Genomic DNA, 288358 nt, shown 5'->3' with positions numbered 1-288358 from the left:
CAACAGCCTTAGCATATAGCATATGACGTCTTCAGTGGCCGTTGTCATTTACATCATTTTTTTTTTCTTTGAAAAATGACAGCGGACGCACACAAAATATTATTCGACTCAACAAACAGTGTACTATGCTATAACTGTGTTTTTCATTCTCTCCAAATAGCTGTATTTCGCCAAATAGTTTTATGTCGAATTTTTAACAAAAACAAATAGGTGTAATTATGACTATGAAATATTTTAGTCAAATATGGAATTTGTACTAAATTTTGACCAAATTTTATCTGTCAAAATGTTTCAAATATTTGACCTCCGGTCAAACAGTGTACGGTCACCTTGAGTCTTTCTTTCTTGAGAAAGTGATCGTGGAGCACTTGCTTGGATTCAGTGTCATACGATTGTCCACGCACCATTTCTGGAAAATTTCCAATTGCCGCTGGAGAAATAATACGTCACTCTCAGACCTCACGTGGAAAAACAACTTCAAATAGTCGGCGAAGGAAAGCCGGGGTCCTTCCAGTACAAGATTTACATCGTTGAAGTATATCAAGAATATCAAAGGGCCTAGATGACTTCCTTGAGGTATTCCTGATGTTGCTGAGAATTCATCAGAAAGACAATCGCCAATTTTCACCATGAGAGAGCGTTCGATCAGATAAGATTTCAGCCAATGCAAAATATTTCCGCTGAAGCCAAGCTTATCTAATTTTTGCACTGCAATATCGTGGTTGATTTTGTCGAAGGCAGCTGACAGGTCTGTGTAGATCGCATCCGTTTGGGTCAAACCATTGGACATTCCATCAAAAACGTATGTCGTGAAAGAAAGAAGATTCGTTGTGGTAGATCTCTTCTGCATGAATCCATGTTGATCGATGTAGTAATGAATGTAATGCTTACAGTGGGAAAATATCGTTCTCATAACCAAAAGTTCAAAAAGTTTCGACACGGCGTTCAGAGCAGAGATTCCTCGATAATTATCAACGTTCCTTTTGTCCCCTTTTTTGTGAATCGGAAAAACGTATGCTCTCTTCCAAAGCGAAAGGGAAGATACCCGCTGACAAGGAAAGATTAAATAAATTTCGTATTGGAGACAGCAATCCAACAGCACATTTTTTTTAGAATTATTGCTGGGATTCCATCTGGTCCAACGGAGGTTGAGGATTTCAGTCTGTTGAAAGCTGATTGTAGCATTGCATCATCGACAGCTATCCGGAAAAAACAGTTGTTCTGAAGTGGAACGCTTCTTGTGGCTGCAGAGAGTTGATCTTGTGAAAGACACTCATGTGAGAAAACACTCGAAAACTTAGCTGAGACAAGGTTGTAAATCCCTTGAACATCAGACGCGCCTTGTCTGTTGTATAACATAGATGACGGAAGTCCAAACTCTTTACGTTGCTCATCGACGTATTTCCAAAATGATTTAGGATTACTTCGAAATTTTCCTTGAACCCCACTTATGTATATCGCATGACTTCGCTTACTTGCTCTTTTGTACTCTTCTGTACTTTTGTTTTGTACTTGTTTAGTCGCAAATAATATTGCTTGAATGACGGGAGACGGTTTTTCGAAAATTTCATGAGTGCAGCCCTCTTGGCAGTTTTAAGTCGTCGAATTTCGGTGGTTTGCCACGATTGGTGGTGGGAACGTCTGTTTTTCTTAGGAACATGCCTGTCAATTAAGTAGTTCATGATGTTCGTGAAAGTTTCAGCAGCGACGTCTACGTCGTCTTTGTCCAAAATTTCATTTCAGTAAATATTCAGAAGCACACTATTTATGCTACTAATGTCAGCATTTCTGAAATCGTAGTAGACGGCTATTGGAGCGACACTGAAACTATTCGCAGAGGCTACCAGTGTCAAACATAGTGGAGGGTGATGAGGAACCAATTTCACCAGAGGTGATGGTACTGCCAATAATATTGGAGCTTCGTTAGATTTACTCACAAAGCAAAGATCAAGCATGCGACCGTTTTCATTACTAACAGAATTAATTTGCTGAAGCAAGTTACAGCTGTAACCGTCTAGTAAGGCGTTGGTACCCGCATGAAACGTTGACTGGGCCGGATCATCGAACAGAAATCTTCCAGACCCTATTCGCCACTTGATATCTGGAAGATTAAAGTCACCAAACATAATAATTTCATCAGCTGGAAGCGCACGTGCAGCTATTGCTGACAGAGATTGTACATGCATATCGATTAGCGCGATATTTCGAATGCGATCAGGAGGAAAATATACAACGCAAATATACAGGACTCTATCTGCTAACTTCATCGAAATCCAAACTTGCTCGACACATGACCATGCGTTTTCAACAATCAGCTGGGCTTTCAAACGTCGATGGACAGCTATCAGAGCACCACCTCCAGATGACTTATTACTGTTGAACTGATTTCGGTCCGTACGGAAGACTTCGTAGTTTTGTCCACAAACTTGATTGGAAAGAGTACGGTTGTCGAGCCAAGTTTCCGTCAAAGCGATGATGTCGTAGTAATCGTCAGAACACGCGAGCAGATAATCGCTGATACAGGTGTTAATACCGCCCATGTTCTGATAATATGCATGTATGTTCTTGCACTGACGTATGCTGGAAGGCGAAGGTTCATGTGCTTTTCATGAAGAAAACCCTTGCATTTACTAGTTGCGTGAACACACCCAAAATCGGACAAATCACATAATTTACCCTATAGTGACTTTCAACACTTTTGGCTAGTTCATCATTTTTATTCCCATTTTGGAAGAATGTCGGGAGTGAAAATTGAATTCGTGGCCTTCAGCGTGAGAGGCACAAATGTCACAAAAAAACTGACCATAGTCACTCAATTCCTCTCACGGCACGTGAGATCCAAATATTCAGTAGTGATACTCACTTTTTTGTTTCTGACACCTAACCAAATGACGGTTGGTTCCAATGCCTCTCACTGCCGATCGCGCTGTTTTCAACATTACGTTACGGGAGCGGCGTTTGTGGCGTATGATGGTAGTAGAAATGTGAGTGATCAGACAGTTCCAATCTTTTTTGACAATCGCGACGGTTGTTTAAATTAGTTTGTTGAAGTAGAAGTTGTTGTTGTTAGAGGTGTCTAAATTCTTCGTTTATTCGATTATCGATTAATCGTGGGGCCAATATTTGATTCATTCGAACAATTGTCTTTCAGAATTCGATTAACCAAGGAAAAATTCAACGTTTGCGTCTTCAAACTCATATCGCAATTTCTAATCAGATTCGGATAGCATCATTATTTTCGCTAGCTCCGAAGGAATGTGCTGAAATGCAAATAGTGTTGTTACATTCAAGAAACCAACAAATGACAATCTTACATTTAAAATTTTAAGAATATTCTCCTAAGATAGAGCCGGCACTCTTATTCAGAAGCAACGACTCCTAACCGCGATCAATTGGGATCAATTTGTTTGATCAAATCCGACACGATCACCTTGTTATATATCCCGACAACCGATGAATTCAACTCCATGTGGTTATTACTGCTGATGGTCCTGATTTCCATCTTCCGGTTCGAGAGCGTTGTGAAGTTCATTATCTCATTGCGTAGCCGTTCCGCGCCCGGTTGGTAAAGTTTCCGCAGCAGACACATGAAGCGAGTTTTCTCACTGGCCTGGAAGAACCATAGAACATGCGGGAAGTCTCCCTGGTAGCAAATATTAATCAGATGCGTAACTTGCGTTTTGTGGTAGTTCAGTTTGGACAGCTGGCGCGGTCGGTAGCGGTCAACCCAGAGAGCCATTGTACACCAAATTTTTTGATGTATTATGTATACAAAAATTCTTGGTGACTTTTTGTTTTCGTGTTGGCCTTTGTCAGAATAAATGTCCTCACCTCTAGAGATGCCATTTATACACTTCAACGTTTAAGATTTCGTCAAAAATCTGGAACGTTGATGTGTATAAATGGCAGATATTTTTGTAACTGCGAGAATAGCAAAGTAATGTATGAAAAAAGGGGTTGTTAGCGCAGTGAATCAAGTCATAAAGAAAAGAAATACCATATCCCTGCAGTCTGCAACTGAAAATATAAGTCTGCAACAGGATAGACAGGATTGTGTTGAATCAATTGCGAACATGTCTACAAATTTAGCATCCTTGCAATGATGAGAAACAAATTTGGTAAAAAAATCGAAGTCGAACGGGTTTCAAAATAAGTACTAAGTACTAATACGAATGACATGTGTAATACTACGTAGAGTTGGCGAAGTGCCACTAAAAACGTTAAGGCCATCTGAAAAGATGAAAAGAAAATACATGTCTGAAAATACAAAATTCTTCAAATTGTAATTAAAATGAAACTGTATATTTACATCTGGCATCCCTGGTCGTGAAGAACGAACACAAAGAGGCGAATGTTGTGAATATCGCCAAACACCAAACCATCAGCTAGACTTTTGAGTGTCGCACTATTCTGACATTTCAGCAACAGGACACTCACCAAGGAGCTCGGATTTCTCCTGTCAAGTAGAAGTTCACCATGTGTTAGTGTTGTGATAATACTCTTCTCACACTATTGGACTGGCTTTAGGATGGTCACCAAAGATAATCGTAGAACAAAATTTGTTGATTATCTTTGTGTGAGTACCATCACTTGATTCTCACGACAAATCGCAGCTCTGAATACAACAAGAACTAAACCGTAAAAATAAAAAAAAATAGTTACAAGCTGGAGAAGTGGAGAGGTTCAAAAATGTCTTTAAATGGCGTACACGATTCTTATTTTGGTTTTCTGAATTAGAAAAATCGTTTTTTGAACTAAAAAATTTTATTCAGTAAAAAAGAATGAACAAATGCTTTTTGGCACGTTTTTTATAACGATTTCAATTTTATTCAGACAAGGAAAATGAAAAAATTGTAATTCTTTATTGGTTCATGCGATAGAGAGACGTATCACATTTTTGACACATCAAATTTTAGAATAAATCGGTTCTATAGAACATGAGATGCCGTGTACGCCACCTCGAAAAAACTAGTTTCGAGAAAAATGCGTTTGAAATTTTTGTGTTGAGGTCCTACTAGATTAGATACCGCATGACTATAACTCGGTAACTAATAGGATTTTCGAAAAGTCTAGTCTTTCTAGAGTATGTTCTTGATTGTCGAAACTTAAACTTTTCAAATTTCTAGACTAGAACATCCCTTTAATCCAATAACAGAATTACTGTCAAATTTTTATTTTATTTCCATATTTTTAGCCGCTTTACCAATCAATCTAAAGTGTCGTAATAACTATCGACTCACCCTCTAAGTGTGCAGATAGCCCGTCAAACCAAGTATTTTGGGGGGTACTCGGACAGTTTCCTGGTGTTGAAGATGTGTGCTACCTTTTTCCTCTCTGTCACTGTAAACCGTCAATTCTTTTTAGTCTACACATGCTCGTTTTCTGAAACTGTGAAAACGATGTCACATGAAAATCTTTCAGCTTTTCATGTAACATCGTGAATTCAAGCTTTTCAGCCTGGAACAAACGCTTCAATTGATCTGGGGCAAAACATTCGTCGCACCGTCCGACGTGAATCTATTCAGACGATTCTTGTAAGGAATTCCGCCGACCTTATGAACTGATCAATCATAGCGTTGTAAATGTTTCTATGATCAGTAGCACCAAGCGATACTGCGGCGTAAAAATCGTCATGTACCTCAATGTTGCTTTGTTCAAATGTAAGAAATTTCACAAGTGGAAAAAATCTGTTCCAATCTGTACTTTTCGAGGAGAATCTGTACTCTGTACTGCACAGAATCTGTACCAAATATAACGAAAAAATCTGTACCATTCCAGATAAATCAGATAAATCAACACTGCTGATGATGATCGACATTTTTCCCCAAAACGCTTTGTATGACGTCCACTCATTTTGCAGAATTTGTCAATTCCCTTCGATGTAATTATAAACGGATTTCATTATATTTTTTATATATATCCAAATATATCCAAAAATCGAAGATGTGATTTTTTTTTCGTTTTTGAGTTATAATTGAAGCCAACGAGCTGGTTTTCCTTGAACAAATATCATACTTGCGAAAAAAATGGATTCTGATGGCACAGATCTAGTTTAGTCGCATAGGAATATTGAACAAAGATTGGAAACAAGTTAGCTTTGAAAAATCATAACTCAAAAATGATAGAAACCACATCTCTGCTTTTCGGATATATTTAGTGAAAAATTCTCAGTTTTCAAGAAAAAATATAAAAGAACCTAAACCATGTAAACAATAAAATCAGTCAATCCATAACTACGAAAACAAAACCCGAATTTTTTGTTCTTGAGTTATGATTTTTCAAAGTTAACCGATGGTAAAAAAAAACATTTTTCCTCTTTTTTTTCCAAAAAAAAAACTCAATATATAAGTAAAAAATACCACACACACACACAAAATTGAATTCTAGTTGTATATCATAACTCATAAACGAAAAAAGACTCCTCTCTGACATTCGGATATGTTATGTTGAAAATGTCTCAGCTTTCAAGAAAAAATACAGAAAAATGAAGCCCTGGGTATTTTCATTGCCTTTAATTTGATATATTGATCATGTTATGAATTTTTGAAAAAAGTCATTTTTGGAAAAAAGGGAAAAAGTTGATTTTTCGGACCACCCTGAAATGCAAATGGAAAAATACGGGTCTAATGTTTTGCGGTAAAGAACAAAATTACCAGTTTTCACGATAATCCGAGAACAAATAAATCGGTTTGATATGGAATGGCTGTATAAAAACATTAAAAACATTCGAAACTGCTAATATCATTTGATGGGTAAGGATTCATTCCAAAGTATGGACGATGGATTCAAAGAAATTCTGGATATTGATATCTCAGCGAATCAATGTAGTGATGCAATAGGTTTTTGGGAAAAATATATAAATGATCAAAAGATCCCTGCAAAATTCTTCCAATAGCAAGAACTTCAACTCTATGGCCAGCATGAAAAATTCCAGAAAACAAACGTGTTTTGGGAGGACAGAATTTTGAAACTGCGTGAAAAATGATGAAGGATTGCAGAATGAAATAATAAGAATCTATATATATAAAAATGGAAATTTCTGTCTGTCTGTCTGTCTGTCTGATTCTTATGGACTCGGAAACTACCGAACCGATTAACATGAAAATTGGGATGTAGGGGTTTTTGGGGCCGGCGAAGGTTTTCGTGATAGTTTAAGACCCCTCCCCCCTCTCAAAGGGGGGGGGGGTAGTGCTGCATTACTCGAGAATTAATCAATTAGGCATATGGAGGATTTAGGGTACTCCCCCTTTCTAAGGGGAAGCTGCCATACAAATGAAACACAAATTACAGGGGGCACACACAAACTTCTGCATAACTCGAGAACTAATCAAGCGAATGGAGCCAAATTTGGGATGTGAGGGTTTTTGGGTATGAGAAATGTTTCTATGATGGTATGACACCCCTCCCTCCTCTGGAATGGAGAATAAAAATATAACTGGAATGGAGAATGGAGATAAAAATATAACACATATTTCAACCAAAAATATTCCAACCAAACATGACAAATGAAAATTTTCGGAAAACTCTGAAGGAAAATGGGAAAATTCGGTAAATTAAATTCCCATATGTTCTACAATTACATAGTGACAAGTGCTGTTAGTCCATTTGATGTTTGCGCTAACGAAATTGATCTTTGTTCGAAACTGGGAATGGATTTTAATGTGATGGAACGCGCTCCTATATCTTCTTCTGTCTATATCAATAAAAAAGTATCGTCGCATGTGTTGATAAGAGCAGAGCTCGAGGAAGAAATTGTGTGATTTAGGGCTGTCTTTATTCTAGCATATTTTTTGTATAAAACATTTATTCCATGTAACGGAGAAACATGTTATTTGCAAGTGGTTGAAAAATCTTGAACGAGAATTGTGTCTGAAAATAATTTGATATTATAATGATGATTTTTGTTAGAAATACTAGGGATTTTAAAGTAAAATTTAAATTCAACGGGGTCGATTAGAAGATGAATCAATGAAAAGTTCTGCGATTGGACCCATGAACTTGCTCATAGTAAGAAAACGTGAATGTTTGAGGGTATTGATAACAAAAAACAAATTTGGGCAAAGTTTGCCGGGTCAGTTAGTGTAGAATAAAATTGAATAAATGTAAGTCCAACATAAGCTATGTTGACTTCTTCCTGATTTCTGTCCACCGCGCGTGAAATAACCACATAAAACAGCTCGTTTACGATAAAGTTCTATTTGTTCCGCCTGCTAGGACCACATTAGAGGAAGCGCTATTTTCCGTCGTTCTTTTTCTTCTTCATCTTGAATGGCGTTAACGTTCCCGGTGGAACTTTTGCCGTCTCAACTTTATTACTAACTAGCGTCATTTGCTAATACTAAGTTTAGATTTCTTGAGCCAAATAACACGCCTTGAATGTATTCCGAGGGGCAAGCTCTTGAATACGCGTGACCACAGTGCAAGTCGAAGGAAATTTCTTTGACGAAAAATCCCCCGGCCAGAACGGGAATCGAACCCGAACACCCGGCATGATAATGTGAGACGCTAACCACTCGGCCACGGGTGCACCGCGTTTGACATGTTCTTGACAAGTTTCTAAATAGAAATTTTTTTCCATCGTTCTGTCTCTTTATAAGTCCCTTTATAAGGCCGTGGAAACTACGCTGCCTTGTAAATTTACATTTTCAGCAGCTCAAAAAAAACCGTGTTTTGCCAGATTTTGGTTGAGTAAAATATTGAATTTAGTTACCACGGCCTTATAAGGGCATCCGCACCAATGCGTTGTTACAGACATTTTGACAACCCTCACCATAACGCAGCAACCCCACTGGTGGTTGCGGTTCAGGTGTGGGAAATAGTAATCGGCCTCTCGGTGAATAGTGAGTTAACAAATTTGTCAACGCGATAGCAACCGAGCCAAGTGTTGCTATTTTCAACAAACGTCAAACATCTGTTGTGGGTTTCATTCGTCTTGTGTTCGTTTTTTGTGATTTTGCTCTGAAATATTATTTCGGAAGTGTATAAGTGTATTTATCTACCAAAAAATGAACGCGACGAAAAGAGAATTAACTGACACTTGTCATTTCCTCTAGTAATAGCAATCGTATTTAGCAACCTGCGGTGCGAAAAAGAAGTGATACTATAGCAACCGCGATAGCAACGACGGGTGCGCAAATCGATGAGTTAATAAATTAGCAACGGCTAAAACTCGAGACTAGAAACCTTGAATAGTAACTCATTGGTGTGGATGCCCTAAAGGGTTAAAGAATTAACCGACATATGACGAATTTCATGCCAACTCGTCTTTTAAGCAACTTTGCTTACTTGAAATATCCTAAGAAGAATTAAACTACTTTTTGAAAAGGGCCAAACAATTTTTCTTGATTTTTTGACTATAATTGTAGTTTCTAAACCAATGTGTGAGAGATGAAAAGAGAACTGACCGATAGCCGACGGTCACTATATAAGCCACATCATTTGATAAGCTAGAGATCTATTTTACCAAATATACGTTCAATATCACAGTACGGTCTCTTCATTTCGTTGGTCGGTCGATGACACTGGACATTGTCCCTTTCGCGTGTGATCTATTGTGCGTTGTGCACAAGTTCTTTGGAGTGCGTGCTTTTCGGTTGCTAGTATCATCTAGCGAAGTCCTTCGAGTGCGGTAAAGACGAGTGCATCGTCATCAAAAATTATAACTCAAAAAATTTGATACCAAAAAACTCTGATTAAAGGATGATATTGAATTGTTTAAATTTTCATAAAGAAATACTAAAAATTTTTTTGAATAAAATTTAAATGAAAAAAAAATTTAAGAATTAACACTAGAACTACCGAAACCGTCAATTTGACGGATTTCAAATTTCATGGCCAAAAATTTTATATAATTTCTATGTATTGTTCTAGAATTTTGGGATGACTTTTCATGAAATGTAAGGATAGTTCCGTATTCATATTCAATTTCTACTTACCGGCTTTAACTTCCATATTCAGTACCATCTATACCTATTTCTACCGAGACACGTCAAGTTGACGGATCTGACAATTTCAAAGTTTATAACAATCTGTGCATCATCTATGGAATGGTAGACATCAATAATTATTTGCATTCAATTAGGCATGCAATTTCGTGCAGTTTACGCACAATAGTAGTCCGATATGTTTAGAGTTTGGAACCAAGTTTGGAGTATATGTATTGAGCAGATGGCACGCAAATATAGCGTAAAAGCAGGGTCTCGTAGATGGCCATTGCAAGTGTTCTACTATATTTTGGACTTGGCAGCAATCAATTCGTGGATTTTATACAAAGAGACTTGTGATGAGAACATAACCAGAAAACAATTCTTGTTTCAATTGGTAGAAGAACTTTCCAATGAACATAAGTGCTACAGAGAACAAGCTTCCTCCATAAAACAACCAAACAAAGCAATGGATTGTACTACAGAAAACTTAACTAAAAGACCTCAAGAACGAAAATCTTGTCAAATACAATTATGCAACAAAAACAGAGCCATGTATACTTGCAATACATGCAACAAATACGTTTGTGGCATGTTTTCATCCAGAATAACATTTTTTTGTAAGATATGTGCCTCATAGTCATAGACCTATCAATGTAAATATAAACCTTTTTGTTTATTTTTTTTAAATTAAAAACATATGAAGTGTTATATTAAATGTAGTTTTTGTCAAATCACATTCTTTCATTAACATAAACTAAGTAAAAAAATACAACAAACGCGCTAATCAGAAATCCGTCAATTTGATGGATGCGGTAGAACTAGGTATATATTAAACGTCGGTAGTTCTAGTGTTAAAATTCATTTTTCTTAAAAACGTATTTATTTTAAATTCTCAAAAAAATTATATGAATAACCCTTACAATTTACAACATCGGAAGATGGGCACTTTTGCAGGGAAAAAGTTTTTCTAGCAACAACTTTTTCATGTTTTCTTTAAAAAAAATACATCTAACTCTAATTTTGTTTAAAGTCAAGATAGCGATATAGTGTACTTGACAAAGTTTTAGATTTTCTTGAAATATGAACTTTTGCCGAATACGTCAATTTTCTATCTTTTATAGTTTCTGGAATATAAGGCATTTTTGTATGAAAACTCCTGAAAAAATAATGTTTTATTCGTAACTTTTTTGTGAGTAAATTTTCGCGTTTGACATGTTCTTGACAAGTTTCTAAATAGAAAAAAGTTTTCAGAACATGTAAATCGCGATAATTCATACATTAAAAATGTTACGAGCAGAGATACCAACCTTCCTGATTTCTCAGGATTTCCCAAAATTTTGGCACGTTCCCTGATATCCTGACAAACACTCAATTTCGCCTAATTGACCTGACCTGAAAGTTATTGTCAGAAAAAAATTTTCCCTGTAAAGGTGACCATCTTCCGATGTATAGGTGACTTGTTGGAATTTGTAAGGGTTATTTGACGAATTTTATGCCAACTCGACTGGCCGTTGGCAGCACCATTTCTGATTTTCTGGAAAAAAAATTTTTTGACAAAAAAGTTATTTTAAAAATTAAAATTCCTTTTTTTCAAAAACGTATTTTTTTAAATTCCCAAAAATATATATATGAATTGCCCTTAAAATTTCCAACAAGTCGTCCATACATCGAAAGATGGGCACTTTTATAGGGAAAAAGTTTTTCGAACAACAAATTTTTCATGTTTTTTTTGAAAAAAAATACAACCAATCCTAATTTTGTTTAAATTCAAGAGAGTTATATAGTGTATTCGACGAAGTTTTAGATCTTATTAAAACATGAACTCTTGTCGAAGACGTCAACATTCTATCTGTTATAGTTTTTGGAACATGAGTCATTTTTGTATGAAGACTCCTAAAAAAAATTATGTTTTGCTCATAACATTTTTGTGTGTAAATTCTCTCGTTTGACATGTTTCTAAATAGAGAAAAGTTAGCAGATCATGCAAATTGCGATAATTTATACATAAAAAAGTAACGAATAGAACATTAATAGCATTTTTTCAAAGAAAACATGAAAGTGTTGTTGTTTGAAAAACTTTTTTCATGTAAATATGCCCATCGTCCGATGTATGGAAAACTTGTTGGAAATTTTAAGGGCTATTTATATATATTTTTTTCAGAATTTCATGCCAACTCGACTGATCGTTGGCAGCGAGAAAAATGAATTTTAATTTTCAATTTTCTTTATAATGAAATTTTTATCCAAAAAATTATTTGATAATTTTTAATTAAAACCTAAGTAATATCCTACACTTCATACTCCGACCAACTTTTTGTAGATCTTATAGTTTTTAAATTAAGATTTTTCGAAAAATAAAGTTGGAAAAAAATTCAAAATTTAAGAAGAAACCTACAAAAAAATCTCTCAGACCTACAAAATTTTAGTCAAAGAATGGAATGTAGGAATTATTTTGGTTTTCATTAAAAATTACCAGAGAATTTTTTGGGAAAAAATTTCATTGAAAAAAAAATATTTTGAAAATTAAAATTCATTTTTCTCGAAAACATAAGCTTTTAAAGTTCTAAAAAATAGATAGAAATTGCCCTTAAAATTTTCAAAAAATTTTCCATACATCGGACGATGGACACATTTACATGGAAGATGTTTTTCGAACAACAACTTTTTCATGTTTATTTTTTTTGAAAAAATACTATTAATATTCAATTCGTTACATTTTTATGTATAAATTATTGCATTTTAAATGCTCTGCTAACTTTTCTTTATTTAGAAACATGTCAAGAACATGTCAAACGTTAGAATTTACACACAAAAATGTTACAAGCAAAACATTATTTTTTTCAGGAGTCCTCATACAAAAATGACTTATATTCCAAAAACTATAAAAGATTTTAACAATTTTCTACATTTCATACTTTGACAAGAATTTTGTAGGTATCATAGTTTTTTAGTTATAAATTTTTGTGAAAAATAAGAAACAATTTTTTTTCCAAAACGTAGTCTATTTCTTTTTCGAATATTTCAAGTATGCAAAGTTGCTTAAATAACCCATGTCTTTACACCCACAACGTTTCACTGCTATCTGAGATGGTGCCGCCAACTCCTGAGACAAGTTGGCATGAAATTCGTCATTTGTATCTTTTTTTTTCAGAACATTAAAAACACATGTTTTCGAGAAAAATGAATTGAATATTATCGCATCATCGGACAGTCCCCAACTTATTGGTAAACCGAAACGACTCGAACTTTAGCATCAACTTAATGGACACTTTTGAGACACAAACCACTGCCCGACTCGCTCCATTGGTTGCTGTTAAAAGAGACCTTCTACTCAGAAAATTTGCATATCTGCAAGCAACATAAATATGCACACCGGCAGAAAAGGTTCTTTCACCATCGTCACAATGTGTTGACTGGACGGACAAGTTCGGCGGCCAGGTCAGCGGTCCATTTTCGCAATCTTGTCGCAGCAACGAAGAGCCACGAGTGTCGGGGTGCACAATCTAGGTTAATTTGTTATCAAACCGCGACCCGTGCGAATGATAAAGCATGTATGGTGCATGCTGCGGGCTCTACAAACACTTCTTTTAAAGGCAACAGAAGGCTATAAACCCACATTTCATCTCGCCGTGCCGCAGGCAGGCTAGCCTCGAAAGCAACCAGATTTCCTCATTGCAGCTCCCGACTTCTCAAGACTGGTTCTCCCTTTCTAGAGCAAACATATCGTGGAACAAACTTGCACAAATACTCACCTGCTGCGAACATATATTCGTTCCAGTGGTATGGGCACAGAATGTGACACAAGTGAGATTAATCGTTTTCCCCCTTTCGATGAATGCATCATCCTAGCACTTTTCTCGTCGTAATTACTCATCATCTTCTGATGACATAATAGGGCTAAGTAACTGGATCATCTGATTTGTATCTTGGATAATGAGCAAAGAGTGTTCTTCTCTTGTGGATGCACTCAAACATAAAATAATTTTTCGAGGACCGAAAAGGATCAGCGAAAATAATTCTGAGGAATTTTCGAATGTCGAAAAACACTCGCTTCATGATTTGCATCGCTCTTACATTTTAATGACAAAATAACATAATTTTGCCAGTAGAATTTACCCCGTTCCATGTGTCTAACCGAAGTTCAAACAACGGGGCATAATGATGCACTGCACTCAACATTCTCCGCTGTAAAATTACATGTTCAATTACCAAGGACAGCAACTAGGTAGCACTTCTCAGGCGGTGAACCCTCGAAGGCTGTAAAAGTCTTCGACTTTAGTTCTGCTACCGCAATTCCTCGTTAGCACGCAGAAGATGAATGTCGTTATGAGTAGAGATATTGAAACTGCTACATAAAACGTGAGGCGTCGTTACGATTGTGGCAGCACTTGTACAGCAAACTCAGCCTTTTTTCATTCCAGCCTCGAAATTATGCTGAAGAACGATCAATGAAAGAGAGGAAGGTAAACCGCTACTTCCAATGAAAAACTATTATCATTATGAGCCGAGATGACCGCTTGAATGCTTCCGGATGTTACATGTCACAAATTCATAAATTTCTTGAACGATCGTTTAATTTCTGGCCAATGTATGATTGCGATGACAGTTGCGAATCTGAAAGCAATACTGCGTTGCATAATCCGCCAGTCAACACCGTCTACCAGCCAACCAGTCAGTTTGTATGCTCGCTTCCTAAGAGTGTTTTAGTTTTCCATCTATGGTCAGTGCAACTCACTTTGCCAACACCGTCGTTACCGTTACAGTGGCCAAACCTAGATCTTTATGCGATTCCAACTAATTTGGTTTATATGGTCTAAAAACTGAAAAACCTGTTCCTTACCCCAAGCCGAACTGTGTTTGTGCGGATTTTTCACTCTGTCACGATGATATAGAACGAACGAAGCGGTTCCATCGGCATCGGTGAATGTTGCCTCCAATTTCTTAGCATTTCATGTTGATTTCGTAGGTTGTAGGTTGCTACATAACGAGAGTTGCTCTGAGAACGAAGCTTTCAATTTTTATTCGGATTTTTGCGGATTTCATTTCAATCGCTTTTCTGACAGCTTATTCGGTTTGAGTGGGAGTATATTCTGAACAAAATAAAACATCAATCTTCTGACGACAAAAAAATTATCGAACGAACTATCATTTATTTATTTACACCGTCTTCGACAACGGATACTCAATAAAAAATGAGAATGATTTCAAAACCTTTCTGTAGAAAAAGTAAAGAGCGTAATTTTTTTCGGCTCCCTCAGTGCCCTGGTGTACAAGAATAATTGGCGAATCTCGTGGTGCTGACCACGAGGATCCGGAATTGCATTCGGAAGATGGATGTCAGTGCCGTCCAGCGCTCTTGTGAGAGCATCTCCACCAAGTTGCGCCGTACGGCTAAGCACGATCCCTTTGGTAACATTTACTGACTTTTTTTTTTTGAAGAACAACTGTTATGTTTTTTTTTTCTATGTCATTCGAGTATCTTGGGGTCTGGTTCAACTCCAAATGTTCTTGGGGGCCCATATTAGGTACCTGAGTAAAAAATGCCAACAAAGAATAAACTTTCTCCGTACAATTACCGACACCTGGTGGGGAGCCCATCCGGAAGATCTTATAATATTGTGTCGAACAACTATTCTCTCAGTGATGGAGTATGGCAGTTTCTGTTTTCAATCAGCTGCTAAAACACACCTCATTAAACTCGAGCGAATTCAGTATCTTTGTCTCCGTATTGCATTGGGATGTATGCCCTCAGCGCATACCATGAGTCTCGAGGTTTTGGCAGGCATTTTTATTTATTTATAATGATACTACATCCCATTGAGAGATTAGATCTTCTTCACAATTTTTCGCCAATAATCCCGATCCATGGCTGCAGTTCTCCAACTCCCGGCTGCACCGATTCTTGCCAAGTCCTGCTCCACCTGGTCCAACCACCTCGCTCGCTGGGCTCCTCTCCTTCTTGTTCCTACCGGATTCGATGCGAACACCATCTTTGCAGGGCTGCTGTCCGGCAATCTTGCAACATGCCCTGCCCATCGCACTCGTCCAGCCTTGGCGACTTTCTGAATACTGGGTTCGCCGTAGAGTTGCGCCAGTTCGTGGTTCATTCTCCTTCTCCATACTCCGCTTTCCTGTACACCACCGTATATTGTTCTGAGCACTCGGCGTTCGAAAACTCCAAGCGCTTGTGAGTCCTCTTCAAGCATCGTCCATGCTTCGTGCCCATAGAGAACAACCGGTCGAATTAGGGATTTGTACATGGTACACTTCGTACGGGGTCGGAGTTTGTTGGACCTCAAGGATTTGCGGAGCCCATAGTAGGCTCGACTTCCATTGACAATGCGTCTTCGAATTTCACGGCTGTTGTTGTTGTCAGTTGTTATCAACGAGCCAAGGTAGACAAATTTCTCTACCACCTCGAGTTCGTCGCCGTCGATCACAACACTACTACCAAGAAGAACTCTGTTGCGATCAGTCCCTCCAGCTAGCATGTATTTAGTCTTAGACGCATTGATCCCAAGCCCAATCAGCCCTGCTTCGTGTTTCAGTCGGGTATACAAGTCGGCTACCGTCGCATGTGTTCTTCCGATTATGTCCACGTCGTCGGCGAAGCAGATAAACTGACTAGACTTGTTGAAAATCGTGCCCCGCATGTTGAAGCCCGCTCTCCGCATAACACCTTCCAGCGCCACGTTGAAGAGCAGACTGGAGAGTCCATCGCCTTGTCGGAGTCCCCTGTGAGTCTCAAATGATTCCGACAGCTCACCTGAGATCCGCACACTGCACCGCACACCGTTCATCGTTGCCTGAATCAGTCTTGTCAGCTTTCGGGGAAAGCCGTGTTCGTCCATGATCCTCCATAGCTGTCGTCGGTCGATTGTATCATATGCGGCCTTGAAGTCGACGAAGATGTGGTGTGTAGGGACCTGATACTCGCGGCACTTTCGGAGGATCTGCCGCAGTGTAAAAATCTGGTCCGTCGTCGAGCAACCGGCCATAAATCCGGCCTGATAACTTCCCACAAATCTACTTACTATTGGCGATAGGCGGCGGAAGAGGATCTGAGACAAAATTTTGTAGGCACCATTCAGGATTGTGATGGCACGATAGTTCCCACAATCCAACTTATCGCCTTTTTTATAGATGGGGCAGATTACCCCGTCCTTCCACTCCTCCGGTAGCTGTTCTGTGTCCCAGATCCTTACTATCAACCGGCTATCAACACTCTACAAGTTTTCTCGGCCCTCCCTTGAAGAGCTCCGCTACGAGGCCATCCTTACCAGCTGCTCTGTGGTTCTTGAGCTGATTAATGGCCTCCTTAACTTCACCCATCGTCGGGGGTGGTACGTCGTCGTTGTTCATTGCACCGGTGTAGTCCTCCTCAACGCCGTCTAGGTCTCCTGTCTGCGCGCTGTTCAGGTGTTCTTCGTAGTGCTGCCTCCACCTTTCGATCACCTCGCGTTCGTTCGTCAAGATGCCTCCTTCCTTGTTTCTGCACATTTCGGCCCGCGGCACACGCGGCCTTTGTGCGAGGCGTTTAGTTTCTTGAAGAACTTCCGCGATTCTCGAGAACGATAAAGCAGCTCCATCTCCTCACACTCTTTCTCTTCCAGGCGGCGCTTTTTTCCCGAATGAGATGTGTTTGCTGCCTTCGTTTCAGTCTGTATCGTTCCATGTTTTGTCGAGTCGCTCGTTGCAGCATGGCTGCGCGTGCTGCATCCTTCTCGTTCAGGAGCGCTCGGCACTCGTCGTCAAACCATTCGTTCCGTTGTCCTCGTTGTTCATACCCGATGACGGTCTCTGCTGTGCTGCTAATTGCTGATTTTAAGGAGTTCCAGCATTCATCGAGGGGAACAGCATCCAGTTCGTCTACCCCCGGTAACGCAGCTTCAAGACGCTGCGAGTATGTTGCAGCAACGTTCGGCTCCTGTAGTCGTCGTAGGTGGTACCGTGGTGAGCGCTGGTGTCTTATGTTATTGACGACTGACAGTTTAGAACGCAGTTTGACCATCACCAGGTAGTGGTCTGAATCGATGTTAGCGCCACGATAGGTTCTGACGTCGATGATATCCGAGAAGTGCCGACCGTCGATCAAAACGTGGTCAATTTGTGTTTCTGTTTGCTGTGGTGATCTCCAGGTGTAACGGTGTTGGAGGCTGTGCTGGAAGAAGGTGCTACGTATGGCCATGTTCTTGGAGGCAGCGAAGTCGATAAGTCTTAGGCCGTTTTCGTTGGTTCGCTGATGGGCGCTGAACCTACCAATTACCGGTCTGAATTCCTCCTCCTGGCCGACCTGAGCGTTCAAATCACCAGTGGCAGGCATACTCCCACTAAAAGATCGCTTCAATTTATTATCTCTTCGGTTCCTCATTCGGTGTAAGGTTATGAATCCATTGGTGATCGGAAATTTTGAGCAGCTTATCGAGCTAAATTTTCGCTCCGGATTCATGAGTACATATCATGAATTCATCTCCATGCAGGTTGATCCTTCTTTGTACATTCCCAACCGTGTTTGTTTTCCTGACTACATCAATTCCTCTGTACATTTTGATCTGTTCATGAAGGAGAAAATCCATGGAATTCCAGATTATCATCGATCGGGGATCGTTCCTACGATCTTCAATGCAAAGTATGGGGGTATCAATTGTGATAATATGTACTTTACTGATGGGTCCTCTATGAATGATTCCACAGGATTTGGAGTGTTCAACGTATTGTTTAGCACCTCACACAGTCTTCAGAATCCTTGCTCGGTATATATTGCTGAATTGGCAGCGATATACTGGGCGCTGGACAGCGTCGCCTCACGACCTGTTGAACACTATTACATTGTAACGGATAGTCTTAGCTCTGTTGAAGCTATCCGTTCAGTGAGGCCGGAAAAGCACTCGCCGTACTTCCTTGAGAGAATACGAGAAATTTTGAGTGCTTTATCCAGACGCTGTTATGTCATTACCTTTGTCTGAGTCCGTTCACATTGCTCAATTCCGGGTAATGAGAGGGCTGACTCATTAGCAAAGGTAGGTGTAATTGAAGGCGATATTTATCAGCGTCAAATCGCCTTCAATGAATTTTATTCTTTAGTCCGTAAAAATACCATCGCTAACTGGCAACGCAAATGGAACGTAGATGAATTGGGTCGGTGGTTTCACTCGATTATTCCTAAGGTTAGTCTCAAACCATGGTTTTTTTTATGTTTCAATGTCAAGTTTTTTTGTTCGAAAATATTTACATATTTAGTTCACTTCTAAATAAAATTCTAAACTAGCGATGTCCATTATTCCGCTATCCTCATCAATGAAATTAGCATATTGAACGAAGTCTCTCAATAATCCATTTCTTTTTCTATGATTGATATGTTGCAATGATGGTCTCAATAGGTCCTCACAAGATAGCTGTTGCCATCCCCCTAATGTTTCTGTCATTTTGCGCTGCATTCTTGCCCAAACTGCCGCAACTCGAGGGCACTCGCTCAATTTGTGCACTAATGTCTCCTCAACTGCCTGACAATGTACAGAGCTGGCTCCATCTGCCCGCTGCATAGTGTGCATCAGTTTCCTGTGCTGTGTCTTCTCGTTCACTAGTAGGTATAATCCACTGCGATGTCTCGACGAAATTTTCCTGGATGCTATGTGGCGCCATATACGACGCCAATGGTGATTCGGATGTTTTCGTTCTATTCTCGGCTGTTCGGTCTGCTCGATAAAGAACCTATGGATGAGTTCATTAGAGATGTTTTGTTGGATGGGAGGTGGGAGAAGTGTGACATGTTGACGGATTTGTCTTAAACGGGGCAAATCTGCTGGGATACGAAATGTATTAGTGAGAAATGAGTTATAGAACGGCGTGACATCCATCTCTCGCAGATGTCTTTCTCCCAACTGGAATGTGGAGATACTTTCTCCGTCTATTAATGTGTCGTTGATGCGCATAAAATTTTGCGCGAAACGTCTCTGATGCGCGAGCATTTGCGCCTTCAACAGATTGATGTTCGTTGACATGGCGGCATTTCTGTAGTAATTGTCGTATGTGAGTCTGAGTTGAGTATATAACCGTTGATGTATAATGTTTTCCATCGAAAAAAGTCACAGAGGGGTTGTGTCCGAGATACGACTGCATAGTTGACGTAGGATTCCGTTAGGCTATCTTTTGATTTTGGATATGTTTGAAGAATTACATCGTTAAAGTTATTGATAATGATTTAGTGGCCTCCTGAAATGGCCGCTTTGTTTGGTTGTTGGGTATTGTTTGTTCACTCCACCAGTGTTTACCATCACACGGCATGACAGAAGGATGGTAAGTAGTCGTTGAATGGTGCGTATCAGATTAAAGATACCAAAGTGGAATGAGATTCGATGAAAACCGCCCTCTGTGAACTTAGACGAGATGCCTCCTGTGTTATGTATGGATGGAATAAAGAAAAAAAACTAACCAATGTAATATAAGATAATTACCAATACCGAACACAATTATCAATTTTTCTCAACAGTAAAAACATGTTACTTTCATATAGAGAAAACCTATTTGAAATGGAAAAGGTAATTTCCTTCAAAATTTTTACTTTCTGAGTGTTTATTCAACCCAATGCGAATTTTAATTTGATTAACAACACCTAATACTATATGCTGTATGCTATATACACTTTTTCTAATACTTCTTAGCTTTTCCAATTCTTCTCGCCGTTCAAACTTTCCTTGGGTGAAGATGAACACAGCAAAACAGACAGCTTAAACCAAACGACCCGTTCTCGAGCGGTAACACACCTAAGTTTTTATTTATGAAAATTGAAATAAATCGTTTCATATATCAAGTCATTTTTCACACAACTGCTACCATATACAATTTTACACTTACAATTGTGCTTAATTTTTCACATTACACGATCGGTCATTAATACGAAATTTCACGAAGCAACCAACGTTAAAGTTCCAAATTTAAATTTTATTTGCTAGAATAATCCAAATAATCGTATCACTCACCTTACTTGCAGTATAAAAATGCCTCCGACTTTCATATACAGGTCGGACTCAATTATATATAATCGCAATTTCACTTTCAACGTTAATTTTCGAATCCAATACATAATCGAATCACAAAAAAGCTATTTTTCTATCAATGTTTGGCATGCATTGATGTTACTGTTAGGAAACACATTTCGGTAGGAACGAAAGCTCCCCCTACTTTCATGTATTTACAATATAGATTTCCCCCAGGCAGCTTGGTTTTGATGTCTCTGTGAGGGAATACATTTCGGTAGGAACAAAAGTTCCCCCTACTTTCGTGTATTTGCATTCTTTGTGTGGACACCGACTGGACAACATCGCTGCTGGACGAGCTGAACAACGAGGGATCGAGTGCCTTTCTCAAGGCAGTGAGGGTGGAGGTGTAATGGAGTAGAGTAAAGTTTTTCCAAGGGCCTTTCCCAAGGCTAGAGACGAATGAACTGAAAAGTTTTAAAGTCGCTCTAATTTAATATCATCATCATCTTCTTTTTCTTTTATAAAAATGGGCATAAAACCTGCTCATTTTTTGCGTCAACAGAAAAGACAGTCCAAATGACACAATCTTAATCCTAACAAGAATACGACTTATTCTAACTTAAAACTAGGTTAGTATGTCCAAGCACTCCACGGAACCTACTCTTATTGACGTAACGAGACAAGTGATAGTCAAAAACATGAAAACATCGGTTGAACACGTGACACATACTACTAATAGGCTCATTATAGCCATAATTGGTACGAAATGTACAAATTCGGAGGAATTTATGGGTTCTCAGAGTACGACGAGGATTATTCATGTTGAATTCATTCAGCACAGCAGGGCAGTATATTCAAGACTGAACAACATGTGTGACGAAAGCAGCCTCCGCTACGTTTCGTCTATTTTCGAGAAGCTTTAGATCGATTAATCGACAACGATTTTTTTAGCTGGGAAGGTTGAAGGGATCATTCCAGGGCAACCGTCGCAGAGCAAAGCGGACAAACTTACGTTGTATTGCTTCTATTTGTAGTATGTTGTTTTGATAGTACGGAGCCCGAACAACAACAGCATACTCGAAAATAGATCGGAATAACGAACAATACAAAATTTTAGACAGTGAATGTCTGAGGACTTCTTAGCAGCTCGGAAAATGAAGCCCAAGCACTTCGAAGCTTTGGAAGTAATGTAAGCAATATGGTCTTTAAAATTAAGCTTTGAATCTAAGAGCATCATGTATTTGCAATGCCGATTTTCCCCAGGCAGCTTCGTTTTGGTGTCTCTGTTAGGGAATCGCCGCATGTGTCGTCAATTTCGACCAATCAGAAGTGGGTATTTCCGTTAGGATAGAGGTTGAAATTTTTCAATTGTTCAGTAGTTAGTTTCATGACATATATTAATTTCTTCAATATAAAAAAATGTTATGGAGTACCGAAATCGATTGACGAAAAAATTTCATCAATCCATCATAAAATGACTGAGCAATAAGCGTTTGAAATTGGACAATTTTCATGATGTTCGATTTTCAATTTGTACCCCAATATGTTCCCGAAAGACGTAATCCTACGTCAAAAAATCGATAAATCCGCTCGCAAGTTGATGGTTTGGCAAGGCATCTGTTGTTATGGAAAGAAAACAAAGGTTATCATCACTGGAGCAACTATGAATGGACAATGTTTTCAAATGACTTCCAAAAATTTTTTGTGGTTTGTCCTCTTATCTCTAGGTGTTGTAGTATCCTGTGAAAAAAAGCTGACCAACTCTAGGAAGCAACTCGAGTATGAGATCCTTAGAGATGGGGGCGAGAGGAGGGTAAAAAATAATAAAAAAGATACTTTTACGGTTCATTCGATCATCGTAGGAAGGTATAAGCAGAATAATATTGATTTTATTAGAAAATATAAATCCACAAAATTGTCTAGATTTTCGAAAAATATTGGGCAATTATCTAGCGTAAATTGAAGAAGTGTGGCAAACCAAAATAACGTATGATATGGAAAATGATGGCAGATACGGTTCACAATGTCACTGCGCAGAAAATTATTGGAGGTTTTCAGAGAAAAGTTCAGAAAAGCTCGATGAAAAACCCACAAAAATATATTTTTACCATTCCTTGGAATGTTTTCTAAGTACAATTTAACTAACAATTGTTTTCCGCGTTTTAAAGCGATGGATAGATGTACTACCTCATAACTATTTTTAAGTTTTATAATTCCCTCAATACTTTCAAATAAGTACAATTTTAATTGAGGAACAACGACTAAACTGATCAGCAATTTTTTGTAGAGCGATCCGAACATGGAGTGAATGTACATTCTTATTGAAAACGAACACTAAATCCAACGCTAAGCGTGAACAAAAATCTCGAAAGCTGTGCTGCGTATTACGCATAACTTGTCCAATTCCAACCCGAGGGGGGTCTCAACTGGTCCGCAAAGAAACAAACCACAATCATAGAACATGACCATGCGCATATTTGCACATAAGCATGTGCATTACGATTGGTTTGGTCAGATATTTTTATCCTTTTATCCAAGCTGTATTTATATATTGGTTTTTTCGGCGGCACTTTATGCTGGTTTAATTTGCACCCCGGCCAAATCAACTTTTGTTTCGGGGTGATTTCGAAATCGTCGATCCGCCAATACGCCGTACAATTCTTAACGACAAATGACCGCTATCGTCACGGCTACCGTAGCGAATTGCAGAATGCTGAAAAACGTCACAGCCTGAAGTAGAGAAAATGCTCGATCGTAGTCTTTCCTACTTTGCCAAATTAGTCCCGATCAAGAGTCGCGGTACAGCGCTTGTTAAATGCACGATTGCCAAGCCACCGAGAGACAGACAGACCGACAGCAACGGTTTTCGGTTCGAACAACTTTGCTCGCTTTGCAAGATTGATCCTTTCACGCTCAGAAACCGCTTTTGCTCAGGTCGCCCCAATAACGACATTGATGTATTTAATTTATATATGTACGTAGTTTTTTTTTCTCTCACTAGATCGCACAAACCACCGTTGAGTGCTGGGCAGGGTCGGTTAGTTTTTCGTTTTCTTAGTGAGCGAAGTTTTTTTTTCTTCTCCTGTCTCCACGGTGGCGATTCTAGGTATAGAGATTGTGTGGTTATGGTTGCTGCTGTTACTTACCCTAACTGTTATCATAGCTTGGATCTTGGAATTGTTGACGACCCGACAAAAAAATGGTATCGAACTATTTCAAAGCGAATATGACGAATACACTTAGATACTCTTACAATGTCAAAATTGATACCCGCTACAATCTCAAATTCAATTACTCCAAACCGTCGGATTACCACCTATTTGGATGTATTTTCAGATATCACACTGAAACTCCGATCATTGACTGCTGTTCATATTACATTTAATTGAGTTCCATTACATGGTCATTGCTAATGTTCTTTATTTGTTTATTGACTAGATGCTGGTGGATTTACATTGTTCATTACATTGCAATACAGCCGAAAATTATTTAATGGAAAAGAACGTTTCATTATTCCGAAGAACAAAGTGAAGCGCTGAGTCAAAATAATTTTTGAACGCAGAAAAAAACGCGGAACATTAGGGGATATCTTGTAACGTAGGATGTTGACCGTCCAAGTGGTGAACAAACAAAACGAAATATGAACCCTCAAAACTGCAAACTGCCTCTGGCCGGAAGTAACCTTCCATTATTTCACGCTTTATCAGTAATAGCCGTAACTGTAATCGAACTTACATAGCCTTCCTGCCGGTGATTGTTTTTTTTTGGAGCCAGCACCCAAATCATATAACCACTTGTGAATCAGTGAGATGTGACTATCACCTGCTGAAAACGAATAATAGTAACTGAGCAGTATACAACGGAAGGAAGTTAACATTCACCACTCAGTTGGATCATTCTTATTGCAGAAATTATATTGTTGTTTCGTGGTGTTATTAACAATTATGGTCAACAGTCCATGATAATTGAAATTATATTTCCGCCAAATCACCGGTGCTGGAAGATCTCAATCTAGCGGATAGCGAAGTTTCATATGGAGATACATATAACGGGTGTTAAATAAAAAATGAGAATTTTTTCAATCACATATAAAAATTTTTTTTTCATCGATTTTTGTATTTTTTATTAATAACATAATGTATTTTCTTCAAAAAAAAATGTCAATGAATGTTTGAGTAAGGGCCGTGGTCTGCTGTTCAACGCAACTTTGTCGCGATGCTCTCACAAGAACGTTGTACGGCACTTACGTCCATTTTCCGGATTCAATTCCGGATTCTTGTAGTCAATTGCTTCGTGTCCTTGGCCCTCCAAATGTTTTTTTACACTAGGGTACTGAGTGAGCCAAAGAAATCCTCTATTGGGCGGCACTGGGACAAGTTTGTTGGGTTACGATCTTTCGGCACGAACGGTATCTTTTTCTCCTCAAGATACGCCGGCGTCTTCTTGGCGTAATGGGAAGACGCCTTGTCCGGCCAGAAGACGTACTTCCCATCCGCGTGATGCTCGTTCAGGAACGGCAGCAGGATTTTATCGAGGAACTCTACTCGATAGATTTGTTGGTTGATTGCCAGACCGCTCGGCTTAAACCAAGGCTTTGAATTGCCCCGGTCGGAAATGGCGATGTACAACATAACCTTTTTTTCAAACTTGTGCTTGAACTTGTATTTCACTTCAGGCGGTGTGGATGACTTGTCGCTGGAGTAGTAATTATCATTTCCTGGAATATGCGTTTTGGACAGCGGAAAATAGCTTTCGTCGTCCAGAACGAAAGACGTCCCGCGGTATTTTTTGGTCATCCACCGACACTGTGATTTAACCGTCTCAATCTGCTCCTCCGTGTACTCCGGCGACCTCGTCTTCTTCCTGCAGACGATTCCTTCCATCTTGAGGGTTCGATGGATCAATACGTGGGAGCAGCCATATTTCCGACCGGCGTCACGCAGGCTGGTTGCGTCCTTGTTGTCAAACAGCTTATTTAACGATGTCTTTCTCTGCTTCGTCATTATCGTCACCGGACGATCACTTCCGACCTTCCGCTCTACGTTCAGGGAACCCAGGATACGATATACCGTACTGACAGGTAAATTTTCTTCCTTAAAATGTGCCACCGTGAAGTTTTTTCCTTGCTGGAAATGCGTTTCGTAGAACCGTACAATGCGTTCGCGGAGCACGTGCTGTTTCGACGCCATATTTGCTTTGACTAAATTCAAACGAGCAAAACCAAACACGCCTACTGTTTCTAGGGAGCCCAAAGAGCAATTTTCTTGGAGAAAGAAAATTTTACGCTCTTTATTTGAGTTACTGAAAGGTATTGAAAAAATTCTAATTTTTTTTAACACCCGTTACAGACCAGCCTAGTTTACGAAGTGCAAATAATAAAATTTGTTTTTGTACAGATTCGATTATGTCTTCGCGTGAAGTTATGTAGGGGGACCATACAATACTACAATACTCGAGAATTGATCCGACGTTTGTAACGTACAAAATTTTTATTGTGTACGGATCCTGGAAAAGGTAGATAAAGCGTTTTATGAAGCCCAAAGCTTTTCGTATAGTTTGCCAAATATACGGCCCAGACAGAGAAAGATATATTCTCGTTCATGTTCTTCTTTATCGGCTTAGAAAACACCTTCCAACTTTTTTTTATGATGAGGTGTAATATTATCACGCTCATTTTTAACAGCGCTGGCAGCTATATGGATAGCGTGGACGTGTGAAATAGCTTCGCATTCCAGCCGGCCTCGGTTTCGATCCCCATTGACGTCGTATGAATTTTTTTTTGCACAATCCCAAATGAAAAGAGAAAAGAAAACAGAAAGAGATGTCTGCACGCATACATACAAACCATTTTTAAGCTTCAAAATAGCTCATTATTTGCGCATTTGACTCTCATGACCAGGATAATGCATCTTTTCTGCCAAAGATGGCATGTTTTCTGCCAACGCTAGTTTGGGTGTAGTTTCGAATCTGAGACCACACGTTGACATCTATTCATGGGCTGATTTACCAGCTTGATACCATTGTTCAATGATCTTCTTCTACTTGTAAAAAACATCAAAGTGTATTTTCTAACGGTGAGCTGTGATAAACTCTTAGTGCAAACGGTTTTAATTTGCCCTGTAATTTGTATGTTTGTATGTTTGTATGTTTGTATGTTTGTATGTTTGTATGTTTGTATGTTTGTATGTTTGTATGTTTGTATGTTTGTATGTTTGTATGTTTGTATGTTTGTATGTTTGTATGTTTGTATGTTTGTATGTTTGTATGTTTGTATGTTTGTATGTTTGTATGTTTGTATGTTTGTATGTTTGTATGTTTGTATGTTTGTATGTTTGTATGTTTGTATGTTTGTATGTTTGTATGTTTGTATGTTTGTATGTTTGTATGTTTGTATGTTTGTATGTTTGTATGTTTGTATGTTTGTATGTTTGTATGTTTGTATGTTTGTATGTTTGTATGTTTGTATGTTTGTATGTTTGTATGTTTGTATGTTTGTATGTTTGTATGTTTGTATGTTTGTATGTTTGTATGTTTGTATGTTTGTATGTTTGTATGTTTGTATGTTTGTATGTTTGTATGTTTGTATGTTTGTATGTTTGTATGTTTGTATGTTTGTATGTTTGTATGTTTGTATGTTTGTATGTTTGTATGTTTGTATGTTTGTATGTTTGTATGTTTGTATGTTTGTATGTTTGTATGTTTGTATGTTTGTATGTTTGTATGTTTGTTTTTTTTTTTGGCAAGGAGGTGGAGATCTTCATAGACTCCCCGTCGCCATGTTGACTGGGTAGTGTGAGATTTTTACTCACTAAAACCACCTCCTTGTACTTCATGCCTGGCCCCGCGGAACCACCATTTGGTATTACTTCGGGAGGGGGCTGTGCTCATGCACTCATCTCTCTAGATTTGCTATGCTGAATCTTTGCTCGTCCCTCCATCTTCGTCAACGCTCCGTCAACATTTTTGTTATTGCACGATTCACTGCATTCCACGTACTTTCACTTTCGCACATCTTTTGGACGATGTTCTGAGCATTTAGGGTTGATCTGCTAGCGAGGAACATTTCTTCCTTTCAATAGAAAAAACGGGGGCAGTCGAAAACCACGTGTTCTGCTGTCTCCTCTATTGTGTTACACTCTGGGCAAAGCGGCGAACTTGCATGGCCGAATCTGTACAAGTACCATCTGAAACAACCATGACCGGATAGGAATTGCGTCAGGTGGAAGCTCACTTCTCCGTGTTTTCTTTCTACCCACGTAGTGATGTTCGGGATCAAGCTGTGGGTCCATCTACCGTTAGGCGTGTTGTTCCACTCCTGCTGCCACTTTCTCATGGAGCCAGCCCTTGCTCTTACCCGCACTTTTCTGTTACTCTGCACGCTTTCTGTTCTCTGTTTGTAACACATGTCGTCTTCGGCCAGAGTGAGATCGATCGGGATCATTCCGGCTATGACACAAACCGCATCCGCAGATATAGTTCTATAAGCGCTCGCTACTCTCATCGCCATTATTCGGTATGTTCTAGTCAACAGCTTGCGATTTTGTTGGCATTCAAGCGCTGCTGTCCAAACTGGACCGCCATATCGGAGTATTGATGTTGCTACACTGGCCAGGAGGCGTCTCTTACAACTGCTAGGCCCCGCGTTATTCGGCATAACTCTAGCTAGCGCCACGATGACTTTGGCCGCTTTCGTGCATGCGTATTTAACATGACTCTTGAAATTTAGTCGGTCGTCGATAATCACCCCAAGGTATTTCAGCTCACGTTTGGAGACGATAGTATGCGCCCCAACATTGATCTTCGCTTGCTTTACAACTCTGTGATTGCTGACCAACACCATTTCGGTTTTGTGATGTGCTATCTGCAACTTAGCCTCTTTCATCCAATTTTCCACTATCTTTATCACCTCTGTAGCCAGCATCTCGATTTCCTCACGAGTCTCGCCTGTCACCGTCAGGGAAATATCATCGGCGAAGCCGGTAATCTTCACTCCTGTAGGAAGCTTCAACCTCAGCACACCATCGTACATCCCGTTCCACAGCGTTGGACCCAAGATGGAGCCCTGAGGGACACCCGCTGTTATATTCAATGCCTTCTGTCTCTTCTCTGTGTCGTAAGTCAGAACCCTGTTTTGAAAGTAGCTTTTGAGGATCTGGCACACATAATTCGGTACCTTCATTCGGTGCAGTGCTTCGGCAATAGCTTCCCAACTGGCGCTGTTGAAAGCATTTTTCACGTCAATCGTTATTATAGCGCAGTATCGATCGCCGCGTCTATTCTGTTTTAAGGCTTTTCTGGCTGCTTCGGCAACTAACAGGATGGCATCCACCGTGGATTTATATTTCCGGAACCCGAACTGCGTCTTCGAGAGTCCGTTGTCACTTTCTGTGCACTTCGACAACCTGTTCAGAATTATCTTCTCCAGCAGTTTTCCGAGGGTATCCAGTAGACAGATGGGCCTATAGGAAGAGGGTTCCCCTGGCGGCTTTCCTGGTTTCGGCAACAGTACCAGTTTCTGCTTTTTCCAAATATCTGGAAAGCATCCTTCATCCAGACACTTTTGCATCGTTGCTCTGAAAAGATCTGGATACGCTTCAACCGCGGCTTTGAGGGCCACATTTGGGATTCCGTCGGGGCCAGGTGCTTTATTCACTTTCAGTTCTTTTGCCGCCGCCAGCAGCTCTTCTGTGGACACTTTCTCGACGTGTTCTTCATTTTCACTATATGGTGTTGCTGGCCAGCTCGTTGGATCATGCTGCGGGAAGAGCCCTTCTACAATATTCTTCAACCGCACCGGACAGCTTTCACTGGGTGTCGATGAACCTTTAATCTTTGCCATCACCACCCTATATGCATTGCCCCAAGGGTTCGCATCGGCATCGCGGCATAGTTCTCTGAAGCAGTTTATCTTACTACGTCTTATTTCATGTTTAAGGGCGGCTTTTTCTGTTTTGAGTTCTTCCCTGCGCTCTACTCTGTCGATAGCATTTCTGGCCCTTTGCATCCTCCTCCTGGCTCGGAGACAGTTCGACCGAAGGGAGTTAATCGCCTCGTTCCACCAATAAACTGGGCGACGTTCGCCTTTCGGTATTAGTTTTCGTGGCATGGTAACGTCACATGCTCTCACTACCAAATTTGTTAGTTCGCCGGCACTAAGACTGGTGACTGTTCGCTCCTCTCGGAGTGCTTCAATGAATAAATTCTTGTCGAATTTCTTCGACTTCCACCTGCGACCTTTTATTTTTATACTTCTTGTTTTAGATGAACTCTGACAGCGCACAGTGTAGCGGATTGCTTGATGGTCGCTGTGAGTGTAATCATCACATACTCTCCATTTTACTGCCAACATCGGACTGCAGAAGGTAACATCGATGATTGATTCTCGACCGTTTCTATGGAAAGTGCTGGTGTAGCCTTCGTTGACCAGTCTCACATTCAGCTTCGCCAGGGCTTCCAGTAGACTAAAACCCCTCGCGTTGGTAAATCTGCTCCCCCACTCCACTGCCCAGGCGTTGAAGTCTCCACCGATGACTATGGGACTCCGTCCGATGAGCTCTTCTGTTAGGTTATATAGCATCAGATCAAACTGTTCTATTGTCCATCTCGGGGGGGCATAGCAGCCACATACGAAGATTCCATTTGGCTATCACGAACCCTTCGTATGTATTGGATACCACTTCCTGGATGGGGTATCTTCCCATCGTCGATAGTGCAGCCATTCTAGCTTTATCGGTCAACCAGTTTCCGTTATCTGGGGGTACTTGATACGGCTCTGCTATGATCGCCACATCGCATTTGGTTTCTGATGCGGCTTGCGATAGCAATTGTTGCGCCGTGTCGCAGTGATTCAGGTTTATCTGGGTTACCTCCATTTGGTTATTGCTGACATCGCCCTTTTATAGACCGGGCATCTCGATCCCCCTTTGGCGTGGTCTTTTTCTTCCTCCGTCGTGCAGAGCATGCACCTTGGGGGCTTAGTACAATTCTTTGTCAAATGCCCCTTGTCGCCGCATCTTATACAGAGCTCCGATCTGTCAGGTCCTTTACAGTACTTTGCTTGGTGGCCAAAGTCCATGCACTTGAAACACCTAGATACTTGCTGGATAGCTCTCAGGGAACACACCGTCCATCCGACTTTCATCTTACCAACCTCCAATAGCTTGCTAGCTGCGGTTCTTGGCAGTCTTAAGGTTGCTATTTGAGTATTTCCAAATGCTTTCCTCAGCCTGATTGATATGGCGACTTCTCCCAGCTCAAACTGTTCATTCAGGGCTACTCTCAATTCGGTATCTGTAGTGATCTCATCCAGGTTTCTACATTCTACAACTGTTTCTTGGGACAGAGCTCTCACTTTCGCTGTTTCGCCCAAAGATTTCTCTTTTTATAAGTTGAGCTTCTAATCGTTGGGTCCTTCTTCAATTCGAACAGCAATTGTCCATTTTGAGTTCGCCTTACTTTGGCCACGTTTTCTCCGAGATTTTTCAGGGACGGATCCTCTTTAACTTTTCGCAAAATCTCAGCATATGTTGCAGCGCCCGCTGTAGCCACAATCAGAGCGTCCGGCTTTGGCCTCTCCAGCCTAGGCTTTAATTTTTTTTTCTTCTTCTCTTCTTTTTTCTTTCTTTCGATCTTTTTCCACTCATTTATCTCTTCGTTGTTCTGTTTGCTTTCACCATTAGCCACTTCGCTACCATCTTTCTGTTTCTTTGCTGCCCTTTTCTCTTCAGGAGTTAGTCTTTTCCTTTTCGCGGTTAACGGGGTACTGTCACTCATTGGTGTCGAGATCGCTTCTATCGGCTTACTCTGCACATTCTCTTTCAGTGCGTTCTCCGCCTTTTCAGCTTTTGCTCTCCAGAATTGTTGCTCGCGTTCGGCTGCTGCAAGCGCCGATTTGATTTTAATCGTCAAGGTCCTTATGACGGCGTGAACGTTACTGCGAGGCTTAATGTACTCGTAGAGTTCATCAGATGCCCTTTTGGCCTCACCCAGCTTAGTTTTCTCGTGTTGCAGGTTTGGCTGCTCTCCGATGTATTTATCGCTTGTGGATTTTGGTGCTGGTGGTTGGCTCAGCGGCGGAGATCTCATCACCTGTCCCCTTCTGGCAAAGATGCCTACCTCTTCGATTTCGCTCTCGATTTCTGTTGAATTTGTTTGGAAACTCATTTTTGTTGTTGGGTCCCAACTCCGGGCCACTATCTCCGCTCGTTGCACATAGTCGCTATCAGTGATCCCATGGTTATCTATGCAAGCAGTGAGGCCATGCAGGGGGTTGACACGGTCCTTCATGGGGACCGTGTTCAGAGCCAGATCAGCGCAAGTCAGGAATGTGACATCTGACGCCTAGTACCTAGTGCCTGAGCCTAGACGAGCATCGAACGTACCCGAAGACTTGCCAAGTTATTACCGGGACGGGGGCAACCGCGCTATTAGCCCACACGCCGTTTCAGGAAGGTGTCACCCTTCCTTACTCAGGGAACAGGATAGCACGATTGTCAGCCTTTAGCGTCGAAAGTAATTCTCATCCTTAACATGTCCGTTTTCCGTGTCGTACCAGTATGTCGTAATCAGGATCTTACTGGCGTCAACCCTGATGTGCTCGGCACTCCCTACGTTGCTCCTGTACACGGTATTTCCCCCGTGCAATCTCCATAGGCTTTACCGCGCCCTTACTCGCGTTGTCACCCGATTAGTCGCCTTCTACGACAGGGACAGGGACCAAGACCCGAAGTTCTATTCTAGGCCGGCAGCTCCACGGCAGCTGTTTGTATGTTTGTATGTTTGTATGTTTGTATGTTTGTTTTTTTTTTTTTTTTTTTTTTTTTTAAAGAGGTGAGGAACGCTCTACCAGCCTTACCTGGGAAGGGTTAACCCAGACGTCGAGTGGGGATCGCACCCACAAAAACCAAGCCCTCTACTCGTTGCCTTATTCCTCCTGGGACCACATCTAGGCGACTACTTCAGGGGGCGGCTGTGCTCATGCACTTCTCGAGTTTTCAACGCTAACTAGCGTTGTCCTTCCCTTTTTCTCAATATTTTTTTCTTTCCATTCGTTATTAATTCCACTGCGCTGATGTCCTCTTCGCAGGCATTTTGAATTTACCCGTCGAGACGTGAACCGATTAGGAATTGCCCTCCAACTTGACGCGCAACCCGTCACAGCCACCCTCGCGGGGTTTCTCACCTGTCGAGACGTGAACCGATTAGGAAGCGCCCTCCAACTTGACGCGCGCCCCGTCACAGTCACCCTCGCAGGATTTCTCTTCCCAACGGAGCGCCGATTAGGCAGTGCCCTCCAACCTGACGCGCACTCCGTCACAGCTACTCTCGTGGGGTATTCACCATTTTGATCGTGGCTTCATCCTTGATGCTCGTTCCTTCGAAATGTTCGCGGTGTTCCTCCATCCAGGCCACGATCAGGCGTTGTCAGGCAGGCCTTTTGCTGTTCTCCGCGGCAGTATCCGTTTACCTGTCGAGACGTGCACCGATTAGGAAGCGCCCTCCAACTTGACGCGCGCCCCGTCACAGTCACCCTCGCAGGATTTCTCTTCCCAGCGGAGAGCCGATTAGGTGGTGCCCTCCAACACAACGCGCACCCCGTCACAGCTACTCTCGTGAGGTACCATCTCTTGCAACAGCCGTCGCCGTTGTTCACCTTTCACCGTCGGACGTTGTCAGCACTTTGGTCAGCCCTCCACCTTCGCTGCAGCTCCGACATGATTTGTGTGATTGCACTGCTCACGGCATTCCAGATCATCTCGTCGCGACACATCTCCTCCACAATATTCTCGACATGAAGTGCAGGCAGCCCCTCGCGCCTTTCGGTGAACCTGGGACAGACAAAAACGACGTGCTCCGGTGTTTCCTCCATATCTCCACACTCCGGACAGAGGGGTGAAACTGCGTGCCCGAACCGGTGTAGATATTGCCTGAAACAGCCATGCCCAGACAGAAACTGCGTCAAGTAAAAGTTAACTTCACCGTGTTTCCTGTTCAACCAGGTCGAAAGTACCGGTATCAGCCTGTACGTCCATCTACCATTTTCTGCCGTATCCCATTCATACTGCCATTTGTCCAACGACTCCGCTCTCATCAATTTCCGGATACCTCTGCTTTCCCGTCGCTTGTAGCACTCGCTATCTTCCGCCAGAGTGATGCAGATGGGAATCATTCCGGCGATTACACACACAGCTTCTGTCGAAATGGTCCTATAAGCACTTACGACTCGCATGGCCATGAGTCGGAATGTGCTGTTCAGCTTCCTCCGATTTCGGTGGGTTTCCAGAGCCGCCAACCAGGCAGGGCCACCATACCTCAGTATCGACGAAGATACACTTGCCAAGAGACGCCTCTTGCTGCTGCTTGGGCCAAAGCTATTTGGCATGATCCTCGCCACCACGTTGATGGCCTTTGACGCCTTCCCACATGCATAGTCGACGTGCTGGTTGAAGTTCAGCCGGTCGTCGATCATGACTCCGAGGTACTTCACCGCCCGCTTCGAAACGATGGTATGTCCTCCGACCGATACCTCTGCCCGCAGCACTGCCTTACAATTGCTCACTAACAGCACCTCGGTTTTGTGATGTGCCATCTGGAGCTTTACGCTGTCCATCCAACTACCGATCATGTCTACAGCCTCAGTCGCCAACATTTCCACCTCCTGAAGCGTCTCGCCGATTACCGTTGTTACGATGTCGTCCGCGAAGCCCACGATCTCCACACCTCTGGGTAGCTTCAGCCTTAGAACACCGTCGTACATCGTGTTCCAAAGCGTAGGACCTAGGATGGAGCCTTGTGGAACTCCCGCCGAGATATTCTTCACTATCTGTCCCCTGTCTGTGTTGTATACCAGGATCCGATTCTGGAAATAACTCCTCAGTATCCTGTACAGGTAGCTAGGGACCTTCAATCTGTGTAGCGCCTCGGCGATGGCCTCCCAGCTGGCACTATTGAAGGTGTTCTTCACGTCAATCAAAATCACCGCGCAGTAACGGTCGCCTCTTCGTTTTTGTTTAAGCGAGACCTGAGCTTTCTCGATAACTGTCCGAATAGCGTCCACTGTCGACTTTCCTTTCCGGAACCCGAACTGCATTTTCGACAATCCGTGGTCATCCTCCGTGCATTTCACCAGTCTGTTGAGAATAACCCTTTCCAAGAGCTTTCCCAAAGTATCCAACAAACAAATAGGCCTATACGACGCTGGATCTCCAGGTGGCTTTCCTGGTTTCGGGAGCAGCACCAACTTTTGTATCTTCCATTCCGCAGGGAAGAGACCGTCATCCAGGCATTTCTGCAGCACCACCCTGAACATGTCGGGGAAAGCAAGGATCGCCGATTTCAGGGCCACATTGGGGATTCCGTCGGGGCCGGGTGCTTTTTTCAACTTTAGACCTTTTGCCACCGCGATGAGTTCTTCGTTGGTGACTTGTGCGTTCTCTGCTTCGTCCTCACCGTACAGTGTGGGTGGCCACGTCGGTGGGTCGTGCTGCGGAAAGAGTCCATTCACAATGACCTCGAGTTTTTCCGGACATAATTCCATGGGAGTCGTTGAACTACGGAATTTCGCCATCACGATTCGATATGCTTCACCCCAAGGATTTGCGTCGACGTCTCGACACAGCACAGTTCGATTTGCTCCTACGTATCTCTCGTTTCAAGGCGGCTCTGGTCGCTCGGAAAGACGCGCGGTGCTCCTCTCTCTCTACATCGGTTCGTGCCCTCTGGACTCTTCTTCTGGCTCGTAGACAGTTAGCGCGGAGGATGCTGAGTGTCTCGTTCCACCAGTAGGCTGGACGTCGTTCATTCGTCGGGTTCAGTCTTCTCGGCATCGCTGTATCGCATGCCCTCACCAATGTTCCTGTCAGCCCGTCGGCGCTCAGATTAAGAGTTCTGCTGTCTATGCGTAGTGCTTCGACGAAAAGCTCCTTGTCAAAAACCTTTGTCCTCCACTTCCGCTCAAAGGTTTTTGTATTCCGTACCGCTGCGGGATTCCGTTGGCCGACACTATACAGGATTGCCTGGTGGTCGCTGTGTGTGTATCCCTCCGACACTCTCCACTTCGTATTAGCCGCCAGTGATGGACTGCAGAAAGTTACATCGATGATGGATTCGCGGCCGTCCCTTCGAAAGGTGCTGCTAGTGCCTTCGTTCAGAAGTGTGACGTCTAGTTTTGCGAAGGCTTCTAGTAGGCTGTACCCCCTGGCGTTGATGCATCTGCTTCCCCACTCCTCAGCCCAGGCGTTGAAGTCTCCTCCGATGATGACTGGTTTGCGGCCGCTGACCTTATCCGTGAGTACGTCCAACATCTCGTGAAACTGCTCCGCTGACCATCTTGGGGGTGCATAGCAACTACACATGAAGATTCCGTTGATTTTGACGATCACGAAACCTTCCTGTGAGCTTTCCACCACTTCTTGGATGGGGTACCTTCCCATCACTAGTATTGCAGCCATCCCTGCTTTATCCACCACCCATTTTCCGTTATCGCGAGGAACTCGGTACGGTTCTGCGATCATTGCAACGTCGCATTTAGTTTCAGTTGTTGACTGCCACAACAATTGCTGTGCTATGTCGCAATGATTGAGGTTGAGCTGGGTAACCTCCATTACTGCGAACCCGCAATCGCCTTTTTGTACGCCGGACATTTGAAGCTACCTGTGACGTGGTCGTTTCCGTCCTCCTCCTTGCACAACATGCACCTCGGTTGCTTGGTGCAGTCTCTAGCAACGTGACCTTCCGTCCCGCACTTCCTGCACAATTTCGATCTGTCAGGACCACCGCAGTTTTTCGCCTGGTGACCGAAGCCCATGCATTGAAAGCATCTCTCCATTTGCTTGGCCATACGAGGGGGAGCTTTCATCGGGCACACGGACCACCCCACTTTTATTTTACCCTTCTCCACCAGTTTATTCGCAGCTTGTTTCGAGAGCCGTATCGAGGCCGTTTGTGTCCCACCGTATGCCTTTCTCAGCCGGATTGTCATTGGCACATCGCCAAGGTCACATTGTGACTGTAACGCAGTTCTCAATTCCTCAACAGTCGTGATCTCGTCCAGATACCGGCACTCGATGGTTGATTCCTGAGAGAGAGCTCTCACCTTCGCCTCCTCCCCTAGTGACTTCTCAATGAGTTGTTTGAAAGCGGAGCTCTTAACCGCTGGATCTTTTTTAAGCTCGAAGAGCATCTCGCCTTTCTGCGTGCGCCTAGTTTTCACGACGTTCTCGCCCAGTATCTGCAACTCCGGATCGTCTCTCACTTTCCGAAGGATAGCTGCATACGATACTCCTGCTGACACTTCAACGATCAAAGCATCGCCCTTGATTCGCTCCACTCGAGGTCCGAGTTTCTTCTTTTCCTGCTCAACTTTTTTCTTCTTCTCCTTCTGTTTTTTGCGTTTTTCTGCCTGGTTATCGACAGTACGCCATTCACTGCTTTCACCTCCTTTCGCGTTACTCAGATCGTTCTTGGCCTTTTTCAGCTCTTCTTCTTCTCCTGGGGTGTCCCTCCTTCGCTTGTCCGATCGTGTGTTCAGAGGACCCTTCGGCGTCTCAAGTATCTCGACGGGTTTCTCATTCGCCTCGAGCAGAGCCTTTTCAGCACCCTCTGCTCTCATCTGCAGCTCCTTATGCTCGCGTTCAGCAACCATGACGACCGATCTGATGCTCGTCACCAGATGTTTTATTTTTAAGTGGACATTGTTTTTGTCCTTTACGAACTCGTAAAGTTCGTTGACCTTTTTCCTAACGTCCGTGATGCTGAGCCTCCCAAGTTGCCCTTCTTGGGATGCGCTTGAGGTCAGCGTAAACAACTGGCTCTGTACGGAGCCAAGATCTCCTTGGAATGCTTGGGCGGCAAACACTTCTTGTGGTTTTGTGTTGCTTGTACTCGTTGTGGCTACTCGAGTGACAGGTGACCTCAGCATTCGTCCGCTTCTCGCGAACACATTCTCCTCTCCATCGTTTGTTGGTGTGTTATTGCAACTATTCATATTTTTCTGGGTCCCAACTTCGGGCCGCTATCTCCGCTCGTTGTACATAGTCGCTACCAGTGATCCCATGGTTATCTATGCAAGCAGTGAGGCCATGCAGGGGTTGACACGGTCCTTCATGGGGACCGTGTTCAGAGCCAGATCAGCGCAAGTCCAGATCAGCGCAAGTCAGGAATGTGACATCTGACGCCTAGTACCTAGTGCCTGGGCCTAGACGAGCATCGAACGTACCCGAAGACTTGCCAAGTTATTACCGGGACGGGGGCAACCGCACTATTAGCCCAAACGCCATTTCAGGACGGTGTCACCCTTCCTTACTCAGGGAACAGGATAGTACGACTGTCAGCCTTTAGCGTCGTGTTGAAATCGTTTCCGTATCGTGTCCGTTTTCTATGTCGTAACCAGTATGTCGTAATCAGGATCTTACTGGCGTCAATCCTGATGTGCTTGGCACTCCTTTCGTGGCTCCTGTACACGGTATTTCCCCCGTGCAATCTCCAATAGGCTTTACCGCGCCCTTACTCGCGTTGTCACCCGATTAGTCGCCTCATACGACAGGGACAGGGACCAAGACCCGAAGTGCTATTCTAGGCCGGCAACTCCACGGCCTATGTTTGTATGTTTGTATGTTTGTATGTTTGTATGTTTGTATGTTTGTATGTTTGTATGTTTGTATGTTTGTATGTTTGTATGTTTGTATGTTTGTATGTTTGTATGTTTGTATGTTTGTATGTTTGTATGTTTGTATGTTTGTATGTTTGTATGTTTGTATGTTTGTATGTTTGTATGTTTGTATGTTTGTATGTTTGTATGTTTGTATGTTTGTATGTTTGTATGTTTGTATGTTTGTATGTTTGTATGTTTGTATGTTTGTATGTTTGTATGTTTGTATGTTTGTATGTTTGTATGTTTGTATGTTTGTATGTTTGTATGTTTGTATGTTTGTATGTTTGTATGTTTGTATGTTTGTATGTTTGTATGTTTGTATGTTTGTATGTTTGTATGTTTGTATGTTTGTATGTTTGTATGTTTGTATGTTTGTATGTTTGTATGTTTGTATGTTTGTATGTTTGTATGTTTGTATGTTTGTATGTTTGTACAGATATAGTTCTATAAGCGCTCGCTACTCTCATCGCCATTATTCGGTATGTTCTAGTCAACAGCTTGCGATTTTGTTGGCATTCAAGCGCTGCTGTCCAAACTGGACCGCCATATCGGAGTATTGATGTTGCTACACTGGCCAGGAGGCGTCTCTTACAACTGCTAGGCCCCGCGTTATTCGGCATAACTCTAGCTAGCGCCACGATGACTTTGGCCGCTTTCGTGCATGCGTATTTAACATGACTCTTGAAATTTAGTCGGTCGTCGATAATCACCCCAAGGTATTTCAGCTCACGTTTGGAGACGATAGTATGCGCCCCAACATTGATCTTCGCTTGCTTTACAACTCTGTGATTGCTGACCAACACCATTTCGGTTTTGTGATGTGCTATCTGCAACTTAGCCTCTTTCATCCAATTTTCCACTATCTTTATCACCTCTGTAGCCAGCATCTCGATTTCCTCACGAGTCTCGCCTGTCACCGTCAGGGAAATATCATCGGCGAAGCCGGTAATCTTCACTCCTGTAGGAAGCTTCAACCTCAGCACACCATCGTACATCCCGTTCCACAGCGTTGGACCCAAGATGGAGCCCTGAGGGACACCCGCTGTTATATTCAATGCCTTCTGTCCCTTCTCTGTGTCATAAGTCAGAACCCTGTTTTGAAAGTAGCTTTTGAGGATCTGGCACACATAATTCGGTACCTTCATTCGGTGCAGTGCTTCGGCAATATCTTCCCAACTGGCGCTGTTGAAAGCATTTTTCACGTCAATCGTTATTATAGCGCAGTATCGATCGCCGCGTCTATTCTGTTTTAAGGCTTTTCTGGCTGCTTCGGCAACTAACAGGATGGCATCCACCGTGGATTTATATTTCCGGAACCCGAACTGCGTCTTCGAGAGTCCGTTGTCACTTTCTGTGCACTTCGACAACCTGTTCAGAATTATCTTCTCCAGCAGTTTTCCGAGGGTATCCAGTAGACAGATGGGCCTATAGGAAGAGGGTTCCCCTGGCGGCTTTCCTGGTTTCGGCAACAGTACCAGTTTCTGCTTCTTCCAAATATCTGGAAAGCATCCTTCATCCAGACACTTTTGCATCGTTGCTCTGAAAAGATCTGGATACGCTTCAACCGCGGCTTTGAGGGCCACATTTGGTATTCCGTCGGGGCCAGGTGCTTTATTCACTTTCAGTTCTTTTGCCGCCGCCAGCAGCTCTTCTGTGGACACTCTCTCGACGTGTTCTTCATTTTCACTATATGGGGTTGCTGGCCAGCTCGTTGGATCATGCTGCGGGAAGAGCCCTTCTACAATATTCTTCAACCGCACCGGACAGCTTTCACTGGGTGTCGATGAACCTTTAATCTTTGCCATCACCACCCTATATGCATTGCCCCAAGGGTTCGCATCGGCATCGCGGCATAGTTCTCTGAAGGTCTTATTTCATGTTTAAGGGCGGCTTTTTCTGTTTTGAGTTCTTCCCTGCGCTCTACTCTGTCGATAGCATTTCTGGCCCTTTGCATCCTCCTCCTGGCTCGGAGACAGTTCGACCGAAGGGAGTTAATCGCCTCGTTCCACCAATAAACTGGGCGACGTTCGCCTTTCGGTATTAGTTTTCGTGGCATGGTAACGTCACATGCTCTCACTACCAAATTTGTTAGTTCGCCGGCACTAAGACTGGTGACTGTTCGCTCCTCTCGGAGTGCTTCAATGAATAAATTCTTGTCGAATTTCTTCGACTTCCACCTGCGACCTTTTGTTTTTATACTTCTTGTTTTAGATGAACTCTGACAGCGCACAGTGTAGCGGATTGCTTGATGGTCGCTGTGAGTGTAATCATCACATACTCTCCAATTTACTGCCAACATCGGACTGCAGAAGGTAACATCGATGATTGATTCTCGACCGTTTCTATGGAAAGTACTGGTGTAGCCTTCGTTGACCAGTCTCACATTCAGCTTCGCCAGGGCTTCCAGTAGACTAAAACCCCTCGCGTTGGTAAATCTGCTCCCCCACTCCACTGCCCAGGCGTTGAAGTCTCCACCGATGACTATGGGACTCCGTCCGATGAGCTCTTCTGTTAGGTTATATAGCATCAGATCAAACTGTTCTATTGTCCATCTCGGGGGGGCATAGCAGCTACATACGAAGATTCCATTTATTTTGGCTATCACGAACCCTTCGTATGTATTGGATACCACTTCCTGGATGGGGTATCTTCCCATCGTCGATAGTGCAGCCATTCTAGCTTTATCGGTCAACCAGTTTCCGTTATCTGGGGGTACTTGATACGGCTCTGCTATGATCGCCACATCGCATTTGGTTTCTGATGCGGCTTGCGATAGCAATTGTTGCGCCGTGTCGCAGTGATTCAGGTTTATCTGGGTTACCTCCATTTGGTTATTGCTGCCATCGCCCTTTTATAGACCGGGCATCTCGATCCCCCTGTGGCGTGGTCTTTTTCTTCCTCCGTCGTGCAGAGCATGCACCTTGGGGGCTTAGTACAATTCTTTGCCAAATGCCCCTTGTCGCCGCATCTTATACAGAGCTCCGATCTGTCAGGTCCTTTACAGTACTTTGCTTGGTGGCCAAAGTCCATGCACTTGAAACACCTAGATACTTGCTGGATAGCTCTCAGGGAACACACCGTCCATCCGACTTTCATCTTACCAACCTCCAATAGCTTGCTAGCTGCGGTTCTTGGCAGTCTTAAGGTTGCTATTTGAGTATTTCCAAATGCTTTCCTCAGCCTGATTGATATGGCGACTTCTCCCAGCTCAAACTGTTCATTCAGGGCTACTCTCAATTCGGTATCTGTAGTGATCTCATCCAGGTTTCTACATTCTACAACTGTTTCTTGGGACAGAGCTCTCACTTTCGCTGTTTCGCCCAAAGATTTCTCGACAAGCTGTTTATAAGTTGAGCTTCTAATCGTTGGGTCCTTCTTCAATTCGAACAGCAATTGTCCATTTTGAGTTCGCCTTACTTTGGCCACGTTTTCTCCGAGATTTTTCAGGGACGGATCCTCTTTAACTTTTCGCAAAATCTCAGCATATGTTGCAGCGCCCGCTGTAGCCACAATCAGAGCGTCCGGCTTTGGCCTCTCCAGCCTAGGCTTTAATTTTTCTTTCTTCTTCTCTTCTTTTTTCTTTCTTTCGATCTTTTTCCACTCATTTATCTCTTCGTTGTTCTGTTTGCTTTCACCATTAGCCACTTCGCTACCATCTTTCTGTTTCTTTGCTGCCCTTTTCTCTTCAGGAGTTAGTCTTTTCCTTTTCGCGGTTAACGGGGTACTGTCACTCATTGGTGTCGAGATCGCTTCTATCGGCTTACTCTGCACATTCTCTTTCAGTGCGTTCTCCGCCTTTTCAGCTTTTGCTCTCCAGAATTGTTGCTCGCGTTCGGCTGCTGCAAGCGCCGATTTGATTTTAATCGTCAAGGTCCTTATGACGGCGTGAACGTTACTGCGAGGCTTAATGTACTCGTAGAGTTCATCAGATGCCCTTTTGGCCTCACCCAGCTTAGTTTTCTCGTGTTGCAGGTTTGGCTGCTCTCCGATGTATTTATCGCTTGTGGATTTTGGTGCTGGTGGTTGGCTCAGCGGCGGAGATCTCATCACCTGTCCCCTTCTGGCAAAGATGCCTACCTCTTCGATTTCGCTCTCGATTTCTGTTGAATTTGTTTGGAAACTCATTTTTGTTGTTGGGTCCCAACTCCGGGCCGCTATCTCCGCTCGTTGCACATAGTCGCTATCAGTGATCCCATGGTTATCTATGCAAGCAGTGAGGCCATGCAGGGGGTTGACACGGTCCTTCATGGGGACCGTGTTCAGAGCCAGATCAGCGCAAGTCAGGAATGTGACATCTGACGCCTAGTACCTAGTGCCTGAGCCTAGACGAGCATCGAACGTACCCGAAGACTTGCCAAGTTATTACCGGGACGGGGGCAACCACGCTATTAGCCCACACGCCGTTTCAGGAAGGTGTCACCCTTCCTTACTCAGGGAACAGGATAGCACGATTGTCAGCCTTTAGCGTCGAAAGTATTTCTCATCCTTAACATATCCGTTTTCCGTGTCGTACCAGTATGTCGTAATCAGGATCTTACTGGCGTCAACCCTGATGTGCTCGGCACTCCCTACGTTGCTCCTGTACACGGTATTTCCCCCGTGCAATCTCCATAGGCTTTACCGCGCCCTTACTCGCGTTGTCACCCGATTAGTCGCCTTCTACGACAGGGACAGGGACCAAGACCCGAAGTGCTATTCTAGGCCGGCAGCTCCACGGCAGCTGTTTGTATGTTTGTATGTTTGTATGTTTGTATGTTTGTATGTTTGTATGTTTGTATGTTTGTATGTTTGTATGTTTGTATGTTTGTATGTTTGTATGTTTGTATGTTTGTATGTTTGTATGTTTGTATGTTTGTATGTTTGTATGTTTGTATGTTTGTATGTTTGTATGTTTGTATGTTTGTATGTTTGTATGTTTGTATGTTTGTATGTTTGTATGTTTGTATGTTTGTATGTTTGTATGTTTGTATGTTTGTATGTTTGTATGTTTGTATGTTTGTATGTTTGTATGTTTGTATGTTTGTATGTTTGTATGTTTGTATGTTTGTATGTTTGTATGTTTGTATGTTTGTATGTTTGTATGTTTGTATGTTTGTATGTGTGTATGTTTGTATGTTTGTATGTTTGTATGTTTGTATGTTTGTATGTTTGTATGTTTGTATGTTTGTATGTTTGTATGTTTGTATGTTTGTATGTTTGTATGTTTGTATGTTTGTATGTTTGTATGTTTGTATGTTTGTATGTTTGTATGTTTGTATGTTTGTATGTTTGTATGTTTGTATGTTTGTATGTTTGTATGTTTGTATGTTTGTATGTTTGTATGTTTGTATGTTTGTATGTTTGTATGTTTGTATGTTTGTATGTTTGTATGTTTGTATGTTTGTATGTTTGTATGTTTGTATGTTTGTATGTTTGTATGTTTGTATGTTTGTATGTTTGTATGTTTGTATGTTTGTATGTTTGTATGTTTGTATGTTTGTATGTTTGTATGTTTGTATGTTTGTATGTTTGTATGTTTGTATGTTTGTATGTTTGTATGTTTGTATGTTTGTATGTTTGTATGTTTGTATGTTTGTATGTTTGTATGTTTGTATGTTTGTATGTTTGTATGTTTGTATGTTTGTATGTTTGTATGTTTGTATGTTTGTATGTTTGTATGTTTGTATGTTTGTATGTTTGTATGTTTGTATGTTTGTATGTTTGTATGTTTGTATGTTTGTATGTTTGTATGTTTGTATGTTTGTATGTTTGTATGTTTGTATGTTTGTGTGTTTGTATGTTTGTATGTTTGTATGTTTGTATGTTTGTATGTTTGTATGTTTGTATGTTTGTATGTTTGTATGTTTGTATGTTTGTATGTTTGTATGTTTGTATGTTTGTATGTTTGTATGTTTGTATGTTTGTATGTTTGTATGTTTGTATGTTTGTATGTTTGTATGTTTGTATGTTTGTATGTTTGTATGTTTGTATGTTTGTATGTTTGTATGTTTGTATGTTTGTATGTTTGTTTGTTTGTATGTTTGGCAGACTTATCTCACTTCTTAACTAGGCGAACCTAGCCAGAATTTTCACCTGCCCCCGGGCTTCTGAATGCCAAAGGGGGACTAGGCTCTGCGGAATGCACGTATCTGCATGCTCGTGCTGTTTTAGTCCTGACCGAGGAATTGTCGGACAATCGCGCAGGTGCTAAGGATGACCGACTTTTGGATGCCGGCCAATTCCTTCTCGATGTTCAACACCTTTAGCGCTTCCAGAAGTGTCTTCGGGATAATTCCAGTTCCAGAGAGAACGACTGGAACAATTCTTGGGACCTCCCTTAGCCCCCACAGTTCCTTGAGCTCCACGGCCAATGGTCGGTACTTGCAGATTTTGCGACCGTGGGTCTCCTCCAGATTCTGGTTCAGTGGAATAGCGACATCGATGATGGTGACTTTGCGGTCGCTCTTGTCGTAAACCATTATATCTGGGCGGTTGTGGTGGATCGAGAGGTCGGTCAGAACAGTGCGATCCCAGTACAGCTTGAAACGGTCATTTTCCAGGACAGGTGCAGGCAGGTACCGGTAGTTTGGTACGTTGTCTTCCAGTAGAGCACATTGGAGCGCCAGTTGTCGATGAACAATACGGGCCACGTTGTTGTGGCGCTCGGTGTAGGCTGCGTTGGCCAAAACGGGACAGCCTCCCATAATGTGCTCTATGTTTTCACCTGGTTGATGGCACATCCGGCAAATGTCATCAACGTCTTGATGCCAGACGTACCGCCTGCAGTTTCTCGTCGGCATTATCCTGTCCTGGATGGCTATCATGTCGGCTTCTACTACTGAAGAGAGTTCACCACGCGTTAGCCACAGATTAGATGCGGCCTTGTCGACGTGTGGCCGGTCCAGTTGATGGGGGTGGGCACCATGCACTGCCTTCTGCTTCCAAGCTGCAATCTTCTCCTCCACTGTCTGCAGATTGCAGTTGAGTTGGTACTCCGCTTGCGCCAAGTGCAGAGCGCTGTATCCTCTGTCGGCGGCGCAGACAGCCCGGTATAGCGCGTTTTGGTTGGCGCGTTCTGCGAAGTACTCGCGCAGTTGTCGTACCTGGGCAACACACAGTGCAGAAATGTCGACGATTCCAAGTCCCCCTTCTTTGCGTGGTAGTGAAACTCTCTCCAGTGCCGATTGAGGATGGTGCATTCCGGCCTCTTTGAATGCTTTCCTCATCCTCCTCTCAAGGTCCTCTAGGTTAGTTTTGCTCCATTTGACTACACCAAAACTGAAGGTCAGCAGGGGAACCGCGAATGTGTTGATCGCGCGTACCTTGTTCCCCGCGTTGAGGAAAGTCCTCAGGACACAGTTCACTCGACTCAAGAACTTGTCTCGCAGCTCCGTCTTGATGTCGGAGTGGCGAATCCCGGTGAGCTGTCGGAATCCAAGATATTTATAGGATTCGCCACGAACCATGTCTCTTATAAACTCGCCGTCATAGACCTCGTAGCCTCCGGATTCGGTAAGTTGTCCTTTCAGCAGGTGGACACAGCGACACTTGTCGAGGCCGAACTCCATACAGATGTCCCTGCTTATGTCTTCGACAACCCGGATAGCTACACCTAGACGCTGACGTGAATCAGCGTAGACCTTGAGATCGTCCATGTAAAAGGTATGGGTCACTTCTTCGTGGGCGCAGTCGCCATACCTTATTTTATAGCCATGACCGTTTCTATTGAGCGTCCTACTGAGGGGGTTCAGTGCCAGACAAAACCAAAGCGGGCTGAAAGAGTCGCCTTGGAATATCCCCCTCTTTATCTGCAGCGTTCTAGACTGCAACACATTTTCCCCATCACTAAGGTGCAGAGACGTGCTCCACTGCCTCATCGCATGCTGCAGGAACCTAACGACGACGGGATCAATTTTGTAGAGCTCCAATACCCGGACGAGAAACGAGTGAGGTATGGAGTCATAAGCCTTCCTGTAATCGATATAGGCCATGCTTAGGTTCCGCTGATTATAAACCGCCTGGCCGACTATGGTTGCGTCGATGATGGCCTGGTCTTTGCAGCCATGCGTATTTTTTCTGCATCCTTTCTGCTCTTCTGCGATGATATGGTGTTGTTCGCAGTGGGCAGAAACTTTGGCGGTTATGATGCTGCTTAATATCTTGTACAGACTCGATAGGCACGTTATCGGCCTGTACTTTGATGGGTTCAATGTGTTGCTGTCTTTCGGGAGGAGGAATGTGACGCCACGGGTGGCGAATTCAGGGAGGTTGTGTGGGTCACGTAGCACCTTGTTGAAGCACTCAGCTATCTTTTGATGTGCGACGGTCAGCTTCTTGTGCCAGAAGTTCTGAACACCATCGGGGCCCGGTGCTGCCCAGTTCCTCAGGTACCGCGAGGCTTCGCGGACATCGTTCTCTTCGACGATGATAGCTGGCATCTCTCCAATTTCACCACAACTCTCCTCCTCCCGTCTTAACCACATTTGCCCGTCGCGATGTTGTACTGGGGTCTCCCAAATACCAGCCCAGAAGTTCGTCACATCGCTAATATCTGGCAAACCTTCGCGGTAGTCGGGCTTCTCGTCGCTAATGTGGTCGTAGAAGCACCAGTAATGTATGTTTGTTTTTTTTTTTTTTTTTTTTTATAGAGGTGAGGAACGCTCTTCCAGCCTTATCTGGGAAGGGATAACCCAGACGTCGAGTGGGGATCGCACCCACAAAAACCAAGCCCTCTACTCGTAGCCTTATTCCCCCCGGGACCACATCTAGGCGACTACTTCAGGGGGCGGCTGTGCTCATGCACTTCACGAGTTTTCAACGCTAACTAGCGTTGATCCTTCCCTTTTTCTCTATACATCTCATTTACGTTTCCGTTGTACTCCGCCACGCACATCCGCAGCACAGGCTTCCTTTTACCCGTCGAGACGTGTACCGATTGGGAATTGCCCTCCAACTTGACGCGCAACCCGTCACAGTCACCCTCGCGGGGTTTCTCACCTGTCGAGACGTGAACCGATTAGGAAGCGCCCTCCATCTTGACGCGCGCCCCGTCACAGCCACCCTCGCAGGATTTCTCTTCCCAACGGAGCGCCGATTAGGCAGTGCCCTCCAACATAACGCGCACTCCGTCACAGCAACTCTCGTGGGGGTACCCACCGATTTGATGATGCTCTCCTAGGCTCTCGCTCCGCCGAAACGACCCTCGCAATGTTCCTCTCTCAATCCACCAACAGGCATTGCCAGCATTTTCTTGACCCTGCTCTCCAGATTCCGCTTATCCGTCGAGACGTGTACCGATTAGGAATTGCCCTCCAGCTTGACGCGCAACCCGTCACAGTCACCCTCGCGGGGTTTCTCACCTGTCGAGACGTGAACCGATTAGGAAGCGCCCTCCAACTTGACGCGCGCCCCGTCACAGCCACCCTCGCAGGATTTCTCTTCCCAACGGAGCGCCGATTAGGCAGTGCCCTCCAACATAACGCGCACTCCGTCACAACGACTCTCGTGGGGTACTACACTTTGCAACAGCCCTCGCATTTGTTCCTCTTCTATGGTCAGGGGTTATTACTACGCTGGTCGGCCCTCCACTTCCGCTGTAGCTCGGACATGATGTGTATGATTACACTGTTCACAGCGTTCCAGGTGCCCTCGTCGCGACACATTTTCTCTACTATGTTCCCGGCATGAAGGGCAGGCAGCCCCTCGCGTCTTGCGGTGAACCTGGGACACACAAATACCACGTGTTCTGGTGTTTCCTCCACATCTTCACACTCCGGACAGAGTGGCGACGTTGCGTGCCCGAACCGGTGCAAATATTGCCTGAAGCAGCCATGTCCAGACAGGAACTGTGTCAGATGAAAATTCACCTCCCCGTGGTTCCTGTTCAGCCAGGTCGATAGTACCGGTATGAGCCCATACGTCCACCTGCCTTTCTCCGCCGTGTCCCATTCCTGCTGCCACTTCAAGAGTGATTCTACTCTCGCTGTTTTCCGGATACCCCTGATTTCCTTTCGTCTGTAGCACTCTCTGTCTTCCGCCAGAGTGATGCCAATAGGGATCATGCCGGCGATAACGCAGACTGCCTCCAACGAGATCGTCCTATACGCGCTCGCAACTCTCATCGCCATGAGCCGAAACGTACGGTCCAGTTTTCTACGATTCCGGTGGGTTTCGAGAGCCGCCGACCAGGCTGGTGCTCCGTACCGCAGTATGGACGAGGATACAGCAGCCAGGAGACGCCTTTTGCTACTGCAAGGTCCTGCGTTATTCGGCATTATTCTCGCTATCGCGCTAATGGACTTCTCTGCTTTCTCGCAGACGTAGTCGACGTGGTTGTTGAAATTCAGCCGGTCGTCGATCATAACTCCCAAGTATTTCAACCTACGCTTAGAAGTTATCACGTGTTCCCCGACTGTGATTTCCGCTCGCTGCACGGCTTTGCAGTTACTCACCAACAATACTTCCGTTTTATTATGAGCAATCTGCAGTTTCGCTGCTTGCATCCAGTTCTCTACTGAGACGATGGACTCGATTGCAAGCATCTTCACCTCTTCGAGTGTCTCGCCTGCCACTGTGAGAGCGATATCATCCGCGAAGCCCACGATCTCCACGCCTTTGGGAAGCTTCAGATTCAGTACTCCGTTATACATTACGTTCCAGAGCGTTGGGCCCAGGATAGAGCCTTGTGGTACTCCGGCCGTTATATTCAACGTTGTCTGCCCCGTGCTCGTCTCGTAGACTAGGACGCGGTTCTGGAAGTAGCTTCCTAGAATTCTGCACAGGTACCCAGGAACCTTCATACGGTGTAGGGACTCGGCAATGGCTTCCCAGCTAGCGCTGTTGAAAGCATTCCTCACGTCGATCGTTACTATAGCACAATGTCGGTCGCCCCTCCGCTTTTGCTGTGACGCCTTCTCTGCCTTTTCAACCACTGTCCGGATAGCATCAACGGTGGACCTACCTTTCCGGAATCCAAACTGCATCTTTGACAGACCATGGTCACTCTCCGTACATTTCGTCAGTCTGTTGAGGATAATCCTTTCCAAGAGTTTCCCAAGAGTATCCAGCAGGCATATAGGCCTATAGGATGTTGGTACCCCCGGGGGCTTTCCTGGTTTTGGCAGCAACACTAACTTTTGGATCTTCCATTTCTTAGGAAAGTGACCATCATCCAAGCATTTCTGTAGCACTATCCTGAAAATGTCCGGGAACGCCTGAATCGCCGTTTTCAAGGCCGCGTTGGGGATTCCGTCGGGGCCGGGCGCTTTGTTTACCTGCAGTCTCTTCGCCACTGCTACCAGTTCTTCACTGGAAACTTGAGAACGTTCGGTAGCTATTTCGGCGTACGGTGTCGGTGGCCATATCGTAGGATCATGCATCGGAAATAAACCCTCCACAATGACCTTCAGCTTCTCGGGACACGATTCGACGGGCGTCACAGGTCCTCTGATCATCGCCATCACGACTCGATACGCGTTGCCCCATGGGTTGGCATCTGCATCTCGACACAGCTCCTTGAAACAGTTCGCTTTGCTCAGTGTAATTCCCCGTTTCAAGGCGGCTCTAGCTGCTCGGTACACCGTATTTCGTTCCTCTCTATCAGCGCTATTTCGTGCTCTCTGAACGCGTCTTCTGGCTTGAAGACAGCTAGCGCGAAGGTTGCGAAGAGAGTCGTTCCACCAGTAAGCTGGGCGTCTTCCATTTTTTGGTACAACTTTCCTCGGCATGGTAGTGTCGCATGCTCTCACCAGTAGATCTGTCAACTTTTCTGCGTTCCAATCTGAAGCTCCGCCAGCTAGACGAAGTGCTTCGACGAAAAGGTCATTGTCGGAAGCATTCGTCTTCCACTTCCGCTCACCGCTTGTTGTCCTCCGAACTAGCACGTGGTTTCGTTGACCGATTCTGTACCGGATCGCCTGGTGATCACTGTGCGTATACGACTCGCACACTTTCCACTCCGTACTCGCCAACAGCGACGGACTGCAAAAAGTAACGTCGATGATGGATTCGCGCCCATCTTTCCGGAAAGTGCTAGTGGTACCTTCGTTTAGTAACGTTACTTCCAGCTTTGCTAGAGCTTCCAGTAGACTGTACCCTCTGATGTTGGTGCATCTACTTCCCCACTCCACCGCCCACGCGTTGAAGTCGCCTCCAATGACGATCGGTGTTCTACCGATTAGTTCCTCGGTCATTGCGTCTAGCATCTGGTGGAATTGCTCAGTTGTCCATCTCGGGGGTGCGTAGCAACTACACATGAAGATTCCATTAATTTTGGCGATTACGAAACCTTCATGTGAACCTCCAACCACTTCCTGGATAGGATATCTGCCCATCACCTGTATTGCAGCAATCCCTAAGCTATCCGTCGCCCAGCTGCCATTATCACGGGGTACTCGGTACGGCTCCGCTATGATTGCAACATCGCATTTTGTCTCTGTTGTCGACTGCCACAACAGTTGCTGAGCTGTGTTGCAATGGTTCAGATTGATCTGAATTATCTCCGTTACTGCGATTCTGCTAACGCCTTCTTATACGAGGGACACTTGAAGCTTCCTGTCGCATGGTCGCTGCCGTTCTCTGGTTTGCAGAGCAAGCATTTCGGTTGCTTCGTGCAGTCTCTCGCAACATGCCCTTTCTCACCGCATCTCCTGCACAGTTCAGACCTGTCGGGGCCTGTGCAGCTTCTTGCCTGATGTCCAAAGCCCATGCACTGGAAGCATCTCTCCATCCGCTTGGCCACCCGGGGCACCATCTTCAGCGAGCAAACCGACCAGCCAACTTTTATTTTGGTCGTTTCTACCATCTTATTGGCTGCGACTGTTGAGAGCCGTATCGACGCCGTCTGCGTGCCACCATACGCCTTCCTCATACGGATCGTCATTGGTGTATTGTCCAGCTTACACTGTTCTATTAACTCGCGCCTTAACTCCTCGTCTGTCGTGATTTCGTCGAGATTTCTGCATTCGACTACTGATTCCTGGGATAGAGCCCTCACCTTCGCCTCCTCACCGAGCGACTTCGCAACCAGTTCCTTGAAGGCTGAACTTTTGACCGCCGGATCCCTCTTGAGCTCGAAGAGCATCTCTCCTTTCTGGGTGCGCCTGGTTTTCACCACATTCTCTCCCAGTTCTTTCAACTCCGGATCGTCTCTCACTTTCCGCAGGAGTGATGCGTAAGTCACTCCTTCCTTCACCTCGACGATCAGAGCATCTCCCTTACTTCGCTCTCGTCTGGGCCTGGTTTTTTTTGTCTCCTGCACACCTTTCTTCTTTTCTTCTTTCTTCTTCCGTTTCTCCGTCTGTTTTTCGACAGTTCGTTTGTATGTTTGTATGTTTGTATGTTTGTATGTTTGTATGTTTGTATGGTTGTATGTATTATTTCATATTTTCTCAAAACCCTATTAATATGGTTTTCCAAAAACCCCATCAATATGGGTATCAGATGAAAGGGTTTGACTAGTAGAACACAGTTATTCATGAGGAATGCAAATCAAAAATGGCCGCCACCACAAAATGGCGGATCACATGTTTTCTTAAAACCCCATCAATATTGGTATCAAATGAAAGGGATTGACCAGTACAGTGATACACATTTGTTTAGCCGCACTTGAAAAAAAATTTAAACACTTACAGAACAACTAGGTATGTTCTTTTTATAGGGATACTTATATGCTGTAGTGGTAGTATATTTAAGTCACTTTTATTGAAAGGACGTGCGTCACATACGTCTAGCCGCAGGGCATAAAAATCGAGTTTTCGCATAATCACCGAGCCTTTATCTGTGTTTTTTTGAAAAGATACTAGGGCATGTTCAATGTACAAGAAAATATTAGATGTGCAACGTAAGAAGTTGGTCAGCTTGGTGATTTACACAGAATTTAAAGGAATGGCGAAAGGTATTCTATTGACGGAAGAGGGGCGGAAAATAATAAAGATATTCAGCGAAAAAAAATTTTCTAATCGCTCGATCGTAACAAAAATTGGTCGATCTGAGAAAGTGGTACGGAATTTCTTTAAATAGTGCTAGAAATATGGGATATAACGACCAACAAATGGGAACACCAAAGTTACTTTGCGTCTTAAAGGTCGAATAAGACACGAAGCTTAGAGGCGAATGAACTGCAAAGTTTAAAGCCTCTTAAAAACAAAGAAAGAAGAAGAAGACACGAAGCAACCAGGAAACGATGTCCTGCTCATACATTAAGGCAGAATCGGTTGTTCCAGTAATGAAGAGGCATATTGCGCACATCTTGAATGAATCACCAAACATCATGTGGGAGAAACCTCAAGGGAAGCCGAATCTAATTTTCACCCGGCAATACATGGAATGGAGAAATGTTGTATTTTCCGGCGGAAAAAGTTCAATTTGGATGGTCCGGTCTGTTACAGTTGCTATTGGTACAATTTAAGTCAACGGCATGCCGTGAGATCGAAGCGAAACTTTGAGGCGGAAGTTTGACAGTGTGGGGAGTTTCCAAGCTTTTATTTGTTTCATTTTCACCCAAATGAACTCCGAAAAGTATCTTCAATTATATTAAGAATAAAGCGTTTTTTCTGCAGGGTTATGCATAGATCCACGTTTCCAAGCATTCGAAGGCATGGTTTGCCGAGAAGGACATTCCGCTTCTTGAATGACCTGCTGGCAGTCGATTGCAATCCCATAGAGAACCTATGGAGAATCTTGGCCGAGTTGGTCTATGCAAACGGATGACAATTTGACGACATTTCCAGTCTCAAGGCAGTAATTCAGGAATGTTGGGCTATAATGAATATGGCAACATTTTAAAAGCTGTCTAACTCGATGCCAAATCGAGTTTTCAAAGTGATCCGAAATGAAGGTGGACAAACTAAATATTAGCTACCGATTGGATTTGAAATTTGCTGCACAAATTTTCTTTTATTGAAATTTTAGGATGCGACTAAGCGAATGTCTACCCAGATTCCACATATTTGAATTACTTAGAAAACAAAAAGTGAATTTATACTTTATTTTTAGAATGAATTCGATGAAAATAAACAATAATCGTCTTTTATGAGCAAAACTGTACAAAGAATTGACTTATTGTTTAAAATTTTGAGGAAAAATAGGGTGCGGCTAAACGAATGTCTACCACTGTAGAACACAGTTATTTATGAAAAACGCAAATCTAAAATGGCCGGCATCGCAAAATGGAGGATTAAATATTCTCTCTAGACCCCATCAATATGGATATCAAATGAAAGGACTTGATTAGTAGAACGCAGTTATATATATATATATATATATATATATATATATATATATATATATATATATATATATATATATATATATATATATATATATATATATATATATATATATATATATATATATATATATATATATATATATATATATATATATATATATATATATATATATATATATATATATATATATATATATATATATATACATATATAATCTCGAAACCCTCATCAATATGGGTGTCAAAAACCGATTGGACAACTTCGTAGTCTTCAATCCACACTGTAGCTTGCTGTGGTTTTTCATCTGGAGTATTTTTAAACTACGAAATTCCACCAAAAGCCCCTCGTTGTGTGGGTAATCTGTGCCGCCGAACCCGAACCATTCTCCCCGCTGGTTATTGGTCACCTATCCCAACGTTGCTACTTGGCTGATGCCACTTACTCTTTCGTTGCGTTGTAGTTCGGGAAGGTATTCCCAATTCCAGCAATCGCAAAAGTTCCTTTTAAGTTCATGTAGGTACCTATAGCATATCTCGTAGCTATTCCCAACTGCAGGGGTGTATTCTACGAAGTATGGCTATTAAATAACGAGACTGCGCGCCTGCAGGGCTCCCTAGAGGGGTGGGGGGGAAAAACGAATAGTGCGTTCGGTAGCTTGAAGTATCTGCTATAAACGTACGAAAACACGTTTTTGTCACTATAGTAGTTTGCGAGCAGTAGTGGTTTGAATGGAACGTGGTTTGTAGTGCGCGTCGGAAATCATGTGTGACGAAAAACACGAACAACAACGCACCTGCCCATAACGCGTTGTCGGTGAAGCAATTTTTAGCCGATAAGGGCATTCCAGTGCTCGAACATGCCCCGTACTCGCCAGATCTGGCCCCATGCGACTTTTTTCTATTCCCCAAGATCAAATCCTTGTTGAAAGGTACCCGATTTCAGTCCGTAGAAGAGGCGAAGGAAAAAGTGACGCGGCTTTTGAACGCCATCACAAAAGAAGAGTTTCAGCACTGCTTCGAACAATGGAAAACACGTATGGAAAGGTGTGTGAGGAGCCAAGGGGAGTATATTAAAGGGGAGCATATCATTGTACCGTAATTTTTGAAATATAACCCTTTTTCGTAATTAGTCTCGTTATTCAATAGCCATACCTTGTATATGGTTCTCCCTATCGTCATTTGAATAGTATTGTTTATAGTGATTCTGGTCGAGTTTCTTCCAGAATTTTCGCTAAAGAAATTGAGCTTTGAATATTATAGCAATATTTTTCTGTTGAACTAAGCACTATAGTCATTTCGATGTGATTGTTTGGTTATATTTGCCTTTGCTAAAAAGTAAGTGGATTATAATTAGGTAAATAACAATGAATAACTAATTTCAATTCTGATAATTTTCACTTCTTTCGTAGGAAATTTGCCGTGTTTTACATTTAGTGTTTAGATAGCGATTGTGATTTCCGTTTTTGTTCGTGGCGCTGTGCAGGTTTTTTTTTACCTAAACAGAGCGTTATTAAAAACCTTTAATGTGTTTGTTTTTTAGTTAGCTGATACATCATTTTTTTTTAACATTTTTACTCGGGTACACCTCATCTAGACTAAACTGTAGATCCAGATCCAGTTTCGTTCATCCACACCTAGCTTCGAGTTCTGATAGGAATCAATATTAATTTTGTCCAAGTTATACTTTCAATCATCGAAACCATGTTAGCGAAAAATTCCATTCAAGTTTCAATTTTTCAAGCTGACATTTATTTTGAAGGAGCGGACAGATTATAAGCTTCTCAAATTGGGAAATTCACCAGCGTTGTTGCGTAAGCATTTTGTCGAATCTTTCGTACGCTGTGCGTTCAATTTCCTGAATTTAGTAGCAATTGATTAAACGCCAATTTCAGTGAGATGATGTAACTTCGCTTCGTGGTTTTGTGTTTACGAGAGGGCGAAAAAAGGGTCTTCCATAATCCATTAAGGGTTTGGTACTCTCTGTCCCCCTAGAGTATAAGTTTAACAGCTCCCATGCGCGCCTGTTTTCAGCGGTAAATGTGTAGTTCGCGCCTGGGGTTCGCTGTCAAAACCGTCGGTACATTGGAAGCGAATACGCATAAATTAACCAAACTTATGCCCATACATTGGCTACTGTAAGTCGTGTCGTTTTTTTCTGATCGAATGTTTCTCCATGTGGCAACCAATCGCCATGGTGCCATGATAAACGGCTCGCAGCCGGCTCAACATTCTCGAGTTTGGTATGCTTTTTGTGTGTTTGAATTTATTGGATAATTCTTAGTTTCATAAAGCTACACACTCTTACGCATGTGAAATGGCATATAATTGTCTGCAAAATGGATTGAACACTTGGTGAGTTGGTGAGCTGTTCGTACCAATTGGATTCAATGACCTGATAAGTGGCGCCACCAGTGGTCGAGTATCTTTGTTTTTCTATTCATCAGATGAAAGCGCGTATGAATTATGTTGGCAGGAAAATTATGGAAGCAATTGGAGCAAATTCATGTGGCATAATTTTCACCGGTGTGTCATTGCATAATGCAGTTTTTGTGAGCGAAATTTGATTTTTCTTTCATAGATTAGCTTATGCAAATTCATCGGATTATTAGTATATGGTTTCCAATTACTGAAAAATTATTTATAAACATAGTTATATGTAATATGTATTTATGACCGAATATTTTCTTGCTTCTCCCACAAAAAATCAATTACAAATAGAGAAGTACTGTTCGCTAGAGGAATCACTCCATTAATCAGTTAAAAGGGAAACATATATATTTTTTTTTTCAATTTACGACTGCATATACTCATCATAGTTTCTGTTATTGATAGTTAACAACGTGTTGGCGCAAGGAAAAACAATATTTGCCTCTATACAACATGAAACGATCAATCATGGCGCCAGTTACGACAAATGTGGTTGTTCGGAACAATTTTAATCTTCCGAAAAGTAAACTTAAATAGGAATAGTTTTGATATTCACAGCATGTAACGTTCAAAAGTAAATATTATGTTTCTTTAAAAGGAGTGATTTATTTATTTGGTAAAGTTCACCGATGATTTCATAAAAGAGTATAGTGGGTAATTGTAAAAATTATTTCAAGAAAACTTAAATCTGGAAGTTGAATAAAATAAAAGGGGTGTAGTAATGTTGCATCATTAATAATGGCACAGATAATCACGAAGGACAGTTCTGCCGTCTTTCAGCGGTAAACGACAAAATGTAATAATAGGGGGTCTTCGTAGCCACTTGGTTACGCGTTCGCTTACTAAGCGATCGATCGTGAGTTCAAACTCAGGGCCCTCAATTGACCATCTTTGTGTTGTTATAGAATAACTACGTCCACGCAACCATCATCAGCTATGGAGATCGATCCACGGTGGAACAAAGATCGATTCATCCATACAACTGCTCTGCTCTGCAAGAAACATCGGGCTGCTGTTCTATAAATAACCCAACAATGATCAATATCAACTGTCTCCGCTGTCCAGTCTGCTGAACAATGGAAGAACAGATAGAATACCCTTACGCCGAAATGGCTACTAGAGTGTAATTTACCATAATGTTTACCATAATGGAACAGAAAACCTAACGCCTAAATGGCTACTACTTCTACTGTGTAATTTACAATTTATAGAAACATAAACATATGTACATGTACACGATAAAAACCCGGCTCTGTTACAGATAAAATGCTAATGAGCCTGATAAATAAATAAATGGGATAAAAAAAAAAGACGGGTGGGTAATGTCGGGGACATAACCGGAGTGACGTAGGACTATACAAAGGGGACAGCTTTTGTTAAATATATATTTTAAATATATTGTTTTATTTTCTTCTCCTACGTGAATACCTACCTATCTACCTGAAAAATGGATTAGTTTACTGTTTACTCTTTATGAATATGTTGAGGGTTGAAAAGAACCTTTGGTGTTGTGTTTTTGTTATCACTCGATATTCCCATCTTGTTCGGTTAAACTTTCCTGTTTAGCTATTGCGTTTTCCACTCGCCACAGCTTTCACAGTTGGAAAATTTCTTCCTATCCAGCTTGTGACATATTGTTCAGTAAATTACATTTAATGCGACGTGCCGGAGAAGCACTTTGCCACTCACTGAAACTAATTGTTGCCTTGATGAGCGCCGAACCGAAGCTGCTCTGTTCTTGATGCGGGTTTTCTAATTGTCGTGAGCAGCTTTGCAAGCCAACTCGAGCACTCCGACGGCCGAAACTCTATAATCGCTGTTAGGTATACTGGTGCTCCGGCACCAATCCGTTCGGCCTAGTTACCCTTGCGGAGCAATCAGTGAATGCGACCAACAGAGAACTGGAGACCTGCACGGTTCGAGTGAGACTTTGCCTTTCCCTTAACTTGTCCTCCTTTGTTACGTCCACGATGCCGATGCCGTACAACCACACAGGTTTACGGTTTGAAAGAAAATAAGATATTTTTTTGGGGTCCGCGTGTTTTATATTCTAGCGGTACACACTCACAGGATAGAGACAAATCGGCAGACTCAGCCAGAGGGGCGAGTCCAACGAGACGAACGAATGAGCGTTAAAAGGGAGCGATGGCAAAAAATACATTCATTACGATTTGTTCGCTCGTTGGATTCACATGCAGGCTAAAAAGGGTCCTTTTCAGGATCACAAAATTATCTTCAATCTAAAGAGTCACTCGATATCCCCATCTTGTTCGGCTAAACCTTTCTGTTTAGCGATTGCATTTGCCACTCGCCTCAGCTTTCACAGTTGGAAAATTTCTTCCCATCCAGCTTGTGACATATTTTACAGTAAATTTCATTCAATGCAACGTACCGAAGCGCCACTCAGTGTCGCATTGGAGGCGCTTTGAACCTGTAATTGAACATTTGCGATGACAGTGGTACAGTGTCGACTTTCAATGTGCGGTCATAATTTGGATTTCTATGTTTACAAAAATGTCCAACTAAATAAGTCGCATTACATGTCCGTCCAATTAGCTAAATGTCGAACTAATTGTAAATTACTGTACTTTCAATCTGGAAACAATTTAAGAGTTGGTGAAAATTGAATAATCTTGAAAGTCCCCAACTATCAATAAGCTCAGAACAACTGCCAAATTCACATACTCATCATATCCTGGCAAACAAATTATGAAAAAATCAATTTGTGTTTTATTATTATTTTGGATATTGTTTTAGAAAGCATTGAACTGTATTTCCTAAACTCTTTTTTGGAAGGTTTAATGGCCCTGAAAAGCGCCTTGTTTTATGGAATAGTTCCAATTTAGAAAACTTAATACTCGTGGTTTTGAAAAAAAAAACCATTTCGAACGCCCTCGATGCCGCCTTGTTCTGGATTTGCCACCAAAGCAGATTGTAAAAAGAACAAACTTTTTTCTTCTGCTACCTGCTGCCGTTTTGCGATTGCGTTTGCCACTCGTCACTCGCTGCAACTGCCTGTTGTTGGCTTGATGTGTTCTGTTCTGAATGCGGTTTTTCTTATCGTCGCGAGCAGCTTTACCAGCCAACTCGATCACTTCGGCGGCCGAAACTATATAACGGCGGCTAGGTGGACTGGTGCACTGGTACTAACGCGCTCGGCCTAGCTACCCTTGCGGGGAACTCCATATCAACACGGTTCGAGCGGGATTTTGCCTTTCCCTTCACTTTTCCTCCTTTACCATGTCCAGACATGGTTGCTTGGGTTGGTTTGTTGATGTGTTGTGATGCGAACCGATGTGGTGTACGGTTTGAATGAGAATGATCGTTACGGCAGCGGAGCGAGGATTTTTAAGCTGACTGGCTGGCTCGAGAATTCCGCATGTGTGAGACTGCGACCAATGTTTCGTTCATTTTTTTCTTTTTCCTTTCCAATCGTGCTTCATTCTATTTCGCTGCTGCTCTGGTTGCCCGTTTTGGTCGGTACGATTTGAGGAGCACAAAATGGACCAATCAAAAATGGGCACATAGTGAATTTTGAGAATGCTTGATATTTCACAATTATTCGATTATTTATCTTAAGAAAAATGAAATGTTATTCGTTATGATAGATGCGTAGATATATTTCCTATCAATTGATGCAAAAACCTTTGCGATCTATTGAGAAATGATCGAGTTATAAGCGTTCCAAATCTTGCATTTTTTCCTACGTGTTCAGTGCCTAGATTTCCATTTCACCCCCTATATCTTCCGGTTAGACGTAGTCCTACGTCAAAAAAATGTAATAATAAGAATCATCGGCAAGAATGTTTGAGTGGCTATTCGAGTACATCTGTACTACATGCTAATATCTTACAGGAATGCTGGAAATCACGGAAAGACACATTGCAACGGTTCTGAAAACAAAGACCAAGGAGATGCTGGCAGAATACGAAATAAGTCAGCATCAAATCTTCACAGTTACCTGTGACAAAGGAAGCAACATGATTGCAACAATTAAGTAGTTGCAATCATATCTGCAAACGATGCCCTTTCCGATCGATGATGGAGAAGACGAAGACACAGACAATCTCCAAGATTGGTCTGACGCTATGGAGCGAGAATTTTGCGTGCACGATAGTTACTAAAAGTTGTCGAAAAATTCAGTACGAACCCGTTTTGGAGCTCCATAAACACCACTGTCTTCTCTTTACTCGGAAACACATTGGGACGGTGTTTTTCAGATGATAGAGTTCTACAGTAAGCATGAAGCTTTCTTCCGTGACCTGGGTTCGGAATACCCGGAATTGGGTATAACTGTCGATGTTTAAACATAAATATATCCTAAAATTCTGTTCAGTTCAGTTCTTTGTTTTTAAGAGGTTTTAAACTATTCAGTAGATTCGCCTCTAATGGTTGCAGAAAAATGAGAATTCATTCACGAATACCTAGTGTATATCAAAGCTGTAATGGAGGTCAGAAAAATAAAAGAAACCCGTTTCACAGAGTCATTGTCCATGGCATTATTCAGCAGGTTAATTCAACTAAAGGAAAGCATGGTCTTTGAAGCAGCTCTATCGATTGATCCACGTTTAAATTACCTTAACTCTTCTCTGTTTTCCATTTTTTTTTTTGTTATCAATACCTTCAAACATTCACGTTTTCTTACTATGAGCAAGTCCATGGGTCCAATCGCAGAACTGTTCATTGATTTATCTTCTATTTGACCCCGTTGAATTTAGCTTTCACCCTAAAATTCCTAGTATTTCTAACAAAACTCATCATTATAATATCAGACTGTTCACAGACACAATTCTCGTTCAAGATTTTTCAACCACTTGTAAATAACATGTTTCTCCGTTACATGGAATAAATGTTTTATACAGAAAATATGATAGAATAATGACAGCCCTAAATCGGACAATTCCTTCCTCCAGTTCTGCTCTCATCAACACATCCGGCGATCCTTTTTTTGTATAGATAGAAGAAGATATAGGAGTGCGTTTCATCACATTAAAATCCATTCCCAGTTTCGAACAAAGATCAATTTCGCTAGCGCAAACATCAAATGGACTGACAGCACTTGTCACTATGTATTTGTAGAACATATGGGTATTTAATTTTCCGAATTATCCCTTTTTTCCTTCAGAGTTTTTTTATATTTTCCTCGAGGCTATCGATCTCCGTGTGTAATATTCAATATTGTCCAAATCTCATAAATACCTTTTTTGAAAATGCGGTTCAAAACGTTTTTCTTACTTTTCCTGATTTTTTAAGAATAGTGAAATTTTATAATCATCATTTTTCAGTGGTTCATGCGATAGATTATATTCATATAAATTCGACATGAATCGGTTCAGTAGAACTTGAGATATCGTGTACGCCAGTTTAAAAATAGTTTCGAGAAAAACGCGTTTGAAGTTCATTGTTATGGCCGAACCAGGTTAGATACAGCATCTCTAAAATGGCTCTAACTCGGTAAATAATAGTATTTTCGATAAGTCTTTTCTAGGGTATGTTCTTGAATGCCTAAACTACAGAAATATGAAGAAATTTTTTTTGATGTTTTGAAAATTTCTAGACTAAAATACTGCCCTATACATAATTTTATTAATAATGTTACAAAAAAAATGGGTGGGTTATATCTATGATATAACTGCAAGGTTGACGTGGGACTACTTTAGATTAGCAATCATTTCAGTGAGCAGAAGATATGAGGGCATATCCTTCAATCTTCTTCTTCTTCAATGGCACTAACGTTCCTAGAGGAACTTCGCCGTCTCAACGTAGTATTACTTGCGTCATTTTTATTTGTACTTAGTTGAGGTTTCTATGCCAAATAACACGCCTTGAATGCATTCTGAGTGGCAAGCTCTAGAATACGCGTGATCACAGTGCAAGTCGGAGGAAATTTCTTTGACGAAAAATTCCCCCGACCAGAACGGGAATCGAACCCGAACACCCGGCATGTTAGTTATGACGCTAACCACTCGGCCAAGGGAGCACATATCCTTCAATGCAATTTTGAATAACTGAGCCAAAGCGTTATGTTCGCACGCGTTCTTGTAATCCGTGTTAGGAAAACACTTTTCGGAGTGCAAAAAACATGCGGGTTCAGAAGTACCTCCGGCTTGCATGAATCAACAACTTCAACTTCTACTTTTTATACTATAGAGGATTTAAACCTGGAAGTTCATTCGCCTCTAGTGTCTGCACGATTTTCCCAGGTTCCTAAGTTTTGAAGACGGTGTTAAGGAAACATATTCTAGTTTGCACATAGGCAAGCGAGTACAAAAGTACTCGCAGTTTGCTTTTATTTGCAAAGCCGATTTCCCCAGACATTTTGAAGCTTGTGTTAGGCAAACAAATTTCAGTCGGAACAAAAATACCCCTGACTTGTATGAATTTGCAATGCCAATTTCCTCAGACACCTTGGTTCTGAAGTCTATGTTGGGGTAACACATTTCAGTCGAAACAAAAACACCCCCGATCTGTTTGTATTTGTAATGTCAAATTCCTTACGCTCCATGGATTTGAAGTCTGTGTTAGGGAAACACATTTCAGTCGGAACAAAAATACTCCCGACTTTCATGTATTTGCAATGCCTATTTCTGCTTGGCTGCTTGGTTTTGATTGCTGTGTTAGGGAAACCGAAAATCGGGCCAATCAAAACCAGGTAGTTAGGGCGTTTAGATAACGCTTAACATTTTACAGTTTTTTAATTGTTTATCTAATGAGAAATTACATTTTATTAATTGCGATAGAAGCGTAGAAATATTTCCTATCAATTGATGCAAAAATCTTTCCGATCCAGGAAGAAATGTTCGAGTTATAAGCATTCGGAATCTTTCATTTTTCCCAGCATGTTCTGTGTTTAGGTTTTCATTTTACCCCCTATATACTCCGGTTAGACGTAGTCCCACGGCACTCAGTTTCAAAAAAGTACCCCAGCTTGCATGAATCAACAACTTCAGCTTTTTTTTATACTATAGAGGACTTAAACTTGAAAGTTCATTCGCCTCTAATGTCTGTACGATTTTCCCAGGATCCTAAGTTTAGGAGACCGTGTTAAGGAAACATTTTCTAGTTTGCACAAAGGCAAGCGAGTACAAAAGTACTCGCAATTTGCATTTGTTTGTAAAGCCAATTTCCCCAGACATCTTGGTTCTGAAGTCTGTGTTGAGGGAACATATTTCAGTCGGAACAAAATTACCTCCGACCTGCATGTATTTGCAATGCCAATTTCCCTACGCTCCATGCATTTGAAGTCTGTGTTAGGGAAACACACTCAGTCGGAACAAAAAAAAACCCAACTTTTATGTGTTTGCAATGCCGATATCTCCAAGCCTGCTTGGTTTTGATGGCTGTGTTAGGGAAACCGTAAATCGGGCCAATCAAAACGAGGCAGTTAGAGCGTTTAGATAACGCTTAACATTTTACAGTTATTCAATTGTTTATCTAATGAGAAATAACATTTTATTAATTGCGATAGAAGCGTAGAAATATTCGCTATCAATTGATGCAAACATCTTTCCGATCCAGTGAGAAATGTTCGAGTTATAAGCATTCGGAATCTTTCATTTTTTCCTGCACGTTCTGTGTTTAGATTTTCATTTTACGCCCCATATACTGCGGTTAGACGTAGTCCCACGTCAATATTTCTTCCTTCCGGCAGTTGGCCGGATTTTCGCCATTTCTGTCGAAAACATACTTGTTGGCATGTTTTCCAGTTCTTTCTTAGCTTTATTAATTGGTTCCGATTTTTTCTCGGGCCGTGTAGGGTTCTCTACCATAACAAAATGTACCTCATATATTAAACCCTTGGCTTTTGAAATGATTACACCTAATTACTCAAAGAACCTTGATTTAAGAGAAAGGGAGATGAAAGCTGTTGGGTTAGGTAGAGAAGGGTATGCATTCAAAAAGGACCAGACATACGGATTCGAGGAGCAGACGAGCAGAATCCAGGGTGAACGGACGAATATTGAAACCAATGAGCTAGGTATTTACAGACGAAGGCCAGGTCTGGCCAAAACACCACATTCTCATCCGGATAATATTTTTGGATTAAGAAGACCACTTCCGGCGGGGAATTTGTGCAGTAAACCCCCCCGTTCACGACATATCTCGACCAGAAGAAGAGCGATTTTTACGACCCCTTTTCGCTGATGGTTAGCCACAAAAGCACATTTTTTGGGAACTTGGTGTGGAAGATGTAGGGCCTGATCACGAACGTCACTTCACGGTGAAAACGCAGTGAATTGTATACAACGTTATTACGGCTGCCACCGTGTGTGCAGAATCCGGAAGAATTCATCCGTCGTGACAACTTTGATGAACTCGGTGCAATTACGAATATTATGATACTGTCACGTCACGGGGAAAGAGAAGTATATTTGTCACTTGTGTTTTAGATGGTGAAAGCTAGTTACGCGGAATGGAGTAAGTTTAATTTCGGATTTATTTAGCTTTTTCGGTAACATTTTGAATCTTGTCTTGCTTTTTAAAAAAGAAAAGATAAACAAATAGCAATTTACCCGCTTGATGGTATTTTTAGAACGAAATCCTGACGTATCCAGAGGACGTAAATTTGCTTATTTGGATTCGATAAATGCGCTATGGGATGTAATTGAGGACTAAAAATGTAGCTCCCGTAGACCGATTGAAACATGGCGAAAGGTCTAATTTCGATTGTTCTAAATGAATAGAATTTTTTTGTTTTTATTTTAAGGATAAGACAGAGGATTGCAACCCCATAAAATGGCAATGGAGGCCACTGGCCCAAAACAATCATTATGATTGATTATGTATAATATTGTTTCGTTGATATTTTGAATATAAAATAATAAATGTAATGTTTTTTCCAACATTTCAGAGCTGGTTTTTGTAATTCAAACATTCGCAATTGGTGGACAAGACCCGAATTAGGACGATAGTTACATCGAATAAGGCCATTGATCTTTTGTTTTTTACGTAATAGATATTTTCAACGATATTGTTCTGAAGACATACTTTGAATGAAAGAATATTTAAGTTTAAAATAAGGAAAAAACGAATTCATCATTGTAAAGCTTTTAAATTAACAATTTTTAGATTATTCTCTAGTTCTTTTTCCATAATTTTGATATCCGTCTAAAGAAAATCTGAATCATTTTCTGCTTTTGGCAAATTCATTGAAACTCATCTGATGTTTCATATAAAAATTATGCTTCTGACCGACGCTACTCACCAGTTTCTGTTTGAATAATTATATCAAACCTCTTGTCCCGTATATAAAATTACACGAGAATGGGAAGGATAAGAGGATTAAACTTCAGAATCCCATATGGGAGTATCTCAGATTATATTGAACATGAGATGGATAAATTCGGGTTTATTCTGATATATATAAGATATTATTATTCATCAAAATTGTAGAAACGGTTCTTAAAAAATGATTCTAGCTTTGACCTATACTAAATACTTCTCACTATTCAAACGAGTAAGACAGAGTTGAGTACAAGAGTATGTGAGATATCGATTCTTAAACTCATGATAGTCATGCTTTATCTCTAGAGTTATTTATAGAAAGAGGAAATAAAATTACATTCGCATATGTTCAACAACTACATTATTCAAGAGCAACCAAGTATTTTTCCTCATCTTTGAACCAGCGTTTGATTCAGAAAACTAACACACCAAGCAAATGATTCATGGAATGAGTTTGAATAGTTGCCATTGAAATACCTAATCATCGAGGTATAATCGCAACTTGTCATTCTAAAACATACGTTCAATCAAATGGAATATTATCTCATACACTTATTAGATTTACCTACATAACGTTCAAACGTTCGAAATTATGCAACTGACATGTCTCTTATAAACGGGGATGAACTCTTTCTCTTTACGGAGTTCATTTTTACACGCAACTGTCCGTGACAATGATGATAGACACAAAAAGATTAGGTGAAGTGTAAGTGACGTGAAAGCGTTTGTGACAGTGATGTTCGTGATCAGGCCCGTACTTTACGTCGGAACTCACCTTCTCGGTGAAAGACGTGAGGTAGTTGGTTCCCTGCCAATCGTTGCCATCCAGCGTTTAATGCATCTCGTCTTCCCTAACGACCGCGACGTTCCGCTTCGCCGGAAAACTGTCATTCTCCATGTGATGTTTTTGCCTTTGTTTCCGGGTCACAGCTTGTTGTTCCGGCACGACCAGTCTTGACTTACGTTTCCGAATGATGATGACGATCGCGTAGCACCGTCGGACAACTGGAACCAGGCTTCCGTTCAATGCTCTCATTCTTGTTCAGAAACTTAAAGATATTATAGATACCGGAAACGGCTTATCCGGCGAACTCAAAGTATTCGACGATGTCCACTTTCTTCCCAACGGGATGGAGCTCTCAGTACACATAAACCATGAAGCGTAGTAGCTTCACTATCCATTTGTAAGGTCGTGTATACAAGAGGACGTGACAACGTGAAAGCCATGACCAAAAAAAAAGGTTGGTTGTTCAATATATGAGAATGTAATATTTTTTTTCTCTTTCTATAGATTACTCTAGCGCTCAACATCTGGCGTACTCTTGTTCTTAGCTCTGTCTTACTCGTTTGAATAGTGAAAACCATTTAATAAGAACCATTTCTACGATATTGTCGAATAATAATACCTTTTATAATTCATAACAAACCCGAATTTATCCACCTCAAGATCTGTATAATCTGAGCTACTCTCATATGGAATTCTGAATTTTAATCCTTTTATCCTTTCCATTTACGTGTAATTTGTTATACAGGACATGAGGTTTGATTTAATTATTTAAACAGAAACTATTTATCGGTGTCGATCAGAAACACCATCTTCATATAAAACGTCTGATAGATTTCAAAAAATTTGCTAGCAGAGAGTGATGCAAATTTTGTTTAGACGGATCAAAATCAAAATTATGAAAATAGAACTAGAGAATAATTTTAATACAGTATCTTGTGAATGCTTTGCAATGAAAAACTCATTCTTTTTTGTTTGGAACCTATCATCACTTTTTTAATATTTTTTCATTCAAAGCATGTCTTCAAAACAATATCGTTGAAAATATGGATTACGTAAAAAGAAAAAAAATTGCCTTATTCGTTATAACGTTATGTTCAACTCGTCATGTATATACTCGTCATTCCTTGTGTTATGTTTAACTGTGGCAACATCAACATCAGACGTTGTTACTATTTTTTGAACGTCCCAGTTTTTCGTACAAACTAAAAAAAATGAGGCGATAAACGGCAATTATAGTCTTGCTGATAAGACGTTGCATTCCATAAGACATTCGCTGTTTTCTATGGAAAATAAACAGTCATCAGGTTTCAGACCACAATAGGATCTTGTAGTTCCGCGTAATCTATATGTATCAACCACTGACAACACATGATAAAGTCAGTATATTTCAAAGATCAATTTTTGAAATGCACATTTTAGTATCATTCGATAGCAATAGGAGGTAAACGTGCGAGAATACATAAGCTGTAAGCTGTAAGCTAGCTATTTTTCCTTGTAAAGTTGAGACCCAATCGTCAAAATAGATAAACGCGTATTCACAGCAGTCTGACAATCCCTTCCAGATGAAACAACGAACTTTTCAGGTTTTCCAATACACTGTATGCCTCGGCTATATTCCACGGCTGGTTCGTTTCGCAAGGAAAATCGAATAGGTCTACGTGTACGAGTAAATGGCGAAAAAAATGTGTACTGGAGTAGTTAGATCGTAGCGCAACCAGTACATTTCAATTTCTGTGAAAAAAAAGCAACTATACACTGTGTTTCACAACTATAGAACCACTTATTTTTTCTGAGTTTCCAGAGATATGTAAGAAATCGGTTGAATCGAAGTATATAGTGTAGGATATAATAACTGTCTTCATTTGGAAGACTGGCCATTTGAACTTGATTGTTGTGTTCAGGCGCGAAACAATCAAAAAACTAAAATTCCAGTGTTTCATAACTATAGAACCAGATGGAAAAAATCTCACCCCTTTACAAATTTAACGTCAATTTCACATGAATTACAATAAGTTTCTAATTCTTAGACCATCTTTAGTTCTCAATCAGTTCAAATAACCCATTCGGTGTGGTTTCGACCAAGCTGCGCCATGTTGTAGTGTGTATCACGTTCTACGCAGAGGATACTGACCGTTCAAGCTCTTCAAACCACTCATACTGCTTGTAAGCTGCTCCTACTATTCGTACGATCACTCCTCATAAGTTGTCGATAGGATTTTGATCTGGTAAACAAGCTGACTAGTCCAGAATCTGAAGCCCCTATTCAATGAACCATGCTTTGACTATCCGGATGTTATGAATTGGTACCAAATTACCCAATTATCAAGGTGTTTTTGATGCAAAAATAGAAGTAACAGGTTCTGAAGTACTTCATTGCACCTTTGACTGTACATTTTTTTTAACCCATTTATTTATTTAAGGCTCATTAGCATTTTAGCTGTAACAGAGCCGAATTTTAATCGTGTACATGTCACATGGTTATCATATGTATAATTAGCACATTACACAGTTGCCATTCGCCAGTATTCCTTCTATACCATTACATATGGTACACATTTACACAGTAGCCATTGAGGCGTAAGAGTATTCATTCTGTTCTTCCATTAAATATACAGTTAGACCACCGGACAGCAAAGACAGTTGATTGATCATTGTTGAGTTATTTATAGAACAGCAGCCCGATGTTTCTTGCAGAGCAGAGCAGTTGTATGGATGAATCGATCTTATTTCGACCGTGGATCGGATCTCCATCGCTGATGATTGTTGCGTGGACGTAGCTATTCTGTAACAACACAAAGATGGTCAATGAGGGCCCTGAGTTTTGAACTCACGTCTGACTCTACATTGGTGTTGATGAAAAGCTATCTGTGCCAGGCCGTTTTGAAAATATTTTCCTTAAACCATCAAACTGCCGCTTGCAAAATTACGTGTTGAAAAATTACGTGACACGTTCCGTAAGTCCTTCCAGTATGAAGAAATTCTATTCAAGTTGGATGTCTTTGTCATCACAGAAGGTCTCCTGAAATAGGAAAACCCATGGGATTAGCTCCCACATTAGATTTTGGACCCAGATGGCATTTTTATGGTTTGGGGAGAATATCCCCAAAAAGGCCTGATTTAGGTAGCTTACCATCAACACAAATGAACAGTCAGAAGTGCAACGAAGTACTTCAGAATATTTACATTTACTGAAGTTTTTACATCAAAAACAATGTGGTAATTGGGTAATTTGATATCAATTCATAGAATCCGGAAAGTTATAGCATGATTTGATGAATAAGGGCTTCAGATTCTGGACTGGTCAGCTTGTTTACCAGATCAAAATACTATCAATAACTTATGATGAGTGATCGTACGAATAGTAGGAGTAGCTTACAAGCAGTATGAGTGGTTTGAAGAGCTTGAACGGTCAGTATCCTCTGCGTAAAATTGGAATTTTAGTTTTTTGATTGTTTCGCGCCTGAACACAACAATAAAGTTCAAATGGCCAGTCTTTTAAATGAAGATTATTATATCCTACACTATATACTTCGATTCAACCGACTTCTTACATATCTCTGGAAACTCTGAGAAAATAAGTGGTTCTATAGTTGTGAAACGCAGTGTAGAAGCAAGGGATTGCGTCGCATAGGTACTACGGTTGTGGTTGTTGTTACTCTGTGTAACTACTATGAACGATCACCATGATTAGTCGTGGCAAGGAAGAGAGGGAGGTGATCATTAGTCGAGAGGTTTCGGAGAAAAAAACCAGAGTTGGCGACAAGAAAGTAGTGGATAGTGGGACAAGATCTTTACTGCGTGATTGCAAATTTAGAATATTGTATTATGAAGAACAAACATTTATCAGAATTGAGTTCATACTAGAATCAATATTTCACGATGGTAGCATATCGATTCCGAAATATTTTTCGAATCAATTAATGGCATGTTAAATGCCAGCTTGTTTTGTGAAACCGTTAGCACCAGATTGACTGGTTTTGCACGATGACAAATGTCCGTCGTAAATTTAACCCAAATACAATGTTGATAAGAAGTGTTAAATTAATATGATAAACATATTTCAAGGTCCTTCCAAATTTCCGAAACATATTTTCATAGTTTTTCTTTTTATTTGCCGAAAGTATATGTTGTAGAATATGCTACTAGCAGCAGCCGAGTGGATACCATGTCACGCAATCGCACCATCAAGAGAAGGGGACCCGAAGCCACGAACCGATCGACACAGCGCTGCAAGATCGGCTCACTTTGTGCCCAAGCCGAACAGCCGCCATTCACTTACGCTCAACTAACTCCAGCGCATACAAATTTCAGATACTTCAAACAAAACTCTCCCACCCACTCCCAATAGGGGGCCGAAGCGTGGATCGGCCGCTCCGTTCATCAACACATGCACACACACAGAGCCCCGGGAGCCGATGTTGGCCGTGCTGTTGGTGCCTATCTGATGGGTATCGATGTTTATGAAACTCAAATTTCGATTTAGTCCCTAGTTCGCATAGTTTGTGTCAATATCGCTTTTTTCTCTCTCCGTCCGATCCGAGTTTAAGCCGTGAAGACAGTGTTGTGTGGTTTGCCACCAGAAGAACAGATCAGCAGTGCGACGTTGTCGAATGTTGGTGAAGTGTACCCTTTATCTTTGGAGATTCGATTTTTCAAGGATTGTTCGCCAAATGTTTTGAAGCATTCGACTTTGAGTGATTGAGCTCATATTTTGGAGCCATTTTTCAGTGCAGATAATTTCGGTGTGCTTCGAGGAACGAGATTTCTTCAAGTGATTCAAACGTTTCCCGGGAGTGACTGTTACGACACTCGGGAAGCATGAAATGAGCCGAAGAAACTGTGGTGACAGCCAAGCAGACAACGGATTTCAGTGAATGTGAATTAGACAGGTGTGCTCAAGAGACTGCAGTGGGGAAATAAGCGACGAATCCGATTTCTCTTTTCTCTTCATAACTTTTCGCCACTGCGCGCGAGGCCTTTTCATATTTTTGCGCTTGTGAAACGTTTGAACCGCCCTCACTTTCGTCCAAGTCGTCTCGCGTCTTTCCCACATATCTGAGTATCTTTTCACTTTTTCCTCTGCTCTCTCGTGAATACATTTCGTATCAAACTCGCTAATGAATGGATCATATTTTAACAAATTCGCACAGTGTGCAATTTTCCCTTTTTCTCTAATCGGAACCTGTGCGAGATGCGAGCATTTCAACTAACAATTTCCCTACAAGAAACAACAATATTATGTTGCAATCCAGTGCACTTCTCTTGAGCAGCAGCATTTCTTTGACTTGAACGCACTGAGCGAAGCCGGAAGTGGTGCGTGTTTAACCCGGGAAGCTGAACGTTTAGTTTTCTTCTGCCCACATATTTTATCCAGCAGTGGTTTTTCTTTCGTTTTCATTAATTTTACTTTTTCCACCCCCTGCCGGTATCGTATCAAACCGATCCGATTAGTTAAGAAGCAGCCAGCATTTAGGAAAGAACCGTGTACCGCGTGGTCTTGCAGGGGTGAATAAGTTTCGAGCTTCGGCTGTGTGCTGCGGATAGTGTATTTCAAGGAATCGAAGGACACACCTCTCGTGTAGTGAGGAGGCCGAGCGAACGAGTTGTTGAGACAAAAAAAAAACATAATCGGAGAGTCGTGACAGGAAGGTCAGATTTTCGAGCGTGAAACCAGAACGGAAGTAGACGCGGGACTTCAAAATGGTAAGTTTCAATTATGTACAGACTTCGATAGTTTCTTTTTATTATTTTCGGTGCAGTGTGTTGTTATTCAGCCCATGCTCAACGCTTAAGGTCAGCCAGTGCCTTTCACTTTTCTTGGCAATTTAGAGCATTCAGTACTATGGGAGTTTGGACATAAATTTTTCGCAACCAAGGTGAATAGGGGAAAGGATTAAATAACTGTGGTTGAATGTTTTTTTTTTTCATTCAATTATGCTTCCAACTGTATTTTTGAGGATGTTTTGTGGCCCTCAACAGTTGCAGTTGACATTGGCGAATAAGTTAATTATACAAAAAGTCGCCTTCAGATCGAATTTGATAAAAAATAAATAGGAAAAAAAAGAAATTGAAATGTAATTGAACTAAGTTGCCCAAAGGTGAAGAGCAAAATCAATTACAAAGTTTATGAAAATTGAAAAAACATGATTTTTCATTGATAATGTATTTATATTAATATAAAAATCAACAATTAACGAATAAATGATGGCATTGTCCGGTAGAAGACAAATATCTCTACATTTTTTTATGAATGTCAGAATATCAAAATACCTCGCATCGCTTCTATTTTTTCTCCATGGAAGGGGTAAAAGTGATAAATTAATCTTTTCAAGAATCATTGCCGTGGTATGACACTTTTACTTACTAGGTTTATAAACATGAAACCGGAATTCACATATTAATAGTTATACCCTGGGTTGCCAACTAAAAGTTTCAAAAATCAGAAAAAATGAAAATAAAAATCAGGATAATTAATATTGGATTGTTCGGAATATTCGTGCTCTTTTAGGAAAATAAAAGCAACATTTTTGTTTTTAATTTCAATTTTATATGCACAGTTTTATTCCACAACCGTTCGTCATCTTTCACGAAGCATATAAATTTTATCATCTCAGAAGGAATGTTTGCTTTTTCGTCGGAACTGTTCAAGGTTTTTTGGGACTGTTCATAGAGTCGAAGTTTTTTTTCCCTTGAAATTACTTTGCAGGGACAAAGTATGACAAGCTGAAGTAAGAAGTCGCAAAAATCGCAGCAGTATCTTGAATGTTCATTTATCGAATTCGCGTTAGCAGCACTGAGCTGTCAATGTGGAGCAAAAATCATATTTGATACTCCAAGCACTTTTGAACTAAGAACTATGAATAAAATTTTACTTTCCCGCATCGAATATGTATTCTACGTGATAGAGGAGCTCGTTTTTGTTTTGAAATTGTGAAAAATATTGAACAGAAAACTGTATTTGATAATGCTTTTTTCTATTATAATGACTAGCTTTTGTGGTAATATCAAGAAATGTGTAGACAAATGGCAAAGTAAAAGTCAGGACAACATTAAAAAAAAACTAAAAAAAATTAATAATTATTTCAATTCAATATACAGCGATTTGAAACGACTTTCGGCCATTGTAATCTAATAATGTATTTCTTTCACGCCAGCTTCAAGATTTAATAAATGATGACAATGTAAGCATTATAGAAGTGCGGACCGAATAGCTTATTTCATATAAGCTGTTAGATTAATTCTCATTTCCAACATTTCCAGTGTATTCGTTACGGTTAATTCTATTTTTAATGAAGTAAAAACTACAAAAATCAGGAAAAATCAGGATCATTTCAGTAAAATCAGGGAAAATCAAGTGTTTGTCAGGATATCAGGGAGCGTGCCAAAAAGTCTGGGAAATCCTGAAAAATCAGGAAGGTTGGCATCTCTGGTTATACCTGTCAATAATAAGTTAAAGTTTTGAAGACGTACTGATCGGGTTTTTTATGTTTTTGACGTCGGTCAACAATGTTCAATACAAAATACCAGAAGTTTCATGCAGATTTGTATGTGATTCAAATGGGGACTTTTGCGGATATGATTGATTTTTCGCAAATGAATAACATTATCGAGAATAATTGATCGAATTGAACCGTGGTCTGCTCCAAAAAAGACCAGATTATGACGAAGAGATTTATCTAGATGACAATTCCCCGTCACACCGAGCAAGACCGGCAAGAGTTAAGCTAGTTCTATTTGGATCAACTACTGCATGCGGTTTATTCATCAGACTTGGCTTCTTCCGATTACCAGACTCGCAGATGTAGATTTTCTTTAAAAACATCATGCTATAAAACCTCCGGCAAATTTGTTTTTTTTTTGCGGAAAATTCGACCTTCTGAAGGCGAAAAAGCAATTGACATTTCAATTTAATGAATAATCAGATTTTGAAGCTGAGGTTAACGACTTTCAAATACATGTGGTCATAACTTCATCATAATGCAAAACGTACGACATTCACCACATATTATAAATTCCTAAAGTCACACTTGTACAACCTAATGTAATTGATCATTGGTCAATTTTTGGCATATTCATTTTGTCTACCTAAAACCAGAGCATTTCAGAAACAATCGTTGAATTTTCGGTAGTAAATAGTTGAATAGTTATTCTCTCGAATTCAAAATATTTGGTGCAAGTTCCACTTTTTACTGATTTCTGGATAGAACTCATTTATGGAACCCTTCTTGACTTTAAAGTAATGTTGTATGTTTTGCAATTAATTAAATTCATTGTTATTATTCAAGCTCGAATTGGACACATTTCATCTTATAGCAAGGTGGCAAGTTTTTATTCAGCTGTGTAAAGTGCCCTTCTTTTGCTACAACTGAAAGCCACAACTTCGGAACGAAATATACTTTTAAAAAAAGAAAAAGCCCGCATAAACTGTGAAATAATATCACCGTAATTCTAAAATTGAGTGTGGAGAAGAACGCTTAGTGTCAAAGTCCTGTAGTGGAAAAAGAAAGAAAACATTTTTAGGAGAATTTAAAATATCTCCTGGAACTAACATTAATGTTCCTGCTATCTCGATCAAAAAGTCTGTTATGTTATGTTATATCTGTTATGTCTGTGAAGTATCGGAAAAATCAGAACAGTAGCGCGCGAACATTTTGAAACTGTGATGGAACTATGTTTCCTGTCTGACAAGCCGTAATCAAATATGTAATCAAACTTGTCATAAGTTTCGTCGTCCATGATTACGCATACCGATTTTCCACACAGCAATCGTAAATGAAACCATACTTTGCATATGGAGGTTTAAGGGTACAATAATTGTTTTTACGGTGGTTAGATACTCCTCCCCCCTCTCTTGGGGGGGGGGGTCTGCCATACAAATGAAAATTTCTGCATTACACAAGAATTAATCAAGCAAATGAAACCAAATTAGGCATATTGAGGTTTAAGGGTGCAATAAATGTTTCTACGATGATTAGACTCTCCACCCCCCTCTCTAAGGGGGGGCTGCCATACAAATAAAACACAAATTTGTGCATTACTCGAGAATTAATCCAGCAAATGAAACCAAATAAGGCATATGAAGGTTTTAGGGTGCAATAAATGTTTTTATGGTGGTTAGATACTCCTCCCCCTCTCTAAGGGGGAGCTGCCATATAAATGAAACACAAATTACAGGGGGCACACAAACACAAACTTCTACATAACTCGATAACAAATCAAGCGAATGGAGTCAAATTTGGAATATTTTATGGGACCCCTCCCTCCTTTGGAATGGAGAGTGGGTCCCATAAAAATATTTCAACCAAAAATATTCCAACCAAACATGACAATTGAAAATTTTCAGAAAACTTTGAAGGAAAAAGGGAAAATTCGGAAAATTAGATTCCCATATGTTCTACAATTACATAGTAGCAAGTTCTGTTAGTTCATTAGTAAGAAAACGTGAATGTTTATTGATAACAAAAAACAAATTTTAGGTGGGACGAAATTTGCCGGCTCAGCTAGTAAGTTATAAAAGGGGGGGGGGGCTAGCTAGCGCTTTACGCACTCACGCAGGGGTATATAAAAATTATACCCATACTGAGGGATGTAATCTTGACGTTGATTTAGATGGAATACTAGAGGCTAAATTTCTTAAAACTGCAATTTTCCTATGATACTGCGTTGGATTACATTGAAAAATCAAAGGCTAGTAGAAACATAATAGTTTTATATTGAAGTCCATTCCGGAAATTTTAAGTGGCATTAGTAAAAAAAAATATCATTCTGGAAACTATTTTCAGAAAAGGAGAACAAATTTCTAGACTCTAAGAAATTCGTAATGCTTATTGATTATATTTAGTGATTGCCTGGTAGCATCGACATCAGCCGAAAGGACATTTCTACGATGATCGATATTTGGACAACGTAAAAGATAGGGTATAATTGCTATGATAATTGTCAAACATAAATTTGATCTGAAATTTGACAAATTTTATGATAAAACTTGCAAAAATCATAATCTTCTTCGAATAGTCTCTTTGGCATCCAAATATTACTTCGTTACATGGGACTGAGTGAGTACATCTAAATATATTTGATTGATTTATCCTCGATTTAATTCACTCATTAAAATTATTTAAAAAATAATAAATAATAAATATATATTTTTTTGTTTACGTGTCCCGTTTTTATTCCTGAACTATTCGGTCAGCCTACACTCTGTCCAACTTTTGACCAGGGTATGATCTTGCTGCTTTGTATCATTGTAAACAAACAATGCTTCAGTTTATATTCTAGTATGTAGGTATTGGTGACTACCATATATTACATAATTTTCATATGTGTGTGTGCAAGCGCTGAGCATAAACGAATGTTTTTGTATTTTTCAAGTGTCAAGTTTCTAAAAGACCAGTTAGATCTTCTGTTGTTTTAGTTGTTAAGATCAATTAATCTGGAAAATACCGAAGGTAAAAGTGCTCACAGAGAGATAAGAAAGACAAATCTATGCATTTCACCACGAAAATGTTGATATCAGAGAAATTGCTTGTCGGATTGAACGAACCCATCAAGTAGTGCTCAATTATTTGGCGAATTTTCAAGGATACGGTAAGAAGAAGAGAGCTTCACATAAATCAGAGCTTTCTGACCGGGATGAGCGGGAAATAGCTAGAACCTCTAAATCACTTATGCAAAAAAAACAATATTTCAATTTAAATGTTACTCGGCTGACAATTCGTCAAGTATTGTTAAAAAATACTCACATGAAGAGAGCCTAAAAGGTTAAAGCCCCTCATCTTACACCATCTTACGTCGGAAGACGTCTGAGTTTTGCCAAAGTTCACATGAACCGGCATGGTATGTTGTGACGAAGAATGTTTCCAAAAGAATACATTTTTCGATATACCATAACGAATAGTTCTTCAATGTATTGGTTTTTTTCACTGAAGAAAAAAGGTTCAATTTGGATGGTTTCAACGGATACCGACGTGATTTACGGAAGAAGGAACAGTATTTTTCAACCAGGAATTCGGTGGAGGATCGTGCATGGTTTGGGCGGGATTCTGTGCAACCGGAAAGCTCAAGATAGCTTTCACATCTTTCAAGGATTACATACATGTTCTGGAATTCTCTGTCCTACCGTTTTTGCGTGGATACCGTCAGGAAAAACTCACATTTCAACAAAACAATGCTACTATTCATACCAGCAAGGAAACTAAGCAGTAGATTAAGGACCAAAAACTTTATTTTTTTAACTGGCCGGCTCGCTTTCCAGAGCCGTTGATAAGATGTTGATAAGACCGCTCGGAAAAGGGGCCAGTGTTTGTGATTACATATGTGGGTGGGCACAATTTTGGCTGCTCAGAGATCGAATCTTCTAGTTCTAGTTCTTCACAAGTTCTATCTTACTACCAACATAACAAAGAATTGTCAGTTGAAAGGAAACAAGTTATTATGCATATAGTTCAACGAGGAATGTGTTTGAACTTTGTACTATACTGAGGGGTTCAGAAAAAGTCTGCGCAAATATTGATCGTAGGAGAAGTTTGAATACGTTTGAAGAGACGCATTTTCTGGAACAAATGGTTGATATTATTGATTGTGTCGCATTTCCCCGGAACCCACTCACCCGAAAGACAGTTACTCGAAAGACATTTACCCGAATTCCACTCACCTGAATGTAACAAATACCCGAATGCGACAGCTACCCGAATATAACATCTAACCGAACTGACACTTACCCGAATGCTACATCTACCCGAAAGAATTGGGAATAATTCGTACATTTATTTCTGATCAGTGTTAGATGAAGATCATGTTTATCTCGTACGTTCATGCTCATTCAAAAAGAATTCTTCGTGGGTAGTGCAATTTGAGAAATAGTGTTGAATAAAATTTTCATCATAGTTTATACTGTCAGTCACCGATGATTGACGTGGCAGTGAACGTGTTATAAGAAAGCTGACAATTTTGGATACGTATGTGCGTATGGCACTGAAGTGCAATTTTGATTATAAACTTATTTTTGACATAGAACTATGTCTTTGATTTCTATATAGGGGGGTAACTCTACAAAAAATATAACGATTTATTAAGAGCTTCCAAACGCATATTACTCAAAATCGTTATTACGACATATGTTGTGTTATTTACCATTAGACAGGAAATTTATCCAGCATTTTTTTTACTTAAGACATGGACAGTGTATATTAGGGTGCCAATGAAAATGGTTATCTTCTTCTTCTTGAATGGCATTAACGTTCCCTGTGAAACTTTTGCCGTCTCAACGTATGCATTAACTAGCGTCATTTATTAATACTTAGTTGAGATTTCTTAAGCCAAATAACACGCCTTCAATGCATTCCGAGGGGCCAGCTCTAGAATACGCGTGACCTCAGTGCAAAGTGCAAGTCGAAGGAAATTTCTCTGAAGAAAAATCCCCCGGCCAGAACGGGAATCGAACCCGAACACCCGGCATGATAATGTGAGACGCTAACCACTCGGCCACGGGTGCACGGGTGCATCTCTAATTTAAAAAAGTTACCTCATAAAAAATGTTCACCACGTCGAAAAAACAACCTATGCCGAATTTCAGCTCAATCGGACTTAAGGGAGAGTGGCGCAAAGCGGTCAAAGTTGAAGTTTATTGAAAATCGGGGTTTCGAAACTCGGGGTTTTCGAAAAAAAAATTTGATGCCAATAGTCTTAAAATTGCATGAAACGTCGAGATCTAGTGTCATCTCGAAAATTATTTTTTTGTCAAAAATCGGCATTCTGGGCCTTAGTTATTTTTCGGAGTACGAAACGGAAAGTATGGTTTTAAATAGTTATCTCGATTAATTAAAAATAGTTATCTCGATTTTTCATTCGGAACTTGCTACGAAATGCTACGTTTCAAACGAACCGGGCAATCGATGGAACACAGGTATGCTTGCGAGAGGCCGCCGCTTCCGACAGCGGGTCGGCGACCGACTCGAATTGCGTCACCTCGGCGGCCCCCATTACATTGATCTCAGAATAAATTTCATCGCGAAATAATAAATTCATGATAAAAACTGCGCTACGGTGTTAAATTCGTAAGTACCATTTTTTATTTTATCTGTTTCTTTTCACATTTTCATTTAAATTGTTTATGGTGAAGTTATCTGCTTAGTTTTCGGAATATTCTATTACCCATGCTCATTTCTAAATGATCTCTTGGCCTTAAATCGTTAAGCCCCGCGTCGGCCCCTGGGGACTGACACTGAATTTTACGTCTTTGTTGTGTCAATCTCACCGGACCGACAGTAGAATTTTCGTTCGAAGAGTGTCGGCATTGGAAACGACAAGAACCAAGCTACAAATAGATATTTTGAAAAGTTCGTTGGGACCGACGTGGGTCAGACGAAAAGTTCACTGTCGGTCCCCTATTTTGGCCGGGGCTCAACGTGTTAAAGAGCAATAAGGAAATTAAAGAAGACGGCATGTGAATTGTGCCTGCACTAATTTCTAAAAATGGCACAGCGAAGTCTTCAACATTTTTTTCGAATTTCCTCATTACAATTTATCATTTTACTTCGTAACAGGAGATTTGACAAAACTCATAATCTGATTTGTCGGAATTTTTCCTTCTTCATTCGGGTATTTCTTACATTGGGGTAGATGTCCTTCCGGATATTTGTCGCATTCGGGTAAATGTCCATTCGGGTATTTGTTACATTCGGGTGAATGTCATTCGGGTATGCGTTACATTCGGGTAAATGTGCTTCGGGTAAATGCGTTTCGGATGAATGGGACACAACCGATATTATCGTCACAAAGCTCATTTGATTCATTTTTGCAAGCATGATCAAATTAATAAAAAAGTAATACTTATACTTATCGGACTTTGGAAGTTGATCTTAGAAATGCTTGATTCTTCGGAACATGGGATAGTCAGCTAACAACCAGTTGCTATGTCACGAGCGTCTTTTTGTTGGAGTTCAGAAAGCCGGGTGGGCATGGGTTTCGATGATTGCTTTTAGTTGGATTCCATTACCAACATTTGTACTCACTGTTAGGACGCAAACCTGTCGATGGACGATCGCGATCGTCTGTTAATGGACCATCAGGATACCCCTGTTATACAACGAGTATAACTGGGGCATCCACTGTCTTGACAAGTACCCCCTAGTCGAAGCTTCGATCCAACAAATTTCGAGTGACATAATTCTGCCAAAAATCAAACGCCTAGAATATAAATTTTAGTGAGTACCTGAACGCCACTCAGGGGAACCTGTTCTGCATGAGAAATGCAAATTTGCATGCGATCGCCATAAGCCCAATCGAACTGCTCATCGTGGCAGAGGGAAAAATAAAATTTGTGCGGCTCGAATTCGGAATTTTGGACGGGAACGGATAAGATCGAACAATAAATTCAGAACGCCCTAGAACGGTACCTCAAGGTGACTATCGAATGGGAATTGAATTATGTAAATGGGCACATAAGAAGGAGTAGACCGGCTGTGTCCCACATTATAATAACCATTCTTCAGCATAGCGTGAAGGACACAGGAAAGGCGAAGGAACCTAAATACCAGAATAAAGCGTACAGCTGTTCATGACCAATGATTGGCTCCAGTTTGCGCACTCTGATTGGGGCGCGTTGCGTGGTCTAATTGATGATTATGGCGAATCAGACGGCGGTCGAACGGTTCCTTCTGTTTATCCGAATACATAACTGAACGTGTGTCGTTAATCGTGAATTCTGTTACGCGTTGCGCGTCCGTAATGACGATCGAACGGTTTTTGGATGGACACGATTGGTTTTTTTTTGGCATGAACCAATTGGGGGGCTCCTCGCAGAGCTTTATGGTTATGATTCTTGAGAACATGTATCCGGTATATGTTTTTGATTGGCGGCACACGATCTTGAATTGGCTTTAAACCACATTCTACATTCTCTCAACAATCGTATCGTACAAGAAAAACGCTTCGAATTATGTTCGACTTTTGCCCATGATTTGAAAGCTTTGCCACAGTCGTTATTTAGTGTTTGCAATAATGCAAAATCAATCTTAGCTCTATATTTCCCGCACAGCCGTCCGTTCATCTGAACTCGTTCCACTATTCACTTTCAAATTTCAGCTCTTGCTTTTGTCGCATTCCCTCCTGCATTCACCAGCCTCCGCAAAAATCATTTGCTCACCTCATGGTGTATAAATCGGACTCTCCATTGAACGGTCAGACCCGTGTCTTATGCAGCAGTAACGGCGGCAACAGCAGTGGCTATCAAATATACATATTTCCATCGAGTTAAATAGCCAAGCCGAAGCCGTGCTAATTGTAAATACATTCCTTACCCCCTTTGCTTACCAACAAACCCCAGAGCAGCAGTAGTGGCAGAACAAACCGAGACGCTTAAGATTTTCACAAGATCTGCACTAAGCTAAATATATGTATATATACAAACACCTGGATGGCATTGAAACCCACCGCGCCAGTCACCCCCCAATCGCTGCCAGATCGTACGAACATGTTTCTTTCTGGTGGTGGTCAATACGAGAATCGACTGGTCTCCGTGAGCCGTCTGCCGGAGCACTTCTGTGTTGGCTCGATCAATTGGCCCCAATGGCGTCGTAAATATTATGAATGATGATTATGAGGCTGACGGCTGTTGATCATCATGACGTCGTTGCTCGCGTCGGGTTCTAGTGACATTTCAAAACGTTTTACGTACGCGAAACTTAACTTGACGGGTAACTTGTCAAGATGGGCGTTTGTTGGTACTAGATGACTTTCGGCTTGGTTGATCACAGCTCGTATATGATTTTTCTGGACCTAAAAATTGTGTTTGTACAACGCTACAGCGCCTAATCCAGATCTAAGTTTTCAACCATTTGTAACAAAACTAATTTAATAAATAGTTTCGTTCACATGAGTTCTTTGATCGCAATTAACGTATACGAGAAAGAGCGCAGCTCGGTCCAAATTTCAAACAGATAAAAATATTTTAATATTATTATACTCAAAACAATTCACAAAACTCTCCGAATCGTGCCTTTTCCCCACAGAATACAAACCGGTTCAATACAGGGTTTGTAAGTTTGGGGAAACATGTTTATTTATTTGCTCACAACGACGTCGATTGTTCAATTTAGGTAAATCAATATCGACGAACCTGTATTGGCTTGAAATTGATTAGATGAAAATTCACTTCGAGTAGAACGGAGTCACAATTTTATTTGTTTTCTATTCATTACGAGTCTGGGGAGACATTTTTGAACAAAAGATATTGCATTTGAAAAAAAAAGGAAATGTAAACCCAAAATGCGAATATGAGTGAAGAACATACATTCATTCAATTATAATGCTGGATTCATACAGTGATTCTTTTTAGGAAAAAGTGTTTTCCAAAGTTAGTAGTAGATATTACCATGAATCAATGTTTTTTTTCTCTACTTTATTATAGAGACTTTCAGTCGTAGGCTGATTCGACTTTTTTCTCTTGTGAAGATACGAGGATAGAATATGATTGGATAGCTCGGATCGTGGTGTGTTTTCTTCTATCCTCATTCTACACTTAACCTCGATTATGTCTGGTTGTACAACGTGAAACTAACATTTAAAAACTAAACATGTACCATATTGAATGTTCAAAACTCAACCATTCCTCGCTAGATGGCAAAGATGTTGACGAATCAAATTCCTTTGAAACAATTGAATAAATGTAATTCTGAGCATTTATTGATCCAATTTGTGCTCCTTGGACTGCACCGACCAAAACGAGAAACTAAAGTAGAAGCGAAGTACAATTTGAACATTCGGGTGCAATTCCATTGAGAAAAAAAAAGATCTACCGAAAATAAAATTAGCTTTGATACTGCTCAAAACTCGTATATTTGTTCCTATTCGACAAATGTTTTTGTTCTATTTCGCCCATGGTAACTGTTAAACTTTTTTTTTCCATTTTTTCGCCTGAAAAACATATTTACTTGAATAAAAAACAGGAAGTGGGTTATATCTGTGGTATAACCGCAAGTTTGACGTAGGACCATCGTTGATTTAGTGATCATTTGTTTGAAGTTGATTCTTAATCCATTTTGAATGATTAAATAAATGAATATTTAGGGGAAAATGAGAGCGCTACGTTGAAGGCACAAGGTTCTACAGTGGTAGACATTCGTTTAGCCGCATCCTAAAATTTCAATTAAAGAAAATTTGTGCGGCAAATTTCTAGTCCAATCGGTAGCTAATATTTAGTATGTCCACCTCCATTTCGGATTACTTTTAAAACTCGATTTGGCATCGAGTCAGACAGCTTTTAAAGTGTTGCCATATTGATTATAACCCAACATTCCTGAATTACTGCCTTGAGACTGGAAATGTTGTCAAATTGTCATCCGATTGCATAGACCATCTCGGCCAAGATTCTCCATAGGTTCTCTATGGGATTGCAATCGACTGCCAGCAGGTCATTCAAGAAGCGGAATGTCCTTCTTGGCAAACCATGCCTTCGATTGCTTGGAAACGTGGATATATGCATAATCCTGCTGGAAAAACAACATCCTCGGTAGCGTTATTCTCAATATGGCCAATCAAAACGTCTTCCAGTAATTGAAGATACTTTTCGGAGTTCACTCGGGTGAAAATGAAACAAATGAGAAGCTTGCTGTGATAGGAAACGGCTCCCCACACTGTCAAACTTCCGCCCCCAAAGTTTCACTTCGATCTCACGACATGCCGTTGACTTAAATTGTACCAATAACAACCGTAACAGTCCGGACCATCCAAATTGAACTTTTTTCGCCGGAAAATACAACATTTCTCCATTCTAGTTTCCATCCCATGTATTGCCGGGCGAAAATGGGATGGTTCTGCTTATGGGTGGCGGTCAGTTTCGGCTTCCCTTGAGGTTTCTTCCACATGATGTTTGGTGACTCATTCAAGATGCGCGCAATATGCCTCTTCGTTACAGGAACAACCGATTCTGCCTTAATGTATGAGCAGGACATCGTTTCCTGGTTGCTTCGTGTCTTATTCGACCTTTAAGACGCAAAGTAACTTTAGTGTTCCCATTTGTTGATCGTTATATCCCATATTTCTGGCATTATTTAAAGAAACTCCGTACCACTTTCTCAGATCGACCAATTTTTGTTACGATCGAGCGATTAGAAAACTTTTGTTCACTGAATATCTTTATTATTTTCCGTCCCTCTTCCGTCAATAGAATACCTTTCGCCATTCCTTTAAATTCTACGTAAATCACTAATCTGACCAACTTCTTACGTTGCACATCTAATATTTATCTTGTAAACTAAACATTTCCAAGTATTTTTTCTATAAACACAGATAAGGGCTTGGTGATTATGCGAAAACTCGATTTTTATGCCCTGCGGCTCAACGTATGTCTCGGGAAAAAACGACGTTTTAATGTTAATATCCACCGATGCCGCCTTGTGTGTGTGATTGTGACGCACATGCTTTCAATAAAAGTGACTTAAATATACTTACACTACAGCAAATAAGTATTCCGATAAAAAGAACATTCCTAGTTGTTTTGTAAGTGTTTCAAGTTTTTTTTTCAAGTGCGGCTAAACGAATGTCTATCACTGTATGCTTATAATATTGGATATGAAAATATTCTACTAATGGGGAAGGATAATCTTCAGAAACTTTCTTGTTAATTGCCCTAGATTGAAAAATCTCAGAACGAAATGCAATTGATCGCAGTATTATATGAATACACTACATTAAAATAAACTTTTTCGCTTGAATGTAATTTTTAATTCCAAGGGGAGCTGGCAGATTATTTTTCAGCAACGATTACTTCTTTCTGGATTCTTCTCGATAACCAGCAAACGAAAAGAATTGCGCGCGTGTATACGTGTGTGTGTGTGGAGGCTGCTCCGATGCCTCAAGCGGAACCAATTCTCGATGCTGGTACTTTCTTGGTAAAGCTCAAAATCTCGGTCTCCGGCGTAACGCTTTTGTTTAAAAACTTTGATTTTACACTCCGGTATAGAAATGAAAGACGTAATCAAAAAACATTAATGATGCAAACATTTGACATTATTCGAGGTATTAGACAACGCTATCCACTACTTTTTCCCATGCTTTTGATAATAAACGGATTCCGTCGCGCATGACGCGTTCATCTTTTGATGCTAAGAATGGATCCAGCCAAGTTTTGATACCTCATATTCTCAGTTATAAGTATATTATATTAAAGCATTTTGAATTAATCCAGAATTATGAAGCCAATAATTGCGAATTACGATGGGTTAATCATAACCATTAAAGTTTTGTGCCTCATGAAAAGGCCATTAAAAAAGCTTTATTAAAATCCAACGATTACGAATGCACTACTGAGAGGATAATTCCTCATAAGATAAACAGGTTAGGCGGAAGACCTACCGGACGCGGCCTCAAGATGGAGGATGAATTGCGGTCAAAATCGTCTAAAGAAATACCCGGCTATTTAATCAATTCAAGCACATGTTAGCATCTGACAGAGAACTGAAAACGTCGATTTGACAAACCACAAACTAAGTTTCAGGCAGCGAGCTTTTGCTAGATATAAGGTACAGTGACCGAATATCGCCCACTTTTTTTTTAGTTCAAAAATGAGGCACTTAAAATTTAGGGAAACGGGATTTAAGTAACTACAGGTATTCCTACAACTCTTTCCTATGACCCATCAGAGTTTGAGGTCGAATTACTGAATAGTTTGGCCACTGCGATTTTTTTCTAAAATAAGTCAAATTTGAATTTTTTGAAAAGTAGTGCCTAATATCGCCCACCAAATTTTTTATTAAAAAAAATGTAATATTGCAAAAAAAATGTTTATTATGATCTATAGATCAAAAACTCAATACATATCAATACATGTCGTTCAAACAAGTGGTACACGTGTAATTCTTTTTATTCGGTGTATCTTTAACGGCCGCATCAAATGCTACATGAGCCCACTGGTACATTTACAACAGGATACCCAATCTTCTCCGTTATGATCATCGGAATAAAATTTCTCATAAAATTGGCATTTAATCACATTATAAAATTTGGTGTGCGATATTGGGGCATTGGGTGGACGACATTATGCAAACATCGTGTTTTGAAAAAGTGTTGAAAAAAATTATGAAGGCTTACTTTGATTGAATCCGCTAATCGTTGATTCGAAACTTCGTTTAATACTTTCCAACTTTCATGTATCACATTTGCAAATTTATGAAAATTTCTATTTTCCACATATTTTTCCAAATCTTCAGAATGAAACGTTTTGGAAACACGCGATTTCTTCTTCTGTTCAATTTTTTTTTGCTTGATACGATACGGATCCCGACTACATCTGTATGAGTAGGTACCTACTAAAGGTAGTAGTCTGATTTTTTACCACCAGATCGCATCATAAACAGACGAGAAATCGAGGTGGGTAAACTTAGGCTACTGGGCAATATAAGCTATAAGCGGCTACTAACTGTTTGCGTTTCTGTTACATCATTGTTGAATTAATGAGTTGGACTTGTTGTCAACTGAAAGTGAATGTTCTAAATTTATTGACATTGTTTTGTAATTTCTTGTTCCTTTACTAATATTTAAATGAACACGTTTCTTGGTTCGGTAAATTTGATTTTTCTGTAGAAAACGAAAACGTAGACTTGATAACAAGATTTGATTGGAGGGGTAACACCCAAGACATCCGCCCCTGGAGTCACCCGATCACGCTACGCCACTGCCTGTTCTGAAGTAAAGTGTATTCACACAAAGTGTTTTACATCGATCGAGACAAATGTTATTCGGAAAAAACAAGATCGTGTGAAACATAATTTTCTCATTTACTATTTTCCGATTAGTTTCTAACTCAAACAGCAACACGAGGCCGAAGGTTGTCATGATGGAGCATTATCTGGGCGTTCTTCTGCAATAGTTTGATTTAAACGTATCAATGGTTGCCTGTTGCAGTCTCAACTGATTGTTTGTCCAGATTTTAGCAGCTTATAGTAAATCACAGCCCTTTGATACCACTAAGTACATTGGTATCGTGGGAATTCGGCTTCGGCGTTAATGTTCCTGGTTGGCTGAGCTTTACATACGATCTTTTGCGTTTTGGATTGTCGTAGTGAATCCATTTTCGTCCTCGGTAACGCCGTTCATGAGCTCTCGCCTCCAATCTTGATCGAGTAATGTCGCTAATTCTTCGTCTTCAAAACTTTTCTGTTAACACGGACGCTTTATGTCATCAACACTAAAATCAACACTTTTAAATCATTCAAACCATTCCCCATAAAATCTAAACGATGGTGCAGAATCACCGTAAACTTTCAAAAGCAATCGATTAGCCTTTGAAATTACCGCAAATTATGCTTTGTAAATAGGGGAGATGGGGTGAAACGGACATGTTAAGAAAAACTTCAATTAAGCCTTCACCCTTCTCTTCGTTGGCCGAGGCATGCTGATGTAATACTTTTCCGTTTACTATTTTTGAAAGCATATGCAGCCGTGGCAGTGTTCCGAGCTCTGCAATACAATTTTCTTAACCAATGTTCAAGTTGCTAATACTTACATTATAGACCCATTAAACGTAAAAATAATAATTGTATTGATATCAACTCAATTTTATTTTATTAATTTTCATGACATGAAACGCCATGACTCAGGAATAACATTTTATTAAGTGGTTTCAATGATGTTGTCTGGCATCAGTGTCGAAAAAATAAAGATGTTTTTACCAATACAAACAAAACCATTGCGGAAAATTGAAAAATGAAAAGTTAACTTTCAGAGCACTAGCTGGAGTTTTACGACGTTTTCCCCTATACATTGCGACGGCGTATGAAAATTTAATATTTGGTGAGTAATCGATTAGATTTTGGTTAATATTACTTGGTGGGAAGTATGTGCAAACGATCATTTTCTTCACACTGTTTCGCAAAATTATTGATTTTCGGGCGAGGGGTAAGGGAGGGAGATGAAAGAAATGAGTGCCATTTGTGGCTAGCTTCTACCTTCACCTTAATCCACCTAGAAGTGATATCGTGCTTTATAAACGAACAGACCCTCAACTATTTTGCTTTTGGTTCCAGTTAGCTTTTTAACCAGTCCATATTTGACGATTTGATTTCTATTTATAGGCGCAGGGCATTCCTTAGGAACAGATTAAACAGACTTTTCTCAGTCCATCTCACTTCCACTGGCAACTGTCCATTTTACCCCACCAGTACAATTATTTCAATAATTTAAATTTTTCTCTCAAAAATGATTTTATTTTTCCCTACATACCTAATATCGCTTCTCTGTTAACTCCCAAACCGAAATATAACCATCAGCGAATTGAATTTTCATATTAAACCACTCAAAATGCCTAATATCGAAGCAACTAAAATTACATCCACACGCGGAATCATGTATGATTTTTGGTTTTTGTTTCCATTTTTCCACTTTTGATCAGTGTTCTTTGCCATAGGGTGGCTTAAATATCATAGAATAACATGTAGCAGGTGTTCTCATTAACAGAAATCTGAAATTCAAAATGTAACTATACAACTCCACCACCTGTCCATATTACCCCCACTGTCCGTATTATCCGCGGTTCCCCTGCAAAGAAATTCGACATTTTCAACGCAAAAAAAAAAACTATTTGTGCAAAACTCAAAGTCGTGTAAACTATATTTGGTTGATAGATGTGGACACTTCACGATTCAGCAAAAATCAACTGTCGGAATCGAATATTTATAGCACCTTGAGCCATCTTTTGGAAACGGAACGATTTCTTAAATCTAAATAAATGATATTTCAAAAGAATTGTCAGAAAAAAATAGTATACGGCACCTCAAATGCCTCATTTTAAACTAAAATTTTTAAAATGTTCGTTTGTTGTGTTTTTTGAATGGTGGATACCTAAGAGACTTTAGGTTTTAATAAAATTTTAGAAAGTTGAGATTTTTCATTACATAAATTATCAAGAATGCACGAACGCTTACTTTTATCATTTTTGAGATATAGAATTTTCCCCACTTCAATGCTGATTTCGATAAATCAGATTTTGTTTTAAATTGGTAACATTCAGACCGCTCGAACATTTTTCGACTTTATCTTCAAATGAAATAAATTTATAAAACATACCATGGCGAAAACTGTCGTAGATAACCATAATTCACCATTCTATCCATAGAAAAAGGAAAAAGATGGTTCACTACAAAAATTGCGTTCGTTTTGTCCACCCACTGTTTATATGTTGCTCCCGTGCTGAGCGGACGTGAGCATTAGTATTGCTTCAGAATGTTTCTCAGAATATGCACGAAGCGAGCATAGTGTAGAGCTAGCACTGACGCACAAAAGCAAAGTAGAAAAGAAACACTAACAAAATGTGTCTGAAAGTTACTTCGTTTCCAGACCGAGGCTAGTCTCGCTGCAGTCAGTGGGTATCCAACATCCAAACACAAATATTTAGCCCGACACGAAGACCGAAGTTGTATCGGAGGGTCGATAGTAAGTGTTTGTAAATTTTTATATTTCTTCAAATTCTTGTTCTCAAATCTCAATGAGGTCACCTCAATGAAAAGATGCATCGCGTAGGTCTTATTGAATCTCATGTACGAATTGTTGTGTGCCGCAGTGTGTGTCAGTTGCGCGTCTCAAAGAAGAACGTTCGCAATGCATACTCATTGAAGTATGAGAACTGGCTTGTGTATTGTTCTGATGAGGACAACAATAATGACTCATAAATCAACCATCTCCAGCTGATTTTACAGAATCACGCATCCAATCGTACCTTTTTTACTACTAAAGATTAATTTCTTTAATGTTGATACATTCTAAAATAATATCTGAAATGATACACAAGCGAAATGGAAAAAATATATTCTGTAGTCATACGTTAAATGCACAGTCGTATCCTGGGGCACCAACAACTATAGCTGTTTACGTCTTTAATTGTTGCAATTGTGAATGCATCATTCTTCAAGGCGTACACTGAATTCCTGTGTCCTAAGGAGGCTCGCAACTTAACGTTCTTGGGCCCATCGTTCCTTAAGCGTTTTAGTTAACCATTCTGTTTGCAGAGACTGGCGTCCTGAGGAGATCCCGGTTGACAAGCAGCATCAATGAATCCCGTTGTCGCCTATGCCGAAAAAACATTGTATATATCTGGGAAACGCTGATTAGGTGTGATACCTATCTCCATTCCAGTGGGTCTCAACCACTGGCGGGTGGCATTTTAGGGGATGAGTTTGGCGCCCCTCGGTACACGTTGCATTCGCGGAGGTTGGCGGGATAAGACCAGATGGTATTCGGATGGTATGATGGTATGTGAAAGCTAACTTACCTAGCATGGTTTGGATGCCTGCTATCGTATGCTCCATGCCGTGAGTGAACTTGATCTTGTTTGTATTAAATAGGCTTGAAACTTTGCAGTTCATTCGATTCTGGAAATCTCCGCTTCTTTTCTCCAAAGGGGCATTGGCACACCGTCAAAGTTCAGCCGAGGTATTGTCGTTAGTTTGATACGCTGTTCTGTTCGTTTGATCCGTACTACCACCATGCACTGCAACTAGACGATCGTGAGTGCCGAAGGATCGTTGGTCCGTATGATGATAGGTTAGTGGGTGTGCCACTACCACCAGATCACCAGATCCACCCTATTATGACATCCGTGGAGACAAGTCTAAAGCCAGCGCTAAACGATGCTACGAACACCCTCGAATGCTGGACGCTCGATGATTCGACGCATCGTGTAGTCGACTGACGAGCTATGAGCCTCCAATGTCGAGCGTCGAATATTCGCGTTGGAAGGTAATCCGTTCGTTGTGGATTACCTTCCAACGCGAGTGCACGAGTCAAAGAATTTTTGTCATTCGTTGATTCGACACTCGATGACATTCGATACACCGCTACACGACTCGTCCGAATCTATCTTTGACAGATTGGTTTGTTTGCAAGTTTTAGATGAAGGAACTATGAAATTGGTTCATAAAATTCAAAATATTCGGCAAAATATTGCAGTTTAATAATGTTGAGTTCAAGCATTTTTAATTTACAGTCCGATATCAGTACAATTGCTACGGCAGCAATTTCAATACTCGCATCGTTATCCAGTTTCCTAACGTTTTTGATGGTAAATAAAAACAATAAACATTCGATCCAAATGCTCGCCGATTGTTTGGACCGATTGCATTGAATCGAACATTCACTTCACCGTGTAGCAGCACATTCGTCACAACATTTGTCGATTCATCGAGTCAAATGTTTGAGTCCAACATTCGAGTGAAACGTTGGATGAATCGTGTAGCGCCCGCATAAGCCGGTTGTGGTTGAAGCAAAACCCATACTGCCCGTTGCATTGAAGTTTCCTAGAGCGAGTATTTAACCGGTTATATTCCGCAAGGTGTGGACCGTGTTGTTCCTTAGATTGGAGGCTTTCTAGTTCGACTGGTATATAGAGATGATTGTTATCGGGATTCTTTCACAGCGATCGCTGAAAGCATTGCATTGTATGGAACAATGATTAAAAAACCAACAAAAAAGCTATTTAATAATCTGTTACGCCATCAGAGTGGTTAATCATCTGAAAGATACGCTTCTGCGTATTCTGTGTATGTTTTGGCAGTGTTGCCAGCCCGATTTCATAACATGCCTTACAAATTGTAGTTTTCAGCTCCTGTATTATTGAAAATTTATGATTATCAGTGTAAATTCATCGAACCGTTATTCTCCAGAGCAGCGGTTTTCAAATGGTGCTCCGCGGGAAATTTGTGCTCCGCGAATTCATAGCAAATGCTCCGCTTGAAAACCCATCTTGAAAAAAAAACATTCTTCAAATTAATTTCACTAAGCATTTAGTGAATTATCTTGTTTATTTCGAATCAGATGTCGTGTAACTGCGACACGTAACCGATATAGATTTGTTACCAGTTGGGTGACGTCAATTAAATAGGATTCGTTTTATTGATTTAAAACGTAAGTGTTCCGCCAAATATTTTTGCTATAAAAAGTGCTCTGCCATAAAAAAAAATTGAAAACCCCTGCACCAGAGCATTGAATTTGAATAGAAGGAAAAGCCGGCCAGTCACAATATTGATTTTTTCTGACATAGTCATGTCATTATATCAATGCTGATGCGAATTTTTGCGTTGTACTGTTGGAATATAAGCTTCACTTTGCGCCTTATACATATAACTAGCAGCAAATGTTTTTAACGTCGTTTATGTAGACATAACTATTCATTCTGTGAGATTTAAATTTATTTGATTTTAAGCTTTTCGGGATGTCAGATTACACCCCAGACTATAAAAAATCACTCCCGATGTTTCTCTCAGAAAACAGAAGTGTTTCTTTGGGTAAATCTAACCAGTAGTCAACGAAGCCATCCGGATCATCTTAGCTAAACTGTTTTCCGTTCGAAAAAATCAAATGTGAAGGTTTCGTAGGGCTACTTGATAAATGGTTTGTATCTATTGCCATAATCTCCGACCGTGCGCCTGTGTCTTAAATAATCCACCGTATTTATTTGATTTGGTACCCTGGAGCTTCTATCAATTCCTAAAAATTCATGGAAAATGAAAAACACAGAAGCACAAGTATCACTATTAAATCGATGTGAGAAGTGTGATAAAGTTAGATAAAACTAATTCACATAATAAAATAAAAAATTCCATACAATTGAAATAAATTGTATAAAAGTTAATTTCCACAAAATATAACGATTCATTAAACGGGTTTAAGGAATGTGAAAAAGCAACTATTGATTTGTCTATATTGATAAACCCTTGAAAAAGTTCTGAGAATCACCTCAACTATTGCAACAAGATGGACATAAGATACTTTTGAGAACTCCACCAGCCTGATGACAATCACATAAAAGCACAAAAACATGTGCTTCCTCTGTTTCTTTGTCATCGGGTGAGAAAAACATGATCGGTTTGTCGCTACTCAAAATACAGACTCGAGGAAGTTCGAAGGAGAACCGGTTGTACCGGAACCAAATGTTGGCAGCTAGAAATCACCAAAACACATTCACCCGCTGAACATGTTTGTCGGGCGGATGACTTTTATGATTTTACGATATATGGTATATGTTTTTAATTACTCAGTATCGCTGAGAAAGGATCATTATAACGAAGCTTAGTCGTGGTACAGCGAAATCGACTGCAAATTATAATACAATTATAGTTCGAAGAGTGATGAAAATCAAGATTCACGCCCTCACCACTTTTGCGACTTACTTATCACGGATGCTCCGAAACGGCGCTATGGAGTGCCTTTTCTAGGAACGAAACTGAATTAATATATCGACCATTCACATTTGAATGAAAAAAAAAATCCAACAAATGAAGGCCGATTTCCCAGGGCACGTCTCAGGGAGGCGATCGTGGATGGAATCGATGTGCGAGGTGAAACGACGGACGTGCCCTCGCCGGGCAAACGCAGGTGGAATGCTAATTTATCCGTTTTTGTCGTTATTTTTCTCATTACCCGGTCGCTTTGTCAAAGGAGATTTAAAACGCTTTCGAGGGCCCAAAGAGTTGGGACTCTTAATGTCATACCGACCTTTCCCGATTGTTCGGAGTGAGAGTTTCATTTTCAATGGATTTATTCTCTGTCGGGGTTGAGTGCGGTAACCTTTAATTTGATAGGCCCCCGGACAGTTAAAGGCAGAGGGCGGCACTTTCCTGCCATACACTAAAGTCAGGCTGGCGATACAAATAACTGAAATGATTAACAACAACTGTTCGTTGAATCACCAGCGACCAGATTCACTTTCAATGTGAATCCACCCGACGTTGACCTTGTATGAATATCATCACTTCAGCCTCCCATCCACGGATGGGATGCAAACGAAGTGTGTGTTGGGTCTTGAACGAAAGGGAACGTAAGTTTTACAAACAGACCTGTCGGGGAAGGAAACAGCAAAATAAACTTAAAAAAACAACATCATGCAGAGCCCCCACCTTCACATGAAGTTGTGCTACACACAAGTGACTTCAACTTTTACAAACTGTTCCACCATGCCCGCGAACGGACCTCAGCTCGCTAACCTCATGGGGCACTTTCGAGTCACAAACCATTGAAGAGAAGCGTCGTCGCCCTGAACAGGTTCCGTTTTGTGATGATATTATATTTTTATTTTGGTTTCTGTCGTCGTGTTATTGCTACCGAAGCCAAAGGCGATTGGAGTCGTTGAAAGAGAAAGTAAAAGCTGACTTCCTGCAGTGGTGGTGTACAAACGTGGTTGTCAACGCGAGTTGCAGATCATAAGGGCAAGCTGTTTTTTTTTCTTCGATCTCTTTATTGGATATATGCCGCTGCGGATGAAAATTCGATTCAGGTTTACGTTTCTATCGCGAAATATTCATCAAAGGCAGATAAATGCTACAGAAGGATACCTGGCCATGAAATATCGATTGCACGATGATTCAATCGATTATCGCTTTTCATAGTATTTCATTGAATATTTTATAAATATTGTTGAAGTCATTTTGAATTGTAACTTTCTGTGGGGCACATTACCCTCTCAAGTATATAATTTGAATACTTGATGATTCTTTCATGACCCGAACTGAACTTTTGCCAAAACATAATAAATGAAATAAAATAACTAGTTGCTCACAACCAAACAATCTCGTCCACTTTTTGTAGTGGATATAGTAACTAAATATTTTCTAATTCTTAAACATTCATTGGAAGAGTGTAAGAAGAATCTGTATTCTTTGTTAGCCACACGCATAATAGTTTTTAATTAACAGTTATGTTTGATCCCTCGATTGAAAAACTAATTTTTTTATGGGAATTTGAACAATTTGCGAGCAATTTAGTGACAACTACGAGTCAAGATTGATAACTTGCTTCAAATCTTGCAAGATATAGCCGTTAACCAAGCGATGAAATTCGTTGTGATGATGTTCGATACTAATTACAATGCTTCTTCTGTCAAACTATTCTTTTCCGCACAGAAATTTAGTTGCTTGTGATCAGCAAGAAAAAACTTACAACAACTCGCGAAACCGTATTCAGAATCAACAAACTCAATCTGACTTTAGAGAATCATGGAGCACAAACACCGAAAGCGTACAGAAATATCATTGATATCAGTAATGACGCGCCATTTCAAGCTGAATACGAAAACTGTTCGCATATATTCGGCCACATTCAAAATGACCGTTTCTACAACATTATACCGTTCTGAATCATATTTCGGACGCTTAAAGGCATATGATGCAGAAAACAGATCTAAACTTCATGCACAGGAATTATTTGATAAATATTTTCAATAAATTAGTTCAATATGCTTTTAAGCTTTCTACTTTGATATCTATTTGATTGAAAACATAAAAAAATCATCGAATAAAATGCTTTTCAAATGAAGCGAATAAGAATCAAACTTCGGACACTAAATCAAATTTCGGACAGACTGAACTCAAATTTCGGACACTTTATTTTGTAATTTTTTGAACATAAATTACACTTGATTATATTTTATAGTCAACTGCGAAACACTTACCAACCATTCACAGTAAACTGTTATCGATGATGAGAACTGATGAAACACGCGAGAAATTCAAATATTGATGAACGGGTGAATTCTACGTGTTCACGCTAAGCAAACATCAAACACAAACGATGATGAGTAGTGTTTCCAGACTTTTGCCGATCATGTTATAATTCAAATGTAGTTCTCATACGAAATGATAGTGAAACCAAGGGATTACTCTAAAGAAGCAATTGTGATATTAATTTTATAGTTATATCATCAGTGCATTAAGTGTTTCAAGATATTAGAACAAAGTGTCCGAAATATGATGTGGTCCAAAATATTATTCAGAACGGTACTTGTTGTTGGAAAAAGAGTAATCCATTATTTTCGCGTGAATTAAAAAAAAATAATATGCTTCCGATTTGGGTCAACTATGCACCATTTTATAGCAGAATTTGTTGACATTCTAAAGGTAACTTCGTAATACCTCTCTCATATAAGTCTTGGTCCTCATTGACTGAAACTCTAACAATAGGTATTTACAATCTTCTCTTGATCCCAATTTCTTATCACTCACGAAGTTTTGCAATGCAAGGCAGTAATCACTTGGTGCAAGTTCCGAACTATATCCATCGGTCCATTTGTTAACAGCAGAGAACTAAATTAGGTGTATCAAAATTTAAAAAAAATAAAAATTTCAAAACAAAAATTGAAATTCAAAAATTAAAATGCGCGTATTTTACTGTAACCAGCATCATAAACACCATTTACAATTTCAGCGGCCTGGGTTGCATTTTCGCTTTTGTAAACATAAAGAACAATTATATTAACAGTGTAAAATGTACCGAATTTTCTCTTTGTTGACTTCTTTTGTTACCACCCTGTAACTCATAACTGAGTGGAACAAACTAAAAACAGCCAAATATTTTTTTTGACGTAGGACTACGTCTTTGATTTCTATATAGGAGGATCACCCTACGAAAAATGTAACGTTTATTAAGAGTTTTCAAATGCATATTACACAGAATCGTTTTTACGATATATGTTATAAAATATACCATTAGACGGCAAATTTATCCAACATTTTTTTCGCCTGAGACATCAACGGTTGGAATAATAAATAAAGTGAGCAATTTAACAAATACAAGAGGTAGGTTTTGCGAGCGGATGCGAAGATAAATCATGTATGTATTATGCATTATTTCTTCCAACTTCGTTCCCATGAATGTTGTATGTAACACAAAATTACGTGCAATAATTCGTTCTATCTAACAAATTAGCAAGATGTTATTGTAATAAGATGCAAGATTTCATGCATCACTCAAACTTCATGCAAGATTCCATCAAAGCAAAGAGGAAAGTGTCACCCATACAGTGGTCGTTCATTAATTAGAAAGAAGCAGCGATTATCATGCGAAGACTTATTCAGATCGGCATTACATCGCATCACAAAAATGAAACGGAATGAAATATTAATATACTTCAGGAATCATATTCATATTTCTCAATGACTCAATTCCTTCTATGATAGATTGAGCAGTAGAACCGATACGACTTGATTGTGATAGTCTGCAAACGAACATTATTTCACCGAAATAGTTACTGCTCCTAATGCCTTAAAATAAGACTAATAATAAGAATAACACAATAGAAAGAAAATACAATACCATAGCTATCCATTATAAATAATCCAACTTCATGATTTCATGTGTATTTTACCTCAAAATATCACGAAATTGTAAAGGTTTTCAACTTTGTTTTTTTGTTTCTTCCCCATAAACTTCATATTCAATGTAATCAATGACGATATCATTTTTCTACCATTCCACCCTGTTATTTGTCACATTGATATTTATTATTTTCAGTTAGACAGTTGAACTTTCTGCCAGAAACTTAATTTATTTTTTTGTTCGTTACAAACTGTTTGACGGTTATGAGTGCATATAACAAATGGCCCTTTTCAGGGCTACTATTTGGAGTTTCAAAAAAGTTCAGCTAACATATTTCTGAAAAATGACAAGAATTACATTTCAAATAACCAAGTATTCTGAACATTCACATTCCTACGCCAAACTTCCGTCCGTGCCCCTAGGCTTAGACCCTTCTACTTTTTAATGTGAAGTATCACCTTTACAACGAGCCTAAACTTGAAATTATGTGATCGATATTACCCGAGATATTCATCACTAAAGCCAGCTACCGACAAAAAAATGGATTACTTTTTGCCCAACCTAATGTGATCAAATTTGACACAACCAATGTACAAATTTTGTTCTGTGATCCAAAAACAATATTTGTGGTGATAACTGATATCTTACTTAACCTCAATACTTAATAACTGAGATTTTAACGACTCATAAGCAAAGAGGAAAAATTTTAAACAGTATATTCTTTATTATTGCCAGTACTGTATGCTGCTGTTGAACGACTATTTACGTAAAAGGGCCTGGCCGGGTAAGGGAGTAAAAAGTGCCCCCAAACCAAATCCCTAGCTGTATGGCAAATATTGTAAACGATATTAAATAAGAAATTTTGGCGGTTTATTTGAACCCCTATGTGGTTTGACGTAGGATCTATAGTGAAAAACGTACTTTTTCGTTTATTTCACGCCATCATCAATAGATCCGAGATAAAAATTTGAAAAAAATACAGAATGTGCATCTCACCACGGTGTATCAAGAAAAATTATCAAAAAAATATTTCATCAAAAATTTTTGTACTAAAAAAATATTAAAATGTTGAAATTTTTTTTTGGGGTTTAGAGATTCATTACTACTCTAATTCATATTTAAATGTGCTCTTACGGCTTTTCTGGATTGATAAATATCTTCAAGCTGTTTTTTTTTTCAAATATCCAATAATAAAAATAAAATAATAAAAAAAATAATACACAGTACAAAAAAATGTTATAGATTTTCTGGCATTTCGAAATTTTGAAAAAAAAAATACAAATCCGATTTTTTTTTATTTTAATCTCTCAATTGAAAACCACGAATACAATAAAATAATCGATTTCAAAAAAATTAAAATAATAATGCAGACGATGAAGAAAATTATTTTTGTGTCACACAATGCTCTTAAAAATTCAGGAAAAATTACGCCACATGTAGAAAAAAGACACATACGAACGCATTCAAATAAAAATTTGAGCAGGAGTGGGTCTCAAATTTATATTTTTTTTTCAAAATTTCGAAATGCCAGAAAATCTATAACATTTTTTTGTACTGTGTATTTTTTTTAAATTTTATTTTTATTATTAGATATTTGAAAAAAAAACAGTTTGAAGATATTTATCAATCTAGAAAAGCCGCAAGAGCACATTTAAATATGAATTAGAGTAGTACTGAATCTCTAAATCCCAAAAAAAAATTTTCAGTATTTAAATATACAGCTAGTGATTTGGTTTGGGGGCACTTTTTACTCCCTTACCTAACCACTCTTTGGAAATATAAAAAAAAGATTTTTTGATACCGCGCAACACTGAAAAAAATCTCAAAAAAATCACACATATCTAGAAAAGCCGTAGAAAAACATTTAAATATGAATTAGAGTAGTACTGAATCTCTAAACCTCAAAAAATTTTTTTTTCAAAATTTCTATATTTTTTTTGGTACTAAAATTTTTGATGAAATTTTTTTTTGATAATTTTTCTTGATACACCGTAGTAAGATGCACATTCAGTATTTTTTTCAAATTTTTATCTCGGATCTTTTGAGGATGGCGTGAAATAAACGAAAAAGTACGTTTTTCACTATAGATCCTACGTCAAACCACATAGGGGTTCAAATAAACCGCCAAAATTTCTTATTTAATATCGTTTACAATATTTGCCATACAGCTAGTGATTTGGTTTGGGGGCACTTTTTACTCCCTTACCCGGCCAGGCCCTTTGCTCTGTAAACCGATTCCTAGCGCCAAAACGCGTTTCTGTCAAAACAAACAACAAAACCAAACCGAACAGTAAACTGAAAACCATGTAAAATTTCGTAATAGAATTTTTGTTTTCAGTCGGAAAATTTTGGAAAATTCGATACTTTTTGTAAGCTTAATTCATCTTAGATCATTGTTCAGTATATTTCGTGAAATGGTAGGTGGTTTAGTTGCTTATCGATGCTCAAAAGATTTGTTTTGAGAATTCTGATGTGGATGCTAACTCTAGCTGGGATCATAATACCCGTGTTTACTCCGGACCGGAAGCTGGAGTTTGTCCGACACCTGATCGATCCTGGAAACCATTTTTATGAAATCCTTATTACCGATATTTGTAGTCTGGCATTTGAATTGGCAAAAAAGACAACGTGGAAGGGTTTTCAATATGAAAAAGACATTTGCTGACTGAGATTTGGGGATCAATATGACATCAGTGAACCGTTTTTTACAGACAAAATAAACGGTAGGGGCGCTACAAAAGTAGACCGATAGGTACAGCAAACGACGCCATATTTTTTCCCGCTCTTTTGACATATATGGAAAGCTTCTCAGTACTTTTGAATTATTATAACAAGTTTTCATTAGATTTTCGTTAGGTGTGAGTTTTACCCTGACAGAGTGTCTACTTTACCACACTGCCATTTCTTTCACCTAAAGACATAAATTTTTGTATGCTACAAAAATTCAAGTTCTACTCAATTCTTTAGGTTGTCGGATTTACCCTGATTTCCCCAACAATTAACGTACGTATATACGTATCAGATGTGTACAAAATGTGTGCAATTGATTGTAAAACATCACCAACGGCTTGATTTTTGGAAAAAAAAATTGTAAGGGGTTGTATCTAGGACACGACCGCATATTTTCGACGTAGAACTACGAAATTATATTATGGAATCCACTTGTTTACCACTTCGAATATTAATTTAGAATGCATCGAAATTTTTGTAATAGATTATGTTGTTCGTTACAAATAAATTTGATGAACGTCCTTTTACGTTTGATATGATGACTACCAGGACTACCAGAATATTTGAACGGAAAAATTGTCGAACGATCATTGTATTTTACATTTCCCTCTGAAATTATTGCACATCTCATGTTTGCGTAGTTCTCGAACCACGAAAGTTCATTCACCTCTAGTATCTGAAATTACGATTTCCCCAGGCTTCTCAGTACAAAGCGAGTACAAAAGTACTCAACACCAAAAATTACCCCCGACTTGCATGTATTTGAAAGCGGATTCCCCAGGCACATTAGTTTTGAAGTCCGTGTTAGGGAAACACAGCTCGGTGAGAACAAAAAAAAACCCGGCTTGCATGTATATTTGCAAAGCGGATTTCCACAAGTACATCGATTTTGAAGTCTGTGTTGGGGAAACCGTAAATCGGGCTAATCAAAACTTGGCAGTTAGGGCGTTTAGATAACGCTTGATATTTTATAGTTATTCACTTGTTCATCTCTCGAAAAATAACATTTTATCAACTGTGATAGACGCGCAGAAAAATTTCTTATCACTCGATGCAAACATCTTTCCGATCTGTTAAAAAATGGTCGAGTTATAAGCATTCGAATTACGGGTAGGGTTAGCACATAAATCGGCAGAACAAATGTAGGGGAAAAAAGGAACTTCTTCCAGTTTTCATGAATGTATAGCATATCAAACAAATCTTAGATAATTTCCGATTCGATTGGTATGCAAATCATGAGAATTCGTTCACAGTGGAGATAGTTATTAACGTTAACTTTATTTCTTAAAAACGTGACCTGTTTTCTGATTTGGCACTCTTCCTGAAAGATGTAGTTCTACGTCAAAAAAAAGGGTGGGTTGTATCTATGATATAACCGCAAGGTTGACGTGGGACTACCTTAGCTTAGTAATCATTTGTTTGTATTGATAAAATTTTTGATTAAATGAAACAATTTCCGAATTGGATTGAATTCAATATATTTGCGTTGTAAGTAAAAAGTTTGAGCAAATACCATGACTCTAGTGTCTGCACGATTTTACCAGTTTTAGGAGACCGTGTTAGGGAAACGCACTCTGGTCTGCACAAAGGCAAGCGAGTCCAAATGTACTCGTAGTTTGCATGTATTTGGAATGCCAATTTCCCCAGACACCTTGGTTTAGAAGTCTTTATAGGTAAACAGATTCAATCGGAACAAAAATACTCCCGACACGCATGAATTTGCAATCCCAATTTCCCTAGACACCTTGGTTCTGAAGCCTGTGTCGAGGAAACATATTTTAATCGGAACAAAAATGCCCCCGACTTGCATATATTTGCAATGCCAACTTCCCCACGCTCCATGAATTTGAAGTCGGTGTTAGGGAAACACATTTCGGTGGGAACAAAAGCTCTCCCTACTTTCATGTATTTGCAATGTCAATTTTTCCAACGCTACTTGGTTTTGAAGTCTGTGTTAGGGAATACATTTCGGAGAGAACGAAAGTCCCCCTACTTTCGTGTATTTGCAATTCCGATTTCCCCAAGGCTGCTTGGTTTTGAAGTCTGTGTTAGGGAAACCGTAAAGCGGGCCAATCGAAACGAGGCAGTTAAGGCGTTTAGATAACGCTTAACATTTTACAGTTATTCAGTTATTTACCTAATGAAAAATAACATTTTATTAATTGCGATAGATGCGTAGAAATATTCCCTATCAATTGATGCAAACATCTTTCCGATCCAGTAGAAAATGTTCGAGTTATAAGCATTCGAAATCTTGCATTATTCCTACATGTTCAGTGTTTATGTTTCCATTTTACCCCCCATATATTCCGGTTAGACGTAGTCCCACGTCAAAAAGCAGTTTTATTCAAGCTATGTTACCAACATGCGCTGTTTCCACAACCGATTGGCATACATCCATCAAATTATGCGACAATCTGTTTCCAATTATTTTCTCCAACATGCCGCCGGTCAACTAAGCATGAGGAATCATCAGAGAGAAGAGTCTTCTACATTTTCCGACTTTGTAGCATGCGGCGAGCGGGTTAACCTGATGGTGAACCCAATCGATGGATAGTTTAAGAGAGTGCAGCTGTTCATCAAATCCGACATTCACCCTTCAATCTACAGTCAGCTTCAATTCATCCGAAAAGGGAATTGAGCAGGCGAGGAAAGTAAACTGCTTTGTTATTTGATGCCTAAATATAACAAACACTATTGGGAAATCCCTGTACTCAACAATTAAATTGATGACTTTTAATTGTTTAGTTACGATCTTTATGTACAATATGTGAGAACAGCAACGCACCTCAATCGAGGATACATTATTCCTTCAAATTTAGTTTGATTTTATTTTGAATTTATTTTATTTGAATTTAAATATTTGACGGGATCTTTAGACAGATTTCTAAGAACATGATTTGTAATTCTGAAACAACATTGTTATTTCAAATGTAGCACTGCATGGGGATGGACAGTTTTTGATTGAAATATTTGGCATGACGAGCTTTTCGGAAAAGTAGTTACTTACGAGAAAGAAGGCATGTGGCATTATTCTAAACATCCATTACGAAAGATGTTGTTATGTGAAATTTGCTGTCCCTGTTCGTTCATCATATACCATCACATCGCGCCACAACCAACATGACCTTACACCAAAAGGGGAAAATAGGGGATAGGGGAAATGGCGCCAAAGTAACATCACTGTGGAAATGGCGCTTTCGTCACTGCGTTTTCATGCTTTTACATGGTCACTTTTTCACATTTCATTAATTTTTTTTTTTAAGTACAGGTCAGACTTGATTATCCGGAGTATTGATTTTTTTCACTCCGGATAATCGAATCATAAAAAAAAAGAATTTTCTCTCGGTAAACGTAATATAATTATGATTTGCACTTATTTATTGAATGGTTTTTCTCTAGCTTGGATATGTTTGTATTTTTGTGACTTTGTAACTTTGTAACTTTGTCTGTAGCGCTGTACCACATGATTAGAAATTTAACCCCCTTCCTTTTAACCGTTTGATCTGAAATTTGGAACACATCTTTATCTCTGATGTCATTATAAAACTGCGTATTCCGTGATCTTGAAAATCCAAGATGGCGGCGGGTACAAAATAGCGGATTATGGACATATTTTCTCAAAATCCTATCAATATGAGTTTTCTCAAAACCCCATCAATATGGGTATCAAATGAAAGGGATTGACTAGTAGAACACAATTATTTATGAAAAATGCAAATCCAAAATGGCCTCCACCACAAGATGGCGCCAAATTTTTTTTCAAAACCGCATCAATATGGATATCAAATGAAAGTGCTCGACTGGTAGAACACACTAGATCATGAAAAATCAAGGTCCAAGATGGCCGGTTCCCAAATAAACAATTACTTTTTAATGGTTTCATTCAGCTTGTCCTGTTTGTATGTATGTTTGAGTGTTTGTAAGATTGTCTCACATTGATTGAAATTTGACCCCGTTCCTGAGCACTGATTGATCTGAAATTTGGAACATACCTTTAATTCTACTGTCATTATGAAACTGCGTATTCCAAAATTAAATTTGGCTGTCGCTAAAAAATGGCTGAATGGCTTGACTTGGGGAATACACTACATTATGAACAACATAAATTCGAAAAGGTCGCCGCCACAAAATAGTCGACTATGTATTTTTTGCAATCCCATCAATATTGGTATCAAATGAAATGATTTGACTAATAGAATACAGTAAATCATCGAAATATTCTGATGAATATCCATCTTGTCGCCATCGCCATCTTGTGGTGGTGGCCATTTTGGATTCATAAATAACTATGTTATACTAGTCAATCCCTTTCATTTGATATTCATTTGATATCCATATTGATGGGGTCTGAGAAAATATGTGATCCGCCATTTTGTAGTGGCCGCCATCTTAGATTTGAATTTTTGGTAAATAACTGTATTCAACTAGCCAAGCCCTATCATTTGATACCCATATTGATGGAATTGTGAAAAAACTATATATGGCGCCATCTTGTGGTGGCGGCCATTTTGGATTTGAATTTTGCATGAATAACTGTGTTCTACTAGTCAAACCCTTTCATTTGATACTCATATTGATGGGGGTTTTGAGAAAATGTGTAATCCGCTATTTTGTAGTGGCTGTCATGTTGGATTTGCATTTTTCATAAATAACTGTGTTCTACTAGTCAAGCCCTTTTATTTGATACCCATATTGATGGAGTTGTGAAAAAACTATATATGGCGCCATCTTGTTGTGGCGCTTATGTCACTTTGCGAAATTAAGGCAGATCAACTGTTAAGTACTGGTCGGTATCTTTTTCAAGACAAACGAACAGATGATTCCACTGGCAACTTGGCACGAGAATTTCCTCCGCTCCAAATATGGCAGCTTTGCTAATTGACCGGTCCATCTAACACAGGGTTTCTCAAAGTTTCGGTTTCCGAGGGATCAACACAAACGAAAATTGATTTTGGGGGTCGACGAGGCCTGAAAATCGACCACTATTAATGAACACAAGTTCTTATTTGAAACTTTCTTGATACTGTATAAGTTGTATTACGCGTCGCAACTTGTTATAATAATGACTAATATTTTAGTAGAACGAATGAAGTCATGATCAAATTCAAGTCCAAACAACTCATCGACTAATTTAATTCAAGAAATTACAACGTGATCACACAGCTGAATAATGTGAACTTAAATAAAGTGATTGAAACATAATTTAAGAGATATTCAGTTACGCGTAGCATTTTTTCTATTACTTCAGTGACATTTCCATGATTTCGAGATGCTTGAAGCTAGGTTATATAAATGTATTTTCGTTGATCATTCAAAATAAGTGCTGTACGCTTGATTTTTTAGATCTGATAAATGTGGTATGTACCTTACAACATGCTTAACCTAATTCAATCAATAACTCGAAATTTCTAATTTTGCGACTTGGTCCCCTCTGAATTAACACCGACCTCTTGTCACCAAAAATTATGAATATTCGGTTTTCTTTGTTTTCGGTTTTACGCTGGTTGATGTCTAATGCAAATTTTCTATACAATAGTGACTATATGCAAGTTTATCAATGAGTAGACTCGTGAATAAAGGGTGTGTCGCATCAAATTGCATCACGGAAAAAACGCTGTAGAAATTTAATTTTTAGGAATTATATCTTCAGCTTTCGCTTATAATCAGATAATGTGTGTATAAATCACGTTGGCCATGCTTCACTGTCAATTTTTCGTAAATTTGGAAAAATGTCGTCGAACGAAAAAGAGCGTCGTGAATTAATCCTGTGCACTCATTTCGAAAATCCGGAGTTGTCACATCGGGACATCGGTAAGATGCTGGGAATCGTCCAATCCACGGTCAGCAGAGTACTAAAACGATACTTCGAGAACCTAACCATCGACCGGAAGGTGAAGAACGGCAAAAATGGATGCTCCGTCAGTGAAAAAGATCACAAGCGCGTAGTTAAGCAGTTTAGACGTGATCCGAGAAGTTCGGTCCGGGATGTCGCCAATAAGCTGAATTTGTCAAGTTCATTCGTCCAGCGGACCAAGCAGCGGGAGGGCCTGCGTACATACAAGGTTCAGAAGGCTCCTAACCGCGACGAAAGGCAAAACATGGTGGGGAAGACGCGAGCCCTGAAGCTGTACACCGAAATGCTGACGAAGTCGTATTGCCTGGTAATGGACGCCGAAACCTACGTCAAAGCGGACTTTCGTCAGCTGCCGGGCCTGTTGTTCTTCGCCGTAGAGGACAAATTCCGCGTTCCGGAGGAGATTCGCAAGCAGAAACTATTGAAGTACAAAAAAAGTACATGGTGTGGCAAGCGATCTGCTCTTGCGGAAAGCGGAGCGCCCCCTTCGTGATGACCGGCACGGTAAACGGGCAGGTTTACCTTAAGGAGTGCCTACAGAAGCGCTTACTACCACTATTGAAGCAGCACGAGGGTCCGACCATCTTCTGGCTGGATTTCGCTTCGTGCCACTATTCAAAGGACGTGTTGGAGTGGTACGAAGCCAACGGGGTCACCTTCGGCCAACGGAAATGAACCCGCCCAACGCGCCGGAGCTTCGCCGAATAGAGAAATATTGGGCGATTATGAAGCAGGCCCTTCCGGAAGAACCCAAAAGTTGTCAAATCGGAGGCGGACTTCAAGAGAAAATGGATTTCTGTTCAAAAAAAACTACAACCTGACGTTGTACAGAACCTTATGGACGGGGTAAAGAGGAAGGTGCGAGCATACGGGTGCGAGCATAGATATCCTCTGATATCTTCAGCTCACTGAACTTCTACGTATACCGTTTGGCAAAATGTTGATAACAATTTGCTGCGATAACGTCGATTGAACAACATGCGTTCAACTTACATGTCAAAATTAAAACTGAGTGCCTGAAGCCCAATCAATCAAGCAAGTTTGCGGTTCGAGAAGTACGTACATTTGGGAGATGCAATAAATTCAGAGGGAAATGTAAAATACATTGATCGTTTAGTCATTCTGGCGTTCACATATTTTGGAAGTCCACGAGAAATGAATGAAATGAACAAGATATCATGCCATACGACTTGCAACAGAGAAAGTAATCTATCACAATGCATGAATTGACCTAAATTGTGATTTGTTAGCATTTGAATACGAGAATTGTTTCATTCGATCACTGGTTTAATGAATAATTTAATCAACACACTCAAATGACTACTAAGACAACGGTAGTCCTACGTCAAACTTGTGATTGTATTTTAGGATAACTCACCCATAGTTTTTGAATGCGTCTCTCGGGAACATATTTTTATCTTTACTTTGCGTTTTTAAAGTTAGTTCCAAAAATTAATTACTTACTTTAGTATTTATAAGTAATTTGTATTAAAAATTCTTAGTTACACTTGATAATTACTGAAGCTCATGTATACATTTATTTTGTTCAATTTTAATGAGGAAATAATGTCAAGTTTTCTCATTTCATCAACCGCATAGTTTTCAGATTGGTAAATATTATGTATGAATAAGAAAAAAAATTAGAGATTTGTAAAGAAATTTGATTATAGAGGTTTATGGTATCACTTCATTCTGGAAAAGGGGTCTATTGCCCAAAACAGTTTGAGAACCCCTGATCTAACCAAAATGATCTTCATCACTGAACATTTTTTTCAAATCAAATTTTAATTTTTTCGAACAGTACAATGTATTATATGTTGGAGAATGTTCTATACCCCTGAAAAATAACATATTGCTATAGATGTAAATCCAAATACAACACACATGAATCTATCGAATGAAACATACCCGATCGTTGAAAAGTAGCGCCTTTGGTTTCATATGCCCAATGCGAGAGTGGAGGAATGGTGAATAATAGTAATAATCATAATTATAAGCTGTTTTCGTGAAAGGTTTCCAGCGTGTGCGAAGGGGCTGAAGAGACCTGATATTGTAGGCACATAACTGCATAGTAATAGATGACGGCAACTGCAGCAGCAGCAGCCAGTAATTCGAAGCCCTGAACATAGCCATAAGTCAACGGGCTTTTTTTTCGTTGGTATATGCTATTTTGCGTAATCGAACGCTTCGTGTGCAGCGTTTTGTCTGCGTACTTTTTTTTTCAGCATGAATATTTGCTTACCAACCGACCGGCATGGCTTGGCATTGGTTGTTTGCTGTGTGTTTCCGAGTTGCTAAATTGAGTGGTACACAGTGCATCGCGCTTAGCCAATCTACAACATATCAAGTCGCTTGCCGCTTGCATCGGTTAAAAAATCGATTGCTCTCGTGTATTGCTTGTTTCGACAAACTAAGAACGGGGTATTTTGATCGGAATCAGTTCTGTTTCTATGTCACAATCAGTCTGAACATGATCAGCTAGAATGGCAATCTGTTGTGATTGAAGGTTGTGTTTAAATTACTGCTGCTAATAGAATTGTCGTGAATGTTGAAGTCCTTCGCAATAATTCTACGCTCTTAGAACGAATGATTACCCCAGCAGAACATACGGGGATCTTCGTTCGTTGGACGTTCAGTTACTAAGCGAACGATTGTGAGTTCATTCCCAGGACAATTCATTTATTGATCATCCAATTAATCAGCCCTTCAAGGATAGAGGCGAATGAACTTGGCAGTTTTAGTTCTATATTCTCAGCATTCTCTACTATTTCTCTGTTTTAGTCATAAGCAGTGAACACTTCGACTAGAGCAATCAGCACGCATCATTGAGTAGATTTTTCCAACTGCATAAAATGGTCTTCAGCAGCACACAATAATCGAAATAGTAAAAAAATATATTAATTACACCATTGTGGATAGCGTATCATCGTAAATGCTGAGTCCATCAAGTGTGGCTCATTGTTTCCAGTAATTAGAAGTGATTCTCCCATTAGGAACTCATCAATTTGTACATCAATTGAAATTGATGATGATAATCGGCACCTGAAGGTAGAAGTGCAAAGTGGTTTTACAAGGTCCTCCGTGTTGTTCATTTTTTAAAATCAATTTCCATCAATTTTTTCTTCTAAGTAATGCAAATAAGTCTAATCAAATTCACTTTGTTTATAATTACAGGTAAGACAACTTCAAACCAGGAGTGTGAGCATCTATTTCAGTGAGTGATTAATAGATTCCAATTAGGCTTGTCAATCAGATAAAAGAGCAAATCAACCGGCTCCAAGGTCAAAATGATTAAATATTATAAAATAAACCTTAACATCTCTTAACATCATGAGTGGAAAGAAAAAATACAAGGGAGGGCTCATTCAGTTTCAACAATACGTACACACCTGTGTGTGAAGTGTTATCGCTGTCAGGCATCAATACGCACTAAATTGACAACTGCGCAAAGTCAACATTATGCAAACCGCCGCCGCGGTATGGCACGAATCTTGCGGTCGCCGCGACCACAAAAGCGGCAGTTAAAAACTCGTTTTTCGTGTTTGCCAGCACCTTCGGTCATAAAGCAAAAGAACATCATCACCGAACGCGAGAGTGTATGAGCGGTGTCATACGGCAGTGCAACAGCAAGCGGCTATTACGAGGAAATGAAAAAAACACAAAGAGATTCATCTGAAAGACCGTACCATCCTCTTTGGACCGCTACGGTGTCGTTATGCAATCCCTGGGGAAGGTACACAACTCTCTCTCTTGGTCGTCTAACGGTCGTATTGGATTTCAGCTAGGATGGAACACACGGGATCAGCAGGGTGAGAAACTCAAATGTTGTCACCCTAGTATCTGAACAATGTTTGATGACGCAAGTCCGAACAACTGTTAAAAACGGCACCAAGAACATAAAAAAAATCAAATTCAAGTGTTTGGCATCACTAGCCAATGTTGTCGACTACCTAAGTTCTGAAGGCCAGTGCTGAAAATATTCACGTTCACTACATTCAAATTCGGCGAATTTCTGCCTTTCTTGTATTGATTTTTCTTCTCTCCTCTTCCTAGTTTCCTTATCCTTTGTTCTACGATCTTATCTTCTGTGAAACGAAGCTAAACGTTACTACCTTTATTCCCATTTTCTATTTCCAACTAACCTTATATCTCTTCTATCGCTTTTCCTCCACCACCTGTATTCACAAAATCAATCTTTTTCTAATTTCAAATTTAACTTTCGCGCATTTCTTACTTCCTAATAGCGATGGGCAAAACAGTCCACTTTGATGAACGGATCAGTCACTAATCGTTCATCTAAATGAATCAGTTCTTTTGAACCGTTCTTTCGCTTTGTCGTTCAGCGGTATTAACAACATAGAATGTTAGCTGGAACTCAACATAGCTGTCTAATTATTTGATATCGTTGGATTGGATAATGTAGGGACTATGGGACTTATATTTTCGAAATTAAGTGAGGAAGGATAAGCTGCTTCTTCTTTAAAAGTCGCAAACTGTATATGAAAATAGGTTTATAGGCTGACAAAAGTATATGTAATAATTTGATGCGCACAAAATATGTGCAATTTTCCATATTTTCTGTTTGGACAACACACTGGTTTCATGTTTCAGATCATATTTCATAATGTTTATTCAGAGATGAAATTCAGCAGTGATATTCACTAACAATCAATCATACAAACGATCACGATAACACGTACACGCAATAGGCCAAACAATGGATTCAAATCAACGAAAAAACTTTTTTCTCAACTTGCACTCACTGTAAGATTTTATGTTTACCTAATTCATGAATCGCCTCAGCTTCTTCCTTCACGATTCCTATATTATTTTTCTAATAATCATGAAGTATATGAAAGTTACGCTGAATTGAAACAAAACATGAAATTGAGAATATATAGTTTTGCCTTTAAAACTACGAAAATCTAATTTAATTTTCAACCCAAAATTGAGTATACATTAACAAAATAAACCATGCCTTACATGCATAAATGACAATATCGTTTTATTTTTCGTACAAGCGTTCTCGTTATATTTATCTATTCCGTCCAGCGCAATTCAGTTCAGCTGCACTCGTTCGTTCTCAAACAGTTCGTTCCCAAACAGTTTACCCTCAATCAGTTCATTCCCACACAGTTCACTCGCAAACAGTTCGTTCTGAATCAGTTCGTTTACAAAACGTTCGCTCGCAATCAGTTCTTGGGGAGATCTACCGATCTTTGAAAAAGAACGACCGTTCGTTCACTCTTTTCGGCGTACTAGTTCTTTCGTACCGTTCGTGAACGGTTCGCACATCTCTACTTCCTAAAGCGGTCTAAGTCGTTTGCCGGCACTGCTCATTCACCGAGCTTTTAGTTTTTTTTCCAGCTAATGTGCCCCCGTTCGATAATGGTAGGCCAACTGGATAGTGTGTCGTGGTGGGTATTATTTACCCAGGACTCCAACCATTTGTGTACAGTAGAACCCCGATTATCCGCGAAATAGTTGAGCTAGCTCACCGCGTATCACGAAAATCGCGGATAATACAACAAATGACTAAAAATGGGGTGCAAACACAGAAAAACAGATAATTCAGCATGAAAATAATGTTTTATCAATACAGAAATCACTGAACTATGCATCTGTAAGGTCGTGTATACCAGTTGTCAAATAACGTGAAAGTCATGACCAAAACAAAAGAACAAAAACCTACCACTCATTGAAAAGTTTAGGGTAGGTTCATAGAATTAGTATGGAACTCGCTTTCGCGGATAAACCGCACCGCGGATCATCCGCTCGCGGATAATGGGGGTTCTACTGTATATCTAAAAATTATCCAGTAACCGGCGGTTTGGAATAAGTTTAATTTATTGTCCATACTTTTCTGTGAATTTGGGTGGAGCTCAAATTGCGCTTTTGAACCAACGGTTACAGCTCAAGCGAGAGCCGATAAATATAAAAAAAACACTATCAATGAACCCCAGTGGAATGAACATCAACATCAACTTGCCATGAAGTTCATTTTTCATTTGCATCTTCCTTTTCGTCATAGTATTCGTAAGGTCGAAAATGAAGATCATTGCGTGTTGGTGAAAATCCAAGCATAAAATTCAGCGTCACCAATTGAGAGTAAAATCGATTAATGTGTAAAGGATGGCAATTCATCGCACAAAATTTTTGTTTGGCGACTTCGGCAATGGAATATAGATTAATATAGAATAACTCTTACTACGTTTTATGAATCTACTCACGATTGTCTGAAAATAGCATACACCACCATTTATATGTGCAATGGGTGACACGTTTTCAATAAAAATTCACTGCAAGCGATGAAGATCAACTTAACGTTCGTGATAATCAGCTGAAATTATTGACAGTAATGAAAGTGCCTGAATACAGGCTTTTCGAAATTCGTTCATGCTGTTTTCGATCACAACAAACAAATGACAAAGTTATACTCATTATGACAGATATGGTGTTTAGTTTCAACGGAAAATAATTCATCCGATACTGGGAGAAATCCAATTACTTCATTCGTAAATAATTTTTTTTTTAATAATGATGGTCCCACCTCATTCCCCAGCAACGGTTTGAGCGAGACGAGTTATCTTATTGATAATAATTATACTACGGTATTTATATTTTTCATCAACTAACCAGTATTCACATTAAATTGTAAAATAAAACGGACTGGTTATCTCGCACACATAGATTACTAACGTAAGAACAATTTAAGAGATAATTTCCAACCCGGGAAGACCCTAGACCGATCGGGAATTGAACCCAATACCTATTTCAGTATTAGCCAAGAATTTACAAGGGAAATCCCGCTTTATCAGATCAGTCACAACCTGCAATTGCGATCATTTCCGAGCAGCTGGGCAAACCCAAGCCTAATTCTAGCCAATGCTTCAGGCCCATTACTTCTTCCAAGGCATGTCAAGAAAGTTTCCAACCCGAAAAAATCCTTGACCGGTTAGGAATTGAACCCAATACCTATGTCAGTATCAGCCTTGAATTTACAAAGGAATTCCCGCTTTACTAGATACCCGACAACGACCTACTAATGCGATCATTTTCGAGACCAGACAGCTAAGCAAACCTAAGCCTAATTCTAGCCGATACTTCAGGCCCTACATTCAACCTGGAGTAAAAACGTATCAACCTGAATCTGCAATGAGATCTACCACAACACTGAAAAATCTCGTTATAATTATTACGTTATTTATGAGTGTTCCGGTTGAGCTATCCCTAGCTTAACTTTGATTTCCACATTACACCCCTTGGAATGCTTCTATATCATTCGCGAAGAACTGCTCTTGCTTATGTTCAATCTCAAGTCTTTCTATGCAAGGAAACGCGCGCGTGCTCAAACTATTGCAGACTTCACTATTTTTTTAAATTGAATTGAAGGAAAACATGAAATTAAAATAAAACCAATTAATACCATTATCATCATAGTCTTAAGATAAAATGAATAAAATGAAAAAAAACACACACACACATAGGACAATAATTTACTCGTTATATAAAATCATGATGTTGGTCTCCTTACAAAAGTTTGAACTGAACAAGTTATTTTGTTGATAATTATAGTTGCAACTAAATTTATGTTAAAAACAATCTAACCAGTTAGTATATTGAATAATAAAAAAAAACGGACTGGTTATCTCTCAGACATAGATTCGGAATCGAAAGAACAATTTAAATCATCATCTGAACGTATTTATTTCATGGCATGTCGAGAGGATTTCCAACCCGGGAAAACCCTAGACCGATCGGAAATTTAACCCAATACCTATTTCAGTATTAGCCAAGAATTTACAAGGGAAATCCCGCTTTATCAGATCCCCGCCAACGACCTGCAATTGCGATCGTTTCCGAGCTCTAGCAGCCGAGTAAACCCAAGCCTAATTCTAGCCAATACTTCAGGCCCATTACTTATCCCAAGGCATGCCAAGAAAGTTTCCAACCCGAAAAAAATCCTTGACCGATCAGGAATTGAACCCAATACCATTGTCAGTATTAGCCTTGAATTTACAAAGGAATTCCCGCATTACTAGATACCCGACAACGACCTACTAATGCGATCATTTTCGAGACCAGACAGCTGAGCAAACCTAAGCCTAATTCCTGCCGATACTTCAGGCCCTACATTCAACCTGGAGTAAAAACGTATCAACTCGAATCTGCAATGAGATCTGCCACAACACAGAAAAATCTCGTCATAATTCTTACGTTTTTTACGAGTATCCCGGTTGAGCTATCCCTAGCTTCACTCTGGATTCCACATTACACCCCTTGGAATGCTTTTATGTTATTCGCGAAAAACTACTTTTGCCTATGTTCAATCTCATGGTCTATGTGTGTCAAGGCGCGCGGGCTCAAACTATTTTGATAATTTGTGGCACTGCTGAAGGCACATCTATCTAAAATCGACAACGCTGAACATGTTTTCGGTTTAGGCTCATTTGGATGTCTTAATTCCACCACACAAATTCGAAAAGGTAAATTGGCCAAAATATTGTACTTTACTATGATCCTCGAAGCGTTTGTATTACTCTTGAACTCCGGTACAGTAAAAACACTTGCTACCATAAATGAGGGGATGGGGGAAATGAGGGGTTGTAAGTAATTTGATCGATTTCTCTTCATCAACTTTTTCTTTAGGTCATATCTCAACTGCAAAAACGTTCCAATTTGAGTTAGCTATAGAATACGATGGATGAGATTCTGACCTATCTTCTACATTGTCCAATACAATTGGGAATGTGTTTGCAGTAAAGTTATGACCAAAAGAAAGAGTCGATGTAGAGAAATCGATGATGTCACTTACACCCCTTTCATTTTGAACCCCTCAAATATGTTTCATGAAGAATAAATAGTAACACAACTATGAATTGACAAAAGGCCGCATTTCCTCATTTCCATTTCCTTGTATCTGATTATCGGATTATATAATTCTAGAAATTTCAACATGATCGAAATTCCTGAATTCCTTAATAGCACCCGCCAAGATGCACTTACTTTCGATTTCGCAGAGTAATATATTTTGACCTCAATAGCATAAACTATGCTATGCTACAATGAGAACGAAAAAGGCGGCAAAGAAGCGAAAAGCAAAGAGATATGAACGACTGGAATTGTTTTGTTTGTTTTTTTTTTCTGGTGGTATTTATGTTAATAGTTCGAGACAACACGAGGGCGAAAAATTTTAATGTGCCATTGTGTCTAGCATCGGGTGGAATTTCGCTTCGCCGTCCGCTCGCTCGAGGTCGCTTCCATATAGCAGCATAGTGATAGCCATAGGGCTTATGAGTGGGAGTATACCATTTGTAGATAATTTTGGCTACAAATGAATTACGGGCTATTCTTTTCATGTGGGTTCGAACTCAGTTTTGTTTGGTTTGTGAATTAACACATTTGCGACATGCATTGTGTTCTCCACAGACATGCCTATCTTCGTACTGCGCTTGTATGTACTTTCAGACAGCTGAACGCAAACTATTGGGTTAAATTTAAATTTTAATCATTGGTCAGAATTAGCTATAATCTTTTTCTTTTTTAAAAGTAAATTTTAATCATTGGTCAGAATTAGCTATAATCTTTCGCCATAGCACAATGGTCCAGGAGGGGAAAATATGTTTGTTTTAGTAAGCTCTAAAAGTCTTTCGAAGACAGTTTGCATGTAAAATTTTAAATATAAAAGTTAGAGTAAACAAATAGTTTTTTTCATGGTGACCCTAACGTAACTTAGAAAAAAGGCGCTATATCGACTATTTCAAGAGATAGAGAAAAACTTTGTTCTACAAAGACATCTTTGACATTGGAGCTACAACATTATCGAACTATGTTTACCTCTATCTATAGAGATAAGAAAGTTAGATTTTTTATTTCATCGACAATTTTGGTCACCCTATTATTAGACAACATAAAAACGAGCGCTCTATCATGAGTAACAACTTTGTCTAAGACAGTTTTTGTCTAGAGAATAAGTGTCAAGCTCTAAATGCTAATTTCCACTTAAATGCATCTCCTGGACCATTGTGCATTGTTGAACTTCTGTCTGTAATTTCCTAACCGAATCATATTTTTATATTTTTTTATTCGTTACAATTGCGTAGCAAAAGTTTAATCGCTGCGCGCGCGTGGTATAAAGTAAAAGATATCCAAGCGCCTGTCAAGAAATTTTTCGTAAATGAAAATTTCTCGACTTCTGGGGATAGGGATATTCATTGTCAGTTCATGTGGACATGTGCTCCGAAGAATAAATTGGTTTCAAGGGTCTTGTCAAGACAGTACAGGTTCTGTGGTGGCTGTTTTGTTTTATGCTGCATTATATTATTTTTTATATTACACATTATACGAATTTATTTCTGTAAATAAAATCAGTTCGTTTCATAGGCTAGTTGAAACTAGTTTAAATGCTGAGAGGAAAAAACATCTTTTAGATTACTCGTCTTACTCAAACTTCTGTAGGGGAAGGAGGCGAAACCATAATCATCAAACAATTACTCTTGTTCTCTGCACTCTCTTACATATATTCTATGTGTTTATCTTCTTGAATGGCACTAGTGTTTCTAGAGGAACTTTTGTCGTCTCAACGTAGATATTAACTTGCATCATTTGTCAATACAGGAAAACCTGGTTTTGTGCGGTTTTTTTTGTACGATTTTTTTTTGTGCGGTATATGAAAAGAAGCATATTTGACGAAGTTATCGTCCATTTAGTTTCTTTCGATGGTTTATATGCATTTCAGTGCGAAAGAGACATATTTGCGTCTAAATTATCCACGTCTCAAATAATTCCCATCCTTCCATCAAATGCTTTAAGTTGCCCATGACATGATTTCTAATAGCAACAAGTTTCGACATGCAACTAAAAGCACAACACAGCCATGCGCAACCGAAAAGGCAAACTCTCGCATCGCAAAGCAGGGAAACAAAAGGAAGTTGAACGGTGGAACCGCCTGGCAGTCTTCCGAAAAAAAACTTACACATGTCCACGCGATGTGAAAATTCCATGTTTTTGTTTGAATTCGAACATGATTCTCGCTAGTGTTGAGTGTCTATCCCCAACACGAACAATGATACACAAACATAGACATGTGAAAACAAACACGATGTTTATAATTCAAGAACATCATGTACAAACATATCACCCGATGTCGCAGTATTCATTGCTTTCGTTTCGTTTCTTTTCATACACGGAAAGAAATTATTCATACCAAAACATTTCTTCGTAGAATACTTTTTCACAGAAACGAACTTGAAATTTAGTTCGCATTTCAAAAATTGCACGAACTAAGAGGCTATAAGTTCATGCACCAAAATATATATTTTTATTAAGGCTCATATGGCGTCAGCCTAACGGGGCCGGGAGTTCAATATTTTGACAATGTTTGCTTACAACTATGTTAGTAATATGTAACCGATTACTCGCGGTTGGCTCGAGGTTAGTATTACAAGTGTTCTCATAATTGGGATGTTGCAGTCTTCAGTGCTCTGTACGTGTGCCCGACATGGGACTTCCTATTGGGATGCAGCTGACCGTTAATCAGCAACGACCCCCTAGTCTGCACACCATATCTAGCGTGGTGCGTCTTTTTCGACTCGTGGAATCCAGGATAGAATGATCACTAGCCGGCGCAATCATCAGCTAGTGTAGAGTTGTCATGAGCGGTACAACCTTTGGCTCTTGTTGTATCATCAGTGGACTGCACAACCTTCGGCCCGTGTATCTGTAAAGAGTGTGTGTATGTATTGCCGCGACTAAGTAAAAGTTTATACAGGGTGGGCCAATTAAAGTGGAAGCATCTGGCAACCCCATAACTTTTGACAGAGATGTCAGATTAACAAATGCCATACCGCGTTGGAAGCGTCATTTCAGTACAATTTTAACCATGGAACAATACACACCTAAACAACGCGCTGAAATTGTTCAGCTGTACATTCAAAATAACTTCTCAATTGTGTTAACTAAACGTGCGTGGAAAAATAAAAATAAAGTTAAAACATCGCCTGGAGACAACACTATACGTCGAATATATGCCAAATTTATATCGTCTGGTAGTGTTGGTAATGCCAATCATCTGTCCAGACAACGACCAAGACGTTTCGACAAGAATATTGATGCCGTTCGAGCCAGTGTTGCAGAGACTCCATCGACATCAGGTCGCCATCGTTCGCAAGAGTTAGGCATCTTTTTATTGCCATTTGTTCGTGAAAATGAATTGGACAATTACTGGTTCCAACAGGACGGCGCTACATGCCATACAGCGGCTGCCACGACCAAATTATTGCGCGAAATGTTCCCCGGAAGATTAATATCGAAAAACGGCGATTATGACTGGCCACCGAGATCACCTGATTTGACGCCTCCTGACTTTTTTTTATGGGGATATTTAAAATCCAAGGTATACACTGGTAAACCAAGGACCCTGGCTGCGCTGAAAGACAATATCCGACAAGAAATTGCTGCCATATCGGCCGAAACATTGGGCAAAGTGATGGAAAATGCCGAAAAAAGGGCACATTTTGCAGTCAAGGCCAGAGGCGGTCATTTACGAGATATCATAATCAAAAAGTAGTTAGAACAAATCTCCTTGGACCAAAATAAATGAATTTCAAAAAAAAAATTAAAATTCCACTTCTTTACTTTGCTATTGCAAAAACAAATCGTTCCACTTTAAATGGCCCACCCTGTAGATCGTTCATGCACATTTTGCAAGTCTGATTAAATAATCCTTGGTTTCGTTCAAAGAAAACATTCTCTGAATAGAAAGAAGCTTTCAATTTTTTTTTGCGTGCATGTTGGCAATTAAAGTCTGGGGAGCCGACTGCATAGCGGGCGACGTCGTACAAATGCTGACCAAAAAAATAAATACCCAAAAATTAGTTTTAGATGCAACCTTCAGCGGCACACAGCAGAACCAGCAGAGAAATTTCAGCGGCTAAAACACACCATTAATTTCTCGATGTTATCACAAACTGAATGAAGGAAAAAACTAAAAGCTACACTTACACTGCACTACATATGCTATGTGTGCATGCGATTGCATCATCCTTTCTTCTCCTCTTCTCCGCTCGTTTTATAGCTCGGGTAGCGATCGTCGCGAACAAGCAGTATTGGTCATTTGTATTCAAAGATCCAGCCAAAATTGTTGCTCCCGTGGTCGAGTGGTTAGCATCACGCCTAACATGTCACTGCTGAATAATTCAATTTTAGTACTTGTTCAAATAGCTAATAATTGCGAATGTTACATGAATTCAATATATAAATTGATGCGTGCACTAAATAATGATATCAAATGTGAAAAACTCTCATATAAATCGATGTTTATTTTGTTCAGAACAGAAAAAGAGGTTTATTTTATTTGCCCAATATTTTTGATGAAGCACCCATTGTTATGAAAGGAAAGCATTTTTTCCATGTCAACATACCAACACACCACGCGTTGAGTGGTGGTGGTGTGGTGTCCGATTCGCTTCTTCTACTCTACGCACTGCCGGTGCTTGGGGTGAAAATGCAAGAGAAACTGTACACCATGTTCGAACATCATGTGAAACATTGGGATTAAACATCGTATGTCCAAACATACCACGAATACAAACATGTCACATTTTCTAACATAGGTACGAAAAAATCATGTTTGTACTCAAACACAAAACTGTGAACAGCAGCGTGGACATATTTATTCAGGACGCAGTGTTTTTTGTGAAACATGGAAGAATGCCGCCTGGATTTGAGTTATTTTCTTGGGGGCAAATTTTTTATGCGATTCCTATCTACCGCACAAAAAAGTTTTTTTCAAATTGTGTACCGAACACGATTTTTTAAAGCTACTGGTAAAGTTTTGCACGATTTTTTTAATGCAATTTTTTGTGCGGTCAATTAACAAACAATTGCAATATATGCAACACGTACGCTGAAAATGCAAATAGAGCAACATCATCGAATGTAAGAATTGTTGTCGATTTGCTACAAAATAGAATTTTGATTTGTACTATTGCCATCTCATTCAATCAATTAATTGATGACCTCGATAAATATTTAGAAATTCCACCTAAAGTTTACTATACGCTTCCCCAAATCTCTTCGGATTTGTTGAAATTTCGTGATGACTTGCCATTAGAGAGGGGAAGGAATGTCAAGCCACTATAGAAACATTTATTGCCCCCTAAAACCATCACATGTAAATTTGGTTCCATTTGCTTGATAAGTTCTCGAGTTATGAAGAAATTATTGTTCCATTCGTATGAGACCCCCCACCCCCTTAGAGTGGTGAGAAGAGTATTGTACCATCTTAGAAACGTTTCTTGCCTCCTAAAACCTAAAACCTAAAACCTGAATCCGGATATAAGTAATTTTTATGTGAGAGAGGTATTTTCTAACTTTACGAGGGTTAATCATAAATCTAATTCTTCTTTTATATTTGAAAAGCAAAAAAATAAAGGAGGTTGTGTCCAAGATACGACCGCATTATTGACGTAGAACTACGCTGTTATTTTATATAAGTCATTTGTTTATAACTTCGGATATTATTTTTTAATATTGTGAATATTTAGAAACTGTTTATTAGAATGGTTTGATCTCCCTGAAATGTTTTTTTAATGTAGAATCAGTTGACGATAATTGATTGATGACTCATTCTTGTCCTCGCAGAACAATATACTAGCTGACCCTATATCGCAATTCGTTTCATGTTAATGCATTGAAAATTTACCTCGAACGCTGTTCTGGTGGCCTTTTTCGCAATTAATATAGACTCGGCTATAGTCAATTATATACTCGTTGCACCAACACCATTATTCCACATCTCATAACTACATCAATATATCTTTGGCACTGCATGGAAACAACAACAAACAACAATGACAATACTTGCAAATATCAAATATCATGTTACATGTTATTTAGTATCGTCTCAGTGGAATCGTATAATCTCTAGACATCGTTCGTACAATGTAAACCAAGCGCCAAACAAGCGTTCGTCATAGCATGCATACAGAGCCATACATTGGTGGCTTGAAGCTTCTTCTTCTTCAATGGCACTAACGTTCCTAGAGGAACTTCGCCGTCTCAACGTAGTATTACTTGCGTCATTTTTATTAGTACTTAGTTGAGATTTCTATACCAAATAACACGCCTTGAATGCATTCTGAGTCGCAAGCTCTAGAATACGCGTGATCACAGTGCAAGTCGGAGGAAATTTCTTTGACGAAAAATTCCCCCGACCAGAACGGGAATCGAACCCGAACACCCGGCATGTTAGTTATGACGCTAACCACTCGGCCACGGGAGCTCGGGCTTGAAGCTACTAGAAATATAAACACTTCCCATCATTTTGCGCTATTCTCTAAAGAAACACTTCTGTTAATGAATATTACTGGTCTCAAAGAAAGTTGAATCACTTCCTCATGCTCAAGATAAGCGCAGCTGTTATCCTTAGTGTAGAAAGTTTAGCTACGAAACCAAATCACATACAAAATTCCAGAACTACATTTATTTTCTTGGTGATTAAATGAACGAAATAAACTAAACAACCTTGAAAAGAGTAGTATTGCTTCATTATGATCAAGATTCAAGAAGATCAAGAAATGCAATCCTAATTGAAGGCAGTTTTGCGAACCCAAATAACTGATAAAATTCCAGCACGACATTGAAGATGCTTGGTATTCCCCAAAATCATTTTTGGCGTACAACCTTAACACCTGCTTCGCTATAGTGTCAGTTCAATGCATTGATGGAATGTCAAAGTCACCAACAAAGCCTTCATTATGACGGAAAACAAATAATGTTATCTGTTTGAAAAAAAAAACTGAATATTTGCCTCAGCAGAGATTCATTACTAATACCCTAGTGAAAATATTTCCCTCCCGCTATCTCCCCTCCTTGTTAATATTTATCATTACGGCTGCATAACTTGCACCACCAAACAATCAATCATAGCATCAAAAAATTATTTTTGCATAATGACAGGGCCAATGCAGACAGGAGCGGATACAAATGGGGCTTCAGCGTAGCAAAGATACACTATTTTTACGTACAGGTTATGAAGCACACACGTACGCACATATATCTAGGCTTGAAGCAACTAAATATACACACACTTATCTCCGTTTTGCCCCATCAACAGAAGCCCTTTCTGTTAATATTGCCGGTCTAGATTAGCTTAGCTGTCATCCTTGTTGGAGAGAGTTTTGCTACCGTCATGCGCAACCAAATCATAGTCAAAATTCCAGAACATTAATTTTCTTGGTGAGCCGACGATAGCCTAACTTGATGATTCCCCACAAAATTGTGTAGCTCAGAACATTAATGTAATGGTCTCAGTTTGATGCAATGTTTGCAATGCCAGAGACATCAACAAGTGAGTAGTTTGATCTCGTCCACAGCTCAATCCGAAACGAAGACATGTGATAGCGAAAAACAAGGAAGAACAAGCGATGTTCATTGCTTCGTATCTAGAACGGTACTGAAAGTACTGTTTATACTCTAGGCAAATATTCTCCTTCGTTCTTCTTCTTTTCCTTTGTTCACGGAGGCTTTAAATCTTACGATTTCCCCTTCGTTGGTCGTCGATAAGTTGCTCGTTATTGACAGCACGGGTACAAAAGCTCACAAATCATCAGAACAAATGTATGGGAAAAAGGAAACGCTTACAGTTTTCATGAATTTGAACCATTTACGCATCAGGGGATTGAAATGTATAGCAACTAAATCTAAATCTAAACAAATCTTAGGGAATTTCCGATTCGTTTGGGATGTAAATTGTCCGTTCGCCTCAAAAATAATTATTAACGTTAACTTTCTTTCATAAAAACTGATTTGGCGCCTTAATGAAAGACGTAGTTCAACGTCAACAAATATATGTATAAAAAACAATAAAAAAAAAAATCTTGATTCGATTATATACAGGATTCGAATATAAACAGAAAAATTAAGACTGTTTATAATCGAGTCCGCCCAGTGTTTGAAGTGTGACCGATGACTTGTATATACCATGTTCATAATTCACTGCTAAATTAATTGTTGAATGTAACGAAACTCTGGGGATCCGAACAAGTTTATTACAATGCTATTCCGAACCAGATTCAAAACAAAAACAATTTTCAAACCAACTGGAAAATTCATTTTCCCAAATGGTCATGCCGCGAATGCCCACCAGTTGGCGACGTTTGTCGGCAACCGGATGGATCGAAGTGAAATCAAGAGCCGAACAAGCGAGCGAGCGAGCGAACGAACGAAACCAACCGAACCGTTAAAGGTGACCCACTTCCGATCGGAACTTTCGCAGTCAAAACAAAAACACCGCTTCGAGAAGAAATACTCGGATCGCATTTTTCTTCCACTTTTCCTTTCATCCACCCCACCCTTTTGGGCGATGTTGCTGCCTGTTGCTTCTGCTGATGCCCAGCAATTCCGTTTTCACTTTCGACGTTTCTCATTGTCTGGCGCGGCTCGAATCACGTGTCCGCGCAACCGAGGGGCTCCCACGAGCGAAGTTCGATGATGGATGGAAATCGATCAAATTTATGGGAATTGCTGGCAGTAAGTTTTGCTGCGAGCGACAACGAAATAAAGGAAAAAAAACAGACGCTTTCTCATTCTTCTTCGCGCATTGTGAAAATGGAAAGCTCAGATATGCATTACTGATGAGCGATTGCGAGATTGCAATCGTTGGCTTGCATTATAATGTTCAGATGCTGAAGAGAAAGGCGCAAATGGAAGCCAATTTCGCGATCAGATCTTCTTCCCAAATGACGTGTTTTTTTCAATTTCGCGTGCAGATTTTGTGGCGAATAAAAAAAACTGATTCGATTCGCGCATCGTCCGCTTTGAAATAGAAATGTTAAAAATTATGACCTACGCGATAATTTCCTCCCTGTTCGTTTCTAACGGAAAGCTAAAAAAATAGAGTCGTACCGGGTACCGGTTTTGCTGCTGCGTATATTTATCCGGACGGAAAGACCGAATGGTTCAAAATGCAAATTTGAAAGATGCTGCTGTTCGATTGGCGTCACTATTTGTGAACACACGAAGAAGAAAACCCCCCGAAACCGTGGGAAAGGTCAAAGATGGGTTCACTGTTGCTTGTTTACTCATTGGAGTCGCCGATATTTTGCTGTTCAATTTCCCATATTTGCTCAACGAACTAGCTCAATGAAGAAGCTACACTTAAACATTCAAGTACTGAATTTTCTCTATCACGTTTGACGTGTAGCTAAACTATGCCCGATGTGCCTCGATAACGTTAACGCCGTCCGAACTTGTTAAGTGGTGTTCTCACCCAGATGTCAGCTATTTTTCCGTCCGCGCCAGCGCACCTTAATCTCTTTTAGATCACTATTCGTAGCACGCCAATCAACTCGTGGAAGGCATGATAATGTAACAAAAACACTCGCTTCGATTTCGATTTCCTGAATCGTCGACCGGCCCATACCGGGGCCCATACGGATCGGGGGATCGACTAGACGTTGCAGCGGCTGCCCTTGAAATCGGGTTCGTTGCCTCTTGGAAAGCACCAAGAGACTCCAACACCGTACCATAATCGCAGTTCAAAAGGTGAACAGCCCCGTTCAAGGAAGTGTTTCGAACAGCCGCCCCCGCCTGGATCGCGTGTGCAAATGTATCTTCGTTGGGTGCAAAATTAGTGCAGTCGGGAAACGATGAAAGTTGGTAGAAAATCAACGTTGGATCATTTATTCATCTCCCACAGTTATGAAAACTTATCAATTCAATAGTGTTCGAGTTGGCTGGCATTCCTTGGGAAAAAAATTAGGAATAGCTTAAAACAGTTTCTTCCTTAGTTCCACAGACACCGCAGATATGCGGTGAAACGCATATCATAGTAAAAATGATACAGCGACAACTTTTGCTGCCACTTTACCATGCAGGTTTGATACTTGATGAACGCAGTGGAACTGGTTCAGTTTTCCCTATTTTTTGCACTGCAAAATATGGAATAGCATGCGTAAACGAGATATTCGTTTCCGGACGTAATTTGTTTCCTATTCAATAAAGCGTGGCGTAGATCTTTCTGGATGTTCAGTCAATTCAAGACTTACGTCAGAGTTTTGTATGGTCTCGATGATTGACAAATATCTATCAAAATAGCTTCAGACCAGCGTTGTTGGCAAGATGTTTTTGAAAAGAGCGCTGCTTCCGAACAAGTTTTGGGTTTTTTTTCATATTCCTCACAAAATATTCAGATTTCAGCTAATATGAATTCAGAACAAGTTTTATTTTGTTTTCTTTTCTGTCGTTTTAAAGAACAATAATATTCTGTATCTAATTATAACGGTTTCTTTATGGCGAAGATTGTATATTTTTAATAAAAAACAGGTTCGATAAAGTTTTTTGTCAGCAACCATGGATCTTGATTTCTAGAACCAGAATGGGCGAATTCTGAATACACTCTGTCCAACTTCTATAAGACCACCCTGATTATATTTCGTTGCAACACAAACAGTTAGAATTTCAACAAGATACATTCATACATTGTTGAATGCTTAGATATTAGTATATTTAACGCCAATTTCGTTCAAAAGAGTTGTTTGTTTATCAATTGTGCTTAAATACCATAATTTCAGCTGTCCAGTTTCTATTAGACCATTTCAAAATTCATAAGCATTATCAATGAAAAATGAAAACTATCGGCTGATTTACATGTCAATAATTGGCAATCTTGCCTTTTCGGTTAAAAACCAGGAAAATTCGTGTTAGAATACTGTTTACCAAATTCTGCTGAACTGATTTCTCGATATTTTTCCTTGTTTCCAAAATTGCGACCTTGAGCACTTCAATCGTGGTGTACCGATTTCACTCAGTGTAGATTCTGCGTACAAGGATCCCCCTAAGATTTTCATCAGGATTCAAGTCTGGAGAGGGAGCCGGCCAGTCCAACAAAATAAGTTTTTGACCTTTAATCCATTGCTTAATTTCCTTGCTGGTATGAATAGTAGCATTGTTTTGCTGAAATGTGATTTTTTTGTGACGATATCCACGCAAAAACGGTAGAAGAGGGGATTCCAGAACATGTATGTAATCCTTGAATGATGTGAAAGCTATCTTGAGCTTTCCGTTTTCACAGAATCCCGCCCATACCATGCACGAGCCTCCAGCAAAATTCCTGGTTGAAAAATACGGTTCCTTCTTCCGTGAATCACGCCAGTACCCATTGAAACCATGAGGACCTTCAAAATTGAACTTTTTTTCGTCAGTGAAGATAACCTATACATTGAACAACTTTTCGTTATGGTATATAGCAAAATGTATTCTTTTGGAAACATTCTTTGTCACAACATACCATGTCCCGCTGTCGGTTCATGTGAGCTTTGGCAAAACTCAGACGTCTTCCGATTTGAGATGGTGTAAGATAAGGGGATTTAAATTTTTAAACTCTCTTTATGTGAGATTTTTTTTATCAAAACTTGACGAATTGTCACCCGAGTAATATTTAAATTGAAATATTGCTTCATTTGCATAAGCGATTTTGAGGTATTCTAAGCTCTTCTAGCTATTTCCCGCATATTCCGGTCAGAGAGCTTCGATTCACGTGGAGCTCTCTCCTTCTTACCGTATCCTTGAGGATGCGTCAAATAATTGAGCAATACTTGATGGGATCATCCAACCCGACGAGAAATTTCTCTGATACCAACATTTTTTGGTGAAATTCGATTTGTCTTTCTTTTCTCTCCGTGAGCACTTTTCTTTTCGGCTTTGGTCAGAACAAATGAAACAACGGAAAAATGTAACTTGAACACTTGAAACTTGACACTTGAAAAATACAAAATCTTTGGTTTACGCTCAGCGCTTGCACACACACACATATGAAAATAATGTAGTGTATGGACTACCAAAGCGATACACTAGAATATAAGTTGAAGCATCATTTGTTTACAATGGCACAAAGCAGCAAGATCATCACCTGGTGTAATAGAAGTTGGACAGAGTTTAGTATTCGAAACGAAACAAATCCGAAGAAAATATTGATAATAATACATCCAATGACACAAACTGTGAATTGTGGTTTGATTAAGAATAAGATAAACAGACTTTGCTTTGCAAAACAAAAACGTAAACCAAAACGTTAGAAGAGAACAACTCAAGGATTTTAGAAAAATGTTTTGTTTCCTTAGCATTAACTTGAGAACAAAATTAATAATTAATTACAACATGTAACATTGAGTCAATTTCAAGCTCTGTTTTGAACTGAGGAATGTTGTCATGTCAGAATCCACAAGTGATATACGCGCTTCAAAGGATAAATGACGTCATGCCGACGTCAATCTATACATATAAAAATGGATTTCTGTCTGTCTGATTCTTATGAACTCGGAAACTACTGAACCGATCAACATAAAAATTGGTATGTAGGGGTTTTTGGGGGCGAGGAAGATTTTCGTGATAGTTTGAGACCCCTCCCTCCTCTGTAAGGGGGGGCTGCTATACAAATTAAACACAAATTTCTACATTACTCGGGAATTAATCAAGCAAATAAAACCAAATTGGCATATTGAGGTTTTAGGGTGCAATAAATGTTTTTATGATAGTTAGACTCTCCACCCCCTGTTCAAGGGGGAGGGACTGCCATACAAATGAAACACAAATTTCTGCATTACTCGATAATTAATCGAGCAAATGAAACCAAATTAGGCATATTGAGATTTTAGGGTGCAATAAATGTTTTTACGGTGGTAAAACACTCCAGCCTCCTCTCTAAGAGGGAGCTGCCATACAAATGAGAGACAAATATCTGCATAATTCGAAAACTAATCTAGCAAATGAAGGAAAATTTGTCATGCGAATGTTTTAGGGGACACGAAACGTTTCCATGGTTAATAGACACTCCTCCCCTCTCTCTCTGAGGGGGGGGGGGGGGGCTGCCATGCAAATGAAGCATACATTTATGAATAATTCAAGAACTAATCAAGCAAACTGAACCAAATTTGGGATGTGGAGGTTTTAGGGGGCAAGAAAAATTTCTAAGGTGGTTCAACACTCCTCCCACCTTTCTGAGCGGGGGGAGGTCTGCAATAGAAATGAAACACTGTCTATATTCTATCATATTTTCTATATAAAACATTTATTCCATGTAACGGAGAAACATGTTATTTGCAAGTGGTTGGAAAAATTTGAACGAGAATTGTATCTGAAAATAATATGATATTATAATGATGAGTTTTGTTAGAAATACTAGGAATTTTATAGTATTAGGTAAATTCAACGGGGTCGAATAGAAGATCAATCAATGAACAGTTCTTCGATTGGACCCATGAACTTGCTCAGTGTAAGGAAACGTGAATGTTTGAAGGTATTGATAACAAAAAACAAATTTTGGGCGGGACGAAGTTTGCCGGGTCAGCTAGTGAAGAATAAATTGCAACATTGATGTTTAATTTTGAAGTGGAATTCACTATCATCAAAACGTTGACTTATGAATTTTCAATGGAACACATGGGTCATTAAAATGGTAAGAACTGTCCCGTTGGATACGGATACTTCCTATGATTGGTCACCGTGTTTGTTGATTTTTATACAAATAACCAACGAAGACTGAAAATTGCTCTCAGAACTTATCGGTATGTCCACAACTGTTAAATCGTACAACAGAATTTGGCTGACGAGCCAAAATTATAAAAAAAACGATACAATACGATAATATGTGAGTGATTTCTCACAATTTTTTTTCAATCTCAACCAGGGATGTTCCTACCATATGGACTTTGGCAAAACATGAGTTTCGAAAGATATAATTGAAGTTCTTCTTAATATGTCCGTATTTCCCCACCTTCCCTACTTATAAAAACATACAACAACCTAAACAAAACCTAAACAAAACCCCAACAGAATGCAAACGATACTAAAGTGTTGTCGCCGACCACTGAGATACTATGCGCACGTAACCAATGTGGTGTCGCCGGATGCCAAAGTGTTAAAATATTTCACAAGATTATAAAACCAAACTGGATCTTATAAGTATACAAGGAAGAATGTTTTTTTGCTGAAAATAATACGGAGAGCGTACTTTAACGTGCAACCTTTGATGCGTACTTATTTGTTTGTTTGTTTATTGTCTAGTAGCGTAAGATATGAATCTTATGAATAATTTGCTACCTCCGGTTTTAAAATTGGCACAGACATAATTATAATCTATTTGCAAAGACGTATTTGCAAAGTGTCTCTTATTTTGCTCCCTTATATTGCTCTTTAATTGCTACGACATACATATTATACACAAACTCGTCTCTCGCTTGCGTAAATGCTGTACCATAATTGGTGAATATCGATTTTTTCGATACTTTTAAGCTCAATAAAAATTATTCATGAGGATATAAAAAAATGTGCAAAAAACTAATTTTGATTATATACTTCTAAACGCCTTGGGTTCATGCTTTGATTTTTTGCCGCTACATATCACCTTGGTCAGCCGGAGAGATTCAAATTGATTGTCGAAAAGAATCCAATGAGAAATGTTAAAAATATTCCAACGACCAGGACAAGCGAAAAGGGTTACCTATCTTATAATAATCCACTACATAGAGGAAATGTCTTGAAAAATAAATTTGATTGACTCCGCGTGACCTAGCTTATCACTATCCCTATCCTGTTCTGTCTATTTATTGCAGACGATGGAACTAGTGATGTCTGATTTTACAAATCAATCAATTAATCGATTAATCGCAAGAATCTAGGATAAAAAGATGCCCTGATCTCTGATCAGATGGTTCCATTTGTAAAATAACAAAAAACTAACAAATTAATTATGAAATGTGAAAAAATACGTTTGTAGAGAATATTTCATCCAAAATACTGCAAATCAACTAAGTCTTAGTAAACAGAAAAAAAATCACATCAACCATACACATTTTCAAGTGGCAATTTGACCGTTCATGATAAGAATGGGTACACAATCTCGGTAGATTTCAGTTTAAGATAAACGATGATTTAAATTTTCAGTGATGATGATGCTCAATAATGTCCAACCCTCCTCGAACATTAGGACAAAGACTACATTCCCAAAAAATGACAATCGTGTGTCCACTTCGATGATGAGCTATTGAAGTGTTTTCGTAATTAGGTCGTAAACAAAATCGGAAAAAAGGCTCTGAGGTATAAATAATGCTAAATAATTCTTTAGTTGAACCCAGTGAATTAATAATTTTGAAAGTAAACCACTCAAAATGCTTAATATCGCTTAATACTTATGTTTATCACTTTTTGTGATCTTTTCCACTTTGATTAGTCGTCAATGTTATATGGTGGTCCAAAATGAAACTATTCAAATCAAACGTAGGTCCAATACAAGCTCACTGTTCGTTTTACCCTATTCATTATTAGGTATAACCGATAAGTGTGACGACTTTCCGCCTTTTCGACGCTACAAAAAATCATTCGTTTATGGTCGTCGTCATGACTGACCTTTAAGGGGAGCTCTTTTGTCTGTTGGTTGAATTCGTTATTTTAAGTTGAGAACCAAGAAAATAATGGTGACCATACTGTATACAAAAAATCACCCCAGCAAAAAAGATAACTTCCTTGCGGCAAATTGTGCACATTTTGATAAGATCGTTTTTAACATACCGTACCTATCCGTTCCCAATGCGGTCGAGGAAGCTGACGTCACCTGGCGCTCTTGCAGAAGCTATTGTCTCATACCGTACGAACGATTAGGTCATTCCGTTTCGGTTGGCACTCGAAAAGCCGGCCCATTTGTCTGTGGACAATGCGCTAATGAGCGGGCAGGGGTGATGATCTCTGCGTCGTTCACACGGGGATTGATTCAGGAATTATTGTATAAAGTAGGAAGCAACAATTTTATGAGTGGTTTCCTAACGTTTGCCAATCCATTTGCAAATTTAACCTTTTCGTATCGATGGAGTTTTTAACAATTATTTTTTCACCACATTCGGTATGTACATACAAATGTTTAATAACCACATTTTTTCTTCTTTGCAGGTAAGAATCACGGATGTAATCGAGATGTGATGGTGGTTCAAATTATTCAGTTTCCACACATGTTATGCTGAAGTTGTAAGTTATACAAAAAAGAATAACCTCACATTCCTAGCGTAAATTAACCATTGAACCGTCCGAATGAGTGGCAATGTTTCAAACAATGCGTAAATCACTTAAGCAATGCGTACCACTATCTTTTTATTATCACATTCCGGTTTCGGTTGCCTTGATCGAGGGCTACTCCCTCGATCAAGGAAGTCGGGAGTGGCGTCTGAATAAGGCGGCGAATGGCAAATGTCTTCTCGGAGCATGTCGTGTTAACATCACGTGCGTCAGACATAGGTTGATAGTTAATTTATTGAGATCTTATGCTCTATTTGACGACGCTTGATTAAGGTTCACTGTGTTTATTTGCTCGATGCGTAGAGCCGGAAGTAGTTTCATTATCTGACATTCGATCAGTCCAGCAAGGTTGAAGTCGAAAGCTATTTTTCATTCCAACCTTGAATTCACTCCCGCACAGATCTTTTTTTTTTTGGCGATGGTTGTCTGCGTCTTTGCAATGATTGCCGAAAATATATGAATTTGTATTGTGATTTCAACCCTGACCACTGGCAATAATGCTGGTAAAATCACTAACGTTATTAAACGTAAGTTTCACACAACGGCGCACGCCTGCGATTTCTATTTCTATATTTCGCCAAAAATAGATGAAAATTGGCAACAAACTAGTTTACGCACAATCAACCCGTATGATAGTAAAAATCAAAACGAGTTTCGACCTCTTGGTTAGAGAAAAGCAGCAGAAGAGAAAAATTGACGAAAATCACCACCATAGGATTGCGAAGATGGCTGGAAAGGGAAGGTTGTTGATATCGTCAATTAGCACCTATTTTCATAATCAATGATGTCGGAGCACCCAAGCACACCTTGTAATGAAATCGAAAGTATAGGGTTAGCACGAACACGTCCGCATTGAATCACATTAGCTCACGTGATCCCACGGAGCGATTAATCAGCATCAATGTTCTAATTCCGTTGGATCGTGACTAGAGAAACATGATCGCACGCGATGAGGTAGAAGCGTTTCTTTTTGTATTCACTCGCTGGTATTTACTCAACTTTATCATCATAAATCTGGATGTTGTATCTGAGAACCGTGATTAAATGAACACACCTATAGCCGTGTGATAATGAACGGTTAATGGTTAAAATCTCATTAGACACGATATATCTCATAAATTCGGCGGTGGAATCGTTATTCCACTCAAGAATGCACTTGAAAATGACTACAGATTTGAGACATTTTTCGAAGTAAATATTTACTTTTTCATACCCTGGAAAGGGAGGGCCTGAAACGAATCATAGAAAAATACAATAAAAAAAAAATACACACAGTGATCAGGCACTTTAGTCATGGCTTAGCCTAGTCTATGGTACTATTGTCTATGGTAATTTCAGTGATATTAAGATAAGCGTTTTGCGTATAGAAAAGATGAAACGTTCGCAATGTGAAGTATCGGATTGAGTAGAGTTTACAGACCGTGCATAAGCGTATTGTATTATGTTTACAAACAAAACACAGTATACTTCCAAGATGGCTGCAGGGTAATTTTAACATATTGGCTCACCTTAGGATATACTTCTAAGTGCCTTGGCCATAGCAATTAACCTGTTAACTGTGATTGACGAGTATACTCGTCATACGTATAAATCTGTGACCATTAGCTATTTACATTGATTTTTTTGAGAAAACCAAAACATATTCTCAAATTTCAAGATGTTCAGAATATTTTGAGGCTATGCCGGAATAAAACAAATAAATAGAAAATATAAACAGTTCGAGATGGTGTCATGCGTCCCCGTATGCACTGGTTGAAAAAAGGTTTCCAATTCGCATTTTCGAATTAGTTTATGTGCGATAATGATGTGTTTTAGATGTTCGCATTGCTAAAAACTTAAGATCAGGAGAGGAATCGCGTTACTGGTGTACGATTTGCGAAGTCACATTGTGTATAATATCCTGTTTCGCTGATTATCACTCCACAGCAAGAATTTGAATTGTTACTTTTATATATATAACATTTAATTGAATTCACTGCATTTCTAGTTTAATGTGTATATAATATATGCTTATGTCAACCAAAGAGTAAATATTAGTGATAAAATTTTCAATTTTATAAAATAAACCCATTTTTTCATCCAATATCATACCAGCGCAACTTACTCTGTGATTGGCGAATGTACTCGTCATGACTCGATTTTGGTGACACAGTTAACTGGTTGTAAATATGATGTTGGGATATTTTCAGCTTTTCAAACAGAGTTATTGGAATAGATCCTTCTTTTAAGAATTGCCCAAAAATTATCTGGTAGCGAGAGACGCTGCATATCGCTCAAAGATCTACATTGTCATTTACATGGTACTTCCAAATAGAACAGCAACTTTCGGCTACCAATTGATACTATAAGTGTCGGTATCGATTGCTAGACCTAAGCGGAAGAAAAATGGTTTCTACATGCTATTTTCGATAATTGTTGGTTTTGGGGAAACTAAAAATGTGCAATAAACTTCACTTCGTTGGTTACAGGTTTACTTGGAGATGTATAACAACTAGTTTCTAAAGACGGTAAACAGGTTTCGTCATCCACAATCACAATGAATTTTGGCATAGCAGAAATTCCTTAGCCATTTTGTTCAGCCGTTGCTTTTAGGTTATGACTTGTTATTTTATCCCATTTTGTTTATTTTATTAGGCTCATTTAGCAATTTAGCTGTAAGAGAGCCGAATTAATTCGTGTACATTTTTACCTAACGATAATTTTGTTGTATATTACACAGTAGCCATTTTTGGCGTAAGCGTATTCCTATCTTATCGATCCTCGTTTTTATCTATTACACCATTCAGGTTCAAGAGTATTCCTATTCTTTTAAAAGTTGGACCATACACAGTGGGACTGTTGATATGAGGCTTCCATTGTTGTATTATTAATAGTACCAATTACCGATGCAGCAGACCGTAATGTGAGCGGTAAGGGACTGGAATTGCCGTCACATGATGATTGTTGCGTGGACGTCGTAGTTAGAACAACATACAAAGATGGTCAGTTGAGGGCCCTGAGTTATGAGCTCATGATCGTTCGCTTAGTAGGGGAAACAAAAATTGAAAATCGTATATGATTCCGCGTGTGGATGTCATTTTAGCTGCCTCGATATTAAGCATTTTGAGTGGTTTAATATCAAAATTCAATTCTGTGAAAAGTCTGTTTAATCTATTCCTAAGAAATGCCCTGCGTCTATAAACGGAAATCCAATCGCCAAATGCGGACTGTTTAGAAGCTGACTGGTACCAAAAATAGTTGCATAAATAGTTGTGGGTCTGTCCGCTGCATATACTTCCGCTTACGGTATGTTTTCTACCATCTAAGAACATTGAATCGTATTTTCGAAGCATTTTTTAAGAACCAAACACTCCGAGGAATTTTTAATCCAATAGTTTTGTTCACAAATGTATTAATAATAATCGTGGAATTCTAACATTGTTATTGTTTTGTTCGTTCTTGTTTTTATTACATAATACAAGAACAAGTATAATGTAATCATTTTAGGAAACGTGTCTTATAATGATTTCATATAATAAAAATGAGGTTTCAATGGAAATGTCAATAAATTATTCTAATAATGATTTAGTACAGTTCTAAATACTGTATTTAAAGCATTCAAAAAAAATTAAATCATTATTTTCATGAAAATATTAACAATCTTGAACTGCTTTCAAACGTTTTAATAGAGATAAGGCGGCTTTGTTCCACGCAAACACAAAATTCCTCCAAACTCCTAAACTCCAAAACTTGATGTCAGAACTGTACCTCCGATATCGCGAATACCGTTATTTATTTATTCTCTCTTCTCTCTTCTTTACAACTGCTATGTTCTGCAAGAAACATCGGGCTGTTGTTCTATTAATAACCTAACAATGATCAATTTCAACTGTCTCGGCTGTCCGGTCTGCCGAACAATGGACAAACAGAAAGAATACTCTTACGCCGAAATGGCTTCTACTGTGTAATTCAGCATGATGTAATGGAACAGAAAAATACTCTCACGCCTAAATGGCTACTAACTACTGTGTAATTTGCAATTTATAGAAATCTAAACATCTAATATGTACACTAGGGTGACAATGGATGTATGGAAAAAATTTCATCACCGAATTTCAAAAACCGACCATGTACATTTTGTCTATTGGCCCAAAAAAATGTTTCAGCTCAATCGGACATGATTTAGGAGTGCCTCAAAGTGCTCAAAGTTTTCCAATGGGGGGAGTAAAGAAAATTTGGAAAATCGATTTTTTTTTTTCGATGCCAAATGACTTAAAAATGCATAGAACATAAAAAAAAACATAAACGCATAAAAGATCTGGTGTCATCTCGGGACTTAGGACTTAGGCCTTAGCCTAAATGGCCAAAAAATCAAAACTTTGAGTGCTTTGAGGCACCCCTAAATCATGTCCGATTGAGCTGAAACTTTGCACATGACATTTTTTGGAGCAATAAACAAAATGTACATGGTCGGTTTTTGAAATTTGACGTGACCATTTTCGCTGCCATCCTAATGTACACGATTAAAACCTGGCTCTACTACAGCTAAAATGCTAATGAGCCTAAATAAATAAACAAAAGAGATAAAAAAGGGTGACCATTTTATATTTCAAATTCTACATCAAAATGGTCTTGGTGCGATTTTAAAGCTTATTACGACCTAAATTTCTTGATGCAGAACTTGTCAATATCTTAATCCTACTCAAAGTTTTTGATGGTTTTCACCCAAAAATTCATGATTTCAATTATAATTTACTCAAATATGAGAAGAAAAAAAAGTTTTGAAAATCTCACATTATATAGAGATCTTCCAAATGCTGCCAATAAATATTTTTTATGTTTGCCTCAAACATAAAAGAGAGCGTATTTTTTGGGAAGAAGTATCAATAACTATGATTGCATCGCTTTTCTCACTAAAACGACAATTTGCGCAGTTTTGCGCTACAGCAGACAGTGTTCATTTGAAAATTTATGTTTTTACCTAAATTTTTCATGTAGTTCACCGTGGCAAACTGTGGCAACAAGACTTTCAGGCTGGTTTTCTACAAGAAATCCCTTTTTTAGTTTTACAATATCTAATCAAAGAGATCTGTTTCGCATAGCTTTTCGAACAACTTTTCGTTTGACGTCAAAAAAAAATCCAAGTTATCATTAAATCTGCAGAGCGTTTCAAAGTAATCTACTTTTTTTTCAAAAAACTGTCAAATAACATCAATATGCCAAACTTTGAAAAGTCATAAAAAATAAGATTTGATTATATTGCGCTCAAATTTGGGATTTAAGCACTTGAATATAATAGCAAGAAACGATGAAAATTACGAAACAGCTGTGGCAATATTCATTTTTTTCCTGATGGCCACAGATTCTCCACTGTGCATTGTCTTTTCATGGACGGTTTCGGTAAAAATTGATGCATCCGTCACGTCAATACTCAGGCCATCCAGAATAGTGTAATACTGGTCACCCGGAAGCGTTTTGTAGCCAAACTTGACATAAGTTTCATTGTCCATTATTACGCACACCGATGCTCCCCACAGCAGTCGATCATTTAATTTACGATCTCTTTACGAGAATTCACGGATGCGGCTTGTTTTGACTCCATTTTGGCCTCTTCTGTTCTTGTACAGCCCTGGACCCAACTTTATCTTGGACCGATGGATGATACTGAGAGGTGATCCACCCTTTATGACCACATCCTGAGCTGAGACGTAAACACGCATGACTTTCGAGTCCAACGTTTTATCCACCGAAGCTGGTTTCTGCTCAGATTTCGTGTTTGTCCTGGAAGCTACATTCCTCTTCATACTTCGGATTGTGTTTCGAATTTCAAAAAAGTTTTTTCAACTCAGCGAAATTTCGGGGATTGTACATTATTTGAGTATGATCATTGTGCGCTTCTCCGAGGAAATTCTTCAATTAAAAAAAACAATCTTGCCTATGGAACCATAATGAATCATATTCAAAGTTTCAAAACAAATTCAATCGGTTTCGTGGGCTAAAGACATTTGGCCAGATCTAATAACTTGAATCTAATACGGGTTATTTCTGGGTTCTTTTTTCGAAAAAAAACTTGTCATGGAAAGCAGAAAAAATCAGAAGAACATGATCATGAAAGAAATTGAAAACAATTCAGCTGCCCATATTACAACAGCAGAATTATAAAAAAAAAATAAAACCTTTTAAAGTTAAACGTTTTCATTGTGATTAAATATAATTAAAATACAGATGGGGATAGTGGGGGAAAATTGGTCACCTGCTTGTTTGGTAGTATAACTATAGATGCCGTATTGATAGTTACCGTTTCCGTCTCAGCGATTAATTAGCATAGAAATTACTTTGATGTTTGGGGGCAAAGTGGTCATAGGATAAAAACGACTTACAATGTTTTGTTTATTAAAGCTGATATACCGCAACACATTCTGCTCTTAAAGAGGATCTTTTTGTGGCTTTGACCCTGGATAAATATGCCACTCCAACCTTAACCGAGCCTCATTATGCGGAATGTTATGTGTTTCTTACTACGTTTTTGTATGCATGAGAAAATTTAAATTGAGACTCTAGGTGAATAGGCCAAGCTTATTTTATACATGTACCTACTATATGAAATATGCTTTGAACAAATTTGGACAAAATAAAACGTATAAATCTATCCCATTTAGCTTGAAATGTGCGAGTGACCACTTTGCCCCCACTAGATGACCACTCTACCGCCAAGCAAAAAAAAGTTCGATTTTTCACCTTATTTTCTAATGATGAAAAGTGTACTATTTTGAATTTTTATAGTAAAAGGTGTTTGCTATCTTGAACGACAATGAGTTGAACTATAATATTCTTCGAGAAACAGGAATTGAAGCGGTGTGTGGACGCTGGAAATGGGCTTATTCCTTAAGGTGACCACTATGCCCCCACTTCCCCTAATGTACTGAAAGCTTAAAAATAATTAGGCAAGTAGCAGTTAGTAGTTATCATATCCTTTCCTTCATTAATCTAGGGCATTGATGAGACTAAAATAAAATCGTGAGGCATATGATGAAACCACTAACTGTAGATAATTGTAATCACCTCCTCGCAAGGATTTTTCCACTTCAATTGCTAATCTGAATCAGTTTTCTTTTCAACCGAATGTAAAAATACTAGAAATCGTGACGAAGCCCACTTTTTTCTAAATTGCCCAACAATAGAAACAAATGGGTTCAGCAAATAGGAAATGTGTCTGCTCCACCCTTAATGGTAAATCTATCAAAGCGTACTATTAAATTCCATTTATAGCACATTCTTGTCGGCTGTCAGGCTGCCAGTCGACTATTTCGAAATACTATACTCAATTAAACGTATTGAATAATGATATACTCACTCACACCTGGAAACGCGAACTGATCATTACACGCTCCGATTTTGCGAACCGTGCGGATCTGTCGGCAAGCAAAACCGGTCAACCGGCGTAGAGATTGCTCGGGACACAATTGATCAAAACGTAGGAAGTGGAACACGCGTTTTTGCTGGGGGAGCCCTTCACTTTCAAGCGATACGGGGAAGAAAAAAAAACAATACCCAGACTTCCTCCGTTTTAGTAGCCTCAGGGATGATGACTAATCATTTGTCGGATTAGTCGTGCGCCACCCGTAGCTACTTTAATCCAGATTAATTGACAATTCTTTTCGACATCTTGAAGCGGCGACGAATGACCTCCATCGCCGAATTCTCAAACAACCTTGAGAGCACAAAAAAAGTGCGCGAGTGTGTCCTGTTCTGGACCACGGTAAATTAAATGCGGCGGCTAAAGTTAGTCAGAAGCCCGAACCACAATCACATATATCTTGAAATAACTCCTAGGGTGGAGTGATGGGAGAGAAATAAACAAATGCTAATCTGTACACGGCAACACCACTCGACTAGCTCGTGCCTGGACATGAGCTTACTCGGAAAGCTCACGAACTGGAACTGGATCACCTTGGGAGGAGTCTTGGGTGATACGATCGAACCGTCATTCTCGCCTGCAACAGCTGAGCCTCGCGTGAGACCGTGCGACAGGTTTTTTTTGTAAGTTATTATATTACATCTAGCAGACTTGGTGTGGTTGAATGTATTTGAGAGCGAATTATACCGCAACTTATACAAAAGACAAAGAGATTAACCTGCGCTAGGATGTCATATAACAAGTATGATGCTAGTATCATAAACATAGCTAGCTTCAATATGGTATTAAAGATATGACACGGAGTGTATTCATATTTTCATATGAAACGATCAACACTCGTAACCTGAAATAATAATGCGAAACGAAACCAAATGCTACCTATCGATATCCTTCCGAGCACCGCTGCCACTCTTCGATCCACAACGAGCATAAGAAATAATGAGGTGTCACGTCAAATTTGGCCATTGCAACCTTCGAATGCCTCATCAGTAGGGACCACAGCCCTTCACACATCCAATCAACAGCAGCATATCAATACCACATAAACGACAACACAGCGTATTTGTTTAATTGACCCGTTCGTTGGCTTACCGCGTTGCAAACGACGACGCTTATGAAATCCCTCAACGGCTAAGTGGCGGGGTAATAATAAACGGTTACCTTATACCATCGAACCGAGCCGATGGCGTCACACTTCGTGACGAGGTCTCCTAACTAGTAAATGTATGGAACCTTCGATTTCTTCGGTCGATACCACCAGCCACCCGAAAGCGGACTAGTGGCACAGGGTTCGGGCCCCGAATGGTCTGCTTGGTTGACCGGTGGCCTCTTGTCATTGCCAGCAAGGGGTTGAGGCGGCATCAATTGGGGAACCATTCTAAAAATAAAAAAGAAGTCATAATTACCTCTGCAATTCAATGATACCGTTCGCCGTCACAATCAAAGGTTTCGCCTGCCAGCGGCACTTACGGCTCTCTGAAGTTGGCAAAAAATAAAATCAAATACACCGGCCACGTGAGAAACTGAGTGCCAATCAACGCTAAAATGGGTTATAAATTTTGCAAAATCGCCAATTGTCCAAGGCTACAAGCGGTGATAATTATTGTGGAGTGCAGCGATAAATAAGATAGCACAATAATACCGTTATACGCGAGGTAACAGAAAAAAAAATAAACTTGATAGATGTATACAACAAGTGATTATTATTGCACGGTTTTGTACGAATTCTACGTGATGGTGAGATAAATACATGAATTCAATTTTGTGAGATTGTGAGTTGGTGACTCTCCAAAAATACTTATGTTATGGACAGGTATCCCAATTGGAATGTTCATAATAAGTTGATAATTAAGCGCTATAAGTTGATAATTAATAGACAAGCTACAATACGTCAACGTACTGAACTACATGTGTATTACTAGAACGTTGGTAGTATTAACAGCCGTCTCAACGAGTATCGACTCGCGTGTTCGGATGGCTGCTCCGACATCATTGGTTTGACGGAAACCTGGCTCGACAACCGCACTCTCTCCAACCAAGTTTGCGGGCAGAACTATGAAGTATATCGCACGGACCGAAATCAACTCAATAGTACAAAATCATCCGGGGGTGGCGTTCTCATAGCTGTCCACCGTCGCCTGAAAGCTCACCTGATTGGAGAAGCGTCATGGCCGTGTATCGAACAAGTGAGGGTTTCGATAAAACTGGAAGGTAGAAAGCTGTACCTCTGCGTAATATATATTCCTTCTGATCGTACTCGAGACGTTGCATTGATCGATGCGCAAGTACAATCGGTGTCGGCAATAGGTTCACATGCGCTTCCAGCTGACGAAATTGTTATACTTGGTGATTTCAATCTTCCAAATTTAAAGTGGCAAATTGGATCTGGTAGATTTCTGTACGCTGATCCAACCCAGTCAACCTTCCATGGTGGGACGAACACTTTACTAGACGGTTACAGCTATAAGCTGTTTTAACAAATCAATTCTATTAGGAATGAAAATGACCGTATGCTTGATCTCTGCTTCGTGAGCAAACCAGACGAAACTCCGATATTATCGGTAACACATGTGTCTATAATGAAATCAGTACCTCATCATCCTCCACTGTACCTTACTTTAACAACCAGTACGAACATTTTCAGCATAGTTCCTACCGCCGTCCACTATGATTTTAAAAGTGCTGACTTTAATAGTATGGTTGATGTGCTTTTAGACATTGATTGGAGTGAAGTTTTGGACAAGGACGACGTCGATGCTGCAGTTCTAACCTACACGAACATTATGAGCTATCTAATCGACAGTCATGTTCCGAAGAATCCGAATCCGATGTTCATCCGGTCACCAACCGTGACAAACAACCGAGCTTCGCCGACTCAAAACGGCTAAGAGGACTGCACTTAGAGAATACTCAAAATACCGTCTCCCACCTTTGAAGCAACAATATGTGCAACTCAACCGTCAAAACCAAAGAACAAGTAAACTATGCCATGTAATCTACCTACGTGGTATTCAGCGGAAATTCAAGAGCAATCCTAAAGTATTCTGGAAATACGTCGATGAACAACTCAAAGAGTCTGGATTATCATCATCTATGACATGAAGCGTCAGACATCCAGGAAATTTGCAATCTCTTTTCAGCGAAGTTTTCTGGTACTTTCTCGAACGAGAGTTTGTCTCAAGATCAGCTCTCGAGAGCCACGAGAAGAATCCTCGAATTCTGTCGGACCAGATGGAATCCCAGCATCGGTCGTGAAAAAATGCGCAGTAGGGTTATTGTTTCCACTATGCCATTTGTCATTTACACCGACCTGTCCGCCGCCTTCGACAAAATAAACCACGATATTACAGTGCGCAGATTGGACAAGCTAGGCTTCAGCGGCAATGTTTTACATTGGCTCACATCATACTTGATCGGTCGCTCCCTCACGGTCAAAATTGGCGAGTGCTTCTCCGCAGAATTCTCTGCTACATCAGGAATATCTCAGGGGAGTCATCTCGGCCCTCTGATATTTCTTATTTACTTCAATGGCGTAAATTTAGTGCTGAAGTGCCCTCATCTTTCATTCGCAGATGATATGAGGTTATTTCTCCACGTTGAGTCGGAAGCTGACGCTTTATTTCTCCAGCGACAATTAGAAACTTTCCGAAAATTGTGCGTGGATGATCGTATGGTGCTGAATCCAAGCAAATGTTTCACGATTACTTTTACAAGAAGAAAAGATCCTGTTCGTTACAATTATTCTCTTGACGATGCTCCGCTAACTAAACTCGACTGTGTGAAGGATCTAGGAGGGTATTTAGACTGCAAGCTCAACTTCAAAATACATGTCAACTACGTAGTTGAAAAGGCTTCGCGTAGTCTTGAATTCATCATGCGCACCGCGAGGGATTTCACCGATGTATATTGCCTTAGATCTATGTTTAGTGCTTTAGTTCGCTCAAGCCTGGAATACTGTGCAGTAATTTGGAATCCGCACTATCTCAACGGAGTCAACAGGATTGAATCCGTACAAAACCGATTCGTTCGATTCGCTCTAAGACGATTGCCCTGGAGTAATCCACATCAGTTACCTAGCTATGAAAGTCGGAGCCAACTAAGCCACGCTACACGTGCGAAAGGATGTGAACCAAGCATCATTATTCATGTATGATGTTTTATTAGCTAAGACAGAATGCCCAGTGATATTGGAGAACATCAACCTTTTGATTCAATCTTGAGCTCTACGGGACCACGCATTCCTCCGAGTGCCTTTCCGTCGTACCAACCATGGATACAATTCAGCACTGTTAGGCTTTCAACGTCTGTTCAACAGGGTAGCATCTGGATTCGACTTTCGACTTGGACAAATTAGAAATTTCCATTAAATCATTAGGGCAAAATACTGCCTGTTGATAACAATTAAATAAATAAAGCGAATGCTACTAGACTTAACCGTACTTATCAGACCAATTTTTATGATTCCAGACCAAAGGGAAGACATTGTTAACTACAGGGTCTTTCAGATTAAACGTTCACGTAACAAATTTTAAGAGCTTCTACAAAAGTGAACCGATTTTCATAAAATATATAAAAAAATGAACATAAATTTGAAATTGAACGAACAACAATTTGAACTAGAATAATACCAATAAGAACATATTAAAAAAAATTTAAATAATTAAATAAAATTTATTGGTGTTTCTCCACTTGCTGCCTGCTTGCTGGACCAGATGGCTGGAATGTCCTCGAACCATGACTCCAGGTCAGTAGAGAGGAAGCCTTGCCGTTGAAGATGCCGAAGTGGAAGGAAAAGGATCTTTGTGGCTGATCCGTTGTTTACTCATTAGTTCCTGAGGAACAATTCGGCATCTGCTATCCTCGCTGAATCGTCGCTTAATATGTCCCGTACACTCCCGCTGATTTCATAGAGATTTCGCAAATCATCAAATTTCGGGCAACCACACAGGAAATGTTCGACGGAGTTGTGGATTTGGCAGTGGTCGCCTGTTCGGACCAAAAGGTGCGGAAAGAGTTGTTGATCCACAACTTCATGTCATCAAGCGGCACCTCCCGAGTGAAAAACGGTCCGATGTGACCGATTCCGGCAAATCGATGGGAACAGATGGGAACCTACAGTCGTTCCAGTGCCCCAAACCAGAATTGTTTTGCCATCGTGTTGCTAAAGACGATCAGATTGGTCTCTCCTCTACCGCTGGTTTTCGATAAAAAACTGGCAGTCCTAGTTACGATGGGCGAGTCGATGATTAGGTCGAAAGAATTTAGTCAAAAAAAATTAGGTGAATTTCAGCGCAGACGGAGACAGCTGGTGTTGATGGCAGGGAACCGGAGACCAGGGCATAGTCATAGTCAACTGAGGATAGTCAGCTGACTATCTGACTGACTATATCCGTATTCAGTTAGTAATGACTTTTGGCTTCTCCACGCAGTTTCTCCACCAAAACGACTAAACAGTCGGCCGGGCGTTTAGTCGCTATCTCCCTCTACCGACTCGATATCATTTCATTCTTCCCAGTCAAATTGACCTCATTGCATTTTGAAGTGACTTCACCCAAAACGATCGTGTGCATCAGGGTGCCAATGAAAATGGGCATCTCTAATTTCAAAAAGTTACCTCATAAAAATGTTTACCACCTCGAAAAACCACCCTATGCCAAATATCAGCTTAATCGGACTTAAGTCAGAGTGGAACAAAGCGATCAAAGTTTGAGTTTTTTGAAAATCGAAAAATAATCCAAGGAGGGAGTAGAGTAAATCGGGGTTTTCGAAAAAAAAAGTTCGATGCTAAATGTCTTAAAATTGCATGGAACGTCGAGATCTAGTGTCATCTAAAAAAAATGTTTGTTAAAAATCGACAATCTGGGACTTTTTTACGGAATACGAGATGAAACGTATTGTTTTGGGTACTAATAAAAATAGTTATCTCAATTTTTCATTCGAAACGTGCTGCGAAATGTTGATTTGCACGATAATATACCTTTTGCAAAATATTAGCTGATTCGAACTTCATTTATTAGTGTCACAGAAAGTAAAAATTTGAGTTTTTTTTTTTCAATTAAACGAAAGATCACCGAATATCGGGATTTTCAAAAAAAAATTTGGTGCCAAATGTCTTAAAATTGAATTACTCGTCAAGATTTACTGTTATCTGGAAAAAAAATTATTTTTTTTAACTTGGTCATTTTTCCGTCTGAAAAGCTGAAAAGTCGGTTTATAACAAAAATTTTTTTTTTAGATAACTATAAATCTCGATGTGTCATGCTATTTTAAGACATTTGGCATAATTTGTTTTTCGAAAACCCCGATTTACGATGAATTTTCGGTTTTCAAAAAACCTAAATTTTAACGTCTGCAACACTAATAAATGAAGTTCGAATGAGCTAACATTTAGCATAGGGTATATTATCGTGCAAATCAAAATTTCGCAACAAGTTCCGAATGAAAAATCGAGATAATTATTTTTATTGGCACTTAAAACCATACGTTTCGTCTCGTAGTTCCAGAGTGTCGATTTTTGACAAAAAAATTTTTTCGAGATGACATTAGATCTCGACCTTTTATGCAATTTTAAGACATTTGGCATAATTTTTTTTTTAAAACCCCGATTTCTGGTGAGTTTTTGATTTTCAAAAAATTCAAACTTTGACCGCTTTGCGCCACTTTCCCTTAAGTCCGATTAAGCTGATATTTGGAATAGGGTGTTTTTTCGAGGTGGTAATCATTTTGTATAGGGTAACTTTTTGAAATTTTATGGTCGATTTTTTCCCATACATTGATTGGCACCCTAGTGCTTATGCATCGATATTTGAGTTCAACGTGGTTTGAAATATGCTACAGGTGAGCTAGATTCTTTTGTATCGTATACGAAAATTACTCACACGTATCAAATAGCGTGCAGTGTGTGTGCGCTATTTACTAATACTAACGCGAGGACCTTTATAGCATACTTGATAAATGTCTAAGTTCGTTGGATTGAGTTCACGATGGGTAGACAATAAACCGTCCATTGATGGGGTAACTTATTTTTTTGCATCAGAAATCATGTTTTCGTTTCTCTTTATACGGACGTGAAAATAAGATTGCGTACTGAAAGTTTGAATCCTCTCTCGGCCGCCCACCGGCCAATGGCGTTGGTAGCTGCCTGTATCCTGATGCGTGGTATCCTGTGGGTGTCACCCACAACCATCAGAAGATTGTCATCCGTGTACACGAACACGAAGACTCCCCTAGGCAGGACCTGGAACAGACTATTCATGGCAACGAGGAAGAGGGTGACGGCAAGAACAGAACCTTGAGGTGATCTTGTCTCCTCGTAAAAATCTCGGCAGCCGATTTTGACCTCAAGAATGCGGCGTGTGGCGAAGTTTTTGATGAAATGAAGTAGTTTGCCGTCAATTCCTCATTCTGCCAGAGTTTTCAAAACTAGCGGGATCCAAGTTCTGTTAAACGCCTTTTCCAGGCCCAGTACTACCATCTCCATATGCTGACGGTTCCTGTTGGCTTCGACTATCACATCTTCGAGGGTCGCGAAATAGATGTTGGTGCCCATACCCGGCCGGAATGCGAACTGCCGATAGTCCAATTTCCTGGTTTCGGACAGAAAGGTGACCAGGCGTCTGTTCGCCATTCTTTCCAGGATCTTGGATGAACAGTAGGTTAAGGAAATTGGACGTTAACCTTTGACGTTGTTGCTGCTTTAGCCGACCTCAGGTACGGGTATTACTAGGCTGTGCCCCAACCCTCGGAAATTCGCAGGTCGTTGAAGATGCTGAGAAGGGCTTGGACAGTCAGCCCTTCTCCGCATCTTCAGCAGGGGCAGTTGTTTCAGCATCTTATAGCCGATATCGTCAGGGTCGGTTGACTCACCTTTCGCAGAACGTAGGACGACGGAAAGTTCCTCGTATTCCGACTAAGAGGGTTATTGGGACGGCTCACAAGGGCCACGAAGTTAGTGATCGAAGCGGTATTCGCTCCCTGTCGACGGATGAACTCGAGGTCATATTCAGAGATGGAGCAAAGTCCCGCAAAATATTCTACGAATGTGTTCGAGGTATCCACCGGATCGCTCAGGGTTTTACCGTCCATTTGAAGAATGGGATTGTGTGGTTCCCTCTTTCCATTCAGCGCGTTACCTCTACGCCAAAGATCCGCATAGGACTGGTTCTCGTTGATAGTTTCCAGAAAACCAGTACAACTGTCATGTTTCGCCTTCCGGATTAACCGCCGTAACCCGATGTGTTGCGATACTTGTTCATGGCAGCTTCCTTCGTGGGTCTCCGAGTGGTAATCGGTTAGCCGAAATCCTTAAAAATTGATCAATCAGCTAGTCCGATAACTGGTCCGAAATCGAAATTGAGGAACTCCAAAACAGCCTGTAAAGATGATGGAGCAGACTCTATTTTGTCATGGTGATTGTACCATGATTCCCAGGTGTTGCGTCCAGGTTAGTGTGGATGGCGTCCATTGGTCGGCCTTCGCCAATATTGCGGAGATAAAAGAATATGGATTCATACTTATTCGCAATGACGATTCTTCCGGGAAAGAATCCATTTTGTTTGAAAAGATGTAGTGTTTCACTTGACGAAACATATATTCCTATATAATAATACAGAATAGCTAAGATTGTAGCGCTGAGTAATACCCCGATAACATTGCACATAATTTTTGTTGGCCTTTTGATACACCATGAACATGAACGTTGCTTCTAACGAGTCGGAAAAGTTGCGGTCGTGTCGGTGTTGGAAGATTTTTTCAGGACATTCGCTGCGATTATGATTACGAGGTACGAGAAATGTATCTGGGGGTCCCCTAAAAATATTACACATATTTCAACCAAACAGACAATTGCAAATTTTTGAGAAACTCTGAAGGAAAATGAAAAAATTGAATTGTCATATGTTCTGCAAGTGACAAATGACACGAGTTGTTAGTCCATTTTAAAATGGAAATGAAATTGTCCGATTTGATATGTGTTACGGACAGCTGAGGCTTATCGCGAATCGAGTTAGAGATCCATAAGATAAGCACTATTTGAGATTATATTTAGAAAAGACCTCCAAGCGAGGTATAGAAACGTTTAGAAAGGACCAATGTAAGGCAATTAAAAGATGTAAGAGCTCAAGTGTTTTGTTAGGCTAGAAAACGCTTGTAGTTCGAAATTATTGCCGGTCATAAATTCAGAATGGACGAATATTTAAATAGCGTCCGGTAAACAATTTAATGCATGCATCATTTAGGATGCATTTTTATTACCCTTTTCCATCCCTAGCTGCGCTCAGCCAGATACACCAGCAGGGTGTAATAAAATAAAAGGATGTTATTTAGAGCGAAGGATGGAAAGGGGAAATCCAAGAATAAGATAGGCGCACCGACGAGGTGCTATAAACTTAAGGTATTTTCTTAGGGTAGTGCAGCCGTCTCAGACTGCACGTTACCATACGCTAGAAGAAGGGACAAGGAAGGTAGATGATCTAAACGAAACCGATATGTTATCGGTTTTCAAGAGAGAGAGAGGAGATGTTCCTCGTCAATCTTAGTTTAAGGAACCATGTATATATTGTGAAACTTTTGAATAAATTTTTTAGTATTGTAACAGAACTCACGCGAAAGCGTTAAAATTTTTCTTTCAATAGAGAAATTTTTCATGGTGGCTCCAGAGAGGAGCAAGTTTTTCCTTTTATTTAAGTACAAAATGTGTTAATTTGCGAACTCTTCTCGGCAGTGGATGCCAGAGGTGATGTTCGTGAAATCTTCTCAGCAGTGAATGCGAGAAGTGTGAATTTGTGAATTCTCAAAGGCAGTGGATGCCTAAAAAGTGCATTTCTTTCGTGAATTTTATCAAAAGGCAGTGGATGCCTAAAAAGTGTATTCGTTTCGCGAATTTTCCTAAGGCAGTGGATGCCTAAAGAGTTTATTATTTTCGCGAATTTTCCTAAGGCAGTGGATGCCTAAAGAGTGTATTATTTTCGCGAATTTTCCTAAGGCAGTGGATGCCTAAAGAGTTTATTATTTTCGCGAATTTTCCTAAGGCAGTGGATGCCTAAAGAGTGTATTATTTTCGCGAATTTTCCTAAGGCAGTGGATGCCTAAAGAGTGTATTATTTTCGCGAACTTTCCTAAGGCAGTGGATGCCTAAAGAGTGTATTATTTTCGCGAACTTTCCTAAGGCAGTGGATGCCTAAAGAGTGTATTATTTTCGCGAACTTTCCTAAGGCAGTGGATGCCTAAAGAGTGTATTATTTTCGCGAACTTTCCTAAGGCAGTGGATGCCTAAAGAGTGTATTATTTTCGCGAACTTTCCTAAGGCAGTGGATGCCTAAAGAGTGTATTCTTTTCGCGAACTTTCCTAAGGCAGTGGATGCCTAAAGAGTGTATTCGTTTCGCGAACTTTACTAAAGCAGTGGATGCTATATACACACATAAATATATGTTAATTCAAGTACCAGAAGGCAGTTATTATAAATATGACCAACTGCCGCAGCAGCACGTGGTCGTGGAGTTAGAAGCAAGAGGTAGCAGCAGTATCCTCGGCACAATCGGAGAGACCATCGCTAGAGATACCAGGAACTGTCAACCAGCGGAACCAGAAGCAAGCGGTGGCATTAGATGCAGCAGCACCAGCATTGGCACTATCAGAAGTGACAAGAACAATCCGAGCCAGAAGGTTTGGACCACTCAAGAACCAGTCGGCACCAGCAGCAGCAGTAGTATCCCAGCACCAGATGAGTTAATCGAAAAACAGGTATAGAATTAATCTATATTAAGAATTATAGGGGTTGCGATAGCAACCATGGGAGTTTTTAAAATAGGGGCCAAGAGAGCAAAGAAATGATAAAGGAATAAATTCGTACGGTCAAGTGAGCCAACATTAAAATATAAACAATAAAATTAGTAGGAATATGGAAAACACATACAAGATGATTACCACTAAATACTTCACACGTAATGTGAAGGGTCACTGTCACCTATGTCACGAGTCTGATGAGGAACAGATGATTTATTGTTGCGAGTGTGAGCGATGGTTCCACTTGAGTTGCACTAATCTAAAGCAAGCCCCTCTAACGGGTGATCGGTGGATCTGTGTCAAATGCACAGATCTAGAATATAATTATTCGAAGAAAGTGCGAATAAGTGACTTAATAGGAATACTCGCTACTAGCATATATCCTAGTGGGTGGGGAAATTATTATAAGGAGGATATGCCAACCAAGCCGCCTCCATTTAGGGTAATTAGTGAATTGCATAGGCGAGTAAATGGCAATTCTGAATCTGAGTTTAGAAACTCAGAGGAATGCCATCAATTAAAAATGCCTCCTCCTTGGAATCCTGATCTAGTTGATTGCAGGAGGAAAGGTAATGATTCAGATGACAAAGTATTTGAATCATCTAAAGTAACCAGATTAATTGCACCTCCTCCGTGGAACCCTAAGTTGGCTAGGTATATGAGGAGGAAAAATGACAATTCATCTGAGTCAGAAGATTCAGATGATGAAGACAAACTTGAAGTGATACAAGTTGAAATGAATGAAAAACTAGGAGATGTTAGTCCTCAGAGCGGTGAAGATGGCTGCTCATTCCCAGTGAGGAAAGAGCCATTTAAAACCATATCAGTCGCAAAACGCGAATCTGATTATGAGAATAGTTTGCCCGCAATAGGCAAAACGGGTATCATCACAGATGTATGGGCTGTGATAGAAGAAAATACGAAAACCTCCACAGAAAGAGGAATTATGGCGGAAAAGAAAAAACCATGCGTGATGCATGAAGTCAGGGCGGATGAGATATCTGCAAATAAAGAAATAGCGGATTCCAATAATGGAAACGCTAAAAATTTTAAGATAGAAAAACTATCTATCAACCTTCAAGATCCAGAATGGGAAAGGCCAGCTACTGGATTAATTAAGAATTCTGTTGCAACACTGATTGTTGAACAGAAAATAAAATACCCAACTGAAAAACGGTTTGAAGAAATAGAACCACCTGTAGCAGTAGAGGAAGTAGTCCTCAGAAATAGAACAAAAATATTAGCAAAATTTTATTTGAAGACGAAAGCCTGGCGTGAAGGTTTTAAAAAATTCCTTAGAAGTGCAAAGTTCATCCCAAAAATTGGGAGCCAATGTAAAACCAAAAGTGTTATCATCAAGATGGATGATTCATCACAAGATGCTAACATACAATTTGAAAACTCAACAAATATAGAGATTTGTGTTATTGAGCCTCCGAGGAAGGTAGCGCCAGAAATAACACCAAAGGAATTGTTTATAAATGAATCTTCATTTCTTCCAAGGAGAAATAATTCCCACAATAGAAAATCATATTCAGTCGATAATTATAGTATTGGAAATCTCGATAAATACTGTACCCCAGATTACCAGTATCCTCGACGTCGTATCAAAAACGACTTCCACTCTGTAACCGCGAGTTACACTATTGTACCATCATTAACGAAATATGATGAATATTCTATTTTGCAAAATTTGTGACATGTTGACAATATTTAGTCATAGGGCAACACATATAAAATAATGCGATCGTTATAGTTAAAAGCCATAGATTCGTATAAAATAGGACTACTTATAACCAAAAAAATTATGGCTCTGAATAACTTTCAAATCTTTAGAAGACTGTTTCCTAAGTATTAGGGGCGTCTATTTACCTGTATGACAACGAGAGCAATACATCTTGAGTTAGCGCAAGATATGAGTTCGGATTCTTTCATTATATGTTTCCGCAATTTGCAAAATTATGGCCCAGATAGGGAAATTATTACCGTAGATCAAAACTATAAACTCTCTAATATAGAGGTTGGAAAGTTTGTTTTTCAACGTTTGTAATATGTTGATATTCTTTATATCTATATAAAGTATAGAAAATCTTAAGCTTGATAAAATATAAAGACGAAAATCTTAAAATGGAAATTTAACAAAACTGTTAACTGAATTAATTAGAAAATATTTTTAGGCAAATGATTTGCTTGAAGTTCAGCAAGTGAGCTGCTGAAAGACTTTAATACAATTTAAGATACAATTGTTTCGTTATAAAATGGACCCAATAAAATGATAACTTGTAAGGTCCAAAATATCAATTAGAGCAAAAAAGAAGAGACTGTCTGGTCAAGCGTCAAGCATTTGGAATGCTCAAAACATTACTCTGATGGGTTAAAAGTATAGCAAGTATTCTGCTGAAAAATATACATTGACCACTAAAGAAAAAATTATGGCGCAGCAAGTGATATGCTGAAGCCAGTTTCTATACGAATGATTGGCTCAAAGCTCAGTAAGTGAATTGCTGAAAGGAGCGATATCAACTGTAAATTAGTTGATGGTAGAAAAAATTAAAAATACAGCTATGAAGAATTTGGAAGACTGATTTGTTAGCAAGTGGATTGCTTAACCTTCAGCAAGTGATTTGCTGAAGGGGTCAAAACCAAAAGTTTCTTTTTTAAGCAAGTGAATTGCTTAAAACTCAGCAAGTGGATTGCTGAGAGTAACAACATCACCAGTAAGTCGGTTGATGAAATACAGCATGTGAGATGCTGAAGAAAGATTTTTTAAACAAGTGGTTTGCGAAGCTCAGCATGTGAGTTGCTGAGAATATGATCAATGCATTATTCAAATGAATATTAAAAGCATAGCTTCCAGTCTTAACTGAGGGAAAGATTGGAGATGGTTAACTATACAATGTAGATGACATTATGAGTTATTTGAATACAAGTAACAGGAAAAAAAAATTGAATGAAATTTTTAAATGTATTTCAAAGTATATCACACTATGAGAGCATGAGTTGCATGCATAAAGAAAACGACTTGAAAAAGTTTATGTGAGCTACGATCAGTCGTATTATATGATTAGTCGGAACAGTTACATGAGAACTGAGGCTTTAAAATTGGATTTAGTATTCAGAGACAAACTTTAATGTTAATACTTGCTGAAGGAACGGTAATTGTACTACCAAAAGATTAGCACATTGACTAATTATTTCAAAAGGATGTTTTGAGAAAAACAATATCAGCAATGTAACAAGACAACTAGCAAAGGGATGTTGGATTCAAGATTCCTTTCTTGGCAACGAGATAACTTAGCATTAAAATAGAACGTTGTGTTTGATGAAAGAAAATCTTATAAGAGAAAAGAAAATGTAATTTGCATTTCCTTTAATGGAAAATATTATATAACACTGAACCTCAATGAATAATTTTCCAAAAAGAAACTTGAAGTTAGTTTATATAATTAACGGTTATATCAAATTACTAGTGAGAGCAATTATTCGAAATTTACGAATGTTTACGATTAGTTTGCATAACTGTATGCAGAATAAAAATGAAACAAAAAATACTATTATTAATAAAACAAATAATAAGTTATGTTTTCTAGTATAAACTTGTAAGTGTAAGTGTAAGGAAAAGATAATAATGTGAGTGAAATCAAATCACACAATAAAACACAGAATAAAGCGATACAGCTACAGATGGAAATATGTTCAAGCAAATGTATATGATTTAGAACATGTAGAACGACTATCAAAAATTTAAATTAAAATGTAGAAAAGAATGATAATACTGAAGAATTTGGTAAATCTATGTAGTAGATTTACGGAGTCCGGAATGTTACGGACAGCTGAGGCTTATCGCGAATCGAGTTAGAGATCCATAAGATAAGCACTATTTGAGATTATATTTAGAAAAGACCTCCAAGCGAGGTATAGAAACGTTTAGAAAGGACCAATGTAAGGCAATTAAAAGATGTAAGAGCTCAAGTGTTTTGTTAGGCTAGAAAACGCTTGTAGTTCGAAATTATTGCCGGTCATAAATTCAGAATGGACGAATATTTAAATAGCGTCCGGTAAACAATTTAATGCATGCATCATTTAGGATGCATTTTTATTACCCTTTTCCATCCCTAGCTGCGCTCAGCCAGATACACCAGCAGGGTGTAATAAAATAAAAGGATGTTATTTAGAGCGAAGGATGGAAAGGGGAAATCCAAGAATAAGATAGGCGCACCGACGAGGTGCTATAAACTTAAGGTATTTTCTTAGGGTAGTGCAGCCGTCTCAGACTGCACGTTACCATACGCTAGAAGAAGGGACAAGGAAGGTAGATGATCTAAACGAAACCGATATGTTATCGGTTTTCAAGAGAGAGAGAGGAGATGTTCCTCGTCAATCTTAGTTTAAGGAACCATGTATATATTGTGAAACTTTTGAATAAATTTTTTAGTATTGTAACAGAACTCACGCGAAAGCGTTAAAATTTTTCTTTCAATAGAGAAATTTTTCAATATGTCATCTTTTTATTATATTTTCTGGTTCAAACATGTATTCCATGTAACGTAAAAACATGTTAATTGCAAGTGATTGAAAAATATTGTGTTTGAAATTGTATCTGAAGATAATTTGATATTGTAGTGACAAGTTTTGCTACAAGTACTAGGAAATTTATGTTAAAATGAAGTTGAAAAGGGTCAATTAGAAAATCAATCAATGAGCAGTTCTGCGAAGATATTAATAACAAAAAATCCATTTTGAGCGGGACAAAATTTTCTGGGTCAGCTAGTGGAATATAACACTTTTGGATATTTCACCCTCCTACGATATTTCACTGTTCATATTTTTATCAGAATTATTATTTATTCAATATTGATAGTCGATAGATTGTATTGATCCTACATTATTTTATACATAAAAATGAAAGCGATTTTTCTGTTCTCAAAAATTCATCGCTTTCATAGCTTTTATTAGCACTTTGTCTGCCGCAAATTTGATAGAATGCTTTGAACTTGTCGTCGGAATATATTGATAAAAACTACTGACTGAAGCCAGAACTTACCACAAGCTTTATTAAAAGTAATTAATGAGACAGACATAATTTTTTTCTTATAAATGAAAATCCGTACTTATTCCAATTATACATAACGTATTCATTTTTCAAGAAAGATAACAAAATCGTGAGCCCTGCAGACAATCATCTACAAATTGAAGCCACATAAATGTGAATCGTCAATGTGCTGAAATGATCGATTTTGTGTCGCGTATCAATAATCCAAATGGGCGCAATTATGCTTAATTTATCTAAACTAAAATCAAGACACTATTCTTTTATTTTGTTGTCAGTATTGGTGATACGAGCGTAATTGAAGGGGAATTTGTTTTATAAAAAAGTACAAGTGAAAGTATTAAAACAGTGAAGGTAACACATAAATATATGAATTATTGGGGCTGTTTTTTCACCATTCCAATTCAATCAACCTTCCACATTGAAAAAAACTATCAAAACCAATCACCATCATGAGTGTTATTAATCGCACAACCACGAAAAGCTCAGCACAGTTCAAAGTTCAGATTACCACGATCGATTTGTGTCAATGTCGACGATACTCCTTATGTAAGATTTTTTATGGGTCGCTGTCGCTGTAAAATTGCACATAACAGATGATAAACTAGCACCCGAGTGAAAAGCCCAAACTCGATGTGGCGAAGAACCTTGACACTAGCTTGTTATCGATTTCAGCCGGTTCAGCTATTTTGACAAAATGTGTCCGTCTTCAAAGGCTACATTTGGGCAACAAATGGGACTGCTGTTACTTAATTACTGTTCAGTAATAGCTGGATGTGTTGTGTGACAAAAGTACCCACTGTCAAAAGCTTTCACGATGGGAGTGACACCGATTCGATGGATGGAGTTGAAAGGACCCTACTCATTATCTCCATTTGCGAGCTCTTTGATCGGCAGCTGCAAAGGTCAGCAATGTTTATGCAAATCGACGAAATCAAGTTGTTGCCTTCACGCTTTCGACGTACGATTGACTGACAACAACGAGTCGCTGGAAGGTTCCATAAATTAATACCACATGTGTGAGGATCATTTGGGTCTATTGACTTTGGCTACCGAATTTGATGTGCTGAAGGTCAGCAGGTTAACATGGAAATTATCTCGTTTTTTGGCTTCGCCCGTCAAATTGATTCTAATCACGGTGGACTACTTCGCATTGGGAACATTGAGCCCTTCAAATGATGCTTGGGGCGATCAACCTTGGTTATTTTGTGATCTCTACTGATAAGATGACTATCGAATCCCTAGGCCGATAGTCCTCCAATCAGCGATAAAGTAATCAATCAAAAAGCTGAGGTAGTGAAGTAAGTGTTTTGGCAGGTGTACTGTGGGAGTGCTTCAATGGCTAGAGCTTGGAACGAATGCGTTCTGGGTGTGGAATGTCCAATCGACAATAACAATAATCTGCTAGTTAAGTGGGCACTAGCGATCAACGTGACCAACGCCAGCCAAGCGATTGCTATTGTTCCCATCGCTGAAGGCAGCAAAACACTTACCCAGTCAGTTTTCATTTTTCCTCAAGAACGTTTCGTGCTCGCGAATAATCTGAATTATTTATAGCGATCTGGTCTGGCGTGAGACAAGGTCTTATGCAGCAGTGCCAGTCAGGGTAAACATGTCGATTTGTTCAATCGGCGATTGGATCTGACACCGCCTCTAACAGAGAGGTCTCACACAGCCGAGATAGTGCCTTCCCAGTTGGAAACGTCTCCGAAGCGTACCTCGATGTCTACCACCAGAAGATTAGCCTCGATTCGAGTGGAGTAATGAATTAGGAAAATACCGGCGGAGACTGTAACTGATTTCTTAGCCAATGCTGCACTGTTGTCATGAACCGAGATTTTTCCCTGCCACCAGTCGAGAGGGAGAGGGGTTGCTAAACTGAAGTAGGGCACATAAAACAAATCTGAATTATACAACCCCAGCAATGGTTGTCGAAAGCGTTCGATGCGATCAATTATGCCCCGCGAGAAACTACTGTGAAAAATGGGTTTGTTAAAGATTTAACCTTCTTTGTGTTTGTTCAGTCGAACGATGCGCTATAATAGAAGCATTATCTTGTAGAGTTTTTTTATTGACTGGTTTAAATTTCTGTTCCTTCTATGAGAATGAATGACGGTAGTGAAAGTTTGTTTTATAGCATACTCTTTACAAATGTTCCGTAATTGTTGAGATTCAATCATATTAGTAGAATATATACATTCATATACATCCGCCAAATTGTGTAAACAGCTTGTGTAAACTAACTGTTGTTTTTGTTTGCTTTTTAACGTGTTTTGTGTAGTTAAAAATTTAATTTAATTGACCAAGTTACTCTGTTTAATTTTCCGGACTATCATGTTAAAAAATATCCCTGGTAAAATTGTAATTTGGAGTGCAAATTGACTGTTAAGATTGTTTTGTATCACTTCAATTGTATCGTGCTGTTGTGGTTCATTCATCACCTCCGTGCCGTAGCCGGAGCGATCAAATTCGTGCTTGTTTTTATTATCGGCCGGCTGGGACCCTCCCGAAACATATTTTAAGGCATTACAACTGCTCAACTGCCAGCATGGATAAAACATGTGCCAAGTGCATGTCGGGAATGATACCGAGGTGGTTTGCCGTGGATACTGTGGCAAATCATTTCACATGCAGTGCTCTGGAGTGTCACGTGCCCTGACGGGTTACTTCACTTCACATCGGAAGAACCTGTTTTGGATGTGTGATCAATGCGCAGAAATCACCTTTGGTTTCCCTGACGGAAGCTATCAGCAACCTGCAGACGGAAATCAAGCAGTGAACCAACTCGTCCTTCGAAGAGATTCCGGGGATCCGACTCTCCGATGCCAAAAATATCTGAGTATCAGACTGGTTCGAAATTGCTGGATCAGAATGTTGTTTCGGTGCCTATCTGTGTACAACCGGAGACCAAATTCTGGCTCTACTTATCACGCATCCGTCCAGATGTGACAAACGATGAAATCTCTTCAATGGTCAAAGCAAACCTGGAAATCGACACAGAACCTGAAATGTCCACGCTTGTCCACGGTGAGGGGGGAGGGGGTTTTAATAATGTCCACGTGGACACGTTGAGTATTTTTTAAAGTAAAACCTTCAAGTTAATAGTCAAAATTGAATGAGACACCCAATAACACAAAGAATGTTGGATTTTTTGTAGTATTGAAAATCACGACTTAAGTGCGGGTTGAACTCAGCTTTTACTCTTGATGACAAAACTGTTTGTTTTTTTTTCGAGAACTCTCAAGGATTTCTGAACACTGAAACGAACAACAAATTCTTCCATGAGTGTACGGGCCGTATCTCTGTAGATCTATTTCTTGCAATGATGTTGTTCTTCATTGATGTCTGGTAATTTTTGTAATACGCTTCTTTTGAGTTGTCTGGAAAGTTCATGCTGCTACTGCTGATTAATTAAAAGATAAGATTAATCCTTGATGCACATGAATTAGCAGATTCGCTACAGATGTCGAAAATCACCGTTCATGAGAAACGAAACATCACGAAAAACATGCATGCAACATGCAACAATGCATGGACTACATATTAACCCATATTACGGAACACGATCGGATTTGACATATCGCAATCCGAACTAAATATACTTTTGCATTATGCTTTTCAATTTTGCAACATTTACACAATCCGATAGGAATTGACTCGATCAGATTCAGGGAGATAGAGACTCGAATTTCGGACGTTTCTTCGAGCTCCGAAAAAGTAAATAAAGAATATTTTTACCATTCATTATATCACTATTTGTTTATCTATTTTTCAACAATAAAACAAAAATTTAACGGGAAAAAATATATCCATAATTAGAAGCTGATCAAGTGAGGGGGTTCAAAAAAGTTGTGGCATGGCGTACACGATTCCAGTCCTTCTGGTTATTTGAAACAAACACATCGAACAGATTCTGAATCAGTAAAGATGGCACTACCGCATGAACCTCGGACAAGTCAAAAACGTGTTTTTTGACAAAATGGCGGTAATTTGAAGAAAAAAAATGCTGTTTAAAACATTTTTTTAAGTTTCTTGATTTTTGAAAAAAAGTAAAGTTACGAAATTATGATTTTTTATAGGCTCATGCGATAGAGAGATGCATACAGATTGTATTCATATAAACATAGATCGGATAAGTAGAACTTGAGATATCGTGTAATCCAGTTTGAAAAAACATGTTTCGAGAAAAACGCGTTTGAAGTTAATTGTTATGGCCATACTAGATAAGATATCGTATCATCGCATGGCTATATTTTGGTAAATAATGAGATTTTCGAAAAGTCTCTCCTATGGTATATTCTTAAATGTTCGAATTAGAGAAATATGAAGAAAAAAAAAGATTTTTTTTTCAAATTTCTAGATTAGAATATCCTCTTAAAGAACGCAACATTGTGCTGATTTCAAATCCGATCGGATTCCGGAATAAGGGTTTATTTTACCGAAAACACTTGAAGGGACTTATCTCAATCTGCCATTCGTTTCATAAACGCGACGAAAATACATATTGGTAGCGGATTGTAAAGGGCACATCATTCACAAGAATGTTAAGTTAAAAAAAGTCTTAGCAAGTGAACCCCGAAGCAGGTTTTCGCTTGAAGAAAGTTATGGCTAGGTCTGGTAGGACTGGAAGAAAATCTGTATCATGAGCTTCTACCAAACAACTAGTTTCAATGAATTCCAACAAGTACTGCTAGCTGCTGAACGTATGAAAATCAACGATCCAGAACACTTCTAGGGCACTTCTAAAACTCCACCCGCCTTACACACCAGATTATTAACTGTTAAGACTTTTGTAAGAACTTCAGCTTTCTGCATAGCATGAGTTCTGAGAGGATGGAATTCTCAAGTTGCATGAAGGATGCTGAAATATTCAGGAAAAAACGTAAGTAATGTCCACGTGGACAACAGGGGGAGGGGTATAAGAAATGTCCACGCTTGTCCACGGAGGGGGAGGGGGTGTCTAAAATCATGCTTTTTCTGTCCACGTGGTATGTGGACAGAAAGTACAGGTACATGGAGGTACATACAATGCATGGCAATAATCTCGAACAAGTTTGGGTATCTGCCTGTATTCATGGAAAGTGGTTAATGCTTTACGCCGTTTATATACCTCCCGATCGAAGTCAGAATGTAGGTGATATTGATGCTCATCTATCTACGCTGCATGAGCTACGTGACATAATGCCTGATGGTGATCTTCTTCTCGCTTGAGGCGACTATAATCACTCTAACATCCCATCGGATTTGCTTGACGACGAAGCCTTAAGTCAGGAAGCTTCCACGATGTCTGCTGCCAGCGCTGCTCTAGTTGATGGTTTGAATTTCCTACACTTTCGGCAATACAACTCAGTTCGCAACTATCGGGGTCGGATCCTGGATTTGGTTGTATGTGATGCTGATTGCAATAGTGTTGTGAACGAAGCGATATGCTCATTGTTACCTATTGATCTGTATCATCCTCCGCTATTATTCACTTACCAACTCTAACAGATTGTGAGGACTGCGCTAACTGTGAATCATCTGACCCTATTCAACAGCCGCTAGACTACTCCAAAATCGATTTTGACACGATCAACGATTATTTGCAGAGTTGCGACTGGAACAGCAGGCTGGAAACAAATGACGTTAATGATATGGCTACAACATTTTGCATTTTTATTTGCAATTGGCTTAATAACAATACTCCGAGACGAAAACCGGCTGCCACTCCTGTTTGGAGCTCTCCTCTCTTGCGACTTTTGAGACGCGACAAAAATTCTTGTCAGCGTAAAACTCCGCCAATATCGAACCACTGAAACTAAACGCAACTTTCATCGTGCTTGCAACGCCTATAGAAAGCTCAATTCAGCCCTCTACAAGTCGTATGTCTTGCGTGTTCTGGAACTTTGTGAACTCCTAACGTAAATCATCGACTATTCCAAAGTCCATGTTTCTGGGCAATTTAGAGTCAACATCTGTGCTCGAACCATGCAGCATTTTTTCTCATCACTTCAGTTCCGTTCTTTCGAATGCGACTGCGAATACGGATGAAATTGTGAAAGCTGCTAGCAATGTTCCAGAGAAATCGGTCTCTCCGGGTCCCGACGGTGTACCTGCAATAATTTTTTGCCGCTGTGTTGATGCTTTAGCCGAGCCCTTAGTCTGTATCTTTACTGCATCGTTGGATCATGGAATATTTCCCGAGATATGGAAGCACTCCTTTATGTTTCCTGTTCATGAAAAGGGCGACAAACGAGACGTAACAAACTATCGGGGCATAACAAGTCTTTCTGCTGCTTCAAAAATATTTGAGATAATTGTGAAAGAAGCTATCTTCTTTCATGTCAAAAGCTACATCTCTTCGTCGCGACACGGTTTTATGCCAGGGCGCTCTGTGTCATCGAATCTGTTGGAATTTAGTCAACACGTATTGCACATTTGGAAAACAGAACTCAAGTAGATACCGTTTATACAGATCTGGAAGCAGCTTCGATCGCATCGATCATGGTATCCTTCTACGGAAAATGTCTCGATTGGGAGTCTCTGATGGTCTAGTGAATTGGCTCGAATCATACCTGCTCAATCGAACTCTCCGTGTTAAGTTGGGATCTTGCACCTCTGCGCCATTCATCGCAACATCGGGAATTCATCAGGGTAGCAATTCAGGACCATTGCTGTTCATAATATTCTTCAACGACGTAATGCTCATCCTTCTAAGTGGTTGTGTGCTCATATATGCCGATGACCTAAAAATCTACATCGTCATGACCCATACCGCACTTTTTATGGACAACACGAGCCTGTTACGAGCATGATACACACATTATCTTCAGTTGAGGAGCTTTTCGAGTTTGGAGAACCTGCAGCTCGTTTGCAGCGACGTATTACTGGTTCTGGGCTCATATAATATTAAAACCTCTAGTTCATTAAGACCTATGTCAGATGAATGTATCTTTTAATAAAATAAAAATAAAAATCCAATATGAACATCTATCACCCCTAGGAAATGCTCAAGGAACTATCAAACAACTCATATAATGTTTCATAGAGAACACCAACCCGTTTCCAATTAGGCAGAACAAAGCTTTCAGTGAATACATTTTCCATTGTAAATCGAGCAGAAAATTAAATAGCTAATTTCCACCGCAAAAAAAAACAATTTGAAAACGTTATTAAATCAATATAATGCTGTCGGAACGGTCTGACATGTTCATTGCAAATTCCCTCCATCAGTTGTACTTGCAGCACAATAAAGCATTCAAATAATTGTGAAACTCTTCAATGTGGGGAAATTCCTTGCAATTGCCCCTATATTTATCGCTACATATCGAATCTCCAGCTGCATGATATTTCAAAGCAAAATTCGTTCATACCTCGTACCAAATTGAGCAACAGCCGTCCGACTGTTCATTATCCTAACTCGGGCAATTATCGGGCGAATAGATTACATCGACCGCGCTGCTACTGACAATCTTTGAATACCTCATAAATACTAAATAATAATTATTGCTTTCCTTCATCTGTTTTTCAGGTAAGTTGCGGAGGCGCATTGGCGCTGTGGTCAGCCGCCGGACTTGCAAACGAGGAAACCGCAACGGTGGTAACAATTAAAATATTTTCCACTCCATTTATAGCGAACCATTTCCATTCGAAACGATTGGAAGAGAAAAAAAGGGGTTTTTACTTCACCCCATCGTGTAAAAACCGCGCAGAAAACACGTGTACTTTTCATTCTTTTTCTCCACCCGGGCCGGTTCGGGGAAAATGGAAAAGCGACTTTTCCGCCCAAAGCAAAAAAAACTATTGTTTCTGATTTCCAACCCGCTTTTTCGCACACCGGACGGCAGTCATAATTTATGCTCCAATAACGCTGTGAATGCGTAAATCTGCTGCCTTCCTGCTTTTTATTGGATGGGACGTGATGTAGGAGACAGTCACGGGTGTAGGCGTGAAGCGTGTGGTTTGATAGATGAGAGAAAATATTTTCCTCGCAGTTTCCTCGCGGGTCTCACACAGATGTTTCCGCCTTTTCAGGAGAGAAGTGAATACGTGCCGTTATATTATGCACACAGATACATCCAGTTTAATTGAGATTGATCCTAATTGTATCTTTTATAATCGCTTAACCCTTTCGTTCCGAGTGTCGACATATGGAGACAACTGTAAACATAGATCCGCAGTTTGCATGCACTCTGTGAGAATATGTCCCACTATCAGTCGTGTACCATAACAGCTCGGAGGTTCAACTTTCCACCTGGTATTTTTTGAGTCAGTCTCATATGACCTCTTCGGAGGCCAGACATGTTTCTTCTTCCAAATTTTCAAAGCGTATAATTTTTTTTTTATCCAAAATATATGTATTATTAAGGCTCATCGCCATCGCCATCGTCAGTCTAACGGGGCCGGGAGTTCAATATTTCGACAATGTTTGCTTACAACTATGTTAGTAATATGTAACCGATTACTCGCGGTTGGCTCGAGGTTAGTATTACAAGTGTTCTCATAATTGGGATGTTGCAGTCTTCGATGCTCTGTACGTGTGCCCGACACGGGATACTTCCTATTGAGATGCAGCTGACCATTAATCAGCAGAGAATTTTTTACATAACATATCTCGAAACCTAAAAGGCTGTCATCTTATTGTTGTACTGACTACCTGATCCATCTGAGAAAAAGTGAACTTTCTTAATGTCAGACAACTTCCTTTCGATAAAATTAACACAATATGCAATGAATAAACGAACTGCAACGTGATCATGCTTGGAAGACTCCGCGATTGCAGTGAAACATGTAACGGGTGTTAAATAAAAATATTTTTTTCAATACCTTTCAGTAACTCAAATAAAGAGCGTAAAATTTTCTTTCTCCAAGAAAATTGCTATTTGAGCTCCCTAGCAATAGTAGGCGTGTTGGGTTTTGCTAGTTTGAATTTAGTCAAAGCAAAGATGGCGTCGAAACAGCACGTGCTTCGCGAACGCATTGTACGGTTCTACGAAGGAAAAAAGCAAGGAAAAAAGTTCACGGTGGCACATTTTAAGGAAGAAAATGTACCTGTCAGTATGGTATATCGTATCCTGGGTTCCCTGAACGTAGAGCGGAAGGTCGGATGTGGTCGTCCGGTGACGATAATGACGAAGCAGAGGAAGACATCGTTAAAGAAGCTGTTTGACAACAAGGACGCAACCAGCCTGCGTGACGCCGGTCGGAAAAATGGCTGCTCCCACGTATTGATCCATCGGACCCTCAAGATGGAAGGAATCGTCTGCAGGAAGAAGACGAGGTCGCCGGAGTACACGGAGGAGCAGATTGAGACGGTTAAATCACAGTGTCGGTGGATGACCAAAAAATACCGCGGGACGTCTTTTCTGGACGACGAAAGCTATTTTCCGCTGTCCAAAACACATATTCCGGGAAATGATAATTACTACTCCAGCGACAAGTCATCCACACCGCCTGAAGTGAAATACAAGTTCAAGCACAAGTTTGAAAAAAAGGTTATGTTGTACATCGCCATTTCCGACCGGGGCATTTCAAAGCCTTGGTTTAAACCGAGCGGTCTGGCAATCACCCGAAAAACCTATCGAGAAGAGTGCCTCGATAAAATCCTGCTGCCGTTCCTGAACGAGCATCACGCGGATGGGAAGTACGTCTTCTGGCCGGACAAGGCGTCTTCCCATTACGCCAAGAAGACGCTGGCGTATCTTGAGGAGGAAAAGATACCGTTCGTGCCGAAAGATCGTAACCCAACAAACTTGCCCCAGTGCCGCCCAATAGAGGATTTCTTTGGCTCACTCAGTGCCCTAGTATATAAAAACAATTGAAGGGCCAAGGACACGAAGCAACTGACTACAAGAATCCGGAATTGTATCCGGAAAATGGACGTAAGTGCCGTACAAGGTTCTTGTGAGAGCATCGCGACAAAGTTGCGTCGAACAGCAGACCACGGCCCTTACTCAAACATTCACTGGCATTTTTTGGAAGAAACTACATTATGTTATTATTTAAAAAATACTGAAATCGATGAAAAAAATTTTTTTTTTTATATGTGATTGAAAAAATTCTCATTTTTTATTTAACACCCGTTAAACTTTAAATCTGAAGTATGATCATCCTTATAATAAATAGCAAATGTGTGAATAGTGCACTGTGCGTTTGCACTACGAAAACCTTCTATAGCGTCTTGTACAACAAATGAAAATTTTTCAGAAAAATCACAAATTATTACACATTCCTTCATTTTCAAGTTAGTTTTCACATATTTCAAATATATCGCTTGTTGTTCAGCTATGAAATGATGTGGTGATAAATCAGATGATAATTTATCCAGAAACATGTCTATGAATTATTGAGTTTCCAATTCCACAAAATCCATGATGCAACGGTCAGCTTGACGCCATTGTTTAAATTGTAAGAATTCCACATTCCTATCGGTCAGAATAGTAACCATTTCTGAGCCCTAATGCACAGTACCTGGGCAATGTTTACATGTTTTTAACCAACACTGTTCTGTGGGGTTGGTGCAAAAAGTTTTTAACAATATGTCTTGGTATGATTTTACATCAGCTGGAAGTGCCTTTCTATCATGAAGAGTTTAGTAAATTAGTTTGATAATTTGGTGATAAACACATACGCCAAGAGTGTTGTTGCCACTCGCTCCTACCAGAATGCAATACTTTGGGCGGTTACTTGCAAACAACGAAAACTCTATCTTAATTGCAGGATATTGTTCTTTGAAAATGGCGTAAGCTTCTTGTAAATTACATAACACCAATCTTCGTTGTATATATACCTTGCCATCAACATTTTCTGAAGTAACATAGTCTCGTTTTCCTGGACATGCTCGACTTATTTCGTCACTGGTATAGAAATCACGCACGAGTGATAGAGTTTCTCCTGTCAAAGACGCACTGCTTAGCCTTAGTTAACTTCTTACACGCTAATGAACTTAAATAAAACTATTTGAATATTCGGTGCACACTTGTGCGTTTATTCACTTCTGAGGTTTTACTAATAATAAATCTGAACAAAGATTATCCCTGTCTTTTTATATTCATAAAGATGTTTACAATTTGTGCTTATCTTCATATTTCACATATTTCATATTTCTGGGAACGATGCGGGTGGCGAGTTATGTTTATGTTTTCGGGAACGGTCCGGATGGCATGATGTGAGAATGTTATTTCGAGTGTTGTTTATTTGGCTCGGCTGGTATTGTGCTAACTCCTTTTTGCCGGTGTTGTCATTATGCCCTTGTCCTCCTGTAGTATTTTGGCCCTTTCTGCCATATGTTGAGAAACATCGAATTCCTTCATTATTTTATAGGCTGACCAGCTTTTAGGCAAAGTGGTGAGAATACGATACTTCTCATTATTGTCATGAGTTTTTTGAAACATTTCCTTGACTTGCTGAATGATTTCATCCTCGCTTGTAGAAGGTACACTGGCAATACTCCTGATTAATTCCAAACTGGGTGTTTCTAGCGATGGTAATAACACTGAAATTCAATAAAAAATATATATTTAACAACCTTGCGAACAATTAACTTATTAGATTCGTTATTAGAATTTTTACTAATACACTCAAGTCAGTTTATTGAAACCTAAAGCATACCTTGGCTGTCGACAGCAGGAACTTCGGATGGTCCAGCGATGGGCTCTTCGGGTGTGTACTCATACAGTTTCCAGTGGCAACTTCTACAAATGTTGGAAATGCTGTCATCTAATTTCACTTTTTTCTTCACTGCATGATCTTGAAGGGCATGAGTAAGTTCTCTGATGAACATCTTTTTAAACCACAAGCCACACCACGAACACTTGAATTTCATCTTTTATAAAATAATGGCTGTACATGATATGTTTAGATGAACAGAGCGTGTGGCTCTGGAGAAAAAACGTTTTAAAAATGCTTCGAGAAATACGCGTTGAAAGTTTTCAGTCAAGATAATGAAATGACTATAATACGGTAAATAATTAGAATTTCGGAAAATCCTTTCAATGACATATTCATGAATGTCTAAACTTCAGAAATATGAAGAGGAAAAAATCGATTTTTTCGAATTTCTAGGCTTAACCCCTTACCCCCTTGCCATATTATTTAATTTCAAACAACATGGACCAAACACGAACACAACGTTCCCCTCCTATGCCGTGCATGCGTAGCTAAGTTGTACCGGTGAATGAGACAAGTTTTGAACCTTGCCTCGCTTTCCCACGAACACCATGCGCCTGAGGCTATGCAATCATTTCACATCAATACATCACGAGTGAGGTTCGATGTTGCACGTTCTGGCACGGTCAAATCGCCACGTATGTCGTTCGAAGTTGTATGCGAAACGGTTTACGTTTTTTCTACGATGTTTACGATGATCTCACTTTTCGATAACTTAATATAACATCATAGATTTTCACTCTTTGGTCTTCCCAAATGTTCATCATCCCAAAACACATGGGTAACCATGTTTAATCTATTGAATATAGAATATAAGAATTCAATCCAATCCATTTAGATTTCCTTGAAATCACTGGCAGGTACTCCATCATCCATTGCTTCCATATCCCATCTGACGAGTGCTGCGTTAGCGAATAGCTCGAATATTCCACGCCAAATAAAAAAGAAACAATAAATTTTGACCCGAACCTCTCCTATTTTTTAAAACATGGTACTTGTGATGGAAGCAACCCAAAAGCATAATTCTCATTATCATATGACAAATTTAAATTACGACTGATTTTTTAAACGGTCGTATTTAAAAATTATTGATCTTTCATTAAAAAAAAAATCGTAATCAAAATCCAGATGTCTGATGAAAGTATGATGTTTGACAAAATTGTTGAAAACTCTATGAACTATTTAGGTCGTTTTAAATACACTGTAAAAAAATATATTCAAAAATTTAATGTAATATTAAGAATTCCACGAATGATGAATGATCGATTTGTCTCATAGTTAGTACAAGTTATTCGCTCCGTGAAAGTTATAACAGAAACCAACAATCGCTAATACGGGATTTCATAGAGTTGTTGCAGTTCATTCACCGCCGTATTCCAAATTTAGCAGTGGAACGAGTCAACGTGAATGAAAGTAATGCGGTGTTGACGGGACAGAATCATCGGATATTTAGTTGACCCATTCCATGAGGTTATGCACCAGAGAACCAAATTTCAAATCTAGTTTTAGGAGAAAATTAAAAACGTTATTTGAATAAGCACTAGTTATATCATAAAGTTTTTGTAACAAATTTTTTTTTATGCACCAACCTATAAGTGAGGCGAGTTTAAAAAACTACATATTTTTTTTTTTGGTTTTCATGAATAAAGCACACAAAATTAAACGATGTTATAGTAAAATTAAGAAAATTTCCAACAACAATCATCAGTTGGAGAATATTTTATAGTTAGATTGACTTGTTGTCAGTCAAATGCTTTTGTGACGTGGCAACTCCTGACTTTTTGCTGTTTCGGACTGTTGAACATTAATGATTATATTAATTAATTACAGTTCCGTTTCAAAACATACAAATGATCTTTCTCCTGTATTTTCTAAACAATATATGAACGTATATTCCATTATATAAGATATAATCTTATTCCAACTCCCGGTTTGCTGATGGTAGTATTAAATGCTAAAAAATATGAAAAACCCATATGATATGGGCTTACCAGTGGAAGTCGAATATCGTATTCCGATGCCATTTTGGAATCGAGGATGGTGATTTCTGGTTCGTTAAAAACGGATATAAAACACCGGGAATGGCATGAAATCCCACAATACGATCGTGAATGTAGGCATATATCCATGGGTGTGCGAAGAGGAATAAAAAAAAGGAATGATGTTTGATAGTGAGAGCTACTCGATGAAGCAGGATTGTGCTAGCCATTGATGGCAAGCACCAAAGTGAACGTGTTCAACAATCACGATGTAAAAGCTGGAGGTCGGTTCAGGACCACCCCGTTTTTTCTCGAATAAAGACATACCGTGTATTACAGGTAACATGTGGATTCAATTTATATAGCTTATTTTGATAAACATACCATAACAAATGAAATTGCCTTGTTTCACAATGTTTCACAATCTAAAAGAACATAGAACTCATTTTGCACACAGGTCTAATATATTTCTTCTCTGTTTTTGAAGGAATAAAAACGTAAAATGGCGCTAAAACGTTAGAATGAAGAGAGCAAATTGTCATCGTTATGACACCTTTCATTTGACACTATTGAAAATTCAGTAGGAAGCACCGTTCCTGAGATACAAAGGTCTACCTATAGGATGGACTTTTAGAAGGGGAAGGGAAGATCTCAGAGGAAAGTAAAAAGCATTCAGAGTAATAAAAAAACATGAAAAATAGTATATCGCTTGCTATAATACGGTGAAATTCTTATTTAATATATACTTATTGATTGTGTGACGTGACAACGCTTCGTGGAGACTGTTTATTCGCACAGAGCGCGATGTCACGTACAAAATGCATGCCATCAAAATGCATGTTCCTGTGAGTTTTTTGAAAAACTGAGTATACAAAAATCTACGTTCATCTTCCATTGACAAATCAAAGAACAAGGTTTATTTGTATGTTTTGAAACGGAACTGAAAATATAACATTAATGTTCAAAAGTCGAAACCCGCAAAAAGACAGGTGTTGTCACGTCACAAAAGTATTTGGCTGGCAACAAGCGCATTCAACTGCAAAATATTCTCCAACTGAAGATTATTATAGGAATTTTTCTCAATTTCACTTTAAAATCGTTTACCATTTGGAAATCGTGTGATTTATAGATAAAAACGCGATAAAAACCCGTTTTTAGTGAACCAAACCGTTGTCACGTCACGCTGGAATGGGTACGTTTCATACGTTATCCATTCGGCATTTCCTAAACGGCTACGTTTACACAGGACCGTCATTTGTCCACTAATGGCCAAGCTTGAAAACTGATCTTGACTTAGATATCCATGCCGATTTTGCGTAGCTCTTTTTGTTTTTGTTTTTTTAATACTACCGGAGATCAATGTCAAATACTATTTTTGAGTCTACAACCAACATTTCAGCCTTTTTCAAATCATTCTTGATTAAAGGCCCCACTTTTACCGTTTGGGCGTGTTTGCGACGGTGATAGTTATCGAGAACGCGGTGATCGTACGCCACGGTTCTGTGTAGTTTCTCCTAACGACTGAACCTTGAAACGTCGACCAGTGGGAGCTTGAGCTGGATCGACTACTGAACTTTCTCGATGGCTTTGATAATAACATCGTTGCCAGACCATGAATCTTGGAACAGCCGAAGAAATTTGGCCTGTGGAATCAACAGCTGTCAGAACTAATATTCGGCCCCGATCCCCGCTCAGTTGCATCGTCTGGAACGATCACTCTAGATGGAATCTTCCTCCGTCAGATCTATGTGGTTGTTGACTTATGTAACCTATTCTGAACCTCTATTTCCTAAATCCCTTATCCTAAAACAAAATCCCTAATTCCCTAATTCCAATCCCTAAATCTGATTCGATTGAATCCATTTGACGACACAGGGAGGGACTGGATTGTACTTATCAGAATGACCAATATATGGACCAAGGCACGTACCTTAATTTCTCTCCCGGAAGAAAACATTTTCGAAGGATAATGTTTCAAAGTTCAATTCTGAAGATCCAAACGACGTTGGCAAATCTATGATAGAATATTGATAAACCGGCTCTATTCAACAGAATAAAACATTATAAAACATTATAAAACATTTGAACATTATTGCATTCCTTCACATTATAAATGTAGATGCCATAAATAAATTTTCTTCTCGGCAATTAGCACCATTTGTGTAGACTTATCATTCTAGTAAGCGCCTGAACACAACCACAGCGAAATGTCAAGAACACTCAACCCTCGCCGCCTAGTGATGACCGCAAATCCAAAGTTTTTTTGCTCAGCGCAGGCCAAACAGCTAATTGAAGAATTTGCGATAAAGCTCCCAACTGTTGTTCATGTCGTTAGAATATTCCACGATGGATTATTTCAGTCTTGGGTGACATTTCAAAACTCGGCTTGTGAAACATTGATTGATGATGACAACCCAACTTGAAAAGGGCAATCCGTCCAAATCGAACGCATGCGCGTTCCCAACTTCCGCCCACGCTAGAACCACGTAACTAGCGAAGCTAACGAAGCGGAAAATTGCACTTCCATTGGGACAGGATGACATGCATGAGTGGATGCCATGTGTGTACGAAGTACAGTTATAATTCCACCTTCCATCTTAAAAATAGCCCTACATTATCATTAGCCGATATAATCGTTATCATCGAATTTGTTCAGCCAAGCGAAAATTTGCTGATTTCCACCGGCCAGGCGAACAGACCTACGGAGCAGGTAGTTCAGGGGAAATCGGGTGGAAAATTTTCCAAATACTCCCACCCTTGCATCGGGACTCCGCTGCTCGGTCATGCGTAAAGAGCACACTGTTCGACCCCTTCCGTGGTCGATGATGGTATGCGTGTGAGAGGGGTAGTAGCTCTCAGGGATAGGGTATCGGAATAGTGGCTGTCAGTGCGATGAACCGTAATTCCGTGAGAATGCAATCCAATCAATCATTGTTACTTGGGCGCTATTAGAAATAAAAAAAAATAAAATAAAGACCATAACAAATACCGCGCTATTATACTCGATGACTTTTGATTGACTTCCTAACAAACCGTTAAATATCAAAAGTATGCCGAAAGAACTTCTCAGCCAAAGAGGCACGGGTCGGATCGGTATCTCAGAACGCGGGAATAAATCGATGCATAAGCTTTTGAAAAAGTCAACTCTATGTTCGCCTTAAGAACAGAGGCAACGCGTTACATGGCGTTGTTCTAGGCGAACACCATTAACATTCACCAGAAGGTTAGTTGAGGTGATATTTGTATGAAAATTAGGTTAAAAGTATTAAATTTCCTAATGAAAAATAACGCCTTTTTGCTCAAAGCTAGCTCAAGTGAGCTGTGGCCAATATTCCTCATGAGTGTGATTTTCATTCAACCCTCATCGTCGTCCCTAAAGTACTTAGCATAAACTGACCAGACGTCCCGTCCCGGGACAGTCCCGCATTTGAAAAAAATGTCCCGCGTAAGATTACGTCCCGCATTCGGCAAAAGGAACGAAAATGTCCCGCGATATTAATATATTTCAATATTACAAATTGATCTTGTTGATTTTCTTAAATGGATGAACCTCAGAATAACACTTTTATTTGGCAGATTGTTCAAGAGCGCTTCCAATGCATTCAACGATTAATACGTTGAGTTGGTTTCATCACACCGACCGTGGACTTTAGAGAGTTTAAAGAGTATCAACTGGAAACGACAGCAACAAAATTGGAAAATGATTTTTATCAAAGCCCCCTATTGATCCGCAGGGACCAACGTGAGTCAGACAAAAAGTACATCTTTGGTCCCTTTTGGTTAGGACTTAACGAGTTAAATAAGCCGGAAGAACTAGTGTATACTGGACAGGAAGAGGCAGGGTTGTTTGATGAAATATCGCAAATGAAGCGCCGAGCGGCCTTACGGAAGTTGGCCGGAACCTCAATCATGGCCGATGAAAAGATGTATATCAACGTTTTCTTTTACCTTTCCGTGGCGTTGGTAGTCAGCTATCTCGGCCATTCGCCCAAAAGTTTTCTATCGGTCGCAGCTGAGGGATGTTGGAAAGGTTGGAGGTCTTCACGGCAATGTTTATCTCCAGCCGATCCATTATCCATTCTCCAGTGACCTTTTGGCATAATGTTCCGATCCCAGGTTCGGCATAAAGGTCACATCACCTTCGGCAAGCACTTCGTACTCGATCCTCGTTTACCATATGACTCGGAAGAAGAGCGGCTTGGACATCCCCTTCTCGTCTGTCAGAGAAGGACCTTCTTCGAGAACTTGATATTCGACGTCATCGCTTACCTGGGGAACGTACCCGGTCACCTGTCATTCGTTGAATTCTAACATCAAGTACGTCTCGTCTTTCATTATGAGCACGAAAAGAAATTTTTCACCAGCACCTGAAGCTATTCCTTCTGGGTGATTGCCTGCTGCTCAGATACGGCCGGTTTCGTCTGAAGCTTCCGCAGAAAAATATTCATTTTGGCCAGCTTCTCCAGCACCGTTTGGCCGGTTGCTTCGATCTCCCTGCTCAAGGAGGGACAGAGAGAGGATGCTGTAAATACCAGATCAGCTATCAGGCGGCCATAAAGTGCCTCAGGATGTCCAACTCCTTTGCTGTGGAGTGGAACAGGTAGATTGAAAAAATCATCAAGTTGCTTGTTGTAGTAGGCTTGTTTTGTTGTAGGCAAGGCGCCTCTATATATACCAGGTGAAACAATCATATGAAATGCACTTTCAGCCATATTGGAATTGCTGTCGGTATTGTTTACAAACAGCATCAGAACGCTGCCGGCGGCTCTCTACAAACTGCTGCGACGCTTATTCGAACGATGCCCACTTTGTTCGGCTTTCGCGAATTTATGTGAAAAAGACGGGATGATTTTGTAGAATTTCATTCTCATCCAGTTCATCCACTACTCTCGCATGTGAAAATGCAAAAATGGCGTATCCTAACAATAACAAAACAAACAACCCCCGCTCCACAAACCGTAATACCCTTCTCATTGAAGTGCTGATGTTGCTTCACCTGTTATACATTTATACAAGCGCCGTGGTTGTAGGCCTTATGAACGTAATATGAGGCTGTCAAAAAAGTCCTGCGGTATTTCCGCGAGATGTCGTTGTAAGCGCGTAGTTCTAGTTGTTTTCATTGTATCGAGTCATACTATAGCTTGTTGGAAAGGTATTTTTGCGCGCTATAATATAGTCCTTGACAGTGTTTTGTTTGGTTAAGTTGTTCGTGAGTTATAGTGTCGCAAATATGGAGCAAAATAAAGAGAAAATCCGATATATTTTACAGTATTACTATGACAAAGGCAAAAATGCATCTCAAGCTGCCAATAAAATTTGTGCAGTTTATGGACCCGATACAGTTTCCATTTCCACCGCACAACGATGGATTAACCACTTGATCCCTAGGAAGTGGACACTCGGTGGACAATGCAGTCATTTATTAGATGGATATTCTAAGGATATTTATGACACATAATTGACACTAATTGTGCGTCATGGCCCGCAATTTGTCCTCTGTGTCAAAGAAGTATCAAATCGTGGGGCAAGACCAATAATTTGCCATTGGGGCTGCTTGAGCACACTTCAAATTGAGGGACAATTCACGTGGTGCTAGTATATAATTACTGTTACTTCCTTATTTGAAGGCAACTTAATATGGAACGAAACACACCGTGTGCATTGCCGACAATTAATTCAAATTTTCAAATTGTTATAGCCTAACACCACCGTGTTTTTCTTCCCCCATTGACCATATACAATTTATTGCAAGACTCAGCTCACCGTATCAAAAGTAATCCGCCTCAAGTGCCTCATTTGCCTGTTTTGATCAATTTCACTTTCGATCATCTGGCTTCGCATGATTCACTCGCCGATAAAAGCTGCCCCTCACGATGTTTATATTCACCCCCCGGAGGCGACTACAATAGGTAATCACGTGTGAAGAGGAGGAGGGTGAGAAAGTATGATCACAGATGAATTGCGAGAGAAAGAAGAAGAAGAAAAAAAAGTGTGTTATAGGCGAAGACAATGAGGTGAAAATATGTCAAAACTGTTGTTTCTCCGTGCGTACAAGGGGCGGAAGAGGGATGGGGGTTTGATGGATCGGGTAGAGTGGTAAATATTACGAGAGGTAGTATTACACAAGGTGTAAATTATTATTTAGGTGCTTTCGATGGGGTATTTCATAACCACTTCGTCGAAGGAAAAGATGATGTTTTTTTGTAGAAGCTTTGTGGGTAGTTGATATCAGTTTAAGCTCAATGCAATACTTCAAGAAATGGGTTATCGGTTCATGACCTAAAAATGACAACAGAAAACATATACAGTTCCCAAAATTATTTGATTAGAAATTTTATTCAGATTCTAAAAGTACCGTCAGCAGTTTGATGTTGGGTTAAAAATTGGAAGGTTCATTCCAACATTGACTCGATTCGACCATAATTAGCCTTATCGGCTATTTTTTTTTATAGACACTGGCCAGAGTGTCTAGATCCATTAGAGGAGGAAATGTATAGCTATTCCATTCCCATACAAGAGGGCGGATGCATATCCATATCAAAACACATACAATACAATACAATACAATACAATGAAGTCTGAATTTACACCTATACGGTTTCATCCAACTTAACGAATTTACAAAAAGGTATAAATAAACATTCCTCAGAACCTAAAAATGTAACGTTTACCGCGTAGGAAGTAACAAAGCGAAAGGATACAAGCTTACTATTATCAACTCAGGTGAATATTATTCAAAATATTCATTGTTATGTTCATATAATATAATATAATTTACAGAGGATGTTTGCAATCATGCACAATAAAACACAATCGTCTTGCTTAGTTGCTGTCTAATTCTCAACAACCTACGTCTCATCATTTTATTCTCGTCTCAAGTTCTCTATACGTATAGCAGAATAAGTTCCTCTCTCTAGAGAAATGGGTTTCGTATTGTTGGTCGAACACGACAATCATCAATGATGTACCGATTCGAGACATAAAGAAGAAGCACGAGATGATTCGAAAAAGTCGAAGAAGTTTTTTTTTATCCCATTTATTTATTTTAGGCTCATTAGTATTTTAGCTGTAACAGAGCCGAATTTTAATCGTGTACATGTCACATGGTAATCATTTTGTCGTTTACGTCTTCTAAACAAATATGGGCAGTGGATATATTGAACCAAATTCAATGAATCTTGGTCATCGGTACACATTGCAGGAAGTTAGAGATTCAAAGCATACCACAAAGCTGGTATAGAATTGGTTTACGGAAAGAAAAATCGAAGTTTATGAGGCCAGCATAATCTCTTTATTATCCCATTTATTTATTTTTTAAGGCTCATTAGCATTTTAGCTGGAACAGAGCTGGATTTTAATCGTGTACATGTACATATGTTTATGTTTCTATAAATTGTAAATTACACAGTAGTAGTAGCCATTTAGGCGTAAGGGTACTTTTTCTGTTCTTCCATTGTTCAGCAGACCGGACAGCGGAGACCGTTGATATTGATCATTGTTGGGTTATTACTGGAACAGCAGCCCGATGTATCTTGCAGAGCAGAGCAATTGTATGGATGAATTGATCTTTGTTCCACCGTGGATCGATCTCCATCGCTGATGATGGTTGCGTGGACGTAGTTATTCTATAACAACACAAAGATGTCCATTTGAGGGCCCTGAGTTTGAACTCACAATCGATCGCTTAGTAAGCGAACGCGTAACCAAGTGGCTACGAAGACCCCCTAGCATAACCTCTTGACCTTAACCTAATATAACATTTGTGGTCTATTTTGTAAGTTAACATTCAAGAAAACAATCCAATAAGTCATCAACAACTACGGTAAGAAATTGCATTTCAGTAGAACAAAATCGCACCAGAAACTAGAGCTAAGTTTGTTGATTATTTGAGGGAAATTTTTAAATTGACCAGGGGTGGATGAACGGAAAACTTTTTTTTTTGTAGGAATGTGGATGTTCCAATGGCAGGTTTTCAATGTGGGTTAAAGTGGATTTTTTTAAGATAACTTCTATGGATTTTTTTTGCTAGATTTGCTCCTAACACTAAGCTCATTCTTGTAATGTAGCGAGCCATCAAGGAACCTTGATTTTTTTCACCGCTTGCCAGCGTGCAGTTGCACTACAGTGCAACCAAAAACACTTGAATGGTTTTCGAGCAATGGTAAAAATCTGCAACGTGACAATTCTCAATTTTTCCTGAAGAATCAGGATTTACCATAACAGCTGTTCTTGTACTGAACAACCGTTCAGCGTATTTCAGTGCAAATTAGTTGTAAAATATTCTTATTACTCAGTGTTTGGATTTCGATTAAAATCGAATGATGCACAATGTTTAATGCAAGTAACCTCTGAATATATAACCAAACATGAGCGGATCGTTCAGATACTTGTATGAATGACAGTAATCACTTGTGTTATAATAAATGATTAAACCAAGAGAGGAACGAAGACTGTTGATTGCATATCCGAACTGTACCAAACATCGCACACCATTTTCGAAGCCTGCATACAAGATTGAACCGCATATATCGTCCCGTTCTCCTATAGCGAAAACCACTGCACAGACAAGTGCAGAGCGAGTAGTGATACAAAAAAAATTATCATTCGGTCACCATTTGCGGAGAGCAGCGAATGGAAGAAGAGCTAAAACGAGAGAGCTTTTGTTTCTCACTGGAGCGCTGTTGCCAGTAAAACTATGCGGTCTATATGAATATATATATTTCAAGGGAGAGCAGCGTTCAAAATGAAAAATATAATCTGACCACACTTCTCTGAGCCTCTATCGAGCTAAATAATCATATAGTTTGCACTCTCTGAAACTTAAGAATCAGGATATGCTACATTAGTTGAATATGAATCATTCGCTTTGCGTAATCCGTATGATCCTGCTGTTTCATGATGCATGGAGAGGTTCCATTTGTATATGTTAGAGGCAAATAAGAAAATAAACTTTCTGCACCGAAAGCGTACATGACGGTTTTGCTTGTGTGCCGATGTATCATGAAGTACGAACCGAAGCGGAGTTGTCTCGTTCTCTTTTGTGTAGTGATTTGTAGCACGTAACAACAAAAGAATGCCGCTGAGGGAAGTGATTTCTGTAAGATCATTTTTGAACGAACGAAAGCGATTTATTCAGTGAATGGATCAATTGGCAAACACTGTTACTACCTTACGAGGGATCGGCATAACCATATTCAACCGAAACGAAGAAACCATCAAACTTAGCATTCAATTGGAAATGTGTTTTTGCTTCTTCCAACAGTTTCTCTGTCAACACTCAGACTGAATTCATTTCTCATCTTTCATTTAAAAATTGTAGATGAGTTCACGGTTGGTAAACGATGGAACCGTCCATTAATGGTATAACTACTTTTTTGCATCAGAAATCATGTTTTCGTTTCCCTTCATATGGAAATATGTGTCGAGATAACACAGGGTGAGTTGGACATATGGTGCGATTTGAACCACCCCTTTATCTCAAAAAGTACGGCTCAACTTGGATTTTTTACAATGTCATTTTCTTTTATTATTGAACCGCATGTAACTAACGTAAAAAACTTCGGTAAAATTCGACAGGTGGAAGGAAACGGTAGCATGAACACAACAAACACTTTGATTGTAAAAAAATGTAAGTTTTCCGATCGTGGTTTTAAGGTTTTACCCGCTTATTAAACAAACTTTTAGTGTACTGTGCAGTAAAATTCTGTTCACCTACAGAAGAGGGACAATTTGATGCAGCGAAACTGTAAGTTTGATAATAATTAATGAAATTTATTGCATTTTGATTTTTGCATATTGTGTGGGGTGACATGGACACGTTTCTTTGGGGTGAATTGGTCCTACAGTTTTGAGGCTTTTCTTTGATCTAATTTATTCCAGATGTCACGGAATTACAAAAAGAGAATGGGCAGACAACGTTGGAAGAAGGAGGAGCTTGAAAGAGCAACTCAGGCCATCAAGAACGGATTTTCATTGATCAACAACGAAAGGGTTTGAAAAAACTCGAACAACAGTAAAAATATTCGTGCAGAATTCGAGATGGTCTCAATCCAATTTTTCTGGTCTGAAATCTGGCCAAGACACCTGGTATCGATCCCAGAACACTGTTACTGATTATAACATTGTCCCAAAATATTTTACATAAACATAAGTATGTTTTTTTCGATGAAACACACACTGGACCAAATCACCCCGCATCAAATTTTAATGTCCAAAAATCATCTCTTTTATTTTATGATATATTTGGTAGTTTGAAGCTTGACATAATGATTAAACATTATTGATTGAGAGAAAACAAGTGTAGCTCAGTATACGATGTGACATTTTTGATTTAGACCGTATTGGTTTGGAAATATTAGGCGATTTTCTTAGGTGGTCCAATTTCCCCTTTTTTTCGGAGGCGATCTGGTGTAGTGGTAACATCCATGCCTCTCACGCTGAAGGTCACGAGTTCAATTCTCACTCCCGACATTCTTCCAAAAATGGAAGTAAAAGTGACGAACCAGCCAAATGAGTTGAAAATCACTATAATACAGATAAAAAAAAATTTCCCCTTTTTTCCCCTAGTAGCAGTCAAATTGAACGAAGCGACATATTTGTATTCATTCACCACACCATTTGCTTCAACTAAAAATGAATTCACGAACGAAGAGAGAGGAAGACGTTTAGACGTTTAAACGAGACGATTGAGAGCAGAGTTATTTTCATGTTTCATTTTCGAAAGTGTTGGACCCTGACCCTTACTGTTATGGGAGATGGGGGTAAGACGGACATGTTAAGGAAAACTTCAATTGTATCTTTGTAAACTCAAGTTTTCAGAAATTTAAAAGCAGTTTCTTACAGTTCAATATACTGGTTTTCGAAATAACTGGCCAAATGTTAAAAAAAGGTGTTTTCCATGTTTTTCAATGGAAATAAAACAAGCCGAAAAGTAGACCATTTTTATCGGTGCGGGTATAATGGACATGTAGTGGGGGGGGGATATGGACAGGTTCATAATATATGAAGCGTAGAGGTTTATCGCTCGTGAGAGAAATAATTTCTCTCTCTCTCAGTGTTTGTGCGTTCAGTAACTGAAATAGAAAAAAAGAGAAAGCAATATAAAAAAGAGTTCAATATTCTTCCCTTCACTTTCCATCATGCATTGGATGTGATTATGGATATGACTGTCCATTTCAACCCCCCCAGTGCAATTATTTTAATAATTTAAATTTACCACTTACGAATGAATTTACTTTTCCGTACATACCTAATATCGCTTCCCTGTCAACCCACAAACCGAAATATAACTATCAGCGATTTGCAATTAAACCACTCAAAATGCTTAATAGCCGCAAAAGTTACATCCACACGCGGAATCATGTTTGATTTTCAGTTTTTGTTCCTCTATTTCACTTTTGATCAGTATTCATTGTCATAGGATGGTTTAAATATTGTAGAATAGCATATAGAAGGATTTCCTTTCAACATAAGTTTGAAATTCATAATGCAACTATACAAATCAACCAACTGTCCATCATATCCCCACTGTCCGTCTTTCCAGCGGTTCCCCTATAATCTTTCTTTCACAACATATAGCCGGAAAATCTGATGCGATTGAAAGATTAATAGATAATGTGGAGAAGCGCAGGATTCTTAATATTTCACTTTAGAGAATGACAAAATCGCCGCAAGCGTTCTTGGAAGGTTGTATCCGAGGCAAGACCACATAATTGAAGTAGGATTACGTTAGGCTATTTAATTGCATGTTGATATTGAATATCTTTAAAAAAATCCCTCAAGAAATAAATTAAAATAATTAAATTAATTAAACTAAATTAATTAAAACAATAATACATTGATAAAAATACGCTATCCATGGTTCGATATCCGGTAACTCCAGCGACGGCCTGATTACATATGAACGAAGAGCGGACTACATTTCTCATATCAATGTAAGAAAACTGGAGAATACCCGTATAGTTTCCGAATTTATGTTGGAACTTCTACGGATCACTTTGGCTTCTAATCTGTCCCAAACGACAAAACAAACTTTCTATTAAAGAGTTAATTCTCAAATTTCGTTTCACTCCGAAATAATACCTGAAGTACTATCAAGCGAACTAATTGAATCAATTTTGTAGTATCACGTCAATAACGAGGTCGTGGTTAGGCATAACCCTCTATAGTTTGACCACTAACAGTGCTATAATGAAACAGTCCGTTCAAATCGAAGAAGTAAATCGAGCTTTTCATATTTTAGTTCGTTATCTAGCTGGAAAATGAACTGATTATCGAGACTCGTCCTAGAAATTTTTAAATTCATTTGGAATTTTTCTTCGTAATTTAATCGAATCCCAGAGAATTTCCGAGCCTTCATAGAGATTGAGAGTCTACGTTAACAAAATCATATATGTATAGGGTGTGCAACTTAATTCGACCCTTTTTTTAATTGTATAAAAACACATGTATTTGAATAATGAAATAAGGTAACAAATTATTCAAAGTTTTGGCCATTGCAAGTCACTTATTTTTCACATCTTTCTGACAATTTACGGATTCCGTCGCGAGAGAAACGTGAATATTTTGAAGCCAAGATTGAATCCAGTCAACTTTAGATACCCTTTTCTGAAATATCGCGTATCCCACTCAGAGCGTTTTACATCGATAAAAACCGATGGTAGTCGGATTGGGCAAGGTCAGGCCTATAAGGTGGGAGAAACAGAATTTCGCATTCGCTATAGTTATTACAAGAACAGCAACATAAGGCCCATAAATGTGATGGCATATTATCGACTCTTGTCTGGTCGTATAATCTGGAAGATTTTTGACAATAGCTCGCTTTAAACGAATCAATTGTGACCAGGTTTACTCATAGTGGATCACATCCTTTTGATCCCAACAAATACAGAGCATTACTTTGGCACCATGGATATTCCTGGTTGGCCGGGCTTTATATACGATCTTTTGCGTTTTGGATTGTTGTGGTGGATCAGATTGTTGGATTGTTGTGGTCCTCTCGATGCTTCCTTTTGAACCGTTCAACCAACATTTCGGATATGCAAAATCGACATTCGCTTCTCTCGCTTTCAATACATATGGAATATAATTTGCTCGCTTTTATATGTATCCCGCGGCCTCGGCTAAGCCAAACTCCCAATAATTCCGCAAACTTTTTTTGCATTTGACAAGAAACTTGATCGAGTAATGTTTCTAGTTCTTCGTCTTCAAATTTTTTTTGTTTCGATTTTTAAATAACCAAAAGCACAATTAAGTAAATTTACAAGGCGGGTTTTTGGGGTTAACGTGGCAACTATGTTATCTCTATCTGTTTCAATAGTTAAAATTTTCAAAGGTAAATATGTGTTATCTCTCACGTAAGGATTATGTTCTCTAAAGTTGGAGTCGATTCGTTGCCTAGTTTCCACGGCTTTATAAAAGGTTAAATCTCCCAAACCACTCTCTACAAAATCTATTCGATGGTACAGTCGCCATAAACTTCCACAAGCATTCGATGCGCTTCAGTTGCACTTTTCTTCCAATGGAAACAGAAAATAAAAACTCCCCGCAAATGGTGCTTACGAAACTCGACATTTCGAACGCAGTGAAAATTGAACATGCTGATTCAGTATTTATAACACCTTGAACCATCTTGTGGAAATGGAACGAATTAAGGTCGATGTTGATGTGACCGACCATTGAGTATTTGAAGTTTCGATTTAAATTCATTGATTATTTATGTTTAGATTTAAATTTAGATTTACATTTAAGTTACATCATTGGGGCCCATACAGCCTGAGTTTAATGGTCGAATCACCGAAATTTGCACAATGAGAATGGTTTGCTTCTCTCAAGCGCGGTTTAGTGAGTTCTTTGTTCAATTTCATTGGTGTAGGTCAAGGATGGAGAAGAACTACAAAATCCAGCAGCAACAACTACGAAGTGTACAATCTACCCAAGCTCAAGAAAATAAGCTGATATCTAACAAGAAAAGTTCAAGTACTATTATATAAATTATTTTGTTCGCCGATGTATGACCAAAAAAATGGCTAGGTGCAGCCATGCGTGAAGGAGAATGAATATTTTCCTACCAAGAAAGCATCCCTGCCAGAGAACATCTTTTGAAACATTCCGATGTATACGAAAAAGCAAAAGTTTCCCTGACATTTAACAAACGGCACAGAAAAAAATATCGTAGCCCATCTCCTTTTGATCAGCAACCAAACCATATTTGCAAATCGTTCGCTGCGCTTGAGACTCCGCTGCTCATTGGAGCAGAAAACTGGAGAAAGTTCTATCAGGATGCGATGCGATCGGAAAGGATACCCTCTTTCTCGCCACTCGTGGTAGCATAGACATCCTGGAGCTTGCGATGGCGATTCCCAGGGTCAGTAGTGGCTCCTCCTGACTATCCAATCCTGGCGGTGGGAGATTCTCATTGCGACCCGATTGACGTAAATGGCGAGCCCTCTCAGATTTTCTCATTAAGACCAAAAGCAATGACGATTAAGTTAGGACCAATGCTTTTCCACGGTAGTAGAGGATGTCAACAGTGACAGTGTCGAACATGCTTTCCTGTTCTAGCCCAATTTGTTCCTATTTTCACGCTTGACTTGCTCGTGGAGTCCTTGAAATAAAACATGAAATACTACCACAGCATGAATATGACCTCCTGGTCGACCAAAAATCATGTTATTCACGCTTGACTGATTCGGAAGCGACAAATTTCTAAATAATGCGGTATAAAACTCTATCCCTCCCCTATCTTCGCCAAGAGCACAACGGTGCCACAATGACGCACGCATGCGTGCGGAATTTCAAGTTACTTCCCCCTATTCTGTGAGATGAGAGCCTCTGTGATTCGGCTGTGCATTGAGTTGTGACAAAATTGGTGCTCGAATGGGCAATTAATGGGCTTCGGTGGTTAAATGGCATTCCAACAGAAGTGATTTCAACATGTTACACCCAAATTAGTCCACACGCTGTTCACTCGAGCGTGAATGTGGGAATTTTCCGGCACCAGAGACACATGAGTGCAGCGGGAGCCATTGGGTGACACTTTCCCCCGATTTTCCCCGGCACGGAAGAGACTCCAAGTTCAGTCATGCGTGAAACGGCCCTTTGATTATTCGCGCCTTTTTAACCGTTCATCTCCTCCACCTGAGAGCTCTTTTGTGGGCCAAAAAAGTTTCGGTCGATAGTCTGTTGTTCCATCCGGTTGTGGTGATGAGTTGCGGGTGAGAAAAAACGGATGACAACCGCGTTTTTTGGACACAATGGGTCGTAGCGATACCACGGCTTACCCAAGGGCTAGTTTTTGCCCTTTATTATTCGACGCGTTGTTCCGAGCGGTAATTATAAAACGACTTACGTTAGTCCTGTCCCCAAAGAGAAAGAGGCAGATCCATCTTTGGTGACTTGTCAGAGTTACGTGCGCGTGCCGAAGAAGGCGCTTGGTCGCATAACAACTGCTGACAACCGGGGAGAGATTGATGCGGACCTCATGTGGATTATGCAATGACGCTTCACGGAGTTCCCACGCAACGGTAAATGCGCGCTGCTTGGTTTGATGGATCTGATACATCATTCTATCATAAGAAACATGCGATTTTCACATTTCATCGGAAGGATTCTAGTATGACAGTAACGTCATAGCAACAAAAGACGTAAACCGTGAAGAAAAATTAAACATATTGGAGAGCCATCGTTGTTGTTGTTGTTGCACCTTGTCGTACCAACGAACGAAAAAAATACCCTCATCATCGGAAGATGCTTTCTATTCCAGATTTATTTCTGCTTTGTGGAAAAAGGGTATACACTCTGTCCAACCACCACAACAACCACCATGATTATATTTCGTTGCAACACAAACAGTTAGAATTTCAACGAGATACATTCATACATTGTTGAATGGTTAGAATAAAGTATATTGACCGTCAATTTCGTTCAAAAGAGTGGTTTTTTTATTGTACTTAAATATGATAATTGCAGTTGGCCATTTTCTAGAAGACCATTTCAGAATCCATAAGTATTATAAATGAAAAATCCAAAACGATCGGCTGATTTAAATGTCAATAATTGGTAACCTTGTCATTTCGGCCAATAACCTTGAAAATTAGTGTTGGAATACTATTTACCCAATTCTGCTGAACGGATTTCTCGATATTTTTCCATGTTTCCAAAATTGCGACCTTGAGCTCTTCAATCGTGGTGTACCGTTTTCCCTCAGTGTAGATTCTGCGTACAAGGATCCCCCTAAGATTTTCAACAGGATTCGAGTCTGGAGAGCGAGCCGGCCAGTTCAAAAAAATAAGTTTTTAGTCCCAAATCCATTGCTTAGTTTCCTTGCTGGTATGAATAGTAGCATTGTTTTGCTGGAATGTGATTTTTTTCATGACGATATCTACACAAAACGGTAGGAGAGAGGATTCCAGAACATGTCCCGCCCAAACCATGTACGAGCCACCGAAATTCCTGGTTGAAAAATGCTGTTCATTCTTCCGTAAATAACGCCAGTACCCGTTGGGACCATTAGGACCTCCAAATGGAACTTTTTATCGTCAGTAAAGATAACCTATACATTGAAGAACTTTTCGTTAAGGTATATAGCAAAATGTATTCTTTTGAAAACATCCTTTGTCACAACATACCATGTCCCATAATCGGTTCATGTGAGCTTTGGCAAAACTCAGTCGTCTTCCGATGTGAGATGGTGTAAGATAGGAGCTTTAACCTTTTAAGTCCTCTTTATGTGAAGACTTTTTACCAAACTTCACGAATTGTTACCCGAGAAAAATTTAAACTCAAATATTGCTTTATTTTCATAAGCGGTTTTAAGGTATTTGAAGCTGTTCTAACTATTTCCCGCTTGCCCCGGTCAGAGAGATTCGTTTTACGTGGAGCTCTCTCCTTCTTACCGTATCCTTAAGGATTCGCTAGATAATCCGACGAGCAATTTCTCTGATACCAACATTTTCTTGGTGAAATACATCGATTTGTCTTTCTTCTCTCTCCGTGAGCACTTTTCCCTTCGGTATTTTCCAGATTCAATTGATCAAAACTACTAAAACAACGGAAAATGTAACTGGTCTTATAGAAACTTGACACTTGAAAAACACAAAAAATTCGTTTACGCTCAGCTCAGTTTACGCTTGCACACGCATATGAAAATCATGCAGAATGTGGTAGTCACCAATAACTACACACTACAATATAAATTGAAGCATTGTTTGCTTATAATGACACAAAGAAGTAAGATCATCACCTGGTCTTATAGAAGTTGAACAGAGTGTATAGGTAAATGCAATCCAATGGGCGTACGTAAACCCCTTTTTGGGGGTTATATTCCCATGTAGGGGAGATGGGGGTAAGACGGACATGTTAAAGAAAACTACAATTGTGTCTTTGGAAACTCATGTTTTCCAAAACTTAAAAGTAGTTTCTTGCAGTTCAATATACTGTTTTTCGAAATAATTGGTCAAATGGTTTTTATAAAATTGTTTTTCTATGTTTTTTTTACTGAAATTAAAACAAGCCGAAAAGTAGATCATTTGTGACGATGCGGGTATAATGGACATGTAGTGGGGAGAATATGGACAGGTCAATAATATACGAAGCGTAGAAGTTTATAGCTCGCGAGAGGAATAATTTCGCTCTCTCTCTGGTTGTGCGTTCAGTAACTGAAATAGAACAAAAAGAGAAAGCAATATAAAAAAGAGTTCAATATTCTTCTCTTCACTTTCCATGATGCATTGGATGTGATTATGAATGTGACTGTCCATTTCAGCAATTATTTCAATAATTCAAATTTACCACTTACGAATGAATTTACTTTTCCGTTCATACCTAATATCGCTTCTCTGTCAACTCACAAATCGAAATATAACCACAAGCGAATTCAATTTTGATATTGACAAAAAGCTCCCACTTGAAAACCCACCTTCAAAAAAAAACCATTCTTTAATTTAATTTCACTGGACATATAGTGGTTTATCTTGTTTACTCCGGGTCAGATGGCTTGAAACTGCAACAAGCAACCGAAATAGAGTTGTTCCAGTTTGGTTGGGTCAATGTAAACAGGATTTGTTTTATTGATTGAAAATTGCAAGTGATCCATCAAATAATTTTGCTATAAAAAGTGCTCTGCCATAAAAAAAAATCTGAAAACCCCTGCGCTAGGGTATTGGTAATGAATCTCTGCTGAGGCAAATATTCTGCCTTTTTCCAAGCAGTTAACATTGTTTGTTTTCCGTCATCAATGCATTGAACTGACGCTATGGTGAAGCAGTGCTACTCTTTTCAAGGTTGTTGAGATTAACAGATAGAGTTTGTTGTCGTTCTGGAATGTTGTATGTGATTTGGTTTCGCTTGCCAGTAGCAAAACTTTCTCCACTAAGGATGACAGCTGCGCTTATCTCAAGCATGTATTGTTCTGCGAGCACAAGAATGAATGATCAAACAATTATCGTCAAATGATTCTAAAATAACAAAAAAATTGTAAGGAGTTGTATCTAGGACACGACCGCATATTTTCGACGTAGAACTACGCAATTGACGAATTTACGTTAGAATTGCAAATGGCGCAGCGAGTAAAATGATGATGTTTTGTTTTTTTTTTGGTATGGAATTGGTTTGATTTGTTTTGAAAAAATCAGTAATTTTCTGCAAATTTCCTGGATTTAAGTATTCTATCTACGCTGAAAAGGTTTTTTTTATCTGTGTTATAGTGATTTTCAACTTATTTGGCTGGTTCGTCACTTTTTACTTCCTTTTTTGGAAGAATGTCGGGAGTGAGAATTGAACTCGTGACCTTTAGCGTGAGAGGCATGGATGTAAACGCTGAAAAGGTTAGAAAATCATCATTTTACATTGTTTCATTCACAACATATGACGAATTATAGGTACAAGTGTTACAATTCACATTTTTCACTAGGCAAAATGGTGGGTTGCATTAATTGCGCTTCAAATATTGCAGATCCTTCTCGTATCGGTCGAAAGGAAGCCCCTGCATAATCAATGATATCAACCAACTTGATATGATTTCGATTGCATCGTCATTATTCACAGTTTGAGCTTCCGAAAAATGCCCGGAAGTTAGTACTCATAACCTATATTCACTATCAAACATAAACATTTCGAAGATTATCTATGACTTTGGTCCAATCGGGTGTTGAGGCCATTGTAAATAGATACAAATATAATTTTCTTACAATTTACTGATGACATTTAATGGCTAAAATAATTTTGAATAGAAATTAATAAAAATAATCACGACCGAATCGCGCTTTCAAGCGCGCAGAATAAACAAACATCATCACTTTTGTAGTTCTGAGCTCTAATGTAGGTGTCGCATGAGCTGATTCAGCTTTGTGTAAATTCGTCAATTATATTATGCAATCCACTTGTTTCCCACTTCTAATAAAATAAATTTGATGAACGTCCTTTTACGTTTGATATGATGCCTAGGACTACCAAAATATGCGAACAGAAAATTGTCAAACGATCATTGTATTCTACACTTGCCTCTGAAATTATTGCACATCTCATGTTTACGTAGTTCTCGAACCGCGAAAGTTCATCCACCTCTAGTATCTGAATTGACGATTTTCCCAGGCTTCTCAGTTCAAAAGTAAGTTTTAGGGAAACATATTCCAATCTGCACAACGACAAGCGTGTACAAAAGTACTCAACACCATAAAATACCCCCGACTTGCATGTATTTGCAGGCGCACTAATTTTGAACTCCGTGTTAGGGAAACACAGCTCGGTGGGAACAAAAATACCCCCGACTTGCATGTATATTCGCAAAACGGATTTCCACATGTACATCGATTTTGATGTCCGTGTTGGGGAAACCGTAAATCGGGCCCATCAAAACTTGGTAGTTAGGGCGTTTAGATAACGCTTAACGTTTTACAGTTATTCAATTGTTTATCTCATGAAAAATAACATTTTATTAATTGTGATAGACGCGTAGAAATATTTCCTATCAATCGATGCAAAAATCTTTCCGATCTATTACGAAATGTTCGAGTTATAAGCATTCGAAATACGGTAGGGTTAGCACAGAAATCGGCAGAACAAATATATGGGAAAAAGGAAATTCTTCCAGTTTTCATGAATTTAAACCGTTTGAAGATTAGCGAATTGTAATGTATAGCATATCAAACAAATCTTAGAGAACTTCCGATTCGATTGGTATGCAAATCATGAGAATTCGTTCACAGTGAAAATAGTTATTAACGTTAACTTTATTTCATAAAAACGTGACCTGTTTTCTGATTTGGCACCGATTCTGAAAGACGTAGTTCTACGTCAAAAACATTTCAGGGCGACCAAACTGGTAGAATGGTTATTTCAAAATTTTCGTAGCATTATGAAATAATATCCGCAGTTATAAACAAGCGATTTGAATTAAACTGCAGCGTAGTTCTACGTCAACAATGAAAATACAAAATTAATGTTCAAAAGTCGGAAACTGCAAAAAGACAGGTGTTGTCACGTCACAAAAGTATTGGGCTGGCAACAAGCGAATTGAACTGTAAAATATTCACCAACTGAAGATTATTGTAGGAAATTTTCTCAATTTTACTTTGATATCGTTTACTAATTGAAAATCGTGTGATTTATTCATGAAAACGAGAAAAAACTGTTTCCGGTGAGTCAAAACGTTTTCACGTCACGCTGGAATGGGTCAAATGTTTATCTTGAAAACATGCACTTGGATGTTTCAGTCGAACTCAAGGAAGACATGAATCATATGGATGACAATAAATATGAAAATTGGCCTAACAATATCGAAAACAGCAATTACAAATGTATTCCATTTCAGGAAGTTTATTGCGAAAAATAAATTGTTTTTGATTGTTTGTGATTGTTTTGTATGTTTTTACAGAATTTTTTAAAACCTAAGTGGATGATTGGTTATGTTATGAATACGAATGGTAATCGAGAAAAAAAAATGAATGAATAGCCTAGCTATTCATTCATGTTACCCTAATCCCGAAAAACCATAATTTCTCGCTTGATTGAACAAAGGTCTCTTTTGCGGCGGCTAATTCCAATCATTCTATCGTTCACCTGTTACGAACAAGTGGGTGACAGCAACAATATTCCGTCAATAAATGGGCTAGGGAAGAAAAATTTTGACCGCAAAAATGAAAACATCAACTGTCGATTCCTTCGTCCCTGGTTCAAGGGAATCCAACGCGTTCGCTCGACTGCACACAAATCGATCGTAGCCTATGAACGCCGAGAGTCTAGACTGAAAACAGCTAACAGACGGACGCGTAATGCAGTCTTGCGCATGTGTCGTTTTTCCCCACGCCATGCCATGTGGGCTTCACACGTGAGAAAAATTCGAATGGACCGTCGTATGCTGCTGCTCGCATGTCATCAATGTGTTAAAATGGTACGGCTCTGTCAGTCAGCTTAACCCCAACGGCAACCGAGACTCTAAGCGCCAAGAACTGCTCAAGAAAAAGACAATATGAATGTTTTAATTAAGCCAGATAAACGTATCATGGCCAAACTTGTTTTTCAACGTATTTGAGTCTGGTTGAGTCTGAGCAAGCCTATTGCCATGTGGTAGAGCCACCGCGGCGCCGATAGTTCCCCTGAAAGCCAAGCCATGTGTATGGTTATGCAACATTGGCAGACTGATAGTTTGTTGGTTTGTCTGGCTGCTGATTATGGTTGAGTAGTTGTACACTTGCAAAATCTCTCTGCAAAAAATGTGCAATATTGGTGTTCCCTTTCGTTTGAATGGTTAGAGCTCAATGTTGGTTTTAGCAGTTTTTAGCAGTTAGCTATACGTTCAATTTGTTGATGACTTCACCAATTATTGAAAATGCTTGTTTTTATAGTTAGAAAATTACCGCAAATGTTATGCATATGAGTAATCGATGGATGTATGAAGTTAGCTAAAAGTTTAAGTTGACCAATCGTTGCGGAATTGGTTATCATTATGGATTATGTTGAAAAACAAAGATTCAGAACGATCAATGCGATCTACTTTTCACGAGTATACCTTGTAGGTTTCAGCAGATATCATGGATCCAACGGAATGTTCGCGACCCTGAAATCTAACACTAACAATAGCTCCGTGCGCCGGAGGTTGACATCATGCAAACTTATACACTAACTTCTCATAAATAACCAGCATAGGCAAGCTATATCATGACGCAATAAACAATTAAAAACCGTAAGAAAGCCGTAACAAAACCAGCCAAGAGTAAACCAGTAAAAAAGGCACCACGCCTGAACTCAAATAACCACCGCCATGTTTGCACAGTGTGCACTTCTTTCGCGCGTTAGTAGCCATTGTTTCTGAAGGGTTGACCTTCAAAAACATACAAACAGCAACTGTTTGTCTCTCGAAATCACTCTAACAAGCAATCACTGTCGTGGTCGCGGTCGGTTATGGTCTAATTTGAATCGGATCATGTGTGATTGAATGGTTTCAGTGGTTTGGATTAGCGTTCATCGGTTGAGCATATTAAGTAGCTAGAACTCGATTGTCGCATAAATATGATCTTTTATATTGGACCCTAGAGCACTAAAAGCGTAGACAATTTCAATCAATTGATCAACTAATCAATGTTTTTTTGTCGTTTCATTTCTACTTCCAGTTAACACCACGGATACTCAGATTAGCGATAGTACTATGCATCATCGTTGCCATCTTCTCACAGACCACAGACAGCGCTCAGAGTAAGTACCCATACAGCACTTGACATTTATGTCTAAGCAGTAGCAATAAATAAATGGGGGGGGGTTAATTTATAACCCACGGAATGCAAAACGATCCTGCCGCCCGGTTTGCGTCGGCGACGAATGCTATCATCCTGTTTGATCTTGTGCTGCTGATTGGCTTCCGTTACGTCAGCTAAACTTGATTCGATCTTGCCCAATCGATCCGAAAGGTCTCTAATTAATGCTTCCTGTATGGTTTCGTGGTTCGAGGTTTGTGATGCAAGATGTTGGAACGGTTTGACACAGTCCCTTGCTTTTGTTTACCGACAGCAAATAATATATTTCAGACATTTGAAGGTCAAGTAGATATTGCGTCAATTGTCAAATTCTTAACAAATTGGCTTGGCAACTATATTCGAACGCACACAAAAGGTGTGTATAATGCCCTCGAATGCTTAAATTATCGAGTATGGAAATAATGCAATCAACGCAAACTCGAAATGCGGAATATTTAAAGCAAAATATTAGTTTGAAGTGAATAGTTGAAACTATCCATTGACGTGAGTCAAATCCAATCTATTCTAGAGTTCCTGACAGAAAAAGTACTTAACCGGTTATATCATCTTAACTAAAACCGGTTGTATCATTTGTTCACAAAATTTTGTATAGCGAGATGACATTTGAAATTTCTATTCGTGTCTCTCTTCAGACAGTGGAGCAGTCGAAATATTTTCTTCATGGTTAACTTTCAAATTATCAAATCACCGGTTTCGGAAACTACAAGACAATTGCTTTGAAGTTCTAATTGGTCTTTGGAGACTAGAGGCGGATAAACTTACAGTTTGAAGCCTCTATAACAATAATAAAAAGGCACAATTTTCGCCAGTGGTAGCTCTTCTTTCGTGCAGATTATTTGTACCCAAAGACAATTGAATCGACCATCTGCCGGTTGTGTCTTCGACTTAAGTTTTTTATTATTTCTTTTCCGTGTTTTGTATAATTTCAAACATATATCATTCATTGCAATTGAAAACTATTGTACCACGATCTGGAAAAATGTCAACACTTCCCCTCTGCCCCCACTTCCCCTCTGCGTCCACTTCCCCTAAATGTTCAACTAAAATATATATAGTTTGAACATTTTGGGGAAGTGGGGGCATAGTGGTCACCCTAAGGAACATTCCCATTTCCAGCTTCCACATATCGCTTTAATTCCCGTTTCTCGAAGAATATTTTATAGTTCAACTCATTGTTGTTCAAGATAGCATTCTGTGTTTACTATAAAAATTCAAAGTAGTACATTTTTCATCATTAGAAAAAGAGGTCCAAATTTGCTCATGTTATACTTGATATAGTAGGTACATGTATGAAATAAACTTGGCCTATTCACCTAGAGTCTCAATTCAATTTTTCTCATGCATACAAAAACGTAGTAAGAAACACATAACATTCCGTATAATAAGGCGTCATTTAGTTGGAGTGGCATATTTTTCCAGGGTCAATGCTACAAAATAAATCTCTTCAAAAGCAGAATGCGACGAGGTATATCAGCTTTAGCAAACAGAACATTGTAAGTGAATAACACCTATGACCACTGTGCCCCCAAACAAAAGAAATCTCTATGCTAATTAATCGCTGAGATTGGACAAAATATCTGTTCACCTCTCCTAGAATAGTTGGAACAGTTGTCCAAACTGATGATTTGTCCAACATATCACAGATAGAATATACTAAATTTCACGTGAAATTCCTTAGATACCATGCGCACAGAACTACGGCCCAATGGTTATCGAGAGAGCAATTTCTGTTTTTATTCCTATTTTGACATTTTGACAGCTCTACTGAAGTACAGAGTAACTCAAAAGTCATTGAATTCATAAGGTGACTATCAATAGGGTTTCAATAGTCAATAGTTATACTACCAAACAAGCAGGTGACCACTTTGCCCCCCATGTCCAATTTGCCCCCACTACACCTAGCTTTTTGGTGAAATGTGAGGTTAATGAAACCATTGCGCTTCTTCCCGTGTGGCATTTATACCAATGACGTTGCCCTTATTTCCTTCGCGATTTTTTTCGGGAATCCGAACCAGATATTCCACATCGAGCCTCGCACATGCTAGAAAATGCCTACCATTCTCCGCTTCCGCTTCTGTTCCGGAAAAATCCGTAAAAGTTGCCCATAAAAGTGTTATTTTACTGGTATAAAAACAAACCGGAAAGAAGAACATTCTTTGTAATACGAGTAAAACAGACAGAATCGTTGAAATTCATCACTCGCAAGAGGAATACTTTTATTCTACAAGGGTATTGCAATCATTTTGAATGTTCGTTAAATGTCAAAAAACTGAATTAACACATTAAGGACCGTACGTTTTAGAGCAAACTTGTACGCTTCATTTGTTCGGAGGCTACGAATGAGATCGTTTTCTTCGGTGTGGATGAGACGAAGGCGAACCATCGGTAGGCCTTGTGAGATTCTTGGTAGACCATGGATTTAACCATCAAGTGTAGAAAACACGCGTTATTTCGTGTTCCATCCGTAACAGACGTGAGCGGTCCGCAAAATGTTAATTCACATATAAATGGTTTCGTGTATTTTTCATATCATAGACCATGTTTATAACATATTAGTATTAGTAAATAGCGTACAGTTTGGGAGGAATTCTAAACAAAATTTTAGTTCACTTTGTCTCCATGTTCTATTTTGTGAAAAAAAACATAGGAGAATGGGGGGTATGCCCGACCCCCTAAGAAAAAGTATTGTTTTGTGAGATCTGCGGGCACATATTAATATGTTTCCTCCACAGAATCATTGTCTAGTTTATTTGCCATGAGATATAAGGAATATCAGTACATTTAAACGATAATTTTCAATAAAAAACTGCCATAAAAATGAAGCTCATCAACCAGTGCGGGTGAAACCGGCACCCCATGGGGGTAACACCGGTACCCTAGTAGGTGCTGCATGATCTCCGCTTCCTACTCCACCGTAAAGACGGTCTTTCTTGGTCCTAGTTTCGAGCTTACCACCTTCTGAAAAACGTGATCATGTAATGTAGACCTGGGTATTCCAAAAGTCGTGGAAGCACGTTTGATAGGAACTCCACTAGCAATAGGCTCTTTTGCAAGGATGAGGTTCTCCTGGGACCAACTCCCTCGATTCGTTTTCCTTTGGTAGCTGCGAGGCATCTGAAATTGATGAAAAATATGTCTCAGAAACCTTCAACTAAGCGCAAACCATGCCGGGATCCCCCACTCAAAGGGTGACGGACTTACCCCGGCAGCATACATTTTTCAAGAAGACTATCTCTATTAACTTATTGCTTTAACTTACCTCAACTCGAACCTCAGTGATTGCTAACAATCCAGGGGACAAACTGTAGAGCAACGAAAAGAATTTGAAACCGCGTTCAACAATAGAAGCTTAAACTTCACTGACGGAAAATTACATCCGGCTACATATCATCGGCACTCACGTTTATTTTGATTTATATTTTGACAATTGATGGATCACGGTGGGTTCGATGTGATTGAAAACGTCTAAAATGATAAATACTAACATGTAGAGTATTCAAAAACGTAATTAATCAGAGTTTTCTAGTAAAACTCAGGGGGTGCCGGTCTTATCCTCAGTGGCGGGCTTACCCTCCCTTCCCCTACAGGAAAACCGGTTTATATCAACAAAATTCACAAATTTGTCAGTGTTTCTGAACACAACACTGCACGCTTTTTTATATGTGTGAGTAAATTTCGTGTTCTAGCTCACCTGCAGTATATGTCAAACCACGTTGAACTCAAACATCGATTCATGCGTACGTGTCACATGAGAGAGAGAAACGAATTCATTTTGTAGGGAGTCACTTCAATATAGAGTCTATCGTAAAATTGAGTGTAGAAATGCTACTCGACGATACTTTCCATTTATTTGGTGTGAAATATTTTAAATACATTGATTCTTTTGATGCATTATTATTACTCACACATTGACCTAGCTGTACATGCAACAAAATTCCGAGAAAAGTTTTCAGCTAATTGTTTATTCCTAAAAATGGAAAACAATATTTATTCAAGGCATCGCAAATTTGAGTGTACACCTTAAATTTATCCGAACAAATTAGTCTTGTAAGTAAGCTCCTTTGCGAATAAGCGGACAAAGCGGAACTCAGAACGACGATTACGGAAATCTGGGAGGCACTATCGTCGACAGTGTTCAGAAATCTCGACACGGCGCTTGCAGAAAGCGCTGGACGCCAAGGGGGACCATACCAGATACTAGGGGATTGATTTCTGTTATCTGTTAACATTTCTGAACTGATTTTAATTTTCTTTTTAAGAAAAACTTAAACTGTACACGTTTTAGGTGGAGAGTTTTTGTTTGTATATGAAATATTAAGTAGAAATATGACGATTTTAATTTTTTCTTATCACTACATGAGAGTAAAATGGATCAATTTTACGATGAATATGAGTCGCATTTAATTATTTACTTTTCAACCCCGAAAAACTCAAAAATAACAAAGCCGCATGAGGTGTACACTTAATTTTGCGATAGACTGTATATTCGAACGCACACATAAAGGTGTGTACTTATAGGTGTCTATTCTGTATTTCAATCGATTCGAAATATTTCGAACGACTTGGTAAATTCCATTCCCTGTTTCGTTCGAGGTGTTTTCAAATTCGAATACCTTTCGTTCGGACTGTTTTGTTTTCGAACATCTTTCATTCGAATCAAACCAAACGTCAAACCCACTTTGTTTATGAAGGAGTGAATAATTTCCGCAGCGGATGAGCGGTGAACTGCAAAAATGTAAGCTAATTTTTAATCATTTTTTTCTTTAAATTAATTTTAACGTTCAACAGGGAAAAAAACAAAAACAAAACAACCACTAAAAATCAGTTCGAGCGGATTGTGCTGCTTCTGGAGCAAGAGCCGGACATAGCAAAGGGTTTCTCCCGAGGAAATTCCGGACCCTTCTGGGATGATCTGGCGGCAGAAGTCAATAGTTTGGGACCGCCTATTCGCGATGGAAGTGGATGGAAAAAGGTATATACTAAAACGAATCCGAAACATATGTTTATAGTCTTATTTTTGCCCTGGTTTTCTGTGTAGGTTTGGGCGGACTATAAGTCCGGATTAAAGCGAAAACTCGCTCACAACAAACGGGAGCAGAGGGCGACAGGTGGAGGACCCAATAAAATTATCAATTTGTCCGAGCTGGAGGAGCAGGCAGTTCTACTAACTGGGTTACTTGCGACCGTGGAAGGAATCCCGGGTACCTCATCTCATGGAAAAGAGTTGGGTTCGCCTTCGGGTGAACCTCAAGCTGCAGACCAGGAAAATTTTATATATTATGGTACTTCCGACGAGTGTGACGGTATCAATAATACCATTCACTTCCAGCCCTCTCAGCCGAAAAAATCCAGACCTTCTACCACGAGGCTATTAGAGCTGCAAGTCGAGCAACAAAACAAATTTCACACCAATGTGAAATCCCTGTTAAAAAACACAAACAAGAATTTGAGTGATCTGGTTCATTATCAGCGCCAATCAGCTCGAGCGATTCTTTCCGTGGATGCCACACTCAAAGAACATCTGAGTGAACAAAAACGACATAACCACGAGATGGAGAAGATCGCGCTGGAGAAATCAATAGCGACAAATCCTTGAAACGCAGATTGCGTATATTTCAGAACATTAGAATAATGTTTCAAAATATCAGTGATCTGATTTTTTATCTTTATATTGTAACTCAAGTATAAAAAAATGAAAAAAGTTCTAATCGTATTTTTATATCTTTCCATGGAAGAAAAATCTTACTTAATTTTTTCTTTGAAGTTTGTTTGGAATAGCATCAAAATTATATAAACTTTTTTAAAATTCACGAATTTCGCCTATAGTTTATGGAACTTCCTTAACCCCTTCACGTACAACATTGAACTTCACTCGTTGTTTCTCGATGTGAAATAATTACATAGCTTCAGGCATATGATGAGGATACCGACAACTGAAGATTATCAAATTTCCGTTATTTAAAAAAAAAATTGAATGAGCTAAAAATATAAAATATAATTTGAATATTATAATTAAAATAAAAACGAACGAGTTAGTACGTAGTAATAACTCCTTCGTTTTTATTTTAAACACAACATGTATTTGCTCATCATAGGGCACCCATGTTAGATACCCACACTCAGCAGAGTAGCGGAACGACTCGAAGTGCTCGTTTTGGGCCGTGCTGTTGGAAATTAAATCGTACAGCAAGGGGTTAAAACAACGCAAAAAGTATTAACAATGGTTATTTGAATACTTGGCCTGCTTACGAGAAATCGATAATGACATGTTCTCAAAGTGTTGGCAGGAATAAGAGTAAATAATTCTGCCGAAACCATAGTTAAGTAAGGAAGACACTTCCTTTTCCGGTGGTTGTTATTTATTTGAGCATTTGCAAACAAGTTAGATGAAATTTAACAGTCATAAATATTAATTTAAACAAAAGTTTATTATGTAAACAGCTGCATAACATATTATAACTACTGAGAACGACCAAATTCTAAGCATATATTGTGAAGTGCACAGCATACATTTATAATTTGAGCGCATTTAGTAGGATTGTAGTGAAGTTGTCTCGCGCCAAGGATGCATCTAAACCGATTTTTTAGTAAACCGATTGTCCGCTCGACGATAGCACGACCCAAGGCATGCCTGCGATTAAAATCGCTCTCCAAACTCCCTTCCTCCGCTGCTCTGAATGGCGTTACTAACCAAGGTTCCGATGGATAACCAGCATCACCTGAAAATATTTTATCACACAGTACATACAAGTATACTAAAATATTGTAGTTGAACATTACCTAGAATCTTAGTATTAACTTCACCATTTTGGTGAAGCTGCTCAAAGTGAGTTCTTGCAGGGCTTACACGCCATATATGAGAGTCATGATTAGATCCCTGGAAGGTAGGATCAACGAAACGAATCCTTTGCTGATCGTCACAAACCTATGTTGATAAAAAAGAGTATTTGTTCATTGATTTGTTAATTCAAATACTAATAATACTTACAATCAGAACGTTGAGACTATAAAATCCCTTCCGATTAAAAAACAAATTTCGATTCAGCTTAGGTGGAATAATTTTTACGTGGGTTCCATCCAAACACATAATAACACCCGGAATTGATGTTTTCTGATAGAAGTGTAGTTTAGCACGCCGCTGTTCGTCTTCCGTCATATTTAGGGAAATCCATTTCTTACACAGTGTCCGCTCCAGAATGTTAAGCATTTCAGTCAGCACCTTGGAAAATGTGGGCTGTGCTATGGCAATGTGATAATCTTGCCCTGCTCCATGTTGATAATTTCCTTCAGCAAAGAATCGCAAACATGCTGCGAGTTTCACCTCCGTGGATAGACCACCTTTCCTTGTGGTAAGGCAGTTCTCAATTTCCTCTAAAACGTACCGAAAAGCTTCCTTACTTAGACGAAAACTTTTGATGAATCTGAATAAGGGCAAAATTAATCAATAAGAGAAACAAACATGGGATTTTTGAGACGGATACTTACGCTTCATCAGAAAGTTTTATGAAGTCGGTTGATTTTCGGTGGTTTCGCCGATGGTAGCAAGGCATTCCAATTTCTTCTTGCTCCGCCAAAATCGGTAACAAAACGGAATCCATTGAACGAGAAAATTTTCTCACAAATTTCTCTTAGGATCAAAAATTAACTGAAATTCAACTCGCACTCGCCGCTATTTAATACGGTGTTTCTTTTTGTTTATCGGTTTTTGACAGATCGATGCATATTCGAAATTTTCTAACACTTTCGTTCGAAACGAGCAAAACGATTGGAATAGGGAATGGTAAATTCGAAAACGATCGAAATATCACTTTCGAACGAAATAGAAATCCGTCGGAATACAGAATAGGCACCATAATGTCCTCGAATGCTTAAATTATCGAGTATGGAAATGACGCAATTACCATGAACTTGAAATGCAGAATATTGGAAGTAAAGCACATATTAGTTCAAAGTGAATGGTTGAATTCATTGACGTAAATCAAATTCAACCCATTCCAGAGTTCCTGGCAGAAGATGTATTCCGCGCCATCAACCGATTCGATAGCTCCACGCTAAATCAATTGTTGGTAAAGCAAATCGATGACAACACTGTTGTTCACAGCAGGGATACCCAGTGTTCTTTTGAAATGTCTTTACACGGTACAAACATTGCCCCCTTGTGTCTACACTCATGAATGATACATGTCTTGATATCAAGAAAACGATATTTAAAAAAGGGTCTCCAACGTTCAAAAATCAACACCGACCTCTAAAAATATGTGGTTTCGGGTATTCAATTATTTTATAAAGTTTTCCTACAATTTCAAAAAGTCTGTCAATGTCTTGTGAGTATCTTCAAAGTGTGCCCACTAAATTATATGTCTTCACAGTACATCGAAGGTATTTGAAATTAATGTCTTTGCAATTCTAATCTTTGGTTGACTGACCCAGGTGGAACGATTTCATCAGTAAATGAATGAAGGGAGAAGTTTGGTAGTCTACCCTTCCTCTATATTTAGTAGCACTAATGATCAAATGTTGCGTATGTCTATTCAATGAAAATCTGACGTTTACGAAATGTAGTAATTGAGGAACGCTAATTTTCAGAACAATAAAAAAATCTAAATGTTGCATGTCTATGTACGTGATGTTAATGAATTTTTAAACATAATGGCGTAACGTGATTTTCAACGCAAGAAATACAGAATCCTGGATCCGTTACCGAACTATCTGCATTTTTCGGGAACTTTTTTCATTTTCCTTCAGTTTAAACATAGTTGAGACTTTTTTTCATAAGAGCATAAATATTGTTTGTATGTATGGTGCCGACTTCTCATTCTCTCAGATTGGATGTCAACATGGAATTGTACCCAGAAAAAATCCCACACGATCCCAAGTAGGAACCAAGGCCTGCTGAGTTGTAAGGCTGTTCCTCACAACCAGGCTGTAATACTAATGCACGAGAATATTACACCATATTATAAAAAATTGGATCTTTTAAGTATAAACGGAAAGTGTTTTTAGAGAGTAAAACGGAGAGCGTAAACAACTGTTTTCAATGTATAACATTTTTAATGCATGCTTATTTGCAAAGTGTTTCTTATTTTGCTCTCTTATATTGTTCTTATATTGCTATGATACACACAACCTCGCCTCTCGCTTAAGTAAATGCTATATCAGTATGGGTGGATAGAGCTTTTAATGACACTTTTAAGCTAATTTAATGTGATGTATGAGGATGTCCACAAATGTGCTAAATATTCATAATGGGTGTAGGGTTACAGTTAACAGGAAGGTATAGTTTGTATGATAGAAACCTAAAAATATGTCTAATGCATTCTCAGTGCGGTGCCAATGATCGACGACGGTGGAATTTCCATTTTTTCTAAATCATCTCTTCAGCCCCGGGTGCGAAAGCTTCGTTCGACGCCACTGTTAACTTAAAAGTCTATTGAGGCTTTTTGATGTTTCAAAATGAGCGGATCTGCTGATCATTTACTTTTTACCAAGTAGATTTTAACGAGTCTGATAGTGTGAGACCGAGCATTGTCATGCTGTATATTCACAACAACAACAACAACAAGGCTATTTTACAAGACCACGCTATTCGCATAGCCACTGATGCTGATGCAAAATGCATGATAATATTACAAAAATTACAAAAAATATACAAAATAAAGTGGAAAGTGTTTTCTAAGAGTAGAAAGGAGAACATAAACGTGAATCTATATCCTTCTCGGTGTAGACCGTGTATTTGGTATGCGAAAAGGTTTAACACTTTGAACGCCCCGTCACCCAGATCTGGGTGACGGTTGTATTTCCTGGGAGGCCCGGTCACCCAGATATGGGTGACACTTTTCTCGTTCAATTTGAATAGGATTTTCAAACGGTATTTGATAGAGTAGACACTTAAATGTAAGTATGGGATATGTAGAATAATAAAAAAAATCATAAACATACAAATATAGTTTTCATACTATACTTTTAAACGGCTTTATTTAGCATGACCTAGTATGTATGCATGTTTATCTGTAGAGTTGTGCCACATCGCTCGCTTTCAGATTTACTATTATGCCGTCCGGTGAACATATTGAGGATGAAAAAAAAAACACATGTGCGTCTTTTTGGAATAAACAGAGACCAAATCGCTCTGGGCGACGAAAGTGTTAATACGTGCATATATGCATTGTGTTTCGCTCGCTCATATTGCCCTCATATAGCTATAGCATACATATTATACAAATGCTATACCGATATGGAAGGGTGGCACATTTTCTCTTATTTTAAGGCTCAATTAATGTAATAAACCGGGATGCCGAAACAAACGCAAAACAATAATTTTGGATGTAGTATCCACCTGTGATGGTTTCGTTCTGCTATTTTACCTTTCTTTTTTCAAATCTTTTTTGATGTACCAGTGCGGTTTTTATGTCCCATTTCAAAATCATTATTGCTGTAGCATATAAACCAATTCCAACGTGTTACTTCCAACAAAGCACAGTCGTCTCAATAGAAATGTTATGTGTTGAAGCTGCAAATTTTTCGGGATGAAGCTGGATAATAACATTTTCCCACAAGAACTCTTTCCGGAAAGAAATCTCGACACTATTAAAAAGTTGTTTTCACTTGGTTAAAATGATATACATATTGAATTTCAAGCTTGCCCTCTCTTTAGAAATGGCTATCATTTCACACACACGAGGTTCTTGCTACGTCATCTGTTGGAAAACATTTAGTAGGTCTCAATAATTCTAATAGAGTAGCTCCGTATATGAAACGTCGATACCATTCCCTGCATGATTTATCAGTTGGGGCATAGCCATCATAATCTTCAACATGTATTCGGTGAGTCATAACAATTTTCAAGCTTTCAAAACCAAATTATAATGATGTTTCAAATCAAGGCTTTTGTATGAAACTCAAGACGATGAAAACTGAATATTAGTAGCAGCTTCACTTTCCTGGAAGCACCAAAATCTGTGTTACTATGAACCATACTATGAACAACAAGTGGAGCTAACAAATAAGTCATAAGTAGCGGGACTAAAATTCATGTCAAGTTTCCCACCACACGCGATAGAGAGAGAGAGAGTGTGTGTGTGTATGTGTGTGTTTTAGTTTGTTTACGACGAAGGTCGCGGTACAGAGTTTTCTCTGAGAGAGCGTCTGTTGGGATACTGAACCACGACTTCCTGGGTTTCCGGTTCCTGGCGGGTTTCCTTCGATGAATACCTTCGTCGATCCAGCAGGCCAACACTTCGAAGAAATACAGGGCCAATCCACGTAATAATTGAACACGAGACTACTAGTGATTTATTCAACTTTTATTCTCCACGGTTAACATCGAACTGTACAAATTTTATTGGACTTACATCTAACTATGATTTACAGAACAAAAAAAGGTTGAATACATGAATTTGAATTCTATGCCCCTATTTCATGATAATTATCTGCTCCACTGACAATTGCCAATATTGTTATCACATTCTATGCGCTACCAATACATGTATATACTAGCTCTACCTCTGTCATCATCGATGATTGTGGATGCTGAACGTGTTGCCAAATACCCGAATTATCTGCCATAATCAAAAAAGAGTTGGCAACTCTCGTACATCCTCACCCACCCAGAAATTGACGATGTATAATTTCTGAAAAGATAGAATTCTCTTCGAACATTTAGGAAAGGGAGGGGGAAGGATCACTCATTGATTGTGCTGATTCATCATGATTGGTTATGCTGCTTAGTAATTTCCTACACAGGTAAGATGCAGATTTTCTCCACTGGACGCTTTAGATTGCCATTCGCCGTTTTAAGAGTGACCACTCTGACGATGCCATCGGCACCAGGATGGACTTCAATTATTCTGCCCAGCTTCCAACGCATGGGTGGCAAATTGTCGTCCTTTATTATTACCAATTTTCCTACTTCGATTTTAATTGCTGGACGCCATCGTTTCGTTCGTGCTTGTAGTTGCGATAAATATTCCTTTCGCCATCTAGACCAAAACGTTTGGAGTCTGCGTTGAATAAGCTGCCACTGATTCAAACGGTTTAGGGGAATTTCCTCAAGATTCGGTTCCGGGATAGCTTGTAATGATTCACCAACCAAGAAGTGAGCGGGAGTTAACGGCTCCAAATCATTTGGATCATCGGAAAGCGGGGTGAGGGGTCTTGAGTTCAGGCATGCTTCAACCTGAATGAGAAGGGTATTCATGTCCTCTAATGATACAGGATTCTCTCCAATAACCCTTAATAGATGGTGTTTCGCTGATCGCACTGCTGCTTCCCATAAACCTCCAAAATGGGGAGCACTGGGGGGATTGAAATGCCACCGCATACCTTCATCGGCACACACTTTGGACACCTGCTCTCTGTGTTGTTGATCCTTCAGCATAATCAATAATTCCTTTAATTTATTACGAGCCCCAACAAAATTCGTGCCGTTATCGGAGTACAAACTACTACATTTTCCACGACGAGCAACAAATCGACGCAACGCTTGTATGAAACGATCCGTTGATAAGTCCGAAACTAATTCCAGGTGGACTGCCTTTGTACAGAGACAAATAAACACAGCCACGTATGCCGCCCGTTCCAATTCTATGGTGGATATAAAACCAGTGATTCGGTTTTCTCGGTTTAGAAGATTCATCAACCGCAGCCAAATAGCCGTCTTTCTCAAAAGATCAGAATACGACGAAAACTTTGAAATGAACCATTCGTTGAATTCCGTTGCCGGTGATACCGGATTTGCAACAACCGTTCGCCGTTTTTCTATGTCAGCACTTTCAGGAATTTCTTCATTAGAAGCTGGCCATTTGCTCTGTTCCAGCTCAAGCCAGCCTGGACCATTCCACCAAAATTTATTATTTACGATATCTTCTGGAAATACTCCTCTCGAGATAAGATCTGCCGGATTGTGAATGCCCGGAACATGCCTCCAGGTGTATCCGTTCGTGATTGTTTGGATTTTGGACACTCTGTTCGCTACAAAAGTGGTCCAACAAGTAGGTGATGCCTTAATCCAGCGCATAACGCATGTAGAATCTGTCCAGAAGTAAGCGTCGATATTCATCTTTATAGATTCTTTCACCCTTTTGAATAATTGAGACACTAAAAGCGCTCCACAAAGCTCCAAACGAGGAATAGTTTGACATTTGAGGGGTGCCACTCGGGATTTTGAAGTTAACAAACGAACCATAACATTTCCTGTTGCATCCAGACTACGAAGATACAAACATCCACCATAAGCTCTTTCTGACGCGTCGGAAAAACAGTGAATTTCCATACGAATCGCTCTTGGAATAATCACACAGCGTTCAATCCGAATGTGGTTTAATAAAGGTAGCTGATTTTGAAAATTTCGCCAAAGCTCACCCACCGTCGAAGACAATGGTTGGTCCCATCCAATTATCTGTCCCGTTTCATCTTCTATAGTCCATAACAGCTGCATGAATATCTTAGCCGTTGTTATAGTTGCCCCAACAAGTCCCAGTGGGTCGAATAATGTAGCAATGATTGATAAAACTCGACGTTTCGTTAGAGTTACGTTGTCGCTCATAGTTGGAATATTGATTTTCAATTTCAGTGTATCTGAATTAGGCATCCAAATTAGCCCAAGTGTCTTTACAGCTGGATCGGGATCGAGGTCAACTTCCTCGGTCACTCGTATTGCCAAATTATCCTCGGGAATCCCTTCAAGAACCTTTGAATTATTCGACGCCCATTTCCTCAACTTGAAACCACCTTTCATCATCATTTTCTCCAATTGAATTCTTAAATTGACCGCATCATCAAGATGTTCCGCTCCCGTTATAACATCGTCCATATATGTGTCTTCACACACAGCCCTTGCTGCGAGTGGAAAATTACCTCCCTCATCCAATGACAATTGTTTAAGAGTTCTCGTTGCCAGGAACGGAGCGGGTTTGGTTCCGTATGTAATCGTACTCAGCTCGTAGATTCCTATCTCCTCTGATTCCGAAAATCGCCAAAGTATTGACTGTAATGGTCTTTCTTCCGGTACGATATAGATTTGCCGAAACATTTTTTCAACATCGGCCACCAACATAATTTGTTTTGTTCGGGAACGAAGAATAATTGACCGTAAATCCTCCTGAATTACCGGTCCCGATAGAAGTGTATCGTTTAAAGATATTCCTGAAGAAGTGGGACACGAAGCATCAAAGACCACCCGAACCTTAGTAGTGGTACTATCCTCCTTGACCACTGGATGATGCGGTAAAAAGCACCGCTTAACCGAACCTTGAATCATGTCTTCGATCTTCTTCATGTGCCCCAGACGTAAATATTCTTGCATGAATTCCACATAATGTTCCCTTAGATTATTATCCCTAGCTAATCGTCTCTCTGTTCCATGCAAACGACGAAGTGCAATATCTTTTGAGTTCCCAAGTTTAACCATGGCAACTTCGTTTTTGGGTAGAGAAACAGAATACCGTCCATCTTCTCCTCGCCGAATAGATTGTACGAATAATGCTTCGCAACGTGCTTCCTCCGGTGAATAATTAACCGCTGTTTCGATTTCCTCACATGACCAAAACCGAGCAATTGAATTGTTGAGTTCCTCTAATGCAGAAGTATTGCAATTGACTTGAACCGAACGCCCTCTACGGGGTACTCCACCAGAAATAATCCATCCAAAAACAGACTCCACCAAAACCGGTAATCCTTCTCCTAACGATAATTTTCGTCCAGATTCGAAAAACCCGAAAAATGATTCTACTCCCAGAATCATATCCACAGCTTGAGATAGGCAAAACGAAGGATCAGCTAATTGTATTCCCTCTGGTATATTCCATCCCTTAGTGTTAATATTTGCCGTTGGTAGATTTACAGTCACCTTCGCTAATACCAGGAAATTTGTTGTGAGTGAAAATTCCGTCACCCGTGATTTTACCGTAGCATCTATTGTTTGTTTAACGTTGGAGGTGGATTCTGCAATGCCCACAACAGACACGTCTGCCTTATGTCTATCCACCTTGAGCTTCTGACTGATTCGTTCGGAAATAAAATTGCTTTCCGATCCCGAGTCTAACAAAGCCCGAACTGGGTACCGATTGCCGTGTTTATCAACAACTATGACAACAGCCGTAGCCAATAGAACCTGCGATGAAAAACAGTGAGCAGCACTGGAAACCAAAACATCAGTGGCTGCTATGTTCGCCACTTCAGATGTCGACGGAATTGGAGCAGATTCCAAGGATGCAGCGGAGGATACAGCGCGGGAGTTCCTGTTTTCGTTCCTGAAGCAGACCAGAGTGTGATGCCGACCGCCGCAATTTCGGCAGGAGTTTTTCGACTGGCATACTTTCGCGTGATGACCTGCTCTGAAGCAGTTTCTACAGAGATAGTGTGTTTTTAGAATTGCATCTTTTTCTGGGACAGTTTTCCTGAGGAATGCATTATATTGGAAAAGAAAGTGCTTTTCCTTACAAACAGGGCAATTAGTGCTTGTTGATTGTGTTCCATAGTGACTAGTTTTGAATAAAGTTTGTTTATGTTTTTGTTGTGGGTGGAAAGAAATGTTGTTTTTATGATCATCGATCCGTGAAGGTAGTGAGTCCAACATTTGCACTCTGCGTTGTAGAAAATCAGTGAGATCTTTCAAAGTCTCCTGCTCCTTGTTTGCCGAAAGTTCTTCCCAGCCGCGTCGTGTAATAGGGTCTAGCCGTGTTGTTAAAATATTTACTAACAGCAGATCACGGTAGTCCTCTGGTTTCACAATTTGATCCAGGGTTTTGACAGCTCGATCGAATGTGTCTAAGAGTGTATGCAATTCCTTGGCAGATTCTTTAGTGTTTGTGGGTAGTTGGAAAAGTGATTGAATTTGACGTTTCTTTAACAGCTTGCTGTTGTTGTATCTATGAAGCAACATATCCCAGGCGATTTCATAATTTGCTCCCGTGAGCGGTAGTGGATCAATGAGAGCCTTCGGCTCCCCTTGTAAACACCCCTTCAGATAGTGGAATTTCTCCACATCTGGCAGGTCAGTTTTGCAGTGTATGAGTGAGGTGTATAAATCTCGAAAACTCAACCATTGATCGATGTTGCCATCGAATGATTGCAATCTGATCTGTGGTAAGCGGACATGTTCTAATGTTCCATGTTGCATGGTAACATTAGCTGGAATGGATTGTGTTGATGATGACTGTTCCTGTCTCTCTCTAACTTTACTCAATAGAAATGATTTGACCTGATAATAACGATCACTGAATTCAACTCGCTCTTTTTCATAAAAATCTTCCTCGTCATCGAAATCATCGTGACATTTGATGTCGATTAAAGTTTCTGAGAACTTCTCCCACGCAATATCTAGTTTCTCCAAACGTACTTCCAGTTGGCAGATATCAGTCTCGACGTTCTTGGAACCTTCCACAAATCTCCAGATGTCGTTAAGACTTGATTGAGCATCCTTCATAGAGACTATGAGGCGCTTCAACGAAGCTGATTTTATGGTAGCAGATATGTTCGGCATGATGACGTAACGGAAATTGGGATTCAGGTGTAGTAAGTGCAGTAAGACCTAGCTTCGCTAGGCATATACTATGTTGTTTACCTGACAAAACAGGTTGTGGCGCGTCAGTGCAATCCAAAATATATGATCAAATGTTGTTGCGAACCAGTCCAACGCTCAGCATAAATTGATGATGTGATTGATCAATGGGTGTTCGAAGGGAAAATATATGTAGTATGCAAAATAACCTGGCCACGGCTGGGCATATACTGCAGCACTGACCTTCACAAAATATTTGATGATTCGTACAATTGATTCACCGTCAAATTGCAAGCGAGAAAAATATCGCTCCAATGCTCAACCAGAGTGTCACAGGGATTACGTGATGAATAATTCGAAGAGGAATTCAATTTCAATGTGTATTTTCTGATCGTCCTAGCTTCTTAGGACATACACCATCTGTTCACTAACCTGGACAACTATTTTTGTAGGCCTCTTCTATTTCCAACGCTCGGTAGTGTGGTGCGCTGGTTGAATTCGTCCGCCGATTCGCTCGGATGATTGTGTCCGCCAGTTGGGTGGTCGAACACTATGCGTCGACGGTTGTGGGTCCGCTGATGATTATCCTCGTTCGCCGCAGAACAATAGATGAAAGTCGAAATGTGGTGTAAGTATATTGCGTTTCGATTCGGCTGGACATATACTGCACTTAAAATTTACCTTTGAAAAAAGTACAGCAAACTTGCCCAGCGTTGAAACGCGATGAAGTTGATTCCTTATGGCCTCTATACTTCCGGATAATGGGTTGAAATTCCTTTCCGATGGCAAACAATACGCCCATTGAATGCACAAATCTCCAAATCTTGATGACTTTTGATGATGACCGGCCGATCCGGTTCGAAGGACCAAAAAATGTTGGGATACTGAACCACGACTTCCTGGGTTTCCGGTTCCTGGCGGGTTTCCTTCGATGAATACCTTCGTCGATCCAGCAGGCCAACACTTCGAAGAAATACAGGGCCAATCCACGTAATAATTGAACACGAGACTACTAGTGATTTATTCAACTTTTATTCTCCACGGTTAACATCGAACTGTACAAATTTTATTGGACTTACATCTAACTATGATTTACAGAACAAAAAAAGGTTGAATACATGAAATTGAATTCTATGCCCCTATTTCATGATAATTATCTGCTCCACTGACAATTGCCAATATTGTTATCACATTCTATGCGCTACCAATACATGTATATACTAGCTCTACCTCTGTCATTATCGATGATTGTGGATGCTGAACGTGTTGCCAAATACCCGAATTATCTGCCATAATCAAAAAAGAGTTGGCAACTCTCGTACAGCGTCTTTCGGATGCTTGGAAAGCATCCCAAGCTTCTAATTTCCCATACATTTGTGTAGACCGCAAAGCGTTTTCTGAACACATAGTCGACCCCGATTGCAGTTTATCTTGTTCAAATATATTCAAAATAGATATATAACATACGTCAAATATGTGGTCATGTCTTTTATTTACTATTCAACATTTTTTCGCTTCTTGTGAATGTATTTGAGAAAACCATCTACCACTCCTGGTTTGTCAGGGTTTCAACACTCTAATGAATGATAGACAACATTCGTGCAACGCACACACACCAGAACCAATCGACGTCCAACATGGCGCACACACAGAGCAGTACCAAAAATGGAACATTAGCATATCATGAACCAAATAGTATTCAAATGGTATGCACACAAAACCATACATTGCAGCGACAAAAAAAACTTCAACTGCTTACAATTTGCACTCCTATCAGAATAAACTCGTTTTCTTGTGACTTTTGCCTCGTTAAATGATGAATCAGTTTGTACAATATCACGCAGAATCTTCTGATAACGCCAGCTTTGCTATGGAGTTTTCTCGATACAATGAACCAATGCTAAAGGCAGCAGCGAGATTCCTATTCACTCGCATCGAAAGACCGATGGAAACTGAAACCCTTATGATGATCCGAAACAACCAAAGACGAATTTCATGCCAACTCGACTGGCCGTTGGCAGCTCCATCTCAGATAGTAGTGTAACGTTGTGGGTGTAAAGACATGGGTCATTTAAGCAACTTTGCATACTTTTTTTTTATCCCATTTATTTATTTTAGGCTCATTAGAATTTTAGCTGAACAGAGCCAAATTTTAATCGTGTACATGTCACATGGTTATCATATCTATAATTAGTACATTACACAGTTGCCATTCGTTAGTATTCCTTCTATACCATTACATATGGTACATTTACACAGTAGCCATTTAGGCGTAAGAGTTTTCTATCTGTTCTTCCATTATCCAGTTAAACCGGACAGCGAAGACAGTTGAATGATCATTGTTGAGTTGCTTATAGAACAACAGCCCGATGAGTCTTGCAGAGCAGAGCAGTTGTATGGATGAATCGATCTCATTTCGACCGTGGATCGATTTCCATCGCTAATGATTGTTGCGTGGACGTAGCTATTCTGTAACAACACAAAGATGGTCAATGAGGGCCCTGAGTTTGGAACTCACGATCGATCGCTTACTAAACGAACGCGCAACCAATGTGGCTACGGAGACCCCCAGCTTTGCATACTTGAAATATGCGAAAAATAATTAGACTACTTTTTGGAAGAAGCCAAATTGTTTTCCTTAATTTTTTACCAAAATTTATAACATAAAAACTATGATACCTACAAAATACATGTCAAAGGATGTAATGTAGGAAATTGTTTAAATTTTTACCAAATTCTCAAACGTTTGACATGTTCTTGACATGTTTCTAAATAGATAAAAGTTAGCAGAGCAAATAAATTGCGATAATTCATACATAAAAAGGTTACGAATTAAACATTAATAGTATTTTTCAAAGAAAAAAAATTAAAAAGTTGTTGTTCTGAAAACTTTTTTCATGTAAATGTGCCCATCTTCCGAAGTATGGGTTGTTGTAAATTCAAAGAGCTATTTATATCAATTTTTTTCAGATTTGTTTTCGATGTTTTCGAGAAAAAATAATTTTAATTTTCAAAATATTTTATTTTTAATGATTTTTTTTTCCAGAACTTTGTTTGATATTTTTTATTGAAAACCTAAGTAATTTCCTACATTTCATTCTCTGACCATTTTTTTGTAGATCATATAGTTTTTAAATTAAGATTTTTCGAAAAAAAATTGAAAAAAATCTAAATTTAAAAAAAACCGCAAAAAAAATCTATCAAACCTACAAAATTTTAATCAAAGAATGGAATGGAAATTGTTATGGTTTTCATTAAAAATTATCAAAGAATTTTTTGGAAAAATTTGAATTGAAAAAAACAATATTTTGAAAAGCAAAATTAATTTTTCTCGAAAACATATGCTTTTAAAATTCCGGAAAAAAATAGATATAAATAGCCTTTAAAAATTCCAGCAAGTTTATCATACATCGGACGATGGGCACATTAACATGGAAAAAGTTTTTCGAACAACAACTTTTTCATGTTTTTCATTGAAAAATGTTATTAATGTTCAATTCGTTACATTTTTATGCATACATTATCGCATTATGGGAACAAGAGTATGAGAAGATGGGTGGTGTGTTGAACAATAAAAAATATCTCCTTTTTTTTCTTCACCCAATCATACATATCCGGCTATTGATTTTATAATTAGAAAGCATAGTATACAAGAAGATCACAGCTCTTCACAAATCACAAACATTGTTCTAATTTGTCCGGTTTTTACTTTGTTGTAATCATCATCCCATTTGTGGTCTATTTCGTTTGTTGAAATAATGCAATATTGTAAGCTTGCATGATAATTGTGAATCCAGTCTGCAAGACTATCGACGCAGCCACTAAAATGTATTTTTCCTCTCTCTTCCCCAGCAAAACGAAGGATTCGACGACCCACCAGCCTCAAATCGTCTTCCACAGCCGCCAAGCCGAATGAGGAGGAAAACCAGATCCCGGCCAAGAAGGTCGCGCAGGATCGATCCGATCAGGCCCCTTCCTCGGCAACGAACCGGTTTCGTGTGCGTACGAAAACTCGGGGCAGCACAGCTCTAGCCGGAGCCGGAGCAGCTGCTGCCGCGGGAGCGGCCGGTGGTGCTCTTGCCACCAAAAAAGTACAAGATAAGGAAGGGTACAAGGTAATCGCAGTAGCTTTTTTGATGGTAGGTAATCGAACAATAACACGAGTTTATTTTTTCTCACCATCGCAGATCGTTTGCTACTACACCAACTGGTCCCAGTATCGTACCAAGCTAGGCAAATTCGTGCCGGAGGACATCCCAGCTGACCTGTGTACTCACATCATCTTCGCCTTCGGTTGGTTGAAGAAGGGTAAACTGAGCTCATTCGAGAGTAACGATGAAACCAAGGACGGAAAGACTGGTCTGTACGACCGTATGATGACTCTGAAGAAGGCTAACCCCAAGCTAAAAGTTCTGCTAGCCATCGGTGGTTGGTCGTTCGGTACGCAAAAATTCAAGGAAATGTCCGCTACACGGTACGCTCGTCAGACATTCATCTACTCAGCAATTCCCTACCTGCGTCAACGTGGATTCGATGGTTTGGATATGGATTGGGAATACCCGAAGGGATCAGATGATAAGAAGAACTTCGTCTCGTTGTTGAAGGAATTGCGGGAAGCATTCGAAGCGGAATCGCAGGAAGTTCGTCAAACCAGATTGTTGTTGACAGCCGCTGTCCCGGTGGGTCCCGATAACGTCCGTGGTGGATACGATGTTCCGGCTGTGGCTAGCTATTTGGACTTCATTAACTTGATGGCTTACGATTTCCACGGAAAATGGGAACGAGAAACTGGACATAATGCCCCACTGTATTCCCCATCCTCGGACTCGGAATGGCGCAAACAATTATCGGTTGACTTCGCTGCCAATCTCTGGGTGAAGATGGGAGCCCCTAAGGAAAAACTCATTATCGGAATGCCAACTTATGGTCGTTCGTTCACTCTTTCCAACACCGAACGCTACAAGGTTAACTCACCGGCCAGCGGTGGTGGTAAAGCCGGAGAGTACACCAAAGAATCTGGCTTCTTGGCTTACTACGAAATCTGCGAGATGCTGCTGAACGGTGCAGCGTACATTTGGGACGAAGAGATGAAGGTTCCTTACATGGTTGATGGCGATCAGTGGGTCGGATTCGATGATGAACGATCGATTCGTAACAAGATGGTCTGGATCAAGAACAACGGATTCGGTGGCGCTATGGTGTGGACCGTCGATATGGATGACTTCAGCGGAACGGTGTGCGGAGGAAATGTTAAGTACCCGTTGATAGGAGCTATGCGCGAGGAGCTGCGTGGCGTTACACGTGGTAAGGACGCCAAGGACGTCAACTGGGCCGAGGTTGCAGCTACCATTGAAGAGAAGGTTTGATATTATTATTAGTAGTGGAAGATGGGTCAGTGTTTGAGTTCAATTTCATTGCAGGAAGTCGAAAAGCCAGCCCCAATCAAGATTTCCGTCAGTGAAGTGCTTAGCAAAGTTCAAAAACCACAAAAGAAAATCATCAAGCAAGGATTGGCCACTGCCGACAAGAACTGTGAGTATTGTACGAAATATTCGCCTAACGTTACTAGAATTGTATGTTTTTTACAGCTCGTCCCGGACAAGTATTCTGCTATTTGACTAGCTGGTCCGCTAAGCGCCCGGGAGCTGGAAAGTTTGAACCCAAGGATATCGACGCTAAGCTCTGCACGCACGTTGTTTACGCATTTGCAACTCTGAAAGACCACAAGCTTAGTGAGGCGAACGATAATGATCCGGACATGTACGATGAAGTGATCGCTCTGCGTGAGAAGAATCCAGATCTGCAAATTCTGCTAGCTATTGGCGGATGGGCTTTCGGATCTACTCCATTCAAAGAGCTCACCTCCAATGTATTCCGTATGAATCAGTTCGTTTATGAAGCCATTGACTTTTTGCGTGAATACCAATTCAACGGTTTGGACGTTGACTGGGAGTATCCACGCGGTGCTGACGATCGTAAAGCGTATGTGGATCTACTTCGTGAACTTCGTATTGCCTTCGAGGGTGAGGCTAAGACTGCTGGACAACCACGACTGCTGCTGACTGCCGCTGTGCCAGCCTCGTTCGAAGCCATTGCCGCCGGATACGATGTGCCAGAAATCTCCAAGTATCTCGATTTCATCAACGTAATGACTTACGACTTCCACGGCCAATGGGAACGCCAGGTTGGACACAACTCACCGCTCTTCCCGCTGGACTCGGCTTCAACCTATCAGAAGAAGCTGACCGTAGACTATAGCGCTCGCGAGTGGGTTAAGCAGGGTGCCCCCAAGGAGAAGCTTCTGATCGGTATGCCGACCTACGGACGCTCGTTCACTCTCGTAAATCAGACTCAGTTCGATATTGGAGCTCCTGCCTCGGGAGGCGGTCTGCCCGGAAAGTTCACCAACGAAGCTGGCTTCTTGAGCTATTACGAGATCTGTGCGTTCCTCGGAGTTGACAACACTACCCTGGTGTGGGATTCAGAGCAACAGGTACCGTTCGCCTACCGCAAGGATCAGTGGGTTGGATTCGATGATGAGCGATCGCTGAAGACGAAGGTACGTTACCGACATATTTCCGTTTGAATTAGCTATCGTGGTGGACATAGTATTGTATTTTGTGCTGTGATAGTTTATTAATATTTAGTGTGAAGTATTGCCCTGTACAGGGAAAGAAGCCTTCGCTCACGTGCCCTTTGTGCCTTATAATCAGGATAAGTAGGGGAACGGTTGCCACAGCACCCAACTCTCGTTGAATTTTTTCATTTTTCCTCCGGCATCGGCGTGATATTTTTTTGTATAGCAATCGTGGCGATTTATTTATTCACCGCGTCCCGTCCATTTTTTTATATGAATTCTTTCGAACATTCACGTTTTCTTACTAAGCAAACTTTCGTGGGTTCAATCGCAATTGGTCTTTTGCAATTTCCTTTCATTTCCAATTTCCCTCCACAATAACGGCACACGAAGCTTAATTTAGCAAACGGCAAATCGAATTAAACTAACAACGATGTGCAAATATTGCAATTTAAGCTCCGCCCGTTCCCAATTTACTGAGTATAAACAACCAATTCGCGATTTCAGATCACAGCATTCACGATTCATCAGTCATCTAGAACGATCGGATGGCAGTGAGCCTTCCAAAATGGCTGTTCTGAAGACCGGACGTTTATTTTAGTTTTTTTCAAATTGGCCTTGAGGCTAGATGCGATTGAACTGGATAATTTCGAAATCACTATAATTCAAAATATCATCATTACTCAAGTTACACATTCGCTGCAGCTAGCAGATTGGTGATGTCTTTCTCAATGCTGATGTCACACACAGCGGTTTTGCTCGATGCAAAAGAAGAATGGAAGATAGTAATCGCACACAGTGGCGCAATTTTGTCCGGTGGAGACACCGCATCGTTTTTCATGTCGTCTAGCAGGCAGTGCTTCTGTATTTTTGCATCAAATCATTTTTGCATCTGTACTGGGTTGCAAGTTTAAAGCTTCGAAAATGAGAACGTTATGTTTATGGTGCAAAGTTTTGAGCCTTTATACCACTTTGTCGGCTGAACGAAGTGGTATGAAAATCAGTTAATTCGCTATTTTTAGGAAAATGTAAATGTTTCCGAAATGATTTGTTTTATCTATACTCAATTATTTTTAAAATCAGTAGTGATGTCAAGGTCACAAAACGTTATGAAATGTTTTGTTGAAAAATTATCTGAATGATTAGTTTGGAATATTTTTTATCGGAATATTTCAAAACATACCTTTGGGGTGGCATTAATCAATCTATTTTTTTTTTTCATTATTTTCATGTATTATATGCACGAAAATGTATAGAAATTCATTGCCCATCCAAATGATAATGAATAGTGCAGTTTCAATTTTCAAGAGAAAGCGTCTGCTCCGAAATTCAAAGGAAACGACCGCAGAATCTTTTAGTTTCGAAATTGTCAAGCCCTGGCTGCAACATTGGATTTCTGGTTGAGAAATGAAAGCCTTTTTTTTGTAAAACTGGAAGTTTTTTTAATTGTTTTTTTTTGTAATTTTAACTATCTGATTACTATTTCAGCTCGCAAGTAATCAGCTGAGTGTGAATTAATATGTTTAGCGTATATTAATATCGTTTTGATGTGTTTAACACTAGAAAGACCGAAATTTTGTATATACCTATATTGCCAAAAGCAGTCAAAATGACTGCTTTGTGAAAGAATATATGATGTACGAAAACTCGTAGCTCGTATACTCACAGACTGTGCGTGTCTCTGTAATATTGCTATTGTGTATTTAAGGCGTTATTGGTATTTATTTAGAGTAAAAGATATAATTCAATTAAAAAAGCTCCAGAAAATATTTTTTCTTTAACTTAAGTCAGGCTAGTCATTTAATTCAGCCACCTCATTGATTCTTCTCGGTCTGTCAGACCGTATGCGCAAGTATAGGAGGGTTAATGATTCAATTTCCAGACTGATTCCAGAGCTGGGGAAACATAACCTTATGTTCTAGATAACTAGTCTTGCTCAAACCTCTATAAGAGAAGGTGGCGGGACCATCATCATTAATATAATCTGGTCGTTCAATTGTTTTCTTTTTTTATTTTTTGTTTCATGATAGATGGAGTGGTTGAAGGAAATGGGATTCGGAGGCATTATGGTATGGTCTGTTGATATGGATGACTTCTCGGGCCGTTGTGGAAGCGGAAAGTTCCCTCTACTGAATGTTCTCAACGATGAATTGAAGGACTACAAGGTACAACTGGAATACGACGGACCTTATGAATCTCACGGACCACGAGGAGCCTATACCACCAAGGATCGTAAGTTTTATGAACAGTGTGTGTATTTTTTCAATTTGCTATATTCTTCCTATTGTCCATTAACAGCTACTGAAGTCGTTTGCGCTGAAGAAGATGGTCACATCAGCTACCATCCAGACAAGAGTGACTGCACCCACTATTACATGTGCGAAGGAGAACGAAAGCACCACATGCCTTGCCCAGCCAATCTTGTCTTCAACCCGAACGAGAATGTCTGCGACTGGCCGGAGAACGTTGAAGGTTGCCAGAGCCACACGCCGGCTCCTGCCGCCTAAGTGGAGACTATTCGATAAGGAGGTCGAAAATTGCTAGCTTAATAACATAACCATTAAACCCCTCCCTACATGCACACCCACACACACACACTTTCCTTTAGACGTAATGCAAAACGTGTTTTAGTGACAAGTATGTTATGTTATAATCATTGCCGAAAATCGATACTTCCGCGAAAACTGCCAAACTCTTCCGTAAAAAAAATACTCTTCTCGACGGTAGCCTCAATACGGTACCGATATTGAGGATCGAACCGGAAGACGAACTGTTGTAAATATTTCTTAGTATGCATTACGTAAATTTTGTCAGTAGAAATGTACTCCGTTCAAACCGAACTTGTATATCGATGTTGGATACACCTAAAAATGGAACCGAGTAGCTGCCATCTAATAAATTCATCCAGAAAAACGATCATCCGTTATTTCCGCACGCACCCACAAGAAAGCGAAGAATGCAAAAATCAAGAAACTTTTCTTTATAACCCTAATATGTTAAACGAATAATATTTATATACAAATCATTAAGAATTCCCTTTCCCCCCGTAATGTTAAGTATTGTTAAATGTTAGATGGTGTAACGAACAGAATAAATGAGAAACATACATAATAATGACACAACTCGAGGATGAATAGCGCTATTCATCAGTAGGAGGAATTAGTGACAGGAGGACTACTCCAGAAGCAACCAATCTGAATCACAAAACTAAAACACACACAGCTTCTCATACTTTTTTTTTGTTATCCGTACGAATTTGTTTTCTTATTACAATATTTTTTCGCGATTCAGCTAATTCGAAAACTCTGTTTAAATGTGTTTTTTGAGTAGATGTATAAAATCTGTGATAATTAAGTGTATATAAAGAACAAGAGGAAAACAAACAATTCAAGAAGCAAGCGCATATCTCATGGGCAACATCGACCATGTATTGACCAATGTGCACCAGCAGCGAGTAGAAGAAACTAAACAGCTGAAAACAGGACGGATTTGACATAAACAACAAAAGGATATAGATCCCGGGAATGGAAATTTAACCACAGAAAACAATCTACAATCAACGCGAACAAGCGGATGGTTTGCTCATTTTCTATTTGTAAGAAAGTGACGGCGGTTTGGCGCCACCCAAGCAAGCGTTCAGTCCGCTGAAGTTAACAATTTGTTACGAAAAAAATGAGGAAGATAAATTGGATCAGACGATCAGAGAGAAAATAATAACAAATAAGGGAAGTGGATCAAGCAATACTTATAGCGACAAGTAGTAAGCAGTATGTAAGCGGAATTTGAGAGAGATTGAAGTTTTAATCGGAACAGTGATCAGTGCTGTCGATTGATGCTGACATCGATTTATTGTAAAATATACTGTATGTAATTTACAAAATGTATAACATTATTTTTAAATAAAGGATTATTTAAAGCTAGTGAGTTCCAATGACGGTGTTATACAGGGTGGGCCATTTAAAGTGGAAGCATCTGGCAACCCCATAACTTTTGACATAAATGTCAGATTAACAAATGTCATACCGCGTTGGAAGCGTCATTTCAGTACAATTTTAACCATGGAACAATACACACCTAAACAACGCGCTGAAATTGTTCAGCTGTACATTCAAATAACTTCTCAATTTTGTTTACTAAACGTGCGTGGAAAAATAAAAATAAAGTTAAAACATCGCCTAGAGACAACACTATACGTCGATTATATGCCAAATTTATATCGTCTGGTAGTGTTGGTAATGCCAGTCATCTGTCCAGACAACGACCAAGACGTTTCGACGAGAATATTGATGCCGTTCGAGCCAGTGTTGCAGAGACTCCATCGACATCAGGTCGCCATCGTTCGCAAGAGTTAGGCATCTTTTTATTGTCATTTGTTCGTGAAAATGAATTGGACAATTACTGGTTCCAACAGGACGGCGCTACATGTCATACAGCGGCTGCCACGACCAAATTATTGCGCGAAATGTTCCCCGGAAGATTAATATCGAAAAACGGCGATTATGACTGGCCACCGAGATCACCTGATTTGACGCCTCCTGACTTTTTTTTATGGGGATATTTAAAATCCAAGGTATACACTGGTAAACCAAGGACCCTGGCTGCGCTGAAAGACAATATCCGACAAGAAATTGCTGCCATATCGGCCGAAACATTGGGCAAAGTGATGGAAAATGCCGAAAAAGGGCACATTTTGCGGTCGAGGCCAGAGGCGGTCATTTACGAGATATCATAATCAAAAAGTAGTTAGAACAAATCTCCTTGGACCAAAATAAATGAATTTCAAAAAAAATAATTTTAAATTCCACTTCTTTACTTTGCTATTGCAAAAACAAATCCTTCCACTTTAAATGGCCCACCCTGTATATCACGGAAGGTCGAAAAAAAATCAACTGGTATTGTTCCTCGCACAGAGCTATAGCGTTCTACATGAAATCGCTTTTGTCGTTAAGAACAGCGTCCTACAGGCTCACACTCATCAACGAATCGTTTATCAATAATGAACCTACTGCATTCCAATTGCAGTATTGACGCGTGCTTATTCATGCTGGCTCATTATATAGTAACTCTTTTTTCACGCTCAACGGAGAAAATATCTCTTCTACTCACTTCTACTTCGTGCATACTTCTTACGCTTAGCATTCATTCGTTTCATTTTTCACACCAAATTTTTAGCCTAGAGTATTCCCTAAACTTCTGTGGACGTTTTATATTGATACGTTTAGCCGTTCTTTCTAGCCGATTTATCAAAGGTTGGAGTAAATTAGAAGAACACTTCATTGCCAATTATACCAGAAGTACAGAATGATCTGCGTACTCTCAGAATGAACAATTCGCAACTTTCGTCCGACTTCGCACTCTGTTCTTCTAATTTTTTGCGAGTGTTGCTGAGCAAATAACCGACAGTTCAAAGAATTGCTTCTAATATTGTTGCTAGCATTTATAACATATTTAAACTAACCAGACGTCCAGCGTTACGCGGGACAGTCCCGCATTTCAACAAAATGTCCCGCGTAAGATCCCTCCCGCATTTGGCAAAAGAAACGAAAATGTCCCGCGATATCAATATATTTCAATATCACAATTTGATCATGTTGATTTTCTTAAATGGATGAACCTCAAAAAAAACTTTGATTTGACAGACTGTTCAAGAGCGCTTCTAATGCATCCAAAGATTAATACGTTGAGCTGGTTGAGCCGACATTGGGCTTTTTGTTTAGAGAGTATCAACTGGAAGCGATAATATTCGCGGTATTCGATTAGCTGCTGGCATCAGCATATTTTACTGTGATACAATAATATGCAACATTCGATGTCTGCAAGTCGCAAAATGATTTCAACTCCACCCTCCTTAATGTAAATAGAAAAATAGTTGAAAACATTCAAAACCAGAGAGTTCATGTCAAAGGCTTTCATCGGATCGAGGTCGAGGGATTGCGTTATGCAGGACGTGAGCAGGGCATCCAACATCAACATATTTCATCATGGATTTGGAACTGGATGTTAATTGAACATCCTAGCAATTTTTCGATGTTTGGATCTAAGACAAGACAATAGAAGGTCGATTCCGGACCAGTTTTTGAACCAGTTGCTGATTGCCAATAATATTTTAAAATACACTTCTACATAATGTACTCAAGATATGCACTTTCGAGCATAACAGAAAAAATACAATTAGATTTGAGGGACAATGAATTTCTTACCGAGAAGGAAATTTGTGAATGCACGAAGCGAGACGAAGCGTTATTCATGCCATGGAAACTCAAACGTGGCCGATGAGCTTGATGAAATTCAAATCCGTAGCGGCGATCTGGATTCTATAGAAGGAATTATAGTGAAAAATGGTTGTGCCGCCATCCCTCAACAGCTTCAAGGATAAACATTGGGGATAGCTCAAGTAAACATCCACTTAAAGTTAAGTTGGAGAGTTTTCCCCGTTGACAGGTGTAGTGGCCTGGAATGGCTTATGACTCAAACAAATGAGTAAAATAATGTGCAATTTGTTCCGTAATGAACCACCGGAAGGGAAATGTAAAATAGTTTGATCCAAAATGTGTATGGAAACCGTTGCTCTTTGCATGACCGGACCATATAAGAAGCTTAGATGAATATCGGAATATCAGAATGTCGATAATCAAATAATAGATCATCCAATCAGGTGCAACATCGCACGACCTGTTAAATCTATAAAGTTTGAGCATCAGAGTACAGCGTTGGATGCTGTGGGATGCTGATCAAGAAGGCTTCCCCAGAAAAAATGAAGTCTGATAATGATCACCATCTGACGGTGAAAGTTATGCTATACTATTTGCGATTAGGATGAAATTGGGCAATCTCAAAGCAAAGACGACGGTAAAATCAGCACGACGTGTCTGAGTAGAAGAATTAGAAAATAGCCTTAAGGAATGTTTGGCAGAATGTTAAACTTTTAATGAACTTCTAATATAGATAATTGAACGAAACAGTTATAATAGAAACCTGTGTGCACTTGGCTACATCACACTTTTATGATTTTATTTTTTTTTGTCAACCAAAAGTGCTCCATTTTTTTTCTTAATCTGCTGTTTCATTAATTCATTTCAATACATGCAGCCAAATTAAAAGCTTCAATAATTGTTAAGTGCTCAATTACAAGTTTTTTTTTTTTCTATGACATTGAATTTTTTTTCCGGAGAGGAAGAAGGATGTGTGAGGCAAGACGTGCCGTCTCTTATTCCATCAAATATTATATGCCGTCTCGAGCTCGATCAATTATCACAACCGCAGCTCTCGTCAGAAAGAGTCAAACAGCCAACAAGGTAAGACGTGCATTCGTGCTCTGGGTGCAATGGGTGATTCCCAGCGGCGGAACCAAGTTACACAAATACAATTATATGTAGTTGTTTACTTTCACTATTGCATACAATTCGTACGACCACTTTTCTGCATCCAGTGTCACCGCCGCCTTAGGTACAAGCGAGCGATGATGGCAGAAGCAGGGTTCGCCATAGTCATAGTAAACTGAGGATAGTCAGCTGACTATCTGACTGACTATATTCGTATTCAGTCGGAAATGACGTTCTTCACGCAGTTTCTCCGCCGAAACGACTAAATAGTCAGTCGGTCGTTTAGTCGCAATCTCCCTTTACCGACTCGAGTATATCACTTCATTCTTCCCAGTCAAACTGCCCTCATTGCATTTTGAAATGACTTCCCCCAAAACGAATTCGTTCCTCTCTTTCTCTCTCCCATGTACGTATGCATGCATCGATGTTCGAGTTCAAAGTGGTTTGACATACGCTACAGGTGAGCTAGATTTTTTGGTATCGTACACGAATATTACTCACACGTATAAAATAGCGTGCAGTGTGTGTGTGCACTATTTTGCTCGCTATTTACTAATAACTTCGTTGGTTTGAGTTCACGATAGGTAGATAATAAACCGTCCATACTGGGGTAACTACTTTTTTGCATTAGAAATCATGTTTTCGTTCCTCTTTGTATGAACGTAAAATAAGATTGCGTACGCGGGTATAAAATTAGTGTCAGGGGGAATTGGAAGTGTGGATTGAAATCAGTTGAATGAAGAGGCAAATTTGTATTCATTAGTCGCGTCAGTTAAAATTATCACTGACTGGACTAGATCACCAGTAATCCTCGCTAGTCAACGTTAGTCAATTCATTTTCTAGTCAAGTCACTTTTTGTTGGAGGCGACTGCCGAAGCAGTTCTAGTCGAAGCGAAGCTACTGAGAGTAGAGTCTGTCTTCATTTTTCACTTTCGACAATTTCGGGCCCTGGGCAGAAGGATAGTGATCACTCGTTGGATGGTGCACGAAAAAAGATGCCGAAGGGAAATGATATGAAAACTGGGGAGGCGCAAATTGGACCAATCGAAACGTGGGACTTACCGCAGCAGAAAATCAAAACAAACGTATAACTCATTGCACTCATTGCATATTGAATGAGTAACTGGGAAAGCACAGATTGCTTGTGCCTATTGACCAATAAGCACACGGAATATTTATTAGATATTGCTTGACATTTTTCAATTGTTCGACAGTTAGTTTCATAAAATATATATTTTTCTTCATTGTATTGAATTACTAAGAAGGGCCTGAAAAAGGAGGACCCCAAAAGCATCTCAAAATCAAGACAAATGGTATCCCTACGCATGTGCCAATATGTGTCATTCAACAACATAAATAAGTTCGATATGATATATACTTTACGTAGACTAACCAAACGTACCGTTTTTTCGACCTTTTCAGATTGTCCTGTATTTTTATCGATTTGTACCGTAATTTCAGTATGAAGAAAAACTTCCTTTTTATTATTTATAATAAATTGTTTTCGAATGAACATTTTCGAAATTTTACATGGTATGCATGGATGGTATTAAAGCCCATTCCTGAATGATCAGAGATTCAAAATAGCATTAGTATAAAACTTCCTGTTCAGACAGTTGAAAATATTTTGTTTGATGAGTGGACAATAATTAAATTATTTATTATTGTTGAAATACAATGGTGGAACAAAAAATCGTGTCACTTGCAGATCGTTGGGAGTAAATATTTTCACAAATTACGAACGAATTTAAAGAGTGTAAGGAATTCGTAAAGTTTACTGGTCATATTTTGTGTCTGCCTGACATCGATTGAAATGATTTTTTCTACGAAGAACAATATGTGGACAGAAAAGTCAGATTTTACATATTGCATATTAAAATGACATATTGCAGGTCAGACTCGATTATATACAATTTTGGACTCTATTATATACAGTTTGCAAAAAAAAAATTTATTTCTAGTATGACTTATTTCAAGATAAAATGTAACCTTTCAATGTTAAGGTGAAATTAAAGTGGCTTACATATAATAGCCACTTTAATTTCACCTTGGAGAATGATTTGTGAAGATTTTACTTAAATTTTCACCAGGAATTGTTTATATCGATATTGCAGCGTAATTAAGAAAAATAGAAGTTGGGTGTCAAAGAACGAATTGTAGAGCGGTTAAAGAGTTTTAATTGAATTGATAGGAACAGTCAAGTTCAATATAAATTTTCAGGATGAAATTAAAAATAACACGTTAAAAATTACTAACTTTTAAGCTTTCCCTTCCAAAGTGTTATTTAAATCCACTAATTTAGATGTTCCACTACTATATCCTTAACCAAATTTTCTCATCTTTCAAATGGAATCATCTCCCGCAGCGTTTGTTTTTATGTAGAGCCGGTTTGAGGTATCAGAGTCCGGAACATAAAAAATTAGTATAACTATATCATGTTGAAATTCGAACATATGCGTAGAAGGATTTTTTTCATTAAATATGATCTTCTATCCTGAGAAATTCTGAATAATTTTTTTTTCATAAGAGAAAGTTGTTTTCTGACTTCTCAAAACTTTGAGAGCTTTTAGGCACCCCTAAATCATGTCCGATTGAGCTGAGATTTTGCACAGGTCATTTTTTTGGGCCAATAAACGAAATGTATATGGTCAGTTCTTTGAATTCCATAATTTTTTCTTCCATACCTTCATTGCCTCTCAGGCTAAGAACCCCCAAAAGGTCGATTTTCAGCCAAAATTTTTTTTTGTAAAATAACACCAGATCTCGACTTTTGTGCATAAAAAAAAAGTTTTCGATTTTCCAAATTTCCCTTACTCCCCGCTTGGTAAATTTTCGAGGGTCAAAAAATCAAAACTTTGAGCGCTTTGAGACACCCCCGAATCATGTACGATTTAGCTGAAACTCTGTTCAGGTCATTTCTTGAGCCAATAAACAAAATGTACATGGTCGGTTTTTGAAATTTGACATGACCATTTTCACTGTCACCCTAATACAGTTATACCTCGATATAAGGCAACTCAATTTTTTACTCGTTACGTTATATCGAAACAAAATATATATATATATATATATATATATATATATATATATATATATATATATATATATATATATATATATATATTTTATTGATGCAAAACTGTTCATGATTACTCGAAAATGCGCTAAAACAGATTTTCTATCACCCAGCAGTATTTATAAACCTTTCTTATGCCCATTTAGGACAATTTTTGTAGACAAACATAATCAGTTTCAAGTAGAGGAAAAGGTCTGAAGAAATTGAAGTAAAATTTGCATCAATTAGTGATGAAACGGATAATAGTTTGACCGGATACCGGATACTGGATACCCGGCAGCCGGATATTCAGCTTTTTTTCGCGAATACGAAACTGGAAGACACTATATGTGTGCATGAAGCGAATGAAGGATTACAGTTTAGCATAAATAAACACATTTTTATATAAAATTGATGAACTATTAATAAATTTCCGTTTCAAATGGATATCCTCTAATAGAGTATTAAGTTTTCTGCAAGGAATCTTCAACGGGGTTTTTTTATGATAAAGATTCAACTACTTAGGAGAAGATCAGAATTACTTAATTGCAACCTTCTTAGACCCGAGGATCAACTTTTTAGGAGTTCTTGAAACGTAAACCGTCTTGTTGGCAATGTTTTTGGAGTATATAAAACATCTTGGAGTATTAAAAACATCAAGATATCAAACGGGTTTTATTATAAAAAATAAAAATAGTACATTTTTCATTAAAAGAAAATAAGATGTAAAATCGAGCATTTTTCTATCGTGCGGTTAAAATGATCACATGGTGGTGGTAAAATGAAAAATTATACATATCATGCTAAATGGGATAGAAATGGGATAGATATAAATTTGTTTAAATCATTATTGAAATAGTAGGTACATGTATGAATCAAGCTGAGCTTATTCACCTACAGTAGTAATTAGAATTTACTCATACGTGCGAAAAAGTAGTAAGAAACACATAACGCTTCACATATTGAGGTTAGTTTTTGGTCGAGGTGGCATATTTTTCCAGGGTCAAAGCCATAAAAGAAACCCCTTGAAAAGCAACATTTGATGAGGTAGATCAGCTTTGGAAAACCTGACATTGTTAGTCGTTATCCAGTGGTGGCTCAATTTGCCCCAAACAACAAAGTAATTTCGAATACGAATTAATCACTGAAACCAAACAAAACATCTGTTTACCTCTTATTGAATATGTGAACAGTTGTCCAAAATGATGATTTCCCGAAGATATCAGGTCGAATAATTTAAATTTCACGGGAAATTCCTCAAATACGATGCGCACAAAATTACATCAAAATAGCTACAGTGAAAGAAATTTCTGTTTTATTTGTTATTTTTTACATTTGACAGTTTCATGCATAACAGGGTGTCTTTACCCATTTTAGGCCAAGTGTTCGAAAAATCTAACAGCAACTTAGATAATTGTTCATGTCTTTGGACAGGAACCATATGGTAACGTTTTTGCACCAAAATATAGCTTAATTTGTTGGCTACCACTTATATCGATTTCATTCAATTTTAAGTAACTTTTTTGGATAATAAATTCGATTTAAAGCAAGTATGTTTGGAAGGTGTTTTCAATTTCAATTAAAAACCCCAATAAAATACAAAAATATGTGAAGTTTTCTACATTATTGCTTTGATAAAAGAACATACATTGTGATATAAAGTGAAAATCATTCGATTGAGCCGCATACAGGAAATAACAGCCGGGGAAATTGAGTGTTCGAAAAATCGAACGTTGGCCATAACGAACATTTTTTTTCTGCTGAATCAACATCAACACATCCAACCTCGCTGCGCATTTTGATTTGTTTGCTTTAGACGACGGAAGGTTTTTCATTTATTATTGCATTTTCAGTTGTGAATGTTTACAAATATCGATTAATTTAGCAAATATTATTGAAAATCTGTATGATTTTTTGTCCGTAATAACCTTAGGTGATGGCGGCCCGTAGAATTTATTTTGTGGGGGAGCTGGAGGAAATGATCAGTACGTGTAACGAGGATTCTAATGAGATTGTTTGTGTGAATATTCTTCCGCCGGAACGAATAATAACCTCCCAACCCTCTATGCCATTGTTTTTTAGCAGTACTCTGGTACTTTGCAGGTTTTGGAAAATGTTCGATTTTTTCGGGAAATGGGTAATTGGAGAGACTAGTTTTTAAGCATTGACATTTCTCCACAGTTAACAATAAAAATAACAGCATATGCTTTCGTTTGAAAGAAAAAGCCTGTCAGTAATATGTTGAAATTACATGAAATAAGAAATGCCACATCTCACCTTAGGTGGATTAATTTGGATTTATACTTAGAAACCTCTATTCTCCTGTTCTTGTTCTTCCGGTAATCCAAAATTGATGCATTTACGAATACCGTATATTTACTGATTGAAGTGACTTTTAGTTCGCAGTATGTTTGTACTTGCAAAAAAAAGTGCGGGTTTCGGCCAATGTTCGATTTTTCGAACAGTCATTTCCCGGAAAATGGAAGACGGAAAAAAAAATATTCTTGAACATTGTTCCTTTAGCGTTAATAATCGAAAATACAACAATGCCTTTCGTCAAAAAAATAATTTTTACAGCTTGGTCGTTAATGGGTTAAACAGCTTCAAATGTTCTAAGAATAGGATAATGAAGAAGTATCAATTTGTTTACAGTTAAACGATCGAAGTTTGAGCACTGGTTCATTTTACCAATCCTGTTCATTTTAACCTCATTTCCCCTACACGAAACTCACGACACGCCTTTTGGGACTGTTTCAACGAAGTGGCAAATGAAAGTAATAGTTAGCGTCGCGTTCAGGACAAAAAAATCCCGTTGCTAACGAAATCGACGAAATGTGAATAAATTTAGAATCGATCGCAATCACGATCCTTACATTTGGTGGTCATTAAAATCTAAGCAGTCAATCGAGGGCAAAGATTGCTAGAGTTTATCTTTCAGCAGTAGTTGCAATGTTATTACAGAGAAGATTGTTCTCTGGAGTTGGCCTGCGCTGCGAAGCAAAGCGTAATCGGTTGTCATCATCAACTTCTGAAAATATTATTATTCATTCCTCATAATTCACCACTGGGTGATTTTAAGTACAGTTCATAAATAAATGTTATGAGTAGTTATGACCGCCTAAAATATCAAGTTGAAGGCATGCGTATTTCATAAGGGAAATTATTGTGAACTGTAATACAAACTATGCGTAAAACAACAGTGCAAAGTACCAAAATGATGGGAAAAACAATGGCATAGAGGGTTGAGAGGTTATTATTCGGTCCGGCGGAAGAATATTTACACCAGCAATTTCATTAGAATCCTCGTTACACGTACTGATAATTTTCTCCAGCTTCTCCACTCACGAAATTCTACGGGCTGCCATCACCTAAGGTTATTACGGACAAAAAATCAAACAGATTTTCAATAATATTTGCTAAATTGATCGATATTTGCAAACATTTTCAATTAAAACCTATGAAAAACCTTCCGTTTTCCAAAGTAAACAAACCGAAATGCGCTGCGGAAGTTAGATGTGTTGGTATTGATGTAGCAGAAAAAAATGTTCGTTATGGCCAACGTTCGATTTTTCGAACACTCATTTTTTCCGGCTGTTATATTCCTGTAGGAGATTCAATCAAATGTTTTTGACCTTTTGACCTATATCACAATGTATGTTTTTTTATCAAAGTAATAGTGTAGAAAAGTTCACATATATTTGTATTTTATTGAGTTTTTTAATTGAAATTGAACACACCTTCCAAACATACTCGCTTTATATCGAAAGGAAAGCTTTGGCAGTAATCTATATATATATATATATATATATATATATATATATATATATATATATATATATATATATATATATATAAATGGATTTCTGTCTGCCTGTCTGTCTGATTCTTATGGACTAGGAAACTACTGAACCGATCAACATGAAAATTGGTATGTAGGGGTTTTTGGGCCCGGGGAAGGTTTTCGTGATAGTTTGAGACCTTTCCCCCCTCTCTTAGGGAGGGCTGCCATACAAATTAAACACAATTTTCTACATTACTCGGAAATTAATCAAGCAAATGCAACCAAATTAGGCATATTGAGGTTTTAGGATGCAATAAATGTTTCTATGGTGGTTAGACTCTCCACCCCCTTTCTAAGGGGGATTGCCATACAAATGAAACGCAAACTTTTGCACTACTCGAGAATTATTCAAGCAAATGGAACCAAATTAGGCATATTGAGGTTTCAGGGTGCAATAAATGTTTCTATGGTGGTTAGACTCTCCACCTCTCTAAGGAGGGGCTGCCATACAAATGAAACACAAATTTCTGCATCACTCGAGTATTTTTCAAGCAAATAAAACCAAATTAGACATTTGATGTTTGCGCTTGCCAAATTTATCCTTGTTCGAAACTGGAAATGAATTTTAATGTGATAAAACGCACTCCTATATCTTCTTCTATCTATACCAAAAAAAGGATCGCCAGATGTGTTGATAAGAGAAGAACTTGAGGAAGGCATTGTCCGATTTAGGGCTGTCTTTATTCTATCATATTTTCTGTATAAAACATTTATTCCATGTAACCGAGAAACCTTTTTTTTACAAGTGGTTGCAAAATCTTGAACGAGAATTGTGTCTGAAAATAATCTGATTTTATAACGATGAGTTTTGTTAGGAATACTAGGAATTTTGTAGTAAAAAGTAAATTCAACGGATACGAATAGACGATCAATCAATGAACAGTTCTGCGATTGGGCCCATCAACTTGCTTATAGTAAGAAAACGTGAATGTTTGAAGGTGTTGATAACAAAAAAACAAATTCAAACAAAAAAACAAAACAAAATTGGCGGGACGAAGTTTGCCGGGTCAGCTAGTACCAGTATATTTATTACGGATAATTTATTTATCTCATATTCATTATTATACTTTTTTCATAAAAAAAACATAAACATCAGGATAAATCAGGATCAATTCAGAAAAAATCAGGCAAAATTGAGTGTTTGTCCGCCAGGAATGTTTTGGCTTGTATTTGGTGAGAGCTACTCCTCTACGGCAAAACTCTCGATTTGCACTAGTACTGTACATAACTAAACCATCTGAAGGTATCAATTATCAGAAAGCAGTCTGTTTTAGCCAATATGAATGAAATCGTGTTCCATTAGAACAACTACAGCGTAATTTGTTTTCCAATTGAGATGAGGGTTTCTATAAGAAAGGTCTAACAAAACTCCCAAAATTGGACCAAGCTATCGAGCAAAACGGTGCATATTTGATCCTAAACAGGTTTTTCTAGCTATGTGAAATAAGGTCTCATAGTCCGTTTCGAACGTAATGATTTTTTATTTTCCCCGACATAATATAATAATGCCAATGCGATCCCTGGAATTTTAGATTGATCTGAAAACCTTCTAATAATCGTAAAGTAATGAATGATCGTGAATGAGTTATTGTGAAGGTGTAGGTTGATCCATTGCGAAGTCATATTGTAAGTCACTAAGCTGTTGTTAGTTGAAACCGTACATTGAAAATCATGAAAAATATTTGCCGAACGATATTAACGATCCATTGTATTCACATTTTAAATTCGTTTTGCTGCTTATCATAACAAAACAATCCGTTAATCATACTAACTATCGTTATGAAATGTGCAATATATTTCGCTCCTTCTAATGTTTCTAACTTCCTAGAAATAGAAAGAACACCAAGAAATTATACCGATATGATAGAGATGGCATTCACAATAGCTTATCTACGAGATATGCAGTCACAATGAACGTTTCATGATTTTAGAAAATCTATAAGTTTTTATAAGCTTAGATTGAATTTGAATTTTCCAACGCTAAAGTTTACAAGTTCACAATATTGAGATTGATAAAAAGATTCTGGATTGGTTACTTTTAATTTTCCATCAAAATTTTACTCATCAACGAAAAGCATGAATATGTTGTAAACTTCTATTACATACGAGTATTTCACCGTTTGTACTCCCAACCCGGAGCAAAAATATCCTGTTCAAGAGTAGCTTCTTTAACCTTGCACGGGAAAAAGCCACCTGCGCAAGTGCAAGTTTATTTTGACAATATGCGCCAACACATAACAACATAGGCCAAAATGTGGCTACCTTGAGCCAGAAGCCAAACGCACGCTGCCTTCACCCGATGCTGATGATGCAAACAAGGCGCACTTTTGGCATTGCATCATTCAGAAGAATTGCGGAAGCCCTTTGGCCAAACGGCGAGTTTTAGCATATAAAACTGGAACTCCAAAGAGCCGCTCCATTCTATATTGTTCCTTGGAGTGGCGGGTTCGTTGCTATCAAGAAGTGTACATGTGTGAAATAGTGTTTAGTTATAGCATAGGCTGAGTGGCATTTTCGCAATGAGGCATTGCGGCTGGTGGCTCGCACTAACGGTCGCCTTCGGGATGACCGCTCTCGTAAAAGGTGAAGCTGATTTGGTGTACTACCCGGAGATTGACATTCAGAATATCCTAAGCCCAATGAACTTGTGTGAAGAATTGTGTGGACAGTGTGGTTGCATCGGTACCTTCCTGGCGGACGACATGTGCCAATGCAGTTGCCAGGCTCGTGACTGCATTCCTGAATGTAAGTTCTTTTTTCTTTAGAAGAGTTAGTAATGAGAAGGTGAATTTAATTGTAACACACCGGCAGATACTAATTGCACCGACAGAATGATGCGTATTTGCGACGAATCGGAGACGGATTGTGAATTGATAGAAGAACCCGAATTCGGAATTCGCACGAGAGAACCGAGAAAACACTGCATGGAATGTCATGAAGATCACGACAGTGAAGAGTATGGTGGATATGATGGATACGACGATTACGGTGCGAACGGATACGGCGACAATGGCTATGGTGAAGGCCACGGAAACTGTGGTGATAAAGGAAAGAAATTCCTCTGTTGCAAGAAGAAAAAGCATAAGAAAAAAAAGTGTAAGAAGCACAAGCACCATAAAAAAATTCATATAAAAATTGTAAGTATATGCGATGAAATATATTTAGACACAAATCAACAGTATCATATTTTTTAACAGAAAGGAAAACTTCCGGATTGCTGCTATTTCAATAATTTTAATAATCATCATGATTACGACGACTATCGAACGCCACAAAGGAAACGTATTCTGGAGGAACCCACTACGATACACCCTCCAACAGACAATTTTCATGATGTTGCTCCAGAAGAACCGGTCCCGATAGTTGAGCCTGAAATCGAAACCACCACCCAAGCCAGAGCATATGTTGAGCCCGAACCCCGTTATGTGGACGAGGAACCTAAAAAGTGTTGCAATCCAAATTCGAATATCCATTGCGACAATTGTCATATCTATTCTGATTGCAAGGAAGAATCAAAATATGGTCCATCAAACGAGTATCGCACAGCTGATGACGCTCCCAGGGAAGAAGAGCCACCTCAACCTAGCAAATTCAACCTAAAACCGATCAAGGTACCTGATTTCCGCGACGAAAATCCAAGAGGTAATAATGGTCCTTCGTGGTCCAATAGTAACCGTGAACCTGAAAGGGTGCCAAGTCCCACGTGGTCGCACAGCAACCGTGAACCCGAAAGGGTTCCAAGTCCCACGTGGTCTCACAGTGACCGTGAACCAGCAATGGCCCCAAGTTCTCGATTTGACAATGCAGATGGCGCAAATTTTAAACCAAGATTCCCCGGAATGGAAGGATGCGATAACTGCGAGGTTTTAGAGTTTAGTCACCATAAAGTGAAGGTACCGACGACACATTTCAAACCTATTATCGAGAGATTCCTCGATCACCAAAGCACGGATTCACAACCCATTAATTTGAACGCATACAATCGAGCAGTAAATTGGCATATTTTCGAAGACCAGAGGGCCAGAAAGTACCAAACCGACTCTTTTCAGCCGACTAAGGTACCTTGTCGCGACAAATACCAAGTTTCAACGCATGATACCGCAGCTTCCATGTTCGCTCCATGTTCATCCTGCGGTAATGTGCAGTACATGCCAATAGTTGCACCACCCGCTACTTATGCTGCACCCGTTTCAGCTTACGCGCCATCTCATCGGGCAGGCCCCGATACCGGCCCAGTAGTATTCGAAACAGTGGAAGAAGACATTCAGCCCCCGGCTCCGAAACCGCTTCCGCACTACTTGCAGACGCAAAAAGCCTCGTATGACGAGCCGATTTGTGCAACACCTGTTCGCCCAATGATGAAACCTGTCAGTGCGGAAATTCATTGTTAATAAATATGCACTTGCGAAAAATACCAATCTCATGCGTAGTTCTATTTTCAGAATCTATATTGCAATTCTTCTCTGAATTAAGAATCTCCATCAAGTTCATTTTGGCTTGTTTCACCAGTTGAAAAATAAAACTAAATCTATTGAGTTGGGAGCAATTGATTGATTGTATATTTTTGCTCACTGCGCTATTTATGTTCATGCTAGAATCCTACAAAGTTTACCTGGCTCTAGCATTATCTTATTCTGTATTATTCTTATCCGTTCATGATGTTTATAGCTGTTTATGATTTTATGGCAGATAAATTCTGTTTATGGGTTTTATGGCAGGGAAACTCTAGGATCCGGGTTTTATGATGATTAGTCTTTTCAGGAGTGTTGATGTTCGTAGTTGGTGAAATGATGACGATGGCTGAAATGTGTATTAACTCACCCTTGTCTTATGCAACATTTTTTGTTGAAACTCTTGCATACTTCTGTACTTTCGGTTTTTTTTTATATTTAATTATGATATATAATTTTTAAATATGTCGTCAAAATGTAATACGAACGAACGAGAACTGATAATTTCTTTCAGTATTTACATGTTTAGTGCACTTCGAAACAATTTCTGAATATACAATATTTAATATCCTTTATTTTTCGGCAGAAAACCGCAGTGATCGATATCTAGCGTCGTATAAAGGTTGTTTCATACTATTCGACACGACACGTAGCGGAAGGACAAGGCTCGAACCGGACGAAATATTTTCATCGAGAATTCCGTGATGCCTTTATCTGAAACGTGTTGCGTATGACAGGATCGAATCAGAATATATAGTGGAAGGTGGCCTTAACCCGACCCCCAAAATTGCAACAGCCATTCATCACTTAAAATTTTTTTGTTTTACGGCTTCGACATTCATATGTGTAACCCTTCAACTATGTTTCCTCCTGGTTCGTGTGGTTCATGAGCGTTAAAAAAAGGAAAAACAGAAGCAAATCGGAAGTCCCGTTTTTCGACACATTCAAAAACGGTGATCCTAAACCGATCGCCCCATCATCTTCAACCGATTTTCTGTAGCAAATTTACACTCAATTGGCCGGTATTGACATACACTCCCGATTATAAAGATAATGGTTGAAAAAAACTGATGAGGGGAAAACTAGTTTAATTTTGTTTGGACTTCCGGTTTGCAGATAATGGCTGTGAATAATATGACAAAATGAGAACATTCCATGGTTGACGGAAGTCGAACATCGTATTCCGATGCCATTTTGGAAACGAATATGGTGGATTCCGGTTCTTTGAAACGGCCCTGAAAGACAGGAAACGGAAACGTCAACGGTCAACGCACAACGCTCGCGAACACAAACACCAACACCAAAGTACGCGCACACCCACACACATACAGACGCAAATACATACTGTAACGGAGCACGGAGCGGAAGCGGAAGGGAGCTAATCAAAGGCGTCTAATAGCACAATCAAGTGCGTTCCCCTCGTAGTGAGCGGCACACGATGAGCCAACCCATTGTCTTACTCTCGGTATACCGATACCGTCTCCTTCTTTTCATAATGGCGAAATGCCGAATCCAGCCCAAACAGAATGGGTTTGTCGTATTAAAGAATGTTGAAGAAAGGTAGCAGACGTTTCTCTTTTTTTCGAGCTCTGAACGAATAAAACAAAAAAATATTTTTAATATCTTTTTTATCATTATTTGTATATTCATTTTTTAACAATACAACAAGAACAAAACGTTTGTTCACATCAAATATGGAGTAAACTGAATCAATAGAACGTGAGATATCTTGCACGCCAGTTTGCCTAGTTTTGAAAAAAATGTGTTTGAAGTTTTGTGTAATGGCCGTTCTATTTTTGATCGTACAATGTTGGAGTTGAAGCGTCCAACTTAAGTGCAACTCGAATTTTCAAGCAACTGATCGTTGTATTCGATGCTGTTTTGACAATATGACGCTCATCTTTCTCTGACAGTTCCTTATTTCTTCCTGAACTCTTTCCTCAACCATATGTCGCGGAGTTTATCAAGAAAATTAGAGACAACACAGTGACTGTACCCAGCAAACATTAAATCGTATAACTTGGAATGTTCTAATTCGTGTATAAAGTGGGATCGATTTGTTTTTATCCATGCCTGTAATAAATCGCCCGTACGAATATTAGGGGAATTGGGGACATAGTGATCACCCTAAGGAATATGCCCATTTCCAACGTCCACATACCGCTTCAATTCCCGTTTCTCGAAGTATATTATAGTTCAACTCATTGTTGTTCAAGATAGCAAACGGCTTTTACTATGAAAATTCAAAATAATACACTTTTCATCATTAGAAAAAAAAAGATGAAAAATCGAACATTTTTTTTACTTGGAGTGGTCACTCACACATATAAAGCTAAATGGGATAGATTTATGCGTTTTTTCGTCCAAATTTGTTCAAATCTTATTTGATGTAGTAGGTACATATATAAAATAAGATTGGCCTATTCACCTACAGTCTCAATTTAAATTGTCTCATGCATACAAAAACGTAGTAAGAAACACATAGCGTTCCGCATAATGAGGTTTAGTTGGAGTGACATCCAGGGTCAAAGCCACAAAAGGATCCACTCCAAGAGCGGAATGTGATGCGGTATATCAGCTTTAGTGAACAGAACATTGTAAGTTGTTATTCACCTATGACCACTTTGCCTCCAAACATCAAAGTAATTTCTATGCTAATTAGTCGCTAATATTAAACAAAATATCTGTTCATCTCCCCTAGAATATGTGAACAGTCGTCCAAATTGATGATTTGTCTAATATATCTAATATACCGCATCTATAGTCAATAGTTATACTACCAAACAAGCAGGTGACTTTGCCCCTCATGACCCATTTGCCCTCACTACCCCTATATGCATCCAAATCAATCCGCAAGCATTTACCATTTGTGCCATGTATTTCCCTGATCCCGCATCCTTTTGAAAAACCGAAATTCGTCCTTGTTCTTGCTCACTTAGCTTTTTCTGTCTACCCATATCAGCAAAATAGTGCGAACTGTATGATAATAGTGATGTAATAAATAAATCTCTTGATAATTGAAAAAAATGAACCAAGTGGTTTTTGAAATATTTACTTACTTTATTTCGGATGCACTGCGAGTGTCAATCAGGGTTACCATATCTTCAGAATAATCTGTATTATATGGATTTATCAGACTTTTTCAACCCAATAATCTGTGAAAACAGATTACAGATTTTTTTTGGTTTCCATACAGATTTACAGATTGTTCAAAATAACGATCCAATATTATTTTTGGCTTGATCTTAATATATATTTCACAACTCACCAATTTTATTCATATAGCATTCGAATCAGTCTGAATGAGAGTAGTTTAGCATTCTTATGTAGCGTGTTGTACTGCTTTCTCATGTTCAATCTAACACGAAAAATGAGCTTGACAGGCATGAGAATAGGTTGTAAACTACTTTCGCTTCATAGAACTTGCACAAGCAACCTAAATTCGTCTAAAGCCAGGCGCATCGCCGGCGAGCATTTTGAATGTGCACAATGAATTATTGAAATTCGTCAAATCACACAGGCTTGGATTGCAAAATGAGAATCGCACTATTATCCTGATAAAACATCAGTTGAAGAGCACGTGTGTATGTGCACATTTTACACAAACGGGTTGAAGCAATTTTAACAACCTACTAGCTTCAAGGAAAAGTTTTGATGGTTTGAATTCGGCGCTTGAAAATTGTTTAAATTCAATATACAAATGATTGACACATGGTCCACTCTGTCTGCACATGATATAGAGCCATTTCGCTATGGTAAATGGTACATGGTCCGATCTGACTGCATACTATGAGGGGTTTTCGTTGATCAATCATAACAATTTCGATCAATTATTCCTGTTGTATGCGTGATTTCCCAAATCTGATAAATGTGGTATGTAGCTTACTTAATACTTAACCGAATGTAATCAATAACTCGAAATTTTCAATGTTGCAACATGGTCCCCTATGACTTAACACCGACCAATTGAACTGCACACAGATCCGAAATGATTAGTAATGAAACAACTACGATCGACAGACGGAAAACAGAATTCTCTTCAAAACAACTTCACTCTGTCATTGCGAAGCAAATACTAAAACATTCCAATGAATTGTAGAAAATTTCTGAACGCAGTATTACCATCAATGCAGATTGTTTCCATCTCAATCTGACTGAACATAAGAACTGAGGCTACGAGCTTTTAAAGGGACAATTTCAAAAAGATCAATATTGGCTATGTTTTTCCAATGATTTATTGGTTAGTCTCGTTTCTGTGACTGCTGTTTACTAGCTTAAGAAATCGTCGACCACGGTTCCGACGGTTGTACTTCTTCCGTTTATTTTTTCGCGCAATCCTAGGTGCTGGTTCTTCTGAATTTTTAGTGTCACGTCGCTGCCGCGAATGAACTAGTTCATCTTCCATGTCTTCAAACCGTTCGAAAACGATCCGGTGGCTAAGTCTCCCTAGATCTTGCATACATTTTAGATCTGCTGAGGCAAAACACAGGTTGTAACCAACAATTTTCAGAATCATAGATGTACAAACTTACGTTCCTCTCCCCCATTCACGCAATCGCAGACGCAATCTTCTCCAATGAAACGCCCGTCACAGCCACAAAAATCACATAGTCGTAAACAGGATGTATTCGGCTGCAGACTGTTACTTCTTGTGTATTCAAAATTATTCAGGAGGGTATCCCTCAGGCTACTCTCCGCCAGACTGCACACAAAAACTAGTAAAATGCCGAAGCCAAGCATCGACATCAGATACTTCATCATTCTTCGCGGGAAAATCTCACAGGAGTAAAACACTGGCTCTCCCTCGACAACCATAGTCATATTTTATATCGAAATTCTAACATTTCAGCAAAATTACATCAAAAATTTTCGCTGGCCCGTCAAATGGTAGCGACCTTCGTACCTTTAAAAGAGCGCCTATTCTGCCATAGACAATGTTTTGCTAAACAACCACCGATGACCTGACCGTCAACGCTATAGTGAAAAGTGCTTCGATGGCATGTATTCAGTCGCCCGTGTAAAGCGATACGTTGAAGCTGTGTTGTGGTTTGGGTCGTTCAGTGTCTAGAAAAAAAACTACACAGAATGGGGTTGAGGTGGGCGATCACGGCAAAAGTGATCCTTACTGTTGTTACCCTCCAGTTGGTGAACGCGGCCAATGGGTACAAACTGAATGTGGATACTTCGCCGGAGAAGGAAATGAAAAATATGACGTGCGAGTCATACTGTGGCCATTGTGGCTGTGCCGGGACCTTTTTCGCACAGGAAAATAAGTGCGTTTGCGCTTGCGACAATCATGGTGAGTTTGGTGGTTGTTTCGAAATAGATTTGAAAATGCAATGAACACTCTCACTCAATTTAAGTTCATTTGAAACGTGAAACAATCTTGAAACGAAAATTTTCAACTGTTAGTTGGTAGAACGTGCAAAAATAGTCAAATGCTTGCATTCAACATTTACGTATAGATGGTAGTAATGCAATCCTGTGTAATGCAAATGTGGAATCCACAAATATTTTCTGTTAATGTTAAGGCTAACGCCAACAACTAAAATCCAATATTCTGCATTTCTCAGATCCCGACTTCCTAGGGAAGCTCAGGGAAACGAATAATCAAGTGGGATTAAGCTATGCCGTCGAAATACAAGGATCCGATGGGCGTCCTCCAAATGGAAAACATATTCGGGTGCCTCGGCAGGCTTCCACAAGAATACCTTGGCGTCATCGGAGTACGCCTAGACGCCTACGATCGCGAAGCACAACCCGGCGTCGTCTTCGTCGTACCAGATCTACTACCACTGCAGCCACAACTGCGGAACCCACGACAACAACAACCACTCCACGCCCTTTGAAACTACTATTTGTGTACTAAATCTAGGCTGTTAGAAATGTTTTTGTTATGATTTGTTTCAATAAAGATATGCTTGTCTTTCACGCGTTCTATTAATACATGTTATATATTTTATGAATTCAATAAAATTATCATTACGAGCAAAACCTATTGAACGATTGTAATCTCATGACGTATTATTCATATCCCTCATCCAGCTGAACCTGACTGTATAGCAGAGATCCAAGAAAAGAAGGACACCTTTGGGTTGGATTACACTTTCATGGTGCGAAGTTCTTTGCCAGGTCAACCGCCGGTACAGAAGGCGCATATTCGTGTAGCTAGACAGTCCAGACCTCGTGCGCGTACTCGCCCGACACGTACCCGTCGAACCAGGAGACCACGACGGAATCGTGCCCGTAATAGTACTACAACCGCTACGACCACCACAACCACTGAAGCCACCACGACCACAACTGCTGAAGCAACAACGACCACTTAGTTTCTCCATGTGAACTGATTAAAATATGATACAATAACCATACCCGATTTATTAATAAATATATAGTTTTCAAAATGGTGATGGGAAGCAATCTAATTAAAATTAACATTTATTTATATATTTAAGAAAAATATAATAAATTACGTACATATCTCTACTTGTGGAAAAAAGCCACACAGTTCAGAAACGCAATGTGCGTATCAAGGCACACCCGGCATCTCTGAACGACAAGTGATCTGAAACTAAACTCGGACTCTAGCATCAACTGTAAACTCGAGTGCTTTAAAAAACATACCTTTGTTCTGATGTCATAAATTGTACCACAAATAGTAATCACGTAAATAGTACCACGGTGTCTTATGCGGTTGCCCCCGACATCGTTTATATTTCCTTTGATTTCTAAAATTATGTTCTCAATACGAATACGGAAAACTGACAGGTTTTAACGATATCATCAATAGTCGTCATCATTATAAAATTTGCTTTCCATTTCGTTAACAGAGCTATTTCCTCATGGACTATTCAAAACCCACATTGCTGAATGGTTTGGACGGACTATTTTATAATGACTCGAGTTATAATACGAGTTGGATTGGTTAAGGCTAGAATAGAGCAAGTGAAGTTTGGTTGGATGAAGATTAGAAGAGACACTAAACACTATCTATATCACTATATATCAGCTGTTCTGACAAACAGTTCAAGGGGGACGAACGGTTGCGGTCACGACCGGCCAAAAAGTCTCTAGCCGATAACTCGGATTATCTTCCTAGTGGCCAGAGAAATTCGGAGAACTGAGCTCTGGCAAAGTGGAAATTCGTTCGTTCGGACCAGACTACATGCTCCAGGTCATGTTATCAAGATATCACAATCAACGTGTCTGATACGATACAGATGTACATCTAATATGTAATTTTTTGACATTATCCTGGACATTACACGAATGAAGTTCTGATCCCTTAATAGTTGTATGCAACCCATATTGTCTTCGCTCCGATTGCATGAGTACCTACCGACGAGGAGTCGGCACCAATCTTAGCTAAGTTAGTTACCTAGAATGGGGTAATGAGACCCAGGCTTATGTATTCGTGGAAGATTTTTCGACTAAGCAGCCAAGAGTTGTTTGGTTATTATATCCGTAAGTGTAAAAACATTCCATCAGAACTTACTTCGCAAAATTTTACCGGCGTGATATGATAATTCTGAAAACAGAAGAGATAGAAGCGAAGGTACTCTGCCAGATCCTCGAGACTCATCATGTAGGTCGATCTGATGCATCCCAGAGCTATACATAAACAACGAAATTGTGTTCTCTCCATCTTTAGACTGTGGGTCTTAGCTGTCGATCGAAATCTAAAGCTACCGTATTCGAGAACCGATAATATTGTTGTTTTGTACAAATTTATGAGGCAGACACTCCACACTTTTTTTCTAAAAAAAATTTTTATATGCATTCAGCAGGTCCATTTGGAATCCAAATGCTAGTTTTTCTTTCAAAAGTTTTTATCTTTTTCTCTGTCTCTGGCACCATGCTGAATAGAATATTCATAACCACCTTCATCTCGTCCACACAGAAGGGATGCCTCATCATGCGCAGGCAAGTATGGAAAAGTTCATTCGCTCATTCCTCCACACCTAATCATGAATCACTCATGTATTTGCTTGGAATAATCATGGCGAAGAGAATGCAGCAAGCAATCGTGAGATTGCACGATGAATTACACTCCCCGATCATCTCCATTCGGGACTGAGAGTGAACATAACAAAACAAAGAGTGTTTGAGTGAAAAACGAATGATTTTACAGAGACACTCGCTGGCTCAAGCAAAAGTTTACAATTTGATTCTATCACCATCTAACGTCATTCCGAGAGGCAAATGAGAGAATGCCAAATTCTCTGAGAATGGATGAGCGGAATCGAGACAGTATTTTTCATTTAACTCGAGAATGAATTTTGGAAAGATGATAGGTGAATGTTTTATGTCTCAAATAAAGTGAGGCATAAACGGAGAATAGAAGAGTGAGTTTTATCTGTGAATAAGTGTTGTTGAACGAATTTGGATGCGATTTTGCCCATACCTTCGCCTCTAATTTGACATCTAGCTGATTGGACAGATCTGTAATGCGAACCGAATAATTGAACATTTTTGCCTCTAATTGGATGTTTTTGCACGCTTTTCTAATGGTTATTTTCTAGATTTTCAATGATTTTCCTATTTAACCGTGTTTTTCACATTGTGTTTGTTTGTTGATATGTCTAATTACAGATCACAATCGCCTCTAATTCGACACTGATTGGTGCCTCCGTATGTCGAATTAGAGACAACTCTTTGTACCTAACATCCACTGTGTGACATTAACATATCATAATATGAAAAATTATCGTTCCTATAGAATTAGATGACATTAATGTAATGAATCACAGAATTCCACAAAACCATGTTATATTTGTTCAAAAATTGTAAATTTCTTCATTGGGTCGTCATTTGAAATCCAGACACTTTTTTAATCTCGATTTGAATTCCGGGCACTTTTTCTTTTTGAGGAGGCGATCTGGCGTAGTGGTTAACATCCGTATTTCTCACGTCAAAGGTCAAGAGTTCGATTCTCACTCCCAACACCCAACACATACCAGCCAAAGGCTGAAAGTCACTATAATACAGCAAACAAAAAAAACTTTTTCTTACAATTCCGGACACATTTTGTCAGCAGCTTTTCTTTGAGAGAAATTAGTTATTGATTTTTGTAAAGATTGGTATTTCATCGTTATTCTATTATAGTCTTGAACCAAACATCAAATGTCGGAAATCCTTGCTCCATTCTATCTAGGACTCCCGCAATATGTCCTTATGAAACTCCCGTTCGTCCGGACTTGAAATCATCTCTGAATATGCTTTTATGTTCCGGGCATGAATTTGTGAAACACAAATATTAGTTTTGATTTTTGCCATTTTTTGTAAACAGCTAGGTACAATGCTCGACACTACACTAAATTGATACAATAGTAACTATCAGTCACATTAATTCAACATGAAAAAAGTGTTCTGGTTTTGGCATAATATTGAATATAATGAAACAGCCCCGTCCTGCTGACAGGCCACATTTGGCTCAGATCCATATTCCTTCGCGACCCATGGAAGTACCGTTGCAATTTGCATTTGTCAAACCCTTTATATGGGTGATGCAGAAACACACAAGGGCTCTCCACCTGACGGCATGGATACCGAAGTTTTATATCGCTTCTTCGAGTTCCATCTGAAATTTGAAGTTGCGAACAAAATCGCATCAAGGTACAATTCATAACACGACACGCTATCAATCGTAACCATAATTGGCAGGAGCAAGAATGAGTTATCGAAATTGGAAACGTTCCGCTTTTACACTCTTACTGTGTGAAAAAGTTGCCATCGGGCGGATTCTCAATTGCAACATTTCCTCTATCCACATTGTCCGTTCACATGTCGCATGTTCCGGGGAGATAAGCACATAAATCAGCAGAACAAACGTATGGGAAATGGGAATTCGTTTAATTTTCATCAATTTAAACCATTCGAAAACTGTGAGATTATAATATATAGCATATCAAATCCTAGAGAATTTCCAATTCAATATGTATGCGAATCATCAGAACCCATTCACAGCAAAAAAAAGGTATTAACGTTAACATTATTTCATGAAAAAGTGACCTAGGTCTTGACTCGGTATCCTTACTGAAAGGCGTAGTCTTACGTCAAAGTATGAAGGGTGGAGGGCAGGGTTGCCATAACAAAATCTTTGTTTTAGGTCTCGAAAAATCTTTTTTCTTAGTTTTCTCTCAGAAAATCTGTATTGAAATTTATATAAAATTTATGAGTCCAAATTTTGATCAAAATCTTAGATTTAGTATAATTGATTGGCATAGTTATTATGAATTCGACCATTTTGATGGTATTCGCGTATAGCCAAAACTGTAGTAATGATACAACGCTTCATTGAGGTGTTATTGAAGTTCACACAGTTACCCGGGTCCTACTTGTTTATATTGCGCTACCTAAGTAGCTTTTTGATAACAATTACACTACCATTATTGCCTTATTATTACAATTAAAAAAAGGGAATTCTCAACGCTTGGAAAATAATCTCAAAGTTGCTTTTATGCCATATACATAGGATATGACCAGATTCTGTTTTATTTAGATTTATATTTCCTCTGGTTTCACCCAGTTCAGTAGCTTCCATTTCTACAGCTACAACACCAACGTAGGTTCTTGTGGCTTCCTCAGATGCTGTTAATAATCTCCAAAATCGTTCAGTCGTTGTAGAATCTTTCTAGTTTGGGTTTAACGACGAATTCTAGTAACAGCCATTTCGGGTATTGACCGATATCTAGTATTTTAATTTGTACTATGGGTTGCTATGGGTTCTCAAAAACGTAATCCTAAAAAAAAGACCCATGTCTTTACACCCACAACGTTTCACTGCTATCTGAAATGGTGCTGCCAACGGCCAGTCGAGTTGGCATGAAATTCGTCAAATATAATCTTTCTGGCAAGCAAAAATTTTCCGGTTTTCGCGTTTTTTGTCGATCAAATCATGTGGAACCATCTTCCAAACTTCAAGATCTTTTAGAGTAGTTTTAAACATCAATTAATTGGTTAATGTGTTAATATCAGTCTAAAAAGAAAGTCATCTCTGCATCGGACCGAGACCAGGAATGAAAAGGGTATGTATTTCAAGAAACCCAAGATCCCGGCCAAGTCCTAAAAGACCAGATCATGTTGAAAAAAATACAGTGTTGTATGTGTTGTAAGGGGGATCCTGCTCGGGTCTTCAAAATCTCCGACTTTCGCGCCAGAGGACCACGGCCCACTGTCGGGATTCAAAGTTATGGTTGCCCGGACTAGCGTTTTCGCTTGGCCACGCGACTGTATCCACCTTTAATTGACCTTTCAACCAACTTACCAACCAACTTACAACCGATCCGAAATTTTTCGGAAACAACCAAATCGACCAAATCAGTTAGATTAACTCACTAAAAATTAAGTGAAAAAAAAACTAATCCAGAAACTTTCCTTCTTTCAATCGTCTATTTTTTCCCAAATTAAACCTAACTCGTAACGATTACGTCACTCTTAGCCCTACTCTATGTGTATATCCTATCTCTATAATGGTTTTCCCTACTTGGGAGGGGTTTGTGTGCGCACACTTTTGTTTCAGGGTACTCACGAATCGAACGATGACGATGCAGCACCGGTGATGGAACGATGGAGCAGCCTGATGTTTGCTGATGCGCTCGCACACCGTTCCGTTCACCGACGTGAGTTTCCGGGAATCTCGCTGGCGTTGGCAGTCTTTTCCCTTGACTGAGGCAAAACCACGGTGAAGTGTTGCCGCTTGTAGCGTACGGCAGCCGTGGGACCGATCTTCCTCACCGATGACCAACGCACTCCAGAATGGCCTATAGTAGTACGCAACTACGAGGCGATAGGCCACTCCGGGGGATTCTACCGACGCACCGATTCACAATGATGAATTCAATATACTCCGGACGCGGAGCCACAAGGCTACATAAATTAATGGTGTCATTAATGCCCTGTCTTCTATCGAAAATACATATTTTATTTTTAGTTTATTATTATTTACCTCCGTTCACTTGGTGCGCAAAAACTGCTGCAACCGTATTCCTTGTAGAATTGTTCTACAATAATCCTATTCACAAATAAAATTAAAGTTACACAAAAAACCTATTGTCTAATTCAATAAACGACTCACTTCTATTGTTTTTTTTTTATTCCACACAAACTCATGATTTTTTAATAAAACTCCGAAAATTTCTGAAATAGGAATTTCTAATTAAATCACAAAACTTTACATGACTAAATATTATCTCACCAAAACAACTAATGAAATTTAACACTCTAAGAATCAACTAATTCGCTCGGCGGCTCAGAAGGAAAAGATCGAGTCGGTTTTGTTTCGTGAATTCGAAACCTATCGAATATTCTAGAATACTTTTTTCTGTCCTTTTTCCTTACTGCTTCCGGTTTCACGAATATTGTTCGTGACTTAATTCCCGCCGCGTCATTTTTTGAATATGGAGTCTACATCGATTTATTACTTAAGTCTGATTCCAATAGGTTGTCTACTACTAGGCGTCAAATCTACTTAAACTCTATCTGAAACGACTATGCTCGTTTCAGTGTTCCGGGATGAGCATGGTGTGATCCGGTACGACTTTTGGAATCCGGTGAATCTGCTACCAATGGACGTTGCCAAAAATAATTGATCGAATTGAAAATGATTTTTCATTATGAAAATGCCCCGTCATTAAGAGCCAAATAAGGACTAAACGTTTCAAACTACGGTTACAATGAACCGATGTCAAGCACGTATCGTGAGTTTAACCGTTACTTGTCCGTATTCGATTTAGTTTGTCGTGCTTCAATCAAAAATCGTTTCACTTTCACACTTTCAAACTCTCTTATTAGTAAATAAATATATCAGGATAGAAAAATTCTCACTAGGTTTATAATCATATCTCTCGACATAAGTTATGAATAAATTAATTTAAAAAAATAAATAAAAATACAAAAGCTTATAACCTATAACCTGGAAAAACCTGGAAAACCCGGGAAACTCACCTTATGCTATGACCTTATATTGTCTCTCTTCTCGTATTTATCCACTTTGTGAGTAGAAATTTCAAAAAATTTCACTAAATTACGTGAAGGGTGTATACAATCACATAAAAATCGGCGGAAACTGCAGAAGTTTCGCAATCTTATAAGATTGCGAAATCTACTTCTTTATCGTAAAGAATGCCTCCAGAGGAGAAGAGTTCTTTTTCTGGAGCAGCATTAGATTGATTGCGTTCTGTGGTCCGACTTGGTCAACTATCACCATTAAATTTTGTGTTTGGTCAAAATTGTAAAAGATTATGAAACGAGATCGGAGAAAAATTCAAGAAGGGGTCACAGTGGAATGTAGGTCTTCCATACTAGTCTGATTCAGTAATGTATACCTAAAAAAATAAAATAAAAACTCATAACGTTAACAAGATTTTCTTGTCTGATTTTTTTCGTGTTCAATCTTAAATAAATTCGGACCAAGAAAATGGTCTGCGCTATCACCCCACTTAACCACATTCAATATAAGACTAAGGTACGTGCATTATGCCTTCTTTCATTAGACAAAACAAAGCGAAAACTTGTAGTCTTTTTATCTGAATTTATGGTTAGAAAAACGTTTTGCAGCGAGGAATTATTCACATTATTTACATTCTTTCACCGATGTTTTGCAGAACAACACATCCAATGGGTTTCGAAAAACAAAACAACCTCAGCTGATCAAGGGTGAATCATCACTAGGAACTCACTTGTTCGATCACTAATTTTTTCCAAGTTTATTTTATACATTGTGATACAACATTGTACAATGAATGTTTCGACTTGGTGCTTTGTAAATAAGCAAATGTATGGTAGGTAGCTGAGATCAATTCACTATGTCTGAGAAACAACCTCTCCGGTCCATATTGTTATGTATCCAACAGAATGACTTACTTTTCTATGTCTTAATGCACTTTAATTACGAATGCTCAATATTGAACAATAATAACTTCGGTAAATATAACAGTTTTTCAAGATTTAATATTTAGCAAATTAAAGACCTCACCCTGCGGTTGTGTACTCAAGCGGTACGTGACCTGACCGATACACAGATGCGAAAATAGGCCCAATTAATCCATGAAAAAATGCATCGAGCGCCTCAAGCTCAGGGCCGGGCATGCTGCATCAAATTAAAACAACATCATACCCGAATAATAAAACAATTTCCATAGGTTCAGTTCACGAGGATTGCCCTTTTTATGGGGCTAATATACCCCCATCAGGAAACATTTTTCCTGAAACTTTGAAACAGTGAAGTGCTTCCGCAATGCAAAGTCTGTTTTGTATAATCTTACTCCTCTGGACGGTGCTTGCGTCCATTTCTGCAGGTGAGATAATCTCTATAACCACATAAGACCGTTATCAACTCTCCGTATCCAACTTGCAGAACACCTTTGCAACAGAAAGTCCCGTCTATCAAACTGTCGGAACAATGAGCTCAACTATGAAATCGAAATGGATGGACCAAATGGGGAAATAATTGTGCTCAAACAGAACTTCAAACAAATGACAACCACACTTCCGCCGTCGCTGCTTTCGTCATTCAACCTGAGGACACCATTCAGGGAGCTGGCCAACGGTATCTCCAACTTAGGCAGCCGGGTGAGGATGGACGTCCAGCGACGGCGTGAGAATTTCCGCGATATGCTCGGTAACCTAAGATCGCGAATAGGTCGAACTGCGAGCGAAAGTAAGGGTAAGCGCAAACCACCGAGCCGGAAAAAAGTTGGACAACGAATGAAGGTTAAAAAGGATGTCGATGAGGTAATACCAATCGAAGAATAAAACAGTATTCGTAACGGATTGAAACACTAGTTTTTTAATGTTGATAGTCGTATAAGTGAAATATGGGTTTGCCCAGAAATTCTCGATGAGACACAGCTGGGGGACGTTTGGAGGGTCGGCGGACTTCGGAACAACATCTCTCTTCAAGCGGTTCATCTCCTCCAGCGACTTCTTCGCGTAATGGGTGGAGGCCAGGTCCATCCAAAACAACACATCTTCATCCGGATGATATTTTTGGATGAAGAAGGCAGCTTCCGGCAGACACTTTGTACTGTAAATCTTCCCGTTCACCGCAAGTCCCGAACAGAAAAAGAACGGCCTTGACATTCTCTTTTCACTGATGGGAGCACCTTCTTTGGGAACTTGGTGTGAGAGATTTACTTCACGTCGGAACTTACCTCCTCGGTGGGGAACGTGAAAAAATTCGGTACACACTTCAGTTTTGATGACAATACAATTATGCATATTCAGTATCATCATAAATCCACGATGGTCCGTCTGTACTCCACCACTCCACTCCATTGTCGGCAGCACCTTCCGTTTGAAAACTCCAAGTGCGTTCAGGTCCACAGCGAGAAGTGTGGCCATCTCAATCCTATAGAAGACAACCGTTCTAATCGACGTTTTAAACAGCGTCTGTCTCGTGCAGCGGTACACTGCATTCAAACTCATCGTCTTCCGGTAAAAAGTAGACACGATTCCCAAATTGAACGCGTCTCTGGATCACCATGTTGGTGATGTCGGTGGTCATCGTAGACGGTGACGAGCTCTAATGCTGCTCTCTTTGGCGTCTTTTGCCCCCACATACTTTGTCTTTGGCGAATTAATTAGAAGTCCGATTTGCCTAGCATGGTAGGTCTTTGGTCGCTTTTAATTTGTTGTCTGTGATGCGTTGCATGGTGGCGTATTCGAAAATGGTCTGTTCTGGAGCGAGGCAATTTGGAATGTTAACTATCTGCAGAATCGCCTGCCGTCGACGTCGGTGAACTCTACGCCGTTCGCGTTATGGCATGGGAAGAAGCCAACCTACGGACGTCTTCCAGTATTTGAATCCGAGACCTATATTCCGAAGGAGAAGCGCCGAAAGCCGGACAAGAAGCCTGAAACGTTGGGTTTTCTTTGGTTATGTGGAGGGACAAGAGGCCTATCGGTTAGTGAATCTGGGAATGAAAAGAATTACAGAGATACAGAGATGCATAATTTTCTGAATGCGATATTGAAGTTGCCAAGCAAAGGCCTTCAACTTCAGGAGGATTTTCAGCTATTCCGCCGCCTGAAGAACCAGAAGCCGATGAAGATCTCGAAGCAACGCCGTATGACAGCGCAGACCACAGCGAGTCTTATGGGGAACCATCGTTTCGCGGTTTTCCATTGGCTAAGTTCGCATGCAAATAAAGGAATCAGCAACCTGAAGCAGCTAGTGGTCTCCACTCCCGTCATGAGCTATGCGACCCGACGCTCACACTGTAGTGAAATTACTCGCGCTTGATTTTGAGTCCCAGGAAATAGTTCAAGTCTCCGATGCCGGTGATTTTAAAGCTTTTCTTCATTCTCATCTTCACAGACAACCATTATATCGTCCACATAGACGCCCTCTTTCCAGCCTCCATCTCCGAAAACGAACAGTGATCAGCATTGCTCTGTTTGAAGCCCATCTTCAATTGTATATCGTGTAGCTTTTGATTCCAGCAATGAAGGGCCTGTTGGAGCCCGTATATGCTTCTTCGCAAATGACAAACTAAGTGCTTCTCGCTTTTTTCACCTACTCTTGCTTCAAAAAAGAAAATGACACTAAGGCGGTTTGGCATCAAAACGGTTCTGAACGGATCTATATCCAGGATTTTTTTATGCGGCAGCTGTATACGCTGTATACGTGGGAAAAGGCGAGAAGCACTTAGTTTGTCGAACTTGTTCAAATGTTTGGGTTAAGTGATGCAAAAGTTACGAAAACACTAACGGATGGAGGTTTTATGAAGGTGGACGATGCTAGTCCCATACATAGTCGGCATAGTCATATTCAACCGAGGATAGTCAGTGGACTATGAAGAAATTCCCCTTCGTATTCAATTGGAAATGGCTTTTGGCTTCTTCACGCAGTTTCTCCGTCAACATGCCTTAATAGTCAGTCGGGCGTTTAGTCGCTATCTCCCTCTACGACTCGACTATCTCATTTCATTCTTCCCTGTCAAATGGACTTCATTACATTTTTAAGTGGTTCAGTTCAGTGGTTCAGTGGTTCAATCTATGAATACAACTGATCTAATCAGTGTTTTGTATAGCGTAAACTTCGTGCAACGGCGTGATTGGTTCGCTTCTTCCAGCTGCTTCCAAAGTGAAGCCGCCATCGCTCATCGCCATCGCCATCGAGTTATCACACCATGGTGGAAGGCTAATGTTGTTCTCCTTGGCTGGCACCCTCTGCCCTCACATATTTAGTTTTGGATGCATTCATCAGTACCATTCTCCATCGTAAAGTAACATCATATAAACTATGCGATAAACAAAAATGGATTGATCTCGGATTGCGAACCGCTAGAACCGATAAGGGCCTTCTACGAACATGTTTGAATGCCCTTATCGGTTGATTCGCAGCAGCTATGACGAAAACAGTTAAGCAATTACGCCCCATACTTTGTTCGTGCTGCCAGATCCTCCCTGGATCGAAGAAGTTGGGGATTGTGAGCTCATCGTGCCAGTCGGATATAGCCGGTCCGACATTTTCAACATCCTCTCCCTTCTGGAGAAAGACGAGAGTGTCGAAATAAAGCCTTATTCCGGCCGCCCTAAGGTGCTACGCGACCGAATAATGCAACAGAAGCCATCTCCATACGTTTGAAGGCTAGCGGCAAAATCTAAGGGATCGGAAAATGGGTTCCACGTGAGCTGAACGAAAGACAGCAGTAAAATCGTAAAACCATATGTGGGATTCTGCTCGCCTGGTAAAAAAGGTAATTTCTCCATCATATTGTGACTGGCGATGAAAAGTTGATTTATTTCGGAAGTCCTAAGCGTCTATGTTCTTGGGTTAATCGAAGGGAACTATCAGCATCAGTTACATGGCCGTATCACTATGGACGGAATACAATTCTCTATATTCGATGGGATCAGACTGGTTTAATCTACTATGAGCTACTAAAACCTGGTTAACCCATCAATACTGAACGCTACCGACAACAAATAATCAGTTTGGATCGAGCTTCGGGTGAAAAACAACCAAAGTACCAAGAAACGCAAAACGAAGTAATTTTGTTGCATGATAATGCAAAACCGGTCGAGGAAACAATTGAGTCATGTGGTTGGGAAGTTCTTCCACATGCAACTTACTCACCAGATTTGGCACCTTCCGACCACCACCTATTTGCATCGATGAGACACGCACTCGCTGAGCAGCGCTTCAAGCCATTCGAAAATTTGGGAATGGTCGGGATGGTTTGCTTCTCAAGAGAAATAGTTTTTTTCCACGAATTGCGAGATAAATGTGACAAATGTATAGCTATCGATGGAAATTACTTTGGAGATCAGGTGCTGTTTTGGCCATTCCTCCCCTGGCGTTACTAGAGAGAATCACTGCGATACTCAGAAAATAATGATGCAAATATTATATGTACATGAGGTTGAAAAATACCAAGTTTAGTACTTGATACAAGTCATCACACCACTCACCTCATAAATCTAGGACCCATGTTTTCAATTACTCTAACCATTCTTTAAAAGAATCAGAAGAAAGCTCATTTTGAGGGTTAGCGATAAAAATATATATTATATATAGAAATTCTATATTATTAGTCAATGTTCGGAATGCACATGATGAAATCACATCTGCGGAGCGCTGTATGGTGGCCCAAATTGGAAGGTGAATGGTGGAAGAATTTGTTAATAATGTCGTTCATGTACTTTGGTTTTTTGACGTAGGACTACGTCTAACCGTAAGATATAGGGGGTGAAATGGAAATCTAGGCACTGAACAAGTAGGAAAAAATGCAAGATTTGGAACGCTTATAACTCGAGCATTTCTCAATAGATCGCAAAGGTTTTTGCATCAATTGATAGGAAATATATCTACGCATCTATCATAACGAATAAGATTTCATTTTTCTTTAGATAAATAATTGAATAATTGTGAAATATCAAGCATTGTCAAAATGCACTATGTGCCCATTTTTGATTGGTCCATTTTGTGCTCCTCAAATCGTACCGACCAAAACGGGCAACCAGAGCAGCAACGAAATAGAATGAAGCACGATTGGAAAGGAAAAAGAAAAAAATGAACGAAACATTGGTCGCAGTCTCACACATGTGTAATTCTCGAGCCAGCCAGTCAGCTTAAAAATCCCCGCTCCGCTGCCGTAACGATCATTCTCATTCAAACCGTACACCACATTGGTTCGCATCACAACACATCAACAAACCAACAAAAAACATGGTAAAGGAGGAAAAGTGAAGGGAAAGGCAAAATCCCGCTCGAACCGTGTTGATCTGGAGTTCCCCGCAAGGGTAGCTAGGCCGAGCGCGTTAGTACCAGTGCACCAGTCCACCTAGCCGGCGTTATATAGTTTCGGCCGCCGAAGTGATCGAGTTGGCTGGTAAAGCTGCTCGCGACGATAAGAAAAACCGCATTCAGAACAAAACACATTCAGTTCGGTGGACATCAAGACAACAACAGGCAGTTGCAGCGAGTGGCGAATGGCAAACGCAATCGCAAAACGGCAGCAGGTAGCAGAAGAACAAAGTTTGTTCTTTATACAAACTGCTTTGGTGGCAAATCCAGAACAAGCATCGAGGGCGTTCGAAATGTTTTTTTTTCAAAACCACGAGTAAAAATTTTTCTAAATTGGAACCATTCCATAAAACAAGGCGCTTTTCAGGGCCATTAAACCTTCCAAAAAAGAGTTTAGGAAATACAGTTCAATGCTTTCTAAAACATTATCCAAAATAATAATAAAACACAAATTGATTTTTTTCATAATTTGTTTGCCAGGATCTGATGAGTATGTGAATTTGACAGTTGTTCTGAGCTTATAGATAGTTGGGGACTTTCCTGATTATTCAATTTTCACCAATTCTTAAATTGTTTCCAGATTGAAAGTACAGTAATTTACAATTAGTTCGACATTTAGCTAATTGGACGGACATGTAATGCGACTTATTTAGTTGGACATTTTTGTAAACATAGAGATCCAAAATATGACCCCACATTGAAAGTCGACACTGTACCACTGTCATCGCAAATGTTCAATTACAGGTTAAAATCGCCTCCAATGCGACACTGAGTGGTGCTTTGGCACGTCGCATTGAATGTAATTTACTGTACAACATGTCACAAGCTGGATGGGATGAAATTTTCCAACTGTGAAAGCTGTGGCGAGTGGCAATAAATTGCTAAACAGGAAGGTTTAGCCGAACAAGATGGGGATATCGACTGATAACAAAACAATAAACTCTTTAGATTGAAGATAATTTTGTGATCCTGAAAAGGACCCTTTTTAGCCTGCATGTGAATCCAACGAGCGAACAAATCGTAGTGAATGTATTTTTTTGCCATCGCTCCCTTTTAACGCTCATTCGTTCGTCTCGTTGGACTCGCCCCTCTGGCTGAGTCTGCCGATTTGTCTCTATCCTGTGAGTGTGTACCGCTAGAGTATAAAACACGCGGACCCCAAAAAAATATCTTATTTTCTTTCAAACCGTAAACCCGTAAATCGGCATCGTGGACGTAACAAAGGAGGACAAGTTAAGGGAAAGGCAAATTCTCACTCGAACCGTGCAGGTCTCCAGTTCCCTGTTGGTCGCATTCACTGATTGCTCCGCAAGGGTAACTAGGCCGAACGGATTGGTGCCGGAGCACCAGTATACCTAACAGGGATTATAGAGTTTCGGCCGTCGGAGTGCTCGAGTTGGCTTGCAAAGCTACTCACGACAATCAGAAAACCCGCATCAAGAACAGAGCAGCTTCGGTTCGGCGCTCATCAAGGCAACAATTAGTTTCAGTGAGTGGCAAAGTGCTTCTCCGGCACGTCGCATTAAATGTAATTTACTGAACAATATGTCACAAGCTGGATGGGAAGAAATTTTCCAACTGTGAAAGCTGTGGCGAATTGGCAAACGCAATAGCTAAACAGGAAGGTTTAACCGAACAAGATGGGAATATCGAGTGATAACAAAAACACAACACCAAAGGTTCTTTTCAGAACCATCAACATATTCATAAAGAGTAAACAGTAATCTAATCAATTTTTTTAAAACAATATTTTGACGTAGGACTACGTCTAACCGGAAGATATCGGGGGTGAAATGGAAATCTAGGCACTGAACAAGTAGGAAAAAATGCAAGATTTGGAACGCTTATAACTCGAGCATTTCTCAATAGATCGCAAAGGTTTTTGCATCAATTGATAGGAAATATATCTACGCATCTATCATAACGAATAACATTTCATTTTTCTTGAGATAAATAATTGAATAATTGTGAAATATCAAGCATTGTCAAAATGCACTATGTGCCCATTTTTGATTGGTCCATTTTGTGCTCCTCAAATCGTACCGACCAAAACGGGCAACCAGAGCAGCAGCGAAATAGAATGAAGCACGATTGGGAAGGAAAAAGAAAAAAATGAACGAAACATTGGTCGCAGTCTCACACATGCGTAATTCTCGAGCCAGCCAGTCAGCATAAAGATCCCCGCTCCGCAGCCGTAACGATCATTCTCATTCAAACCGTACACCACATCGGTTCGCATCACAACACATCAACAAACCAACCCAAGCAGCCATGTCTGGACATGGCAAAGGAGGAAAAGTGAAGGGAAAGGCAAAATCCCGCTCGAACCTTGTTTAGTTTCGGCCGCCGAAGTGATCGAGTTAGTTGGCAAAGCTGCTCGCGACGATAAGAAAAACTGCATTCGGATCAGAACACATTCGGTGGACATCAAGACAACAACAGGCAGTTGCAGCGAGTGGCGAGTGGCAAACGCAATCGCAAAAAGGCAGTTGGCAGCAGAAGAAAAAAGTTTGTTCTTTTTACAATCTGCTTTGGTGGCAAATCCAGAACAAGGCGGCATCGAGGGCGTTCGAAATGGTTTTTTTCAAAACCACGAGTACAAAGTTTTCTAAATTGGAACCATTCCATAAAACAAGGCGCTTATCAGGGCCATTAAACCTTTCAAAAAAGAATTTACGAAATACAGTTCAATGCTTTCTAAAATAATATCCAAAATAATAATAAAACACAAATTGATTTTTTTCATAATTTGTTTGCCAGGATCTGATGCGTATGTGAATTTGGCAGTTGTTCTGAGCTTATTGATACTTGGGGACTTTCCTGATTATTCAATTTTCACCAATTCTTAAATTGTTTCCAGATTGAAAGTACAGCGATTTACAATTAGTTCGATATTTAGCTAATTGGACGGACATGTAATGCGACATATTTAGTTGAACATTTTTGTAAACATAGAGTTCGGGGTCCAAATTATGACCCCACATTGAAAGTCGACACTGTATCACTGTCATCGCAAATGTTCAATTACAGGTTAAAATCGCCTCCAATGCGACACTGAGTGGTGCTTCGGAACGTCGCATTGAATGTAATTTACTGTAAAACAAGTCACAAAGCTGGATGGGAAGAAATTTTCCAACTGTGAAAGCTGTGGCGAGTGGCAACAAATCGCTAAACAGGAAGGTTTAGCCGAACAAGATGGGGATATCGAGTGATAACAAAACAATAAACTCTTTAGATAATTTTGTGATCCTGAAAAGGACCCTTTTTAGCCTGTATGTGAATCCAACGAGCGAACAAATCGTAATGAATGTATTTTTTTGCCATCGCTGCCTTTAAACGCTCATTCGTTCGTCTGGTTGGACTCGCCCCTTTGGCTGAGTCTGCCGATTTGTCTCTATCCTGTGAGCGTGTACCGCTAGAGTACAAAAGGCGCGGATCCGCTGAAAAATATATCATTCTCTTTCAAACCGTAAATCAGTGTGGTTGTATGGCATCGTTTCACATCACATCGCATCAACGGATTGGTGCCGGAGCACCAGTATACCTAATAGCGGTTATAGAATTTCGGCCGCCGGAGTGCTCGAGTTGGCTTGCAAAGCTGCTCACTACAATAAGAAAACCCGCCTACAGAACAGAGCACATTCGGTTCGTAGGCAACAACTAGTTTCAGCGAGTGGCAAACGCAATCGCAAAACGGCAGCAGGTAGATGAAGGAAAAAGTTTGTTTATACAGACTGCTTTGGTGGCAAAACCAGCCACCGTAAAACACGGCGCTTTTCAGGGCCATTAAACCATTCAAAGAAGAGTTATTGAAAGTTATTCACAATACCAATGCATTCTAAAGTGACATAATATGACATATAATATAAACTGATTTATTTTGTTTATGCTTGTTCTTGAACTTATTGATGGTTGGGGTCTTTTAAATTGATCATTCAGTTTTCACAAACCCATGCTTGGTTTCCGAATTAAAAGTGGCTTCAAATTACAACACATTGTATGCAGGATGGCATTAACGAATTTTCTCGGTAGCAAGAACTGCTTTCTTTGGTTGATAACTGATGTTGAAAATTGACTGACGTTACATCTGCATTGTATAGAAAATTAACTAAGGATCAACATGATGAGCTATGTTTTTCCTGCTGCTCTGTTCTTATTTTAAAGGACTTTAATCCGAAGGCCATCCGTCCATGTATTTACTGTTGGTTTTTCAGAACGCTTCTAGCTCGTTTATTTCTCGACAGATCGTAGAGTTCGTCTCCAAAACCTCAGTTCTTTTTCATTTTTATTTACTCTGTTTGCGGAGACTACAAATCTTACCATTCATTCGTCTCCGAAACCACAGTTTAAGGTACGATAATATGCTCAATAGTGAAATATATGATAGTGAATGAGCTGATAACCACCTATGCATTTCCTATCACAGCCATCATTTTGATTGTACGATATGTGCATACGCCGAAAGATGTCCGGCGTTGAACATGTAATAAGTACAAAGCCTTCAGAAAAAAAAAAACAAGAATCAAGTTTGTAAAAAAAACGCAAAAACACAACACCAAAGGTTCTTTTCAGAACCCCCAACATGTTCATGAACAGTAAACAGTAAACTAATCCATTTTTCAGGTAGATAGGTAGGTATTCACGTAGGAGAAGAAAATAAAAATATATATTCGAAATATATGTTTAGCAAAAGCTGTCCCCTTTGTATAGTCCTACGTCACTCCGGTTATGTCCCTGACATTACCCACCCGTCTTTTTAAAATATATATTTAACAAAAGCTGTCCCCTTTGTATAGTCCTACGTCACTCCGGTTATGTCCCCGACATTACCCACCCGTCTTTTTTTATCCCATCCGTTTATTAGGCTCATTTAGCAATTCAGCTGTCACAGAGCCGAATTCATTCGTATACATTTTTATGTTAAGATAACTATTGTTGTATATTATTTAGGCTTAAGATTCCTATCCATCGATAAACATTTGTTTTTTTTTTTATGTATAACACAGTAGCTGTTTAGGCCTAAGAATATTCCAATTCTATCGATACACAACATATGCCGAGTATTCCATTTCTATCGATACACAACACATGCCTTTTTCGGCGTTAGAATATTGTTGGTCTTGTCATGCAAAACTCGCTCTAGCACCATTGCCAAACAACTCAGGATCGAAATTGGCCGATAATTTTCCACGTTGTGCATATTACCAGCCTTAAAGATCTGCGTGATTGATGCGAGTTTCCAAACATCCGGGAAAAGGCCACCTATAACGGAGTGGTTAAAAATAAGCATGACGGGAGTGGCTAACGATGCTGCACAGTTCTTGACGAAGGATGGTGGAATATAGTCCGGACCTGGACCTTTCGATGCATCAACCGAACGAAGAACATGAGGCTGTGAGGCTGCTGCATGCGAATATTATAGCTTGGTAATTGACCAACACACAGCTGCGATGGAGGAATCTCAGAATGCTCGAAAACACTGCGGAAGAATTCAGCAAAAAGATTCGCAGAATTGTCACTGGTGATGGAGTTTTGGCTGCCATATGTTACATCAAGCGGAATACCAGGCGATTTTTTGCGCGAGTTCACAAACGACCAAAAAGATGATGGATTTTCTCTAAGGCCAGTCTGGATCCGATCAATGTACTCCTTAAAGCAGAATTCATGCAAACTGCTGTACTCAGCTTCAGCGAGCTGTACATCAAATTTCTTTTCTGCAGTCCTAGAGCGAAAGAAACGTTTTCGGGCCTTACGCAGATGATTTCGCAGGTTACGCAATTGCGGATTCCACCATGGTTGTTGGAAGTTCATCGAATGCTTTCGGGTCATTACCGGAACCAAATCATGGATTATTTTGTAAATGTTTTCATAGAACACGGATAAGGCATCGTCCACGGAAGGAAGGTTTAGTAACCGTTCCCAATCCAATGCCGCAATTCTCGAGTTAATCGCATCAAAACCGCACCGTGCGTTATACTCACGGAATGCTCCGGAATCAGACGACTGATGATCTTCAATACTGATGTCCACTTTCATTACGAGCGGTTTATGGTGACGGTCAACATTTAGTATGGCGGAAGGCGGCTCGAATAGCTGAATGGAGTGCGGATCACTGACGAGTACCAGGTCGAGAAGCTTGCCATTCACGTTGGCAAGATCGTTGATTTGTCTGAGTCCTGTAGACAGTAAAGACTCAACCAGAGCAACCTCCTGTTCAGATGAGGCATTGAGCGGCAAAAATCCTTGCACATCTTCATCAAAATTCCATACCAAATTGGGTAGGTTATAATCACCCAAGACGATAGTCGTGTCACGTGGGCTGGCCATTTCGAGTAGCTGAAGGACGGTGTCGGCATGTTTTGTATAGATTTTTTTTTTCCAAAATATATATTTTTATAAAGGCTCATATGGCGTTAGCTTCACGGGGCCGGGAGTTCAATACTTTAACAATTTTTCTTATTATCTATGTTAGTAATATGTAACCGATTACTCGCGGTTGGCTCGAGGTTAGTATTACAAGTGTTTTCGTAATTGGGATGTTGCTGTCTCCAATGCTCTGTACGTGTGCCCGACACGGGATACTTCCTATTGGGATGCAGCTGACCATTAATCAGCAACGCCCCCCTATTCTGTACCCCATATCTAGCGTGGTGCGTCTTTCTCGACTCGAGGAATCCAGGATAGAATGGTCACTAGCCGGCGCAATCATCAGCTCGTGTAGAGTTGTCATGAGCGGTACAACCTTTGGCTCTTGTTGAATGATCAGTGGACTGCACAACCTTTGGCCCGTGTGTCTGTAAAGAGTGTGTGTATGTATTGCCGCGACTAAGTAAAAGTTTATCGATCGGATAGGAGGGATATGAAACGGGGACACAACGAAGGAAACATCATTAAACGTTGACATCGTCGTTTCTGAGGAACAGGTATAGATGAAGCAGAAGATCAGGATCACGGCTACCTAAGATATCCCGGACGGGGATCTCCGATTGTCTGCCTTGTGCTCTCAGTGCTCTAGAGAGCTGAGAGCGAGCAGTATGGAACCGGATACACGACCAGACAACATGCTCGATGTCGTGGTAGCCATCGCCACAATCACAAAGATTGTTTGCTGCGAGCCCAATGCGATAGAGATGCGCGTTTAGGTTGTAGTGATTGGACATAAGCCGAGATATCACACGAATGAAATCACGACCTACATTCAATCCCTTGAACCATGCCCTCGTCGAGACCTTAGGGATAATCGTGTGTAACCAACGACCGAACTCATCTCCACTCCACATGCGCTGCCAACTTACGAGCGTGTACTGACGAGGAATGTGGAAAAATTCATTATAAGCAATTTGCCTTTCAAAAAGAGTGCCTTCTAAAGCGCCCACCTTAGCTAGCGAGTCCGCTTTCTCATTCCCCGGAATCGAGCAATGAGAGGGAACCCATGCTAAGGTAATCTTGAATAATTTTTCGACCAAAACACTCAATAGTTGTCTTATTCTTGTTAGGAAATAAGATGAGCGTTTATCAACCTTCATTGAGCGGATTGCTTCTAATGAGCTGAGACTGTCTGAAAAAATAAAATAGTGGTCGATGGGCAATGTTTCAATGATCCCCAGTGCGTAGTATATCGCACCCAGTTCAGCAACATACACGGAACAAGGATCTTTGAGTTTGAAAGAGGCACTGGAATTTTCATTGAAGATGCCAAAGCCAGTGGACCCGTTTATGAATGAACCGTCAGTAAAGAACATTTTATCAGATCTAACTATGCCCCCATATTCTGCCGAAAATATCGTCGGTATGTTTTGTATAGATGTCGAGATGACTGCAAGGACGGATGTATATGCAACACAAGAAAAGCGATTCGTGTGGAAGAATGACTTGCACAGTAACTTGCTCGAGATTACCGCTGTCTTCGAGGTGTATGGCTTTACAATTCAGCTTAGACTTCACGGCAATCAAAACACCACCACCACGTCGGAGCTAGTGCACTCCGGTCCGATTCCGGTCACAACGATAGATGGAATAATTTTTTGCGAGCTCAGCATTCGAGATGACCGTGTGTATCCATGTTTCAGTGAATACTACAACGTCGAAGTCACAAGAAAGTAGAGAATGAAGAAGTTTGTTTGTTTTTGTCCTTAATCCACGAACGTTCTGGTAATAAATGGTCAAGTTATTACGACTGCTAGCAGAAAAATATAATTAAATATTCTGTTTAGGGTTATCATAGAAAACAACGGCAGATTCGCCAAATGTAAAGTGACCAGATGGTCAGAGGTCTATCGCGGGACACACAAAAAACAAAACGTTATGTATATACGTTATGTGAACATAAACCATAGTTAAGCGAGTCTAAACTGATCAGTATTATTTCTTCCTGAGTATCGGCACTCAGTTGTGATTTTTCGGTGGTTTAGATTTTGTTTACGCCAGAAAATCACTCGCTCACTCAGAGGATTGAAGCCTGGCAATTACGATTCAAATCCTACAATTTCCTTCAAATTACCATTCCATTCGGAACATTCTCGAACATTCCAATTCATTTTTCATCGATTTCAGTGTTAACGTATGCATTAAAAAAAATGGACTAACTTCGGATGGCGATGAAAGATAATTTATAGAAACAAAATTTCTTTAAATCTTACGCTTATTAAGTCTACAACAAAAATAATTCAAGGCTATTGATTCGCAGCAGCAGCACTGTCAAGCAAATTTATGATTTTTCCATACTGCAAGCTCCACCCACAGCGAAGGAGTTGGACATCCTGAGGCACTTCATGTCCGCCAGATATAGCCGAGCTGGTATTTACAATATCATCTCTTTGCCGCTCCTTAAGCCGGGAGTTTGAAGCAACCGGCCAAACGGTGGAGAAGAATCTGGCCAAAGTGGACATTTTTATGCGGAAGCGTCAGACGAGACCGGCCGTAGCTGAGCAGCAGGCAATCCCCCAGAAGGAGTAGCTTGAGGTGCTGGTGAAAAACTTCTTTCCGTACTCATAAAGAAAGACTAGACGTACTTGTTGCTAGAATTCAACGAATGGCAGGGGACCGGGTACTTTACGTTCCCCAGGTAAGCGATGACGTCGAATATATCATTCACATCAAGTTCTCGAAGAATGTCCTTCTCTGACAGACGTGAAGGGAATGTCCAAGCCGCTCTTCTTTCGAGTCATATGATGAACGGGGAGATATATAGTACGAAGTGCTTGCCGGAGTTGGGAAGGTGCCGAACCTGGGATCAGCCCATTATGCCAAAAGATCACTGGAGGATGGATCGGCTGGAGATACACATTGTCGTGAAGACCACCAACCTTCCCAACATTCCACAGCTGCGCCCGATAGAAAACTTTTGGGCGAATGGCCAAAATAGAGAGACAGACGACTACCAAAGCCACGAAAAGGTAAAATAACACGCCGATATACATCTTTTCATCGACCATGGTTCAGGTTCCGACCAACTTCCGTAAGACCGCCCGGCGCTTCATTTACGATACTTCATCGAACAACTCTGTCTCTTCCTGTCGAGTATACACAAGTTCTTCCGGCTTATTTAAAACGTTAAGCCCTGACCGAGCTAGGAGACCAAAGATGAACTTTTCGCCTGACTCACGTTGGTCCCTGCGGATCAATAGGGGACGTTTATAAAAATCATTTTCCAATTTTGTTGCTGTCGCTTCCAGTTAACACTCTCTAAACAAAAAGCCCAATGTCGGTGCAATGAAACCAGCTCAACTTATTAATTTTTGGTTGCATTAGAAGCGCTCTTGAACAGTCTGCTGAATTAAAGGTTTTTTTTTTTGAGGTACATTCATTTAAGAAAATCAACATGATCAAATTGTGATATTGAAATATATTGATATCGCGGGACACTTTCGTTTCTTTTGCCAAATGCGGGACGTTTCGCAGGACGGGATCTTACGCGGGACATTTTGTTGAAATGCGGGACTGTCCCGCGTAACGCGGGACGTCTAGTCAGTTTAGCCAAATGAAATGAGAAAAAAGTAATAGCATATACGAATAGCTATTGAAACATTTTTATTGATAATTTCATCATTGCTTAATATTGTGGCTAAATTTAAAATATTCTTCAGTCTGCAAATTCTCGTTCAAAAAGAAAACATAAAAAAATATAATTCCGTTTCCACCCCCACATGACAAATCAGCTTCTGCCGAATTCCAATTCTACCTCGAAAGCAGTCCCACTTCTCAGTGGCGACGACTGTTTCGCATTCCTAGGGCGGGTGACATCTTCACCATTCGAATGGGAAGCTGTATCAAATCCATCACCTATCGAATGTTTATCAGTACTGTATTTAAAATCACTTTTCGCTGCGTGAAGCCCCTGCGGGTCAATCAGTACCTTTCGTAATGTGTCCGCCTGGTGGGGATGCATCCTATCGTACAGAGAGGCACTACGTGCGAAACGGGTTGTGATATTCTTCGGCAGCTGGATCAGAACATCGTAGACCAATCCAAGCTTGTCGCTGGTTTCCCTTATTTTGCTGATGCAATGGGCATCTGTCGAATAATGGACACAAAAAGATTACCACAATTGACGTCAACACTCATCGAGGACTCACGGTCACCGCTGTTTTGTTGACACTCGCAGATACACTCTTCTCCGCAATAGAATCCATTACACGACGGGCAGTATCCACAGAGATTGCTGCACGACTTCTGTTGTGCTCTAAAATGAGCACTTTCCTGGTCGAACATTGGCGCCGATTCATTCTCTGGAACACATTGATTCATCAGGAACTTATTACAACTTTTTGAAGCATTGAAAAATTAACTCACCTTCGACTAAGACCACCGCGCTCAGCAGCACTACGGCAGCTAAACGAATGAGGCAGCGCCGCATCGTGAATCGCTCGCTGCTTGGCGTGGAATGAGGAAAACCCTAGACGGAAACCAAACTCCGCTGACCATGCGCCCATATCATAAGTTCCGTTTTCGGCCCAAGGTTAGTTTCGGCATGCTCTCAACAACACGAACATTGTGCTTTTATTTACGTTGGCTGGTTGAATCTCTACCGGTACCAGACACTGCGACAGGTCACAAGTGGAACAAGTGTGGCTTGTGGAACCCCACCGAACGCTTAGGGATATTTTGAATAAGAAACTATTCCATGTTTACAAAACGTATTTCGCTTGTTTGCTAAACACGGGTGCCAACTGTAACGTGAGACGCTAATTGTAACCATGGTTTGATTCATTATGAGCTCATATCAAATTAATGCTGTAACCGTCGTTAATTATGAATGATTCTAATCATATAAGAGCACCAAAAGGATTTGATGAATTAGTTTAGTTGGAATTAATTCGTAGCAGAAATTTTATGCTGCGATAAAATGCATTAAAAATACAAGTTTTAAAATTTATTCAAAAAAATAATCATGTTTTTATAAATGTATTTCCGTTTTCCCGAAAGTGTCAATGCGAAACCCTTATTGTTGCAATACTTCAACTTTTTGAACCTAACACTTTAATTTAAAAATTAACATCATGATTAAATTTTAGTTAAAACAAATATTCCTAACTGACCCAACGGGACGAAGCGGAGAGAGTCCTCGATGGAAGATTCCGTCGGAAATGTCACGCTAATTCGAGCCTCAGTGAACTCCACACATCAGCGATCCCCCATACTCATATGTTTCCCTGATCAAGATGAAGTATTGAACCAGCTGACTCCTGGAAACGAGGAGGTATCCGACGTTCAACTCGGTGGAAAACAATGCGTCCTGAAGCTTTTGTAGCAACGAATATTGCATCAATATTCAATCGATTAAAATGATAAAAAGAAAATATGTATGACCTTCTCAAAAACGAGGATCCTCCATCCACATTAAATGTGATTACTGGCTTGATTATTCCTTCATACCGAAAAATTTTGAATACAGGCAATTTTCACACTTTTATAAAATCGAGCCCATGAGAGAATGCGTTCAAAGAACGGTGCCTTCCGGAACGAACTGCAACGTACATTGGACCAATGTAGGGTAAATGATCTTGGTTTGTCCAATTTAGGGTGTTTTCACGCAACTAGTAAATGCAAATCGATTTTCTTCATGCCCCCATTACGTTGCCATCAGAATGAATTTCATTTAGAAAAAAAGTCACAGGAGGGTTGTGTCCGAGACACGACCGCATAGTTGACGTAGAATTCCGTTAGGCTATCTCTTATTTTGGATATGTTTGAAGAATTACATTGTTAAACTCATCGATAATGATTTGGTGGCTCGGAAAAGGGCAAGTCTGGTTGTTAGGAATTGTTTGTTCGCTCGACCAGTGTTCACAATCGAGTGATGATGATAGAAGGATGATGATTAGTCATTGGATGGTGCGTATCACGATAGAAGATGCCAAAGTGGAATGAGATATGATGAAAGACGCCCTCTGTGGCCCTGAACGAGAAGGTTCCTGTGTTATGTATGGATTAAATGAAGAAAAAAAAACTCATCAATGTAATATAAGATAATTATCATTATCCAAAACAACGTCGATATTTAGGTCGATATTTAGATCGAGAGTTTTTATAGAAGTTTTTAATGACATCCTCAGGTCAGGAAAAATATCTATGTACTACGCACGATGAAAAAACGAAATGCATGACAGATCCGATAAGAATGTATATTTTCTTCAAATCTCATTTCACCGAATAGTTGAGAGTTCACGTTTTAAGAATCACATCACTTACCGCAGTGAATCCTGATTTTTCTTACCCATTCCCACTAACAACTATCCCTTCCATGATAAACTCTAGGGAACCACGCTATAGAGGCGACCCTTCTGGCCTTCGGGCGGCCAATATCATACTAACATTCCTCCCCTTCCTCTGGTGACTGTAAGGACATGGTCGGCGTCGTTATTGACCATTTAAAGCTCGAATCACCGAAAATCGCACAACGAGAATGATTTGCTAGTCCCAAGCGTCATTCTGTGTGTTCTTTGTGCAATTTGGTTGATTCAGGTCAATTACGGAGAGCAACTACGAATTGTACAGTCTACCCAAGCTCAAGCTCAAGCTCAAGAAACAGAAAATATATCATTAATGTTCATCTCTCGGAAACAAAAAAAAGTCTAGTATTTGACTTACAACAAGCTATTGTAACTACAATAGAACCCCGATTATCCGCGGAAAAGTATAGCAAGATCATCGCAAATAACGCGGGACTAAAATTTAGAGGACTAAAATGTTGTACAAACACAAAAAAAAAGGTATTTCAGCATAAAAACCATGTTTTATCAATACAGACAATACAGAATTTCCTCAGAAAATCCCAACAACGCCAGCTGGGATCAAACCCAGGCGGTTGGGTTTTGAGGCTGTTAACCCCACAACCACTAAAATTTGGGGTTTGTTGACCATCATGATTTACCACAAGAAACCAAAGTATAAAAATGTTTGAACTTAAGTTCTGGTTATAAACTAAAAAAGCTCTATTTTCGACTACCGGCTCACGGCATAGTGAAATGTCAGAGTTGAATGTTCACGATTAATGATAAAATGACCTGATTACAGATCACAATATAGAAACTGACATCAGCAATATTACTCATGATTGGGGTCGGGTAACCAACCCCAGTGGGATTGTGTTCGTATGCCTACAGTTTCACTGTTTCGTCGATGACGTGAATATAATCGGCAGAACATATGTGACTTGTACATCCGACTGAAACACGAAGCACTAAGCTTGGGATCAATGCCGTGTTCCCGTGAACGTGAACATGAACAGGTGGTGGAAGAGTACGATCATTTCACGGTGAACCACATTGCGAACAAACAACTCAAAAAAATGTGGAGAATAGAATGTTTTTGTTCACGTTCACGTTCATATTAAAAGTTCGCCAGTAAGCGTGAAGTAAATAAACATCGAGCAATTTGCAATGCTTTCTTTTGTTAATGATCTAAATTCGCAACGAGTACAATCAGCTGAATTACTAGAAAAATTAAATTTCTATGTACCTGGGCGTCAACTAAGAACACACAATTTTTTTGTAACCAAAAAATCCAGAACAAATTATGCGAACAACGCTCCTATCAATCGCATGATGCGTATATACAATCAGCACTGCGAATTAAGGGCGCTACACATACAACGTCCCGTCACAGTAAAGTCAACGTAAAGGAATGAAATGTCAAATATTCTCCCGTGGAAATCGTATGGTAGCATTCACATACACCATTACCGGCAACTTTGACGTCAGCAAAATAAGTCCTCGAGAATAGTTGACGGGACGGTGACGGTGACGTTGTATGTGTACCGCCCTTTAATTGACACAACAATGAATGAAAAACAGCTAAAAAGAAACATGTACCGTAGAAATTATATGTAACTTAAGAAAACATTGTAACATTAATGTATAAATATGTAGTCTACATTTGTTTGACGAAAATGAATAAATAAATAAATATAGAGACTTTAAACTTGAAAGTTAATTCGCCTCTACTCAGTGATTGGAGGTTTTATTTAGAGAGGATTTTATTATTTAGAGAGGTTTTTTTGATGGGAAAAGGTGGTTGGTTTGAGTAATATCATGAAATGCCGTTCACATTCCCACAACTCTTCAACAATGTTAGGATCAAATGGAGGAGTTGAGATTTTGTTGAGGAAGCAAAACATGGAAGCCGTATTAATAGGATTTGTAGGCTACTCTTTGAATATATGAGGACAGCATGTTTTTGTTGAGAATCCACAGTGTGCGGCATCCTTTAGAATTGTTGAATCTATTTACTCGTTTTCCGCAGTATCAATTCATCGCTGAGATATGCATCTGGGTCAAATAGGTGTAATGGTACAAAGGTTGTCACAAACTCAATGGAGTGCTCATTATAATGCTGTAAAACCAATTTATGTAAACTACGATGGGTTGATCACAACCATTGATGTTTATTGCGATCCGAGAAGTCGGATGCCAGACCACGGTTGTGTAGTCACCAGAAACGAGGAATAAATCAGCGCGCCCGCCGTGTCGAACCGCACCATGTAGCTGTATCTCCGGAGTCCGAAGACGCCATTGGCGAACTGGCTGAGGGATGTCAAATATCGTAACCCCTCAAGTATATATACAAAGGGTGGGGTCAAGGCGCGTAGAAGTATATCCTAAGGTGGGCCAACTTGCTAAAACCACTCTTCAGCCATCTTGGAAGTCTACTGTGTTTTGTTTGTAAACAAAACATAATACGCTTGTGCCCAAGCTCGCTCGTGATCAGTCTGCCTCTTTCACACTTCAAGGAAGAAATTCCCCTTCTGCTTTCTTCCGTACTGTTTTCATATACCACCACCCTACCAACTTAGTGACGAAACGGTCTCACCTAGTACCATAGACCCGTCTTGGGTGGGGTCAAGACGCGTAGAAGTATATCCTAAGGTGGGCCAACTTGCTAAAACCACTCTTCAGCCATCTTGGAAGTCTACTGTGTTTTGTTTGTAAACAAAACATAATACGCTTGTGCCCAAGCTCGCTCGTGATCAGTCTGCCTCTTTCACACTTCAAGGAAGAAATTCCCCTTCTGCTTTCTTCCGTACTGTTTTCATATACCACCACCCTACCAACTTAGTGACGAAACGGTCTCACCTAGTACCATAGACCCGTCTTGGGTGGGGTCAAGACGCGTAGAAGTATATCCTAAGGTGGGCCAACTTGCTAAAACCACTCTTCAGCCATCTTGGAAGTCTACTGTGTTTTGTTTGTAAACAAAACACAATACGCTAGTGCCGAAGCTCGTTCCTGATCAGTCTGTCTCTTTCACGCTTCAAGCAAATAATTCCCCTTCTCCTTTCTTCCGTACCGTTTTCATATACCGCTCCCCTAACAAACTTAGTGACGAAACGGCCTCACCTAGTACCATAGACCCGTCTTGGGTGGGGTATTCCAGCGAAGTATAATAGCCGTTATGATCAAGGTTATCACAATGCTGTTCAGGTGCCACACAACGGTTTCGGTGCACGGTAAGCGGTCTCTTCTACTAGCAGCTTTAGATTTCATATTTCTATGTTATCTGTATTTGTAGGGGAAACGGGGGGAATTTGGACCACCTAAGCAAATCGCCTAATATTTCCAAACCAATAAGGTCTAAATGAAAAATGTCACATTGTATACTGAGATACAATTGTTTTCTCTCAATAAATAATGTTTAATCATTGTATAAAGCTTCAATCTACCATCATAAAACAAAAAAAAAGATTTTTGGACATTAAAAAAGGGGCGAAAGAAAGAAAATCAAAGAAAATCCGTTCTCGATGGCCTGCGTTGCTCTTTCAAGCTCTCCCTTCTTCCAACGTTGTCTGTCCATTCTCTTTTTGTAATACAGCGGCATCTGGAATCCATTAGACCAAAGAAAAGTCTCAAACCTATAGGACAAATTCACCCCACAGAAACATGTCCATGTCATCCCACACAACACGCAAAAATTAAAATGCAATTAATGTCATTCATTGTTATCAAACTTACAGTTTCGCTACAATACACAAAAAGTGTGTTTAATTAGTGGAAAAACCTTAAAACCACTATCGGAAAACTCACATTTTTTGACGACCAAAGTGCTTGCTGTGTTTATGCTACTGTTTCCCTCTACTTGTGAAGTTTTACCAAATTTTGTTTACTTTAGGTACATACGGTTCAACAATAGAAGGAAATGACATTATGAAAAATTCAAGTTGAGCCGTAATTTTTGAGATAAAGAGGTAGTCCAACCCAGCAAACATTAAATCGTATAATTTTGCACGTGCTAAGTCTTACAAGAAATCAGAATAAATCATAATCGCATATAATATCAATCAATGTATGTATCGTGTATATTTGAAATCGCATAACATGTAAAAACTCGATTTTATATATCATTATCAAATTAAATCGCAATTCGGTATAATAAACATCAGTTTTATGATGTACATTGTCATAAAATATATTTAATCCGCATCATATGCGTATATTACGCTGATGCAATTTGTGTGTCGTATAAGCGTATAATTTAAATCTATTCAGTAATGTTACTGCATTACTCGAGTTGCATGCTGAGGAAAATCAAGAAACAGTAAATCATATTAGCTCCTAATGAAAAACTTATTACATCATATTGAAATGTCAATGAAATGCTTTAACATTGACAAGTTTTATTTCATAATAGCAATGTCTGAACACATACGAAAGAATAAAATAATTAAATTTAAAAAAAGTGGCTCGGAAACCAGGAATGACTGATCCTACTGCATAGAATGTATTAGGTTATATCATATCGAATCATATGTATGAGTTTTAACCGCTGTTGAATTAAATTTCAGATAGCCGTGCGAGATAGCTGGTTGATGATAATCCAGACGACGGGAGTTCGAACCCACATCGGATCAGTTTTCACCAAACATCAATATGTGCCATTTTAAACATTTATATTCCACTCCCAACACAAGTAAGTTTAATAATTATTATTTCTACAATTATAAATACTCATATATAAAAATGGCGATTCGTGAGGCTATAATAAACATTTTACGAAAATATTTTGCTCCATTTGTTTTTTTTTTCTATGTCTGTAATAAATCGTATATGATCGTATATGGCAAAAGTCATATTAGATGCGTTGACAATTCATGAATATATTTATATTAGATCGCAATTCAATTTCAACATAATCGCTATTATAGTCGGTCAAAGTTGCATATTCATCCGAACTAATTCGGTAAGCATTTGCCATGTATGTATATGGCCTCCACTTTTGCATGCATGTGCCAGTTAGGCGCATTATATGCCAACCAAAATTTAGGGCATATGATGTTATATATACGCTTGTTATGCGATTTAACGTTTGCTGAGAAATCACCCCATATGACCAAATCACCCCGTGTTACCCTACTACGCGAAGTAGATCAAGCGCAGAACAATTTACGATCCAAAGTATTTTCTTTGTTGTCAATATATAGTGAAGGTATTAACTCTAAAGACTCCGACGATGTATTCAGACAATGATGTGAAGATTTTGTGATTTCTTGCTTGTATCGTCTTATATTTTAACAAATAAGATTCTTGATTTGGTGAATTTGAATTTTCATTAGAGATCGAAAACAAAGACTTGATAACAAAGTTAGATTTGAGATTGTGATACCCAAGTAAACCCGCCCCATGTGTTACCAAGCCAAGCTACGCCACTGTTCGACCGGTAGTCTTTTACGGGCATGAAGCATGGATGATGCTCGAGGAGGACTCGCAAGCACTTGTCGTTTGCAATGTCGAGTGCCAAGAACAATTCACAGTAGTGTACAGGGAACCAAAGCATGAAGAAGGATGATGAGCCACCCCAGCAAACTTTAAATCGCATAACAAGCGTATATATAACATCATATGCCCTAAATTTTGGTTGGCATATAATGAACCTAACTGGCATATGCATGCAAAAGTGGAGGCCATATAAATAAAGGGTGTGTCACATCAAATTGCATCACGGAAAAAACGCTGTAGAAATTTAATTTTTAGGAATTATATCTTCAGCTTTCGTTCATAATCAGATAAGAGTGTATAGATCACGTTGGCCATGCTTCACTGTCAATTTTTCGTAAATTTGTAAGAATGTCGTCGAACGAAAAAGAGCGTCGTGAATTAATACTGTGCACTCATTTCGGGAATCCGGAGTTGTCACATCGGGACATCGGTAAGATGCTGAGAATCGTCCAATCCACGGTCAGCAGAGTACTAAAACGATACTTCGAGAACCTAACCATCGACCGGAAGGTGAAGAACGGCAATAATGGATGCTCCGTCAGTGAAAAAGATCACATGCGCGTAGTTAAGCAGTTTAGACGTGATCCGAGAAGTTCGGTCCGGGATGTCGCCAATAAGCTGAATTTGTCAAGTTCATTCGTCCAGCGGACCAAGCAGCGGGAGGGCCTGCGTACATACAAGGTTCAGAAAGCTCCTAACCGCGACGAAAGGCAAAACATGGTGGGGAAGACGCGAGCCCGGAAGCTGCACACCGAAATGCTGACGAAGCCGCATTGCCTGGTAATGGACGACGAAACCTACGTCAAAGCGGACTTTCGTCAGCTGCCGGGCCTGTTGTTCTTTTTTTGTTTTTTTTTTTTAAATTTAATATATCGTTTATTCCATTCTATTTTAAAATATTATTTACATTTAAATTAATTTTCGCATCTTAAAAAGAATGCAAGTTCGCCTACATCGATTCTATCGTTCATTGAATTTACATAGGAGATGTATAATATAAATATTTTCAGTATTTGACTTCGTTTGGTAGGTCCGATGTTTGGCAGCGCTGGTTTAATCAATTCTTCGAAAGACAGGAGTTGCCATCCTTCTAGTATGTCAGTTATCTTCCGTTGTACGTAAGCCCATGCACCTACTACGCGGGGGCAGCTACTGAATTTATGTTGTAGTGTTTCTACTGCAGCATTACAATGTAAGCAGCCTTCACCGTCTGCTCGTTGAATGGTTCTCATCAGTTTTCTGTGCTCTATCTTTTCGTTTATAAACAAATATAAGTTGCTCCGCTGGCATGATGATAGCTGTTTCGTCGCAATGTTCTTCCATATTCGTTTCCAATTCGCTTCCGGATTTCTCCTTTCAATACGAGGCGTTTCAGTTCGCTCCAAGAAAAAGCGGTGTATTAGATCGCTCGTGGGATGTACTCTAACAAGTGGGGGGAGAAGGAGGATTTGTTGGGAAAGGATTTTGTGGCAGGGAAGGTCTGCGGGAGGAGGAGTAGCTTGGTTCAGAAGGGATTGACAATAGGGAAGGGAACCACTTGCTTGCATGTGACGATTTACCAATAGCGCTTTGCATTTTATGCCTGGTAGATGCAGTTTCAATCCACCAGCTTCTTTGTCACGCGCCAGTTGCTCCATTGGAACTCGCGCTGGTATTCCGCGCCACAGGAAGGAGCCCATGATCGCCGCTAATTTCGCTGTGTGGATACAATACATTGGCAGGATTGATGCCACATACCATATCTTTGCGGTAATGAAGGTGTTCAGTAAAATAATTTTTTGTTGTAAATTTAGATTTCTCAACGAGTGTAACCACACCTGCTGAGCAAATTTCGATACAAGTGCGTTCCAATTTATGTTTACCATTTCCCGGATCGAGTTGGTAAAAATCACACCCAGGATCTTCACCTTTTCTGCTGTGACCAGCCACGGAACATTCAATGGATTCTCATCTATGAGCCCGACGTGTATTGCAACAGTTTTTAGCCTGTTGAGTTTTGCTCCCGCAGCGTGCTCGAAATCATTAAATAGATCATTGATACTCTCTATTGTATTTGTATTGGTTACAATCACAGATATGTCATCTGCATAGGCCACAACAAGATCGGAACCGAGTTGTCGCTCTAGTTGTTTCAGAAACGGGTGGAGGTATAGGACGAAGAGCAGCATCGACATCGGATCTCCTTGCCGAACCGAGCGTTCGATGCGGATGCGCTCCGAGAGGTGTCCGTTCACTAGTAACCGAGAGAAAGATCGCTCGGCAATTCGAACTAATAAGCTTACGAAAGCTGGGTTTATTCCTAGCTGCCGCATAGTTTGGTGAAGGTAAGAAAGGGATACCCGATCGAACGCATGGTCGAGATCGTAGCTAATCAGCTTCCCTTTTTGCTTGCTCGCTTTCAGCTGTGCGATAGGGCGCTTGCAGCGTGCATATGTATTAGTGATCTGTTGGGCAGGCAAAAGTGATCGCTCCATAGGAATTATATGGAGCGACAAGATTGAGCTTTGTTTAAATAATTATTTTAGCGAAATAGTTATAAAGATTACGCGCTAATCTATATGAATAACATGCGAATATATGTTTCTTCACATAAAAATATTTACTTTTAGCGTCAAAGCCATACACACGGGGAAAAATAGAAATTTCTGTTTTGGCCATGATTCATATCAATGGAAGCAGATTGATTATTCAAAAATTTTCACAGAAATAGTGCAAACTGCACATTGCGATTGTATAGCCGGATTAGGTGAAGTGTGCTCCCATTTAGGTTTTAAGCTTTTTGCTGGTCTCGTGAAAGAATAAACTATAATGAATATTCGTGTGCAGATATCCTTAATCGGCGGCTAGTTCCGCCAAAAAAGCAGTTGATTATGTTGAAATTAAGGACATTTTCAGCCTGAAATATCAACCAACTCTCAGATATGATTTCCGAGTACCCGAATGCTCTGCGGAGAAGCTAAATACGTTTATAAGAAAATTTATCGGAAACGGAAAAAATCCATCGATTGACCAATTCATGGAAATACAAGGAAGCATTCAAACGTGAGCTCGAGACTCTGTGACTTTGATCTAGGTGCGAAAATGTTGATAATCCTTTTTCTGCCAATTTTTCGATTCCAATCTAATGGGAGAGTCGCTCAATGAACATCGCGAAATAGGTGCTAGTAAACTAAATAATATGCGTTACACAAAAACTCTTGTTCATAAAATAGCTTGCCTAACTGTTTCACAAAGTTCATGTTAGCTCTATGCACTATTAGAATGACCGTAACTCTATTTAAATCATCTACAAGAACGCCGATTGATAAAAATCCGCTTCTGCTGCATAGACACTACGAATGTAAACAAGCGAATGTGTGCCCAACACATGCTCTGCATGTATGTGTAGCAAGAGCCCTATTCTATCTTTCAGAGAAAGAGTGGCTTCAAAGATTGAGTGCCCGTCGTTAGAGCACTTTTGTGCATCGCTCAGTACTTGATGAGTCTGTATTACACGCTCGAGACGAGACTTCAGGATTCTGCTCAAGATTTTGAAGTCCGCATTCAAAAGGCTGATTGGTCGATATCCTCGTGCAGTGTTTTCTGCTCCTCTCTTTCGTACTAACACGATTATACCGTTCGCGAACTCAGACGGCATCTCCGATACTAGGGCCTCGTTTAACACAAGGTTCAACTCTCGGTGGATGACGTCAAATGTGCGTTGATAAAATTCGATGGGTAACCCATCACTCCCCGCCGCTTTCTTCTTAGCTGATGTTCGAATTGCTGACCAAATTTCTGCTGTTGTTATCTCAGCCATGCAAGCTTCGTTCGACTCGTCATTTATTGGTATCACCCTCTCGCATTGGAATGGATACCGAGATGTGTCCTCTACCTCTGTCGCTGTGTACAATCTCGTGAAATACCGAAGCAGATGGTTCTCGAAGTATTTAGAGTTTCGTCGTTTTCGCCACGCATTTCTGTGATAATGTTTTTTTTCCTACGTCTCTCACCCAGCTGAAATGTACTGATGTTTTCTCCAGCAATAATGGTGTCGTTGATGCGCATGAAATTTTGAGAGAAACTGCGCTGATGCGCGAGCATTTGTGCCTTAACACGGTTTATTGTGGTTAGCATCACAGGATTCTGGAAATACCCATCATACGCTTGCTTTAATTGCGTGTATAGTCGTTGATGTTCCGCGTAAAATACGCTGTACGCTTCTCGGGATTTCCATCGAAAAAAGGACTGAATTTTTTTCTTAGCAAATGATAGCCACCACGTGAGCCAGTTTGGGTAGTTTTGCCTCTGTCTTGTAACATATTGCCATGAGATTTGGAATTCATCTATGTTCTCTGCTGTTAAAACATGTGGACGTAGCGACCAGTATGCGCGACCAGGTGCGCGTCCGAGACTTGGGAGGCATATACGAGCAGTTAGCGCTTTATGATTTGTAAACGAGCACACGTGTGTTGCTGCATTTCGCAGATGCCTGCAAAGTCCATGGGTGACGTAGATGCGATCGAGCCGAGAGACAGAGTTGTGCGTTATATATGTGGGGGCAGGAGTCGTGGGATACAATTTCACCCAGATGTCGCTGAGTTGGAGCTGCTGTATGGTGGATTGGAGGGCGGGGCTGTTGTTGTAGCCTGTCGAGTCACATGTGCGCAGCACACAGTTGAAGTCGCCAGCGAGAATTATATTGTCGGTATTATGACGTAGATAAAAAGAAATTGTGTCATTAAAGAAACGCTCTCGTTCGGCGCGCATTGTTGTGGCCGATGCTGCGTAGATGTTGGCCAACGTCGTGTTTTCGACGCGAAGAGTAATCAGTCGGCCGTCCAAACTTTTTTCGATATGGGAGAAACGTATGTACTCTTTTAGTGCTATTGCCGTCCCTCTCCTTGACTGATCAACGTTTATGACGACATTGTAGCCAGGAATAAGCAGCTGCTCGTTCTCTACCTCTTGCAAGAACACGATGTCGAGATCCATCGTTCTGCAGAAGGTTTTGAGGGCATTGATCTTCGTTTCGTTGGTAATATTGTTTATGTTTATAGTGGCGACGTTGTAACTGGCGATATGAGTCATTATATATTGGCCTGTTCCCGCTCGTCGTCGCTTTCGTCCCGGCGCTTCTTGCATTGCCGGCGTGTTCTCGAGCGTGTGATTGAAATTGCCGCTTCGTCTGTTTCGTTCCCATCGGATTTTCCACTAGCAGGTCCGTGGTACACTTCGCCACTAGCAGGAGGTTGTTGACCAGAAGTGCTGGGCATTGACTTGCTATCCGATGGTTGTTTCGAATCCGATATGGGTATGATGGGAATAGTGAGAGGAGGAAATTGTGTTACCGACTGCGTATCGATCGGTTTATTTGTCTCTACAGGCATCGGCTGTTGTTGCTGTTTCTGCTTTTTCGTAATGCTGACGTATTTTGACTCGGTTTCGCTATTTTTTGGACTGGCGGCTTCGCAATCGGCTTTGCCGTTGCTGCTGCGGGCTGTTTCGTAGCATCGGCGTACGATTTTTGCACTAGCAGCTTTTTGTTCTGCACACAGGACGCTCCGACATGGATGAATTCCCGGCAGTGTCGACATGTTTGACACTGTCCAAAATAAGACAGCAATGTTAATTCGCCATCAATGACGACCCACGACTCAATATTTTGTTTCACGATCATTTTCGCGATTCGAACACCTGTGCAGATACCCGGAAAGAAGTACTGCTGGTCATTTCCGCATATCTGATCTCGTATTGAGATAACATCACCATATGCGGAAAGGAATTCAGTGATGGCCTCGTCCGATACATCTTCAGACAAATCGAACAAATTGACCTCCACTGCACCGTCCTCCATCGTAATTCGTAGGGGAAGCTTCACCCCTCCTTCCACTGTCACTTCGTGCTTCCCATCGTGCTCTTCGCACACTTTTTGTGCCAGCGCTAGATCAACGACCTTCACGAAGGCACATCCAAGGCTTCGGCTGCATTGGATTCGTGTCACTTCACCTGGTTTTAAACCCAGAACAGTCCCAACGAAATTTTGCACTTTCGCATAGTCCGGTTTTCGTTGCAACACCGCATAATCTATGCGGAATGTGTTTTCGCGGCGTACCATCGCGGAGTCGTAGTATGCGACAACACGCAAACGGCTCGGCGACAATAATGACGCAGCGGAACGATAGAAAAGTTAGCTTGTTTTGAATTCTTATTTTGGCTAAAGCCTGAAACGCGTCTGCTTGGCTCGGAAGATGAGCGCTAACTAACGTCAAAGCGGACTTTCGCCAGCTGCCGGGCCTGTTGTTCTTCTCCGCAGAGGACAAATTCAGCGTTCCAGAGGACATTCGCAAGCAGAAACTATCCAAGTTTGCCAAAAAGTACATAGTGTGGCAAGCGATCTGCTCTTGCGGAAAGCGGAGCGCCCCCTTCGTGATGACCGGCACGGTAAACGGGCAGGTTTACCTTAAGGAGTGCCTACAGAAGCGCTTACTACCACTATTGAAGCAGCACGAGGGCCCGACCATCTTCTGGCCGGATCTCGCTTCGTGCCACTATTCAAAGGACGTGTTGGAGTGGTACGAAGCCAACGGGGTCACCTTCGTGCCAAAGGAAATGAACCCGCCCAACGCGCCGGAGCTTCGCCCAATAGAGAAATATTGGGCGATTATGAAGCAGGCCCTCCGGAAGAACCCAAAAGTTGTCAAATCGGAGGCGGACTTCAAGAGAAAATGGATTTCTGTTCAAAAAAAACTACAACCTGACGTTGTACAGAACCTTATGGACGGGGTAAAGAGGAAGGTGCGAGCATACGGGCTTGGGCTCGAAGTATGAATAAAAAAAAAAATGCCAAAAGTTGTTTAATAGTTTTTATTTTACTGTCTAAAATTTTCAAAAGGATCGGTCTACTGGGCGAATTTCTACAGCGTTTTTTCCGTGATGCAATTTGATGTGACACACCCTTTACATGGCAAATGCTTACCGAATTAGTTTGGATGAATATGCAGCTTTGATCGGCTATAATAGCCGATCCCTCTCATTGCTCGATTTTCCTCTCCTCTCTTTGCTCGATTTCTCCTCCTCTCATTCTCAATTTTCCCTCTCATTGCTCGATACCGGGGAATGAGAAAGCGGACTCGCTAGCTAAGGTGGGCGCTTCAGAAGGCACACTTTTTGAAAGGCAAATTGCTTATAATGAATTTTTCCACATTCCTCGTCAGAATACGCTCGTAAGTTGGCAGCGCATGTGGAGTGAAGATGAGTTCGGTCGTTGGTTACACACGATTATCCCTAAGGTCTCGACGAGGGCATGGTTCAAGGGATTGAATATAGGTCGTGATTTCATTCGCGTGATATCTCGGCTTATGTCCAATCACTACAACCTAAACGCGCATCTCTATCGCATTGGGCTCGCAGCAAACAATCTTTGTGATTGTGGCGATGGCTACCACGACATCGAGCATGTTGTCTGGTCGTGTATCCGGTTCCATGCTGCTCGCTCTCAGCTCTCTAGAGCACTGAGAGCACAAGGCAGACAATCGGAGATCCCCGTCCGGGATATCTTAGGTAGCCGTGATCCTGATCTTCTGCTTCATCTATACCTGTTCCTCAGAAATGCCGATGTCAACGTTTAATGATGTTTCCTTCGTTGTGTCCCCGTTTCATATCCCTCCTATCCGATCGATAAACTTTTACTTAGTCGCGGCAATACATACACACACTCTTTGCAGACACACGGGCCAAAGGTTGTGCAGTCCACTGATCATTCAACAAGAGCCAAAGGTTGTACCGCTCATGACAACTCTACACGAGCTGATGATTGCGCCGGCTAGTGACCATTCTATCCTGGATTCCTGGAGTCGAGAAAGACGCACCACGCTAGATATGGGGTACAGACTAGGGGGGCGTTGCTGATTAATGGTCAGCTGCATCCCAATAGCAGGTATCCCGTGTCGGGCACACGTACAGAGCATCGAAGACTGCAACATACCAATTATGAGAACACTTGTAATACTAACATCGAGCCAACCGCGAGTAATCGGTTACATATTACTAACATAGTTGTAAGCAAACATTGTAGAAAAATTGAACTCCCGGCCCCGTTACGCCATATGAGCCTTAATAAAAATATATATTTTGGATAAAAAAAAAAAAAAAAATAGCCATTATGTTGAAATTGAATGGCGATCTAATATGAATATATTCATGAATTGTCAACGCACCTAATACGACTTTTGCCATACTCATATACGATTTATTACAGATATAGAAAAAAACAAATGGCGCAAAATATTTTCGTAAAATGTTTATCATAGCCTCACGAATCGCCATTTTTATATATGAGTATTTATATTTGTAGAAATAATAATAATTTAATTTACTTGTGTTGTGAGTAGAATATAAATGTTTGAAATGGCACAGATTGATGTTTGGTGAGAACTGATCCGATGTGGGTTCGAACTCCGGTCGTCTGGATTATCATCCACCAGCTATCTCGCGCGGCTATCTGAAATTTAATTCAACAGCGGTTAAAACTCATACATATGATTCGATATGATATAACCTAATATATTCTATGCAGTAGGATCAGTCATTCTTGGTTGCCGATTTTATTATTTAAGAAAAGGATCTTTGATTTCCCTATCGTAGAAACCAAATATATAATATCATTGAACTGGAATAATGAAAAATAAATGAATATCAATGAAACTATCTCCATTTTAAATTATTTTTATTACAATTTTCACTATATAATTTGTTTTCTCAATCATATCCAACTAAATTCTGATTACTATTATAATGAATATAATAAATCAATCTGGCAATCTTGCAAAGCGATCCAATGCAATGTGCCAAATTCGATGTGGTATATATCTAAAATTGGCGTTCAATGGCATAGTTCACTTCGTTTTGCTGCATGTTTCATTAGAAGGGATGTTTGGCGTTGTTACTTTCATCGAACATCAGCAATTTGGAGTGCTGATATTCAGAAGTCCATTTTTGTAAATCATTTGTCATTGTTGAAGCATTTCATTGACATTTCAATATGATGTAATATGTTCTTTATTAGGATCCAATATGATTTACTGTTTCATGATTTTCTTCAGCATGCAACACGATTTACTGCAGTATTGAATCGATTTAAATTATACGTTTGTACGACACCCAAACTGCATCAGCGTAATATACGCATATGATGCGGACTAAATATATTTTATGACAATGTACATCATAAAACTGATGTTTATTATACCGAATTGCGACTTATTGACGTAGGACTACGTCTTTCATTTCTATACCGGGGTGTAAAATCAAAGTTTCGAAAACGAAAGTGTTACGCCGGAGACCGAGATTTTGAGCATTAATAGCTCCTAAACAACTGAACGAAATGGTATGATGAACACTTCATTCGAAAGATAAAATGTCTACGCGTTATATACTTGTTACTTTTTGATCCAAAAACTTGTTTCAATAGTCTTAAAATTGATTTCAAAACAGGCTATTGAATACACCAATCGGTATATAAGTGAGCGCCACTCGGAAATCCACTCAGTTCTAATTGAACAGCGATTGGAGCATGTTGTCGCTGTTGTGGTGAAGCTCTTCGTTTATCATGAAAGCGCGAATGAACGGTGTCACCAAGAGTCTGTTTGTGCACCTTAGGCCAGAAGGGAATCCATCAGGAGGAGAGTGACGCCGCAAATGGTTCCCCGGGAAGAGATCGGAGCAGCCGCCACACACACACATACACGCGCGGAACTCTTCGTTTGGATGCCATTCAGCAAAATAAGCTGCCAGTTCCCCTGGGTACTGAAAAATACATTCATGCGAAAGAGTTCATTTTAATGTTTTTTATCCATGTAACACTGCGACCAAATATTTTTCAATTAAGTGCCATTAACAGGTGGTTATCGAGTGACATTAACCACTGGTGGGCTTCGAGTATCGAGGAAAATCGGGAAAAATCTAATCGTTGCTGAAAAATAATCTGCCAGTTCCCCTGGGAATTGAAAAATACATTCATGCGAAAGAGTTTATTCTAATGTTTTCTATCCATATGACACTGCAACCAAATACATTTGGTTTTGTGATTTTTCAATCAATGGCAATTAACAGGAAAGCTTCTGAAATTATTCTTCCCCATCAGTAGAAAATTTTCGTATCCAATATTGTATGCGCGCTCAACGGAAAATGTTTCGCATCGCGAAAATTATATAATTTTCAATTGATTATTGCTCAGTCGCCGAAAGTTTCAAACTCAGAGAATTCATTCCCCTCTAGTTTGCCTTCCAAATTGCCATCGTAAACCACACCTTCTCTCGATTCAATCACGGACAAAAAGCATACATAAGCGATATTCTGGTGGTGAAACGCATTCATTTTTCGTGAGGACATCGACAAGACAACATCGTTACTGAACGAGTTGAACGAGCTGGACGAGCTGGATGGTGAGGGATCAAGAGATTCATTACCTGGCCACACACATACACACACACATATATACGTACGGAACTTCTTTCGTTTAAATGCCATCCAGCATCGAGAAGATTCCGGAAGAATATTATCGTTGCTGAAAAATAATCTGCCAGTTCCCATGGGAATTGAAAAATACATTCATGCGAAAGAGTTTATTTAAATGTTTTCTAACCATATAACACTGCGACTAAATACATTTGGTTTTGTGATTTTTCAATCAAGTGCAATTAACAGGTGGTTATCAAGTTAACATTAACCACTGGTGGTGGACTTCGAGAAGAATCGAGAAGAATCCAGAAAGATGTCATCGTTACTGCAAAACAATCTGCCAGTTCCCCTTAGGATTGAAAATTACATTCAAGCGGAAGAGTCTATTTTAATGTTTTTTTTTTTGTTTTTCTGCGACCAAATACATTTGGTTCTGTTATTTTTCAATCAAGTGCAATTAGCAGGAAAGCTTCTGAAGATTATTCTTCCCCATCAGTAGGATATTTTCATATCCAATATTGGATGCATAAAACCTTGTACCTCCAACGTAACGCTCTCATTTTCGAAGTCCCCCAACTATTCATTTATTCTTTCATTCAGAATGGATTCAGATTCAACTTCAAACAAATGATCACTAAATCAACGATAGTCCTACGTCACCATTGCGGTTATACCATAGATATAACCCACTTCCTGTTTTTTGATAATGATATATAAAATCGAGTTTTTACATTTTATGCGATTTCAAATATACACGATACATACTTTGATTGATATTATATGCGATTATGATTTATTCTGATTTCTTGTAAGACTTAGCACGTGCAAAATTATACGATTTAATGTTTGCTGGGACGTGCTTGCGTAACTGAACTCAGCATCCAGATAGTCTTCAAAGCTAGACAAGTATGATGAACGGGACGTGTTGCTAGAAACCAGACAACAGCCCTACAATGTTATTGCACCAGGTGGAGCAGGACTTCGCAAGAAGTGGTGAAGTACGAGATTGGCGAACTGAAGCCATGGACCGGGAGCATTAGCGAAACGCTGTGAAGATATGTGAATGAACAATGATACAAGTAAGAACATTATCATTCATCAAATGGATCAAATGTCACGTTCAATAAATTGATATCGTTCCGTGTTATCGAACTAGGAAATCAGGAATGCAATCAACACCGAGAATGGCACGTATAAAAACTGATATAAAAAAAAAGTCCGATAAATTTCCCTTGCACTGCTAGAGATCACAGCATCGAAACACGGAAAGGATCTGAGATGCATTGGAAGATTGTGATACTGTTAGGACTGTTAGGCTTTTTCATCAGGCCATCGAAACACGAACCATCCAGCGATCGAATACTATCTATTGGTTGCGGATGTGGTGGAACCAATGATGAAGAGGACGGATTAACCGCACTCAGCACGAACCTAAATCGGGCAAAAAGAGATACTGCCGCAAATATCAATTCACAATTAGAACCGGAGCGATCCAAGCGTGAAACACTATCCCTTGGATGTGGCTGTGGTGGAACTAAAGACCAAGAGGATGAACTAACGGGTCTTGCCGAGGATGAGAAACGAATCAAAAGACAAAGCGAAACGACTACCGCCAGCACTCGCCAACGATCAACCCGAAGAATGAGAACGAAAAGACCAAGACCCAGACCCGCGCAGAACGGTACCCAAACTGATGAAAACGGTGAAATAGTGCAACAACCTGGACGCTATGTACCCGCTCGGCGAGGTTTTGCACGGTGGCGCTCTAATATTGTGAGTACCACAAGTGCAAATCGATAGATTCAATGCTTTACATTGTGATTATTAAACTTTCCAGGGTCGCGGAAGCCGGTTTAATCACATTTTTTGAATTCTTGTATGGTATGTACCTTGTTTGTGTCATATTGGAAGGTCTTCGAAACAATAAAAAATCAAATAAAATGCCTGACCAATCCAATGAGATTTATTTTTTTATCGTCTTTTGCCCTTGCCCTTCTTGTGCGATTGTCCACCGGAACCACTCGCATGTTGTTGCACAGGCTGTTCATTGGGTTTACTTTGTCTGGTTTTCAGCTGGGGAATCATTTTTCCCAAATAGAACAGTAGACTATCCCTGGACGGATATTCCTTTAGAATAGGACTGCCATCATTATTTCGAAGCTGAACACGGATCCTACCGCGGTAGGCAAGTTCCTACAATATAAAAAATAAGAATTCGACTAATATTAACATATGCTCATGCTGACCTTGCTTTTCTCCCTCGAATACTGCTTGTTCTCGACAATGACGTTCAAATTGAGCACCTGTAGAACGTCACGAATCTCCTGGAAGGACGGATTCTCCACGCAGTTTTCCTTCGGTATACGACGACCTTCCTGACGGGTTTTCTTCTTGTTTACATATGCGGGATAGATACATATCCAGCGCTCGCGATCACTGTGTTGCAGGTTAGAATTCCACGGGCGTAGAGGGGCTTGAGCAGCAGCCATTTGTGCAACAATTTTGCTATTCGATTGCACTAAATATAGCAAATTGGAAAATTCGCCACAAAGATTTGTGAAATATGTTTCGCTGGAATCAAAACAATCTTTACACGTTTGATAAAGCTGTCAATATTGCCCTATCGGCAATGTTGTGACATCGCGTTCGATGTTTTTTGACATAGGGTTACGTCTTTCGGGAACATATTGGGAAAAAGTTCCGTATCACCAAAATTGCCTAATTTCTAGCGTTTATCGCTCAGTTATTTCCTGGTGGATTTACGAGATCAATATCATTATTAGATTATTAACCAATTTGGATGATCTACTAACTACCTAACTAAGTAATCTAACAATCTATTACATCGAAGAAAATTATACAATTAATGAAACTAACGATCGAATTATTTTTCCAATTCATTTATTTGTAAGGCTCAATCGGATAAGCTTTGCGGAGCCGCTAATTCAAGATTTGTTTATACAAAATTTCAAATCTATGTTGAGTTTCGACCGATTACTCGCGGTTTACTCGAGGTTAGAGCGGCAACACCTTTTTCGCAATTTCAGTGTTTCAGTGCAACCCTAGGCTGCGAGCAGCGAGTGTTGTTCAAACAACGTTGCCTACGAGGGGTTGCCATGGGAATGAATATTATTTGAAATTATGACGTTTTCTTGTGATATTGTTGCTTTCATATACCACTAAATTGCGGCCGAGGACATAGTGAGTGCGATGCGGACGCGGGCGCGGGCTCGTTTGCGGGAACGCTCCTTTGTTCACGAATGCGGAAATCAAATGCAAACCGCCCGGACCTGACATAATAAACGCGATGCGAGCGCGATTCCAATGCGGCGAAACTGTGTGTGGAGTGTAGAGATGTGCCATCCGCTCATGAGCTGTTCCGAAGAATCGACTCTTTGAAGTGAGTTGAAACGGAACAGCTCGCAAAAAAAAACAAACAGCTCTTCAGCTCACTTTGATGCTAATGATGCAGAAGGGAAAAGAGCTAAATAATTGCAGAGAGTGTGTGAGCTGTAAGATTCAAATGAACTCACCGCCTCTCGCTCTTCGTGTTATGACATCAGTTCAGTTTCATTTGTTCCTTGTCTTTTTAACTGTTATATTCGCGTTGACGGTATTGGGCTTTGTTTACCAGTTTAGGAGGCGCCAAAAATAATAATTGAGTTTCAGGCAGAATGAACACGTTTGTAAAATTAAAATTATAAATGAAAATTAATTTCTGTGTGTCAAATTAGTATTGTGCGTCTATTCCCTAACTGGACACGACGGTTCGAAACAGTCGCATTTGAAACGGTCGTAAAAATTGTCGCGTTTGCCGTTGACAGCTAAACATGTCAAAAGTGACAAATCCAATTATCGTCATCGTATTTCGCCAGTATTTTCGATTAATAGCAGCATGGAAAATTCAATTATTGAAAACGTTCAGCATCGTCGGGCTAACATCAACACAAAATATCATTGTTTGTATGACTACTACTTCCTAGGATTATCACGATCACAGTTAAGTACAATCTACAAGAAGTCCAAATCAACAATCAGTTCCTGGATTGTGGAATATGAACGAGAAGGAATAATAACTCGTAGCAAACTTCAGAGTACATTTAGAAAGATTGATGTAGACAAACGAACTTGGTTGATAAACCTGTACCAGAAAAACCCTATCTTGTATCTCGACGAAGCTCGCCAACAGTTCATCATGCACTTTGGAGTCTCAATCAGCGCATCATCAATTTGTAAAATATTACACGCATATGGAATGACATGGAAAGTCTTGGAGAGGAGAGCTATCCAGATACGCCAAGTAGATATCGAAAGATATGTTAATGAATTGAGCTGTTTTCAATGGGATCTTCTCCAACTCCTTTTTCTTGACGAAGTTGCCTTTGCAAATACAGAGATCATGCGCAACCCAGGATACGGAATTGTAGGACAGAAGTTAATGTTTAGAGGAGAGTTTTGCAGGAAACCACGAATTTCGTGTCTCTGCTTTTTAGGGCAAGCTGGCATAGTAGAAAGTTTTGAAACAGAAGGTACATTCACGCGCCAAAAATTTTTCGATTGCGGTCGAAAAATGGCTCTTTTCAATGGTAATGTACGATCATATCCAGATAAATTTTCAGTGTGGGTGATGGACGGTGCTCGCATTTATTGTGATGCGAATATCATACAATATTTGCGCTCTTTGGGAATAATTCCTCTCTTTGTACCAGCTAACTGTCCATTTTACAATCCAATTGAAGTTGTTTTTGGATTAATTAAGAGATATTTGAAGAGCAAGTTTATGGTTGTGCGCCAAAAAATTATTTGGGGAATACCAAGCATCTTGAATGTCTTACTGGAATGTTACAAGTTATTTGGGATTGTTAACTAGGATTGCATTTGCGCTAAAATTGATCATAATGAAGCATTGCTACTGTTTTCGAGGTTGTTATTAACAAAAACAGTTTATTTCGCTTGTTTAGTCACCAAGAAAGTAAATGTCGTTCTGGAATTTTGTATGTGATTAGGTTTCGCTTGCCAGTAGCAAAACTTCCTCCACTAAGGGTGACGGCTGCGCTTCTCTCGAGCATGAGAAAGTAATGCTACTTTTTTCGAGGCCAGTAATATTAACAGAAGCGTTTCTTTTGAGGATAGCGCAAAATGATGAGAAGTGTTTATATTTTTAGTAGTTTCGAGTCACCAATGAATGCCTCTGTATGCATACTATGGCGAACGCTTGTTTGGCGCTTGGTTTACGTTGTACGAACGATGCCTAGAGGTGCGATTCCTTTGAGGCAATAATAAATGACATGTAGCATGAAATTTGATACTTGCAAGTTTCTAAAATTTCACAGCATTATAGAATAATATCCGATGGTATAAACAAGCGATTTATATAAAACAACAGTGTAGTTCTACGTCAACAATGTGGTCGTATCTCGGACACAACTTCCTATATTTTTTTTGTCTTCCCGTGTTTCAGAAGAATGTATTTCTCAGTATCAGTCACATCCGGAGTCTGCTGGACTGCCCATCTTACATCTTTTTCGGCCTCAACATGTTCAACAACGACTTCGCGAGAAACGAAATCCTTGCAAATTCCCCAAATACACCGGCGTGATTCAGACAGTGTACGTCCATACACATCTTTTTAGTATATAGGATCCGTCAAATGTTATGTTCGAAACAAACGAATGTAAAATATTCCAACAAAATGAAATCGATACTTTCTGTATTCCGTTGCTGATAGATTAATAGTGACGTGTTTTCGGGAACCCTTTTTTCTGGATCCTTCATTTGCAGCTGTATCTTCCATTGAATCCTGAAAAAAAGATAGGGTCTTGGTATCACTGGCTTACTTAGAGTACAGTTGGATAGCAATGATATGTAATATCCCAGCAAACATTAAATCGTATAACTTTGCACATGATAAGTCACATATAATTTCGTATCAAATCACAATCGCATAAAATATCAATCAAAATATCGATCATATATATCTAAAATCGCATAAAATGCAAAAACACGATTTTCCATGTCATCGATGGATTGAGTGGTAACGTTGTCGTATCAAATCGCATATCAGTCCAAAAAGCATCGCATATCGTTATATACGGCTTTATATGCGTGCAAAATATGGCATATACGTATATCGCCTCCACTTTTGTGTGTATATGCTAGTTATCTGCATCATATATCATACAAATGTGTCTTGGTTGTATGTATATCGCCTCCAATTATAGCTATTCATACGACTTAATGTTTGCTGGGATGTTCTTACTATTTCGGAAGATTGCTCGTTTTCCTCAGTATTTTCATAGCCGTCACTATTATATACTGACTCCAGGAACTCCAAATCACAGAATTCAGCGTCCTCACCAGGAAACTCGTTTAAAGCGCCATCCATCTTCTGTAAAGTTAACTAAATTTTTATCACAAAAAAAATTCAGCAAAATTATTGTAACTCAACCGTAAAATTCAGTTTCAAACCTGTTTTACTGTAAACTATTTCGCCAGTTCAATTCATCCGGGGTTTGTTTTGATTTGTGTTTTGACATTTGAAAGAAAGTTGAAGAGGTGATCAGTGAGGTTTTTCCATGAATTTACTCACCCCTCTTAAAAAGTCACAGGAGGGTTGTGTCCGAGACACGACCGCATAGTTGACGTAGGATTCCGTTAGGCTATCTGTTGATTTTGGATATGTTTGGAGAATTACATCGTTAAACTCTTTGATAATGATTTGGTGACCAAACGACCCGTTCTCGAGCGGGAACACACCTTGGTTTTTATTTATGAAAATTGAAATAAATCGTTTCATATATCAAGTAATTTTCAACACAACTGCTACCATATATTTTACATTTACACTTGTGATAAATTTTTCATAATACACGATCAGTCATTGATATGCAATTCCACGAAGCAACATTTCGGTGGGAGCAAAAGCTCCCCCTGCTATCATGTATTTGCAAAGCCGATTTCCCCCAGGCAGCTTGGTTTTGATGTCCCTGATAGGGACCCGCCACACGTGTCGTAAATTTCGACCAATCAGATGTGGTTATTTCCGTTAGGATAGGGGTTGAAATTTTTCAATAGTTCGATAGTTAGTTTCATGACATATATTATTATCTTCAATATAAAAAATTGTTTTGGAGTGGCGAAATCGATTGACACAAAAATTTCATCAATCCATCATGAAATGACTGAGCAATATGCGTTTGAAATTGGACAATTTTCACGATGTGCTCGATTTTCGATTTTCAATTTATACCCCAACATGTTCCCGAAAGACGTAATCCTACGTCAAAAGCGACGATTCAAATAGGAAGCTGAAATGACTTCAGAATCCAACAGTCAAATAAATTCACAATATTCTATTTCAATGAAAAACACTTTGTTTGCAGGCGGTGCAAAAATCTTATAAGCAAATTATTTTGAAAGACAACTTTATATTATAATGAAAAGCCTCAGTAAAAATGTCGGAAATGTATAGACAAATGGTTAAATAAGAATCAGGAATACGTGTTTCAAGTAATTTAATAATATGGTGTGAAACATTTCATTTAAAATTTAACATTTTAAAACTGACTTTATGTCTTCTAATCTGATAAAGATTACACTATCGAGTTTGGGACCCACATTTAAAGTTGCCACCAGACGTCGACACTGACAACTGAGCTGAAGAGCTGTTCATAAAGAACAGCCCCTTTAGATGAGCTGAGCTGATCTGAGCTGTTCATCATAATGAGCTGGATTGCACGCCTCTAGTGGAGTGTTTTGCCGCGAGTGAACGCAAGTGATGGTTGCCAGATGATTTTCATGAATATCTTCACAATCGAACTCATCTAACGTAATTAAAGATTGAGTTGTTAAATTATTATTTTCTTTTCGTTCGATGAATTATATAACTTCATTCTAATTTACATAATGCATATAATGAAAACGTTACGTTAAGGGCTTTCCATTTACCATGTTCACAGATAAAAACAATCTCACAATTCAACTGTTTACAAAATGAAGACGTGTTATCATATCTGGCAACCAGTATATCATATCACTCCAATTGATCGCATCGCACCACACCGCATTTACTATGCCCTCGGACTCAGTCACCAGTGCACATAAGATGATTCGACATATTGCCCAGCAAACATTAAATCGTATAATATTGCACGTGCCAAGTCTTACAAGAAATCCGAAT

General features: G+C 39.5%; 8 protein-coding genes across 15 annotated transcripts; 5 read left to right on the top strand and 3 right to left on the bottom strand.

Annotated features, from left to right (window-relative positions):
• The first annotated feature begins 69954 nt into the window (after positions 1 to 69954).
• Positions 69955 to 218190, top strand: LOC129767339 (probable chitinase 10). Of its 6 annotated transcripts, none has more exons than XM_055768087.1 (9): positions 69955 to 70084; positions 71654 to 71905; positions 190393 to 190474; positions 210884 to 211146; positions 211219 to 212391; positions 212452 to 212563; positions 212620 to 213590; positions 215639 to 215840; positions 215907 to 218190. In XM_055768087.1, the coding sequence occupies exons 2-9, from the start codon at positions 71903 to 71905 to the stop codon at positions 216113 to 216115; spliced, it is 3015 nt and encodes a 1004-aa protein (XP_055624062.1). In that variant the 5' UTR covers positions 69955 to 70084; positions 71654 to 71902; the 3' UTR covers positions 216116 to 218190. The 6 variants fall into 6 exon arrangements, with proteins under 6 accessions (XP_055624062.1, XP_055624061.1, XP_055624057.1 ...); XM_055768086.1 differs by lacking the exon at positions 69955 to 70084 and adding an exon at positions 70150 to 70650; XM_055768082.1 differs by lacking the exon at positions 69955 to 70084 and adding an exon at positions 70668 to 70814.
• On the top strand, positions 195130 to 196954 carry LOC129767341 (uncharacterized). The gene is made up of 3 exons (XM_055768090.1): positions 195130 to 195268; positions 195322 to 195505; positions 195572 to 196954. Coding segments are annotated over exons 1-3 (744 nt in total). The 5' UTR covers positions 195130 to 195266; the 3' UTR covers positions 196130 to 196954.
• Positions 196979 to 198379, bottom strand: LOC129767340 (putative nuclease HARBI1). The gene is made up of 4 exons (XM_055768089.1): positions 198019 to 198379; positions 197522 to 197954; positions 197314 to 197458; positions 196979 to 197252 (listed from the first exon to the last, which is right to left on the bottom strand). Exons 1-4 carry the CDS (start codon positions 198129 to 198131, stop codon positions 196993 to 196995), a joined length of 951 nt encoding a protein of 316 aa, XP_055624064.1. The 5' UTR covers positions 198132 to 198379; the 3' UTR covers positions 196979 to 196992.
• A 12084-nt stretch (positions 218191 to 230274) lies between the features above and the next one.
• On the top strand, positions 230275 to 232218 carry LOC129766900 (uncharacterized). Its single transcript, XM_055767498.1, has 3 exons — positions 230275 to 230572; positions 230639 to 230964; positions 231025 to 232218. Exons 1-3 carry the CDS (start codon positions 230347 to 230349, stop codon positions 232216 to 232218), a joined length of 1746 nt encoding a protein of 581 aa, XP_055623473.1. The 5' UTR covers positions 230275 to 230346.
• Positions 232219 to 237230: 5012 nt separating this feature from the next.
• LOC129771110 (T-cell immunoglobulin and mucin domain-containing protein 2-like) lies at positions 237231 to 238673 on the top strand. Of its 2 annotated transcripts, none has more exons than XM_055774453.1 (2): positions 237231 to 237577; positions 238324 to 238673. In XM_055774453.1, exons 1-2 carry the CDS (start codon positions 237364 to 237366, stop codon positions 238605 to 238607), a joined length of 498 nt encoding a protein of 165 aa, XP_055630428.1. In that variant the 5' UTR covers positions 237231 to 237363; the 3' UTR covers positions 238608 to 238673. The 2 variants fall into 2 exon arrangements, with proteins under 2 accessions (XP_055630428.1, XP_055630427.1); XM_055774452.1 differs by lacking the exon at positions 238324 to 238673 and adding an exon at positions 237852 to 238262.
• A 7767-nt stretch (positions 238674 to 246440) lies between these two features.
• On the top strand, positions 246441 to 247032 carry LOC129764909 (uncharacterized). The gene is made up of 2 exons (XM_055764544.1): positions 246441 to 246575; positions 246635 to 247032. The coding sequence occupies exons 1-2, from the start codon at positions 246515 to 246517 to the stop codon at positions 247030 to 247032; spliced, it is 459 nt and encodes a 152-aa protein (XP_055620519.1). The 5' UTR covers positions 246441 to 246514.
• A 14512-nt stretch (positions 247033 to 261544) lies between these two features.
• Positions 261545 to 262542, bottom strand: LOC129771558 (uncharacterized). Of its 2 annotated transcripts, XM_055775307.1 has the most exons (4): positions 262322 to 262542; positions 262105 to 262257; positions 261885 to 262042; positions 261545 to 261811 (listed from the first exon to the last, which is right to left on the bottom strand). In XM_055775307.1, the coding sequence occupies exons 1-4, from the start codon at positions 262383 to 262385 to the stop codon at positions 261731 to 261733; spliced, it is 456 nt and encodes a 151-aa protein (XP_055631282.1). In that variant the 5' UTR covers positions 262386 to 262542; the 3' UTR covers positions 261545 to 261730. The 2 variants fall into 2 exon arrangements, with proteins under 2 accessions (XP_055631282.1, XP_055631281.1); XM_055775306.1 differs by having other exon boundaries at positions 261547 to 262042; positions 262322 to 262540.
• Positions 262543 to 282120: 19578 nt separating this feature from the next.
• LOC129769590 (signal recognition particle 19 kDa protein) lies at positions 282121 to 282792 on the bottom strand. Its single transcript, XM_055771952.1, has 2 exons — positions 282426 to 282792; positions 282121 to 282372 (listed from the first exon to the last, which is right to left on the bottom strand). Exons 1-2 carry the CDS (start codon positions 282666 to 282668, stop codon positions 282151 to 282153), a joined length of 465 nt encoding a protein of 154 aa, XP_055627927.1. The 5' UTR covers positions 282669 to 282792; the 3' UTR covers positions 282121 to 282150.
• Positions 282793 to 288358: the final 5566 nt, after the last annotated feature.

The sequence above is a fragment of the Toxorhynchites rutilus genome, chromosome 2 (assembly GCF_029784135.1).
Source record: "Toxorhynchites rutilus septentrionalis strain SRP chromosome 2, ASM2978413v1, whole genome shotgun sequence".
Classification (NCBI taxonomy): Eukaryota; Metazoa; Arthropoda; class Insecta; order Diptera; family Culicidae; genus Toxorhynchites; species Toxorhynchites rutilus.
Note: the sequence above shows the minus strand (reverse complement) of the source record. Positions and strands in the feature narration are given on the sequence as shown.

Excerpts from the sequence above, each read along its gene's own strand:
- LOC129769590 (XM_055771952.1), bottom strand. The coding sequence starts at position 282,668 with ATGGCTGCTGCTCAAGCCCCTCTACGCCCGTGGAATTCTAACCTGCAA. Across the intron at positions 282,373-282,425 it reads ATTCGAGGGAGAAAAGCAAG|GAACTTGCCTACCGCGGTAG; the intron begins GTCAGCATGAGC and ends TTTATATTGTAG.
- LOC129767339 (XM_055768087.1), top strand. Across the intron at positions 211,147-211,218 it reads AAGATAAGGAAGGGTACAAG|ATCGTTTGCTACTACACCAA; the intron begins GTAATCGCAGTA and ends TCACCATCGCAG. Across the intron at positions 215,841-215,906 it reads AGCCTATACCACCAAGGATC|CTACTGAAGTCGTTTGCGCT; the intron begins GTAAGTTTTATG and ends GTCCATTAACAG.
- LOC129764909 (XM_055764544.1), top strand. The coding sequence starts at position 246,515 with ATGCAAAGTCTGTTTTGTATAATCTTACTCCTCTGGACGGTGCTTGCG. Across the intron at positions 246,576-246,634 it reads GCTTGCGTCCATTTCTGCAG|AACACCTTTGCAACAGAAAG; the intron begins GTGAGATAATCT and ends TCCAACTTGCAG.
- LOC129771558 (XM_055775306.1), bottom strand. The coding sequence starts at position 262,385 with ATGCGGCGCTGCCTCATTCGTTTAGCTGCCGTAGTGCTGCTGAGCGCG. Across the intron at positions 262,258-262,321 it reads CGCGGTGGTCTTAGTCGAAG|AGAATGAATCGGCGCCAATG; the intron begins GTGAGTTAATTT and ends AATGTGTTCCAG. Across the intron at positions 262,043-262,104 it reads TCAACAAAACAGCGGTGACC|ATGCCCATTGCATCAGCAAA; the intron begins GTGAGTCCTCGA and ends ATTATTCGACAG.
- LOC129771110 (XM_055774452.1), top strand. The coding sequence starts at position 237,364 with ATGGGGTTGAGGTGGGCGATCACGGCAAAAGTGATCCTTACTGTTGTT. Across the intron at positions 237,578-237,851 it reads TTGCGCTTGCGACAATCATG|ATCCCGACTTCCTAGGGAAG; the intron begins GTGAGTTTGGTG and ends TGCATTTCTCAG.
- LOC129767340 (XM_055768089.1), bottom strand. The coding sequence starts at position 198,131 with ATGGATTCCGTTTTGTTACCGATTTTGGCGGAGCAAGAAGAAATTGGA. Across the intron at positions 197,955-198,018 it reads ATAAAACTTTCTGATGAAGC|ATTCATCAAAAGTTTTCGTC; the intron begins GTAAGTATCCGT and ends GCCCTTATTCAG. Across the intron at positions 197,253-197,313 it reads AGTTAATACTAAGATTCTAG|GTGATGCTGGTTATCCATCG; the intron begins GTAATGTTCAAC and ends AAATATTTTCAG.
- LOC129766900 (XM_055767498.1), top strand. The coding sequence starts at position 230,347 with ATGAGGCATTGCGGCTGGTGGCTCGCACTAACGGTCGCCTTCGGGATG. Across the intron at positions 230,573-230,638 it reads TCGTGACTGCATTCCTGAAT|ATACTAATTGCACCGACAGA; the intron begins GTAAGTTCTTTT and ends ACACACCGGCAG. Across the intron at positions 230,965-231,024 it reads AAAAAATTCATATAAAAATT|AAAGGAAAACTTCCGGATTG; the intron begins GTAAGTATATGC and ends ATTTTTTAACAG.
- LOC129767341 (XM_055768090.1), top strand. Across the intron at positions 195,506-195,571 it reads ATGGAAGTGGATGGAAAAAG|GTTTGGGCGGACTATAAGTC; the intron begins GTATATACTAAA and ends TTTTCTGTGTAG.